This window comes from Pristis pectinata, chromosome 1 (genome assembly GCF_009764475.1).
Source record: "Pristis pectinata isolate sPriPec2 chromosome 1, sPriPec2.1.pri, whole genome shotgun sequence".
NCBI classification, from domain to species: Eukaryota; Metazoa; Chordata; class Chondrichthyes; order Rhinopristiformes; family Pristidae; genus Pristis; species Pristis pectinata.
This window is the reverse complement of record NC_067405.1, coordinates 138,432,182-138,720,539: the sequence shown is the minus strand read 5'-3', so window position 1 is coordinate 138,720,539 and position 288,358 is coordinate 138,432,182. Positions and strand designations below refer to the sequence as shown.

General features: G+C 42.6%; 5 protein-coding genes across 7 annotated transcripts; 1 reads left to right on the top strand and 4 right to left on the bottom strand.

Annotated features, from left to right (window-relative positions):
* Positions 1 to 14,361: 14,361 nt before the first annotated feature.
* LOC127582909 (poly(A) polymerase type 3) lies at positions 14,362 to 43,847 on the bottom strand. The gene is made up of 12 exons (XM_052038594.1): positions 43,692 to 43,847; positions 27,829 to 27,999; positions 24,666 to 24,732; positions 23,289 to 23,370; positions 21,595 to 21,704; positions 21,454 to 21,507; positions 20,964 to 21,075; positions 20,248 to 20,337; positions 18,403 to 18,541; positions 17,412 to 17,484; positions 16,688 to 16,808; positions 14,362 to 16,554 (listed from the first exon to the last, which is right to left on the bottom strand). The coding sequence occupies exons 1-12, from the start codon at positions 43,697 to 43,699 to the stop codon at positions 16,448 to 16,450; spliced, it is 1,134 nt and encodes a 377-aa protein (XP_051894554.1). The 5' UTR covers positions 43,700 to 43,847; the 3' UTR covers positions 14,362 to 16,447.
* An 11,011-nt stretch (positions 43,848 to 54,858) lies between these two features.
* Positions 54,859 to 98,301, bottom strand: ak7b (adenylate kinase 7b). Of its 2 annotated transcripts, none has more exons than XM_052019123.1 (18): positions 98,027 to 98,301; positions 96,317 to 96,496; positions 95,071 to 95,179; positions 93,668 to 93,762; positions 90,642 to 90,752; positions 89,030 to 89,113; positions 88,165 to 88,253; positions 85,397 to 85,487; positions 83,940 to 84,014; positions 79,384 to 79,533; positions 76,688 to 76,816; positions 72,909 to 73,038; positions 70,356 to 70,484; positions 69,040 to 69,108; positions 67,316 to 67,513; positions 60,106 to 60,326; positions 57,665 to 57,823; positions 54,859 to 55,643 (listed from the first exon to the last, which is right to left on the bottom strand). In XM_052019123.1, exons 1-18 carry the CDS (start codon positions 98,114 to 98,116, stop codon positions 55,605 to 55,607), a joined length of 2,148 nt encoding a protein of 715 aa, XP_051875083.1. In that variant the 5' UTR covers positions 98,117 to 98,301; the 3' UTR covers positions 54,859 to 55,604. The 2 variants fall into 2 exon arrangements, with proteins under 2 accessions (XP_051875083.1, XP_051875089.1); XM_052019129.1 differs by lacking the exon at positions 54,859 to 55,643 and adding an exon at positions 55,963 to 56,139 and having other exon boundaries at positions 98,027 to 98,143.
* Positions 98,302 to 102,592: 4,291 nt separating this feature from the next.
* Positions 102,593 to 147,395, bottom strand: vipas39 (VPS33B interacting protein, apical-basolateral polarity regulator, spe-39 homolog). The gene is made up of 20 exons (XM_052010509.1): positions 147,327 to 147,395; positions 145,853 to 145,942; positions 142,367 to 142,466; positions 141,246 to 141,392; positions 135,428 to 135,496; positions 132,445 to 132,512; positions 130,051 to 130,107; positions 129,108 to 129,200; positions 127,017 to 127,050; positions 120,666 to 120,768; positions 119,120 to 119,147; positions 116,810 to 116,883; positions 115,664 to 115,739; positions 114,106 to 114,240; positions 112,093 to 112,134; positions 109,124 to 109,213; positions 106,750 to 106,836; positions 104,684 to 104,773; positions 103,708 to 103,812; positions 102,593 to 103,203 (listed from the first exon to the last, which is right to left on the bottom strand). The coding sequence occupies exons 1-20, from the start codon at positions 147,336 to 147,338 to the stop codon at positions 103,183 to 103,185; spliced, it is 1,521 nt and encodes a 506-aa protein (XP_051866469.1). The 5' UTR covers positions 147,339 to 147,395; the 3' UTR covers positions 102,593 to 103,182.
* A 9,983-nt stretch (positions 147,396 to 157,378) lies between these two features.
* Positions 157,379 to 191,322, top strand: ahsa1b (AHA1, activator of heat shock protein ATPase homolog 1b). Its single transcript, XM_052010549.1, has 9 exons — positions 157,379 to 157,860; positions 164,149 to 164,339; positions 166,074 to 166,156; positions 169,226 to 169,343; positions 181,339 to 181,427; positions 183,405 to 183,533; positions 186,104 to 186,205; positions 187,290 to 187,341; positions 189,406 to 191,322. Exons 1-9 carry the CDS (start codon positions 157,781 to 157,783, stop codon positions 189,576 to 189,578), a joined length of 1,017 nt encoding a protein of 338 aa, XP_051866509.1. The 5' UTR covers positions 157,379 to 157,780; the 3' UTR covers positions 189,579 to 191,322.
* Positions 191,323 to 192,333: 1,011 nt separating this feature from the next.
* LOC127567479 (exportin-1-like) lies at positions 192,334 to 277,033 on the bottom strand. Of its 2 annotated transcripts, none has more exons than XM_052010443.1 (25): positions 276,519 to 277,033; positions 249,074 to 249,199; positions 247,795 to 247,896; positions 244,719 to 244,791; positions 244,579 to 244,634; positions 243,782 to 243,826; positions 238,426 to 238,607; positions 237,561 to 237,609; positions 237,224 to 237,343; positions 235,264 to 235,392; positions 233,865 to 234,023; positions 232,606 to 232,800; positions 229,756 to 229,894; positions 227,872 to 228,053; positions 226,437 to 226,593; positions 225,752 to 225,915; positions 222,880 to 223,014; positions 220,723 to 220,906; positions 217,545 to 217,651; positions 215,873 to 216,067; positions 211,973 to 212,141; positions 210,027 to 210,161; positions 206,617 to 206,779; positions 203,116 to 203,212; positions 192,334 to 200,288 (listed from the first exon to the last, which is right to left on the bottom strand). In XM_052010443.1, the coding sequence occupies exons 2-25, from the start codon at positions 249,191 to 249,193 to the stop codon at positions 200,142 to 200,144; spliced, it is 3,204 nt and encodes a 1,067-aa protein (XP_051866403.1). In that variant the 5' UTR covers positions 249,194 to 249,199; positions 276,519 to 277,033; the 3' UTR covers positions 192,334 to 200,141. The 2 variants fall into 2 exon arrangements, with proteins under 2 accessions (XP_051866403.1, XP_051866410.1); XM_052010450.1 differs by lacking the exon at positions 276,519 to 277,033 and adding an exon at positions 276,096 to 276,375.
* Between the last annotated feature and the right edge of the window lie 11,325 nt (positions 277,034 to 288,358).

Sequence of the window (288,358 nt, the reverse complement as noted above, 5' to 3'; positions counted from 1 at the left end):
TTGTAGAATTTCTAATGTCGGGAATTTTTGGAAGTATTTTTCCATCCAACTATTGCATAGTCAAGAAATTAAAATTCAACTACAGATATGTACTGGACATTGCATCTTACCTTCATGTTGTCATCATTTTTTTTCTCACCGATAGGACTTGTCAAACTGTCACCTTGCTCCTTCACCGAGACAGATCCCTAACAAAAATGAAACAGTCATACTGCAATGATAACCAATTCTTTTAAAATGTAATTTACATCTTAAATTAGACTAATTAAAAAAGTAACTGGAAGCTGAAAAATTTCCTGTCCTTCCCTTGACTAAAAAAGTTACATTTGAATAACCCTCTGCACAAAGAATTCTCATTGACAGGAGAGCAAATCAAATGCATGGTTGACAAAATAAATACTCATAATAAGGGACAAAGATAGCAAATTAGATTGTTTAGGAGGATAGCATAAATAAGTAAAAATTTGGTGACTGAAAAACCAGCAAAGATAATTCAGAGGAGTAAGGAGAAAGGATGAAGTTAAGAGAAAAGCTTCAATACAAATGTTTAATAACCCATACAGAAAACTACTTACATCCAACTTCTTTCTCTTTGGCGAACCTTCAGATATCTGTGTAGATGTCCTCTTCAAACTTTGTGATGGATTCTGATCCATTGGTACCCCATTTGTTGCAGGTTCCTAAAGAATAAACATGAGAGAGATTAGCTGGCTGATGGTTGTTTCTCCTTTTAGAGTCATCATTTGTACGACAGAATGAATAACCACCCTTTTAAAATAGGTAAAACACAAGTCTGTATCTGGTGTTAAGAAAACCATATATTCCTGGTCCATACATCTGCCTTGTGGCAACTATCCATACATTTATACAGTGACAAAGTAAAAGAAATTAGGAATATTAAAATCTGCTCAATCAAAGTAGTAGATGAAAGGATTCATAATGTTAAAATTGGAAGCTTCAACGTACAAAACTACTCCTCTCTTGGCCCTTGGACCACTCACTTGCCAGCTGTAGTTCCTAAATAACATTTATATAATCCTCAGTTAATTAACCTACAATTTATGTGAAACATCAATTTAGCAGATTAATATATTGAACAACTTTCACATCATGCAAAGTATTGCTTTTTTTAAGCTAGATGAAAATAACCTCCAAACCAGAACGTTATTACACTAAGGACGACAATGGGAGTGACAAATTGTCTCTGTAATTAGAGCTCAGTCACACCGTTGAGTTTTTATTCTGCTAACCTTGCATGCAATTGAAAATTTATGGTTAATCAGGCTAGTTGCGCCTCTTTAGAAGTCTTTGATTGAAAGCAATGGTTTCAAAGTCATGTATTTCCTTTAGTAAATCAAGTGGGTGTGCTTTTAAATGAGAACATTCATTTTCAGAAAATGTAATGCAGATTTTGGTCTGTGAAAGCTGAAGATAATAAGCTACATTATAGTTTGACGGTGAAAAATGATAACATTCTGTGAGGCATAAGGTCTTTATAATTAGCAAATAAAAACCTTCATCACCCACCCCCTCAAAAAATAATTCGCATATTCTCTTCCACCTTACCAACAAGATTTTAACTTAAACTGGCTTTGTGTTAACGAGCAAAAACACTAAGGAAATAATTGAAAAAGTACTTAAATTTGAGATTTTTCAACTGTGGTTGAAAATGAGCACAAATACAAATGCAGAAACCTCTGTCTTTGCAGATTCACTTGTAGCAGGTGAAGTCGGTCTCTTCCCCCCAGAGGGGACAGGATTGGATGCCTTTGTGGTTGAACTTGCAGGCTGACTGCTGATGCATGTGGACGAAACCTGGCTGATTGCTGATTTGGTAGCAGGTATGGGAGAGGCCTGAGGAATGTGTTCACTGGATGATGCACCTGAGCCTAGAAGCCAAAAAAAAAAGTTATTTACCCATCCCTTTAAAAATTGCATTGTTTACACGGAAGCCACATCCCAGAACTAGATTAAATTAGTTTGTCATATTCACCAGGGTGTAATGAAGTTCCTCACTTGCATGAAGCTCACACAGCAAATAGTATATATGATAATAATAAATGCAAGTACAAAACAGCAGAATATCTCTGACCAGGCAGAAGATACGGGAGCCTGGGGGCACATACCACCAGGCTCAAGGACAGCTTCTATCCCATGCTGTTAAGACTATTGAACAGTTCCCTTGTACGATGAGATGGACTCTTGACCTCACAATCTACCTTCTTTGACCTTTGCCCCTTATTCTCTACCTGCAATGCACTTCCCTGTAGCTGTGACACTACTCTGTATTCTGTTACTGTTTTTACCTTGTACTACCTCAATGCACTCTGTACTAACTCAATGTATCTGCACTGTAATGAATTGACCTGTACGAACGGTATGCAAGACAGTTTTCACTGTACCTTGGTACAAGTGACAATAATAAACCAATACCAATGTGTAAAGCTTGTAGTGCATTCTGAAGCAGTGCAAAAAAGAAATGCTAAAGTGACAATAATCGCGAGAGGTAGAAGAGTCTGTCATTGTGACAGCACCACCATGAAAGGGGTGTGAAAGAAGTCTGAAAGCAGTGGGGCAGAGCTCTTCTTATCCGGGTTTGAGTAGAGCAGAAACTGTCACAACACTATGATTACCATGCAAAACGAATAGCAACTTCAACCAACTGCAAAGATGCAGTTAAATAAGGAAACCTAGAAGTTGTTGAGAGTGATGCTTTTCTCCTATGCCTTATGAAACTCAATGCCTTTTGTGGCCTTCCAATAGGATGCTTCCTTTCTCCAAGATTGTTCATAAGCTAAAATGTTATTCCATACAAAATTCAAATTCTCCAGTGCAAGTGCAATTCCCCAATATGATCAATTTGTAGACTAGCTGAATAATGCTGTTCCCAGGCTGGGGATCAAGACTCATCATTTCACACTTTTGTTCAAGGGATGAAGTTATTCCAAATCCCCAAATTCATTCAAATTCTCTCCCACAAAGCAAATTGAAAGAGCTGCTACTTACCTTCTGAGCTGGAAGAGGAATTTCCTTTGAAAAGAATGGCCTCCAATTCCACCTGTGCTTCTGTATTCAGAACACTGACCGCATTCATTGCTGAAGCAGGACTACTTAAGGTGAGGAGGGAAAGAAATGAAGAACATTCTTAGTATGGCTAAGACAGGGAAAATTTCAGAAAGAAACTTTGCTCTTTTTCCCCACCGTCTGTCAGTTCTACTCTAAATTTTCAGTACAAGCCAACCCTGGGTAACAAATGGTTCTGTTTTCACAGATGTTCAAAGTCAATTTTATCCTTGTCAGAAAGCACACAAAAATCACTCGATATGGTAACCATAATGAATGGTATCAAAAGTACACAAAATTGATAAGAAAGGATAATTACTAAAAGTGGAGTGAGAGAGAGAAGGGGAAACTAGTTCTGCCGTTCATAGGAAAAAATGCATGTATGTACGACAGAGTTTTGAATTTAATATTATGGGTGCTCGCTTACATGTAGGGGTGTCCGCAAGTCGGGCATTCATAACACAGTGACAGTCTGTATGTCCAAGTCCAAGATACTATCATGCAACAGTTTAAGGAATAGAAATGGAAATTTGTAACCCTTACCTCGAGCTTAAAGTCACCCAGTATTTTTTGAACATTTCTATTATTATTATTAGTTAGGTCTATTCTTCTGCTAGTAGCAGGAATCCCTTCCTAACAGATCATGTCATTTCAGTCAACATTTGAACAACACTACTTGACTTTGTCCCGCCAATCCCAGTCAATAAGCATGATTTTTGTAAATGTAGTTTATATTAAATTTCCAAATGATATTCTGGATGTATTTGCAAGGAGAACATTACTGAATCTTTGTTTATTTTGGGGAAAAAAAAGAGTAACATCCATGTTACCTCTGGGGACTGTTGGCATTCTGTAACGGACTAGAAGGCACTAGCAGGCTATGATCACTGTCCAGAGAGGCTTCCATGCTATTTTCATCTTCACAGTTGGCTTTGTTTCCCTCCAATGAATGCTTAGGATGAGAAATATATTTAAAAATTAATTGCCAAATAGAGAATCCGAATTCTTTGATACATTCTATATATATCAGCTGTTTGTAAAACAGTAAATCAGAGTGGGAACCACTAAACAATTTGACAGGGACAGTCATGGTCATTTCTCTCTTGGGATATGGTTAAGAGCCTCCTAATTAGTGTTTCCTCTTAGGACAGTTACAAGTTTAGGCACAAACATGACTGAGTTATTCTGAAACACATTGTTTGACTTCAAAATAAAAATTGCTGCATTGCAAAAGTGTACATTTCTCAGTTTCTTCGGAAGTTTATTCAAATGGGTATGAAAACACTTGCTGTCATCAGGTAGTCCCTTTGGGGCAGAGACTCATGCCACAACCCCCCCACCTGCACCAAACCTCTTCAATGAGGATAATCAAGGCTCATGGAGCCTGATAACTCAGTAATAAAGCTAATAAACAATTATTCCAACATTAACGAATTAAAAGCCTGCATTCAGTAAGAGCCAGGATCACTAAAACAAAACAATGAGATTTTCATTGTTCTGCAAAATGACAAACTGGATGGAAACAAATATCAAGTCATTTAATGGGACAACCGCCTACAGAACATCAATTATAACAGAATAATATCCAAAGATAGCAACTGCCTTTGGATATTACTATTCCATAACTATAATTTATAGTACAAAATAAATTACAACTTTTTTTTGTAAAAACTGTCTTACAAAGCAAACACAAATTATGAGACAATAAAATAAATGAATAAAGATTTACATTGACCCAGATTATATATTGCAGGTACTTGTATAAGCTTCATGTAACATGCACAGCCAAAATAGTTTTCAATTTCATTTAGGAGAGGTGTTCACTTGAAAGCAAAAGATACCAGGGAGATATTATTCATGCTGCAGATCTAAATGTAATATTACCTTTTTCTTTTTTTGTTGAACATAACTGGGTAGGAGTAGATGGAGCTGTTTCCTTTTCACATGCATTGCTGCAATCCTCATATCTGTTTCAAACATTTTGCTGTTCATTGCTTGTCTATAAACTGTAAATGTAGAGAAAGTAACTACTACTAGTTCACTTTTCAATCAACACTCCTTTTCTTTCTTCAAAGGCTCACAATATTCCTTTATGAAAGTTTCCTGAACATGGAAGAAGCGCCAACCCTTCAAACAGCAACGGCAGAAGTGTGCAAGTACATTACCACAAAATGCTGTTTCGGGTTCAATTGAGAGTTGAGATTGAAACCACAGTTACAATGAAGGAAACATCCAAAATCAAAACGATCGGTATTGAAACCAGAAAGTGAAAAGGTTTGAAGTTTTAGGAAGGATAAGAACATCTGGTTCAGGTGAACAATGCATGCTACAAATCAACCATGGGCAAGCGTGACCATGAATATGACATTCAAAACCACCTCTGCAGCAAAGCTATAAACCTTGCTGTGAGACACATAACAAGAAACACAAAATCTTTTGGCAAGCAGGACAATAATCTTCTATTTTGACTGAAGCATAGCCAGATCAAAACATGGGCCAACAGAACAATGTTGAGGGGCCCCTATTAAAAATGGATATCCTCACCCCATAGGCAGTTTCATGTAAGTTTAACATATTCCAAAACAATTTGATCATAAATGCAGTGTGTGAATTTTCAAGGGGATCACTATTTCATGCATTTTAACTGCAGATAAACAAATAAAATTTTACTGAAACAACAATTAAGCTAATCTTGTACATTTTCTCCAAAGACATCTGCATGAAAACAGCATATTCTTTTATAAAATAAGATTAAAAATTCACTTTGTATCAAAAGTCAGAGTACTCTCCCAAGAAAGCAAATGTTCTTACCAGTATCTGTGAATGATTGAATGTCAAATGTCAGGTCAACACTCAGGTTCTCACTGTTTTCCACTTTCTTAAAGACTATCCCAATGACCCACATGGTACTGAATTCATCTCTGGAGGGGAAAAAAAGTACACTTATAATGGGATACATGAGCATTTGCAAAACTACAATAGGCACTGCAAAGAGAGCAAAGGTAGTGAATTTTCCCTCTCAAACCATCTTCAGCACTGCTTGAGGCTGATTTTGCCTTTTTCTCTAGTTTGGCAACCACTTGAAATAAACCAAATTACAATCCTGAAAACAAAATTACCAACAGATGAAATGACTTACTTCTCAGGATTGTCCTTTGGAGCTGGGAATGATTGTGGATTAACATGAGCCAGAGTAATAAACTCATTCTTTTCTAAGCTGCTAATTAGAATCCGGATTTTAGATTCCACCAATCCCACCCTAAAATCAAAAAAAAAGTCAATAAATGAAGATCTCCAGAAAACAACATAGGGTAGTGCATTTTAGCAAGGTTTGACAGAACTAAAACCAGGCTGCTTATAAAGAGGGAACATCCCAGACTGAGACCTAAAGAAGGAACTAAAATATAACAGTGATTGAATAACAAGCCTACTTTTATATTTCTCTATATCATGCCTGGAATAATTCAATGCTTCAAATACAATGAGTTACTTTGGAATGCAGCAACGTCTGCAGTCATATACGACCGTCATTACGTACAAAGCAAGATTCTAATATTAAGTGGGGGAAAAAATAATTTTCTACTGATGGTAGAGCTTGGTGGCGGCATGTTTGGCAGGACATCTGCAAATAATGGCAAGGATCTGCTGCCCATTTGAAAATATAGATGGAATGCTGTTTTATTGTTCAAACAATATACAACTTCCCTGGTACTACAATTCAGATTCTGCTCAAATCCTGGCTTGATGATGCATAACCATGACTAAGCTAAACCAGTACACATTGGAAAGCCATCACTCCTTTGCCTTGAATCAATAGAGGGGGCAGAAGGCTAACTCAGGAGATGGAAACCTTTTTTTGTGAAGATCTGTTATCCTTTTGACATTCAACGAAAATATCCAGCTCATTTTACTCTTCTGGGCAACACTCTCGTGTCTTCAGATTTTCTAAAATCATGCTCACCAAGGAACTCGTATGCCACAAGATAGTTAGTGTATTATCAAACTTTCCTTCTTTCCTGTTCTCCTAGCTTACACTGGTGTAAGGTCCAGTGGGTTCACTGGCTGTCTCGTGCCTCAAATGGCCACAATGTGAAAAGCTAAATGTGACTAGACACATGATATTGGCAATTTTAATACTACTGTTGTACCCAAACTCTGGAAAATATAATGGAAAAAATTGCCAATAGTTCTCCACTCCCATCATACCCAACAATCACTATATCAACAATCTCCATGACTTACCATTCTAAGTGCTGTTTTTCCGTTGGAGCGCTCGCCAGCAGTACAATATAATGCCTTTGAAATGGAGAGGACATAAAATTATTTTGTGCATTTAAATTTAAGAAATTATGTACTTCAGCCATGGTGTGAAATACTCACCAACCTTCAATTTATTTTATGCACTTTATAGTTTAATTCACCTCCAATTTTTATACCTTTGGTGGGTTTATAATAATGCACTGCTGAAACTTCTATTACTTTGATTCCTCAGGTAAACCCGTTGAATTCTGGGTTACACGTGAACTGCAGTTCCTTTGGGAACATTGTGATTTTATGATGTCTTGCAATGGATTTGAATTCCAACTACTATGGATAACTGTCAGGATTCTAACAAAATTTACTTTTGGTTAAAGGAACCTTGCAGAAGGGGGATACACAGCTCGGTGAAAACAGAGATGTCTCCATCAAGTACACCAAACAACCACAATGATGGTGCTTCATCCTGGTGCACGAGGGTGGGATATGAGCAGCACTTTTATCTCATGTCACAAGAGATCAAGGCAGTAGAAGAACTTTAAAATTTCATCAAAATTTCTCATCATCCCCTCAAGGCACTAGCTTGGTGTCCCTCTCGACAATTTTGTCTATTAGCATAATATCAAAATGAAAAGAAAATTAAAATAAGCTATGCCGATCCTCATTTAATGCAACTGGTTGCACATGGTCATGTATCTTTTCCCTTAACCCCATTAGTCAACAATTGCTTGTTTTTATAGAAATTGGTTCATCACCAGTAATATAAAATGATCTTTGTCATAAGTGAATATTACTTAAATGTAGCAATGACAAACTGAATGAGTCACATCCAATAGTTAAAGACCAGTCATTTATTTTAAAAAGGTAATCCACATACATTGCATTAATGCTAATCACCAAGCTAAGAAACTTAGGTAACATGATGAATCAAAATTAATGACCCATCCACCTGTGAGCTCTTATCCTTCCACCAATATGTACACTGTTTCGTCTGGCACTTATGGGTTTGGTAATTTTTAGCTCCTGCGAGCAGGAACAGCAGGGATGGAAAAAGTCTGAAGTTGACTCACCGAAAGTTGAAACCTTCGAGACACTGGACTAACACACCTTTGTCCAAAACAAAATCGCTAACTGGCCACAAGCATAACAACAGATACATCTCAGCAGCAAGCACCAATTCAGCAGAAAACTTAACACACAATGCTTTGTATATTTATCACCATCCAGTGCAAAATTGTGCAATCTTTTTCTTTCGGCAAAGTTCGGTTTTCTGCCAGGAATTTTTCTGACAGCATCAGGTTTTATGTCCAGTTACAAAAGGTACTTTGACTTCAGAGGAATCAGGGAGAATGTTTCCTTGTTTTCCATCCAGAGAACAGGCACCCAGCTGGAGCCACGTTAGAGATTGGGCTTTCGTTCTTTGTTTATTTTGATTGGTCAACCTCAACACGATGGCAGTTCCCCCTTTCATAAAATGTTGCTGCTGTTTTCGTGGTGCTGAAGTCTGTTATTTTCACCCCATGTAGCACACCATTATATTAGATAACCAAATTGAACAAAGCAATACAAAATAAACACCCGTGCCCACAGGTTTACACTGGACCATTTAACCAGCAAGTGAACAGAAAAATTCGACCACATATTCATAAGCTACTTTATTATAACTATTAAGATCACAAGTCCAATACTTGTTTGTGGTTTCTAAACCCAAGATGGCAATTAGCCACAGCAAGTTTCAAATTTGATACATGAGATATGGACAATATTTTGGACCTTACAAAGCAAATAGCATTGTGGAGGGCCCACTTAAGGAAAATGCCTACACTTGTTCCAACCTACATATTACCTTCTCTATCATGCTAACTGACAACAAAATAGGATTCATTTCAGCAATATCATTGTGTATTATGAATACTGTTACCAAAGTGAAAAATAAATCAGGACTACTAAATTAAAGTGGTTGAAATTAGTCCCAGCCTTCAACTTCAAAGTAGTAATAGAGGTAGGAAGGTTAAATCATTTTTGCCATTTTGCTGGCATATAATCAAAGCTAACATAATATCATTGGACGCAACTACCAAAAAACAAAGTATGAAATGAACAAAACGAGGATGAACATCCGTGCATAACTACTCTCACGTTATTGCTCCTGGCTTTCTTCACATTATTCCTAAAAAGAAAGTTATCTCCTTAAATCAATGGCATTAATTTTTAGTTTTCTACAAAAGGATGGAAAATAAACACAAGCCTTGGTCTTTAAATGGTTGGATGGAGATAAAGATTGAGCTGGATTTCATCACATTTCCAGTGGAACATAACATAAGGGGAAAATAAGTATATACATCAAGCCAGTAGCAAAATCCCAGTAATTTATGGAATTGTAGGATGTAGTATAAAGTAACCGAAATCCAAAACACATTTCATAAAGCACTCACTAATTGAGATACAAAACAGATAACCACAAAAAATTTATAACCACATTGTAACCACAAAGGCTGTCAAAAAAAAAACATCACAACTGTAACCTTCAGAAGAAGCACAACTAAAAATTGGGGGACAAATTAACAAGAAAGTGTGGGAGTGATTCAATTCTGTCCTGTTTTTCTTTTGCCATGGTAAGTTATTGTCTGCTCTAAGATACAAACGGGATGGACCCAAAGTCATTGTTCTTTAGAGAACTGATTTCATTGAAAAAAGATTCTGAGAGGGTAGATGCAGGTTCGTCCATCTGTAGAGCCATGAATAAAAAGAGTATAATCTCAGGATCTAAAGTGGACCATTTAGGCCTGAAATTTACCCCAAGTTGTGAATTGTCCTCAGAGTTGTAATCATCCTACACAAACAAGGCTGAGATCAATAGATTTGGGACACTGAAGGGATCAAAGTTGAGATGAAGATAAAGCCATGATCTTACCAAATATTGAAATAGGGCAAACAGGATCATGTGCCCTGGGCTCTTTCCAAAGTTTGAACTGAAATCTACAGCAATTGCAGAAAATGGTGGAAACTGATGGAAGATTGATGACATGATTAGCTAACTTAGTTTTACTCTCTTTACAGATGTTGCCTAGAGTGAATATACCCAGCATTTTCCATTGACATTTTCTTGCCCATAGTACAGGAAGAGAAACAAGGGTCATCATGCCCTCTTAAACATTCCACAAGAGTAACAATAGAAAGGAATCCAAGTCTGAAAAGAGGCCAGTGGTTACATAACTGTAGATTGTGACAACAGACAAAAATGTTAACATAGTGAACGTCAGAAACAGGCTTGATGGACTGCTTTCCGTGTGATCATGGCTGGTTTGTGACGATTCCATATTGCTTTATGCCTACTGATGTTGATATTGGATACATATGAATGCACTGTTGGGTTGTTCACTGAATCTAACACACAATTCACATCAAATCTAGTATCGTTAGTTCTAGAACTTTACAAAACTATACTCAACATATTCAAGGTCAACTTTAGTTTTTTAATACAACTTTGTCCACTTATTACAATCTCCATGCAGTCTCAGGTCAATCATTTGTCTTGTCACGTGCTTAAGTCTCTGGACTCGTACATTTTACTCCTGGGCAGATGATACTGGTGGCCATCATACAACTCGTGCTAATGTCTTAAGTACTTTTCTATTTCTTAACTCTGCCCATGATAGTTTTAACTGCTCACTTACCTCTCCTTGTAGGCTCTTCTTCACTGATGCAATTCCATTCCTAATCACCAAAACTTCCACATACCCATCCCCACCACCAGATTCCCTTATATAGAAAGAGGGGGATATAGCAACATAAAAGTGATCTTTAATCTCCATATATTTTGATCAAATCAAACTACTGAAGGCAGTTTTGAGGATGAGTTTGTGTAATTAATTTGTGACAGTCGAGTACTGCTTGTGTAACAAGACAGTTAATTAAGGAAAAATTTGCAGAGATTTAGAATTTGGTATAGGTAATCAGTGTTACAGCTGTTTGGGTTACAGACATTCACCCCTACAGAACTTACAAATCACAACCCAAAGTTTCATATATGGAATAAAGTTTGCTCTCAAGGAAATTGTGTGAAAAACAAAAATCACAACATTTTTTTTTCCAACTTGTGTTTCTTGACACGTGCAGATGACGTGGGTTCACTGTAAACAAAAATCATGACATGAACTGTTTTCTAGGAACCCCACCTCCCCCCCTCGCCCCACCCCATAATGTGGAGATGTCCTGTATGAGAGCAACAGCTGATGGATGCTACTTTTAAAATTAAATTACTTGAATATGAAGTTGGACTGCCAGTAGCTACACAAAGGAAGGCATTTAAAGTATTATTCCATAACTCTCAACCAATATCTATTCCATTGAGAAATAAAATCTCCATGGGAAAATTAATCCATCCAAGGCAAATTTGTGTGATTAAAGATAGCATTAGTTTAAAAAAAGACAATGTTGGCAAGATCAAACCTAAAGACAATGTTTCAGAAATCTATAAATGATAACCAAAAAAATTGAAAATCAGTAATGTGGCAAGAAAAGTAGATTGTAAGAGCTTCTAAAATTGGGTAAAAAGAGTTAATACACAAAGTCAGAAGAAATGTTAACAGGGAATATGGAAGCAGTTGAGGCAATAAACAATTTTTTAAGAACAGCCTTATTCACAATAAGCTTACCAGAAAAAGGAAGAGCATCTAATAAAAAGTGATTAATAATATTAAATAGAAAGTACTTGAGAAATTAATGGGACTTAAAGCTGACAAACCTCTGTGAACTACCGACATACAAACGCTTGCCCTGAAAGTACTCGCTGCAAAGTTTACGAATGCATTGGGGGTGATCTTGCAAAATTCCTTGTATTCTTGTATATTCTCAATGGATTGGAATGTGGCAAATGTCACACTTCTAGAGAAAAATATTTAACTATTTTGTTCGCCCAACAGTTGTCAGAAAAATTCCAAAATCTATTATTAACAGGTACGTCATGTGTCACATGCCTGCAATTCAGTCCACTTCTTGTACTTTGCTTTCATGCATTTACTTAGTTGGGCCACATAACAACCCATTCTTTAACCTGCTCACTAACTTCTCCATCCTGATTTAATTGAAGTAATTGAAGCAAATAGTCTGCCCTTTAGCCGTTCCAATACACAATTTCTCTTATTCTTCTCATTGTTATTTACTCAGGATTATTCATATTTACTCTTAGAAGCTTGCACCTAGTCCAATTCATATAGAACTTGCTCAAGTTTACTGGGATGGATCCTTTCTTTCAACTCCCTAATCTGTTCATCCCTATACCAATGTGGGCACTGCTCCAGAGTTTATAACCTTGATAGCATTTAAAAACAAACTCCTAGCATGCATTGCACAGGACCAACTGTCTAATTTTGTCAATTCTAAACCAAACACCGATTCTTCCCTCTTTCTTCAATATCACTTTCAATCTGTTTTGAGATCCTGTTCCTGGCACATCAGTAATGTTCCCATTGGGACTTCTGCCCATGATTAAAAGGTATCCCTCAATATGGAATCTCCTATAACTTGCATGCATGCTTCCTTCCCTCCTCTCCCCTTCAAACAGTCTATGCTCGGAGGATAGTATTTACCCATACCCTCACCTATAGCAAGTATATTTTACTGGGGGATAGGATCAGTTTCTGTGTATTCTCATTTCCTATTCTCACTTGGAATCCTTTGCCTCTCAACAAAACTAGTCACAATGCCACCTCTAGAAGTGATACTAAGGTCTGCAGCAAACGATCCAGAGCAACACTAACTTGCACTCCAGCATGGTGTGTTTGGGGCACTCTCACTGTGCACATACTGTACATACAACAGAGTAGGTTGAGGTTAGACTGCAGTATCTCAGAAAATGGTTTGAAACTCAGGATGATAAAGACAAACTCATTCGGAACTACAAATGCATGTGGAAAATTTAGAGTACCACTGACTACAGTTAAATCAATAAAACAAAGCCCACAACCACAGGTGTAAAATAGAAATTCATGGCAGAGGCATATACACTGTGTGAGAGATGAACAAAGCCAATAACAGATGACCCAATCAAACTTTTCTTGTATCTTATGTAGCAAGTAACTGGGAAGAACCTTCCTAGTTATATAAAATCTGTTCAATTTTTCCCCCCAGACTTACTCTAAAGGGGAGTTGAATAATTGAAAGGAAACTTAACATTTGGGAATTAAAGAAATTAACCAAATTACATTCAGTTTCATATCTGCTTTCAACACAGGCTGTGCTATGCATTGGAAAAAGAAACAAAAAGGTGACATGGCTCACAAACCAAATGTAGTGCAAGTGTTTTGACTTGAAGGAACATCTGGAAAGAACACATTTTAATATCTTATGGCTGTGACTGGTGCATTATAAGCCCTTGGTGGTTGGGCAGGGCAGAGGAAGAGGAAAAGGAAAAAGAGGTGTGGAAATCAATGTCCTAGCTCAATACCCTCGTCTTATAATAATGCTTAAGATTTGGTTTCAGATTTCCTGCATTTGTAGTATTTTGCTTTTAGGCAATACTAACTTATCAAGTTATGAACATCCAGGGATGATGAACATCCAGGGATGACAGCAAGTATTATTTTCTCAAGGTACAAAATGAAAGTTCCTTATTTTATGAGTAGCTTTAACTGCCCATTTTCGATCATCTTTAATCTTACACAACAAACTATAAATCTGAAACATAAACAAACACCAGATTGAATGACTGTTATATACTCTACTTACTGAAATTCAATAAAAGTGACCAAAGACGACAAATCCACCCAAACCACTTAATTATATAAGTAATTATTAAACAACCTTATGCAGAATTTACATTTACCTCTGCTCCAATTTTAACTGGAACCATCACAGTCCAAGTATAATATCCTCAAGTCTGAACATATTTCCACTAGGGGCCAAGGGACACAGCTATGCAAGTTAGGTTTATATCCTGAGAATGTAAAACTCATCTCTTATTTTATAAGTTGTTTAAAATTTCAAGCACTTTCTGCTAATGACATTCTGGATTTCTTGATGACAACTGTTAACAGACAGACATTCCACCATTTTGCTAGGAAAAGTGTTTTTATTAGGAAAATGGATACACTTATGACAATGTTAGCAATATTACAAATTAGCCCACAATTTATAGTTGGACTACATTTAGGATGTGCCAAATCATTTTGGAAAACATGTATTATTCAGATCCTAAACACCAAGTCTCACTTAGAATACAATATTCTGAAAGAAATCTATCTTAATATTGTATTTTTCAGTAAGCACATAGATAATCTTTCAAGTCAACATATTTATTATGGTACCAGTACCCTGCCAAATAACCTGCCCAAACAAGCACAGCACTGTACAAAACTAGGTCAGAAGTAAATTTATTATAATTGATTAAGTCACTGTTTTATCTGCTACATTTGCTGTAAAAGCCATTGCCCATACAAAAGGAAACAACAAAACTATTGGTTTTGACAATACTTTCTTCACTGGTTATGTCCCCAACCTACGTGAGGGGCAGAGACTACCAAAGCTCCAAAATCTCAAACTATAACTGGTTAAGCATCTTAGTTGAAAAGATGCCCAAGTTAACCAATAACTTTTTGTTTTAAGCACCAAGTAGACATCTGCTGTGTCACTTACATTGTTTAATACTAACTATTGACAAATTTTGAATGCAAAAGTGAATTCAAAGTCATCAAAAAAATAAACATTTTACATACATGTACATTTTCATCATTCCAGCCAGCCAAAAGCCAACTCAATTTAAGTAATAAATCATACATCTACCCTAGTGAAAAATGAAATCACAGGACATGCTGGATTTATAAAATTCTGATATCTTCCCTGTAATGCATCTATGCTTTTTAATTGAATGATAGAGTAGTTCAGATTCACAATTTTTCTATTACTGTCCAAAATGCCTTATTTCAGTCGGAAATACTACAATTTCACCACCTTGTCGGCATCTGGCCTGTTGCAAGATCCTATAATCTAAATATCAAAATCCCCAAACATGAAACAACTGCCTTAGCATGAGGAATTCATTAGGTGCAAAGCCCATGGTCTGCTTAAGGCACTGATTCCTTACTAATGAACAGGTTTTTTTTTTAAAAAAAGGGGGCTGCTGCCTAAATAATACTTTAATAAAGTGAAGCAACCTAAAGCCTTACACAAGTACATCCAGGCCACACTACTTCAGGTGACACAGTAAAGTGCAATTCAGGCCTCGTGCCCATCTACAGCATTCAATACACCTGCTCTTCCTAAATTCTGGCTAGGTTGCCCTTCCCTATTTGTGGGAAATGTAATACCTCTATGCACGTTAAGATTAGCTAAACTCCGAACAGAAATGAGATCAAATCAAAAGTAGCTCTTCATGGCCCCTATGCCACAGCTACTCAATGGGTGAAGATAGTCATCAGGGGAACAAAGTGTTGATTACAAAATTTATGACTTTTAGCTACTGGGTCTTTTACCTACTGTGTGCTGTATCTCATGATTTTCAAAAAAATTATGTGATTCCTAGAATGAACTGCAGTGTAGAAAAACTCAAAAGGACACAGTACATTAAAAATTAATATTTTTAATGCATTTGAAAATAGATAACAATCATGTGGAATATGTATTACAAGCAGTCTCAGTCTCGTGGTAGTTGGAAGGTGTAATGCGCCATCCAGTGGCAAATTCAGAAAAACATCTTGGTAAATAAATACTTTCTGAGCTACTGAATTTTGGCATTAGGTGTCAAAAAAAAGTATCTGGGGGAAGTGAAAAGGTATTCAAAATCTTAAATTAATTCACAAGTCAAGTGAACTTCCAGAGTTCACTACAGTAACATCACATTCAGTCACACTTCAAAATTAGCATTCTTGTTATGTGATCATAGTAAACACAGGTCACTAACAACCCGGTTTGAAAGGGAATATTTTTTGGCACAATCCTCATTAGTCATTAGACTAAGGTCACTACTTATTTGAAATATTACTACTTGGCTGCTCTCAGCTTTGGATTGGATCACAAATGCTTGGAGCGTTTACTTCTTTTTTTCCTCTTGAGGACAGGAAGAGAAGCTGCTTCAGGTTTCCTGAATTGCAAGCAAAATAGAAGCTAACTCTCACAACGTACATCCTACTCAAAGGTAATTGAATACATACTTGTACTTTTGAAAGAAGTTTGGAGCTTCAAAGAGTTTGGACCATTCCATTTTACCCATTAAAATTTCATCTGTAATCGAAAGACCTGTGGGAACAAAGAGATTGCTTAACTCTATTTATAATCAATATGTCAGAAGGATTGAAAATTCTGATCAAATCCTGAGGAAAATTTTAATATAATACAGGACAAAACCTTCCAAAAATTCAAAATTACTTGCCTTGCTTAAACTCCTCCATCATTACAGCCCGGGTAGATGCAGAGACATTGTATGTTGAGTTTTGTTGCGGGTAGGCTGGCGTAATAATTGGCATGAGGTGGTATCTGTCACTTGGGTTAACCTACACACAAGATAATAATCCAATGCTTATGAGTATGCAAGGACTAAAAAGGAATTCAAATATTATTTGTATCAAGAACTTAAATGATTGAAGTAATCTTTGGTGAATTTTTAAAATCTGTAGTGATGTCATTTGAGATTTCTGGAGGCATGTTACAGAATTTAAAAGCATAAAACAGGCATAACTCAAAATTCTCCATGAGGCTCTTCCCAACACCTCTCTCCTTCATACAGATCTAGACTCTTTAAGTGCAATTGGGCTATAGAATATTGCTTAAAGCATCTAAGAATGCTTTCAATGCATATTTAACTTTTATGATAATTGAAGGTATAAACCGAAGTGAAGACAGCACATGAAGCTGAACTATCTTCCACAAGTGTAACTCCAATCTGAAAAATGCATCTTTTTTTCACAAAATGTTATCCAATAATCAATACCCGTATTTTATATTTCCCATACCACGTTTCTGTCAGATTCACATATACCTTCAGAACAGATCTCATTAAGGCCAGTCATTAGCCATGTGTAACATGGTACTTTTTAATTGCAAGAATATGAACCAATGCTACCACACTCAAAGCTGTCAGCTCACTATAAACGTACCCGTGGATCCCACACTGGCAGATTCAGATTGCAGTCCTCAGGTTGTTTTAACAAGACAGGATTTGGCCATTCCCTGCCAAGAAAGAAACAGTTGTTGATTGTTCACAAATTCCATACCAAGTTTCTAACTGATAAAAGCACATTTTTGGTAGTTTTCTCTCTCAGTGATTGACATCATGTTTTATATCAGTGTTTGCAATTTACACATTTTTCAGGTGCAGGCAATTCAGAGTGTTAGCCCACCTGGTGGTAAATAAAAATCTTGTGCCTTGTATCAGACAGAAGCAATCTCAAAACCAAACTGTGAAGGAAACCTGTTTTTCTCTTCTCGGCAGTTTTTTTGTGTTCATCATCTCGCCCAAACAAGGATTCATTTTATATTATCGGCAAATGCAATTTTAAGACTGATTAAATTTAAGTACATTTAGATTAGTGCCCCATTTGCAATTAGATCTAGATAAACCCTAGGTCGTATACTAAAAGTAAGAAAAAGACGCACAAGGAAAAGTCATGCAGAATTTAAAATCTGCTCAAGCAAACTTATGTTGGTAAGACCTATTTCACTAAGAAAATTAAATAAACTTTGGACCCACAGCTTCTTGCAAATATCACGTGGTCATTTTCACATCTAAAAAAAAGTCAATAATTTAACAAGTTACATCTCTCCAAATGAACACATGGATTTCTTCAAACCCAACTGGCAAACATCAAATTGGTAAGTGGGTACATTTTTGAAGGAAGAATGAGGAGGCTAAATACTCTTGGAAATTAAGCTCTCAGATGAAGAAATCACACGACTTGGGAATACAGATATACAAATCACAAGTAGTGAGTCAGGTTAAAGCAAACAAAGCAAAAGGATGCATTTCTAGATGAATAAAATGCAGCTACTAAATTTGTACAGATGTTTAGTTGGACTGCATCTAAAGGGGTAACAAGCACATGTTGTGAAATCACTTTGCAAAGCAGATTCACAGAAATCAATACTCACCATTTTGAAAAAACCAAGAAGAACTTGTGTACTAGGGTTGATGCAACAGCATTGGGGTACAGTTGGCATGTCCTTGCCACCAACATGGCCCATGACACACCACCCAGAAAGCCTAGTATGTTAGAATAAATGTTGTGGCCTGTTTAAAAACATACAGATTTCCTTTTTAAACACAAGGTGATTAAAATATTTTATATTCATTACAACATTTAATTTGTCATTTAATTTTAAAAATTCTAGGCCACTACTCTAACTTCTTAAACCATGTCAATGGTTCCCTAGCTACAGGTTACACACCAAATGTGAGCATGTACCCTGTCCAGGTAGGGTTCAGGAGAGTCTGACGCTTGAATATAATCTTTCCACGTGACAATGAAAAACAAGGTGACCATGGCGGTGGGGGAGGGGAATGAAAAGAGATCGATTCAGGCAAACAAAAAAGGGAGGGGAGGCAGGTGAAAATGATTCAAGCTCTTCAGATATTTACAGTACATGGATCTCAAATTAACATGTACTGGGATCTCATTATTTGGTTGAAAAGGAGTCTGGCTATAGTCCTATGGGAGTCAAAGTTGAACTATACATGAAACAGGAACCACACTCCAGATTCCAAAAAATAATATTACTTTAAACCACCACCAGGTTAGTCCACACTGGAGAAGGAACAAATTGCAGGTCAGAAAACATTAAGTCATAATTGTTCTATTATTCCCCAGGAAAGGTTACACGAAAAAAATATGATGTGATCAATTATCTAGTACATGTTCATATTTCACAAATCTGAAAAGGTTTCATTTTGTATATTTTATTTACTGTAGAAAATGATGCCATTATTTCACAGGTGACAAATTTACGATAAACCTTCAGATAATCTACACTGACTAATCTTTATTTGCCCTGATTCTCGTTTCCTTGCCTTTTGCTCTATTAATTCAGTCATGGCCAGTCTCTCTGTTGGCTGCCTCCTCCAGTTGACTTATGAAGGCCAGTTTCCCCAGAAGCCTCCAGACGATTAAGTTGTCAGGTTACTCACTTTTGTGATGAGCCTTTAGAACAGTGCCAAAACCAGTGCTTAAAAATCATCCAAAGGGATTAGATATCATTGTCAGTTAGCCAGACTTCACAACCCAGAAGTAGAAATTTAGAAACAAGTTTGTAGTGTAAACACAAGGATCCAACATCCCATAAGTAAAATCCTACACAGAATACAACTCAATGTTCTTTGTTAAAATGTTGCAGACTTAAAATGATTTTATCTAACCAAGAATCTCACAATTTGTCCCCAGCTGCACGAGTGATTCAAATAGCACTGTTCTGTCCAAGCTGGTTTTCTCTTTAATGCCTAGTGTCGATGAAGCACTCAACTGCTTGCATCGCAGAAAAATACACTTCCGGTCTTCTGTCCAAGCTGGTTTTCTCTTTAATGCCTAGTGTCGATGAAGCACTCAACTGCTTGCATCGCAGAAAAATACACTTCTGGCCTTGCTGTCTTTCCACAAATACATTTTCCAACAAGAACTGAAGGACTATCTCCAGAGGTGAGATCTGCGATTGGCTTCTGTGACCTCAGGTGAACCTACTCCAATATTGACCATAGAATGAATCTAATCTTAGCTCAATTCCACATGGGACAGTGCATTTACAATGAGAAACTGGAGATTAATCCTAATCACTGGCATCCTTCTTAACAGACTGATCCAGAGGGGCTGGCAATAGTCCTATAAACAAACAGAATCTTAGGGAATAAGGCCATTTAGTCTTACATTAATATCAAGCTTTTCAGGGATTTATTCAAGCGGGACTCTAATCAAGAAAAATCTGAGAAGTAAAGAAAAATTTACTTACGCTTTGCCCATAATTTAATTGCCCTCAGTGTCAGCCTAAAATTTTCAATATTTGGTACTAAATGTAATATCTCATCAGTGACTCGGCAACCTGTTAATAGAAAAATAAAAAAAAGATTTGGCACAATTTACTTCGTTTTGATAGCAGAGAATTAAAAAAAAATAAAACCATAACTATCTCCCTCTGACTCAAAAAAAACAAGCTGGTGGAGGAACTTTTCCCGAGGAGGGAAATGGGCAGTCAATGCCTGGGTGTTGACTGCTCATTGCCTTCCAAAGATGCTGCCTGACCCGCTGAGTTCCTCCAGCCACTCATTTTTTTAAACTCCAGATTCCAGCATCTGCAGTCTCTTGCATCTCCCTCAGTGACTCAATCCACAAGTCACAAAAATACTTCATGCACTGTGAACTTTTGAAACCCAATTGCGTTTTACACCATTTTGCAAACTATGCCAAGAGACTGAAGAGTAATGAAAACAACCGCTTATTTAACATCCATCAAGAAAAAGGACACCTTTCTTCAAATTGGACATTCCCCATATTACCCAAAATGTGAAATATTTAAATGAAAAGTATAAGCAGATTACAATCACACCCTATTGATCAACTCATTATACACTATTTTCTGCTTCTCGTTAACCCACTTTCACTCTCCGAATGGCAAGGACACAGATTTTCCCAAGTTCTCCAATATGCATTCACACGATAGTCACTTACCATTAAGACTTCTAATGCACCTCAAGTCCAGGTTTTTAAGTAGCACATCATCTCTAAGATCCAAATCTTCAGGGATTGTCTGAAGAGCCAATCTTGCAAACAAGATATCAATCTAAAACAGAAGAATGATCATTGCCAACTGGTTGTATACCAAGATTAGAATATGATTTATTAAAAAGTTTGCCTCAAAATGCATTTAACTAAAACTCATGCATTCAATTAGATTTATATCACTCTCAATAATGTAGTAAAACTAAATTGTATAAGGACAGAACACTTATCAGGCTTTGAAGTATCTATTATATATGGAATTAACTTATACCAATGTTTCAGTAACAACGACAAGCATGTGAATAAAACATTAAGCAGCACTGCAGAATTGCATCAACTTCATTATTAGAAGAATACCTTTTCAACGTGAATTACCTGAAATAAAAATACCACAAATCTAACTGAAGCATGAAGTCACAGTTATTATTTAATAAAATACCTCTATACCATCAAAGGATAGTTTAATGACTGGTACAAATGCCTCTTCAACAGCCTGCAAGATAAATAGACAGTTGTTAATACAGTGACCAAATGCAACAAGCATCAGACATAGGCAGAGTAAGGTATTCACTGTACCCACCCGTAAATTTTTCACTTCATCTTGCTGCTTCAGCTTTTCACAGAAGGAGGTGAAGAAGTCAACTCTTTCAATATGACGAGGTGCAACGCATAATGCATCAATATCAGCACCTTAGAGAATAGAGACTTGTTTTACTGTGCACATTCAGTGTTAATTATTCAGCTTCTTTTAAGCCAAGAGTTTTCCAATTCATAGGTTTTGTTACTTAAGCAATCCTTGCCCTTTCTTTACCACTGCTCTAAAGTGTGAACTCTTGCTGATATATAGCTCCATGGGCATGTATAGCTTTCCAGTAATTGCACCAAGTTTGGACAATGAGACTCAAGTGGACTATTTAAGCACAGAGGTAACACACTGGAGCCCAACCTATTGATCTAGCAGGAAAATGGCAAAAGCAACTATAGGTTAGAGAGAAAGGATGGGGGAGGGGTGGGGGAGGTTAGGTTAGGAGATGGATGCAAGAATGCCATCATCTCAACAATATCTTTATCTCCTCACTAAATTTGTATAAAATATGAAGTTCATCTTACCCACAAGGAAAAACATACAAGTAAACAGATTAAGATAAAGCACATTTTATCAGGTCCCAAAGGGAATTAGGGTGTTTTGAGTGAAATGGAAGTAAGTGGATAGACTTCAGCAGACATATACCCACCAACTACATCCAACACATACAAGCCCTACTACCTCACAAAACTTTCAATTCTATCACTATCACTGAGTGTTCTGCCATCAAATATTATGTTGAAATTATTACTAATGAATGACCATAAGCTTAATTGAAGCAGGCCACACCATGGTTATTAGAGCAGGGTAGAGTGGGTACTCAGACACCTCAAAGTCCTTCCACTATCTAAAATGGCCTAGGGAGGAACAAGAGAATACATGCCACTCAATTGAATGAAACTGAAGAAAAACACAAAGGTTAACCCCACTCCCACTGTACTCACTGCCATCATTTGAATGTGGCTACATTTTTTTCTGCAATGAAGCAATTAACTTACTCTGCACCAGCTTTCCCACCAAAGAGATCAAGACCAGCAATATAGTCATGACCTCCAGGTTTTACCTCAAAAAGCACAATGTTATTATGGACATAGAACCATACAGCACAAAACAGGCCCTTCGGCTCACCATAAATACTCATTATTTAATTTCCAAAATTTCCCTTTTTAACAGACCATTAAGACCATGGAACCAAACCCCAAATAGCAAAAAGCTGGTCTTCCTTCTATTGCTCCTCCAATTCAAAATGAACCAAACTACAACTTCCACCTTTCATCCTGTCACAGACCTTCCCCATGTTATTCTCACCACCTCATTCCAGCTTCTATCAACAGGCAGTGATACCCACAAGCCAACTTCCCTTTCTCCACCACTTTTACTGCTTCATGAAACTTTCTATTTTAATCCTAAACTGGATTCTTGTTCTCTCGTCCACTCAAGATTAAAAATTACACCTAACTGCATACAGAGACTATAGAAGTAATGGGAAATTATCAACAGGTTGGATATTTACTCAATACTAATAGACCAATAGACTTTGCCTAGAGAGTCACAATGAAGCAGATTTCTCTCTGTGGATCAGCAATGCTACAGATATAAGTATATTAAGCATTCAGAACTTAAGAATTTCCATTTAGTCACAAAAAAATATATTTGATGTGAGACAGAATACATTTTGTACAACATACCTTTTGTATGTACTCCTAATCTGTACGAACCAAATGTAAAAATTTTTCCACCAACATTATCTATTACAGATGGAGGAAGGTTCTGTAAAAGAATTTAATTGATTCTGTAAAAGCTTTATCAATGATTTATATCTTCTTCCATAAAGGAAAAATCAGCATGTTAAAAGTACCTTAATTTTCTCATGACGTCTCAAATATTTTGTAGAGTTTCAAGCAAAATGACCACCACAGCAAACAACAGATAATCAATCAGCTTAAGAATATTGGTTAAGATGCCAAAACAAAATGTCAATGTTATTCATTCAGTGCAAAGGAAATTTTAAATCCCATCTTAACACGGAGACAGAGTCTGAAGTTAATGTCTCATCTAATGATGCAACACCTTCACAGAACTGAAATGTTGGTCTAGATTATGTGTTCAGGTCCTGGAGGTCTGTGTGAATCTGTACCAACAAGACAAGTTTGATTGTTCTAAAGTTGAGGCCACATATTGGTACAATCTCAGTACATCCTATAGATGTACATGAGCTGCTTCTTCTTTGTAACTTCATCATATGGAAAGTCTCCAAATCTATTCAGTTGAATTTATAATGGGCTTCAAATATTCTTGCAGCTATTAACACTAATTTTGCTCAAACTCTTGCATGATATTTAAGTTTTGAGAAGGATCATGCAACCTCTGCTTTCTGTTGAGAAAAAAAGCAGTTTCTTCTTGAAACATAGCAACAAGCCTACTTTCCGAAGTGCATGTCCTTAAATGCTACAGGGTGAGTCATTAAGTCGGTTATAAAAGCGTACAAATATGCATTCCTTTATTAGCCATGCACAAGGACCAGGGAGGTTATGCTATAACCAAGTGCAACACCAATTAGGCCAAAACTCGAGACCTAAATGTCATAGGAAAGATGTGACTGCACTGGAGAATTTTTACAAAGTCATAGCCAGGCCTGTAATATTTGTATGAGGAAAGATGGGATAAGCTAGTGTGGAAGAGATGTGACCAAGGGGAAGCTTAATCACAATACTAAAATTAAGAGGGGCCTAGACTAAGTGAATAGAGAAAACCTATTTCCCTCAGCAGTAGGGTCAATAGCCAGAGGCCAAAGATTTCAAGCAATGGAAAGATTAGATGATGACAAAAAAAAAAATACTTTCAGACAGTAGCTGATAGGGGTCTGGAACTTGCGGCCTGAAAGGCTGTTGGAGACAAAAACCCTCATCACATTTAAAAGGTACTTGGATGTATTGTTGAAGAGCTGTGACTAGCAGAACGTTAGAGCTGGAAGGTGGAATTAGACCAAGTGTCGCAGGTCATAAACTTTCAATGTTTCAAATGGTAACTTAAAACATGCATTCAAAATTTAAATTGGGTATTACCTTAATTTCACTGGTATCACGAATCCACTCTTTCACTAAACTATTCAGCTTTCCAAGAATTGCAATTCTGCAAGAGAAGGAGGCAATTTAAAATGACATCACAGCAGAAAATTTAAAATTAGTATTCCATTTCCTGTGTTAGTGATTTACTACATTTTTACAGCTGAACCTATAGTGCAGTCAAGGGAATTCCAGAGCTTAGAGCCTTAGCAGCTGAAGGTATTGCTGCCAATGATGGAGCAATTAAATTCAGAGATCCAGAAGAGATGATGTGAAAATATCTCGGAGAGTTATAGAACTGGAGAAAATGCCAGATCTAAGTGAGGGATATGAAAATTAAGATGAGAATTCTGACAGTTACTGCCAGGAAGTATCGAGTCTGTAGCTAGATATAGACTTTGCAAAAGGATGAAGACAATGGATTTGATCCTTCTAATATTTGCTTCAAGGGGATTTCTGCTCATCCCAGTACAGGATGCTGGACAGTTATTCTAAATTTAAAAATGGTGTGGCAGTCAAAAGTGGTATTGGAGAAATCGTGTTTTGTGCCATCAGAAGACGCATATCATACCGACTTGGAAAGTCAGTAGAGTATGACTTGTACTCCACAAGTGTCCTAATGGCACAAAGCTTCATTATCACGGAGTCAAAATAATGACTCCCCATCTAATGACAGTGAGAGTATCTTCAATGCATAGACTACAATAGTTCAAAAAGTTAGCTCATAACCATCTTAGGACAATCACAACAATTGTCTTGCTAACAATGTTCACTTCAAAATTAGAAAAAAAATACTGGCCTTGTCGTGAGGAATACTTAACCTCAGATAACGATGAACAAAAGAGGCAACCTGCAAAAGCATTACTTCAATGGAGGGGAATGGATGCAAGGGACTCGAGTATTAGCTCATTCAGATTTTTAATTGATTGGTTTTAAGCATCAAAGCTTTTATATTGATTTTTTTTGGAAAATCTGCAAAATTTAGAAATATTTAAATATTTCTGACTATGCAGTTGACATGACAAGACCACTTGATAAATTCTTTACATCTTTATCGCCGGAGCTTGATCTACGAACTAAGAGACATGGTCTCAAGATTCGGGGGAGTGGATTTAGGACGGAGATGAGGAGGAACTGCTTCTCCCCAGAGAGTAGGGAATCTGTGGAATTCTCTGCCCAGGGAAGCAGTAGAGGCTACCTCATTAAATATATTTAAGACACAGATAGATTTTTGCATGGTAAGGGAATTAAGGGGTATGCGGAAAAGGCAGGTAGGTGGAGCCGAGACCACGGCCAGATCAGCCATGATCTTACTGAATGGCGGAGCAGGCTCGACGGGCCAAATGGTCTACTTCTGCTCCTATTTATGTTCTTATATCCTATTACATACAAATTAGTAGAACTAGATGACTCAACCACTCCAGCCCGCTCTGCCATTTGTTAAGAACATGGCTGATCTGACAGTAACCTCAACTCCCCATTGTAAGCTTTCTTTATCAAGCTTATCAAGGTGAATCTATCTCTGCCTTAAAATGACTCAACCTTTGAGGAAACGAGTTCTAAAGACAGGTCTCATCTGGTCTTAAATGGATGGCCCCCTTACTCTTAAACAGTAATCCCTAGTTCAGAATTCTCCCAAACATCTTCTCCACCCCCACCCTATCAAGAGCCCTCAGGATCTTCCAGCCCAATCTTTTCTCTCAAGATAATTCACACATTCCAGTTATTAGTCTGGTAAATCTCTGAACTGCTTCAGTCACCACACCGAACAAATGCACCTCGACAGTCAAGTCAGTGAATGCGCAAGTTCCCCAGCTGGTTGTCATTGCAAATCATCTTTTGACATAAGCCATGGATTCTGTATATGAAGACAAGTAGATGCTTCGCAATAAAATGGCCATTTGAATGTGTATCATTCCACTTTGTACAAACCTAGTATAATTAGGTACCTTACACCAAGAAACAGTGTGTTTCAAATGATGAGGAATTAAAGGTTGAAGAAGTCAAACACCCTTTCTCTGGCAAAGTGTGTTTCAAATGATGAGGAATTAAAGGTTGAAGAAGTCAAACACCCTTTCTCTGGCAAAGCTATGTTATTAAGGCAATCCCAATGGAATTTCAAAAATCTGACAAATGATCCAAGCAACCAGTTGCCTTAGGCAAATATGGTTAACAACAGAAGTCAAAATAATTTAAATTTTTTAAAAAACTTTTCATTTTAAATTCATTAGCAAACCCAATGTTTATCATCGATCCATAGCTGCCTCACAAGTATTTTGATGAGCTGAACTCTTTACGGTGAAGATATCTACTTTGCAGTCCAGGTTCTTAACCCAAGGACAATGAAGGAACAGTGACAACGTCCAGGTCAGAACTGCGTGTGACTTGGCAGCAATACTGCCTTCAGCCAATAAAACTTTAAAAGTACTATTGTGGACTTGGCAAGTCGATGCAACTTATCCTATCCATTGTTAACCATCTAGCCGCACTGTGTCTGTATTGGATTAAGCGGTTAATTAATGAGCTTCAAGATTTAGATATCTTTTAGATATCTTTATTAATCACATGTACATCGAAACACACAGTCAAATGCATCTTTTTGCATTGTTTTAGTTCTGAAATAACAGGCAAAGCCACTGACATGGCAGTTTTGATGCACTAAAGAAAACTGGATCTGTTGCTCCAAGAAAGAATTGAGAATGTGGTAAAAAGGACACATTGAACCAAATGGTTCTTATGCATATACAGAAACTAATAATTATAATTTGATATCCAATGCTTGGGTAAATTAGTGCTAATGACAGAAAAGAATTGAGAAGACAAGCATGGCAATATCTTCCAAACAACCCACTTGGCACAAAGCAGGAAATCCTCAAAGCAATTACATGCTAAATGAGTGTCTCCTTTCCACATAATGCCCAAATCCCAAAATAGATGATGAATTATTATGTATGCGAGTGGACATTGATTATAACTCTGGGACATTTCTGGGGAGGAGGATTTGGATCCCTTATGTGGTCTGCAAAAAATATGTATCAGCAAAAACAACTTAATGATTAAATTAAATGAAAACATAATTGATAATCAAAGCATTTGGGAAAGTAAAGGCTCCATGAAAGACTAAAATGTGGCTGAGATTGCCTTAATAAGTAAAGATATATACCTGTGCTGCAACTCTTCCTCCTCTTCAAAAACTCCATAAGGTTTTAGTGCCTCAATAAGTTTCTGGGTAAGCACGTAATCATTTTCTTTTGGCAGAGCCAAGCTAATTGAGGATGTAATACCATAGTGCTTTTGGGTTTGGGGCTGAAGAGATCCTTGATTTGCAGAAGGGCTGTGGAACAAAACAATACAAGTGTCAACATACTGCAATTGATTACTTACTGTTCGCAATTTCAGGTGGAACAGCATGTTACAGTGGCATGCAAAAGTTTGGGCACCCCGGTCAAAATTTCTATTACTGTGAATAGTTAGGTGAGTAGAAGATGAACTGATCTTCAAAAGTCAAAGCTAAAGATGAAACATTCTTTTCAACATTTTAAGCAAGATTCGTATAATATTTTTGTTTTGTACAATTTTAGAGTGAAAAAAGGAAAGGAGCACCAGGCAAAAGTTTGGGCACCCCAAGAGATTTGAGCTCTCAGATAACTTTTACCAAGGTCTCAGACTTTCATTAGCTTGTTAGGGCTAAGGCTTGTTCACAGTCATCATTAGGAAAGGCCAGGTGATGCAAATTTCAAAGCTTTATAAATACCCTGACTCCTCAAACCTTGTCCCAACAATCAGCAGCCATGGGCACCTCTAAGCAGCTGCCTAGCACTCTGAAAATTAAAATAAATGATACTCACAAAGCAGGAGAAGGCTATAAGAAGATAAAGCATTTTCAGGTGTCCATTTCCTCAATTCATAATGTAATTAAGAAATGGCAGTTTAACAGGAACAGTGGAGGTCAAGTTGAGGTCCAGAAGACCAAGAAAACTTTCCAAGAGAACTGCTCGTAGGATTGCTAGAAAGGCAAATCAAAATCCCTGTTTGACGCAAAAGATCTTCAGGTAGATTTAGCAGACTCTGGAGTGGTGGTGCACTGTTCTACTGTGCAGCGACACCTGCACAAATATGACCTTCATGGAAGAGTAATCAAAAGAAAACCTTTCCTGCATCCTCACCACAAAATTCAGCATCAGAAGTTTGCAAAGGAACATCTAAGCAAGCCTGATGCATTTTGGAAACAAGTCCTGTGGACTGAAGTTAAAATAGAACCTTTTGGCCACAACGAGCAGAGGTATGTTTGGAGAAAAAAGGGTGCAGAATTTCATGAAAAGAACACCTCTCCAACTGTTAAGCATGGGGGTGGATCGATCATGCTTTGGGCTTGTGTTGCAGCCAGTGGCATGGGAAACATTTCACTGGTAGAGGGAAGAATGAATTCAATTAAACACCAGCAAATTCTGGAAGCAAACATCACACTGTCTGTAAAAAAAAAGCTGAAGATGAAAAGAGGATGGCTTCTACAACAGGACAACGATCCTAAACACACTTCAAAATCCACAATGGACTACCTCAAGAGGCACAAGCTGAAGGTTTTGCCACGGCCCTCACAGTCCCCCGACCTAAACGTCATCGAAAATCTGTGGATAGACCTCAAAAGAGCAGTGCATGCAAGACGGCCCAAGAATCTCACAGAACTAGAAGCCTTTTGCAAGGAAGAATGGGTGAAAATCCCCCAAACAAGAATTGGAAGACTCTTAGCTGGCTACAGAAAGCATTTACAAGCTTTGATACTTGCCAAAGGGGGTGTTACTAAGTACTGATCATGCAGGGTGCCCAAACTTTTGCTTCGGGCCCTTTTCCTTTTTTTGTTATTTTGAAACTGTAAAAGATGGAAATAAAAAAAAGTAATCTTACTTAAAATATTAAAGAAATGTGTCGTCTTTAACTTTATGTCTTTTGGAAATCAGGTCACCTTTTACTCACTTAGCTATTCACAGAAATTTTGACCAGGGGTGCCCAAACTTTTGCATGCCACTGTATACTTAATGCTCTCTTGGAACATCAACATTACTTAATTAGTTCAACAAATGAAAACTCTTATACAAGCATTTAATGAAATCACCTCACAATGAAATTGACCCAAGAGCAATGAAGACATCATATGTACTCCTCAACTGGTACCGGTACCATTACCATCATTCACGGAGAATAAAGCAAAATATCACTGCCTCCAGAGAGAAGCACCTTACAAGGCCACAGTTGGAGAATTGATGGATAAGGGAAGAGGATGCTGAAACAGCCTTGAAATTATTTGAAGAACAAGGATTTCTGAATTTATACCTCAGCCTTCTGTCTAACCCAACACCATATATCTGAATGCACGGAGTGTCAGGAATAAGGTAGGCGAGCTTGAAGCTCAGATACGAATGGGGAAGTATGATGTTGTTGGGATAACAGAGACATGGCTGCAGGGAGATCAGACCTGGGAAATGAATTTTCAAGGGTATACATGCTATTGTAAGGACAGGAAGGTGGGCAGAGGGGGTGGGGTGGCCCTGTTGGTGAGGAATGAGATTCAGTCCCTTGCAAGGGGGGACATTGAATCAGGAGAAGTAGAGTCAGAGTGGATAGAACTGAGGAACTGTAAGGGCAAAAAGACCCTAATGGGTGTTATCTACAGGCCTCCGAACGGTGGCATGGATATTGGGTGCAAGCTGAATAGTGAGTTAATGTTGGCATGTGGCAAGGGTAATGTCACAGTAGTTATGGGGGATTTCTACATGCAAGTGGACTGGGAAAATCAGGCTGGTACTGGACCCCAGGAAAGGGAGTTTATGGAGTGCCTCCGGGATGCATTCTTGGAGCAGCTGGTACGAGAGCCAACCAGGGAGAGGGCTATTCTGGATTTAGTGCTGTGTAATGAGCAGGATTTGATAAGAGAACTCGAAGTAAAGGAGCCATTGGGAGGTAGTGACCATAACATGATAAGTTTTTATCTGCAATTGGAGAGGGAAAAGGGCAAATCAGAAGGGTCAATTTTGCAGTTGAACAAAGGAGACTATGGAGCCATGAGGGAGGAGCTGGCTACAGTTGACTGGGTGGGCATCCTAGCAGAATTGTCAGTGGAACAGCAATGGCAGGTATTCTTGGGAATAATGCACAAGGTGCAGGATCAGTTTATTCCCCAGAGAAGGAAAGACTCAAAGAGGGGAAAGGGGCCACCGTGGCTGACAAAAGAAGTCAGAGATAGCATTGTGTTAAAAAGGAAGAAGTATGGCAGAGCCAAGCTGAGTGGGAAGATAGAAGATTGGGAAATTTTTAAGGTGCTGCAGAATTTAACTAAAAAGGTAATTCAGGAAGAAAAAATGAGGTTCGAAGGCAAGCTAGCCAGGAATATTAAGGAGGATAGCAAAAGCTTTTTTTTTAGGTATGTGAAGGGAAAGAAGTTAGTTAGGAACAATGTTGGGCCCTTGAAGACCGAATCGGGTGAAATTATTACGGGAAACAGGGAGATGGCAGTCGAATTTAATAAGTACTTTGGATCTGTCTTCACGGGGGAAGACGTAAGAAATCTTCCAGAGGTAAGGATGGACAAAAGGCAGAGGGTGACAGAGGAACTGAAGTGGATTGACATTAGGAAAGAAATGGTGATGGGTAGACTAATGGGGCTGAAGCCTGACAAATCCCCAGGTCCAGATGGTCTGCATCCCAGGGTACTAAAGGAGGTGGCTCTAGAAATTGTGGATGCATTGGTGATCATTTTCCGATGTTCCTTGGATTCGGGGTCAGTTCCTGAGGATTGGAGAATGGCTAATGTTATCCCACTTTTTAAGAAAGGAGGGAGGGAGAAAACGGGGAACTATCGTCCAGTTAGCCTAACATCTGTGGTGGGGAAGATGCTAGAGTCCATTATTAAGGATGAAATAGCAGCATATTTGGATAGCAATGACAGGATTGGGTCGAGTCAACATGGATTTACCAAGGGCAAATCATGCTTGACTAATCTACTGGAGTTTTTTGAGGATGTAACCAGGAAAATAGACGAGGGAGATTCAGTGGATGTTGTATACCTCGACTTTCAGAAGGCATTTGATAAAGTGCCGCACAGGAGATTGGTGGGTAAAATTAGGGCTCATGGAATTGGGGGGCGGGTATTAACATGGTTAGAAAACTGGTTGGCGGATAGGAAACAAAGGGTAGGGGTGAATGGATGTTTCTCAGAATGGCAGGCCGTGACTAGTGGGGTGCCACAGGGCTCGGTGCTGGGACCGCAGCTGTTTACGATCTATGTTGATGATTTAGATGAAGGCATTGTGAATAACATTAGCAAGTTTGCTGATGATACAAAGTTGGGTGGCAGTGCGACATGTGTAGAGGAAATTAGGAGAATTCAAGGTGATTTGGATAGGTTGGGTAAGTGGGCAGATACTTGGCAGATGAAGTTTAATGTGGATAAGTGTGAGGTTATCCACTTTGGGAGCAGGAACAGGAAGGCGGATTATTATCTGACTGGTGTGGAGTTAGGGAAGGGGGAAATACAAAGGGATCTAGGAGTCCTTGTTCATCAGTCACTGAAAGTGAATGAGCAAGTGCAGCAGGCAGTGATTAAGGCTAATGGAATGTTGGCCTGTATTACAAGGGGAATTGAGTACAAAAGCAAAGAGATTCTTTTGCATTTGTACAGGGTCCTGGTGAGACCACTCCTGGAGTATTGTGTACAGCTTTGGTCTCCAGGGTTAAGGAAGGATATCCTGGCTATAGAGGGCGTGCAGCGTAGGTTTACGAGGTTAATTCCGGGGATGTCGGGACTGTCTTATGCTGAGAGGTTGGAGAGACTGGGATTGTACACGCTGGAATTGAGAAGATTGAGAGGGGATCTGATTGAAACATACAGGATTATTAAGCGATTGGACAAGATAGAGACAGGAAATATGTTCCAGATGTTGGCGAAGTCCAGGACCAGGGGGCATGATTTAAGAATAAGGGCTAGGCCATTTAGGACAGAGGTGAGGAAAAACTTCTTCTCCCAGAGGGTTGTGAATTTGTGGAATGCACTGCCTCAGAGGGCAGTGGAGGCCAATTCTCTGGGCACTTTCAAGAAGGAGCTAGATAGGTTTCTCATAGATAGGGGAATCAAGGGATATGGGGACAAGGCAGGAACAGGATATTGATTGTTGAGGATCAGCCATGATCTCAAAATGGCGGTGCAGACTTGAAGGGCCGAATGGTCTACTTCTGCTCCTATTGTCTATTGTCATATCTGGCTCCATATCACCTTAGTAATATTGCCACTTCTGCACACTTTCACCAAAAACTTAATTCAGGCCTGAAATGATCTATCCATCATGAGAGTTAAAAAAAATACAGGTACTTTTATTGGAGTCTACTATAGTTGCTGTAGAATGATGTTAACAGGAAGCAACTTGCAAATTTGTAAATTAAAATGGTGTTTTGAGAAAAATACAGCTTGCCCTAAAAAAAATTCAGCTGAACTTAATGTTCTGCTAAGTACAATATGCACTGGAACAGTTTCATGTGTATGGCACAGTAAACAATGTCCAAAAACATTGGGATCATGGATGCAAGAGGACAGTCTACAACCTTCTATATTTGCATATTACAAAAAAAAGGAGTATATTATCTAATAATCACTTTTGGTCAAAACATAGTGAGCCAACAATAGGCGATCTTGAACAGAATAATGCAAATGCAGTGAATGAGGAGAGTACAATTAACAATGAGTTGGTGAATTATCACAAGCACAGGAATACCCACTTGGAACTTAAAATTAGTTATCCTTATTAAAGGTTCTTGACTACATTTTACACATTTTAGCTGCAGCTAAATGCACAGATATGTATACCTTTGTGGTGATTACATATCAACATTCGAAAAACATTGAATCGGATTCTATGCAACAGTCAAGAAACTCGGAATGAAATCAAAACCACACAATGGAAGAACTGCAGCACAACTATATGAAAAATAAACAAAGATGCTGAAAACACCTGCTTCTGACGAAAGAGTACAGATCTGAAATATTAACTGTTTCTCTTTCCAGAGATGCTGCCTGACCTGCTGAGCGTTTCTAGCACTTTGTTTGATTTCAGATTTCCAATACCTGCATTTAAAAAAAAAATCACAATACGATACTTCTAGGTTGTGTATTAGACAAAAACAGGTTCAATTCTTCCATGAACCACACACAATTTATCATGGATTCATCAATTATTCCCCTGTGGAAGCATTCAGCACAATCACTCTCTGATGACAAACAAAACTGAAGACTACTACATGAAAACAACTTGTTGCAGTCTATAGAAAATATAGCTTTAATTTGTGTCACAGGACAGGAGTGATTTATCATACCTCAGACTGTACCTAATCCTACAACCTCTAGTTCTGTTCTTGGTCAGATTTCTCTACTGCTTCAAATGTTTAATCAACATAGCATCAAAACCTATTTGGCAAAAACAGCTTTTAATATTCTATTTATTCCTCACAGAAATTTATTACCTACATCCTTTGAATTGTCATTGCTTGAATCCACAGAAAATCAAACTGACCCAAGTCTATCTTCGTAAACTTAAGCCACACATTAATCTTTCACGCTTTGGCTGCCTGGTTTCTTATTGGTTCAAAGTACATCAACTCAATTTTTTTGTGTGGACTGATCACAAAAATGGAAGAGACTCCTGCAAAAGTTAAATTATGTTAAGATTTTACTTTGCACTTGATTGATATTTTTGGCAATGGTTTCACAATGACTGGAAGCTCTAAGTAAACAATAAATAAATGGTATGCCAATCATTGCCAGATCACTATTAGAAACTAGTTTTTTTTAATTACTAGCTTTGAGATTCCTACATTCACTCCTGCAAGTTTCTATTTTATTAGCAATTATTTTATTAATAAAATTTGCTGTCACATTTCCATTCCTTCCACTTCACCAACTACTCTTCCCTCCCTCCCTCCCTCCAACCCTACTCCACTAAGCCGACATGAGGGATGAAAGGAGAAAAGTGCTAAAACAAAATCTGAAGAAACAAAGCTAGAAATATTGAGGGATCTATCAGTGTCTCACAACAATTTTAAAACAATTCTACTACTGATAGTTTTATACCACATGTTGCTTTCAATGAGATCTCCATTTGTCCATTTTTAATATACATGCTGTCCCCACATTACAAGTGCCCACCTTGTGGACACCCCTACATACAAACAAGCTCCCATAATATTAAGATAGAGGCATAAGAGACTGCGGATGCTGGAATCTGGAGCAGAGCACTGGAGGAACTCAGCAGGTCAGGCAGCGTCTATGCAGGGAAATGGACAGTCGATGTTTTGGGTCGAGACACTTCATCTGAACCCATAAATTTAACAGTCCAACACTCGTTCGTTTCTACAAATGGCAGAGCTACTTTCTCCTTTCTCTCCACTTTCAGTAATTGTTCTTTCTCATTGGTCTTGTGCTCTTGATATCATTCATTACAAAGCTGTAGAGCTGTGGTTATCATATTGAATGATTTGTATATTTTCTGACTTATGGACAAAATCGACTATTGGATGTCTGTAAAAACGGAACCCACTCATTACCCAGGTACAGCCTGTATCCCTTCTTCATCTGTTTCTTTCCTTGACTTTAAAGTAACAAGTTTTCCAACTTTAAAATTAAAAAATCCATAGTCCACTGGATTATATTCCTCCCCTCAGTGAACCAGTACAAAGACCCCAAGCTTACTGTTCAGATTTCTTCAGATGAGACAATCAAAGCAAGTGATTCAGGAGTCCATTTCCTCCACTTCCTTATTCCACTCTCAATAGGCATTAGGAACTCAAGTTTAAGAACCTCTCACTTTAATCATTACCTAATCTCACAAACTGTGCTGTAGTTTAAAATTCACAAAATGGGAGTCATTTCTCTGAACCGAACAGCACTCTGAGTTAATCTATACAACAGGACAACCTCATGTGACCTCTGGAGAAAAAACCCCACCTCAGCAAAGCTCAGTTAAATCAGCTAACCATGGCTGGCAACTCAGATCTGTATTTAAGCAAAATATTTTGCACTAACATGAGCACATTAACCCATAAATTTAATGAGAAAACTCCTCAAGATTACCATAATCCCCTCAATTAAAGAGTTTCAATAGAATAGAGAAAAAGCAGAAACTTGCTACTACACTTTGCAACTTTATCACATAAAGTAGTTACTAGCATGAAAAGCTGCAAGACAACATAACCTTAAAAGCACATTTCATGCTTACATGCTCACTGCACAAACCTACCATTATTCAAATGAATACAGCAAGGACTATTTATGAACAGCTACAGTCTACAGAGTTAAGGGTGCAACTTTGTTTATAAGTTTCATTCTAGATCCTTCAATGCAAAATTGTAAAGTAAAAGAATCAGACGAGCAAAAGTTATCTTCCAGATATTCCCTCAGCTAAAAATGTCAACCTCTTCCATGTCTGCAGGGATTCTGGTCATTGATCCATACTTAATGTGGCAAATGATAACCTTATTCTTAGCCTAATATATTCAGAAGTATAGACACAGATCTAGTTCAAAAGACCAGGGGAATTACATTTTCATTCCATCTTTCACATCCACCTTAGAATATCCAAAATGCTTTCTGAAGGATCACCATTATTTTAAAATGTAGGAAAAGCAAGAGCTAATTTGAGAAGAGCAAACTCCAACAAGCAGCAATAACAGCCCTGCTAATTTATTTATTGATTAGGGTTCAAACCTGAAGCTATTCTGGCACGGCTGAGCTAGAAACTTTCACCAGGATATAACAAGCAGTGTCACAGAGACTTTGACCTTTTACAATTTATATAAATGACTTGGATGAAGGAATTTCCAATTACCACAGGAATACCAAAAGTATGGTTACTAAATTTGTTGATAACAGAAAAACAGGTGGGAAAGTTGTGAAGACACAAGGAGGCCACAAAGGGATGTAGATCAGTTAAGTGAATGGGCAAGGATCTGAAAATTGGAGTATAATGGGGAAGCTTTCCATTTTGGTACAGAAATAATATATTATCTAAATGGTGAGAAATTGCAAAGCTATGATATGCAGCGGGATCTAGGCAGCCAAGTGAATGACTTGCAGAAGGCTAATGTGCAGGTACAGCACAATTATGTAAGTGAACAGAATATTATATTTTATTGCTAGTGGAACTAAACAAAAAAGGGAATTGATGCTTCAGTTATGTTGGGCAATGGTAAGATCACAGAAGTATTGGTCTCCATTTTTAAGGAAGGATGCAAATGCATTGGAAGCAGTTCAGAGAAGGCTTACTAGACTAATTATCAGTTACTGGACTGGTTTACAGCATCTGCTATTCTATTTACTTTTAATTCACTGGATTAATACTTGGAAACTGTAGGTTGTCTTATGAGGAAAGATTGGACAGGCTTGGCTAGAGTGGGCTTGATTGAAGCATTTTAGAATCTCTGAGGTCTTGACATTGTGGATGTGAGGATGTTTGCCTTTGTGGGAGAACCTAGAACTTGGGGTCACTGTTTAAAAAAGGTCATCCATTTCAGATACAAACTAGGTAAAATTTCTTCTCTGAGTTGCAAGTCCTTGGAACTCTCTTCCTCAAAGGACAGTGTAAAAAAAAGTCTTTGAATATTTCTAAGGCAGAGAAAGAAAAATATTTGATAAACAAGATGCTGAAATATTACTGAGGAATGCAAAGCTGAGGTTGCAATCATATCAGACATGAAAAATTATTAAACAGCAAAGCAAATTCAAGTGGCTGAGTGACCTACATCCAATTTGTAGGCTTGCATGTCATGGAGCTATAATTGGATGTTTATGAAAGGACACTTCCATTTCTTTCTCCTCTTCCTGCTAGCAACCCATTTCGTCACAAATGAAGTAGCTGATTTCCTGCTGGGTCCAAAATACTCCAGGGTCCTTGCTCACTTTTCATTGGTGAGCCTGGATAGTCTTGGCAGGTGATTACAGCAAGCTTCACAACCAAGCTTACTTTTGTCAATGGCCAACAGTAAGGTTGATAAATGGCCTTGATGTGCAGGAACCCATGCACATATTCCCTTCCCCAAACCAAGGTTACTTTTTCTTCCCTACAAAGGTGATTCAATCTAGATTAGAAATCAAATTTGGGCCCTTCTTATGGCTCAGTGACTTATTGAATGAACTACCCAGGACTTCAAAAGTGGCATTCATGTTTTCACCATCTTCAAGAATCATCTACCAGTTAAATTACTGATTACAAAGCCTTTCCACTGGAGTACTGAATTTTAGATTCACAGAATAGGCAAATCCTATTTTAAGAAGCAAATCAAAAAGCTTCTCCCTACTCTTTCGAAGGTTGCATACATCTTTTTCCAACCGCCACACATCCTTGCAAAGCTTCAGAATATTACAACTTGTCAAGCTATGAACAGATAAGAAAATAATATACTATATAATCTTCATTAATCCTACAGAATTCCTAACCGAAGCCTCAACACTTAGCTCACAAGGTAACTTCCAATAATGTTTTCCACCAAACATAACTTTCCTGCAAGAGACATGCAGAGCATAAATCAGTTATTTGGAATGAGTCTGATGTCCTGGTCTGTTAAACAACTGTCCTACAAATAGTAGCAGAATTAATGGAACATAAGAAATGTCTGCTGGAAAAGGTAATAGATTAAAATTATCTAGAAATTCTGCCATAATCAGGCTATGTTTTAGTTCCAAGAAGCATTTCAGTTCACCAAATGTCTCTAGCATGAATAGGTAAAAATTTCAGGTCCTTTGCTTGAACAAAAAAAATCCATTTTCCTCAAAGAGATGAATTATTGAATGTCTCATATGTTAAAGCTTTAAATTTAAATATCCTGAAATGAAGATGAGCTGACAGTGCAAGGATTGATAAAATAGTAAAAAGGCCCTACTCAACTAAAAGTGTGCCCTGATTAGACCACACCTGGTCCATTGTGCAAGTCTGATCTTTTTACCCACAGAAAGATAAACATTGATAGGGGAGTACAACAAAGATTCACCAGATTGATTCCTAGGATGGAGTGTTGCCCTTGAGATGGGATCAAGTACACTGGGCCAATATTCTTTAGAGTTTAGGAGAATTAGAGGCAGACTACTTGAAACAGAATTCTCATCAGCTTCAACAGGATGCGGGGATAATAGTTCCCATTACTGTGGTTTCTGGAAGGGGGATGGGGAGGGGTAGGGGAAAGGGAAAGGGAAAAGGGGTCACAATCTCAAAGTAACAGTCAGCCATTCAGGACTGAAAGCAAAAGCAATTTCTTCATGCAGAGGGTTCTGAATTTTTGGAATTCTCTTCCCAAAAGCGTGCTGAATGCTCAGACACAGCATCTTCAAATATGTGAATAATATAGGAATAAAGGGAAGTGTGTTTAGTGTAGCAAAGCGGTGCTAAGGTGAAAGATCAGCCATGATCTTTTACCAGGAAGAGCTAGTCAGGTGGATTCAAAATTGGCTTGGAGGTAGGAAGCAGAAGGTAGTGGTTGAGGGTTGTTTCTTGGAATGGAGGCCAGTGACTAGTGGTGTGCCACAGGGGTCGGTGTTGGGACTCTTATTATTCTTTATTTATATAAATGATTTGGATGCGAATGCACAAAGCTTTATCGGTAATTTGCAGATGACACAAAATTAGGTGTTGTTCATAGTGAAGGTTATCCTAGATTATCTTGACCAGTTATGGAAGTGGGCCGAGGAGTGGCAAATGGATTTCAATACAGTTAAGTGTGAGGTGATGCGTTTTGTAAAGTCACACCAGAATAGCACTTACACTATGAACGGTAGGGGACTAGGGAGTGTAATGGAACAGAGGGACCTAGGAGTACAAGTGCATAGTTCATTGAAAGTAGCTTCACAGGTAGACAGGGTGGTGAAAAAGGTGTTTAGCACGCTGGCCTTTATCAGCCAGGGCACAGAGTACAGGCGTTGGGACATTATGTTGCAATTGTATAAATCGGTGAGGTCGCACTTGGAGTACTGTGTACAGTTTTGGGTCACCCTGTTACAGGAAAGACTTGGTTAAACTGGAAAGAGTGCAGAAAAGATTTACGAGGATGTTGCCAGGACTAGAGGCCCGAGTTAAAGGGAGAGGTTGGCCAGGCTAGGTCTTTATTCCTTGGATCACAGGAGAATGAGGGGTGATCTTATAGAAGTGTTTAAAATTATGAGGCATAGATAAGGTGGATGGTAACAGTCTTTTCCCCAGGGTAGTGGAGTCCAAAACTAGGGGGCACAGGTTTAGGGTGAGAGGAGAAAGATTTAAAGAGGGGCAACTTTTTCACACAGAGGGTGGGAAGTGTATGGAATGAGCTGCCTGAGGAAGTGGTTGAGGCAGGTACAATAATATCATTTAAGAAGCACTTGGATAGGTATGTGGAGGGGCAGGGCTTGGAGGGATATGGGCCGAACGCAAGAAATTGGGATGAGTTGGGTGAGCACCATGGTTGGCATGGACTGGTTGGACCGAAGGGGCCCGTAATCATGCTCTATGACTCTATGATCAATTTGAATGGTGAAGCAAGCATGAAGAGCTGAATGGCCCACTCCTGCTTCTATTTCTCATGTTCTTCAGCAAACACCTGACAATGATGGAATGTCACAGATAAAAATCATTGGATCTGGTACATAGAAAGCCCTGAACTCCTATAATGATGCCCCGAGGAAGGAATGGCAATCTCCAACAAACAACCACCTTCCTTTGAACGAGGTGCCGGTGGAATGTTTTCCTACTCAATTTCCATATTCTGAGTCCATTTTCTCTCCATCACAAATCTGTGTTCATCAACTGCACCTTGTTCATCAAATACACGTGATCATAAGAAAATAGGAGCAGCAGTAGCAATTCAGCCTCTCCAGCCTGCTCCGCTATTCAAAGTTGTGCTGATCTTTGCTCAGACTCAACTCCTTTGTGCCAAATCCTCACAGCCCTCAATCCCCCTATCTTTCAAAAATTTATCTAGCTCCACTTGAAATATTTCTAATGACCTAGTTTCTATGTTTCTCTCAGGCAGAATTCCAGATTCAGAGCAAGAAGCAGCTTCTGTATAGCTTGGTTTCAACTGATTGGCCACATTGTGAAACTATGTCCCTTCATCTGAGATTCTCCCACACATCTACGCTGTCATGCCCCATTGGGTTCTTATAACTTCCAATAAGATCACCCCTCATTCTTCTAAACTCCAAAGAATATAAACCAAACCTTTCTAGCCTTGCTTGATAGGACAATCCTTTCATACCAGGATTTAGCCTAGTGAATCTCTTTTGGACTGCCTCCAATGTTGTTATTTATCTGCCCAGGTAAGCGTACCAAAATTGAGTGCAGTATTCACCAACACCAGGTACAACTGCAACAAAGCTTCCCTATTTCCAAATTCATCCCAAGTTCTGATCCTTTTTCTAAATCAATAATTAAGGCTCTCCCAAATTTAAAATAACTCCACCTCATGTCAAATGTCTTCATAGTCTTGTCCTCCACAAATTCTGTAATCTTCCAGACAGAGTGTTTTGGGTTTTTCAAAGTGTGATATCTGTGATTCACTATTTTTTTTCACCTCAACAATGCACATTGTTTACTCAGCTTACTGTGGTTTGGAATAGGCAGACACAGTAGGGAAGTTACTATCAGGACTGCACCAACAGTATCAGAGAATTATAGGACAGAGGGAGGCCTTTCTGCTCATCATGCCCGGATGAGGTTTCAATGGGACAATACTACAATGCTTCCTCCACAGGAATACAAATTACTTTTCCTACGAATGCCCTTCCAAATCATCTTTTCAAAATTTAGTACAGAACTTGCTTCCAGCAACCTTTAAAGCTGTGCATTTTAGAATATGACAATTTGCTCATAAAAGCGTTTCCTCACATCACCTCTAATTCTTCCAATTACCATTATCTGTATTGCCATTTACTCAACCTCTGCCACTAGTGATAGCTTCAAGTCATCCTTGATACTGTGCTAGTACCTCTGCACCTCTCATAGGCCTGACATCCTTCCTAGCATGTGGTACCTAGAACAATAATCAGTAATCCAGCAGAGGCTTAACCAATATCTTATACAGACTCACCACAAATCCACTCTATGGTTCAATTAATGAACACAAAGATCCCATATCAAAGGGAAAAAAATAATCTTGTACTTTCACCTCCAAAGATGTATGCATGTATTCCTCAGGTCTTTCTATCCCCATGTCCTTTTAAAACTATTTCCACTGCATTCCCCTTTTTCTGTCAAAGTGTATCACTTCACCCTACACTACATATATTGTCATTTGCCAAGTTTATACCCATTTCACCAGTTTCTCTCCATCTGAAGTCTGTTGCCATTCTCCTAATTATTTACTGTATTTCCAAGCTTCCTGTCAATTACAAATTCTAAAATTGAAAATCAACTGCAAATGCTGGAAATCTGAAATAAAAGCAGAAAATGCTGGAATTATTCAGCAGGTCAAATTATGAGCTGATGTCTAGCATACCAAAGTCGAGTTTAACCACATACATCAATAAAAAGAACAGTGATCTCACTAATAACCCAGGAGAGCATCACTCCAGTCCAAGAAGCAACAGGTCACAACTGCTCTTGGCCAATTTCTTATCCATGTTGCTACTGTTTTCTCAATCTCCTGCACCTTAGTTTAACTATAATTAGGGTTTTACATTCAAAGAATGTTAAACTAATTTTCCCCTTATTGATGCTGATTGATCTGCTGCAAATCCCCTACATTTTTTTATTTCCAGCATTTGCAGATGGATCCGCATGTCTTCGTAGTGTGTGATCATTCGAACAGCTTCACGTTGCTTCTCCTAGATCACATCACCCTACCTGAAAAGATGAATTGGTACTGGATGAAAAATTTCAGGTTTTAGAGTTACGGCGTAGTCCAGCACAGAAAGAGGCCCTCCAGCGCACCACATCACGTTGACCCTTTTGCTGTATCTACACTAATCCCATTTGCCTGCACTAGAACTGTATCCTTTCATGCCTTGCCTATTTAATTGTCTGCTTAAATGCCTCTTAAATGTAATAATTGTATCCGATTCCACCACCTTTCCTGGCAGCACATTCTAGGTATCAATCACTCATGTGTAAAAAGAACTTGCCCCTCAAATCCCTTTTAAAGCTCCCTCCTCTCACCTTACACCTATACCCTAGGTTTTGACTTTTATTTTTAATGGAATCAGGAAAGTTAGTGTTGCCTCCTACAGAAAGCCTCTCTTCAAACTACATTACGGTACATAGATGATTAAGAACACAAAACTACTACTTTTACTTACAGGATGGGAAGGAAGTAGTTCACCACCCAGAAGTTGGTCCCTCCACACAAAACAAGCTCACAACGGAACAGCTTCCACTACGACACCAAAAGGCGTGTTTTACAGTGGTTTCAAATAAAGTTGCTACCGACAGTACCAAAAAGTGCGCTTGACAATGGTTTCAAGTAAAGTTGCTTTAGCAAGGTCATCGTTGTTAATAGTCGAGAACTCGCAATAACATCAACATTTCTCACACTCCGTGAGGAAGGTATTTTATTTTTTTCCAAAAAAAAGTACCAAAAAGGAGCACATCTGCAGCGGTCTGGAAGGCAGATGACATTTCAACAGGTACAGTTTTGGACAGTGGAAGTTTTCAAGTGCCGATTCAAAAACACAACAAAAATTAATAATACTTAAAAAAGGCCTGTTAAGATTCCCTACAAGCCCAAGAGTCATTCAAAATAGCTTATATAACAGGCCACCGCCGCCAGGGGAAGGCCACAGAACACACTGGGAACAGGAGACTGCTCCCTCAGCCCGGAGAGGGAGATTAAAATAAACCTTCTCCGAAATATCATTCACTGTGAATAAAAGCAATAAATTAAAGCGCCGGCCGGCCGGCGGCAGCGGCGGGGGAGGGGGAGGCAGATGGAGACCGAGTGCGGCGGCAGCCGGCCGGCACGGTGCCGACCTTGCTCCGGCATCGGCCGCCAAGCCTGCGGCTGGAGTAGCACCCCCCTGCCCGTACTTACTATGGCATGGCTCGGCGCGGCTCCGGTCCACTCCCGGTCCCCTAACGGTCTCCCAGCTTCGCTCTCATCTTGTGCCCGCCACTTGTAGTAATCGCTTCCTTTACTGTTGCCCCCTCCCTCCCTCCCCTCAGTAAGCTGCTGCTACGGGTGTGTGTTGCTCCGGTTTCCCCCCCCCCCTCCCCGGCCCCGCTCCCTCTCCGGGATCCTCTCCCTCCCTCCCTCCACCTCCCTCCTACAACAAAGCGCCCCGTCCCAACATGGCGGAGGGCCGGACACAAACAACAACCCGCCGCAGCCAGCGCCAGCCGGCTCGACGCGCCCCGCGCAACGTCACCCCCCCCTACGTCACCACGGCACCACCAACCGCCCTCCCCTCCACCCGCGACACGCGCAAACGTGAGGCGGGAGCGGCCGCCCGGCGGGCTTTAGCGAGCGCCCATGTGCGCATGCGTACTCGTGCATTACCCCCCCTCCCTCACCCCGCCTCGCTTCCCTCACCGCCACCCCCGTCCCGCCTCCTTACCCCATCCCCTTCTTCCCCTCTCCTCCTCCCCCTTCCTCCCCTCCCCCTCATCCCGCCTCCTTACCCCATCCCCTTCTTCCCCTCTCCTCCTCCCCCTTCCTCCCCTCACCCTCATCCCGCTTCCTTACCCCATCCCCTTCTTCCCCTCTCCTCCTCCCCTTCCTCCCCTCACCCTCATCCCGCCTCCTTACCCCATCCCCTTCTTCCCCTCTCCTCCCCTCACCCCATCCCGCCTCCTTACCCCATCCCCTTCTTCCCCTCTCCTCCTCCCCCTTCCTCCCCTCACCCCAACCCGCGTCCTTACCCCATCCCCTTCTTCCCCTCTCCTCCTCCCCCTTCCTCCCCTCACCCTCATCCCGCCTCCTTACCCCATCCCCTTCTTCCCCCTCCTCCTCCCCCTTCCTCCCCTCACCCCATCCCGCCTCCTTACCCCATCCCCTTCTTCCCCTCTCCTCCTCCCCCTTCCTCCCCTCACCCTCATCCCGCCTCCTTACCCCATCCCCTTCTTCCCCCTCTCCTCCTCCTCCCCCTTCCTTCCCCCATCCCCCTCCTTCCTCATCCCCTCCCTCCCCTCCCCCTCCTCCCCCCCTCCCTTCCCCTCCTCCCCCCTCCCTTCCCCTCCCCCTCCCACCCTTTCCCTCCCCCCCACCCCCTCCCCTCCCCGCCTCCTCTTCCCCACTCCCCCTCCCATTCCCCTTCACCCTCCCCTCCTCCCCTTCACCCTCCCCCTCCCCTCCCCTCCTCCTCCCCCCCTCCCCAGGTGCCTTCCCACTACTGTTGGTGGAGGGAGATGACTTGACGTCAGTGTACAATTTGCCTTCAAACGCAGAAGGTTTCTTTGGTAAGTCATCCTAGGGGGTCACCATTGACCAGAAACTCAACTGGATAAACTACATAAATACCATGGAGATACAAGAGGTTCTGCAAATGCTTGAATCTGGAGCAACACACACACAATGCTGGAGGAGCTCAGCAGGTCAGGCAGCATTTGTGGAGGGAATAGGACAGTCAATGTTTTGGGTCGAGAACCCCCACCAGGAATGAAGCGGCTTGCTCCACCCCTTCCCTCCACCTTTTTTTACACTGGCTATCTCCCCTCTATCTTTCAGTCTATATGAAGGATCTGGACCCAAAACGTAGACTGTCCATTTCCCTCCATAGATGCTGCCTGACCTGCGGAGTTCCTCCAGTGCCTCTGTGTGTTGCTCTAAATACCATGGAGACTTTTTACTTTATTTTGGACTTTTTGTTTGTTCTAATTATGTTCTTTCTTGTAAAAAAAATTGTGTATAATTTTTGTTTAATTTATGTTTTCTTGTGAATGTTGTGTATCTGATGCTCTGTCTGTGATGCTGCTGTAAGCAAGTTTTTCATTGCACCTGTGCGTACATGTACTTGTGCTTTTTACAATAAACTCAACTTTGACTTTGACACAAGACACTGCAGATGCTGGAATCTGGAGCAACACACGAGATGCTCGAAGAACTTAGCGGGTCAGGCAGCATCTATGGAGGGAAATGGACAGTGGGTATTTTGGGTTGAAACCCTTCATCTGGACTGAAGGGGCTTGCTCCACCCCTTCCCTCCACCTCTTTATACTGGCTATGTCTCCTCTACCTTTCAATCCAGATGAAGGGTCTCGACCCAAAATGCCGATTGTCCATTTCCCTGCAGGGATGCTGCTTGATCCGCTGAGTTCCTCCAGCATGTGTGTTGCTACATAAATACCATGGCTACAAGAGCAGGTCAGAGGCTGGGTATCCTATGGTGATTCACCAACTGACATCCGAAGATCTTCCACTGCCTAAAAGGCATAAGCCAGGGCCATGAAGGAATACACAAGAGACTGCAGATGTTGGAATCTGGAGCAACAAACAAACGGCTGGAGGAACTCAGTGGAATGAGCAGTATCTGTGGGAGGAAAGGAATTGTTAATGTTTCAGTTTAAAACCCTGCATCAGGACTGCCTAAATACTTGCCTGGATGAGAGCATCTCTAACAGTGCTCTAGAAGCATGTACAAAGATGGCACAGTCATAGTGCTGCTGCCTTACAGCTCCAGCAACACGGATTTGCTCCTGACCTCAGGTGCTGTCTGTGTGGAGTTCACACTTTCTCCCTATGACTATAGGTTGTCTGGTTTCCACCCTTATGTCAGTGATATGTTGGTTGGTTGCTGAATGAGCCACAGTAAATTGCCTCCAGTGTGGCTGGAGAATTGGAGGGAGTTGATGAGGATTCAAGAGAAGAAAATGAAATTAGTGTGGTATTAGCATGAAGGTTCACACAGATGTGGTGGACGAAAGGGCCTGTTTCCATGCTATGGAATCCTAGAACTCTATTGCCATCCAGGAGAAAGTAGCTCAAAGTCAAAGCTGAGTTTACTGTCACATGCACAAGTACATGTACACACAGGTGCAATGAAAAGCTTACTTCCAGCAGCATCACAGACACATAGCATCAGATACACAACATTCACAAGAAAAAATAAATTAAATCTAATCATGCACAAATTTTACAAGAAAGAACACAATGAGAAAAAGAAACAAAAAAAAACACCCACTGCTTGCACACCATCCACTATCCAAAACATTCATTCCCTTCAATGGGGCTGCAATCCTCAAATGAATGAATAATACACAAAAATTTTTTTCCAGTACGTTTAAAACATAGAAAATAAGAAAAGGAATAGTGTAGCAGCCAGCTACACACTACAAAATGAAGACACAGAGTCGCTGGTTTGAAATCAGAAGTCGAATGAACGACAGGGGCGCGGTGCGCCTTTAATATCCCAAAACTTCCCGTGCTACAGTTCCTGCACTGACGTCACGCGCGGGTCACCTGACCTTCCCGCGCACAGGCTTTCCTAGCCTGACGATGGGGAAGAAGGAGGGCCCCGCGCCATCTTGGATCGGGGCCTCCGACGACACTCGCGATGTCGAGAGCCGGTTCGATGCCAGTGCGGTGAGTCGCTGCAATAGACCATTTGACCCATGGCGGATCCTTTACCTCAATACCATAGTCCATCTCCTCAAATCCCATTGATGCCTTTTGTATCTAGAAATCTATCTACCTCCTTATTAAATATATTCAGTAACTTGAACTTGCCTGTGGTTTGTGGAAGTAAATTTCCCTGATCAGCACCCTCTGAGCGAAGTAATTTCTCCATCTCGGTCCTAAACGTCTTACCCTGTATCCAGAGACTGTGATGTGTTATACGGCACTGAAAAAGACCCTTCAGCCCAACTCATCCATGCCAACCAAGATGCCTATCTATGCTAATCTCATTTCCCTGCATTTAGCCCATATCCTTCTAAACATTTCTTATTCATGTACCCATCCAAATGTTTTTTTTTAATGTTATAATTGAACCACCTCCTCTGGCAGCTTGTTCCATATACCCATCATTCTCTGTGTGAAACACCTGTCCCTCAGATCCCCCTTAAATCTTTTCCCTTTCACCTTAAACCTATGCTCTCTACCCTCAGAGACAGAATGTGACTGTCTACACTATCTATGCCCCTCATAATTTTATAAACCTCCATAAGGTCACCCCTCAGCCTCCTTCGCTCCAAGGAAAACAGTGCCAGCCTATCCAATCACTCCTTATAACTTAATCCTCCAGTTAAGGCAACATTCCTGTGAATCGTTTCTGCATTCTCTCTAGCTTGAATACATCTTTCCTATAGCGTGGTAACCAGGACTGCACACAATAGTCTAAGTGCCACCTAACCAACGATTTGTACATCTGTTAACTTGATGTCCCAACTCCTATACTCAGTGTTGTTCGAGGCCCCTCAGCCAGAGGAAACATCCAGCCTGTCTAGCCCTGTCAGAGTAACGAACATTTCAATAAGATGCCCACTCATTCTTCTAAACTCTGGTGAATACAGGCTAAGCAGGCCCAATCTTTCCTCATGCAACAATCCTGTCATCCAAGGAATTAGTCCATTGAACCTTCACTGCATTCCCTCTACTGCAAATATATCCATTCTTAGCTGTACAGAATAGACAATTCTGTACATAGCATAGCAACCAATGGGTGCACAGCAAGCTCCCATAGATTTGATAATAACTAGGTAGTCTGAATGAGTTCTGTTTTTTGAAGGATAAATGGTTGCTAGGACATGGGATAACTCTCCTGTTCTTCTAAATAATGTCATGAGATCTGTTACATCCACCAGACAGTACCCCAGTTTAATGGCCCACCTGAAAGAATCTACACCAATGCAGCACTCCCCTGTTCCTTTTAGTGCAGCTCTATGGTGCTTACATTAACCTATAAAGTAACTCCATGAAGTTCTAGATAACTGAGCACAAAAATCTTGGCTTACACTCCAGTGGTGGAGTGCTGCACAGTTGAAGGTGCCTTCTTTTGAATAAAACTGCAGACTTAATTCCCTTTGGCTCTCTTCATGAATACAAAAGGCCCCACAGCCCTTTTAGAAGAAGCAACACACAGCATCTACAGTCTCTTGTGTCTCCACTTTCCAGAAGAAGGTTGGGTCTGCTACTCTTGGAGCTGTGCCTGACATATCACACTTCAACCAACAATCAAACATACTACCTGTCATTATCACATTGCTGTTTGCAGGGGCTTGCTGTGCACAATTTGGCTGTTCCATTTCCTATTTTATAACAGTGACTGTTAGTTAAAAGTTCTCCAACTTCTCTGAAGATCTTTGAGGCACCCAGAGGTTGTGAAAGGTGCTATGGAAATGTAACTTCTTTACTTACACTACGGTGCAGGTTATCTACATAAGTATTTATCTCCACAGAAGACTACATTATGGGCCTGGTTGATTGCATGAATAGAAGAAAATACAGCTCTTATATCAATCCCATTAAGAACATAGAACATTACAGCACAGTACAGGCCCTTTGGCCCACGACGTTGTGCCGACATTTTTTCCCGCTCTAAGATCTACCTAACCATATAAGATCTATTCCCTCCCACATAGCCCTCCATTTTTCTATCATTCATGTGCCTATCTAAGAGTGTCTTCAATGTCCCTAATGTATCTGCCTCCATCACCTCTGCCAGCAGTGTGTTCCATGCACCCCCCACTCTCTGTGTAAAAAAAAACTTACCTCTGATGTACCCCTTATACCTTCCTTCAATCAGATTATAATTATGCCCCTGGGAAAAAGGTCTCTGACTGTCCAGTCGATCTATGTCTCTTTGTCTCTTATCATCTTGTACTCCTCTATCAAGTCACCCCTCATCCTCCTTCTCTCCAAAGAGAAAAGCCCTAGCTCGCTCAACCTATCCTCATAAGACATGCTCTCCAATCCAGGCAGAATCCCGGTAAATCTCCTCTGCATCCTCTCTAAAGCTTCCACATCCTTCCTATAATGAGGTGACCAGAACTGAACACAACACCCCAAGTGTGGTTTTACCAGAGTTTTATAGAGCTGCAACATTACCTCGCAGTTCTTGAACTCAATACCCCGATTAATTAAGGCCAACACACCATACGCCTTCTTAACAACCCTAACAACCTGCACAACCACCTCCACAGATCCCTCATCTGTGGACGTGGACCCCAAGATCCCACTGTTCCTCCACACTGCTAAGAGTCCTGCCATTAACCTCGTATTCTTTCAAATTCAAATTCGAACTTCCAAAGTGTATCACTTCACACTTTTCCGGGTTGAACTCCATCTGCCACTTCTCAGTCCAGCTCTGCATCCTATCAATGTCCTGTTGTAACCTACAGCAATCTTCTATACTATCCACAACACCACCAACCTTCATGTCATCTGCAAACTTACCAACCCACACTTCCACATCCTCATCCAAGTCATTTATAAAAATCACAGAGCAGGGGTTCTAGAACAGATCCCTGCAGAACACCACTGGTCACCGACCTCCAGGCAGAATACACTCCATCTACGACCACCCTCTGTCTTCTATGAGCGAGCCAATTCTGAATCCACACAGCCAAGTTTCCCTGAATTCCATACCTCCTGACTTTCTGAATGAGCCTTCCATGGGGAACCTTATCAAACGCCTTACTAAAATCCATGTACCACATCCACTGCTCTACCTTCATCAATGTGCTTTGTCACATCTTCAAAGAATTCAATCAGGCTCATGAGGCATGACCTGCCCTTCACAAAGCCATGCTGACTGTCCCTAATCAGTCTACGCTTCTCCAAATGACCATAAATCCTGTCTCTAAGAATCTTCTCCAGTAATTTGCCCACCACTGAAGAAAGACTCACTGGCCTGTAATTCCCAGGGTTATCTCTACTCCCTTTCTTGAACAAAGGGACAACATTTGCCACCCTCCAATCATCTGGCACTACTCCTACAGATCATTGCCAAAGGTGCAGCAATCTCTTCCCTCGCTTCCTGTAATAACCTTGGATATATCCCGACTGGCCCTGGTGACTTATCTATCCTAATGTTTTTCAAAAGTTCCAGCACATCGTCTTTCCTCACATCGACATGCCCTAGCATATCAGCCTGTCGTACGCCATCCTCACAAACATCAAGGTCTCTCTGGTGAATACTGAAGCAAAGTATTCATTAAGGACCTCCCCTACCTCATCCAACTCCAGGCAGATGCTTCCTCTTTTATCCCTGATCAGTCTTACCCTCACTCTAGTCATCCTCCTATTCCTCACATACAGGTAGGACGCCTTGGGGTTTTCCTTAATCCTACTCGCCAAGGCCTTCTCATACCCCCTTCTAGCTCTCCTAAGTCCATTCTTAAGCTCCCTCCTGGCTACCTTGTAACTCTCAAGAGCCCTGTCCGATCCTTGCTTTCTAAACTTTAAGTAAGCTTCTTTCTTCCTCTTGACAAGATATTCTATGTCTCTTGTCAATCACGGTTCCTTCACTCTCCAATCCTTACCCTGCCTCAATGGGACAAACCTATCCAGAACACCATGCAAGTACTCCCTAAACAACCTCCATTGTGCACTTCCCCAAGAACACCTGTTCCCAATTCACGCTCCCAAGTTCCTGCCTAATAGCATCATAATTCCCCCTCCCCCAATTAAATACTTCTTTAAAATGACGTACATATTTGAGTAAAAACGGCAAGAGGTAAAGCTGTTAGTGATAAGGAAGCTTCATTTAATGCCTGGCTTATTTTGACTTAATTTTCATTTGGAAGAATAGGCAATGTCCTCAAAAATATGTGCTCCATGGCAAGTTTGAAAAAATAATTGGCAGTGTTGATCTGACCCCTCTGCATCCCCCCAGATAAACTACATCCAGTTCTGTACATACGGCTGATTAAACATCACCAAGGACAAGGCCTTGGGAGCGGATCTGAATCCTGGCACTTTAGCAAGGGAAGATTCTGTACTGGCTGCAGCTTTCACTCTGTACTGAATGTGCTTGTTCATGGCACAATGAAGTTCAGCATGATGTGTTGGAGGCGGAAGTGATTTAAAAAACAACTGAGTGCATGAGTGTAGCAGAGTTTTTGATAAATAGATAAATTTGGCTGAACCACCTTCCTCATGTTGAAGTACCCAGTGAAATATGAGAATAGAACCTTTTGTCTACATGGGGAAGGCAGAGTGGCAGTTTAGTTTATGAACAATCATAATTTGTCCTGGAGTTTTTGTTGGCTTGGGAAACGTTTACAAAAGCAGAAGTTGTTTGCCAAAAATGATATCCAGTGACTTTCACTTGATCTTTAATGTTTAACCTCAGGTATTTCAGTGGATTGAGATTTTAAAAAGTCTCTGTTCAGCACGTCGCTAATATTATTTTGAAACAAAGAAGTTAAATGGTGGACTTTTTATATATTGTGTAAACAGTGTGTGCTCTCTTTGTTAACTTTATTTAAAAAAAAACATTTATTTGCACAGATATTTTAGGGCTGAAATTTAGCTAAACATGTCTGAAGCTGGTGCATGCATGCAAGGTTACTGTTGAATAAAATATTATCAGCAGTATGACTAAAATACGTAGAGGCAAACAGTTCACACACCAGCCAACCAGTGATCACTCCATTTATGTAATGCCTCCTCAAATCAAATTTCTACCTACTGTGGTGTTGCCTAAAATGCCACACTTATAATTCCTTTCTTAAATATAGGAATAGCTTGCATTTCTGTAGTTCCTTTTACAAACGTAAAACAATGCATGTACAATACAGAACCTGAAAGAAAGATGCTGAGTTTGGTGCTTTATTTCATTGGCTGAACATTAGCAAGGAGTCAAATGGGCAGAGGGTAAAGATTAACTGACTGATTGTTGTGAGTATTTCTTGGTAACCTTTTCAGCAAGTTGGATGGCAACATTTGCTATGTGCCTAAGAAGAAGAATATAATTTATATTTAAAAAATTACAAAGAAATTGAACAATGAAGAATAACTGCTTGGTTTAACACAGTGGAAAGTTCCTGGGCACTTCAGAAAAGACTAAATAGACATAAAATGAATAAAGAAATATTAGGATGAGCAACCACACAAATGCTTTTTAAGCAGGTAGCTTTTAAGCAGGTGAGATGGGAGGAGAGGTAGAGAAATTTAGGGAGGGAATTCCAAAGTTTAGATAGGTGAAGGTGTGACCTATAAAGCGGCCAAATTTGGAGGAATGCAGATACCGCAGAATTTAAAGACTAGAGATGGGCTTTATATACTGGGAGGGGTGAGATGTGAAGGACTTCACTGTCACTCACCAGCACAGTGAATATAAGAACATATACGAAGCACCTTCCTCATCTTGAAGTACCCGGAGAAATATGAGAACAGAACCTTTTGTCTACAAGGGAATGGTAGAGTTGCAGTTTAGTTTATGTACAATGATAATTTGTTCTGCTGGAGTTTCTGTTGGCTTGGGAAACATTTACAAAAGCAGAAGTTGTTTGTACAAAACATTCCTCCTTTGTATCTGCTCTGCCATTCCATAAAATCACGACTGATCTTTAACTTCAGTGCCACTTTCCTGCACCAACCACATTTTTGTAACATACAAAAATCTGTTGAACTCTATTTTAAATATACTCAGTGGCTGAGCCTCCATAGCCATCTCAGGTGGGTTAATTGGCCACTATCAATTTCCCCTGGTGTATTGGTCGGTGGTAAGTGGTAGAATCGGGGGGAGTTGGTGGAAATGTAGGGAGAACAGGTTGCAGGAAAAATTAGTGAACAAATGGGAATGCTCTGAGTGCCAGCATAGACTTGATAGACTGAATGGCCTCCAATGTTGTAAGGAAATACGGATTATTCCAGGCATGGTTTTGCCATGGCACTACATAATTGCAGTAAGACATCGTCACTGTTGTATTCAAATCCCCTTAGAATAAAGAGCAACATCTCATTAGCCTTCCCAATTCCTTGCCGAGCCTACATAGTAACTTTCAGTGATTCATGTGCATGGACGTACAGGTATCCCCGAATACCAACATGTTCTAAGTTGTAGAGAAGCGGGTGGGGTGGAGAGAGCAAAGCAAATGTCTGAAATGTTCTTCTGGGAGGAAGAACAAAAGAATGGGATATTATTTAAATGGATTTGGGGGTCCTTGTGCATGAAACACGGAGAAGCTGGTACTCGAGTGCAGGAGGTAATAGGGAATGCTATTAGAATGCTGGCCCTAACTTCAAGGGCATATAAAACTACCGAAGTCTTATTCCAATTGTGCAAGGCATTAGTGAGATGAAACCTAGTGCAGTGTGAACAATTTTGGTCCTCCTTTTTAAGAAAAGGAATTATATTATTGAAGATTTTTCAGAGAGGGATCATTAGGACAATCCTGAGTATGGAGGGATTGTCCTATGAGGAAAGGTTAAACAGGTTGGGACTCTACTTATTGTTTAGAAGAATAGGAGGCCATCCTATTAAAACATATAAGATTACTAGGAGGTTAGACAGGTTAAACGCTGAGGGAAAGCACAGAAAGTGGACTTTGGGAATGTCAGATCAACCACGATCCTACTGAATGGCAGAGCAAGTTCAAATGCTGAATGGCCTACTCCTGCTTGTACTTCTTATAGTCTTCTAGTCTTATGGACCCAAAAAGGTCAGTAATGGAACCATGCTGAAACTGCGGGATACATAACACAGCAGTCTGGAAATTTACAATAAATGTGAATCAGGCAACATGTGTGGAGAGAAAATCACTGAGTCAACACAACAGGTTGTTGACCTACTTTAGAATGGCCCAGTTCTTACACATACAAAAAAGGCTGGTTATCTGAGATTATTGAATTTAGTGAGTCCCGAGGGGTGTAACATGCCAAGACAGAAGATAATGTGCTGTTCCACAAGCTTACATCGGGCTTTAATTATTTTTTATATTACTTCTGTAATAAAATTAAAAGAAAATCATGTAGATAGTTATGCCACATAATGGACCATAAATGAGGCACACTCCTGTACTTGATTCCAGCTGTCTCATCATGGAGAGGTGCCATCAAAAGACAGGCACTTCCCTGTACAGAGATGTACAGGAGGGAAGAATTGCCCAAGCTACAATAATAAGCTGCCCAGTGACTGGACACTGAAAGAAAAGAGCTCGGTACCAGGTTGAATCAAGCTTGTCAGCTGAGGGTGGTTCCTACTATGCAAGGCCATCAAAGGGAATGTTAAGAAACTATAATATTGCGTGCAAAAGTAAAGTCAAGATATGACGATATATGAGATAAATGTATTTATTTCAAACTGGGAAAAAAGAAATTAAAGATTAGCTTCTTTAAAGTGCCCACATTAGTTACACAGCTATTATGTGTAAATCAATATGAAATTCATGTGTAACTCTTGTACTAGAATTGACAACTGTGTTCGGGTTAAACTCAATAATTACCTTCTAAAAAAACTAATCCCGAATTGAATATTACTCAGAATAAAATCCACCAACATGGTAGTTCTGATGTGACACAATTGTGTGGGGCAGGTAGTGGTCAACTGACAGTAGTGACACACAGTGGTCCTTCAGACCCCTTAATTGTGTACAGACAGCAAAATAAAATTCAATGTGAGAGAGATGCTGAAAAGATTTCTCAACAATGGCACACATGTACTTTTTGACATTGTATGCGATTATTTGAATATTTTGTTCTGAAATTGTTTTTGCTTATTAAGCCTGACATTTTCTTATTCTAGACATTCCATTTATTTTTTAACTTAAAAATACATCAATTGATTTCACATGACTTTTCTGTCCTAGGTCTCATATGAATCATAGTCTAATAGACAAATGGTACACTTTTTAATCGTGTTTTTAAGTAGCATAAGGACATTGCAATGTAAAAGCAATGGGTTCTCTTTATTTGAATATATTAGAAGGATTTAATACCACAAATAATATTTCCATTACAATTACTTTTACTAATACACAGCTTATAAAGAAACAGTTCTAATCAATTGTGTTCCATCAGAACTCATCTTCATGTTTATTTGATGTCAGGACTTCTCTTTCCTCTTCATTCAACTTGTGGATTGTTCTTGAACAAGTACTCAGCCTTAAAAAAATATCCAAGTATAGTGGATGTTACTCTGGTTTGTCAGTTCTGGATCTGTCCATTAGAAGTATTTCGAGGAGATGTAATTAAAGACGGCAAAGTTTTAAACTCATCCAATCATTGCTTTTGAGGGAACATCGATCTGAAAACTAAACTTAGAGTGAGCAGCTAGCTATGGTATGTCAGCAAACCATAATTTTACACTAGCAGGAAAAAAATAGAAGTGAACTTTAGAAACTGCAGATTTGTGAATTTGACGCACTGTCTGAACCCAGTGGAGGAGGGAAGGACAGCTAGGGAAGGAGAAGAGAAACTACACTCTGCTTCTGACATTGAACTGCAAACTTTACCAGCACTCCTCGCCGAAAGGTAGGAAATTTAATGGCTATCCAATGCCTCGGCTCTAGTTTCTAAAATGTAGATTCTGAAACATTTATTGTATATATACAAATTTTCCGCATTTTTCTTAGAAAAATCAGAAGAGTTCTGCTGGCATCTGTGAAGCAGATCAAAATGCTGTCATGTTACGAGTTACATTTATGAGGTATGGAGACATATTTGGTAATTAAGAGGTCATAATTGAAGATCCAGGGATATTGGTTCAACCCCCACCACAGCAGCAGTGGAATCTAAATGCAATTAATTAATTAAATCTCAATTAAGAGCGTAAGAAACAGGAGAAGAAGCAGACCCCTCAAGCCCGTCCCTGTAATCAATATTATGACTAATTTGGTCTTTGGCTTTGGTTCCATTTTCCAGCCTGCTTCCCATCATCCTTTGATTCCCCAGAAGTCTGTTTCAGCCTTGAACGTACTGAATGACTTAACATCCACAACTGGATTGATATCAAGGTCCATCACATAAGTCATGTCTTTAGGAAGTAAATTCCCCACCAGTTAGATCAGTTACTTCAGACTCACAGCAACATGGTTGACTCTGTTACGGACTCAGTGAAAGTCCCTTTAAGATAGAGAGTGTGTGTGTATGTGTGTGTGGGGCGTGCTTACGTCAATAGAAGATAAAGGACGTAATGACGTTGTTGAAGAAGTTAGAAGAAGGAGAGAGAGAGAGAAGGGAGAGAGACACCAGCCTGCTTGTTTTCTCTACCGATGGATGAGAAACAATAACTGTGTTTGCCACTGAAATCCATGTATGGAAGTTGGAAGTAATCCGGTGGAGTTCACTTTGTTGCTGACCTGTAGAAGGAACCAGGTATTTGTATGTGGACGACCACGGTTCGGATGCTTTTCGGGGTGAGGAAGTCACTACCGAGTAAACACTGAAGTGTCGTTTGGGTTCCATCGTGGAACATTTGGATTTCGTATGTACTCTCTCTATGTTTTTCTACATCTACATCTTATCTTCAGACAACGGTGGTTATTGAAGAAGCCCTTGCTCATGTTTCACCTTATGGCTTGCGGAACTGAACTTTAAGAACCATTCAGGAACTGGGAGTTTTGGACTTTGTCACACACACACACACACACACACACGAAGAGTTTAGTTTTGGGGTTAACGTTCGAGGTTTAACATTTTTGAATTCTAACATACTAACATTTTTACTTTTATTTTACGTATTATCATAAGTAGTGATTAATAAAATAGTTTTTAACACTAAATCATGCTCAGTGTGTTTCTTTTGTTGCTGGTTCGTGACGACTCTAAGATTCAACTTGAAGTTGTCTTGCAAGCCACCCAGTACAAGGGGAATTACAAATGGACAATATCTGGTGGCAATGCCCACATCTTACGAGTGAATAAAAAATTACCATGGCACGGGAATGAAGACGCTGGTAATAAATCAAGTTTTGGGTCATTTCACAGCATCTATTCCCTCTACAACAGGTGAGCCAATCATAGCTGTGCATGGCCTTCTGACAAGGATGTGAAATTGGCTTTATCATCCCCACACAGACTGATCTGGATCTGTACTGATTCACTGATTACATGGAATGTTCTCTTAAATAGAGAGAAGAACCTATAAGAATGATTCTTGGGCAAAGATGGAGGAAAATCCTTACCAGAAAGTCCACTGGGTCTTCAGGTCTGATTTTGCAGCACTCAATCAGTCCCTGGGTCAGGGTGGGCATAACGTTCTGCATTAAATAATTTCGCAGTGGGATCGAATGTGCTTCAAGGAATTCCTGTTCTTGTTTCTTTACCTCTTCCAGTCGCTTGTTCTGCATAAAAACAAACCGAGGGGTATTAACTTTTCAGCTTACACAAAAGGGTATGATTCCACATTGGATAACTTACCGGACTAATACATAGAAGTTTGGATCAAGAGTTCTGCTATGAGTGTGAATAGCAGATGGACAATTAACTATTTAAACACTAGAATGAGTAATGAAACCATGAAACTATTGGGATGCTGCAAAAATCTATCTGGTTCATGAAACCTCTTCTGGAAAAGTAATGTACTATCCTTATCTGGCCTGGTGTGTCACATCAGACCCAGCAATGCCATTGACTCTTAACTGCCCTCTAAAATGACCTAGCAAGCCACTTAATTCAAGTGCAAATAGGGAGGAATAAAGTTAGTTAAGTCCATATCCTGTTTGTGAATAGAACATTTCAAATACACATATTAATAAATTACATATATTCATGACTGTTACAAGCATGCCAAAAAGACATTTTCTTAGTAATTAATTGTCAATTGTGTCAATCAGAATTAATTAGAAATAATCAGACCACATCGTGTAATACAGGGGGATCTCAGTAAATACAAAAAAGCAAACAAGGTATACAAGGAAGACAAACAAATCTGGATTTACTATGGAGACACAAGAGACTGCAGATGCTGGAATCTGGAGCAACAAACACTGTGCTGGAGGAACTCAACGGGTCATGCAACATCTGTTGGGCAAAGAAATTGTCGACATTTCGGGTTGAAACCTGATGCAGGGTTTTGACCCGAAACGTTGACAATTTCTTTCCTCCCACAGATGCTGCTCAACCCACTGAATTCCTCCAGCACAGTGTTTGTTGCTCTAAATTTACTATATCCATTTTTCACTGAAGTGCAGTAGAGCAAAACACATGGAAAGATATTCATCTTTGGTCACGAGTGTCAAACAGGTATGAGAGTCAAAGGAATATCGTGGAGATAAATTCAACAACACCCAATAGTGGATTGTACACCAACAACCAAAGACAAATTTCTTCCTCTTCCAGTATGTGTTTCGTTATAGATTGAAGATGTACAAAATTTTAAAATTAAAAAAAAACTTAATTATGCACAAAAGGCAAACAAAATAAAAATTCACTGAAGAAAAGGGAAATTGCCAAATATTGGAAACCCAAAATTAAAAAAAATTGCTGGAAATATGCAGCCTCAGTAACTGTAATGAGTACAAACAGACTTAGACATTCTGCTCAGTACTTTTCTCCAGAACAAATTGTTAACAAATACAGAATCTATTTTAAATTAGGACCAACATCCCTGTTCTTATTAGTGAAATGCTGACATGGGAGATGCCCATATTGGCACCTGACCTCAGTTCTGACTGGATGAAGGTTCAGCACCCAGATGCCAAGTAATAGAGATATTGTATCTTGGGAAATTATAATGTGAAGATTATAGGAGAAATGAAATAATGTTTTCAAATAATGAAGGTTGAGCTGAGCTTTTCAAGATAAAATCTGCAGGAAAGGAATCAGTAAATTATGCAACAGGACCAGCTGAAGTAAGAGAGCTGGTAATTTGAAGGTTGCCGATTGTCCGTGTTATTAACCAACAAGATCCTGATGGTGAGGAGCAATGTGAAAAGGAGAATCTTTAAGACTTTCACCTGGGGAGTTGCTGGGAGCTCAATAAAGACTTAGCGGAAGCAGCACTTCAGTGTAATTAGGTCTGTCAAAAATATAGGGAGACACTGATGTGCTAAAATGTTCTGTTTCACATCAATCACTTTATATTTATGGAGCAAAGAACAAACTGCTGGACGACCTCAGCAGGTCAGGCAGCATCTGCGAAGGGAGATGGACAGTCGACAGTTCGAATTGAGACCTTGCATCTGGCATCTGAGACCCCTCCCAGATGAAGGGTTTCAACCCGAAACGTCAACTGTCCATTTCTCTCTACAGATGCTGCCTGACCCACTGAGTTCCTGCAGCAGTTTGTTTTTTGCTCCAGATTCCAGCATCTGCAGTCTCTTGTGTCTCCACTTTATATTTATGATCAGGCAAAAGCAAAACATTAAAAAAAAACTTCTGAAAATTAGGTGGTAAATAATCAACATATTGCCAGAGTCAGTAGAAAAAAGACATTAAATGTGGACTTGCTAGGTAACTCAATCATCTTCAACCATTTTAGTCACAGATACAATTATCATTCAACAGGACCAGCTGATGTAAAGCATCTGGTAATCTGAAGACTACCAAATATCCATGGAGACTGTGAGCCACATGGGTGTAATATCTTACCACAAGGCAGAAAATTCTACCTTCCCTCACTTACCCATTCCTCCCATCGTGCTAACTTTTCTGCAGCTTCTTCTGCCTCCCTGCGTTCCTGCTCAGCTCGTTCTGCAGCTTCTTTGGCTAGACGCTCATCTGCTTCCTTGCGCTGCAGTTCTTTCAGTTCTTCGAGTGTAGGTCCATAGTTTTTGGGCTTTCCCACAATTTGAATAATATCATGGACCACAGGGGTGTTTTCAGCATCATTGTCTTGTGAAACATCTGAAAGCAACAGGTGGAATTGTCAGATTTTCTTTCAAACCCACTTCAGTCTTAAAAACACAGTAGACAACTCAACCGTGGACCAACATTACAATGGTTTATGAACCTGTGATGTTACAGAGCTACAAATGGGTGGTCTTAGAAAAGGTTCCGATAATCAGCTCGGTAATTCTGATGCCAAGGTTGCCAGGTCTAGTTCAGCTTCAGACCACTGCTGGATGAAATTAGTGACAATGGAATGGAGTTGTGACAGGGACTGAAGATTATGGCTTCAGTCTGACCAAGTTTTAATTGGAGGAAGTTCCTGCTCTTTTAGAGTTGTATTTTGGGTAGATTATGGAGGAACCAAGAAAAAAAAGTGATGCAGTGAAGCATAATGTCATCCACATGTAGACTCTGACACTGTGTTTTCAGACCTGTTTCTAATGGGTATCGTACAAATGAAAAATAAAGGGGATCAAGTATATGTACTTGGGGAACACCAAAGGTGTTGGGAAGAGAAGCTATTCCTATGGATTCTTGAGCTATTACCAGATAGATGTAAATGGACAGTACTGGAGAGGTGTTGGAGTAAGAAAATGTGGTCAACTGCATCAGAGGATCCTGTTGCTTTGATCACTATGATGCAACATTGGCCCATGAGACATTTCTTTCTGGAATCTCCAATCAGCCAGAGCTTTGAGAAAATAACAGTTGCTGTTTGTAGTTCACCAGTGCACTTTTATCGGCACAAGCTAAAATTCACTGTTATAATGGAGACATATGATTCTTATTACCTCATTAACAGATCAGCAGGACATTTTGGAAAAATTCAAAGTATTCAGGCAATGTCCAGATGGTTTCGTTATAGGGCAATCCTGTTCGACTAATTTGTTGAAATTCTTTGTCAGAAGTAGCCTGGCGTGGATAGAGGGGAACCGAGGTGTACTACACTTAGATTTCCAGAAGGCATTTCATAAGGTATGACATTAAGGTATGACTGAATTTTTTGAGGATGTGATTAAGCACATCGATGAAGGGAGAGCAGTAGATGTAGTGTATATGGATTTCAGCAAGGCGTTTGATAAAGTACCCCATGCAAGGCTTATGGAGAAGGTGAGGAGACATGGGATCCAAGGGAACATTGCAGTGTGGATCCAGAACTGGCTGGCCCACAGAAGGCAAAGAGTGGTTGTTGAAGGGTTGTATTCTGAGTGGAGGTCAGTGACCAGTGGTGTACCTCAGGGGTCTGTACTGCGACCCTTGCTGTTTGTGATTTTTATAAACGACCTGGATGAGGGTGGGTTAGTAAGTTTGCGGATGACACGAAGGTTGGGGGTGTTGTGGATAGTTTGGAGGGCTGTCAGAGGTTACAGAGGGACTTTCTATATTTTATAGGATGCAGAGTTGGGCTGAGAAATGGCAGATGCAGTTCAACCCAGATAAGTGTGAAGTGGTTCATTTTGGTAGGTCAAATATGTTGGCGGAATATAGTATTAATGGTAGGACTCTGGGCAGTGTGGAGGATCAGAGGGATCTTGGGGTCCGAGTCCATAGGACACTCAAAGCGGCTGTGTAGGTTGACTCTGTGGTTAAGAAGGCATATGGTGTATTGTTCTTCATCAATCGGGGAATTGAATTTAGGAGCCGAGAGGCATAGTTGCAGCTATATAGGTCCCTGGTCAGACCCCACTTGGAGTGTTGTGCTCAGTTCTGGTCGCCTCACTACAGCAAAGATGTGGAAGCCATAGAGAGGGTACAGAGGAGATTTACAAGGATGCTGCCTGGAATGCAGAGCATGCCTTATGAAAGCAGGCTGAGGGAACTCAGCCTTTTCTCCTTGGAGCGACGGAGGATGAGGGGGGACCTGATAGAGGTGTATAAGGTGATGAGAGGCATCGATCGGGTGGATAGTCAGAGGCTTTTCCCCAGGGCTGAAATGGTGGCCACAAGAGGACATAGGTTTAAGGTGCTGGGGAGTAGGTATAGAGGAGATGTCAGGGGTAAGTTTTTTACTCAGAGAATGGTGAGTGTGTGGGATGGGCTGCTGGAAACGCTGGTGGAGGCGGGTATGATAGGTTCTTTCAAGAGACTGTTAGATAGGTACATGGAGCTGAATAACATGGAGGGTTATGGGTAAGTCTAGTAATTTCTAGGGTAGGGACATGCTCGGCACAGCTTTATGGGCTGAAGGGCCTGAATTGTGCTGTAGTTTTTCTATGTTTCTACATCAAATAGTCTTGTGGAAAATGAAAGTTTGCAGTGTAAAAAGTAGAACTGGTGTGGATGGAAGACTGGCTGGCCGGGGGAAATGGCGAGTAGGCATAAGCAAGATGGTTGGTAAAATGAAATGAATGGTGTGCCACGTGGATCGATGCTGGGACCTTGACAGTTTATACAAGTGACTTGGGTGTTGCACTCAAGGTGTGGTTGTTAAACTTGCTGATGATTCAAAGATGGGTAAGAAAGTAAGTTGTGAAGAGGTCATAAGGAGGCTACAAAGGGATGGAGATAGGTTAAGTGAGAAGCCAAAGATCTGGCTAATGTGATAAAAATGTGACATTGTCCATTTTGGCAGGAAAAATGAAAAAGCACGTTATCTAAGCTCTGAACTGCAGAGGGATCTGGATGTCCTCGTGCATGATTTGCAAGAGGCTACTATACAGGTACAGCAAGTCATTAAATAAGCTAACAATGTTATTGTTCATTGTTAGGAGAATCTAATACAAAAGTGGGAAGTGATGCTTGAGTTTAGTCATTGGTGAAACCACATCTGGAGTACTGTGTACATTATTACTTAAGGAAGAATGTTAGTGTCTTGGAAGCAATTCATGGAAGGTCTGATGGACTTGTACCTGGAATAGGCCGGTTGCCTTGTGTGTAAAGTTTGGACAAGCTCGGCCTGTATCTGTCGGAATTTTGAAAAATGAGAAGAGAGTTGATGATGGCGGTGGTGGAGGCAGGTACATTGGTCAAATTCAAGAGATTACTAGATAAGCATCTGGAGGAATTTAAAATAGAGGGATACGTGGGAGGAAGGGGTTAGATAGTCTTAGGCGAGGTTTAAAGGTTGGCACAACATTGTGGGCCGAAGGGCCTGTATTGTGCTGTACTGTGTTATCTATGATTGATTCATCCCAGAGCCACTGACACAGTGTTGAAGACTGGGTGTATAGGTGGTTCTACCAATTGGCTGGCTTCCCATCGTGATGGTGCAGGATTTTTGATCCTCCAAGCTAACTACCTAAAAGGTAATTGTGTTATTACAAAATTCGACAGCTCACTGCAACAGAGACACACAGAGATCTTGCAATCACTGCAATGCCATTTATCAGTGTTTAGCAAGGCAGTGACAGCAACATATGGGACAGCAAGGATTCAGCGAATCAGGCAAAGCAGAAATACGAAGGTTAATTGTCTTTTAATGACTTGATTTGGAAACTCTGCAAAATGATGATAGTCTTGAACTAGGCTTGGATGTGGTAGTGTTGGTTTTGGTGTTATCTTGGTCAGGGCCGGGGGAGGATGTGCCTGGAAGCTGTGGAAGGGGGTGAGGTTCTCAATGAATACTTCTCTTCAGTATTCACCAAGGGGAGGGGCCTTGATGACGCAGAGGATAGTGTTGGTAAGGTTAATGTTCTACAGCATGTAGGTATCAAGAGAGAGGAAGTGTTGGAGCTGTTAGAAAATATTAGGACAGATAAGTCCCCGGGGTCTGACGGGATATTCTCCAGACTGCTCCGTGAGGTGAGGGAGGAGATTGCTGAACCATTGGCTAGGATTTTTGAGTCCTTGTTGTCCACGGGAATGGTGCCAGAGGATTGGAGGGTGGCAAATGTTGTCCCCTTATTCAAAAAAGGTAGTAGGGATAGTCCATGGAATTACAGACCGGTGAGCCTTACACCTGTGGTGGGTAAGCTGTTGGAAAGGATTCTTAGAGATAGGATCTATGAGCATTTAGAGAATCATGGACTGATTAGGGACAGCCAGCATGAATTTGTGAAGGGAAGATCACGTCTCACAAGCCTGATAGGATCCTTTGAGGAGGTGACCAGGAAGATTGATGAGGGTAGTGCAGTAGATGTGGTCTACGTGGATTTTAATAAGGCATTTGACAAGGTTCCACATGGTAGGCTTCTTCAGAAGGTCAGAGGGCATGGGATCCAGGGAAGCTTGGCAGTGTGCATTCAGAATTGGCGTGCCTGTAGAAAGCAGAGGGTTGTGGTGGAGGGGGTACATTCAGATTGGAGGGCTGTGACTAGTGGTTTCCCACAAGGGTCAGTTCTGGGACCTCTACTTTTCGTGATATTTATTAGTGACTTGGAATGAGGGGGTAGAAGGGTGGGTTAGCAAGTTTGCAGACGACACAAAGGTTGGTGGTGTTGTGGATAGTGTGGAGGACTGTAGGAGATTGCAGAGGGATATTGATAGGATGCAGAGCTGGGCTGAGAAGTGGCAGATGGAGTTCAATACGGAGAATTGCGAGGTGGTACACTTTGGAAGGAGAAACTCCAAGGCAGAGTACAAGGTTAATGGCAGGATTCTGGGTAGAGTGAAGGAGCAGAAGGATCTAGGGGTTCATATCCACAGATCACTGAAAGTTGCCTTGCAGGTGGATAGGGTAGTTAAGAAAGCTTATGGGATGTTAGCTTTCATGAGTCGGCGGATCGAGTTTAAGAGCCGCGAGGTAATGATGCAGCTCTACAAAACTCTGGTTAGGCCACACTTACGAGTACTGTGTGCAGTTCTGGTCGCCTCATTATAGGAAGGATGTGAAGGTGTTGGAAAGGGTGCAGAGGAGATTTACCAGGATGCTGCCTGGATTGGAGAGTATGGATTATGAGGAGAGACTAAGGGAACTAGGGCTTTACTCTTTGGAGAGAAGGAGGATGAGAGGAGACATGATAGAGGTGTACAAAATACTAAGAGGAATAGATAGAGTAGACAGCCAGCGCCTCTTTCCCAGGGCACCAATGCTCAATACAAGAGGGCAAGGCTTTAAAGTAATGGGTGGGAGGTTCAAGGGAGATATCAGAGGGAGGTTTTTCACCCAGAGTGTGGTTGGTGCATGGAATGCGCTGCCTGGGGCGGTGGTGGAGGCAGGTACTCTGGTCAAGTTCAAGAGATTGTTAGGTAAACATATGGAGGAATTTAAAATAGGGGGATATGTGGGAGGAAGGTGTAAAGGTCAGCACAACATGGTGGGCCAAAGGGCCTGTATTGTGCTGTATTGTTCTATGGTGCTATGGAAGGAAGGGCATTGGTGGTGGGGAGAAGGGCCTGGGGGGAATTAAATCAGCCCACCAGAACTGTGCCTGGATCCCACAACTGGCACATAGTTCATTATATGCAATGGTTCCAATTACACTGAGTTGACAGCTATCAATTAATTTGATCTCTAGGCAGCTCTGGGAGAGAATGATACAATTTGAAATACTATTACAACTTATAAGGCAGTGACTATTTTAAATTCAATCATGATATACAGTTGGATGAAAAACTCATGGATATTACTGAGACTACAGAGTCTGAGGGTTTTAAAAATATTTCAAGTGAATTACGTTGTCAAGCACATAAAATATCAGGCATAATTCCCTGCATTTTAAGTAAGAGTCACAAGAGACAGCAGATGCTGAAATCTGGAGCAAAAAACAAACTGTTAGATGAACTCAGTGGATCAGGCAGCATTTTTAGAGGGAAATGGACAGCTGATGTTTTAGGTTGAGACCCTTCATCTGGACCTCAAATTCCTCCTTCAATATCACCACAAGCAGCAAACAAATGAAAGAAAGGAGGAAGAATGTTCAGGCACCACAACGCTATTGAGCCCTCAACACGCCTAAAATTGCTTAGAAAAACAAAAACAAAGTAGCATGTAGTTAATTTTGTGGGAACTCTTCTCTGACTCTACATAAAATGAACAAGAATGGTTATTCAAGATGCATCACGGGGTAAATAGCTACTTCTACCCTTCTCCCAATTTAAAATTGAAGAGGAACCTGGGAAAAGTAGACAGTCTGTTCAACTGTTCAACTAGATCACAGCTAATCTCCTATTCCTTGACTTCCCCGTATCCTTTAATTTCTTTGGTTAACAACAATCTATCAATCTCAGATTTAAAATTAATAACCAATTTAGCATCTAGTAGCTTTTGTGCAAGGTATCTCCAAATCTGAGTTTGCTACCTTCATGCTTGAAAGACGTGGCATTAATATTTAGCCTGCACCCCTAATAGTAGATCTCCTAACCAGCGGAACAAATAATCTGCTGGAGGAACATGTAGGGTTTTAACCCGAAACATCGGCAATTCCTTTCTTCCCAGAGATGCTGCTCAACCCACTGAGTTCCTCCCGCAGATTGTTTGTTGATCCAGATACCAGCATCTGCCGTCTCTTGTGTTTCGGAAATAGTTTCCCTATCTTCGCTATCGGTTCCCTTTAATATCTTGAAACATTTTATCAAGTAACCCAACCATCTAGATTCCAGTGAATACAACCCTAGTTTGTGTATCCTCTCTTCATAATATTAACCCATGGAATCCAGAATTCACTCTGGTAAACACACACTGCATGCCCTCCAAGGCCCAATATAAACTCTTAAATGTGGTGCTCAGAACCATTCACGACACTCCAAGTGGGTCTAATAATGACTGAGTATAACTGTAGCCTATCTTCTAGTGCTTGCATTCTAGAGATTAGGCCAACTTTCCATTAGCTTTTGCAGTTAGCTTCCATTCCTACACATAATACTGTAATGATCATAGACCCCTAAATCTTTTTGGACCTGCTATTTCTAGCTTTCCAGCATTTAGAAAGTACTGGGAAAGGGGAGTTTCTATTACAGCCCTATGGTATACAGTTCAAATATTCTCTCAAACCCAAAGTTGGACTGGCAAAAACTACAATGCAATATTGATTGATTGATTGTTGTTAGTTCAAGCGGACGTAATAGTAAACTTGTGCATGGCCATCTTTACATACGGCTATTTCATTCAAATCAACGAAGCTTACCAATATGAACTGGATGAATCTCAATCTCATCAAAGTAGTTCAGGAGGGTCTCATCTTCCGTGTTCTGTTCCCTATAATGGGCAAGATAACGCAAGAACCTTTCTTGTGTGTAATGAGTCCCAACGACAACACTCTCTGGCAGGTTCAAGATGCGTTGCTTCAGGAACTCATCAGAAGCTTCCAAAGCAAAAACGTATTCTACGGAGAAAAAGCATACAGGGTTTGAATTATGAGCAGTGGTTGTGACAGGTGAAGGCTCAACAGGGTTTTAGAAACAAATTAATGAGTTACTTTAAAGGTAAAACAGTAAAGGGTTAGATGATGTTGATGATAAGTGTTGCATGGTATTGTTTGGAGGTACCTTCACCATCAGCTGTAGCTCAGCAGAAAGCACCAAGTCAGAAGATCATGAACTTTAGTCCCACTTGAGACTGCTGACCACAAAAAATTAGGCTGACACTCTGGTGCAGTAGTAAGTTAGTGCTGAGATGCTATTTTTGAATAAACCAACATCCGCCCTTGCTAGTGGACATAAAATATCCAGTGGCACGATTTCAAAGAAGACAGTGAGTTATCCATGGAGTCATGAGTTTTATCCCTTAATTAACATGATAAAACAGATCACCCTAGCACTGGTCCAAATAAAGTTGGATTTGTCCAGCTGCCAAGGCAGACCGCCTGCTTCTAATTACCTGCGCTGGATGCGGAGGGCTGAACAAACTGACCGCTGCACTCGGGAGGCATCTACCAAGGTGCAGTGAGGCCTCATGGCAACTGGGCCACATGCATCTAACTGCTGAAGCCCTCCCCCAAAATGCCTTGAAACTCTTTGACAGGAAGCAAGGCTGGACATGGAACCTCACCTCTGTCAATGCTGCGAGGCATTTTGAACAGCTTGTAAACTTCCCTGATGCTCAGAGAAGTTTAAAAAATTAACAATCTCTGAAAATATAAGCACAAAGAAATAATTTAAAACATTAAATGAAACAAAATAAGTAAAAGTAAATAATGTAAAAGTTAGATTTTCCTCAATTTCAAGTTGGAAATCCCCATTCAATAGGAATTTTAATCCTACATTAGGTCTGTCTGGTGAAAGCAGATTCCTCAGTATAGTACTGGAAAATCCCATCACATCAGGACTCCATTGTTGGACTCCACATGGTGTTCAGCAGGAAAGCTGGTCGACAGATGCATCAGCACATCTTGGACTCTTGGGCAAATGGTGTAAATGTGACATTTACTATCCCGGGTGCAGCTGAATGCTGGAGGTTCCCTTTGGAGCTGTCTGTGACAGACAACATGACTCAGACCATTATTTCCAAAGCTGATTGCAGAAGCTAACTGTGTTCTGATTGGCTGTTGTGGTCCCTACATCACAATGGTGATCAGTCTTCAAAAGAACTTCATTGGCTTCAGAGGCACTTGGGATAATATGAAAGGAGATATATAAATGCAGGTCTTTTTCATTGAGAGGAGAAGATGATAACAGAGCGGTGATGTGTAGGGGTTTAAGAGCCTTGAACAGTGGATTAGATGAAGGTAGGTAGCTGGAGAAAAAGGTGAGGAAATAGGTGATAACAAAAGAAAATTGTGGAAGTACTCAGTAGGTGAGGCAGTATCTGCAGAGAGGGAAACAGAGATCACATTTCAGGTTGGTGACCTTTGGGTTTCTTACATTATTGAGATAGTTTTACAAATTATAAACACAATGAAACATTACCAACCAGGAGTGATAGCTTTGTCATACTGTGGTAGTTTGTTCATGCCACCTTCTTCTTCCTCCTCCTCCTCAGCTGTATTGTAAGACAAAGATAAAAATGAAGGTGAGTATAGACATGGATGAATACAGGTCTTCAAGAGCACTGCCATGTCTCTGCTGGGATGATATGTGGAAAGCAACTCTTTAGGATAAAACAGCTATATTAGACAAAAACAATGCATATTTACGTCAATAAAACAATTCGTGTTGTCTTATTCTGGATGTATAATTATTAAGCTGCATGAGGAAATTAAATAAGTAAAACTCTGATAATCTGGTCTGTGTGCATAAATCCTAGTGATCTGGCATCTAGCAAGTCCAGAGTGTGAGCAGGGTGTGTGGTGGTGCTGGGATCCGGACTACAGGTTGGGTGGGAGGCCAGGTTTGGACTGTGAGCCAATGTCCAGACTATGGGTCAGGAGTGTGACTGGGGCTGAGGTCTGGACTGTGGGTCAGGAGTGTGACCAGAGCCAGGGTCCAGATTGTGGGCCAAGTGTGCGGCTGGAGCAGGGGTCGCAGTTGGGAACACTGGAACATGGGCAGGTTTGTGGCTGGAGCCAGGGTACTTTGACAAGCTGAAACACAATTTTAAGCAAATAACAAGAAACATTTAAGGATAATTTTGTAGTTCTTGCAAGAACATATTATCAGGAAAGCTACCCTTCTGTATTCCGTATTTCCAAAACATGTATTTCAAAATAACATAAGCTGTAGCATCAGTCACAGTCTAAAATAAAAAGTTTGTATCTTCTTGTACTCAGTTTTCTCCAACTTTCTACATCTTTACATTTTTATTTTTGCAGTTTTTCCTCTACCTGGATGGCTCTGTCACCAGTTGTTGCTATCTCAATATTCCTGTTTATTCTTTACTACAAATTTTCTCTTTCTCCCATTCTTTGTTATGGTCCCTCTTGTTGGCTCCCAATTGTCTTTTGGTGCCTCACATGAATGAAAATCAGGGCGAGATGGTAAAACAGCAGTCGTTGCGGACAGGGCCAAGTTATCTTGAGGCTACTCTGGGAAAGGACAGGACCCTACTGTACATTAGTGAGACCTTGGCCATGGTCACCATTACTGATTTAACCCAAATTTATTTGATTAACAAAATTTAAATTTCCCTGCTGTCACATTGAGATATTCTGAATCACAAATAGGATAACGTAACCACTATAGTCATGTTTCTCCAACTATTGTGCAGTTACATATCTTTCCCCAAATCTAATCAGACCCAGTGTCTTTTGGACAGGACCATCAGGCTACATGGAGGCCAACATAACTTACCACCGAAGAGGTCCTTAGTTTGTAAAAAGGTCTTGGGAAATCCATCAAGAATAAAACCCTGGTTCTGGCAAGGCATAGATAACAGCTTCTTCTTCATAAACCTGATGATGTAGGTGTCATCCAAGCGACCTACAGAATCAATATCCATATTGTCCAACAGTTAGAATGCAGAAAGAAGCTTACTGATCTCTCAACAAACAAATGTTGAGAGATCCAGGTTTCTGCAAGGTGTGGGAAAGTAAATATAAAGAAAGCCATGAAGATTGACTGCAGGTAATTGGGTCAGAATTTACTCTAAAAATGGCAGTGGGGCTAATAGTGGCCATTGTTATTCAAGTACTTCATTAACTTCAGGAGAGGGATAAATGTATCGCCAAGCTCAAATATTCACTCCATCCCTAGTTTTGTGAAACCACCAACTCATTGTTTGTTTCACTACTGAAATTACATTGAATTCCGTGAACTTGCTGTATTTATGCAGCAATTCCAAATCAAATTCACCAGTGAAAATAAAGCCTTGCTCATTTTGACCAAAGTGCCATCAACAAAAAGGTGTTGGGAAAGCGGGAGGGAGGGAACAAGGTAAATTGGTAAATTAAAATTGGTAAATTGGTTTATTATTGTCACATGTACTGAGATACAGTGAAAAACTTTGTTTTGCATGCCATCCATACAGATCATTTCATTACATCAATACATTGAGGTAGTGCAAGGGAAAACAATAACAGAATGCAGAATAAAATGTTAGTTACGGAGAAAGTGCAGTGCAGGCAGACAATAAGGTGCAAGGTCATAATGAGGTAAACTGTAAGGTCAAGAGTCAATCTTATCATACTAGAGGACTATTCAATAGTCTTATAACAGCGGGATAGAAGCTGCCCTTGAGCCTGGTGGTACGTGCTTTCAGGCTTTTGTATTTTCTGCCTGATGGGAGGGCGGAGAAGAGAGAATGTCCGGGGTGGGTGGGGTCTTTGATTATGTTGGCTGCTTTACCGAGGCAGCAAGGAGTGTAGGCAGAGTCCATAGAGGGGAGGCTGGTTTCTGTGATGTGCTGAGCTGTGTCCACAACTCTCTGCAGTTTCTTGCAGTCCTGGGCAAAGGTACTGTGTCTTGGTGGGGGTGGGGGTGGGGGGGGGGGGCGCGGTGGGGAGGTTGGGTATTAAGAAAGCCAATTGGAAGGGAGGATGAGGTCAGGGATTAGTGAAAAGGAGAGGACATCAGTTATTGGCAGGAAATGAGAGACTGGAGATTGATAAGGGAAAGAGAACATTGATCGAGTGGGATGAAGTGAGAAATCAGTGGAAGGCACAGAGAACGGATATCAGAAAGTAGCAAGCGACTAAATCTTAGAGCACTAGAACATAAGAAATAGAAGCAGTTGGAAGATAATTTGACCTCCATGCCTGCTCTGCAATTCAATCACTTATCTTTTACTTTAGCATCACTTTCCTGCATTAACTCTGTATCACATGATTCTCCTATCTAAGAATTTATTGGCCTGTCTTGAGATTCTGAGGGGGCTTGAGTGGATAGATGCTGAGAGAATGTTTCCCCTCATGGGGAAATGTAGAACTAAGAAGCATATTTTCAGAATAAGGGGTCACCCACAAGACTGAGATAAGTAGGAATTCCTTCTACCCCTGCCAAACATCAGGCATCTTTCAAATCCACTACCCCAGAGCACAGTGGAGGCTGCATCATAGAAAGTAATCAATACTGAGCTCGACAGGCTTTTGGACAATGGCGGAATCAATACTATGGGAAACAGGCAAGAAAATGGAACTGAAGCCAAGATCAGATTAACCATGATCCTACTGAATGGCAGAGCAGTTACCCAGGGCGCTATGGCCTACTCCTGCTCTTGGTTCTGTTCTTATATTCTGGAAGGTTACTGTGTTTGGTCTAAGCACAGCTCCTTTATTGTGTCACTGCTCTACCATTGGCAATTTAACTACATTCTGCACAGAACTCAAGTGCTGCAGAATAGAAAAGGGATTAAAACAAGCACTGCAAATAAAGTAACTGAACTCAGGACTATTATGGATTTTGGGGGACCACTGGATTTTATATTTCCATACAACATAAAAAGAGGTCATTTGGTCTATGGAGTCTATGCTGGCTCTCCGAGCAATCCCACTTCCCCCATTTACTTCTATTCTCTCACACACGTCAATTATTATTCCCTTCTCCTCCCAATAGCCACCTACAATAAGTGTAATTTACAGTACCCAATTAACCTAACCAACCAGCACGTCTTTGGAATATGGGGGGAAACCAGAGCACTCAGGGGAAACCTTTATAGTCACAGGGAAAACGTGAAAACTCCACATACAATGTACCGGCGGTGAGAATCAAATGTGGGTCACTGGAACTGTGAGGCAGCTACATTGCCTGCAGATCCACTGCATCCCCACCCCATGTATTCCATGCATCTGGTCAACCTTTGGCCTTATAATTTGAAGCAGCATTTAAAAGGTTTTGAACTCTTACATTTACACTCTTGGTACATTTATTCATAAGTAAAAATAAATGCAGTTAAACTCTGTCAATTACCACCAGATTGGTCCATATTTTCTCTGACTTGGTCGAGGAGTTCCTGGGGATCTCCGTCTCCAGCCCCTTCATCATCTTCTTCCTCACCTTCTTCAGCTTCCTCAGCATCGGCCTGTGAGCTCCTTAATTCCTACGGTGACAAACATGCAGCGTGATATAAAGCTGTAAAAATGAAACTGTTCTAGTTTTGGAGAAAGGCTTCAAGTTGCTCGAGCTGCTGATGCTCTTTGCTGTTGGTACCAGGAAGATTCCCTTAGTACAGTTGGCATGATTAGAGACACAAGATTCTAGATTCTAGCACTTGTCGCCTTTGTATTCCCACTTATCACCCTCCAGCCTCCACCTTCACCTTCGTCCTCCCCTCCCTTTTTATTCCCCCTTGTCTGCTTCTATCACCCACCTGCCTTCCAACTCCAACCCTCCCCCTCCCATATGTCCATCATGCCTCACCAATCACCTCCTGGCCCCTGTCTCATCCCTCCTCCTTTCGTCTTTATTACTCCTCTCAGTTCTTAGGCACGATGCAGGGTCTCGACCCAAAATGTCAACAATTCCTTTCCCCTCCACAGATGCTGCTCGACCTGCTGAGTTCCTCCAGCAGATTTTTTTTACTGTTCTGTTATGATTGCCTGGCTGTGCTTTGCTGCAGGTTTCACAGTGGAGCAGGAACCTGTTTTGATTCTCCAGTATGTACGCCGGGGAAGCTACTCTTGGACTCTGCCCCGGGTTTGACCTGGTACAGGATTTGTGAGTCCATTCATTTACATTAAGATTGTAGGGTAGAAAGAATAACATAGGTTAATTATTATTTTGTTGTAACGATTGTAATTATTTAACATCCTGTGAAATGATTTTAATAATATTTTTATAACTTTTTTAAAACTTATTTTACAGAAATGCGGAAAACAGGATAAGTAGGAGAGAAAGCTAGCAAAGAGAAGTAATCTCATAAAGCAATACATCTGTCCATAATAATAAAAACACAGAAAATGCTGGACCCACTCAACAGATCAGGCAGCATCTGTGGAAAGGCAAACAGAGTAATCGTTTCAAGTTGAAGACCTTTGTTGACTTGGCCAACTAACTTAGGTTAGGTAAATGACCACACGAGTCTTAATTCCAAACTCGCACATTTTATGTATCAACGTAACTATCCACATAACCTTGTTATAATTGACCCCAGGTCAATGACTTAGGTTCCTGAATGCTATTGTTCCTCTTTGTACCAGTACTCAAATTATATTGACCCCTGGCCAAATAACTCATAACATCGAAATAGGGGATCTCCCGTTGGCCAAACTTTTGATCTTTCTTCTCCCTGCCCCAGGCACAAGGGAACTTCCTTGCAATAGATAGTCTCCGGAATTCTTGCTGCTCTACCTCTGAAATCCTTGATTTTTATTCCTTTTCATTATCAGTTCTGCACCGTTATGCTTCGATTCTGTTGGTTCTGACCTATTGGGCTAGTCTGTGTCGACCTTTCATTGGCTCTGGCCCAAGGCCACAGGTAGCATTGCCTCATTGCTCTTCTCCCAAATAAGGATATGCCTCTTGATGTCACTTATTTGCTTTTCTCTGAATCAGGCCATTTCAAACCAGTTACAGCCAGTTCACGTCAGACACTGAGCTCAGGTTATTTCAGTTTACGGACACAGACTATTCTTCTTATAAACCCGTGTTTATTCTTCTATTTTATCAAAGAACATCCCACAAATAACTTCTTATTTGGTATTGGTATTGGTTTATTATTGTCACGTACCGAGGTACAGTGAAAAACTTGTCTTGCATACCAATCATACAGGTCAATTCATCTCTGATTTAGCAGATTATCGGTAGGGCCTTACTTTAATCCAGCAAGGATTAGTTCAGAAAACCAGTTCACAAAACGGTGGTCACAAGAACAGTCTCACAGAACGACAGCCTCCACTTCGTCCACCATGTGGCGAGAACAAAGACATTTGTTTTGTCCACTGTCAACTTGTTCCAGCAAGCTGTTTTGAAGATTTTTAATTTTTTCAGGCCAACACCTTTCATTAGAACTCTTGCTCCTCCTTCTATAGATGCTGCCTGGCCGGCTGACTGTTTCCATCATTTCCTGTTTTTTTTTGGTTTTCGCATCTACTTATATATCTTCTTCTTGCTTGCTTTTATTTACAACTTTGACATCTTATTAGGCTACCCCAGAGCATTTTTTAACTAATGGAGGACTTTTGAAATATAGTTACTGTGGTAATGAATGAAATATGACAGCTAATGTATGCCCAGCAAGTCACCGTGAGCAGCAACGTAATAATGGCCAGATAATCTGTTTTACTAATGTTGATTAAGGGATAAATAGTAGACAGAACAATAGAGATAACTCCCTTGCTGTTCTTTAAAGAAGTGCTGTGGGGTCATTTGCATCCACCTAAGAGACGGAAATGTGGCATCTTGTCTGAAAGCCAACACTTCTGACACTACAGCACCTCACAAGATCACAAGACAAAGCAGCAGAAGTAGGCCATTCGGCCCATCGAGTCTGCTCCATGAGCTAAACTAAAACTATTCCTATCTAGCCCCAATTTCCAGCCTTATCCCCGTATCCCTTGATACCTTGACTAATTAGATACCTATCAATCTCCTCCTTAAACACCCCCAATGATTGGGCCTCCACAGCTGTACGTGGCAAAGAATTCCATAATTTCACTACCCTCTGGCTAAAGAAATTTCTCCTCATTTCTGTTTTAAACCGGTACCCTCTAATTCTAAGATTGTGCCCTCTGGTCCTGGACTCACCCACCAGGGGAAACAGCTTAACCACATCTACTCTGTCCAGTCCTTTCAACATTCCAAATGTTTCTATGAGGTCCCCTCTCATTCTTCTGTACTCCAATGAATACAAGCTAAGAGCCGACAAACGCTCATTATAAGTAAGCCCTTTCATTCTGGGAACCATCCTCAGAACTGTCAGCTGAGGTTTCATGCTCAAAACTCTGGAATGGGATTTGAACCCAGAATCTTCTGATTCAAGAGGCATGAGTGCTACGAACTGAGCCACAGGAAATAAATGCAAATCAATAAAGGCTTCATAAAGGTACATGACTGAAGTACCGTAACAATGATCCCACAGAGGAAGAGAACACACTGCTGGGAAATATTAGAAAAACTCAATCTTTATAAACCTAGCCAATTATTAAATTGGATCACACAGCAGCACATAAAATATTAAATAGCATTTAAAATGTTTTAAAGCAAGAGTAAATGAGAGCAGGCTCTTTCCACCTAGATTAGGAGAGATGTACGAGAGGACATGGCTTTAGGGTGAAAGGGGAAAGACTTAGGGGGAACTTTTTCACTCAGAGAGTGGTGGGAATGTGGAACAGGCTGCCATCTGACATGGTAAATGTGGGCTCACTCTTAAGTTTTATGAATAAATTGGATAGATACATGGATGGGAGAGGTCTGGACCGTTATGGACTGGGTGCAGGTCAATGGGACTAGCGGAATAAAGTTCCGGCACAGACTAGAGGGCCGAATGGCCTGTTTTCTCTGTTGTAGTGTTCTATGGTTCTAAAATAGCCAGGAAAACTGCAGCAGAGATAAGCAGAAACCAGCGAATTTAAACTCTAGTCCAAGAATAAAATTTTCCCTTGGCTCTGGAACAACCTGCCAGGCAGGATGGAAGAGGTAGGATTACTGGGGCTGGATGATCAGAAGAGGACTGGAGGAGAGGGCTAGGACAGTTCAAGTGGTCTCTCCTTATCCCAGACTTCATTCGTGCCCAGTTAGTGTACACATACCAGGTCTGCTATAGTCTCTGTGATGACATCTTTAATTTTGATGTGGTGCAGCTTGTAATGCTTGGCCAGCTTCTCCGCCACTGAGGTTTTCCCCACTGCTGGTGGTCCAAAAATGGCAATCTTTAATGGCTGTGGAAAATAAAAAGCAATTTATTTGTCAGAATAGTGAAAGATTCTACACGGTTTTCAGCAAAATATCCTAACTCCTTTGGCTGTAAACCAAAAACAAACATAACTGCAGCTGGAAACAGGAGGGGGGCAGCTACTAGCATGGGAAATGTGACAGCCGGGGGGAGGGCCATTTCAGGTGGGTCTAATGGGAAGGGAAGGCGGGAGAGTGCCAGGAGGAGCATGGAGGGTTGTTGTTTCCTTGCAGGGCTAGTGCACCCTTCTGGGATTTTGTTTTATTTATTCATTTTTTTAGGGTTTGGGTATCCCCAGGAAGGCCAATGTTTATCATCCATCCCTATTTGTGTGAATATGAGAATGCGGTGGTGAGCCATCTTCTTGTCATCCTTTTGGTAATCCCACTGTGTTGTTGGGTAGAAAGTTCTAGGTTTTAGACCCTTTGAGTATGAAGGAATGGCAAGAAATTTCCAAGTCAGGATGGTGTGTGACTTGGAGTTGGTGTTCAGATTTGAGATTTATCCAACAATGGGACAAGCAATGCTAAACTTAACCTTTTCAAACCTTCAGTTGTGCAATATTCAAGCAGAAATATAAAGTTAAATATTGGATTGAGTCACTTTGAGGATCAAGCTGGCAACATTTGGGATCTGTACGGAGCTCCGAATGTCCCTAGCCTAGGCTCACCCCACGAATAAAGGTCTTTGGGCAAGTTAACAAAGGCAAGTCCACTGTAGCCCAGTCTGAATCAGGGCCTTCAAAACATGGCAGGGGAAGATGGGAGGGAAATGTGCAAATAAGCACACTTCCAATGTCCAATATGTAAAGATAAACTCCAGTAATCCGCAATCTCATTGTTTAGAAATCCTGATGGTTCAGCACCTGGCTCACCAGATACTGACTCTTGCAGTCCTTTTGACACACCAGGGCCCTTGTTGCCACACTCTCTCTAATGCACTGAGGCTCTGGTTCCCATGCTCCCTCTGACTCACCGGGGCCCCAGTTCTCACACTCCCTGTAACTCACTGGAGCCAAAGTTCCCAGGCTCCATCTAACTCACCAGGACCCTTGAAACTCACCTGGTTCTGTTTCTCATGCTCCCTTGAAACTTATTGGGGCATTGTTTCCCTGCACTCCTTTTAAACTTACTGCATTCACTGGAATATTTATTATTCCACTGTGTAATATCTAAAAAGAAGTGAATTAAAAGCATGTTCAGGTATTGCATGGTATAAGTAGCTTAGCAGGAGAAGCCAGAGAGTGGTAGTAGACGGTTGTCTCTCTGATTGGAGGCCTGTGACTAGTGGTGTTACGCAGGCATCGGTGCTGGGCCCGTTGTTGTTTATCATCTATATTAATGATTTGGATGATAGTGTGATAAACTGGATCAGCAAATTTGCAGATGACATGAAGATTGGGGGGCGTAGTGGGCAGCAAGGAAGGCTATCAAAGCTTGCAAAGTGATCTGGACCAGCTGAGAAAATGGGCTGAAAAATGGCAGATGGAATTTAATGCAGACAAGTGTGAGGGGATGCACTTTGGGAGGACAAACTAGGGCAAGACTTACACAGTGAATGGTAGGGCACCGAGGTGTGCGGTAGAACAAAGGAACCTGAGAATACAGATCCTTAATTCCTTGAAAGTGGCATCAAAGGGTTGTAAAGAGAGCTTTAGCACATTGGCCTTCATAAGTCAGCACATTGAGTACAGGAGTTGGGATGTTATGTTGAAGTTACATAAGATGTTGCTGAGGCCAAACTTGAGTATTGTGTGCAGTTCTGGTCACCTACCTACAGGAAAGATATCAATAAGCTTGAAAGAGTGCAGAGAAAATTTACACGGATGTTGCCAGGACTTGAGTCATAGGGAAAGGTTGAATAGGTTAGGACTTTATTCCCTGGAGCACAGGAGGATGAGGGGAGATCTTATAGAGGTATACAAAATTATGAGGGGTATAGATAGGGTGAATGCATGCAGGCTTTTCCCCCCTCAGTTTGGGTGAGACTAGAATGAGAGCTCATAGGTTTAGGGTGAAAGGTGAAATATTTAAGGGGAATCTGAGAGGGAACCACTTCACTCAGAGGGTGGTGTGAGTGTGGAATGAGCTGCCAGCGGAAGTGGTGGATGTGGATTCAATTGTAACATTTAAGAGAAGTTTGGATAGGTGCATGGATGAGAGAGGTATGGAGGGCCATGGTCTGGGCACAGGCAGATGGGACTAGGCAGAAAACCAGGCCGGCATGGACTAGATGGGCTGAAGAGCCTGTTTCTGTGCTGTAGTACTCTATGACTCTACAATATCTAATAATTCGCAAATTCTGCTAGTCCAGCACCATTGAAGTCCTAAGCACGTCAGACTAACGGAGCTTTACTGTATCCAGTGCAAAGGTAACATTGATATTTTGCACTAAGGGCGGGGCAGGCGGGGCAGGGAATGAACAGCCCAAAGGTCCACTATTCCATGCAGCTGCTTCTGCTTTCCTCTTGGTCCATTCCTTCTGTATGTGAAGGAATGTAAAATGATATTTCAAGAAGAAATGATCAATCATTGAGATAATGAACAGATTTACCATAAGTCCGCGAGATTGCTTGAATTCTTTGAAAAGGCTCTGGATGTTTTCTACGATACCAGATTCAGCCACCCAGCGGATATTGAAGTTTTCCTTAATGAAAAAAGCCTCCATTGTCAGGTTCACCAGCAGGTGATCAAAGTCTGATTGCTGTTAAAACAGAAAGCAAGTTCAAATATTGAAACTTCATATTTTGAAAGGCAAGATTTAGTCAATAGTTCATGGTTTGCCTTGAACCGGAAGCATCCTTCACAGTGTGTTGCTTCAGGATGGCTAACAGTATCGTCAAGGATGCCAGCACCCTGGCTATTCCCTTCTCTCTCTTCTACCTTCTGGGAGAAGATACAGGAGCTTGAAAGCAGGCGACCACAAGAACAGTTCCTTCCCCACTGCTCTCAGACTTTTGAACCAATCACCTCTCTCACGTCCCCATTCCCAGTGATGCTTGCTCTCTTAATTCTACCTCTCTTGGTTATTCCATTACTGTCACTTCAGCATTTTTTACACTACTTCAAATTGCACTGCAACCTTTACACCATCCTGTTATTTTGTGCTCATCACTGTGTTTATTGTTGTATTTATTATTGCCAAGTCCACTGTTTCCTCTGTGAGCTTCACGTGAGCAAGGAATTTCATTGCACCCTGGTGTATATGACAATAAACTGATCTGATTTGATTTGTGGAGTCTCAGCACACGCTGAAAAATTCCAATGAAACGTCCACTCGACATGTTAACTGCCTTTTTCTTTCACATGCTAAAGGGATTCCTGTATTTGAGAGTTACCTGAAATAACTGTAGAAAATATGATGCTCCCTCCTCCTCATTCCCTCCTCCCTCAGCACACACTGTCTGTTTGGCAGCAGTCCCTGTTCCAAGGCTTCCCCTCCAATAGTCTCACACTGGTCACACTTGTGCATGACACTAATTTTTATGTGATTCTTCCGAAACATTTCCTCCAGCTTCATTTCCTTATTTCAGCTGACTTAACCAGCCTCTCTCCCTTCTCATTCTCACACTGCTCCAGCCCCGTCCTTTCCCACCAGTGGTTTCTAACGGACCAGGTGCGGCATGTCGAGAGTCTAAAGTTCAATGGAACAATCCTATCTTTTGGAATGAAAAAAAACCAATCAAATAAAATCTGCCAATTTGGAAATTATAGAAGCAGGTAATTTCAGGAGCAACACTGTTTGAGAATAAACAAGTTACTTTTATTTTGGTTATCAGGGTATAAACAACATTGGTATTGCTGGGAGCTGGGAGCATGGCCTTGGTATGCATTGGCCACATAAAACCATTTATTTTTAGCGTGACTATACATCTATTTAATGGAATGAAACCTTATTAAAACCATAATGTGGGAGTCACAACTTTGTTTAAGAAGTGGAAAATTATCCCTAGTGTCTGCTACGTTTCACAGTAAAGCATAAGTCGATTTTGCCAAATGACTACTTCCCGAAACAAAAGTTACTGTATACGTGGCTAAGTAGCAGTTCCACATTGGCACAAAACGATAAAATCTTGCACCCAGCAACAGCAGTTAATTTTAGAATGTGCACCAATGATGGTCATTTTTACCCTGTACTACCTCAATGCACTGTGTAATGAATTGATCTGTACGATCGGTATGCAAGACAAGTTTTTCACTGTACCTCGGTACAAGTGACAATAATATACCAATACCAATACCATTACACAGAGCAAGTTCAAGTTCAAGTTACTTTATTGTCATTCACCCATATTGCTATAAAAACACATGGAGGAATGTAATGTCATTTTCCCCAGACTCACACAACAGAGGACATACATAGAACAGGGGACATATAATAAACGCAGACAGAAAAATTGTGCAAGTACAAACAGTGCAAAAAAATGGTATATACAGAATACAAAATTAGTGCAGGGTTAGTGCAAAACTGAGTTAGACAAAGAAAATACAGAACTCAGTGTGTTGCACTAAATGTATAAACACGTTCAACAGCAGCCAAAGTTCTTGTATGCCATTGAGCAAACCAGGGCTTTTGACGCAGCATTTGTCTGAAACTCCCTCCAGGGTATTCAGGAGCCTGACAACCTGGGGGAAAAACTGTTGTACAGTCTAGTAGTCCTGGCCCGGATGCTCCAGTACCGCTTGCCAGATGGCAGTGGGACAAATAGGTCGTGGGAGGGATGAGAAGGGTCAGCTATGATTCTGCAGACCTTGCACATGTATTGTGCTTAAACCCAGTTCAAGGTGGCTGTTGCTAGATGGCCTTCTCCATCCTCAGCCATTCATCCAGCTGGGCATATCCCTATGCCTCCAACGGCAGGAACATAGTCGGGAGCTGGGAGCGTGGCTGGGAGCTGGGGCAGAGCCAGATGTGCAAGGGAAGTGTGGCAGTAGCATCTGGAGCTGTCTACAAACAGCAGCTGACTGTCTTCCAGTTGACTTGGAGTGCTTTTCTGGGCAGGTTACTTCCACATTTACACTATTCATGTACAAGAACTGAAAGTTCTCTGCTGACTCACGAGCAATGAGTATGCTAAATTGTATGAAAAGGTTTTGTATGTTTTTATGGGACTGGAAGAAAACTGTGCAACACTGTAGAAGATCCTCTTTAAAGACCAGTGCACCAAACAGTGGCTGGCTTTTGCTATTAAGCAAGTAGCTATCTTTCAAAAGACAGTAGAGTTTGTTGAAAAAAAATGAATCATTGATGATTGAGATTGTACTGCAAATCTGCTTCCTTCAAGAAAACTTAGAAAAGCTCAGAGAAAGTTATGTCACATCAGATACGAAGATATTCTTCAAGAGTTTGGTTGAGGATGGGGAAATTAGTGAAGGGGAATTATATAATGCAGTAGTGAATATTTTTCTCAACAACAGAGTTACCAATATGTATGCACATACACTGTGTAATGGTCGTTACTGCTGTATGTTGTAAAGTTAACCACGATTGCTGGGTATAAGATTATTGCTGTGTCAATGCAGAACTGCTGCTTACCCGTTACCAGCTTTAGGGTGCTCAGAATAGCTTAATGGAGCCTTGTTGAGGAACATAGTGACATAATCTGCATTAGACAGATGACGCACAGACCAGGTGACCGTTTTGCGGAGCACCTACGCACTGTCTGCAACAGCCATCCTGAGCTTCCAGCTGCATGTCATTTCCACTCCCCTTCCCATTCCCACACCTCCTTGGCCTTCTCTACTGCCATTCACAAACTAGAAGAGCAACACATCACATTCTGCTTGGGTAGCCCACAGCCCAAGCTGAACTTTCCAGTTTCAGGTAACCCACTCCCCATGTTCCTTTCCCACTCTCACCAGTCCACCCAGGGTCTCTCTCCCCTGTTCCCCTTTTCTGTCCCTTCCACACTAGCTAGACATCACCCTCCCACACCTGGTTCCATCTGCGCATAACCCACATACCTACCTACCTGGGTTTCTTCTCCCTTGGTTCACTTTTCCCATCACCACCACCCCCCCCCCCCACCCCCACCCATCTGGTACGTCTGCCCATCCGTTATCTGGTTCTACCTGTCTCTACCCTTTCCCCTACCCCTCTCCATCTACCTGTTATCTTTCACTTCTCTTATGTTTCCACCTTTCACCTACCAGCTTCTGTCTCAGCCCTCCCTCTCAATTTTCTCTATACCCTTAGGGTTTCAATCCAAAACATCGACTATCCCTTTAGATCCACGGATGCTGCCGGTTCTTGACCAACTGAGTTCTTCCCGCAGCTTGTTTTATGGCTCCAGATTCCAGCACCTGCAGTCTCTTATGTCTCCATAATGACCTGAATTATGTACAAAGCATTCTTGCCATTGTCAGACAAAAATTGCTGCCTAACATTTAAGAAACAAGAATTGACCTTTTGGTGAATGGGCAAATGCAAAAGGGATAATCTCCTGACTGGAAACCATTGAAAGTACCAGTTTCTAAAAGGTAGCCAAAGTTTTCATTACACAAGAGACAGAAATGCAGTGGAATATCCAAATCTGGCAAAGGCATTGAATTCATATTCTGTCTACCTGGCAGCACATTCCCTCCTCAGTAAGTCTTTCCAATAATGAACATGGTCTGGTCATCTCTCAGTGCTTCAACAATGAAAGCTACTTCATTTGTGCGGGGAGGTTTTGAAATTGACTGCACACCTTTCTCATGATAAACTGTTGAAAGACAAATGAACCTTACAAAAGTTGGCTTTGAAAGAAAACTACAATTCACAGAAGGCATTGCACTACAGACAGCACAATGAGGAGAGAGTGGATGCTTCTCAAGAACATGAATATATTTACCACCATCTTTTACTTTACATATTATTAATGTTGTAATGTGTTGTAATAATTAGCAGAGTCTTTTTTAGTCTTTTGATCTGGGATAAAAGGTTTGCGTTTCACTTAATACAGGTAGGGAAGGGGATAGTGGGAGTTGAGTTTTCAGACAGGGAACTCCTTCCCGTTTAAACGTTGGTGTCCCTTTTTAAGACTGTGGGAAAATGTCACCCTTCTTGTTTGTTACCTTGCTGAATAAAATAGAAACACAAACTGTTAAAATCAGAGAAGAAGAGCTTACTGTCAACTCATTATTCAGCAGGGCATCTTCTTGTGGAATGTGCTGGATCTTGCCTGGTCCAAGCTTACTGATCGCCTGTAAGGATAATCACAAAATTAACTATGCCTCTTGTAACAATAACCTTGTGATTGAAGGCACTGTCTAAGATACAACTATGCACTGTGGAGATTAGTTGAGTTTCCTACACTGATATGGTAATCCAAAATAAGAGGGAATATCTGTACAGCAAGACGAGTTTAAATGTCTCAAAGCCCTTCACTAAATGAATCAGAACAGGAATATATACTACATCAATAACACTGCACAAACAGAAATTAAGTAAGTGAGCAGGTAATCTGGAATGTTGGTTGAGGGAATAATGCAGACCAGGATTTTTTTCATTCTTTGAAAATTACTGTAAGATCCAAATAACTACCAGAACATGATGGTGCCAGGGCTGTTCATCATAGGATGAAATATCCAACAGTGCTCTACTCCTCATTTTGTCAATAGGCAGCATTCTGAGTTCAAACCTGCTACCCCTCACCTGGTGTTGACTGTATTAATTAAAACAAGCCATGAAATAAGTTGGAATCATCTATTCAGTCTGTGCAACTGTTTCAGCATCCTGACATAACAAATTTTACTCTGCACTAGAATTTCTCCCATAAATTTTAAGAACGAACTTCAAAAAACAGGCACCAGCTAGCTGGCAGTGTGAAATTGATTATATAGCTGGGACTAGAAGCAGCAGCAAAACCTGCCAGGCTGGCATTTATAGCCCATACCTAGTTACCTTGAGAAGGCAGTGGTAGGCTGTCACCTTCTTGTTCTGCTTTCTTGAGAGTAGTTTGATAGTGATGTATCAAACTGGAGCAGGTGAAAACATCGGGAGTCAGGTATGAGTCAGATCAGGTAATGTCACGAGGTTTTCACTCCTAAACCACTTCAATAATCCTGTTGACTTTCAATAAGAATCCAACGGCTTCATGATCACTTTTACTAATGTCAATTTCCTTTCTTTTAATCTCAAGGCCTTCGGAATTAACCCTTTAAGTGCAATGCTTAGGTTGATAGCAATACATTAAATATAAAATAACCCAAATCCCTCATAAGGAAAAGGACTTGGGTGGAGAAATAAATTAGCCAAATATCCCTGCCATACCCTAACAAACACCAGAGAAAATGCTTGGTGCAGGAAGGTGAAGCTGACATAGAAATGAAATCTTAGAATTCCTTTGAAGAAAAAAGTGAATGAGTTTAAGGCTGTCCTATTGCAATTTTATCCTAAGTTTCTGCTGGTGCAACTGGATGGAGATGTTGTTTAAACACTTCCTATGCAGCAAAATTAAGTTAAACGATCTTTCTTTGGAACAATTTATATTTTGTATTTTGACTTTGTATTATTTCATAAGATCACCGTACTATCAAAAAAAGTTGGACTGAAACATTTTCAGCAAGGATCTCTAAGCATTTACCTTCACCAACTCTTTCAATGTGTGCTTTGACTCATCCAACGCAAGTATGTAGTACGTTTTTGGTTTATGTTCCGCTATATTTTGTAACACTCTGCAAGAGAGGGCCAAAAATATGTCACGACTTTTAAATATTGCAGATTCCCTAAACGGACTGATCCACACTTATGCTGTCACTGGAACAAGTCCCAGGCTGTTGTAGAATCATAGAGAGTCATGGAATCACACAGCACAGAAACAGGCCCTTTTGCCCATCTGCTGGCAATGAGGGCCGTATCCTTCCATGCCTTGCCTATCTAAGCGTCTGCTCTCCACCTCCAACTTGTCTAGAAATTTGAGATAACAAGAAATAAAAATAGTTCAAGAGAACGTAACTTTTCAGCAAGTCTAATACATGGACTGATTCCTCTGACTCCAGCAGCAAGCGCCACACTTGAAAAATTATGTGGAAGACATTGTACAGCCACAGCACTGTGCTGGTATTCTCTGACCAGCATTTCCATCGAATACAGTTTCCTACTGGGAAGGGGGTATCATCCCAACAATACTTAGACTACTTCAAAACCTCTTATTTCCTACCTCACATGTTATTAAAACCAACAGGACCCCATTTCAAACTGACAAGTAAATATCAGATTGTGGTTCTTTTTCCATGACTCTGGTTTTTGGACCTGTACCATACTTTAAAGGATTATGCATTATAACAGGTAAAAGACATGAAAGGAAAGAAGTACTATCTTATTTTAATTGTCAGCGTTATATTTTGCAACCACAACTGAATGCCAAGACAAGAATTTTTCAGTAAATACAATGATCTAATACATTGCTTAACTCATATTGTAAAAAAAAGTTACCTATTTTGTTTTGCTAAAACTGTGTAATGGTATCCCAAAATGTTTTAACCCAGTGTAATCTTGGACCATTTGGGGATTTGGTTTGGCAAAAACAAATTGCTTTTACTCTTCTGAATGCTCTTGTGAATGACAAAGCAAATTCTCTTTGTTAATGGCACCACTTTGGTATTGAGTTGTGCTAAAGTTATGTTAAAGGTTAATGATTTTTTGAAGTAGTTTTCTTTGTAAGTTCATGCACACATTGTTCTTTGGTTTGGACACTTGTTCACCCCTCACTGAAATTCTGGTGTCACTGAAACGATAGAACACAAGGAAGTTGAAGGACACATACTTAAATAGGCAAGATGGAAGTTTGCTTAGGGAAGATCATTAATGTTCTTTAAAAAACAACAATGGATATTTTAACAATTGTATTTTTGCTTTATCAATGAAAGAAGTATTCTCACAGGCTCTTTGAATGACTGAGCAATTTTCTGAGAAAGAAACAAAATGATTGACAATTTTCTGAGTCAACTAAACCAGTAAGAACCAAATTCATTCCTTTCTGTATAAGCAATGAAAGGGTTTATCATTAGCAACTAAGTTGGCAAGGGCAAAATTGTCCAGAACCCCCTTCCTGACCATTGTCCAGTGAGTGCTGGATCAATGGGGAACTCCAACTTAGATGACTGCTAGAAGTTCAGTGCCATTTCCATTTAAGTATATGGAATTGAACTGCAGTAAATACATTGATGCCTGAAATGATACGTCTTATTTTGTAATACTGTTTTAGACATCATCTCCATTATGTTTGGACATTGGTAAGGACAAAACAACCATGACTGTGATGTTAATGTGACCAAAATTCATTCTCATGGTTCATAATGAGCAACAGCCCATGGACAAAACCCAGGAAGCTAACCATGGCTTAGTAAGGAGTCACTATGTTCCATGGAGAGAACACTGTATAGTAAAGAAAGGTACTTCTTATATTATTCTGAGTCCATTTTCACAAGATCACAAGACAAAGAAGCAGAAGTAGGCCATTCGGCCCATCAAGTCTGCTCCATGAGCTAAACTAAAACAATTCCTATCCAGCCCAAATTTCCAGCCTTATCCCCATATCCCTTGATACCTTGACTAATTAGATACCTATCAATCTCCTCCTTAAACACCCCCAATGATTGGGCCTCCACAGCTGAACATGGCAAAGAATTCCATAATTTCACTACCCTCTGGCTAAAGAAATATCTCCTCATTTCTGTTTTAAACCGGTACCCTCTAATTCTAAGACCGTGCCCTCTAGTTCTGGACTCACCCACCAAGGGAAACAGCTTAACCACATCTACTCTGTCCAGTCCTTTCAACATTCTAAATCTTTCTATGAGGTCCCCTCTCATTCTTCTGTACTCTAGTGAGTACAGTCCAAGAGCCGACAAACACTCATCATAAGTAAGTCCTTTCATTCCGGTAATCATCCTCATAAATCTTTTCTGAACCCTAATCTTTTCTGAACCCTAATGTTTTTTGAACAAACCTAATGTGTACATGATGGAGTTAAACTGAAAGGAAAACAAAAATATGTTACAAAATAAGCCAGCCTAACCTCAACTATTGTCACAAGGAATGTATTCAAATTGTTTACCAAGATTTTTAAAATGTTAAAGAAAATTGTCCAAATAAAGAATGTCCTCAGGGTGAGGACATCTTAGAACAAATCATAGCCAGTCCTAAATAGAATCTGAAAGACTGCTCATAGCCAATAGTGATACAAGATTGTACATAACTATGATGTAAGCTAAATTAATGCAGAATTTTATTAATTTAACTTCTGTACTTGTAATAATTAACTAAATTGTCCTTCTTTAAAAGCTAAGTATAGATTACAACTGCTGATATCCTTTATTTGATTGTTAGTTCCTTTTATTCTTCACTCACCCAGCTAAGTCATTCACGTGAATGGTTGGAACAATATTTTTTCCATCTCCAAAGCATGGTATTGTTGGATTCAGCCCAAGCCAGGCTTCCTGACCACAGAAAGAAAGTCACATGAGGCTAGTTTTGCATATCCTGGTATACTATATAACGTAATAAACAATGTGAGAACCATTAGCATTGCATTAAGCACAAAGACATAAGTCATCATTTCTAGCAAACCAAGGCAACAGCCATTTGTACAACAAACCACATAACCAAGGGTATGGAACTTCATCATAGTTTTTACCAAACATCAGATTCTGCAGTCCTTATCTCAGTAATACAAGTTGAGTCTCCATATGGTTGGTAAGCAGGAATGATCTAATTAAAGCAACAACTAAGGGAAGCCGGAATGAATGAGGCAGATCTTGATAATGACACTGAAAAGGGAATGTGGTGAAAAGAATGAAATTAAAATCTCTGGTGGCATATCTGCCTATCTTCAAACTGCATTTATGGTAATTCTATGCTTCTGTCCTAAGACTGAGTGGCACCAGTGAAGGGTTTAGGTCCACGATTTGATTCAACATCAACACTTGATCCCCTGTGAGTAATTTCCCTGTGGTGTAAGATCACTCAGTTGTAGCTGCACTATCAGAAAGAAACAGTGGTGGAAAAGACGATTCCCTGAACGTTTCTGACGAGTCATTAGAATGAATGACTAATGAACAGAGCAGAAGGAATCACAACACAGAAGATCATTCAACCCTTGCTTAAGTAGACAACAAGTTCTTGGTGATAGCATTCAGTAAAAAGAACTGCTACTGTGGATTGGGTTTACTCAAGATTGTCAGAAGGAAAAGGATAAACATTCTACATTCTTTACCTTGAAGAAGAGATGAAACACACTTTCATCCATTCCATAAATGACTCCAGAAGCAATAACGTAGGTAGAAAACTTCCGCTTTTTCTAAAGAGGAGATGCAAAATATTTTCTTAACAAGTAAAAAGCTTTACCTATACAGTATTAATAGAACTAAATTCTAAATAGGATTGATAGCCTAATCAATGGACCAGGAACCAGAGTTCAGGACCATTGATCCAAAAGCATGAAATCCACCATAGCAACTAGGGGATTTAAATTATATTAAAACATCTGGAATTTGAATAAAGCTTGTCTCATTAACAGAAACCATTAAAATACTGTCATAAAAACATGCCAGGTTCACAAATTTCCTTCAGAGAAGGAAATCCACCCAGCCTGGCCTATACTTATCTCCAGTCCAACAATGCAGTTGTAGATTGAAATCTCCTCAGTTCAGTAAATACTGGCAATGACAGCAGCTGCCACATCACATGAATTCATAAATTAAAAAAAAAGTGACTCAGCAAGTTACCTTTTTTAAAAAAATATAGAGCTAATCTTTCCAATCACAATCACTTAATCTGACTATCCTCTTGGAAAAAGCAAAGTAGCAATGAATAGTAAACAGACTTTAAAACTATTCCAGCCTGCATCGAGCTCTGCTTAAAAATGCAGAATAAGCAGTGAGATCCACAAAGATTATTTGATTATCTTCATGCAGCTGCTGACACTAACTTGACTCTCCCAACCTGGGCTAGAGCCTCCACAACACACCCTTCCCAAAGAAAGGTGTATTGTTTTGTCAATGTTCTATTCACTAAATTACATGCATGTAAACTATGAATTAGGAGCAAGAGTAGGCTATTCAGCCCTTCAAGCCTGCTCTGCCATTTGTGACCGATCTAATTGCAACCTCAGCTCCCACTCCCGCCTGCTGATCCACAACACTAGCTACTGTATGACCAGAGAGCAAGTTCACATTTATCCTGTAAAAAATATTACATAGCAGCCATATAATCTTATCATTCATTGTATATTTCACTTTTTTGATAATCAATAAATGTTGTTCAGATGTGAATCTATACATTAAATGCAATACAATGCTTCCTTAAACTTGAATTATTATGATTTTCCTACCGTGCTTCTCCCTGACCCCCTGTCGCTACTAAATCCCCTGAAAATAAAAATTCTCAAAACATATTAAAAACTGAAGGATTGTGGAATGGAGCTTGCTTTTGATCTTTAATAGATTGACATTTATATTCTGGCGATTCATTCCAAACTTATGAAGTGAAACACTCAAATAGACTTTCATATACAGCAAAGGAATAGGCATCTTAAACCTAAATCTATGATCTAGAAAGACAAGGAAGAGATGCATTATCACCTGAAAATTCTCTCATCTCAGGCAGCCTTCCATTCATGCTCAATAGCTTCCTGTTAGATGCATATATACTATCTGCTCCAACCATCCTTCTGACAGCACACTCCACATTCCTGCTATTCTGTGAGTGGAGATTTCTATAGAATACTCTATTGGATTTAATCTGCACTGATGGTATGTTGAGCCTTCACAGCTGTAAACAGCAAAATTACTTTTCCAAAATTTTAATTATTTTCTGTAGTTACATACAGTTTTTCCAAGTTTGATGACTAGCTTCTCAAGGCTGAGGTGATCCTTAAAGTTTGGATGAGACTTCCTTCTGCGATAATCGTCCTCCGTGAATGCAACCTCTGGATCCTCCTGATAAACATAACTGCTGTTTACTTTTTCTTCATTAACAGGATTAAATTATACAAAATTATTTAATGTGACTTTTACATAAGATGTATGTAGTAATGAATACCTAGAGAGATTTCATAACAGCAACTGTGTAAAGATTAAATTTTTCCTCCTAATTTCAGTTCTTAAAGATGCTAGCCTGTGATACACTTGGCTCCAGAGGCAGCTTTTCATTGCCCTGCTCAAGGGCCTAATGCTCCTTTACTTCTGCACAGCCCAAAGACTGGTCAAAAATGCGATAACAAATGGATTCACCGCTAAACCCAATCCTGCCTTCACCACAGTTTCTGCTTCCACTCACTTCTGACACGTTAATGGACATAAATCCAAACAAAACTTGATGCATTTCCAGTGTGAGACAAGGAGATCAGATCCAAAGGCATCCTTAAGATCCAGGAATACCTGCCTAATTACAATGTTAGGTGCTTCCTCAGTAGGACCTGAATTATAGTATACTCTCAGTGATAATGACCCTAATGCATGAAAAAAGCCAAATTACTGGATTAAACACTTCCTAATTGATAAACAGCTACCAGGATGTTAGTAACCATACCTGCAGCTCATTTGCATCGGCACAAAATTCACATTGACAAGAAAAGCAGCAACATAGTGCTTGCCAGCTGAGGTTTCAAATCTGTCTTCACCTCCTTACATGTTGAAGCACTGGAGTGACAAATGGGGCGACTTTCCACACAGCCACCTCACACAGCACTGCCTCGACTTTGGCAGTCACCAAACAGGAGACAGTGGCTGGGTTGCACCAGAGAGTGATGCCATGACCTTGGACTTCCTTTCCCCTTTACGTTTGCTCCTGAATTTTGTCCATGTGTTACTCTGAATACTCAGTCTACTCCTGAGTATCGTCCATGTGTTGCTGTACGTGAGCATGAACTGCTTCTTCTTCTGATATGCAGCATTTGTGAGGATCACTCTGCTTGATGTGGTGAGGTGCTTCCAGCGATGTCCAGACAGTGGGCTCCCAGGTTGTGTCCTTCCATTAACATTTCATGTGGATCTCATTGCATGGATGTTCTCTTTTGAGTGGGTTCTGCATGTGTAAGACAAGCCAGGTATTCAAGGGATATCCCTCATTCCTAAGGAGCCTCCTGGAGTGACTTAATCAAAGATGACACAAGATAAAACAAATCATGCTTAGGAATTGTTGTTGAATATTCACTATAATCATTTTCTGGGTATCCAGGAAGTGAAATGCCTTCTGTATCTCATCATTTTGTTATTTCCTCCCCAAGTCAATGTGGATGCAGCTGATGGCTTCTTCAAAAATATCCAAACTCTTGCTGCTTTCTCTTCTCTACTGAAGAGGATGAGGGCAAATTTTGCTTTGCTTGGCTACAGAACCTTCTTAAAAATCATTGCTACAGTGGAATACTACATATTACATAATCTCTCCGATGTTCAGGCAAACGAGAAAGTCCAGAGGCATGGAGCATCAGTGCAGCAGTAACTTTCACTGCCTCTGTTAAACTGGTTCTGGCTTGGCTGAGCATCTGCAGAGATGGCTGGAGCACGTGGCACATCCCTGACAGCACCTCGTTAGAGAAGCAGAGTCTTCTCAAGCATTGCTCCTTGATGTGGGAAAGGTGGTCCCATTGATGGAGCCTCCTGCTGAGAACTCTACTCTACTTCTCCTTCTTTTGGCAAGTAGCCTGGCTTCATGGGCCTGTTCCTCTCTCCCCCTCCCATGCTGAGGTACAACAACCAAAGATTCCATGTCAGACTGCAATAGCTCTCAGCTTAAGTACTCTCACAAGACCTCTTGAACTTCAACAATATTCAACAATGCAATTCCAGCAAATCTGCCCAACCAACCTGCTTCTCCTCAATGATCAACATACAGATCCCTTTAAAAACCATAAGTAGGATACAGTGGGTGGTGGCGATGGAGTTCTGCCAACTGTAAAGTGTCAGGTTCCCTGTGTGTGTGTAATATATGGCATCTACTGGATTGTGATGGCTGAATTTGGTGGGATAGGGGTCAAGTCAGCAGTGCACAAGAACCAATGTCACAAAATACCTATTCTGTGGCTCCATGTACGTCCAGTGCATACACAAATTATAACAGGATGAATCATTGTGATGGTCTGCACTTGTGATTTTGCACTCTAGTGCATCAACCTGTAAGGAGGTGAAGGCAGATTTGAAGCCTCAGATGACAGGTACTATACTGTGGCTTTTCTTGTCAATGTAAATTTGTGTGAAGATTCAACTGTACTACAGATATGATTGTTAACGTCTTGGCAGCTGCCATCAATTAGGAAGTGCATAATGCAGTAATTTGGCATTTTTTTCATGCATTATCACTGAGAGTATACCATAATTCATATTTGGGAGTCAAAGTGTTGAGACAAAACTATTTTGCTGCCCTTGTCTCCAATTGTCCTTATTTCTTTACTGAGTCATGCAGAAATCTTATCAAGAACTTCATGTCAGCACTAAAATCCAAGCATGAATGCTTTAAAACCATCATCTGAACCAAAATGTAAATTGCATCTATTATTTAACAATTGGCATGTTTTTAAAAATTGTCTGGGAAATTTACTCAGCTTTGGATCCAGGTCTGAGTCTGTAGCATTTGTCAGCGTACTCTATAATGAGGTTCAAATGTACTGATTTATCAAGAAATAATTTGCACTTTAAACTCTCGATCCTGCAATCGTTCAGTCAATCTCCACATCTGCAAAATGTTTATCAGGCACAAGACACAAACTATCCACTGGGTTTAAGCTCTGAATGTCAGCTCAATCTAAAGGGTTGCATAAGCTCTACTGCAATAAACACTTAACTTTGTAACGTGTCTAAAGCCATCTAAAATTCAATTAAACAGCAACGAGCAAAACACATTGAATATTCCTTACGGGATCGACAGGTTTAGTTTGAGCCCATGTCATTATTGTCGACAACAGAATAAATATTTTTGGACTCTCGAAATTTTCTAAATCGGAATGTAGTGCTGCAGATAGAAAAAGAAAGAACATTATCTTTTAGCATTCTTTCATTATTTATTTCTCCAGTCTAGAATAAGCCAAGGAAACATACATTTATACAGAATGTTTTTTTTCAGTACTCTTGCATTCCCCTGAGTTTAGGAAGTGATTCATAACATGGTCGGTTACTTTCTTTGCTATAATTCCAAGTTAGTTTAAATGATAGGTACACCTACAGCTTCATCGTCGTTGTCCTGCTTGGGAAGTAGGCCAAGCTGCAGGTAAAGGGCAATATTTCACCTTACTTCAGAAGCAAATTATCTGCCATTTTATAATTGGCTTTACAAAACTGGACAGCACAGATTCAGCCACTTGGCTGAAATGACCTGCACCTGTGGTTCCACTCCCTCCCCTCCCCCCGCTCAACTTTATCCAACCCTGTCAGCATATCCTTCCTGTTGAGGTATTTATCAAGCTTCATTTTACAAGTGTCTAGGTCATGTGACCTACATAACCCTTGTGACTGCAAGTTTCACGTTCCAAGCACTATCTTGGTAAAGAAGTTTCTCCTGGGTTCCTTGGTGGATCTATCAGTAACCATATCCACGGCCGCCAGAACAAACAAGGACAGTAGAGGTTACAAGACCTTGGGTGAGTGGGAAAGAGAGAAAAGGATAGGATGGGGGAATATTGATGAGGAGAACACAAGGAAGGAGAGTAGGAGGAGATGTGAGCTGAAAGAGTGGGAAGATCAGCAAGCAGAGGGTTGGACAAAAAAGGTAAAGAGGTGAAAGAAAGATAGAGTATGAGGGATTTGAAAGATCGGATGAGAAAATAGAGAGGCAGGCGCTTATAGAGCATAAAAAGGGGAACAGGAAATAAAAATATCCTTTGAAACAGTGTGAACACATAGGTAATGAGGTAATACCGCAATGTTACCAAATAAAAATATATGTTGCAATGATATCTAATGCAAGGACCACCTGACTTTGGCAGAATATTTAATGGTCCAGAATGAACCACACCTGGTATCTGAAAGACTATCCTAGTATCACTAAGGCCACACTTTTAGCTTCCTGAGAGCCATAAATAACAGGCAATAAAGATAATTATTTCTGGCTATCTTTTATCTACAGTAGGATGACTGCTCCAGCTATTTTAACAAAGCAGACCTGTACAACTTCCCTGCATAAAAGTAAAGCAAGGTTTTATTTTCCCCATGATGAAAATGTTCATCAATTTATGGAATAGGGTTAAAAACATAAGCAAGTGACATCTAATTACTGTGGAAGAAGCACACGGAAAAGCAGGTAAATGAAGTGAAAAATCAGAACCTGAAACAGCCCACGAGGCTTCATCAATTTGTTCAGGTACTTCTGTGATATTATAGATGATGATGTCACACTCCCGGAGATATTCGAACAGTTGGTCATGTGTTTCGAACTGAAGATATATATATAAAAAAATTATACCTATATTAATGGATTAAATCCAGTGAAACGATTCCTAGTTTCGAGCATAATTTTACATTTCAAATTAGATTAATCTCAAAGCATGTAAGATGGCAATTTTCAAATCCAATTTATAATTTTGGTCTGAACAAAAAGCCATCTTCTAGGGTACAGGTACTTTGTAGTATAGTTCTGCCTTACTTCAAACTCAAGAAAGGCAAACAATTTGGAAATGACGTTCCTGTTTTCTGTTCAGATCCCCAGAGAGCAGTTCCCAAACTCATCACCTCTACCATAAAAAGCATCCTATCCGGAAAATGGGGCCCTCGGGCCAACGAGACTATACTGAGAATCAAGCACCCATTTACAACTAAGCCCATGTTATTCTCCCCACATTCTCCTCAACCACCCCCAGATTCTATCACTCACCTATGTACTGGGGATGGGGAGGGAGGGGGGAGGGAGTGGGGGATGGGGAGGGGCAGGGGAGGGAGGGGGGTGGGTGGGATGGTGGAGAGGGGGCAGGGGGGATGGTGGAGAGGGGGGAAGGGGAGGAAGGGGGAGGAAGGGGGAGGGAGGGGGGAGGGTGGGGGGAGGGAGAGGGAGGGGGGAAGGAAGGGGGAGGGAGGGGGTGAGGGAGGGGGAAGGGAGCGAGTGGGGAGGGAGTGAGTGGGGGGGGGTGAGGGAGTGGGGACGGAGGAGGGGGGGAGGGAGGGAGGGGTGGAACAAACTTCTGCACTACGAAGGTGATGAAATTTTGGTATTTTCTACCCAGGAGGGTTGTGGTGGTAAATACATTGATTTAATTCAAAGCTGAGATTGATGGATTTTTGAATATTAGAGGAATCAACTGATGTGCGCAAAGGTCAGGAAAATGGTGATAAGGTAGAAGATCAGCCATAATCTTGCTGAATGGTAGCTAAGCTCAATGGTCTACTGCTGCTCATATTGCCATATTCTTATGTGCCAGGCAATTAGTGTCAGGGAAACAGTGAACATACATATTTCTTCATGTTAAACTGAAAAATTATAAAAGGACAAAGATGTTGTGAGAATTGGTCTTAGCAATAAATTACACATTATAACCTCAGAAATACTTAATGTTCAAAAAGTAAGTCAAGTGACTTACAGAGAAGATTTCAAAAGCAAAATCAGGCTTCTTGTCTTCAGGATTGCTCAATGTTCCCACCACTTGATACGTCCCTTTGGCCAGTGGAACACTTTTGGCAGACTCTGTCTCTTCCTCATTTTGTTCTTCATCATCGTTCTGTTCCTCCAGAGATGATCCAACCACAGAGTTCGATAAGTACTGGGAAAGAACCAGGAATCAGAATTTAGCCCTTGGGGTTACAAATCTAAATCTCCTCGACAGAGCCTTCACATTACAAAGAGATTGAAGGTTTTGCAACAGATCTCCAATGACATCAATAAAACAAGTGCTGGGAATTTTCGAAGAGTTCAGCTGGAGAGATACTTCATGATAGAAATGCAGAAGTAGGAAAATGGAATTTCTGTATTCTGAACAATAGTGGCAGTGTGACACTTTAGTCAAAACTTTCAACTTCGGAGAAAGATAAAAACTAGATTATCTAGCTACTAGTTACCCTTACTTATGTTTAGTCAATCTTGAACATATGAAAAACTGAAATGTATTGCTCAGTGCCTTGAATTATATTATACTCCAGGCTATGTTGCTTCTACTCAGATACCTTAAAGCGGGTGTTCAGAATCTGAAGCAACACACAAAGGCACTGGGGGAACTCAGCGGGTCAGGCAGCATCTATGGAGGGATATCTTTGGGGGCCAGTGGGACAAGGTGAAAATAAGGGAAGGCACAGAAGGAAGTGGTTATCAGATGTTAAAAATTTGATCTGTTTCTTTCATGAACGGGCAGGTCAAGGTGAAAACTACCCCTATTATCTGAGTATTAATTTGGACACACTTTATCTTACAGATTTTTTAGAAGTATTTCTGCAGTGCCCATTCATAGAACTGTAATATTGGATAAAACTTGTGAAGTGGTGGAATGGTTACTCCATCGTAAATGTGGACGAAGTCACAAGATGGTTATGGAGAAGGAAACCCATTCCCACCATCTTAGAAAGACATCACAGACACTCCAACATAACATCCATGACCTTCTCAAAATGATTCCAGCAGAGATGGCGTCAATCAGAACAGAAATTCATAATACCTAACAGTTATCAATAAACTTCGTGACGAGGTTAGTAAGTTTGACTTTGAACCCATGTTATTCTTCCAAGTTCAGCGTAAATTCTTGCTCTAGATCCACTTTCCCCACACTTTATCCTTCACCTCTCTGTCGTGTTTTATGCATTGTAAAATATTTTCATTTTCGCCAGTCTATCCTCCCAACGCAGTTTTCTGACACAAGAAGTTACTTTTTTTAAAATCCTGAATGTTATTTTAATACAACTTGGTGAGTCAGCCACAACACAGAGGCGCACAATTGCACCTTACACGCCGACACGTGCAAGCGCAAAGGTTTGCATTTACACGGAAATATCACATGCATGCACTCTTGCAAACACAAACTGCACACATCACTCAGGTAGTCTTGCACAAATGCATGTGCATTCACACATACACACCTGCACACTTATACACCGGCACACTTTCATACTTACACACCTGCACACTTACACACCTGCACATTTACACACCTGCACACACACACCTGCACGCTTGCACACCTGCATTCAGCCTGCACATCTGCACATGCACCCTGCAGATGTGCAGGCTGAATGCAAGTGCACTTACACTTTTGCACACACACACCTCCCACACTCAGGCACCCTCGGCGGCACATCTCACTGACTTTCCCCACGTAGCGGCCCACGAACGAGTCCAGGTGGTTGAGGAAGATCCGCTTGCTCCGGATTTTCTCCGCACTCTCCTCGCCCGCCATCACCACGCCGGCCGGCCGGCCCTTGGATACGCGGCGCCAGGACGCGTTGCTAAGGGCGGGTCCTTCGGCGCCCCGGACCAGTCCGGAAACAAGCCGCACCCGTCAAAGACTGGGCCGTGCTACAGCGCCGTGCAAAATGTAAGATGAGGTAATTCGTAGTGAGTCTGCCTTCTCCTAACGGAGATAACGATCCTTCTACCGAAGGGAAACTAGGGCATTTGGTTAGCCAGCCTTTGGCGCAGGGTGTTGTGGGAATTGTAGTCAGTGCGCCGCAGACAGGGACATGGACTACACGGTGCAGTGTGTTGGCCTGAACCAGAGAACAGTACAGCACAATACAGGCCCTTCGGCCCACCATGTTGTGCCGACCTTTACACCCCCCTTAAGATTGATTAACCCCTTCCTCCCACATATCCCCCTATTTTAAATTCCTCCATATGTTTATCTAACAATCTCTCGAATTTGACCAGAGTACCTGCCTCCACCACCACCCCCGGCAGCGCATTCCATGCCCCAACCACCCTCTGGGTGAAAAACCTCCCTCTGACGTCTCCCTTGAACCTCCCACCCATTACTTTGAAGCCATGCCCTCTTGCATTGAGCATTGGTGCCCTGGGAAAGAGGCGCTGGCTGTCCACTCTATTCCTCTTAATATTTTGTACACCTCTATCATGTCTCCTCTCATCCTCCTTCTCTCCAAAGAGTAAAGCCCTATATACCTTTTTACAGCACCTATTACTACCTCAAGTTATTTTTCAAGCAGCAATGTGCAGTCACTGCTATTTTGAGGGAATCAACTTCAAATGTGTGATTAATGTGATGATCAAACTGGTGCTCACCCCCAACAACTTCTCTTTCGGCTCCTCCCACTTTCTCCAAACCAGAGGTGTAGCCATGGGCAATCGCATGGGCCCCAGCTATGCCTGCCTTTTCGTCGGCTACGGGGAACAGTCCACGTTCCAAACCCACGGCGGTAATTCTCCCCAATTCTTTCTCTGTCACATTGACAACTGCATTGGGGCTGCTTCCTGCACCCGTGCTGAGCATGTCAATTCCATCATCTTTGCCTCCAGCTTCCACCTGCCCTAACTTGGTCCATCTCTGACATCTCTCTCCCCTTTCTGGATCTCTCTGTCTCCGTGTCCGGACACAGATTAATCACCGTCATCTTTTACAAATGCCCTGACTCCCACAGTTACCTTGTCTACACTTCTTCCCAACCCGTCACATGCAAGGACGCCATCCCCTTCTCAGCTCCTCCACCTCTGCCGTATCTGTTCCTATGATGAGGCTTTCCACTCCTGGACATCTGAGATGTCCTCCTTTTTCAGTAAACGGGGTTTCCCTTCCACCACCATCAATGCTGCCCTCACCCGCACCTCCTCCATTTCCCGCATGTCTGCCCTCACCCCATCCGCCCCCCAACGTAACAGGGACAGGGTTCCCCTTGTCCTCACCTACCACCCCATGAGCCTCCACATAAAACACATCATTCTCCGCAACTTCCGCCACCTCCAATGGGATCCCACCACCAGGCACATCTTCCCCTCCCACCCCCCCTCCCCCCTGCTTTCCACAGGGATCGCTCTCTCCGTGACTCCCTCATCCACTCGTCCCTCTCCACAGATGACCCTCCCGGCACTTATCCCTGTAACCACACTAAGTGTTACACCTGCCCCTACACCTCCTCCCTCAGCACTATTCAGGGTCCCAGACAATCCTCCAGGTGAGGCTGAATGTAAGTGTGCAGGTACGTAAGTGTGCACGTGTGTATGCGTGAATGCACATGCATTTGTGCAAGACCACCTAAGTGTCATTTATTGCATCTGGTGCTCCCGGTGCAGCCTCCCGCACATCAGTGAGACCCGACACAGATTGGGTGACTGCTTCGTTGATCACCTTCGCTTCATCTGCCGCAAAAGCAAGGACCTCCTGGTGGCCAGCCGCTTCAATTCCACATCCCACTCCCATACTGACATGTCTATCCATGGCCTCCTCTACTGCCAGGTTGGTGGTGTTGTGAATAGTGTAGAAGGTTGCTGTAGGTTACAACAGGACAATGATAGGATGCAGAGCTGGGCTGAGAAGTGGCAGATGGAGTTCAACCCAAAAAGTGTGAAGTGATTCACTTCGGAAGATCGAATTTGAAGGCAGAATACAAGGTTAATGGCAGGATTTAGCAGTGTGGAGGAACAGAGGGATCTTGGGGTCCATGTAAGGTTGCCGCGCAGGTTGATAGGGTTGTTAAGAAGGCATATAGTGTGTTGGCCTTCATTAGACGGGGTATTGAGTTCAAGAGCCATGAGGTGACGTTGCAGTTCGATAGAACTCTGGTTAGACCACACTTAGAGTATCGTGTTCTGTTCTGGTCACCTCATTATAGGGAGGATGTGGAAGCTTTAGAGAGAGTGCAGATTTACCTTCCTGGGAGATTAATCCCCGTTGCTGCTGCTGGAAAACTATGGGATATGAGGAATGTGGTCTGCACTGGTGCAGATAGGACCACCACTGTGTGCACAACGTCAGCAAAACTAAAGAGCTGATTGTTGGCTTCGGGAAGGGGAAGGAGGGCGAACATGCGCCAGTCTACATTGGGTGTTCGGTGGTGGAGAGAGTCAGCAGCTTTAAATTCCTGGGCGATAACATATCGGATGACCTGGCCTGGGCCCTGCACGTAGACGCAATCATAAGGAAAGCGCACCAGCATCTTTACTTTCTTAGGAGGTTCAGCTTGTCACCGAACACTCTAACAAACTTCTACATATGTACTGTGGAAGGTATCCTGACTGGTTGCATCGTGGTTTGGTACGGCAATTCAAATGCACAGGAACATAAAAAGCTGCAGAGTAATGAACTCTGCCCAATATACCACAGGCACCTCCCTCCACACCATCGGTAGTATCTACAGGAGGTGCTGCCTCAAGAACGCAACATCCATCATCATGGATCCCCACCATCCGGGCCATGTCATCTTCTCGCAGCTACCATCGGGCAGGAGGTACAGAAGCCTGAAGTCCCACCCCACCAGGTTCAAGGACAGCTACTTCCCTTCAACCATTCGGTCTTTGAACCCCCAGCACAATCCCAATCACTGGAGTTTAGCAACACTATGACCACTTTGATCACTTTGCACTAAAATGGACTTTGTTCTTTTTGTCCTAATTGTGTTCTTTCTTGTAAAAATTGTGTGTATAAATATTTAATTTATATTTTTCTTGTGAATGCTGTTTCTTTGATGCTACGTGCCTGTGATTCTGCCACAAGTAAGTTTTTCCTTGCACCTGTGCACACATGTACTGTGCATATGACAATAAACTTGACTTTGGAGCAGGTAAGACGATTACTGTGAGGTCTGCACTGATGCAGGTCGGACCATCACTGTGAGGTCTGCACTGGTGCAGGTAGGACCACAGTTGTGGTCTGCACATGCAGGTAGGACCATCACAGTGAGGTCTGCACTGATGCAGGTCGGACCATCACTGTGAGGTCTGCACTGGTGCAGGTCGGACCATCACAGTGACGTCTGCACTGGTGCAGGTAGGACCATCACTGTGAGGTCTGCACTGGTGCAGGTAGGACCATCACAGTGTGGTCTGCACTGGTGCAGGTCGGACCATCACTGTGAGGTCTGCACTGGTGCAGGTAGGACCATCACTGTGAGGTCTGCACTGGTGCAGGTCGGACCATCACTGTGAGGTCTGCACTGGTGCAGGTCGGACCATCACTGTGAGGTCTGCACTGGTGCAGGTCGGACCATCACAGTGACGTCTGCACTGGTGCAGGTAGGACCATCATAGTGACGTCTGCACTGGTGCAGGTAGGACCACAGTTGTGGTCTGCACGTGCAGGTAGGACCGTCACAGTGAGGTCTGCACTGATGCAGGTCGGACCGTCACTGTGAGGTCTGCACGTGCAGGTAGGACAGTCACAGTGTGGTCTGCACTGGTGCAGGTAGGACCGTCACAGTGAGGTCTGCACTGGTGCAGGTCGGACCGTCACAGTGAGGTCTGCACTGGTGCAGGTCGGACCATCACAGTGAGGTCTGCACTGGTGCAGGTAGGACCATCACTGTGTGGTCTGCACTGGTGCAGGTAGGACCATCACTGTGTGGTTTGCACTGGTGCAGGTAGGACCATCACTGTGAGGTCTGCACTGGTGCAGGTAGGACCATCACAGTGTGGTCTGCACTGGTGCAGGTAGGACCATCACAGTGAGGTCTGCACTGGTGCAGGTGGGACCACCAGTATTTACATATTGAATGGCCGACCTGTTTAGGAGAGCTGTGGGACAGTTTCAGGCTCCAAGTTACTGATCCAAACCCTTCTTCCACTTGAAAGCCCCACAACAGTTAGAGAATCACTCCATGGAAAAAGGTGAAGAAAGAGAAAGAATTGGTCAGCAGTTATGCCTGGTACAGGTAGAAACTAATAAACCATCATGTGATTAAATATATAAATGGCAAACATAGAAAGGTACCAGAGTTTGGCAATTTATTAAAAATGTATTCTAAATGAATGACTTTTTACTGGTTTCTGTACAAGCATCTTACCTCTCGTTAATGCTGGAATAATGGTAAGGAATTAGACTTTCACCTTTTGTGGGTTACTCGGAGGAGCCGGGGTCCACACACGCAGGCAATAAATAAGCTATTCTCCAACAGTATGTTCATCTTTCAAAGTCAAATTGGTGAGGCCAGCCAGCAACACGTACCGGCTAAAACCAAAAGAGCTGAATTTCCAAATAACACGATCATGTGCTCGATATTTTTGGCCAGGTGACCTACGCCTCCACCTTGAGTCTCACTGTGCTTCAGCATCTCCCACGTCCCTCCCCCCACTGTTAAAAGTCATTACCCTTGCAACTGAACCAATTGATACACATGAAGTATACATGGATAAGACACTTAACTTCTAAGCTCCCATAATTATCAATTTTAAACAAGGGAGAAGAGGTCCAGTGGTTCTCAGAAGGTGGATGAAGATGATGCCTTCTCATCCTCACTGCCAGGTTCTCCAGCCCTCTCCTTCCTTAGCACTGGAGACGTTCCTGCATGGAATCTTCAGCCATCAATTTTTCCATCGGATTTGCTGTAAAATACAATATTCAAATCTATCATCAGCGTTCACTTTCCAGTTTATTTGTTTTTCCATTAGGTGGCCCTCGCTCCCGACCATTAAAGAGTAACAGGTAGCCTCTAATTCTCTAATGCACTGTTGGTATCAGTTGGCTGTCATGGTAGTGCAGCGGTTAGCATAATGCTATTACAGTGCCAGCGATCCGGGTTCAATTCCAGCCGCTGTAAGGAATTTGTACGTTCTCCCCGTGTCTGCGTGGGTTTCCTCCGGGTGCTCCAGTTTCCTCCCACATTCCAAAGATGTACGGGTTAGGAAGTTGTGGGCATGCTATGTTGGCGCCGGAAGTGTGGCGGCACTTGCGGGCTGTCCCCAGAACACTCTACGCAAAAGATGCATTTCACTGTGTGTTTCGATGTACATGTGACTAATAAAGATATCTTATCAGATGGCTGTTTCATCAGCTCCAAACATTTCAGCCCTGTACCATGTAAGATTTAACATCAGTGTTTCACTCACAGAATTGCTCAAGATGTAGTCTATCTTCCTCTGTTCCTGTGAGCTTTTGTCCACTTTGTTTCTGTACTGAATCAGCTGCTGGCGATCTTTAAGATCCCTGTAGGTCTGAATAAAGAAAAGGAAAATTAAGACAACCTCTGTAAACCAGTGAATCATTTATGTTTTTAATTTAAACATCTTAAATGGTTGAGCTAAATTGATACCGTTTTGTTTTATTTTTCTTCTGTGTTTCTATGGCATTTCCCACAACACCAACCATCATCTCCCAGCTAAACCATTCACAGGTCTCCTTCAATGAAGGTGGCTCAGAGCAGCTTTGCAGTCTCAAGTGGCCAACTTATTTTGATGGATACTTGGACCTCAGTCCCTCAAACTGTCGTCTTGAAAAGTTGTGCAGAGCAAAAAAGAATGAAGAGAAATCATCTCGTTGTAGTGTTGAGTTATACTTTTCGAGCTGTGTGTGGCTATTATAAAAAGCTCTATACACTTGGTGGTTTTCAAATTGCATTCCAATTTTAAAAGAATGTCAACTATGCAAACTCATGTCTACACTGTCTATACTTCTCTCAGACCCCACCCACCCCGGACATTCTCTCTTCTCCCCCCCTCCCATCAGGCAGAAGATACAAAGCCTGAAAGCACGTACCACCAGGCTCAAGGAACTTTTCCCTAGCACGATAAGATGGACTCTTGACCTCACAATCCACCTCGTTATGACCTTGCACCTTATTGTCTGCCTGCACTGCACCTTCTCTGTAGCTGTCACACTGTATTCTGCATTCTGTTTATCGTTTTCCCTTGTACTACCTCAATGCACTGTTGTAATGAAATGATCCGTATGGATGGCATGCAAAACAAAGTTTTTCACCGTACCTCGGCACATGTGAATAATAAACCGATTTTATAAATTGATTTTAATTTTTTGTTACTCATCTCCTCCGTAACACAGCGTCAATAAATCCAGTAGTATACTTACATCAATCACAATGTTATGGCACTTATACTTTGTTCCAAGGTTTAACTTCAGTTCTGTGTTATCCACTAAAGCTATGTATTCCTGAATAACCTGAAGCAGAATGTTACAAAATAATGTTAATAAAAATTATTGCAATTTGAAATACTACAGAAGAGATAGAGTTGACATGATAAGTAATAGTTTTTAACAGAGCTAGTTGTGATCTGGAATGCCTGCAAGATTAGTCAAAGCAGATTAAATAATAACATGCTCAAAAGAACTGAATAAATTTTGGGAAAATTTTACAGATCCATGAGGAAAGAGATAGTTTTATAAAAGAGCAGGTGGGCTAACTGGCCTCCTTCTGTGTTGAACCATTCTATGAAGCATCCTTTCTATTAAGGATCCCATGTGCTACAGGAACCCCCACCATCACACTTATCAGGCTAACTCTCAGTCATCATCAGGGTCACAGAAGGTGTCATCAACAGTCCTGTTAAGCACCAATTACTGACCACATTGCTAGGACCAGCTCTCGATCACATCATAACCTTCGCCCTAACATGCACCCCCGAGGTGAGAGTGACTGCCCTTGAATTCAAGGCAGCATTTGATCAATGTGTGGCACCAAAGTGTCCTGGTAAAACTGAACTCAAGGGGAAAATGATCCAGCAATTGGTGTCATATCTCGCACAGATTTGAGGGTTGTGGCATTGCAGATCAACCATCTCAGCCCCAGGACATCACTGCAGGAGTTCCTCACTGCGCAATGTCTCAGAGACAACCATTTTCAGCCGCTTCATCAATGATCTTCCTTCCATCACAAGGTCTGCAGTGGGAACATTTGCTGGTGACTGCACAAGTGATAAGTTTCCTTCATAATCCTCAGCAAAAGCAACAGTCCACGCCTTCACGCAGCAAGACCTGGGGCGATAGACAGCAGGTAACACTCACGCCACAGAAGTGCCGAGCAGTGAATATCCCCGACGAGAGAGAATCTAACCACTTACCCTTGACAATCAATGGCATTGCCGTCACCAAGTCCTACATTGTCTGTGTCCTGGTGTCATCATTGACCAGAATCTCAACTGGGCCAGCCACATAGAAACCATGACGACAAGAACAGGTCATGGGCTTGGCATTCACTTGACTCTTGACCTCACCATCTACCTTGTGTGACCTTGCACCTATTGTCTACCTGTACTGCACTTCCCTGTAGCTGTGACACTTTACTCTGTATTCTGTTATTGTTTTTACCCTGTACTGCCTCAGTGCACTGTGTAATGAATTGACCTGTACGAACGGTATGCAAGACAAGTTTTTCACTGTACCTCGGTACAAGTGACGATCATAAACTGAAACCAATACCAATACCAATTCTGCGGCAAGTGACTCACCTCGTGACATCCGAAAGCCTTTCCATTACTTACAAGGCACAGTTCTGCACTGACGGAATACTCTCCGCTTTTCACAATGAGTGCAGCTACCATCCAGCACAAAGCCCCCTTCAGTGGCAAGCAGCTGCAGTGTGCACCATCCACCCAATTCACCCCAGTTACTCACCTAGATTACTCCAACGGCACCTTCCAAATGCCTAACCTCTACCACCAAGGAGGACAAGGTCAGCATGCCCATGAGAACACCACCACCTGCAGGTTCCCCTCCAAGCCACACAGCGACCTTACTTGGAAATATATCGCCGGTCCCTCATCTTCACTGGATCTAAATCCCGGAACTCCCTACCCAACAGTACTGTGTGAATACCTTCACTGTAAGGAATGCAGGAGTTCGAGGTGGCGACTCACCACCTTCTCAAGGGCACTTAGGGATGGACGATAAATGCTGGCCTTCTGCACCATTGCAGGGGAGCCTGTTTGAAGTTGGTACCAAAGGAATTGTAAAATGAGGCACCACTTGGTCATTGTAAAACAGTGAGTGTTGGCACCCACTTATACTTGGTGCTGGGGTTGTCATGTGGGCACCAAGAGGGAAGAATCACCGCTGCCTCTCAGAGATCATGAGCTATTTTGTTTTCAGTGCAGAGTAAGGTGAATCTCTCTTTGTAGTTTTGTTAGCCGGGCCCTTACCTCAACCGGAGCATTGTTCTTGTGCAAGATGTCGACAACTCGATGAAATCCAATTGGCGCTTTCTTCTTGGTATATCCTAGCCAATTCTAAAACAAAATAGAGCACACTTGAACACTGCTGTTGTATAGGGAGAAAGGTGGTTCCAATGGAATTGTGATGCTTAGTAGCTAAACTAAGCCTTAAAGCAAACAAAAAAATGTAGGAAATGCTCAGAAGATTAGCCGGCATCTGTGGAGAGAAAAAGTTAACGTTTTGGGTCATTGACCTTTCTCTTTACAATATTTTTATTGAATCCATGAAAAAAGTACATGCATCAAGAAAGAGAGTAAAAATACTACTGAATACCTTGTGTCAAATCATACTTAAGATTTAGAGTATTGTAATCAATAATCACATATAGTAGTTAGTTAATAAAGGAAGAAAAAATTGAAATATTTTATTGTAAAAAGAAATCTACGCCCACTACCAAAACCTGAAGCTGTTAGATGGAAGAAACAGCAAGGAAAAACCTTTAAAAGCGTAACAGTGTCAGCCAATATCTGCATTTTAGTCCCCAAATCAGAGATTTTGAAAATAATTCAAAAAGGGTCCCCACAGGGTTTGAAAGTCTAGATTAGATTCAAAAACTGAACAGCGAATCTTCTCTAGGTTCAAGTATGACATAACATCCCATAACCATTGAACATGCGTAGGCAGACCTTTTATCAGAATTGGAAATAGTTAGTGCAAACTGTTTTAAAATGTACGGAAAGGGGGAATGCAAGGAGAGAACAAAAAGGAAGGTCAGTATTAGGATGGGGTAAAATTAAATGTGATAATAATGCGAAGCAAAACAGACTTAAAAATATTAAATTCCTGTTGTGTTATGCAATCACCAGTTCTTTCTAAGATGTAGTCCCTCCCTGTCACATTCTGTAGATAATTGATCAGTCACATAAAATAGTACTTTGATCTACCTACGTGCCTGAAATGTGATGGCTCTCCATAATCATAACACAAAATGGCCTCAATGTTTAATTCATGTAGCTGTTGTATTAACATGAGTTAGTGCTACATCTTGTACACTTCCTAATTCTTGGCAAAAATCCCCAGATGGAATGAGCCAAGAAAGATGTACTCAACTGAAAATCACCTCACCGAGTTAGCAATTTAGTTTAATTGAAATGTTATCTATTTTTCTAATTGTAATTCTGCATAATTAGTATATCAGCAGTAAATATTGGCTCCAAATCCTTATTTTCTTTTACTTAGCAAAGATTATGGAGGTGATTATGATGTAATAATTCAGCTTGTATAATGTAAGACAGCCATAAACATGAGCTTGCAATCATAAAGAAGCTGATATGTCTGGGTTAGATAGAATATATATAGTAAAGAAAAATCACAGAAAATTTAACACATAGAATGATTCAACCCATCATTTAAGGGGGTGGGCAAGAAGTACATGAAGAAAATTTTATATACTGTATATACTTAGTACATGATTATGAGCTAGCAGTTACTGACTCTTGGATATTGAACACAGAATCAATTGGGGCTTTCAAAAAGGAAACTGCATAGGCACTGTAAAAAGTAACTGGTCACCGTCCGAGCAAGCGAACCGGCTCGGCGGTCGGTTCGCGCGTCGTTGGAGCGGCGAGGCCCAAGATGGCACTGGGCCTTCGTCTTCCCCGAGCGATGGGGAGAACCCGCGCGCGGGAAAAGTTTGATGACGTAGCGCATACGTCATTTCCGTTTTCGGTGGGCGGGAACCGTTCCTCTTAAAAGGCCCGCACAAGGCAGGAAAATAAATCAGTTTTTGTTCTGCAGCTCATTGACTAGTGTCTTACTTTCGCATCGCGGTAGCAGCCGCTACAATGTAAGGGTTAACGGCATGCAGCTATCATTGCTTCAACCATGGCGTGACTATAGTTATGACTGCAAGATGTGCAGGTGCTTGTGTGAAACAAAGAAGAGCATGAGGCATATCTTGTTTTGCTAAAGTTTGCTGTAAGCAACTGCCCAAGTACGTGCAACTCCACATGTAGGCATCTTTAAATTTAGTATAAAAGGAGGGACACTTAACATGTGAATCTTTGAGTGGGGATCAGTATGGAGCTTGGGTTACACTGTTTACTCTTTCTCTGTATCCCTCACTCCCGCTAGCATTAAATAATAAAGCATTAGTTGTACGTTCCTTGATTCTGCTGTTGTCTGCTTTATTACAGCGCGGGTTGACTTTCACAGCACAAGGGGAAATAATTTGCAGAGCCACATGGAAAGAGCAGGGAATTGAGATACAAAGAGCTAACATGGACATGGTGGACCAAATGGCTTCCTTCTGTGCTGTAACGATTCTGATTCTACACATCATGATCAATTTAAATAAATTACCTTTGTGGTAAATAAACTGTCAACGTCTCTCCAAGCCTTCAGTTTGGCACGAGCTGCCAGTGTAGTGAGTAAGTACTGTTTGTCTGAAATCTAGAATAAAAGCAGAAATAATATTTTCTATTATCACATAAAAATTAGAAATTAAAACATGCAACAGAAGTGTATAAACCTACATTGAACAGGACTGCCTCTTGTGAGACACCACGGACACTTTTCTACTTTAATGGTGCTCAAAGAAATGCAAGTTGTCATTCTTATTAGCCCTTTCTGATTCCCTGATCTCATCTGTGATTCCACCAGCAACCTGTCATTCTTAGATGCTGATGTATGGCTTCTTCCCAGCTTCCTTATGCAGCTGCTGAAAATCTGAAATAGAAACAAAACCTGCTGGAAATACTCAGGTAGCATCTGTAGAGAGAGAGAAACATAGCTCAGTATTTTAGGTCGATGGTCTTCCATCATTTGTCTTCTCACTTTTCCATTTCTGAGGAAAGGACAATGACTGGAAGTGTCAGCTCTGTCTCTCTCTCCAGCTGCTGCCTGACCTGCTGAGTATTTACTATATTTATTTCAGATTTCCAGCATCTGCAGTTTTTCTGAGATTTTCTTTTCTTTGTATACTAGAGATGTTCTCCTGTATATAAGTTGAAATAAAGTAGCCTGTGGAAACCTAACTTGGTCTTGAGGAGGGATTTTGGTTTCTGCACAGGTTGTCCTTTTGTTAGATGGCCATGTTTTAACCACTGCATGCTGATTCTTGCTGGGGACGACAGTAGGAATACTGCATCTGGCTTAGTATTGCTGGTATTAAAAGACGCAGGCAAGGTCACCACGACTGACTGCTAATAGTATCCCCTTCGAGGAATGCGCTTGAAACGTGCACACGGCACAGCTAATAGACCTGCTGCTTCACGGCTCCAGCAACCCAGGGTCAATCCTGGCCTCCAGCACTGACTATGTGGAGTTTGCATGTACCCCGTGACTGAGTGGGTTTCCTCCAGCTGCTGTGGTTTAGATTATAAGACAAAGGAGCAGAAGTTGGCCATTCGGCCCATCGAGTTTGCTCCGCCATTCTATCATGAGCTGATCCATTCTCCCATTTAGCCCCACTCCCCCACCTTCTCACCATAACCTTTGATGCTCTGGATACTCAGATACCTATCAATCTCTGACTTAAATACACCCAATGACTTTGCCTCCACAGCCGCCCATGGCAACAAGTTCCACAGATTCACCACTCTCTGGCTAAAGAAATTTCTCTGCATCTCTGTTCTGAATGGGCGCCCTTCAATCCTGAAGTCGTGCCCTCTTGTCCTAGACCCCCCTACCATGGGAAACAACTTTGCCACATCTACTCTGTCCAGGCCTTTTAACATTCAAAATGTTTCTATGAGGTCCCCCCCTCATTCATCTGAACTCCAAGGAGTACAGCCCAAGAGCCATCAAACATTCCTCATATGTTAACCCTCTCATTCCTGGAATCATTCTAGTGAATCTTCTCTGAACCCTCTCCAATGTCAGCACATCTTTTCTTAAATAAGGAGCCCAAAACTGCACACAGTTTCCTCCCACATTCCAAAAACGTGTGGGTCAGTAGGTTAATCGGTGACTGTAAGTTGCTCCGGGTATGGAGGTGAGTTGGAGAAACTGGGGGTGCAGGGATGGGGGTGTTGATGGGAATGTGGGAAGAAAAAAATGGGTTAGTGTAGGATGAGTGTTTGATGGTCAGAACTGACTTGCTGGGCCAAATGGCCTGTTCCTGTGCTGTAATTCTTTATCCTAATGGACAGGGTGGATATATGGACAGATGAGGGGGGAGATGGGAGGGGAGGGGGTTGTGGCTCTCTGCACACCCAAGAACTGATACAGATAAAAGGACAGTAACACTGTTGGTTGGAAAGTGAGGAGCTAAGCCTTCGGGAGTGAAGTTAGAAATGCAAAGGGTGGTAGAAGACCGGAACTCTCTCTGGAAGTGGCAAATGATACTGGATCAATGGTTAATGTTAAATCTGAGGCTTACAGACTTCTGTTTAACCAAACCTATTAAGAGACTTGAGAAAAACACAAGTCTTAGGTCATTGATCAGGGCAATCTAACTGAATGACAGAATGGCTTGAGGCTTCGATTGGTCTATTCCTGTACCTACATATGCAGTGATTTCAAAGATGTTTATTGGCAGTTAACAACTCTCTCCATTTGTACGCAAAAATTTACAGGCTGTCCCTGGGTTATGAATGCCCAACTTAAGGACACCTCTACATAGGAATAAGTTCCTATGATATTATTAAATTCAAAAGTCCGACGTACGTACAAACTTTCTTTCCTACAAACAGCATAACTAATTTCTCCTCTCTCTCCACTTTTAGTAATTGTTCTTTCTTATCAGTCTGATGTACTTTTGATGCCATTCATTGCAACAGGTATGGTTACCATATGGAGGGAGTTTTGTGTATTTTCCGACTTACAGACATAATCGACATGGACATCTGTAACGACGCAACCTGTTCATGAGCTGGGACGGCCTGCGTAGCCGGCCAAAGTCACCCTCTCCTTCTATCAGTGATGGAATGAAGAAAGATGTTCCATTTATTTAGCACCTTACACAACCTATAAATATCACCAGAGCATTGGCCTGGATTGCATACTCGTCTTTCTGGATTGAGACTTGAAACTACAAGCTTCATGGTACCACACAGCCATTCCAATACCACGTGGAAGTTGATTAATTCATGGCGTACAGCTAAAGTGTGGTAAAAATACAGCCTTGTACCATTGAGACAGCACTGCAATACGGCTCCAATTGGGGAGCAGGGGAAAGTCTGAGCATTCTCCCTCTGCTAATTAACTGGGGAGGATGGAGCAACAGGTGACCTACAATGTCTGTGGTCAGAGCACCAGGGCTTATTGGGGCCAATCCTTTTCTCTCAGTGATTATCCCTTATGCACCAACCTCAAGACGCAGAACTTACCTTGAAAGTTTTTTTCAAATTTGCTGGGCTACTGAATGTTCCCTATAAAGAAACAAAAAGGGAACACTGTTAGGACCTTGAAGCATTTAATTTGTCAGTGAGGTTACACAATGATCCACATTCCCCACTTCAGCCACCCGATGACAGTACAAGTCTCGGTCCCCTTCCTTTCATCATCTGAACCATACCAATTAATATAATCTGAATTGTGACCTTATTCACGGTTAGTGTAACATTTATTTAATATGCCACACAGCAAAATTATATCTGACTGAAGTCAGCAGACAGATCTGCCCCTCAGTAACCTTCAAGCTTGCTGATGAGGCAGCTTCTTTCATCTTACAAGGGATTGCCAGGAAAATCATTGGCAACTGCTACTGGCTCTGTTGTGTTTTGGAATTGGCGGGGGGGGGGGGGGGGGGGGGGGGGTGGTGGGTGAGGCTCATACCCTCCCTCCACCCCCAATAACAGGACATGGCTGAGAAACGTCACTGGGAATTCCATGTCAATCATCTGGAGTGAGAAACAGCTGCTGTTTTTAAATATTAGGACCAGCTCCTGCCATGATTTATTCTTTAATCCAAAATACTTAGATCTTATTGGCTGGTAGCTTGAGCCTGCCTCTCTGTGATGGCAGCATTCCTACAATGGTGTTTAGGAGGGCGTGGGAGGATTTGGGAGATGAGGGAGATGGGAAAGGAGGAGGTGATGATGAAGGAGTGGTGGTGTATGACTGTATGTCCATGTGGGAAACTGCAGGGTGAAATGGTGTACACACGATGGTGTTGCTCTTTGTCCCCAGTGGTAGGAGGGTCACTGGAAGGATTGGTAACATCCTTCAATCCGGGTACAGCGAAGCAGTTCAAGCAAAGTGAGTCTTAGATACCTGAGTACAGAAAAGTTATTAACGACAGTTAGTGGTTTCCAATCAGTTAGTGGTGGGCAGGGGATTCACAGCAGTCTGTTATAACACAATGTCAGTTTATTTAGCAAACTGAGTCCATCTAAAAAAACACTACAGGAACTAATAAAAGTAGGGCAACTTCTCCAGAAACCTGCAGTGCATGGAGGATAGTTACATATGAATTTGAATTAATCTCAGTGCAACTGTACAGGTCATTGGTGAGACCACATTTAGAGCGTTGTGCACAGTTCTGGTCACCTGGCTATAGAAGGAATGATATTAAGCTGGAAAGGGTGCGGGAAAACATCACGAGGATGTTACAGGGAAAGGAGGGCTTGAGTTATATAAGGAGAGACTGGATAGGCTGGGATTTGTTTTTCCCTGGAGTGTAGGAGGCTGAGGGGCGACCTGATAGAGGTTTATAAAATCATGAGGGGCACAGATAAGGTGAATGGTCACAGTCTTTTTCCCAGGGTAGGGGAGTCTAAAACTAGAGGACAATAGGTGTAAGAAGGGGGGGGGGGGGCGGGGGGGAGATTTAAAAGGGACCTGAGGGGCAACTTTTTCTACAGACGGTGGTGGGTATATGGAACGAGCTGCCGGGGAAGTGGTAGAGGTGGGTACCATTACAATGCTTAAAAAACATTCGGACAGGTACATGGATGGGAAAGGTTGAGAGGAATATGGGCCAAACACAGGCAGATGGGGCTAGCTCAGATAGTCCCCTTGGTTGGCATGGACAAGTTGGGCTGAAGGGCCTGTTTCTGTGCTGTATGACTCTTACGGTTTCGAGCAGTGTAGTTACTAAGCATAATTGATGTGGTAATTACCCAATAATTTCCACTCTAGCTGTGTACTAGGGGGTGGATATTGTTGGGTATGTTAAGCTATTCTCCCAGCCAGAAAGAATGTCCAATCATATATTAACAGTGGAGGGGGAAATGTACTGTAATCCCCAATGCACACCTGATAGGTTGAAAATAATAGCTCTTCCTCAAGGCAATTGGGCATCTTGTTAAAAACCCCTCAAAGCAGTTCTGCTCCCCTTTCATCCATGTTGCAGCTAATGTATGTGCAGACCTCTTCTGTCATCAGAAACAATGACTCACCTCCGATTCTCCGTAATGGTAAAAGCAGGAGTAGTAAAGTGTTGTCACGAGTGGCATGTGCAGGATGGAAGCCTTCCTGGGGTGTTTCTTGAACACTTCCATCTGTCCAGATGCCTCAACCCGCTTATCGTTCTCCTGTAAACCCGGAAACAACAATGGTCACCTCTGATCCCAAAACCAGTTACCGTCTTTTCACTATACTGCTCTGGGTTAGTTACCAGTAAAACCTTACCCATATTTGCTCTCTTTTTAGTTTCTTGCTCACCACATTATTGCACTGGGATGTTTATTTGAAGGGTATGAAAGCAAGACCCATACAACAGAGGCTGGAACTTACAGACTGTGAAAGTGTTGGTAATTGGTAAATCGGTTTATTATTGTCACATGTATGAAGATACAGTGAAAAGCTTTGTTTTGCCTGCCTTCTGGACAGATCATTCTATACACAAGTACATCAAAGTAGTACAGAAGGGAAAAAACAAAGAATGCAGAATATAGTGTTACAGTTACAGGGAAAGTGCAGTGCAGTAGACAAATAAAGTGCAAGGGCCATGACGAGGTAGATAGACTGAGAGATCAAGAGTTCATCTCTATTGTATAAGAGGTCCGTTCAACAGTCTTACAACAGTGGGACAGAAGCTATCCTTGAGTCTGCTGGTACATGTTCTCAAGCTTTGGTATCTTCTGCCCAAAGAAAGAGGGGAGAAGAGAAAATGACCAGAATGGAGGGGTCTTTGATTTTGTTGGCTGCTTTCCTGAGGCAGCGGGAAGCGTAGACAGAGTCCATGGAGGGAATTAGAATTGGTTTGTTATTGTCACTTGTACCGAGGTACAGTGAAAAACTTGTCTTGCATACTGTTCATACAGATCAATTCACTACACAGTGCACTGAGGTAATACAAGATAAAACAATAACAGGATGCAGAGTAAAGTGTCACAGCTACAGAAAAGGTGCAGTTCTGGTAGACAATAAGGTGCAAGGTCAAACAAGGTAGATTGTGAGGTCAAGAGTCCATCTTATCGTACTAGGGAACCATTCAATAGTCATATAACAGCGGGAAAGAAGCTGTCAATGAGCCTGGTGGTACGTGCTTTCAGGCTTTTGTATCTTCTCCCCGATGGGAGGGGGCAGGAGAGAGAATGTCCGGGGTGGGTGGGGTCTTTGATTATGTTGGCTGCTTTACCGAGGCAGCGAGAAGTGTAGACAGAGTCCATGGAGGGGAGGCTGGTTTCCATTATGTGCTGAGCTGTGTCCACAACTCTCTGCAGTTTCTTGCGGTCATGGGCAGAGCAGTTGCCGTACCAAGCTGTGGTACATCCAGATAGGATGCTTTCTATGGTGCACCTGTAAAAAAAAGTGCTGTGTTCTTTTGAATTTGAGCAAAAACAAAGCAGCTCTTTCTTAAGTGGAAGTCTGGCTGGAAATTAAAGTGGACATGGGAGAAACCTGTGGTAGGGAAGAGGAGAGGGCCATTGGAGGGTGTAGGGAGAAAGTAGCTAATGGTGCTGCCGAGGTGGACCAATGATAAAGTAAATTGAAGAACAGGTTGTTCCTTACTTCAATAATAATCTGTCTGTCCAGCAGGGAATAGTGTTCTTCGACAAAGGTGGCATCATCACCAGCAAATGGGAGCCTAAAGACAAAAACACAGAGATATCATGAACCTGGGCTGCCCTCTTCAATGATTCTACAATCATCATCTCTCACAGGTTTAAAGCAAAGCAGCTCCACTGCAAGAGAAGCACGACTGGTTGCTGCTGAGAGAACACTTCCACCAAAGGGCTTTTTATACGTGCACGGGACGTGGACAACGCTGACTCGGCTGATGCCTGTCGCTCATCCCTGACTGGCCATTTCAGAGAGTAGTTAAGAATCCAGCATCTAGACCAGAATAGGCAAGGACAGCAGATTTCCTTTCACAATGGACATCAGTGAACCAAACAAATTTTAGCAGCAATCAGTAGTTTCACAGTTACTGATACCAGCTTTTTAATTCCCTGGAATCTGCTGTGGTGGATTTGATCCCATGTCTCTGGATATTAATCCACTTAACACTAGGCTACCATCACCCTTTTGCACATTATGTACTGAGGTCCACAGAGAAGAATCTGTATCACAATATTCAGCAAGGCTTACCTCCTGCTATCCTTGGCACTGTGTACTAGTGTGTCGATATTCACGGAGCAACTGCTTGCAGGATCTCTTGTATTGTACACCAATGAATTTCAAGGACTCACTACTTCAGCCCCAAGCCAAAACTGCTGGCTGCCCGTGTAATGCAAGAAATGAGTTAAACTGCTGACTGCCCATGTAATGCAAGAAAATTCAGTCAAACTGATTGGTCTGATGGTGCATTCAGAATTGACAGCAATCTATGTGCTGCGAGTCCAATATAAAACAACAGCAAACAGACTCTATGTCTCTAATACCAAGCGAGGGATGACAGGATTGTGTTTGGACATGATCGCAGTGTGCAGGAACTTTGTCATTCACTACCTCAACTAACAAAGGCAACAGGAACCTGGGTGAGCGATTGGATGCCGCGTACCCACAGCACCATGGCCCAATGAGGGGACGACATCAGTGCAGAAAGAGGAGAGAAAATAGAAACTCAGAGTCCTTGGTTGGAAGTGTTTGAAATTATCAACCCAGTTAGCTTGCCCCCCACTCAGATGCTTGCTTATATCTCTATGGAATACTTACCCAAGACAGTTTTTTAAATATTCTGCTTTCTTAATGTGGTTTTCAATATTCAAATGTTCCTTGTATTGCAAGAGCTGCAATAAGAAATTAAAACATTAAAACAAACTACCCTGTGGAATGGAATTTATTGAATTTTGTATTATTTAATGCCTCCTGCAAATTTGCTTTAGGCGTCACAAGAAAATCCTTAACAGTAATTTAGTAACTGGAAGCTCTTGAACCAAACCACAGTGCAGCAAAGAGGCAATTACAAGTGGTGGAAGTCAGGAATAAAATCAGAAAATTCCATAAAACTTGATATGCAGGGAAGAGAGATAATGTAAGGTCTTTTCATAGATACAAACTGACTTATTAACCCAGATTTTCCCTCTTTTGCAATGATGGATCTATTGCGTCTCAAAGGAGTCACTCTTTATCTCATGGCTTCTCAGATGCCCAGTACACTCCACTACTTTGTGGTGTCCAGGGCTAAATGTACCAGGACCTTTATGAATGGTGCCCAGGTAACTACTGTAGGGGTGGGATTCAGAATGGGATGAAGGTGTTGAGCAGGTTGGGCCTGTACACACTGTAGTATAGGAAAATGAGAAAAGGTCTTATTGAAATACTTTAAGATTCTAAGGGGGATTGAAGGATACCGTGAGGATGTTTCCCTTAATGGGGTTACCTAGAACTAGAGGGCATAGTTTCAGAATGAGGGGTTGGCCACTTAAGACAAATGAGGAGGAGCAGCATTGCAAACAGATAGTGCTGTTGCTTCACAGCTCCAGGGACCCAGGTTCAATTCTCATCTCAGTTGCTGTCCATGTGGAGTTTGCATGTTCTCCCTGACCACCAGGTAACCTGATTTCCTCCCATATCCCAGCGCTGTGCTGGCAGGTTAATCAGGCACTGTAATTTTAGAATGTTATATCAATGTTACTTCTCCAACAAAGAAGAACTGGAGTGAGCCTTACACCACCTCAAGCCTGCTCTATCATTCAATAGGACCCTAGCCTCAGCTCCACTTCCTAGCCCATTTCCCATAACTGATGACTCCTCCTGTAACCCATAACCTATCTAGTCAGCTTCTAATGTATTCAATGATTCCGCCTTCACAGTTTTCTGAGTTACAGGATTCATAACTCTCAGAGAAGAAATTCTTCCTCATCTGCTTTTAATATGTGGCCCCTTATTCTGAAACTATGCCCCTCAATCTTAAGTTCCTCCACTAGGGGAAACATCCTCTCAGCACCTGCCCTGCCAAGCTCCCTTTCAATCGTATGATTAAATAAGATCACTTATTAACTGCCCTCAGTCTGAGCAGATCACTGTGACGGTTCAGAGGATGTTAAGATCAACTGGTAGTTCAGGACTCATGTAGAAGACAGACAAGGAAAGTCAGTGGATTTCCTCCCTTGAAGGACACCAGAGAAACAAATGGGTGTTCAGGAAAATCCGGTAGCTTCATTCTTACCAATCACAAAGAAGGTATGCCAGCGCCTCTACTTTCTCAGAAGCTTAAGGAGATTTGGCATGTCACTAAATACTCCAACAAACTTCCATAGATGCACTTTTGAGAGTATCATAACTGGTTGTGTCATGGCCTGGTATGGCAATTCCAATACACAGGGACACAAGAGGCTGCAGAGAGTAGTGAACACAGCCGGTCCGTCACAGGCACAACACTCCCCACCATTAACAGTATCTACATGAGGCACTGCCTGAAGAAGGGCGCATCTATCACCAAGAATCCCTACCATCTGGGTCATGCCCTCTTCTCCCTGCTACCGTTAGACAGGAGGTACAGAAGCCTGAAGTCCCACACCACCAGGTTCAGGAACAGCTACTTTCCTGCAACCATCAGGTTCTTGAACCGACCTGCACAACACTGACCCTACCTCAGCAACGGAACACTACGGACCACCTCTTGCACTACTATGGATGTCTCTTTTTTTGCTCTAATGCCTTGTCTTGCACAGTCTTTTTTTCTCTTCACTGTCTTGTATAATTTATATTGTGTGTGTTGTCTGAACCAACGTGTCCGTGACGCTGCTGCAAGCAAGTTTTTCATTGTACCTGTACCTCACCGTACCTGTGCACGTGACAATGAACTTGACTAGTGGTTTGAGCTTTTTAAATTCCTGTGTTAATTAACCATTAATTAACTGTGCAGTGGCACAGGCTTCTGTCTCCAAACCATAAATCCAAGCATCTGGATCACTAGCCCAGTAATATAATCACTATGCTAATGGGTACTGAACTCAGCCTGGGAGTGAATGATTGGATCGGATTTAGCTCTGTTCTGCACCCAGCCAGTGGAATACTTACTGCAGCCTCTTCTGTCCTCCCCAGGGCTCTGCATTGAAAGAAACAAAGGATAATGTCACTATGCATGTTAAATTCATAGGATACAGACAGTTATGGAATCATACAGCACAGAAATGCTGAATGACTAATACAGCCCTTCAGCCCAACTCATCCATATCCTGTACTAAGTTTATTTCTTTGCCTGCTTTGAAGCTGCCTTCTGCTGGATTTGACACCACATATGCCTTCTGCTAAAACCTCATTCCATACTCCTCCTACAATGGTAGTCAGTCACCATGAGTGGGATTCCTGGCTATCTCCATGCTCCTTTTCCCACCATTCAGGTTCACTCAAGAACCCAGCTGCTTCAGGTCAGTTAACTCAGCAGACCCTGGAACTTAAGTGGTTCTTATTTTCATCAGCAGCTCTTTTCCCTTCTTTTCCTCGTCTCGGCCCCTGTACAATCTCCTTTCCCTTCAACTAAAGGCCTCAGAGTCTGTGGTCAATGGTGGTTCGAACACCTCTCGCAGTCTCCCACAGCGGGATGTTGTCCGGAGAAGTCAGTCCTATCCATCACAGTGATGTCCTGTGTGGCTGCAGGGCCTTCTACAATGTAATGGGGTCACATTGGGGGTGGGATGGTGCTCGATGGGGAGAGCAGGATAAGCCCTGCTCAGAAATTCGCAAAAACTGACAGCCAGTTAAGGCTTAGTCACCTGTTAAATTTATTAAAAACATTTTAAAGGTTAAAACTTAAAAACAAAATAACACAAAAATACTTAAAATATCTAAGTAAGAGAAACAATTGAAATAATTTGAAATATCCAATACTTACCTGGTCCCTCACGAACATTCCTCTCCATTAACATGAAGGAGGAACAATCCCCGCACTAGATGGAAATGGTTTAGTCATGAAGTAATTGACTGCAGTTTTGGCACCTCCAAGTTCACTTGGAGGCCGACAATTACGGAGATGGGGGGCGGGGGAGGATAGGAAACTTCAGCAGATTTTAAGGACACACCAACATTTGCTGGCCATTAAGTTGCTGTTCTCTCTTTTTCTGTGAGTTTCATTACTGGGACTCCCTGGGTTACGAATGACTTGACTTACGGAAATCCAACTTCATGCAAATTCTCCCATACACTTTTAAAGCATTTTTCAAGCTAGCAACAATACTACTACTAATAATAATAATAAAATGTTTCATGATATTCATGAATAACTGTATATGATATATATTCCATTAAAACAACAAATTTCATGACATATGTCAGTGTTAATAAACCTGATTCCGATTATTCAGTGAAATGAAAGAATTATAGCAAGTGCGTGTACAGCTATATGATATAGATTACTATAGAAAACAGACATTTCTGACAGACAGAGAAATCAGCTTACGCACAATTCTCAGGAACGGAACCCTTCGTAACCCAGGGACTGCCTGTGTTGTTAAGCTCAACTATTCCCTTGTCCTGTGGGTTTACATTCTATCCTCATGTTGGTGGTATTCCAAAATCCAACATAAACGCCAACAAAAAGTACAGAATACAAGATCAGCCGTCTTACTTGAGCATCTCCAGCAGCAGTTTCTGCTCTCCCTTCTCCTTCAGATAGTGGACAAACTGCTGTAGGGCAACCTCCCTGTACTCCAGCTCTCGAAACAGAACCTCTATAAAACACAGGCATGCATTTGCAATCATCAGAACAGAATCAAAATGACATTTTCAAAAGCATATCAAGTCAAGATGCTATGTGGACATCAAGGACTTTAACAAACAAGAGACTTTTTAAAAAGCAGCATATCATTCTCTATTGCATTAAACAGAACCATGAAATATTACAGAAGGTGGCTACTTTGCCTGGTTGTTGAAAGTGGTATCCACTCAGTCCCATTTGTCTTTCCAAACTCTTTAGATATTTATTGAGTTTCCTCCTAACGATTATCCACTCTGCTTTATTTATTGGAAGTAGATGACACTGGCAAACACTTGTAGCCAGTTCCCTGCTGCATAAAGTGAGTGGCTTGCTGGGCCATTTCAGAAGGGAGCTAGGAGTCAACCGCACTATGGGTCTGGAGTCACAGGTGTGCCAGCAAGGTCAGCAGAATTCCTTCTCTAAAGGACATCAGAGAACCGTGGCTTTTTCATAATGAAATGATGAGTTCATGATTGTTATTACTGATATTAGTTCACATTTACTTACTCATATATTCCAACATAGGAGAAGGACATTTCATCCCATTGGATCCCAGCACATCAATCTCATCAGTACCATCCCCCCCTCCTTATTTCCCAACTTATTCCCTCTCATACACCGCCCTTCAACCCTGCTTTAATTCTATTGCCCCTTAATCGCACTAAGGGGTCATTTACAGAGGATAAGTAACCTACCAGCATACCTTTGGGGTGTGGGAGAACCCTGGGGAAACCCGCATGGTCGCAGGGAGAACGTGCAAACTTCACACAGACAGCACCCGTGGTTAGGATCGAACCCAGGTCCCTGGCTATGATGCACTGGCAGTAACTGCAGTGCCACCACGCCACCCTACTTGAATTCAAACTACCTCAGCTGCTGTGGTGGGATTTGAATTCATGTCTCCATTCAACTCCAGTAAATTAAGTCATTCTACTCATTCCTGGTCCTACACACCATGTCAGAGAGAATAGCAAGCTATTTAACTGTGTGTTTTGGCACAGGCTGAGAAAAGCCACATAGTGTTTACAGCAAAGGAAGAAGACAGTCCCTGGGCAATACTAAAGCTGACGCCCAAGGTTTCTTTCTCACCTCAATGTATTTATCCGATATGTTCTTGGAAGATGCAAGGACAGCTGATTCAATCAACTAACGCATCAAAGCATTTCATGCTCCAATAAAGAAACACCTCCTCTCCTCAGTCACACTATCACTTATAACTAAATGAACCTTTAATACTCAGCCAAGGGGAACGATCTTGCCTGATTTTACTCCCCAGAAAATCATTCATAATTTTAACTTAGCCTTCTCTGGACCAATGCAAATTGCTCTGAGTGTCTTGTTTCTCATCAGCACTCTGGTGGATGCTATTTGGTCCATTATGTCTGTGCTGTGCTGTATTGTTTCCTTGTTGTTAACTACATTTATTCTTGTACATGGGATTCAGTTCCTGCCATCAGAATCCTGGTGCAAATTGCACTGGTTTTCTGAAATATATCACACTGTTAATTTTTTGCTCACACTTGTTGGCATAAACACAATCTCTTCCACAAGCCATTGCTTTAGAAATTAGTGCCCTTCCCCACGCATCAAAGAATATTCCTCATGATACTCAAGGGCGGTTTTCTTATCCTTGCTTTCAAAGTTTCAATGTCTCACCGACTGCTCGTCCACAACTACAACCCCCACCCACCCGGCTATCCTGATAAACCCCTGCAACCCTGAGGGTTGGGTCTGTCACTGAATAACACTGGGTGTAGTATTGGTGGGCATAAGTCACTAAAGCACAGTACACTGCTGCTGGGGATAGGTCTATCACTGAATAACACAATGCAGTATTGGTGGGCACAAGTCACTATAACACTGTACAGTACCGCTGGGGATAGGTCCATCAGTGAATAACACTGAGTGTGGTATTGGTGGACACAATTCACTACAACACTGTACAATACTGCCGGGGATAGGTCTATCACTGAATAACACTGGGTGCAGTATTGGTGGACACAAGTCACTATAACACAATTCAGTACTGCCGGGGATAGGTCTATCACTGAATAACACTGGGTGAAGTGTTGGTGGGCAAACATTTGGCAAGATAGTAGGGAGTGACGAAGGTGTGCGGAGAGGCAAGGTAGGCAGCCAAGGGGCTTGACATGCAATGACATTTGCCCGGCTTGGGAAACAGGGATCGCAATCTCAAAATAAGAAATCAGGCTTTTCAGGACAGACAAGAAGAAATTTCTTCACCCAGACGATGACTGTCCATGACTAATAAATGGAATTCTCTACACAAGAGGGTTGTGCAAGCTCAGTCACCGAAGACTGTGGTCAGTAGATTTTTAGTTAAGGAATATGTGGTTAGTGCAGAAAAGTGTCCTTGCGGTAAGGGAATAGTCATGGTGGAGCAAGTCTGAGCATTTGAATGGTCCCACCTTTGCTTCTATTTCTTATATCCTTATTTTTATCTGCTGAGAGAGAAACAGAGGTAACATTTCAGGTTTGTGACCTTACATCAGTATTTGGTGACATGCGGTTGAAGGGAAACATATTTCTCCTGAGTGACTCACCCCTCCCCTGTACAAAATATTATTTTCCACTGGTCTATTTACATTTGGAGAGATCCTAGACTTCATTGCCTCTCCTGCATGCAAAAGTGCCATCATGTGGCCAAAACAGGAAATATCAATTTTTACCATGACTGTCCGACCTATTGACTTCAATATCAGGACAAGGGTGCTGCCCTCAAAAGGTGATTAAGGGTCAGAGGCAAGAAAAGGCTGGTGAGAATATTATCTGCACGAAGTAAGCCCATTAATCCTTTACATCAGGTGTAAATACAGCCCAGTTAGTACTTCAAATCACTTGGCAGGTATCTTCATTGAGCAAAACTGAGGGTCTAAGGGTTATACTAAGTACTAAAGTCTGAACTGACCATAGCAGCAAGATGAGATACATTTGCAAACAAAGAAATGGAAATCCACTTCTTCCTGGAGCAGAGCCCCAACCAGCTCCCCTCCACCAACACACTCTTTCACCTGGCTGAACCGGTTCTCACATTGAACAACTTGTCCTTCGACTCCACTCACTTTCTCCAGATCAAGGGTGCAGCTGTGGGCACCCGCATGGCCCCAAGTTATGCCTCTTTTTATGGGATATGTGGGACAGTCTTTGTTTCAGTCCTACCCGGGCCCACTCCCTCAACTCTTTTTCCGGTACCTCAATGACTGCACTGGTGCAGCCTCATGTCGAACTCAACGATTTCATTACGTTTGCTGCTAATTTCCACCCTGCCCTCACCTTCACCCGGTCAATCTCTGACACTTCCCTTCCCTTTTCTGGATCTGTCTCTTGTCACAAGGATGGGCTACCTGCTAACATCCATTGCCGGCCTACTGATTCCCACATCTATGTTGTTTACTTTTCGTTCCACCCTGCCTCCTGCGAGGACTCTCTACTCCACTCTCCCATTTCCTCCATCTTCATTGTATTTGCTCCATACAGGTGCCTCTAAAATGTCTTCTTTCTTCCTGAACTGTGGCTTGCCCTCCACTGTCGCTAGTAAAGTCCATGACCATATCTCATCCATATTCCGCACCTCTGCTCTCACCACCCTCTCATCCGGGACAGAACAAGGATCGAGTTCCCTAGTCTTCACCTTCCACCCCACCTGCATTCTTTTGTCTATGGTCTCACCCTCTAACTGCTCCCATTTACTCATTGACCAGATGACCTTGTTTATAGCTTTATCCCCATGGTCACCTGGATTTTCCCAATCAGAGACATTCCTCCTCCCCCACCCTCCCTGCAGCTGAACAAGCATCTTTTATCCCCTTTTCGATTCTGACAAATGGTCTCTGACCTCAAACATTGACTGTTTCTCTTCCCACATATGCTGCCTGACCTGCTGAGTATTTCCAGCGTTTTCTGTTTCTGTTTTATATTTTGCAAAAAAAAACTCCTTCAACCCTAAGTCCTGGGGTAAGATCCTACAGGACAATGGATTCATGTCTTTCGGTGTGGCTCAGTCAGCAGAACGTTTTCTTCCACTTGAAAAGTTCCAGGCTTGGAGGCTTGACCACAAAAATCTGCGCTGACACTCCAGTGCAGTACTGAGGAACTGCTGAACCCTGCATCTTTCAGCTAAGACATGAAAATGAGTCCCAGTGTGCTCTCTCAAATAGACTGCTGCCTCACAGCTCCTGGGATCTGGGACCAATCTGACCTCTGCTGCTGTCTTTGTGGAGTGTGACAGCATGGGTTCCCACTGGATGCCCTGGTTTCCTCCCACATCCTAAAGATGAGCCAGGAGGTTAAGTGGCCTCTGTAAATAACCCTTTAGTTAAGTGCTAATGATTCAAAGGGGAGTTGGCGGGCATGTAAGAGGGAATAAGTTCCAAGTCTACAGGGGAAGGAAAAGGGCAATTAGACTGATGAAATCGCTCTGCTGAGGGCCAGTGTGGACCTAAAGAAGTGAATGGCCTGCGGTGTGTCATAATTAGTCAGCAAGAGAAGACCCCACGGCCATATTTTGAAGAAGAGCTAATACTTAAACCCTCAATCAACATCTCTGAAACAGATTAATAAGCAGTAACATTGCTGCTTGTGGGATCTTGTTGTGCATGGATGAGATGATGCTTTTTTTTCCATTACAGAGGTTCATTGGTTGAGAATACTTTGGGTTTTCCGAAAGGAATGAAAAAGGTGCTATATAAATACAAGTCATTTTTCTTCCATCCCTCTCCCTGTTCAGGGTGGTTAAAAATATATTAGCTTAGGTAATTGAACCCATCTGTCTGTGAGAAGGGGTTAAGAGGACAAACAGCCCCTAATTCAGTACATAGAACACTACAGCACAGTACAGGCCCTTCGGCACACAATGTTGTGCCGACATTTTATCCTGCTCTAAGATCTATCTAACCCTTCCCTCCCACATAGCCCTCCATTTCTCTATCATTCATGTGTCTATCTAAGAGTCTCTTAAATGTCCCTGATGTATCTGCCCTCACAACCTCTGCAGGCAGTGCGTTCCACGCACCCACCTCTCTCCATGTAAAAAACTTACCCCTGACATCCCCCTTATACCTTCCTCCAATCACCTTAAAAATATGCCCTCTTGTGTAAGCCATTGTTGCCCTGGGAAAAAGTCTCTGACTGTCCACTCGATCTATGCCTCTTATCGTCTTGTACACCTCCATCAAGTCAATGGCAACTGCTCTCCCAGGCCTCATACACGCCTGGTGTGACAATCCTCTGACCGTAACGGAAATAGGATGCTTTTTTTTAACCCCTTTCTCTTTTTCCAAGGCGATTTACGAGGATGTTGCCGGGACTCGAGGGACTGAATTATGAAGAGAGGTTGAGCAGGTTGGGACTGTTTTCATTGGAGTGTAGGAGAGTGAGGGGTGATGTTAGAGTATTATGAAATCATGAGGGGCATCGATAAGATGACTGCGCACAGTCTTTTTCCAAGGGTTAGGGAACCAAGAACTAGGTTTAGGATGAGAATGGAGAGATTTAACAGGAACCTGAGGGACAACTTTTTCACCCAGAGGGTGATCAGTATATGGAATGAGCTGCCAGAGGAAATGGTCAAGGCAGGTACATTAACAATATTTAAAAGGTACTTGGACAGGTACATGGATAGGGAAGGTTTAGAGGGATACGGGCCAAACACGGGCAAATTGGACTAGCTTAGATGAGAATCTTGGTTGGTGCGGACCAGTTGGGCTGAATGGCCTGTTTCTGTGCTGTGTTACTCTTAAGAGTCTATTTTTTCCATTTAATTTATCCCCTCTCCTCATGGCCTGCTTCTTTAACATAGATCAGTACAGCACAGGAACAAACTCTTCAGTCTGTGGCAATCATGATGCCAATCTAAACTACTCCCATCTGCCTGCACATGGTCTATATCCCGCCACTCCCTGCCTGTTCATGTGCCTGTCAACATGCCTCTTAAACGTTGCTCATCATGTCTGCTTCCACCGCCTCCCCCGGCAGTGTGTTCCAGGCATGACCTACCCACCTCCTTTGGCATCACACAAAAACCTGAAGCCAACAGTGTCACTCCAACAACCCTCGGGCTGAGGCTGAATCATTCAGCAAAACAACCTGGTGCAAATAAGCGCAGCTTAGCCATCGGGAGAACAAGCTAACTCAGACAAGCCTTCCTACTCATCTCAATGCTGATGTCTAGACATCACAAACACAAACGGTACAAGAAATTACCTTTGCTTAATGTTTTTTTCAGGAATATCAAAACCTGCAAGGAACAAAACAAAAGCTTTTGCAAACATAGGTTAAGCATTAAACAGATAATTTGCCCTTCTTAATGAAGGTATTTAGTTCAAACATACTTATAATCCAAGTCATTGGGAGAACCATGTCAAGTCAGAATAAGACTACTCCTTCAACATGCAATTTATTACACTGGAAGGATCAAGTATGTTGCAAGTTATAAAATATTTTAAACCCGAACCAATGGAAAAATCATCCCCACATCTACACAGCAGAGCCCGTAAGAGTTTTGGTATTGGAATTGGTTTATTATTGTCACTTGTGAAAAACTTGTCTTGCATACCGTCCATACAGATCAATTCATTGCACAGTGCATTGAGATAGTTCAGGGTAAAAACAATAACAGAATACAGAGTGAAGTGTCACAGCTACAGGGAAGTGCACTTCAGGTAGTCAATAAGGTGCAAGGTCAAACAAAGTACATTTTGTACATTTTAATGAAATAGTCTCCAAATCTAAGCTCAAGGGGACGCAGGTCGCAATGCATTATCCTTCCTCAGACATGGGTAGCCAATGTTTGAATTGTGGAGAAGTGAGGCATTGTGAATGAAACTTCCTAGCGCATAGTGTTGCAGAGTGTTCACACCACCTCCGCTTATCCCCAGCGATGACCCTTTCTCCCCATTTCCAACACTCCTCTTCCTCTCAGACATCCCCTTCTGGTCTTCTGCCCGCTCTTGATCTTTTAATTTCCAGCTGATGACACAACATCAACCGTCCTGACTTCTCCACTCCCCTTACCCACTCCAAATGAGTTTCTCCAGCAGCTCATTTTTTTTGTTCTGCTTTTCTCAGTCCCGGCCAGTAGACGACCCTCTCCACTGCACTTTCACTAGGCTAGCTATACGAGTGTTTTTTAACAGCACAGAAACCAGCAACTCAGCACAATACTTCTATCCTCAAGTCCAGTCTCCTCTCACCCTGCTTGCTTTCAGAGTATCAACATATTCTTCCACATTGGATGCCAAGCAGACCATGGACAGAAACACAAGCTCTGGGGAAAGGTGGTCAACCTAACAATCACAAGCAAAGATTTTTCCTCAGTTGGTTGCGCTAAATACATAAAATAACTGCAGTACTTTGCTCCTAGCCTGAAGGACACTCCATGGCTGAGCACCCACATCTCCTTGGAGAGAGAATTCCAAAGGTTCAACAAAATTTCTCTTCTTAGTTTAATGGCCAACCACTCATAAGAACATAAGAAATAGGAGCAGGACTAGGCCATCTGGCCCGTCAAGCCTGCTCCGCCATTCAATAAGATCATGGTTGATCTGGTGTGGGCTCAGATCCACCTACCTGCCTTTTCCCCATAACCCTTAATTCCCCGACTATGCAAAAATCTATCTAACTGTGTCTTAAATATATTTAATGAGGTAGCCTCTACTGCTTCCCTGAGCAGAGAATTCCACAGATTCCCTACTCTCTAGGAAAAGCAGTTTCTCCTCATCTCTGTCCTAAATCTATTTCCCTGAATCTTGAGGCAATGTCCCCTGGTTCTACTCTCACCTACCAGTGGAAACAACTTTCCTGCCTCTACCTTATCTATCCCTTTCATAATTTTATACGTTTCTATAAGATCCCCTCTCATTCTTCTGAATTCCAGCGAGTACAGTACCAGGCGACTCAATCTCTCCTCATGGGTTAACCCCCTCATCTCCGGAATCAACCTGGTGAACCTCCTCTGCACCACCTCCAAAGCCAGTATATCAAGTAAGGAGACCAGGTAGTACTCCAGGTGCAGCCTCATCAGTACACTGTACAGTTGCATGGTAACCTCCCTGCTCTTAAACAGATGAAACACTCTTAGCCCCTGACCTAAGAATCCCACTCAGAATCATGTTTCGGTAACATTATATCCAGTATCTGTAGGGCAATCCTGTTCAATTTCTCCAAAAGAATAACTTCCTTGGCCCAGAAAAGTGTCCAATGAATCTATGATGCACCACACCTGGACATCAAGATTCATCTCACACGTTGACAAAGAGCGATAAACTTCAAAGGAAGTTCCCGGTGAACACTTACGGCAGTGATGACATTTCCATCATGCGTTCGCACGGCTTCATCTACAAGGTGCAGTTTTTCCTTCAAAGAGCGAAACCTCTCCAAGGAATACATCTGAAAACAGAACCGATACAGGAATTAGGCAGAATAAGGTGCAGTGGTTAAATGACGGGTGTGCGTGTCTGCCCTGAAAACTACTTTTAGTTTAAAGTTGTCTTTCCACTTCCAATCCAGAAACACCCTAAAACAAGAGCTTATATGAACATGGCCACTGGCTCACTGCCACTGGATCTTGGCCACAGGCTCACTGCAACTGGCCAGGGCCACTGGATCTCAGCCACTGGCTCACTGCAACTGGCCAGGGCCACTGGATCTCGACCAATGGCTCACTGCAAGTGGCCACAGCCACTGGATCTCGGCCAATGGCTCACTGCAACTGGATCTCGGCCACTGGTTCACTGCAAATGGCCACAGCCACTAGTTTATCACCTCTGGATCTCGGCCACTGGCTCCCTGCAAATGGCCACAGCCACTGGCTCTCAGCAAAGGGTTCGTTCCAAATGACGATGATGGCTTGCTGCAGCTGGGCATAGATATTGGTTCATTGAGATCTTCATGGATCTCACCTCACTACACAGACATTGCAGCACTATCATTGGCTTTTGCCCACTCCAAGTGGTCACAGCCTTTGGAACTGGAGAGAATACAATCTCAGGAATGCAATCATAGGAGAATAACAGGCTCAGATTTGATGACCCCCCCCCGCCCCCAAACTATCCCCAAGGTTTAAAATCCAAGAGACCCTCTGAGCCAAGCTGCTTACAAAAATAATGGTCACTGGACCAAGGAGATGGCAAATGCCCGGTGCCATTGGAAAGGAGGCAAGGCCTTCAGGAAAGGAGGGGAGAAAAAAAAAAACATTTGGTGGGGAAAAAGAGGAATATCTGCAATAATTTCACCATACTCGGCCTTTCTGCATCTGTTTAACTGTCTGCTGTGGGCTCCAGTCCATCAAAAAGTCCTGTGGAAAGGCGACAGGAAACACACCGTGAACCTCTACAACCAGAATCATAACAAGCTTCACAATAATTTTTTCACAGCCAGCCCCATTAACATTAAATGGCAGCATAATGTTTGATTAAGTTATCAGGATCTTAAAGGGGAAGGAATGTGACATATGGAACCAATTATCTAATATTATTAGACAGTGTCTTCAATGATAAAAAAACAATAAGCACACATCCAAAAGTTATAATTTTTATCATGTCTGAAACTGTTTTCTAATTATGTAGCATTTCTTGTTACAAGGAAATTAATAGGTAAATGCCCTGCCCTAGACAGATCTAGGGGTGCAGGTACATAGTTGCTTGGAAGTGGCAACACAGATAGACAGGGTGGCACGCTGGCCTTCATCAGTCAGGAAATGGAGCACAGGAGTCGGGCTGTCATGATGCAGCTGTACAAGACGTTGGGAAGGCCACATTTGGAGTACTGTGTGCAGTTCTGCTCGCTCTGCTACAGGAATGATGTCATTAAACTGGAAACGGTACATAAAAGATTCACAAGGAGGGCTGGAGGGCTCAAGTTATAAGAAGAGGCTAGATAAGCTCAGGATTTTTTTTCCCCTGGAGCATAGGAGGGACCTCACAGAGGCTTATAAAATTATGAGGGGCATAGATATGATGAGTAGCCACAGACTTTTCCCCAGGGTAGGGGAATCCAAAACTACAAGGCATAGGTTGAAAGTCAGAGGGGAAATATTCAAAAAGGGCCTGAGGGGCAAATTTTACACACAGAGGGTGGTGAGTATATGGAACGAGATGCCAAAGAAAGTGGTTTATATTATAATATTTAAAAGACATTGGGACAGGTACATGGATAGGAAAGGTTTAGAGGGATTGGGCCAAAGACAGGCAAATGGGACTAGCTCAGTTAAGCATGGCATGGACATTGGGCCAAGGGCCTGTTTTCCACGTTGCATAGCTCTTTGACTCTATAAGCTAAGCTTGCATTTATAAAGTAAGATATCTTTATTAGTCACATGTACATCGAAACTCACAGTGAAATGCATCTTTTGCGTAGAGTGTTCTGCGGGCAGCCTGCAAGTGTCGCCACGCTTACAGGCAGCAACATAACGTGCCCACAACTTCCTAACCCGCACGTCTTTGGAATGTGGGAGGAAACCAGAGCACCCGGAGGGAACCCACACAGACACGGGGAGAACGTACAAACTCCTTACAGACAGCGGCGGGAATTGAACCCGGGTCGCTGGCGCTGTAATAGAATTATGCTAACCGCTACGCTATCGTGCCTGCCACTATTAACTTTAAAAAAAAGTCCCAAGGTGCTTCAGCTACCAGACTGGTACAAGGAAGGAGTATGCCCTGACCACCAGGGCTTCTGATATCCCTGTTTCCTGCAGCTTATTAGTGAGAGGGACTGGGGAAGTGGTGGTGGTGAGTTAGCACAATGCCCTTCCACTTCTAAGATGTGCTCTTTGAATTGAACACAAGCTGATGAAATTAGAAAGCCTATTCCCCGGTGTGGAGCAGCTCAACAGCGCTGGGGGACTGAACATACACTGCCTGTGTCTCAGCAATGCTCAGGTTCACACCTTACACGGGGAAGTCCAGTGGAGGAGCTGGGAATTGGAAATGGGACAAGTGTGTTGTTCTGAAGATTGGTCAACTGGGGAGATCATGGTTGAATCTGCTACCACTGAAAGGCTGCCCATCAAAGATCTGCAACTAAAAATTAATTTTAAACATTTCTGTTCTTCAATCTCCCCCTTTTCTTTCTCTCCCTACCCCTTACTCTCCCCCTCCCTTCCTTCCCTCTACCCCGTCCCTTCCCTCCCACTTCCTCTACCCCCTCCCTTCCCTCCCCCTTCCTCTACCCCCTTCCCTCCCCCCTTCCTCTACCACCTCCCTTCCCTCCCCCTTCCTCTCCCCCTCCCTTCCCTCCCCCTTGATCTACCCCCCTTCCCACCCCCTTGCTTTACCCCCTCCCTGTTGCCTGACTGAAGAGTAGAACTGAGTCAAACATAAAGGGTTGAATATCTGGGATTGAGATAAGGAAAAGCATCTTCACTGAACCTTCAAAATTCTCCAAACTGCACAGCCAAATTGTTAAGAATATGTGAGACTGAGGTGGATAGATTATTGGACAGCAAGGAAATTGTGGGACAGAGCGATTGGGCAGGAAAATCATGATCTCGTTGAATGGTGAAACAAGGTCGAACGACCAGATACACTACTCCTGTTTCCACTTCTTGAGTTTACAGGTACTGAGACCATACAGACAGAACTAGTTTGTAACTTGAGTAGTGACTTATACCGGACAAATTAAATAAACCCACCTTGTAATCTGTCTTTGATTTACGTAGATCAGGTGCATATCCTGTCACAGTAGATATGCCTGCAGCAGCTGGGCAGAGAAGTATTGAAGAGTGATCAGAACTTCAGATACAGTGAAGCACAATTCTTTTTTTAAATCCATTTTCCTCTGTTGATCATTAAAGTGATCAGCTCCAATCCTCCACTAGACAAGAGTATCTAACTTCTTACAGCTTGAGAGCTCCTCACGCAGGACCCAAGAGAGGGCCTCCTCCAGTCACTCACAGCTGCGTGGAGCTGCAGACTGCAAAGGTGCTGCTAACATTGCAATTCTCCCTATATCTCCTCCTCACTGTTTGAAGGGGAGGTGTGGAGGGCAAAATGGGGTGATCACCCCACAGAATTATTACTAAGATTCTGAAGTCTGTATATAGTATGTGATGATAATAGACCTTCCCACTGAAGAAGAGGATTGAACAAGACCTACCCTTTCTCCCACCAGCAGTTCTTTTTATTCTGATACTTCTGCAAGTGGAGGGAGATGTGATTTCCCCCACTCAAGAGTTGTTGAGATCTGGTTTGCTTCCATTCAAAGGGTGGTGGAGAAGGCTGTTTGTATTAACGAGAAAGTTGGGCAATATTTGAGAATGAGAACAAAGAGGCAAAATGAGGCATGTAGGATGAAACATCAATGGTCTTTCAAAGAGTCATTACATCATTAATAGCCTCCTTTTGTATTGTACGTTGTACAATTCTGGAACCGACTCAAAACTCAGATGCTAAAATTCAATTGTGCAACCGGGCTACAAGGAAAATGGGAGAGGGTCAGCTTGGGCTTGATTTTAATCACTCGGACCTCATGAGGATAGGGCTCAAGGTCCCTCTCCAAGACTCGCACACGTAACCCCATGGAAAAGGCTTTAGACCTGCGCTTGTGCTTTGAGTTAGAAGCACAATATCGAAAAAAGACAAAATCAGGTTCGCTGATCGTTACTGTTCATTAGAGATGACCATATCAAAAAGGCTGGATCATTTGCCCAGAGAGTCTGCTGCAGCTCAGTGGGTAGATCTCTCCCGTCTGTATCAGAGATTGCCGGTTCAACCCCTACCCCAGATCCCTGAGCACAGGAACTAAGACAGACAGGCCAATGCTGCCCTAAGGAAGTGCTGCCTTGTTGGAGGTGCTGCCTTTCAGACAGATGTTAAACTGGATTCATGTCAATATAATTTATGTTAATTTAAGTTTATATTAACATGTTTGGCCTCGTCTTGTAATGTACTGTTCTGCTGATGCAAAAAGCTAATTTTCATTGCAGTTATACTCTGTGTATGGATGTCTATGACAACAATAAACTTGAATTTGAACTAAAAGTTCCTATCGCAGTACTTTGAAAAGCAGGGAAATTCTTCCTGGTGTGCTGTTCAATGTTTATCCCTCAACCAATGTCATCAGATGAACTGGTCACCTTTACGTCACTTTTTATGAGAGATTACTGCGTGCAAACTGTTAGTTCACAGGTCCATCATTGGCCGTGAGCTGTTCTGGGATGTCCAGAAGTCCTGACGGAAAAGTTGTTCTTTCTTTCAGATGACAACAAAAACTTCAAGTCAAAGTAAATAATTGATTCTGAGAGCAGGTCTGAGCTGCATGGCACTGATTTGTAACTCTCCTGTGACTGGCCTTATGTAAAGACTAGTTATTCTTTTCAAAGCAACACACACAAAACGCTGGAGGAACTCAGCAGGTCAGGCAGTATATATGGAGGGAAATGAACAGTTGACGTTTTGGGCTGAGACCCTTCATCAGGACCGGAAAGGAAGAGGACAGAAGCCGGAATAAGAAGGTGGGGGAGGGGGAGGAGCACGAGCTGGTGGGTGATAGGTGAATCCAGGTGAGAGGGGGAAGGTGGGTGGGTGGGGGAATGAGAGGGGGAAGTGGGGATGATGTATAAAGCTGGGAGGTGATAGGTGAAAGAGGCAAAGGGCTGAAGAAGGTGGACTCTGATAGGAGAGGACAGCAGACCATGGAATAAAGGGAAGGAGGTGGGGAACCAGAGGGAGGAAGATGTGGGTGAGGGGCAGGTCGTGAGGGCAGGGGAGGGGAAAGAGAAGGGGTAAAGGAGCCAGAGGGATAAGGGAAAACAAAGGGTGGGGGGGAAGAGGGGAGTGGTTACCGGAAGTATTCTTTCCAAAGACGGACATTGACTATCCTCGTACTTTAAAAAACGCAAACTTTTGTCTTCCTTACAGACTTCCAGTTCCAAGGAAGGACAGATCCACTATCCTGCCACAGGAATCATAGACATTTATGATGCAGGAGGAGGCCATTTGGGCCCATCACCTCCACGTGACCCAAAAATATGTTACGACCTTGCACCTTATTGTCTACCTGCACTGCACTTCCTCTGTAGCTGTGACACTTTACTCTGCACTCTATTATTGTTTTTACCTGTACTACATCAATGCACTCTGTACTAACTCAATGTATCTCACTGTGTAATGAATTGATCTGTATGAACTGTATGCAAGACAAGTTTTTCACTGTACCTCGGTACAACTGACAATAATAAACCAATACCGAAATAGCTAGTAGACTACTCGCACTTCTCAGCTCTCTTGGTCTGCAGCTCTGTAAACTATGGCAATTTGGATGCTTCTTAAATGTGATGAGGATTTCTATTTCATCCATCCTTTCAGGTTATGAATTCCAGACACCCACCACTCTTTGAGTCTTGTGAACAGAATCCTCTCTAATAATTAAATCTAGCCCCCACCCCCCCAAAGTTCTGCCAAGGGAAATTCCCAAGACTAATTCCATAGTTCTGTGAATGGACAACTCATCAATGATGACAATTACAATGACATAACAGTGCATCATGACAAAGTGTCCTGAGGCTCTTCATGGACAGATGTGTTGAAAAAAGCTAAACGAAGTGGGTGTGGTGGAAGGTGATGTAGAGCTTGGACCAAGTGCTCATTGTAAGTAATGCCAAAAAAAATACTTACGATCAGAAAGCGACTGGAAACTCCCAGGTCGAGTGATCCCAAATAAAGCACCTGAAGAATCCCTTTTACCTGCAGAATAAGACAGGCCAAAAGGTTAGGCAAGTGCAGAACAGAGACTGTCTGAACGCTGGTGATCTCCCTTTATGTATACGCTGACTTCACCACAGTATTAACACCATGGTATCTTTCCTATCTCATAGTTAACTGGACGCACAGGTACAGTTATGAACAGGAGTCCCACCACTTCACGGAGACTCTTGCCTTTAAATGTTCAGCTGGGGAAACTATTAATGACAGCTCTTTGGAGTACTCTTTGGAGAGGAGGAGGATGAGAGGTGACTTGATAGGGGTGTACAAGATGATAAGAGGCATAGATCGAGTGGACAGTCAGAGACTTTTTCCCAGGGTGACAATGGCTAACACAAGGGGGCATAATTTTAAGGTGATTGGAGGAAGGTATAAGGGGGATGTTAGGCGTAAGTTTTTTACACAGAGAGTGGTGGGTGCGTGGAACGCACTGCTTGCAAAGGTTGTGGGGGCAGATACATTAGGGACATTTAAGAGACTCTTAGATAGACACATGAATGATAGAGAAATGGAGGGCTATATGGGAGGGAAGGGTTAGATAGATCTTAGAGCAGGATAAAATGTCGGCACAACATTGTGTGCCGAAGGGCCTGTACTGTGCTGTAGTGTTCTATGTTCTAACAGATCTGGTGAGTGTACAGCCGGGAGTTTAATCCAGAGTCACAGAGCTATGCAGCACTGAAACAGGCCCTTTGGCCCAACTCATCTGTGCTGACCAAGTTGCCTAACTGAGCTAGTCCCATTTGCCTGTGTTTGGTCCAAACCCCTTTAAATCTTTCGTCTCCATCTAACTGTCCAAATACCTCTTAAATATAGTGATTGTACCCGCCTCTACCACTTCCTCTGGCAACTCGTGCCCTATACGCACCACTCTGTGTGAAAAAGTTGCCCCCCCCCCAGGTCCCTTCTAAATCTTTCCCCTTTCAGTTTAAACCTATGCTCTCTAGTTTTGGACTCCCCTACCCGGTGAAAAGGCTGTGGCTATTCACCTTATCCGTGCCCCTCCTGATTTTATAAACCTCTGTAAGGTCAGCTCTCAGCCTTCTACACTCCAGTGAAATAAGTCCCAGCATATCCAGCCTCTCCTTATAACCCAAGCCCTCCGGTCCTGGTAACATCCTCATCAATCTTTTTTTGCACCCTCTCCTGCTTAATGACATCCTTCCCATAGCAGGGTGACTAGAAGTGTACCCCAAATGTGCCTGACTAACGTCTTGTAGCAGCAAAACTACAGCACAATATGGAGTAGGCTTCGGGCTGGAAACAAGAGCATCTGCTGCAAGCAACCCATCTAACTCCATGGGCCACGCCACCTCCCAAACTGCTGACCAACAAACAGGGGAGGACAGCGCCTATGTACTTGGACTTCAAGGCTCAGCTCTAATAACTTACAGTGATGTAGCGCCATCGACTCAGTAAAAATTCCAAAGTCCTTTTGCAGAAATAATCAGATGAAATTTCATACTGTGCTACACAAGATTATTCAGGAAAGTGGGGTCAAAGCTAGATGGAGTGGACAGCGAGCACCCTTTCCCCAGGGCGGCAAGGGCCAATACCAGAGGACATCCGTTTAAGGTCAGAGGAGGAATGTTTAGGGGAGATGTCAGAGGTAATTTCTTTACACAGAGAGTGGTGGGTGCCTGGAACGCACTGCCGGGGGTGGTGGTAGAAGCTGATACAATAAAATAAGGATGTTTAAAGGACTCTTAGATAGGCACATGGAAGTAAGGGAAATAGAGGGCTATGGGCTGTGCAGGAGGGAGGGGTTAGATTGATTGTGGAGGAGATGTTCATATAGTTCGGCACAACATCGTGGGCCGAAGGGCCTGTACTATGCTGTACTGTTCTATGTCCTATGTATGTTCTAAAGAGCAAGGTTTTTAAAGAATGAGCTAAAAAGGACGGAAGGTAAGAGAGAGAGAGATAGGAAGAGAAGCATACTGTTTCAGCGTAGGTCAGAACTGGAGGAGCATGGGCTATAGAAATCACAGCATGGTTACGGCACAGAAAGAGGCCACGGGCCATGGAGTCAATATAGCTCCATGTGAGAGGAAATGAAAATCAAAAATAACTGCGGGTGTTGGAAATCCAAAATATAAACCGTAAATGTTGGAAACACTCAGCAGATCAGGCAACATCTGTGGAGAGAGAACTCTTAAAGAAGAACTCTTGATCTCACAGTCTACCTCGTCATGGCCCTTGCACCTTATTGTCTGCCTGCACGGCACTTTCAGAATCAGAATTAGTTTCACTGGCATATGTCGTGAAATTTGTTGTTTTGTGGCAGCAGTACAGTGCAAGACATAAAGATTACTTTAAGTTACAAAAATAAATAAATAGTGCAAAAGAGGAATAACGAGGTAGTGTTCATGGACCGTTCAGAAATCTGATCGCAGAGATCTCTGTGACTGTAACACGATATTCTGCATTCTGTTATTGCTTTTCCCTTGTACTACCTCAAAGTACTTCTGTATTGAAATGATCTGTATGGATGGCTTGCAAAACAAAGTTTTTCTTTGTATCTCGGTACATGTGATAACAATAAATCAGGTTAATGTTTCAGGTTGGAGACCCTTCATCAGAACCCTTATCCCTGGAGGCAATAAACACCATCATTCTTTACTGGTTTCTAGCACTCCAGCTCAACTACAACCTGAAACATTAACTGTTTCTTTCCCCACAGATGTTGACTGACCTTCTGCAAGTTTCCAGCAATTTTGTCCTTGTTATTATCTACATAAGAGCAATCCACTTAGCACCACTTCCCTCTCATCTTCCCATAGTCGTACAAAACCTTTCCTTTCAGACACTTATCCAACTCTCTTCTTGAATAATAATTCAATCAGTCTCCACTGCTGCCCCAGGCGGTGAAGAAATGGGGCAGGTTAAAGCCATGGAGGATGTTTTAAACAAGAAAAAGAATTTTAAAATCGAGGTGGTGTTGGATCAGTTCATTGAGCGTAAGTGGAATGGTGAATGGGAGCCACACAGAGTTAGGAGCAGCAGAATTCTGGATTAGTTTTACAGGTGCACGTGACAGACCATCTCTTAGGTGAGGAGCAAGAAATTCCCAAAAACATGGAATTATAAGGGACTCGGTAAAGTTGAGCTTGAAGGGGCAGAAACTAACAGGGATTGAGAATGTGCGCCTTGCCTACATCTGATGGGGAAATTCAAAGGTCTGTGGTGGCAGCGGATGTGATAGCATGCAGGATGTAGCCAGTAAAGCCGCTGCCTCACAGCACTGGAGACTCAGGTTCAATCCTGACCTTGGGTGCTGTGTGCGTGGAGATTTGCACGTTCTCCCTGCGACCGTGTGGGTTTCCTCCAGGTGCTTCCGTTTCCTCCCATCTCCTAAAGACATACGGGTTTGTAGTTACTTGGTCACTGTAAATTGCCCCTAGTTTGTAGATGAGCGGTAGAATCTGAAGGAAGGTGATGGGAATGTGGGGAGGATTAACGAAGGTAATAACATAGGATCAATGTAAATGGTAAGTTGACGGTCAGCGCGGGCTGGATGCACCTGTTCCCATGCTGTATCTCTCCATGGCTCTATGATGAATTGATTCACAGTGTCTAAAACCAAACAATAGGATAGGAAGTCTACAAGAGTCTGAAAGGGAAAGGGAGAGATTTTCCGGAGTCTTTGCATTCCCTTATTGACCCCAGCATTTCACCTCTGGCCAGATCACTATATATATTTAAGGTGGAGATAGATAAATATTTGAAAGATCGAGGAATTAAGAGTTGTGGGAACTGGCACCGAAGAGGATTTGAGGCCAGCACTGATCAGCCATGATCGTATTGAATGGTGGGGCAGGTTTAACATAGAACACTACAGCACAGTACAGGCCCTTCGGCCCACAATGTTGTGCCGACATTTTATCCTGCTCTAAGATCCATCTAACCCTTCCCTCCCACATAGCCCACTACTTCTCTATCATTCATGTGTCTATCTAAGAATCTCTTAAATGTCCCTAATGTATCTTTGAGGGTTTGCGCGTCCTCCTCCTGCTCCTACTTTCTTCTGTTCTTGAAATCTGTGTTGGAGAGGTGTACAGCACAGAAACGGGCTCTTCGGCCCAAACCGTCCATGCTGACCACGATGCCTATCTACGCCAATCTCATCTGCCTGCATGAGGCCTGAATCCTTCTACTCCTTTCCTACCCAAGTACCTGACCAGATGCCCTTTATACGTTGTAATGGTGTCTGCTTCGACCACTTCCTCTGGCAGCTCGTCCAATGTAACCACCACCCTGTGTGTGAAAAACATACCCTACAGATCTTCAATTTTCTCCCCTCTCACATTAAACCTGTGTCCTCTAGATTTAGGCTCTGCCACACTAGGAAAAAGACTCTATCTAACCTATCTATGCCCTCATAATCTTATAAACCTTTATAAGGTCACCTTTCAACCTTTTACATTCCAGTAAGAACAAACCCAGCCTATCCAATCTCTCTTTTTAACTAAAGCCCTCCATTCCATACAACATCTTGGTGAATCACTGCTCAACCCACTCAGTTCCTCCAGCAGATTGTTTGTTGCTCCAAATTCCAGCATCTGTAATCTCTTGTGTATCCTGGTGAACCTCTTTAGTATTTTTTCTCATGCTACCACATTCTTCCTCTCGTATGGCAACCAGAACTGTACACAATACTCCAACTGTGGCCTAACCAGTGTTTCATAGAGTTGCAACAAAATATCCCAACTTTTGTGCTCAATACAGCAGCCTATTAAGGCAAGTATGCCGAATGCCTTCACTTATACAATGAGATGGACTCTGACCTCACGAACTACCTTGTTGTGACCTTGCACCTTATTGCACTGCACTTTCTCTGTAGCTGTGATACTTTACTCTGTACTGTTATTGTTTTTACCTGTACTACATCAATGCACTCTGTACTAACTCAATGTAACGGCACTGTGTAATGAATTGACCTGTACGATCGGTATGCAAGACAAGTTTTTCACTGTACCTCGGTACAAGTGACAATAATAAACCAATACCAATACCCTATCCACCTGTATCGTCATTTTCAGGGAGCTATGAACTTGAACCCAAAGTCCCTCTGTATATCAACATTCCAGAAGTCCCTGCCATGTGCTGTAGTATTTATCATCCCAAAGTGCATTACCTCACAGCTGTCTGGATTAAACTTCATCTGCCACCGCTCCTCCCAACTTTCTAAATGTTCTATGTCCCTCCATATCCTTTCACAACCCTCCTCACTATTGACTGCTCTGCCAGTTTTTGCGTTGCTGTGTTCTCCTCCAGAAGGTAACTTGAGAGTGGAATAAGAGGGCAGGCACAGTAGTGTGAAGGCAGGCACGGTAGTGTAGCGGTTAGCATAACTCTATTACAGTGCCAGCAACCCAGGTTCAATTCCGGCCGCTGTCTGTAAGGAGTTTGTACGTTCTCCCCGTGTCTGCGTGGGTTTCCTCCGGGTGCTCCGGTTTCCTCCCACATTCCAAAGACATACAGGTTAGGAAGTTGTGGGCATGTTGTGTTGGTGGAGGAAGTGTGGAGACACTTGCGGGCTGCCCCCAGAACACTCTACGCAAAAGGATGCATTTCACTGTGTGTTTTGATGTACATGTGACTAATAAAGAAATCTTAGAAATTCCCAGTCACGATGCTCTGGCCACCACAGATAAGGGAAAACCTGGCGGGTCAGCTGATCTTTTCCTGCTAGCATTCACACAAGAGCTCAAACCAAAGTGGCCTTTACCTTTGAAAAAGCTGCTCAGAGAATAAGTGGAGGCAGGCTTGGAAACAGTCTGCTGCGTTGTGTCAGAGCTAGACCGTGAGGCCGCCAGGTCTCGGAGATCTCCTGATCGGCCCCCTGTTGCATTTTCTTTGATTGACCAGGAAATACCTGATGAAAGAAAGAAATAATCCAGAAGCACATTAGAGACAAGTAGAGCATTCCATGGAATGAAAACCCTTCCTTGGATTTACAAATGCAAACACTTTCAATGCCTTTGCTGCCAAGTCTGCTCAGATGTTACTTTCTGAACACTTCCCAGTGGGAAGGGGAGTGAAGACCTTCTTACATTTGTGCTTTTATTCTCTGCTTCTAGGTTACAAGAACAGCCACAATTCTGTAAGTCCTGACCTGGATGTGAGGTGCTTTGGCACAGACCAAGGCTGCAGAGGTTGGTTCTCTCTTAAATTTCCTTTTAAGAGACTCAAAACCTTGCAACGAAGTAGATACTGCAGAAAAATATCTCATCTGCAGAGTGGTGGGAGGACAGAGTGCAGAGGGCCAAGGAGAGAGAATTGGGAGTGTGGGGTATGAACAAAAAGAAGCAAGGGGGTAAATAGTGAAGTACGATGTGGGAGAGGGGAGAGCTGGGGGTGGAGGGAGTGTCCGTGGGGGTGAGCAGGGAAGGGGAGGGTGAGTGGGCTCGGGGAAGGGGGGGGGGGGGGGATTGTGGGGGCTGTGGACGAGGGGCTGGGCAAGTGTGGGTGAGGGGGAGGTTGGTGAGGGGGTGGGTGAGCGAGCGGAAGTTTGAGCGAGGGGGAGCTGCTAGTGAAGAGGGGTGAGCGAGGGGGGTTGTAACCGAAGGGGGGGGGGGTTTGCGAATGAGTGGGGTTTGAGCGAGGGGGGTGGTGAGACGGAGCGAGACAGAGTTGGATGTGGTGTAGAGATTCTGGGGAGAATGTGGCCAAGCATGGGTGGTGGGGGGGGGGGTGGGGGGGGGGAGGAAGGGAGTGCAGAGGAATGAGAAGGGCAGGGATGCGGAAAGCAAGGTGGAGGAGACTGTTGTGGACCTCAATTTATGGAGTGAGAGGGTGGGGTCAGGTGAGAGGGGAGAGGCAGCAGTGACTGATAGCCACGGTCCTTACTTCCAACAGGCTCTCCGCTCCAGCTGACCTTCTCCACATCATCATCATCGTCGTCCACGATGCCATGGAGGCTGTTCACTGCTCGCTTGGACTCTTTCAGCTGAAGTGACAACACAGTAAGACTTCATTACACGTTACACGCGAGAGAGCAAAGGCAGTCACACAAAGGCATGCAATCACCCTGCAGCTACATGCACATGCTCATCAGCAGGGGTTGCTGGTCTGCACTGAAGGGGATGAACTCTGGGTTGTCTTGTCAGCAAAACTCAGGTTGGGCTGATGGCACTGAGGCCAATTCTGTTCATAACAGAGCACAGCAATACAACTGATCTCACATCAGGAACAGCTTCTTCCCCTCCGCCATCAGATTTCTGAACGGTCTATGAACCCACGAACACTACCTCGTTATGCCTCTCTTGAACTATTTATTTAGTTTTGTAACTTATAGTAATTTTTTATGTTCTTTATGTCTTGCACTGTGTACTGCTGCCACAAAACGACAAATTTCATGACATATGTCAGTGATAATAAACCTGATTCTGAAACAGGCTTTTTAATTGAAACATTTTTAAATACAGGCATTCTACAACCTTTTCTTAAAATAACTTCATGTAGAAAATGGATGGATGGATGGATGGATGGATAGAAAATGGAGGACATGTTCAAGAGGCGGTGCGTCAAGAAGGCGGCATCCATCATTAAGGACCCTCACCACCCGGGACATGCCCTCTTCTCATTACTACCATCAAGGAGGAGGTACAGGAGCCTGATGACCAACACTCAACGTTTTAGGAACAGCTTCTTCCCCTCCGCCATCAAATTTCTGAACGGTCCATGAACCCATGAACACTACCTCGTTATTCCTCTTTTGCACTATTTATTTATTTTGTAACTTATAGTAATTTTTAACGCTTTTGCGCTGTACTGCTGCTGCAAAACAACAAACTTCACAACACATGTCCATGATAATAAACCTGATTCTGAATCCCTACTCCATCGGATTACTAGCTGTATTTTATTTTACTACCTTTGTATGAGTGGGTTCTATTTATATCAGGAGCTACTCATTTACAATAATATCTCAATGTGTCTTACCACTAACATACACTCGACGAGGCAGTAGACAGAACCATTTATGTATCATTTAACAGAACAATTCATATATTATTTCATGGCCAAAAAGGCAGTGGTGGGATAATTTCTATCACACACCACTGCAAGCGGCTGAGGTTGATTTTATGCACAGAATTTGTAATATGTAATTATCCTCAAACCACTGCATTTTAATGGAAGAATAATTTTGCTTTTGTCAGAAATCACTGCTGCAGCCTCAGTTCTGAGATCTGTAGACTACGTGACATTTTGAAGTAGACTCCGCAGGCTTGGATGTAAAATACTTATTTTTCCCCTCCATGTCTAAAACTCATTGGCCAAATAGGATAGTGGCAACAGACACTCTAAACTACTCAGGATTGGGCATTCTTTATTCAAAGGGTAGTTTTATTAACTGATGCAGCAGAATCAATTGACTGAGTTGCCTGCTCCTGTTTCTATGCCAGACCCAAGGAAAAGTAAGTGACCAATGATCTCAATCTGCTCATTGTGAAAAAGGTGGGCTTCACACAGCAGGCACCTTGGCAAAAGGGGCAAGGCAAAAAAAATGAGGGGGGGTCATTGAGTGTCATTCATAGAACATAGAACAGGTCAGCACAATACAGGCCCTTCGGCACACAATGTTGTGCCGACCTTTAAACCTCGCCTAAAACTATCTAACCCCTTCCTCCCACATATCCCTCTATTTTAAATTCCTCCATATGCTTATCTAGTAATCTCTTGAATTTGACCAATGTACCTGCCTCCACCACCACCCCAGGCAGCACATTCCATGCCCCAGGCAGCACATTCCATGCCCCAACCACTCTCTGGGTAAAAAACCTTCCTCTGATATCCGCCATGAACTTCCCACCCATTACTTTAAAGCCATGCCCTCTTGTATTGAGCATTGGTGCCCTGGGAAAGAGGCGCTGGCTGTCCACTCTATCTATTCCTCTTAATATTTTGTACACCTCTATCATGTCTCCTCTCATCCTCCTTCTCTCCAAAGAGTAAAGCCCTAACTCCCTTAGTCTCTCCTCATAATGCATACTCTTCAAACCAGGCAGCATCCTGGTAAATCTCCTCTGTACCCTTTTCAATACTTCCACATCCTTCCTATAATGAGGTGACCAGAACTAGACACAGTACACTAAGTGTGATCTAACCAGAGTTTTACAGAGCTGCATCATTACCTTGCAGCTCTTAAACTCGATCTCTCGACTTATGAAAGCTAACACCCCATAAGCTTTCTTAACTACCCTATCCACCTGTGAGGCAACTTTCAGGGATCTGTGGATATGGACCCCCAGATCCCTCTGCTCCTCCACACTACTAAGAATCCTGCCATTAACCTTGTACTCCGCCTTGGAGTTTGTCCTTCCAAAGTGTACCACCTCACACTTCTCCGGATTGAACTCCATCTGCCACTTCTCAGCCCAACTCTGCATCCTATCAATGTCACTCTGCAATCTTCGACAATCCTCCACACTATCCAAAACACCACCGATCTTTCTGTCATCTGCGAACTTGCCAACCCACCCTTCTACCCCCTCATCCAAGTCATTAATAAATATCACGAAATCTGTAATTCCAAGCAGACAATTGTTGTGGTCAGAGGCTTTGTAGATGGATTACCAGCAATCGAGGTGTGGAAAAGGGAGATGTCAGGTGGAAATAAAAAAGAACATTCAAACTTTAAGCATCCCCTTCGTCAAATACCTGCCTTTCTCAAAAGCCTTTTCACTCAGATCACCTCTGCCTCTGCAGGTGGACATTGAAAGTTCCTTTGAGGAGGTCAGGGAATTCTCTGGTGGTCAACATTCTTCTCTAAACAAATTCTAAAGTAACAAGATTAATTGGTTAAACCTCGAGTTCCTGATGGTGAGACCTTGCTGTGCATTTCTTTAAAGTAATGGGTGGGAAGTTCAAGGGAGATATCAGAGGAAGGTTTTTTACCCAGAGAGTGGTTGGGGCATGGAATGCGCTGCCTGGAGTGGTGGTGGAGGCAGGTACATTGGTCAAATTCAAGATATTACTAGATAGCATATGGAGGAATTTAAAATAGAGGGATATGTGGGAGGAAGGGGTTAGGTCGTCTTAGGCGAGGTGTAAAGGTCGGCACAACATTGTGAGCCGAAGGGCCTGTATTGGGCTGTATTGTTCTATGTTCATAAGTTCATGGTGAAAGTGTCTAAACAAATTCCAATGGCTGCCAGCAGTTTGTCATGCCTCAGATAAGATGCCACATAAAGGCACTCCTTTCTTCTTCACCCTCCCGCTCCCACCAAAAAGGATTATTATGCAGGATTGACAACCTCAAAATCAAACCTAAAGAAAAAAACAAAGGGAAAAAATATCAATAGGAAACTTAAATAGAGGCAATTTACTTGCCTCTGCATATTCGTCGTCGTCATCAAACATGAAAGCTTTGCATTTTGTGCTGTTCCAGTAGTCATCTTCATCATTTTTATTTCTGCTCATCTGCAAACATAATACAAATACTGAACAAAATTTTAATCACAACTTTTATAAGTTACAGGTCCCGTCCTTAAACATTAACCAATGTTGAGTTTCCTATCACTCTTTGCGACTATTTCCGCAGCCAGCAAACCAAAATTCTTGCATTGTTTTTTCTAATTCAATGATGGTTCAGAGGGTTAATGCCTGAGTTGGTGCAGTGCTGATCCAAGAAATCAGAGAGGATGTAGTTCAATCCCTGATGTGTGACAAGTTAGCTAACAAGCCAGCAGTGGAGGCACCAGAATTACCCTCAGTATCTTTCATAAAAGACTGAAACAAAACAAGACCACAGTAAATTACTGGTCTTGTTACAATGGTTATGGAATTTATATTTACCCATGGAATAGTGGGGATTAGAACTCACTGCATAAAAGGCAGAAACCCTCATGACATTTAAAAAAGCTAAAGACTACACACTGAGACTTGAGGACTGAGATAAGCCTTTTGTTTGGCATGGGCACGATGGGCTGAAGATCTTCTCCTGTGCCATAAATTTATACGACTCTAATTTATTGTATGCCAATATAAATCTGCAGCTGGAAAGGGTGCACATTTGCTACCCTCCACAAGTAAGTAACCTGATGACACTGGCTGCTTGGGTTAACACCGCTGTCACTGTACAGCATACTACTTATGCTCTCAGGATATTTGGTCCACTTCTGAGGGAAACTGTAAGTGCCTAGTGGGGGGAGAGGCTATGAATATTCATCAAATTATTAAAGATAGCAACTTGTCGACGTGGATGTTGTGACTTTAACATCAGAAGGTTTAGCTGATTGATGGCAAAAAGACAACCTCAAAGGAAGAGACTTTCAAGTCATCCCAAAGTATTTCACAGTCAATCAACTTTTTGAAGTGGTGATGTAGGAAAAGTGACAGGCAATTTGTGCACAGCAAGCTCCCACAAAGGCAAAGTGATAACATCCAAATAATTTGCTTTGGAGATTCGAGGAATAAACACCAGCCAGGACAGCCCCCCTACTAGTATACTGGGATCTTACACGTCCACTGAAGCTCGGTTTAACGTCTCATCTGACAGATGACGCCTTTAGCAATGCAGCACTCACTCTGTGTTGAGTTATCTTAGATTTCTGTGCTCTGGAGTTAGCCTTGAGCCCACAACCCCCACACTGAGAGAGGTTGCACCCCTCTGAACCACAGCTGAGAGCCAACAAGAAGTCACACACCCACAATCACCTAAACATGGTGAAAAGCAAAAAAAAATCTCCAACACAACTGAGTGTTTGCTTCTCTGATGCTGTGTTTATATAAAGTTAATTACTGACGCCGGCTCCCCCCCCCCCCCAACCCAACCCCAACCCCAACCCCAACCCCAACCACTCACCCCTGAACTCATTCACTTCCCTGCATCAGCCTCTCAGGATCAGGTCACAGACCGGGAAGGGGGGGTCTGCGCATGCGCGGAGCGCAAGGCCGGCCGGGATTGTAGTTACGACTGGCGGGTCGGGACTACAAATCCCAGCAGCGCTTTCGGCCGCCGCCTGGTGGACGGATCGGCCGCTGTGAGCTGACAGGAGCACAAGGTAACGCCGTCGTTCGGCGGCGACCAAAACATTTTAAATGATCTCTTTACCTCTAGTTGTAGAGTCGTTGTAACCTCGTATTTAGGGACGCATATTGTAGCCGCGCACTGCGTGTACCCATTAAATAGTGTCGTGGGGCATCCAGTGACTTGTCGGTACGGACCGTGTCGTCAGCAGCTGCTCACTTGGAACCTCTCACTCAATGCAGAAGGTGCACGGATTCTGCAGGACTCTTCTTAATAGCTCAGCTTTTCCAGCATCAGCCCTGCATTACTTTTGTTGTACTAAAGATGCATACTCTATACATTTTTCGTGGTTTAGGAACTACTCAAAAGTCAGATTGCTATTGGTTTATTATTGTCACTTGTACCGAGGTACAGTGAATAGATTGTCCTGCATACCCATCGTACAGGTCAATTCATTACACAGTGCACTTACATTGAGTTAGTACACAGTGCATTGATGTAGTACAGGGTAAAAACAATAACAGCACAGAGTAAAGTGTCACAGCTACAGAGAAAGTGCAGTGCAATAAGGTGCAAGGACACAACAAGGTAGATTGTGAGGTCAGAGCCCATCTCATCATATAAGGGAACCGTTCAATAGTCTTATCACAGTGGGGTAGAAGCTGTCCTTAAGTCTGGTGGTACGTGCCCTCAGGCTCCTATATCTTCTACCCGATGGAAGAGGAGAGAAGAGAGAATGACCTGGGTGTGTGGGGTCTTTGATTATGCTGGCTGCTTCACCAAGACCAAGATGGAGCAAGGAAACTGCAGAATGGTGTAAACAGATTTAGGGTAAGGGATTTATAAGCCTACTAAATGCTGCAGTTATCTCACTGCATCTCTTACAACCTTCTACCTCATAGGACTCTACTTTCTCCCTGTCATATCTGCTCTGATGATGAGAATTTCCATTACCAGTGTCTTTAAAATGTCTAGCTTTTTTCTCTAACCTGGCTTTGACGGCTGACGGGGCTCTCAACAGTGACTCTTCTATTTCCTGCACCTCTGCTTCCCAATCAAAACAAGTATAGGATTCTACCCCACTAGCCACTTCAAGATAATTTAAGCCACTTGCAACAGAATTCTAGCACTGGACACATCTTCCCCTCCCAACTCCTTTCACCATTCCAAAGGGATTCTTTCTTGTGCAACTCCCTGGTCCACTCGACCACCTCCACCAACCATTTTCCTTCTTGGGGCATTTTCTATGCAGCTATGGGAAATGCAATACTCCAAAAAGTCAAACACTTCTTCCAAGTAAAGCAGCAATTCATTTACACTTCTTCCAATTTAGTGAGTTCTATTTGGTGCTCACAATGTGCTCTCAACATTGGAGAAGCCAAATTCAGTTTGGGTGACGTTTTGCTGAATACCTCTGTTCAGTCCACAAGGTCAGGCCTGAACTTCAGTCACCTGACATTTATTTCTCTGTCCCTCACCCACTTGTCTATCTTTGGCTGCCTGTATTGCTCCAACAATGTCAAACATATAATCAGGGAGAGCACCTCATATTCTGCAGCCCTTTGGACTTAATATTGAATTTAACTATTTTGGGTAGCCACACTTTTTGTTTCTTTTCTGCAGATGCAGTCTCCAACTGCTGGTTATTAAAATAATTGTTTCTTTGACAACTTTGGTCTGCACCTTATCATTGTCATTCCCTCTGCATCCTTCACCCTCTCCAGCTCTGTGACTTCAAACGTGTTTGGTTTCTCACTTTTCCAGTTCTGATGAAGGGATCTTGACCTGAAATGTTCACTCTGTTTCTCTCCCCATTAAATACTGTCTGACCTGATGAGTGCTTCGTGCATTCTCTGTTTCTGAGAAAGATTGACAGAATGGAATTTAAAATTGTTGCATTACACACCTCATTGAGCCTCTGCCAGCTTTTTATAAGAACCAGTTAGTTCCATTATCCAGCTCTTTCAGAACTGATGTTAGTTCTTTTTCTTCCTCCCAAATTATCGCTTTGGACTTGTTGGTTTTAAATTTCATCAGCCATTCCACCAGCTTTCTTTTGCCACTGAGAGGGGTCTATCCTCCCAACTGTTGTGAGATTTCTGCTTACATCAGAAGTGCAGAGTCAGTGATTCAACCTAACACTAATAGGGATTGAGTGCAATTTATTGTACACAAAATTAATGCAAAACATTGATGGTTTATAATCCTAAGGCAATTCAGTTAGATTACTGTTCCAAGTGTTGGGTAGAAAGTACATACAATGGCAGTGTTTCTCAAGATTGACTCCTGCTCATGTATCCTGGTTGACCCTGGTCAGCATTTGCTTCCATCTGGTGAGGCTGATTCAAGAATGTTGGTTCTGGCTAGCACTGATCCCCTGAAGTTGTAACCTTATCCTCTGTCACCACCCACTTGTGTCTATATGGTGCTGAGGTCGAGAGGGTTGAGAGCTTCAAGTTCCTGGGAGTGAACATCACCAACAGCCTGTCCTGGTCAAATCACGTAGATGCCACAGCCAAGAAAGCTCACCAGCGCCTCTACTTCCTCAGGAGGCTAAAGAAATTTGATTTGTCCCCTTTGACTCTCACCAACTTTTACCAATGCACCATAGAAAGCATCCTATCCGGAAGTATCACGGCTTGGTACGACAACTGCTCTGCCCAGGATCGCAAGAAGCTGCAGAGAGTTGTGGACACAGCCCAGTGCATCATGGACACCAGCCTCCCCTCCTTGTCTTTACCTCTCGTTGTCTTGGTGTAGCAGCCAGCATAATCAAAGACCCCACCCACCCGGGACATTCTCTCTTCTCTCCTCTTCCATCAGGTAGAAGATACAGGTGCCTGAGGGCACGTACCACCAGACTTAAGGACAGCTTCTACCCCACTGTGATAAACTATTGAACGGCTCCCTTATACAATGAGATGGACTATGACCTCACGGCACTTGTTGTGACCTTGCACCTTATTGCACTGCACTTTCTCTGTAGCTGTGACACTTTACTCTGTACTGTTATTGTTTTTACCTGTACTACATCAACGCACTTTGTACTAACTCAACGTAACTGCACCGTGTAATGAATTGACCTGTATGATCGGTTTGTAAGACAAGCTTTTCACAGTACCTCGGTACAAGTGACAATAATAAACCAATACCAATACAAAAATTGAGGGTTAGACATGTCCACACATCTTTCAAAAAGCTTCAAACATCTTTTGTGTCTCAACAGCAAAAATAGCTGCATTTCTACTGCTAATTTAGACTAACATTTGTTTAAAATGCTGAAAAGCTTTTTCCTTGATTGATCAAACTAATCAGATTAGTGTTCATGTCTTTTGTCGTTAACTACATTCTCACTTACTCTGTTTTCAATTGCTACCTCCTATCTATGAAAACCTCTTATCTGTTGATAGACACAACCGTGTTCTCAGGCTATAACAGAATTCTCAGCATTTTAACATCTAGCCTTGTTTTCTATTATTTATTGTAGTCACCTCTTTCATACCTCCTTCCTGATGCTGTTGCAATGTTCTTGTACACTTAATTCTACCTTCCGTTATTGTCACTTCAGCATTTCTTTTTGCACTACCTCAGGTTGCACTGCAACCTTTGCACCATTCTGTTGTTTTGCACTTGTTGCTGTATTTATTATTAGCATTTATTCTGTGAACTTCTTGTGAACAAGGAAATTTTATGTACCCTGGTGCATATGACAATAAACTAACCTGAAACTAATTGGAGCTATTTTCCATTCTTTGGCTAAAATTTACTTTACATGCATATCCTTATGATATTTACCACCCAAGCAATTTTGTCTTCCGCAAACCCTGACATTGTGCATTTTACATTCAAGTCCACACGTATCAAAGAAAGCAGTGATCCAAATACCAACCATTGGGGAATACCACTGCAATAACTTCCTCCAGCACTAGAGACCACTCTCTCCTTTCGCCCTGAACCTGGTTCCTAATCATTGCCATTTATGACTTGTTTATTCAATTACTTTCAGTTTTGTTGACAAGTCTGTTAAGTAGCACTTCATCAAATGAAATGTACATTAACAGTTGAGATTTTGATGTGAGCAATGTGGTTAAACGCAATTGTCTTTTAAAAATCTGTTCTGGTTTTCCTTCATTAATGGAGAATACATTTGTCCAAATGTTCCATATTATTATTTAAAGCAGTTTCTCCACCACTAACATTGAATTGACTGGCCTGTGGTTTCTGGCTTTATCATTGAGCTGTTTTTTCAACAAAGTTGTAACCTTATTCTCTGTCACCACCCACTTGTGTCTAAGAATGATTTGTAGATAGTCTTCTTTTCCCAGGGTGGAAATGGGCATAACTTTAAGGCGAGCTGGGAGAATATTTAAAGGAAATTCACAGGGCAAGTTTTTTTTTACACAGGTACCTGGAACATGCTGTCAGGGGAGGTGGTGGATGCAGATATGACAGTAATGTTTACAATGCATTTAGACCGGCATGTGAACGGGCATGGAATGGAGAGATATATACGACGTGCAGGCAGATGTGAATAGACTGGAATCATGTTCGGCACGGACATCATTGGCCGAAGACCCTGCTCCTGTGCTGGTCTGTTCTATGTTCTACATCCAATTTCCTCTACAAACAAAAACAGAAAATTCTGGAAGCAACGGTGAAAGAGTAGAAACTAGTTAACTGAGGAAGGTTACCAGAAAGGTTAACTGGTTTCTCTCTCCACAGATGCTGCTTGACTGGCTGAGTTTCTTTTTCCAGCATCTTCTGTTAATGTTTCAAATTCCAGCATCTGCAGTTTTATCTTCTCTCCATCCGATTTTCACTCTTAGCTTGTCCAGTAGAATTGGATGCATCCGATCTGAACTTGGTGGCTTATCTACTTCAAGTACAATCAATGTTTGTATTAACCAAGACTGAGTGAGTGATGCTTTGTCACCTGTCCTGTCCTCATGAATACCAGGTGAATATAAAGATCTAACGGATGGAAAGGAAATCCTTCCTCTATCTTGTACTTGTACTACAACTTATTATCTGGTTATTTATCACATGTACTGTTTCTGGAACCTTGCTGCGTAGAAATTAGCTGACTGCACTACGAAGAGATAAAAGTATTTTGGTGTTTCCTGAGAATGCAAAAGATAGGAAATGAAATATTTTCTTTTCTCTTCGATATAATCAATTGGCTATGAAGCTGAACTGAGAATGGGATTAACATGAATTCTTTGATCTTATTACATTTGTGGGAATTGTCCACTTCTTGGCTGCCACAAGTTCCAACATTACAACTGTGACTACACATCAGAAGTTCTTCATTGTCTGTAAAGTGCTTTGGAATGTCCTGAGGTCAGAGAAAGTGTTTTTATATATAGCTTGATATTCCTTCTCCGTAGATTTTTATATATAGCTTGGTATTCTTTCTCCGTGGATTGTCACCCTGTCCTGGTGGAGAAGCTTGTGTGGTCCTGAGATACCGAGAGTGATACCGTCTGGAGCTATGCTCCTGGTAGGGTCACCCATGGCGGTAAGGTCAATGGTGAGGTCCCTGATAAAGAACAATCCAACCAAGACCTCAGCAGTGGAACAGGCAGATGAAGTTACTTCGAACTCAACGGCTGTGAAGGCGGATAAAAGCTGCAACAAATCCATCAGCTCCAATCGTCGTGGTTTCCATGCCATTGGAACCAGTTGGTTGATTTGTGAAGTATCATGTGCTTTTTGTAGTGCGACATCAAGTACACATTAAACAAATACACGTATAGGCGTCTTTGCTCTGTGGGCTACTTCTAAATTGATCAACGGAACGAAGACCATCATCCTCGACCTCGAGGGATAGCCACGACAACGATGATGGTATTCCTTTATCAGATTATCACAGATGGAACCTTTTGGCAAAAAATTAGGAATCATTTGTCAGTTTGGGTGGATGTTAAAGACCCAGGGTACCATTTGAAGATCGGGAATCTCTTCTGGTGTCCTGACCAACATGCCTCCAACAATCACATTACACCCAAGTAGTTATTACTTTCATTGCAAAGATGTTGTGAGTTCAAATCTTAATATAGCATATTAGAAAATGGAATTCACTGTGATAAGTAGTAGGTTCCACCAGAAAATGGTGATAAAAGCTGCTTTGTAGTGAAAACACAACAGGTTCACAAACACTGTTTAGGGAAGGGAACGTACCAATCAAAATACTACAAACGCTGGAAGTCTGAAATAGAAGAGAAAACACTGGAAATGCTCAGCAGGTCATCAGAGTTCTGACAAAAGAGTCTTTGACCTGAAACCTTAACTGTTTCGCCTTCTGATGCTGACTGACCTGCCGGGTGTTTTCAGCGTAACATTCTGACTTGCATGTGACTTTAGAACCAAGCTATATGGTTGATTCTCAATGTCCTAAGGGCAATAACAACACCACCAACAATTTGCTTTTCTACATCATCTTGTGCAGCAAAACATTCCAAGATGCTTAGCAGGAGCTTTAAGCAAAACAATCATCAAGCAGAGGAAACGTCCTTCGATAGACAGCCAGAAGCACGGTCAAACTGTAGGTAGAAGTTCCTTAAAACGAGGAGGAATGAGAGGTTGAGGGAGGGAATTCCAGGGCTTTGGCCTCGGCAGCTGAAGGCAAGGCAACAAGTAGTGAAGTGATTAAAAGTTCGGATGATCAAGTGGCCAGAACAGAGAGTGAAGACAATCTGGGGATGTTTTCAAAGAGATTACAGGGTCAGAGATTATAGCGATGCAAAAAAGATTTGTAAACAAGGATGAGAATTCTAAAATCGAGATACTGCTTAACTGGGAGCCAATGTGGATTAGTGATCTCGGGAATGAAAGATGGTTGGGACCTAACATAACAAGAGCACCCTGGAAAAATATTGGCTTGTTCAGTGTGGCCCATGTCTGACCCACAAAAAAAACTCAACATTGCCCCACAAAAAGGAACAGCTAGTAATTTCTTCTTGTAGGAATACACAATTAGCAAATAGGATCTTTAAAATTCAAATGACAGGGTGTGCTGCTTGAGATTAACTTCCCAACCTGCACAAGGGTCGGTCTAGAATTTGTGTCTGAATATAAAGGGTGGCTTTTAACCCACAATTTTCAGATTCTGAGGTCTGACTGCTGCCATGGCAAAATATAAATGTTAAGAGATTTAGGAACACCACAAGAAACATTTTTAATGGCATGTGTGATGTAGCAGGGAACCTGCAAGTGCTGATCTTACCAGTAAAAGGTCTTGATCTCCAAGACTCCTGTCCCTTAGACTGCTAAATCATCAATTACTGCCTTTGCTGAGAGCTTGTTTCTGAGATATGGCAATTGGACCGTGTTTTCCAGGGCTGTGTCACGGCCCTGTATTGTCAAAGGGGCCACGTTAAAGAGTGGGGTCAGGTATAAGGAGAAAATGGAGAGGCTGGGACTGTTTTCCCTGGCGTGAAGGAGGCTGAGGGGTGACCTGATAGAATCAGAACCAGGTTTATTATCACTGACGAATATGATGTGAAATTTGTTGTCTTGTGGCAGCAGTACGGTGCAAGACATAAAGACATAAAAATTACTATAAGTTACAAAAATAAATAAATAGTGCAAAAGAGGAAATAACGAAGTAGTGTTCATGGACCGTTCAAAAATCTGATGGCGGAGGGGTAAAAGCTGTTCCTGAAACGTTGAGTGTGGGTCTTCAGGCTCCTGTACCTCCTCCCCGTAGTAACGTGAAGAGGGCATGTCCCAGGTGGTGAGGGTCCTTAATGATGGATGCTGCCTTCTTGAGGCACCGCCTCTTGAAGATGTCCTCAATGGTGGGGAGGGTTGTGCCTGTGATGGAGCTGGCTGAGTCTACAACCCTCTGCATCCCCTTGCGATCCTGCGCATTGGAGCCTCCATACCAGGCGGTGATGTAACCGGTCAGAAATTTGCAAGAGTGTTTGGGGATATACCAAATCTCCTCAAACTCCTAATGATGTAGTGCCACCGGTGTACCTTCTTTGTGATTACATCTATGTGCTGGGCCCAAGATAGATCCTCTGAGATGTTGACGCCCAGGAACATGAAGCTGCTCACCCTTTCCACCGCTGACCCCTCAATGAAGACTGGTGTGTGACCTCCTGACTGCCCCTTCCTGAAGTCCACAATCAATTCCTTGGTCTTGCTGATGTTGAGTGTGAGGTTTTTGGACACCCATTCAACCAATCTATCTCACTCCTGTACGCCTCCGCATCGCCATCTGAGATTCTGCCAACAACAGTGGTGTCATCAGTGAATTTATCGATGATGTTTGAGCTGTGCTTAGCCACACAGTCATGAGTGTAGAGAAAGTAGCAGTGGACTAAGCACATATCTTTGGTACTCCTGTGTTGACTATCAGCGAGGAGGAGATGTTACTATTGATCCACACTGACTGTGGTCTCCTGATAAGGAAGTCAGTTGCAGAGGGAGGTACAGAGGCCCAGGTTTTGAAGTATAGAGGTATATAAAATTACGAGAGGCATAGATTGTGCAGCTAGCCAGAGTCTATTTCACATGGTGGGGCTGCCAAGAACGGGGCAATAGGTTTATGTGAGAGATTGGAGATTTAAAGGGGTTCTGGGGGTAAATTTTTTACACAAGAGGGTAGTGGGTAAATAGAATCAGCAGAAGTGGTAGAGGCAGGTACAATTACAAAGTTGAAAAAAACATTTGGACAGGTACATGGATAGGAACAGTTTAGAGCAATAACGGCCAAATGCAGGCAAATCGGATTAACCTAGATAGGCATGGACGAATTGGGCTTGAAGGGCCTGTTTCCATGCTGTATAATTCTATGAATCTGTGACTGAACGACAGCAAGGGTGTACTGGATTGTTTGTTATGGGATGGAGTAAAAGACACTCGTATCAAGGATAGTCAAGGTTGATGGAGTTTTGCCGAAAACCTCCTTCCTACAGGCACTGTCTGCCTCTGCTTGCCCCTAGTTCTCAGCCTTATGTGGGGTGAGCCATTGGATGTTTGGACCAGCGGTGTTGACCAGACTTGTCATCGTTATCATGTGCTGCTGGTTCACTTATTTTCTTTTGTGCCTTCACCTCCAGCTGCCTGAAGAGTCTTTTCGCCTTGAAGGGTGAGGTGTGGACAGGTGACAGGCACCCACTGGCCAGTCCAGTTGTATCTTGGCCTCCACCTGACCCTCAGTTTTCTCCAAGTTAGATGTTTGGTTCCAAACTTTTTTTTTTCGGGCTGTTCTGTTGAAAGGTCGTTCTCTCTCCACAGAGGCTGCCCGACTTTTTGCACATAGTTTCTGATTTCATTCCATTTGCAGAGGCAGTTCCCCGATATGAAGCGGAACCCCAGTGACAGCTCGGTGTTGCCGGGGGAACTCTCCCGGAGTTACCCCCCCCCCCCCCCCCGGACATGTGGCGTTCAGAAAGTTCTAGACAGCCGGCTCCGCGTTTCTAGCATTTTCTAAGGGGGCGGAGACCCCAGGGACGGCCGCCAGCGCCGCCGCTCACACATCGGACGATGCCAACTGAGCACAAACAAAGAATTAAATCCACGAATAACCCAACTAAAGAACAAGAGGCAATAAAACTTATTGGCGGGCATGGTTTATGGCCCTCACTCCCACACCGGAAGGTCGGTGGAGGAAGGGGCGGGACGGGGATTTTCCGTCCAATCAGTGAATTCGAGGGGCGGGAGTTCCATTACGTCATAGGTACCGGCTGTTGGGGTGGGGGACGAGAGCGGGGCGGAAGTTCCCTTACATCACAAGCACAGGCGGTTGCGATGGGGTGAGGGGCGGAAGTGATGCTACGTCAGCATTCCCGGCGGTTGTGGTGGGGAGGGGGTGAGAGCGGGCGCGCCCCTTACGTCAGCAGTCCCTGGGGCTGAGAGCGGGGCGGAAGTGATCCTACGTCAGCAGTCCGGGCGGTTGCGCTGGGAATGAGAGCGGGGCGGAAGCGCCCCTCACGTCAGCAGCCCCGGCGGGCGGGGCCGTCTCTGCAGCGTCACCGGCACTCGGCCTGTGTGTGTGTGTGTGTGTGTGTGCGCGCTGCGGAGAGAGGATCGGGACAGGCTGCCGCGGCGCTGACGTCACGGGTTTCTAGCATGTTCTGACGGCGACCGGATAAAGGGTCGAGGAGAGCGGCTGCGGGCCGTCGTGTGGTGGGGAGAGTCGCCGGCCCGGGCGGTGTTCACCTGGGTGTTCCCTCGGCCAGCCGGGCGCAGGCCCAGCGGGTTATCACACACATCATTTTCGTTTAAAATACCCTATTTGTCCGGGTTGCACCGTCGCCGGCCCCTCGCCTGCTGTCGCGATGGCCAAGTGGGGACAGGGCGACCCGCGCTGGATCGTGGAGGAGCGGGCCGACGCCACCAACGTCAATAACTGGCACTGGTGAGGCTTCCAGAGCTGTGGGTCCAGCTCTCCCCAACTTCATCTGCTGTTCCCCCCACCCCCACCCCGCCTTCATCTATTGTCTCTCTATCTGCCTATGTGGAGGTAAAGGGTGGGTGGTGGTGCTTCCACCCTCCGGCGTTGCTGCTGGCACCTTGCATTGATGTACACGATTCCCAAACGGGGAGCGGGGCGTGAGGGTGGGGAAGAGAGGGCACTGTAATGGATTTCAGCACTTAATAAATGTGCAGAATGGGCAGGTAATTGCTAAATGAGGTTTCGCCTTGGAGGAGGTGGGGAAGAGAGGGTGCTGTAATGGATTTAATAAACGTGCAGAATGGGCAGGTAATTGCTAAATGAAGTTTGGCATTGGGGTGAGGTGGGGAAGAGAGGCTGCTGTAATGGATTTAATAAACGTGCAGAATGGGCAGGTAATTGCTAAATGAAGTTTGGCATTGGGGTGAGGTGGGGAAGAGAGGCTGCTGTAATGGATTTAATAAACGTGCAGAATGGGCAGGTAATTGCTAAATGAAGTTTGGCATTGGGGTGAGGTGGGGAAGAGAGGCTGCTGTAATGGATTTAATAAACGTGCAGAATGGGCAGGTAATTGCTAAATGAAGTTTGGCATTGGGGTGAGGTGGGGAAGAGAGGGTGCTGTAATGGATTTAATAAACGTGCAGAATGGGCAGGTAATTGCTAAATGAAGTTTGGCATTGGGGTGAGGTGGGGAAGAGGGTGCTGTAATGGATTTAATAAACGTGCAGAATGGGCAGGTAATTGCTAAATGAAGTTTGGCATTGGGGTGAGGTGGGGAAGAGAGGCTGCTGTAATGGATTTAATAAACGTGCAGAATGGGCAGGTAATTGCTAAATGAAGTTTGGCATTGGGGTGAGGTGGGGAAGAGAGGGTGCTGTAATGGATTTAATAAACGTGCAGAATGGGCAGGTAATTGCTAAATGAAGTTTGGCATTGGGGTGAGGTGGGGAAGAGGGTGCTGTAATGGATTTAATAAACGTGCAGAATGGGCAGGTAATTGCTAAATGAAGTTTGGCATTGGGGTGAGGTGGGGAAGAGAGGGTGCTGTAATGGATTTAATAAACGTGCAGAATGGGCAGGTAATTGCTAAATGAAGTTTGGCATTGGTAGATGTGAGGTTGTAAGTTTTAGGAGGAATCTTATTTTATGAAAGGTTATTTTACTTGGGAGGGTGTGCATCTTAGGGGAACAAAGGGACCCTGGAGTGCAAAAGTTGTGCCACAATTTAGCAATGACATACAGAGAACCAGTATTAGGGTTTATTTCTGGTGTTGAGAAGTTGGGATTGAGCTGTGTTGAACTCTGGTTACATCACAATTAAAAATGAAAATGCTGGAAATGCTCAGGAAGTCAGACAGCATCTGTAGGCGGAGAAAACAGTTGACATTTCAGGTTGAAGCATATTTCCAGCATTTTCTCTCTCTATTTTAGATTTGCAATATATGTGGTTCTTTTGCTTTCTATTGTTCTCTAGGTCATATTTTAAGTAAAATATGGAAGGAAAAATTGCAGTGATACCAGAGGTATGAGGGTGTACATTATCAAGAAAGGATAAACAGAATGTTTCATTTCTCCCCCCTGATGAAAAGATGGATGGCTGAGCTAATTGAGGTGTTTAAAGTTATGAAAGGTTTTGGTGGTGTCAGTAAAGAGGAATTTGTGGGGGAAGCGCATGATTAAAGGTCATGTAGAATTTTTAAAAAGTGACAAGAAATCCATGAGGGAATTTGGAATAAACTTTAACTAAAGAGGGGTGAACATGTGGAACAAGTTACCACAGGCACTATTTGAGATGAACAATATAAATGCATTTGAGGGGGAAGGCAATGGAGGTTCATTTTGATGGACGGGTGAGGAAAGATGGGAAGAAACTAGCATGGAGCATGATCACAGGTATGTATTAGCTGAAGTGAATAACTTTGAGCTGTGTATCCTTTGCAGCTCTATCAAACTCTATTTTTATTTTTCCCCTTTTTCATTTTGTTTTTCCTCTTTATATTTCCCTCTTCTGTTTTCCATCTCCATTTATATCCCTTTCACGGTGTTTGTATTTGTCTTTTGCACTCCCCTCATTTCTTTCTCTTGTTCTAGCTCTAATTTGGAGAGTCAAGAGATTTTGCAAATGCTGGAATCTCCAGCAACACACACAAAATGCTGGAGGCACTTTGCCTGACCTGTTGAGTTCCTCCAGCATTTTGTGTGTTGCCTGTTTTTAATGGTCCTGTTAAAGTCAATAAGAACCTTTTTGGGAGCAGGGGTGGGAATGCTGGACTGAAAAGATTGCTATTTAACAATTGTCATTTTCTATATATAAAGCTTCTGGGCTCCCTGCCACCACATTGTAAAAATAAAACACAAAGACTGCTGCAGTTAGGAGGCAAGTTTGTATCCTTCCCCATGCCTCCCATTTTCTTATCCTTTCCTCCCTCCACTCCCCAGTGGTTTGTTTTTGTTGCATGATTGGGAACTCTGTTACCACGTCTCCCCATTCCTTGCGATTATATGGTTTCTGGAAGTATTAAAGGTCATTTGCTTTAAATTAGACATGAGTACAAGGGATGGAGGTTGAACTTAAGAGACTGAATTTCTTCAGTAGTTGAAATTCTCTCCCAGGTGGACTGCAGAAGGTGGAAATATATTATTGGAAGGCATTATAAGTTTCCTTATGGAAGAAAATGTGGAATAGTCTTCATAAACTTCACTTAATTTTACTTGGACCCTATTAGCCTTTGAATATTCAAGAATTTGTAAAAGAGTTGAAAATGCATTTTTCTGGGTATTCTTGTGAAAATTACTGTTGCTTTTTTGGTAACATTTTGGAATATGATTATCTGTTTGACATATATCAGCAGTACATGGTTCTAAGGGGACTGGAAGTGCTACCTGCTTATTCCGTCAAAAAATCCGTATCAGCTGGCAAGAATGTAACAGAATTGTGTAGCATTCTGCTGTGCCTGGGTTATGTTTATGGGTCTTGATTTGTTATCAAACAATATTTGCAGAAACTTGGAGAATTGAACATTGCTGCCTTGGCATTGATCCTGTTCATTGTCAATAGCATAGCTTTAAGTTGTGTGATGAATGGCTACTGTGATACCTTGTGAAGAATTGGACATCAAGTCATGAGTCATTTAGAGGCAAGGAAACTTTGAAGTTGGAAAGTTTGGCGGGGTGGAAAATGAAGGGATTGGAAAATATTTAGTCTGCATGTATTAAGGGTGCCTCATGTTTAAGGATGTCTGTTTTGATATTTGGTGGCAAATGCCATTGTTTAGCTCCAAGAGCTCAAGCGATAGTTTTTGTCTCAAGAACAAAAGATTTTGGTTTGCATTTTCTGTGGTGGTTTTTCTGCTCAGCAATATAAAATTAATCTGACTGATGTATGTTTTAACTTTTTTGTAAATGCTTATCCACTTTTCACTAAAAAGGGACTGCCTCAACTGTGACTTGCAACCCTAATCATACCTATCTATACATTGACACAGCATTGGATTTGGCTTTGATATCTTGTGAAGAGAAACTGGGCAGGCTCCTGAAGGTGTCTCTTAGTCGAGAGAAAGGCTGGTAATTGCTTTTGACACGGTTCTTGTTGTGTGCTTTTGGTTTTAAGTCTAGATCTTGGCTAGTTCAGAGATCTATAGTCATAGTTGTACAGCACAGAAATGGGCTCTTTGGCGCACCATGTCCCTGCTGATCTTTTTGCCCATCTACACTAATCCCATTTGACTTATTAGGAGTATTCTTCTATGCCTTGCCTAGTTAAGTGCCTGTCTAAATTTTCCTTTAATGTATCTATTCCATATGATTCCACCACCACCTCTGGCTATGTGTTCCACATATCAACCTATATAAGTTATACAGTACATTTGGCAACTCATTCATGCCAACCATGTTACCTTCCTGAGCTGGTCCCATTTGTCTACGCTTGGTCCATATTCCTTTAAATGATTCCTATCCATTGCCCCTCAGGGGTCTTAAAACTATGCCCTTTGACCTTGATACCCCTAAACATAGAACATTACAGCACAGTACAGGCCCTTTGGCCCACAATGTTGTGCCAACATTTTATCCTGCTCTATCTAACCTCTCCCTCTCACATAGGCCTCACTTCTCTATCTTTCACGTGTCTAAGAGTCTCTTAAATGTCCCTAATGTATCTGCCCCCACAACCTCTGTCAGCTGTGTTCCACACACCCACCACTCTGTGTATATTTAAAAAAAACTTACCCCTGACATCCCCCTTGTATCTTCCTCCAATCATCTTAAAGTTATGCCCCCTCGTGTTAGCCACTGGGGAAAAAGTCTCTGTCAACTTGATCTATGCCTCTTATTATCTTGTACACCTCTATCAAGTCACCTCTCATCCTCCTCTCCAAAAAGAAAATCCTTAGCTCATTCAGCCTATCCTCATGACATGCTCTCCAATCCAGGCAGCTTCCTGGTAAATCTCCTTTGCACCCTCTCTAAAGCTTCCACATCCTTCCTCTAATGAGGTGACCAGAACTGAACCCAATACTCCAAGTGTGGTCTGACCAGAGTTCTATAGAGCTGTAACATCACCTTGTGGCTCTTGAACTCAATACCCCAACTAATGAAGGCCAACACACCATACACCACCTTAACCCTATCAATCTGAGCGGCAACCTTGAGGGATCTGTGGACATGGACGCCAAGATCCCTCTGTTCCTCCACACTGCTAAGAGTCTTGCCATTAACCTTGTACTCTGCCTTCAAATTGGATCTTCCAAAGTGAATCACTTCACACTTTTCTGGGTTGAACTCCATCTGCCACTTTTCAGACCAGATCTGCATTCTATCAATGTCCCGTTGTAATCTACAACAACCTTCTACACTATCCACAACACCAGCAACCTTTGTATTATCAGCAAACTTACCAACCCACCCTTCTACACCCTCATCCAAGTCATTTATAAAAGTCGCAAAGAGCGGGGGTCCCAGAACGGATCCCTGCGGAACACCACTGGTCACCGACCTCTAGGCAGAATATGCTCCATCTACCACCACTGTCTTTTATGAGCGAGCCAATTCTGAATCCACATATCCAAGTTTCCCTGGATCCTATGCCTCCTGACTTTCTGAATGAGCCTTCCATGAGGAACCTTGTCAAACACCTTACTAAAATCCATGTATACCACATCCACTGTTCTACCCTACTACGAGAATGTTTTCGACTATCTAATTTATCTTTTCCTCTCATAATCTTACAAACTTTTATCACGGGTCACCCCTCTGCCTCCTTCACTCCAAGGAAAACAAGCCCAGCTTATTCATTCCCCATAACTAAAGTCCTCCAATCCCTAGGTCTCTGTTCATCAATGTTCCTTAGTGCAGTGGGATCTTGATTGGCTAGGTAGGTGGGCTGAGGAATGGCAAATGGAATTTAATTCAGATAAGTGCAAAGTGTTATATTTTGGAAGGACATATTGAGGTAGGACTTTTGCCTTGAACAAAAGGGCCCTGGTTACTGTTGTAGAACAGAAGGACCTTGGAGTACAGGTGCATAGTTCCCTTAAAGTGAAGTCACAGGCTGGGAAGAAGGCTTTTGGCATGCTGGCCTTCATCAGTAAGGGCATTGAGTATAGAAGCTGAGAAGTTATGTTATGATTGTACAAGATGTTGGTGAGGCCACACTTGGAGTATTGTTTAGTTTTGATCACCATATTATAGGAAGGATTTGATTAAACTGGAAAGAGTGCAAAAAAGACTTACAAGGACTTGAGGGACTGATTTATATGGAGAGGTTAAACAGGCTGGGCTTTACTACTTGGCGTGTAGGGGACTGAGGGGTAATCTCATGGAGGTAACAAAATCCTGAGGCGCATGGATAGGGTATGTGGTCTTTTTTCCAGGGTTGGGGAATCAAACTAGAGGACACAGTTCTAAGGTTAGAGGTGAAAGGCTTAATAAAAACCTGAGGGGTAACCTTTTTTTTAAACACAGCAGGTGGTAGATACATGGAACCAGCTGCTAGAGAAGTGGTTGAGGCAGGTGCAAGAGATACATTTAAGAAGTATGTGGACAAGTATATTGATGACAAGGGTTTAGAGGGATATGGGCCAGGAAATGGGATTAGCTTGAATGTACATCTGGGTTGGTATGGACAAGTATGGGCCAAAGGGCTTCTTTCTGTGCTGTACATCTCTGACTCTGATTCTCATCGATCAAAGCTTCAGACTTGAGTCAGTAAGTATGAATTTTACTTGTTTATAGTAAACTGATCTTCTTCTGCAGGACAGAAAGAGATGCCTCAAATTGGTCAGTAGATAAACTTAAGTCACTGTTGCTGGCAGTCAGTGTAGAAAACGAAGAGGGAGTGTGCAAAGTCACGGAGGTGACCAAGACTGATGGAGAAGCTTCAATCAACAACAGAAAAGGAAAATTGATTTTCTTCTTTGAGTGGAACATCCACTTATCATGGAAAGGTGAGTATGCAAAGCTGAAATTTGAAACATTTCACCAAAGATCCTTGAGTTTTTGAGTAACAGGTTTATTGCAGCATAGAAAAATTTAGTCAGTATCTTTAAATGACCTCTGTCAGTTGATGCAAGTCCACCTGTGAGGATAAAAATGTCTTGCATTCCTATTCTCTTAGATGTGCATGTTTGTGGCATTTAAAGTTGAATAACATAACTGATGTGGCATGCCTTATGGCTTTGATTCTGTCTGATAACCTAAATCTAAGGTGTAATATCCAAGATAGCAAGGATGGGGTGAGTAATTTGCATTTCAGCCCAGATTGGTTCGTTTATTTTAGAAGCATGTGTAACTGGAACTGATTTAACGTGCCTCTTGTCGCTGGGAGTACTCTGCTCTCCCACTCCATAGTAGAAGTGTTTCTCTTCAGAATCAGATTTCATGTCACTGACATGACATGAAACTTGTTGTTTTGCAGCAGCAGTACAATGCAAGGACACAAATCTATACAAAATAAATAGTGTGGAAAGAAAGGAATAATGAAGTAGTATTCATGAATTGTTCAGAAATCTGATGGCAGAGGGGAAGAAGCTGTTCCTGAAATGTTGAGTGTGGGTCTTCAGGCTCCTGTACCTCCTCCCTGATAATAGTAATGAGAAGAGGGCATGTCCTGGATGGTGAAGGCCCTTAATGATGTATGCTGTTTTCTTGAGGCACTGCCTCTTTAAGGTGTCTTTGATGGTGGGGAAGGTTGTGCCTGTGATGGAGCTGGTTAAGTCTACAACCCTCTGAAGCCTCTTGCGATCCAGAGGCTCCATACCAGGCTGTGATGCAACCAGTCAGAATGCTCTCCACTGTACATCTGAAGAAACTTTGTCTTTGGTGACATACCAAATCTCCTCAAACTCCTAACAAAGTAGAGCTGCTGGCATGCCTTCTTCGTGATTACAGCAATGTGTTGGGCCCAGGATAGATCATCTGAGATGTTGACACCTAGGAACTTGAAGCTGCTCACCCTTTCCACTGCTGACCCCTTCCTTAATGAGGACTGATGTGTAATCTCCTGACTTCCCCTTCCTGAAGTCCACAATTAGTTCCTTGGTCTTGCTGATGTTGAGTGCGAGGTTGTTGTGACACCAACTGATTTATTTCATTCCTGTAAGCCTCCTCATCACCATCTGAGATTCTACCAACAAAAGTATCATCCAAGGCATGCATGTTAAACTTTGCTTTTGCTTAATTCGTCTTCTGAAAGACTGAAATCTTATGCTTTGAAATAGAAAATATCATTAAATTCAAAGTGGGGTATGAAAAGGGAACTGGTCAGATTGTTCACATATTAAAAGGAAAATCAGTAAATCTAAAAGAAAATTTAGCTCACTCGCTTTTCTTTGTCTTTGTACTTGAAATTGATACTAATTGATAACATGTACAGTTAATGTCTGATAATCTGGCATGCTCCAGGGCTTTGGTGCCTGACTGGAGATATTCCTGACTATTGCATGCTATTCCTATTATTCCCCAATACACTTTTAATTCACCTTTTTGGATGTTGCATAGTAAATATAACTTTACAGCAAACTCAGTGAGATGAAAGGGAGTGTGGGAACAGGGGCCCTGGTGAGTTGAAGGGGATTGTGGTCACCGTCACCTAGTAAGCCTCCTGAGCCATTGGGGTTTTTGAATAATCAGATTATCAAGTTTTACTGTATAACTTTCTATCCTGTATTCTTCTATTGTAGGAACTTCAAAAACTGGAATTAAGTATAAAGGAACTGTAGAGATACCGAATCTCTCGGATGAAAATGACATTGATGAAGTGGATGTAAGTTCCCTATTCTTGGACTAAAGTGGGTAATGTGGGGGTGGGGGGGGGGGGCAAAAAAAAACTAGCATAGATACAGCAAGCCAAATGGTCATCTACCTAGCAAATTTCCATATTTTGATTTTTGCTTTAAGATCATTGATTTTCAAAGTCGGGGTTACTACCCATGGGTGGTCGCAGAATGTTAAAACAATGGGTTGCAATCTCTGCTTCTAAACTAGTCCACAGACTGGGTAGGTTACTTAGTCATGTGGATGAACCATTTGTTCAGCCAAAAAGGAAGTTTGAAAACCACTGCTTTTGACCATAAGAAACAGGAACAGTAATAGGCCATTCAGACCCTCAAGTCTGTTCTGCCATTCAGTAAGATCATAGCTGTTCCAACTTTATCCTTGTCCAATTTCCTGTCCCTACAACTCTCTACCCTCGTTGACTGATTTTTCAATCTCATCTTTGAATATATTCAAGGATTTAGCCTCCACAGCTTTCTGGGGAAGGAATTCTAGATTCACAATCCTTAAAGAAGTTCTTGCTCATATCGGTCTTAAGTAGGTGCCACTTGATTGTGATACTGACTGCTGATCCTGGACTCTTCCATGAATCAGGAATCCCACCCCCCATCCCCACCAACCGAATCATGTACTTCAGTAAGATTGCTGCCATTCATTTGAACAATGAATGCAGATTGATCCTATTTGGCTTTTGCTCATGAGGCAATCCCTCCATACCTGTGAACATCCCAGTGAATAATCACTGAACTACCTCCAATTGTAATATTTTTCTGAAATAAGTGACTAAAACTATGTTATTCTAAATATGGTCGACAGGCCTGTTTCTGTGCTGTGCTGTTTTGTATGCTATGAAATAAAAACCAGCATTCCTAAAACTTTCCAATTACCTGCCACACCTGTATGCTAGTTTGTGTACAAAATCCCTTTGACCTGCAAAATCTTAACTGTTTAAACAAATGTTTTTTTATCATTCTTAATTCCATTGTGAACAACTTTGCATCTCTTGCATAATGCTCCCTTTATTGATTATCTGTATAATCACTCCACTCAGCTTACCTGTTCCCACCTCTTCTTTCCTGCCCACACACCCCCACCACCTCACTTCAATTTTATTTCATCTGAAAATTTGGCTAGTGCTTTTGCTTTCCTTTAACTCAATGTATATTGAAAGCAACTATTGTCCTAGCACTGATTCCTGGAGCACTGGGTTAGTTATTAACCTGAAAATGATCCCCTTTCCCCTACATGCTGCTTCCAGCTGGTTAACCAATCCTCTTAATACCAGTCTATTACTCTCAACATATTGCAAAGTAACCTTTTGTGTGGTCCTTTGAATGCCTTTTGGAAAATCCAAACATGTATCTATGGTTTTTCCCTTATCCACTCTGGCTGATACTTCAAAGAACTCTAATAAATTTGTTAGACGTAGTTTTCCCCTTCAGGGAGCATGCTGACTCTGCTTGATCAGATAACTTTCCAAATGTTCTGCTATTACCTTTATTCTTGAATGCAAGTTAGAATCAATTATTAGAGATTAGGCTAACTGGCTTCAAGTTACTTGCTTTTGGCCTCCCATCCTTGTGAAAGTGCTTTTCCATTGACAATTTTCCACCACTCCTTCAGCATCTCTCCAGAAACAAGAATTTTTGGAAGATTACAACTAATACATCCATTTTCACTGAATCAAGTACTTTTGGGATACTAGGATGTAAACCATAAAAGTATTAGCCTTTGGCACCATTAGTTTGTCTTCGACTAAGTATCTTGTGATCTATTTAATTCCTCCCCTGTATTTTTAACATTCATTGCATGTTTCTTGTATATTCAACAATAAATCTTGCTGCAAAGTATTTAACCCCCTTGCAGTTCTTTGTTCCTCATGACTGTTTACCCAATTTCCTTCTCTATAGGGCTTCTGTTCAGTTTGACCCCTCTTCCCTCTTGTGTATTTGACTTTGTGTCAGTTTTTCTTGTAAGTTCGTTCGCCCCCCCGGTCCTCTTCTGGATTTTGAGTTTATACCAATCTTTGGGTCCATTACTAACTGTCTTTTGTTTTCTCCTTCGATTTATTATCCTTGTAAATGTTCCTGGTTAGCTTAGTTAATTCATTTCCTTCCCCTGGAATCTTTTATCCTCATTGGGATATATTTTTGCTGTATTCTGGGACCCTTTGTCCTAAACTCTTCTAGTCTGTTTAGTTGACGAACCAGTGTCAGAGCCTGCTTTCAGATTTATGGTGCCAGGTGGGTTTCTTCATCTGTTAAGCTGTTCTGGATCCCAAATGGAATTTTTAGGATTATAGTCTGCAAGTATAGGGAATTGAACATGTCTGTCCATCCATGCACTTGAAACTTGCATTGTTGTCTAATGTACAGCTGCAAGTTCAATACATCATTACATTGGTATCTTCTAACTGCAGTTAACTTTGATTTTGAAAACTATATTACATTAACTCTTATAAAATTGCTTGCCATTTAAAAATAGTTTGAGTTTCCAATAGAAAAACTAAATGATACAACTTTCAGCTTTGCAGTTATTATGGTCTGAATGCTAAATGTAGTGTTGCACTTCAATAACAGTTTTTGTAAAGTAAGTCTTACCTACTTTTAAACTTGCATTTTAAAATTGCTCTTTTGATAATATAAGCATAAGATTGGTACTTAAAGTAATTCATTTTGAAGTCTGCAGTTGCCAATTACCCCAGTTGCCTGGTAGAATCCTGCACTCCACACTTCTGTACTTTTCATGGCATTTATACCCTGGGTATGTATGCCCATGACAATAAACTTCCTTCTTCTGTCCTACTAATCCTCAATCATTGCCGTAGTTCTATCCTAGCCTTCTAATTGTACCGTTAATTGTTTCATTACTAGGAGGTTAATACTGCACAACTCCAAAGCAATATGTTGAGTTTATTACAGTTGCAGAAAAAGTATTTGCAAAGTGATAGCAATAAGTAAGGTAAAGTGTGCTTAAAATATTGGAAGATTTTGGTCTGTCTTACATTTGTAACTTGCACAGTATATGGAGTCTAACCAAAAGGCATTTTGTCTTCCAGATTATTGTTGGCCTGGCAAAAGATGAACCTGAGACAAAGCTATTGAATCTAATGAAAACTGCTGGTGCAGATAAGATCAGGAAGGCACTTCTCAACTATGTTGACACACTGAAATTAGGTGAGTATGGAGTTAAGTATTTGAGATAGTAAATCTGTTCAAGTGAAAGGATAATCAGTAATTTGAATGCTGCAAATTAAAAACGGCTATACTGACAGAACTAAACATCCTGCCTTAAATTGCATTATTTGACAATCTCAATATTCTGGGTATTTTATCAAGAATTTTTAAATATTTGAATTTAGAACTTGACCAATTCCAGCTCTGGGGTGACTCTTTACTTGAAACTGCTAATGTATGTCATTTACTGTACACTTGTGTGAAATAATTCATCTTTAAGATGAGAGATCACAATTGGTGCAACAACTGAATCTCAGGTTTAACAAAAGATTACACATCACACAATCTTTAACACTTTCAACGCAGGGTTCAAAGGTGGGTCTTTGATGCAATTGTGGAATAATGGTCAGTGAGGATAGATTGCCCTTGATAATTCACTACGTTTGTTTTTGGCACTTAAAGTTGGTACTTGTTGGTTTGGTTTCTATAAGCGGAAATTCTCCCAAGTTCATCTGAAATTTCAACACTCACATTAGATTGGTTTAGTATAGTAACGTGTACTGAGATAGTGAAAAGCTTTTGTTTTGTGTGCCATCCAGACAGATCATGCCATACATAATTAAGGTAGTTAAAAGAAAACAATGTAGTGTTGCACTTACAGAGAAAGTGTAGGTGGACATGAGGTAGATTGGGAGATCATCTCTTAGCATACAAGAGTTCTGTTCATCTAAGATACAAGCTATTGTATCTTCTGCCTGACAGGAGAGGGGAGAAGAAAGAATGACTGGGGTGGGAGGGGTCCTTGATTATGTTAGCTGCTTTTGCAAGGCACTGGGAAGTGTAGACAGTCAGTGGAGGGGAGGCTGGTTTGTGTGATGGACTGGGCTGTGTTCACAACTCATCAAGCAAATTGGTTACCAGGTACAATTTCCAATCACTGGATAACTAGTTTCCTCTTGAACAACCACTCATAGACACCCCAACAGAAAAATAGAACCAATTTGAAAGATGTGATCATTGGAAGTGGTATAAATCAGTGCTGAAGGTTGTACTTCAATTGGTTTAAAAGATTGAGGTCGTATGTATACAATATATATGAAAATGATTTTGTTTCCTATTTGGAGGTTCGAACTCCTGTTTACAAGGTCCAATCTGACTTGTAAGAATACACTGAGTGGTGAGAGAACTGAGGAGATCATTGGGGCAGTATAAGTAACAACTGTTCTTTGATTTTCTGTGGACCATCCAAATTCATCACAGCTCTTATGAATTTGTCAGTACATGGTGATGAGGTGTTTCTGTGGCCTGTGATGTTCTGCAAGGATCGGTGCTTGGGCCTCTGTTATAGATAAATGATTTGGACTAAAATGTAGGTGGCTGATTAGTAACTTTGCAGACACCATAAAAATTGGCAGTTGTGGATAGAGAGGAAGGTTGTCAAAGGATACAGCAGGATGTAGATCAGTGGGAAATATGGGCTGAGAAATGACAGATGGAGTTTAATCTGGACAACTGAGGTGCTGCACTTTGGGAGGCCAAATGTATGAAGAAAGTATACAGTAAATGGCAGGACCTGTAAGGGCATTGATGTACTGAGTGACCTTGGAGTGCCAGACCATAGCTCCCTGAAAGTGGCAACACAAGTAGATAGAAGGTGCAGGGGCATTAAGTATAAAAAGTCAGGAAGTCAGTTGCAGCTGTATGAAACTTCGATTAGTGCACATTAGGAGCATTGTGTGTAGTTCTGGTTGTTGCAGTCAGGATGTGGAGGCTTTGGAGGGGGTGTAGAAGAGGTTTACCAGGATGTTGCCTGGGTTAGGAAGTATTAGCTATAAGAAGGGGTTGGGCAAACTTGGATTGTTTTCTCTAGAACATTGGAGGCTGCAGGGTGACCTGATGGATCTACTTAAAATTAGGGTAGATAGTCAGTGTCATTTTTCCCAGGGTGGAAATGTCAAATACTAGAGGGCATAGGTTTAAGGTGGGAAATTTAAAGATTTGAGGCAAGTTTTTTTTAAACTGTTAAGTGCCTGGAACATGCTGCCAGGGAAGATGGTGGAAAAGCAGATATGATAACAAGGTTTAAGAGGCATTTATGCAGACATGTGAACAAGCAGGGAATGGAAGGATATAGATTATGTGTGGGTAAACGGGATTAGTTTAATTTGGCATCATGGTTGGCACAGACATTGTGGGGTAAAGGGCCTCTTCCTGTGCTATACTGTTCTGTGGTCTACAAGATAGTTCCCAAAATGAAGAAATTGTTTTGATGGGTTGAACATGCAACAGCTAACCATTCCCCCACCATTAAAACAAATGGGATCTTTGTTACCCATCTATTGGGGTTAAAAGCAGTCAAACAACTAAACCCTGACAAGATAGGGATGAAACGTCAGTAAATGTAAAGCAGAAGGCCCAAAATGTGTTTATTGGCAACCTGAACAGTTTCTGAACAGAAGAATAAATGATGCACAACTTCAAGGATACCACTGTTAATGTTTAAAATACAGCAAAGCTGATTTAAAATCAGATATCCAAATGGTATCTTGCATTCTGCCAATCACTCGTTGCCCTTCTGGCAGAGTTACCTCAAATATTTGCAACATGGTTTTAAACTGCAGATGATTTTAGTTGTGATCCAGGAGAACAGAACATGGACCTGCACGTTCTTTTCATTGTTTTCACCAAAGCCTTTGGCAGAGGTTACACCTTCAATACAGTCACAGATAGTTAATGTCCATAAACTGAGCTGCTCAGAAATGCTTTTACAAATTAGCTGCCTATTCTGTGACCATGTGACAAGGCAAGTGCTTGTCAGTAATGACTTCTGTACATTCAAGGCTTTGAAAACAATGTTGCAAGGCTCCATATTTGCCTCAGTACTACTGCTTTTCTTTGTGTTCTTAGTTTTGCCATGAGGGACTTCGTCAGAGGATATTGGTTTATTATTGTCACTTGTACTAAGGTACAGTGGAAAAACTTGTATACTGTTCGTACAGATCAATTCATTACACAGTGCATTGAGGTAGTACAGCGTAAAAACAATAACAGTATGCAGAGTAAAGAGTCACCCCAGTGCAGGTCGACAATAAGGTGCAAGGTCAAACAAGGTAGATTGAGGTCAAGAGTCCATCTCATCATACAAGGGAACCATTCAATAGTCTTATCACAGCAGGATAGAGCTGTCCTTGAGCCTGGTGGTATGTGCCCTCAGGCTCCTATATCTTCTGCCTGATGGGAGAGGGGAGGAGAGAGATTGACCCAGGTGGGTGGGGTCTTTGATTGTGCTGGCTGCTTCGCCTAGACGCGAGAAGTATAGACAGTCCAAGGAGGGGAGGCTGGTTTCTGTGATGTGCTGTGTCCAGAACTTTCTGCAGTTTCTTGCGGTCTTGGGCAGAGCAGTTGCCATATTAAGCTGTGATGCATCCAGATAGGATGCTTTCTATGATGCATAGATAAAAGTTAGTGAGTGTCAAAGGGGACTTGCCAAATTTCTTTAGTCTCCTGAGGAAGTAGAGGTGCTGGTGAGCTTTCTTGGCTGTAGTGTCTACATGGTTGGACCAGAACAGGCTATTGGTGATCATTCCAAGGAACTTGAACCTCTCAACCTTCTCAACTTCAGCACTATTGATGTAGACAGGTGCATGGACACTGCCCCCTTTCCTGAAGTCAATGACCAGCTCTCATTTACTGACTTCACTGTAATCTTAAGACCTGGACACTGGAAAGACTTCTTATTGAAGCAGTCTTTACAGACAATTTGTACCAATAGTGCACAAACATCACTCCAGGCCATTGACCATTTTCTGCAGCATCCCAGTTCTGATCTCCAATCATGTTAAGATTTGTCTAGCTCCAACCTGCATCTTATTCTTGTGCTCCTGTACTGATACCATCATTAACGATTCATTGTTGAGAAATATAAGCCAGTTTAAGTATTTAACAGCAACATCTCCAAAATGCCTCTAGAATTTGCAAAGCCAGCCAAGTCTAAAAAAAATTTTTGACCAACTAGTGATAGATCTCTCCATCAAATTGCTCACTTAGTATGCAATTGTCCAGATGTCTTTGTGTTGAGAGATGTCAAACTTCTACACTGCATTCTCAATAGCCAGCAGTTTCACAAACTCCTGCTGGTTCATCATTTGCTGGCAGATCCTTGTTCAAACACATTCAGCATCAAGCAAAAGAAAATGGTGCTGAAAATACTCAGCAAGTTGAGCAGGTGTAGGAAGAGAAACTGACTTAATATTTTGGGTTGGCCTTTCATCAGAACTGAAAATTTAAAGTTCTCTTTTTTAAGTAAGTGACAGGTAGGGATGGCAAAAACTAAAAGGAAGGCCTATGATAGGATGGAGACTGTAATAAATGCACATCTGGTAGAGGTGTAAATCTGAAATGCTGAGAGGAAAATTGCAGAAATAAGTTGAGGAGGATTGCCTGAAATTGTTGATTTTTGAGCACCAAAGGCTTTGAACCAGATTGGAAGATTGAGCATAGGAGACAAAATACAGGTCAGAGTGGGATAGAGATTTGGAGGCAGGCAACTGGATAGCAGAGTGGAGCAGCATATACTGGAGCTGTGTCGCAGCGGCATTGACCTGGTTTGAACCTGATCTTGGGTGCTACCTGTGTGAAGTTTGCACATTCACCCTGTGAGCACATGGGTGTCTCCCCAGGTGCTCTGCTTTCCTCTTGCATTCTAAAGATGTGCCTGTTGGTAGGCCATCTAACCTGCATCTAGTGTAGAGGGATGGCAGGAGAATTTGAGTGGAGGGTTAGCTGATGGGTATGTGAGAGTAGTTGCAGATAAATAATTGGGGAGGGGAGGAAGGGGGCTGATGAGAATCTCAAGTCTGGCCTAGACACAATAGGTTGAGTGGCTTCATGACAGGAAAATTTAAGAAGCTAATTCACCCTAATAGATTAAATAGGAGTGTCCTACAAAGCTGTTGCCCAACCTGATTTGGTTTCCCCAGTGCAGATGTTATACCCTGAATGCCAGATGCATTTCACTAAATTGGAATTGCAAGTGAATCACTGCTTCACCTGGAAGGAACATTTGGATCCTTGGACAAGAAGAAGGGAGGAGACAGAAGGGCAGCTGTTGCATCTCTAAATTTGCTTGAGGCCTGCAAAGCATTTCTAGCAATTCATTATTTGAAATTTATAGTAGTTGGATGTGACCAGATCTTAATCCTATGCAGATGGGTCAGAATAGGATTCAGTTGATCTCTCCAGGCTCTTTGAAAGGCACCAATGGATTTTTCATGCACACAGTACAGCCTACTGCATCAGCTTTGTGCATGGGCACATATAGGGTGCATCAACATGTCAGTATTGGACTGCCAAGTCTATTGTAATATAGGAAGTGTAGTAACTAATTTGTGCACTGGTCTCTCAAAAGCAGGGTGTGAAATTACAAGAGAATCTTGGTTGAGGGGTACAAATAACTTGAAGACTAGGTGGAATTCAGTTTCTCAAACATAAGTAAGAGGAAAGAAAAGCTGTTTCTTATGGTATTTCTTGCCGGAGTTTCAACCTGGACTTTGTACTCAACTCTAAAGTAGGACTTGACTTGAGTCAGAAGACTCTGGTTAGAGATGCCATTGCTGAGCGACAACTGATATAGGAAATACTTGGAACAAGAGGACTTGAGATGAAGGTTGAAAATGAGGATTGGTCGTTTATGAAAGATATTTGGGAAAAAATGTCTTTGGCAGCAGATGGGGACTTTGAAGGAAAATTAAGTGCAAGATTTGAATGTACTGCCATGAAATGATCATTGAAGTATTATTTGTGGAGATGGATTAGTAATCAACATCAGTATAGTTAATGCTTGTCAATTTGAAAATTGGGAAGCTCAATTTATAACTTGAACCAGGCATATACCAAGACACCAGATTCCAATACCACAAACACATTCTGTCCAGTTAGCCGTGCAAAGCCTAAACATCTGGGTAAACCCCAGGTGTTTATTACAAATGAATTGAAGATGGAGAACAGGAGTAAAGTCTTTTGCTGCTTTGAGACCGCACCTGCAACATTGAACTGTTTTGGTTTCATATGACTTGAGTATCATATTTGGATGTGCAGATTAATTTCTGTGTGAGCACAATAGAGCAATAATTTAAAACAAATGCCACTCACTGAGGAGGAATTGTGCTTGTATCAAAGCAGGGGGAGACCATTTGGCTCCATCAGATCCATGCCAACTCCAAGACATCCCATTAATTCAATTCCTTGTATCCGTGCAACTTGTTCTCTCTTGTGCATGACCATTAATTCCCTTTTTGTTTATTCAATTAACATACTAAGGGACAAGTTTGTCTACCAGTACATCTCTGTGCCTCCTGCATTCCAAAAGAAAGCCCATGTTGATGTGGAGGGAACATGCACACTTCACACAGACAGCAGCTGGGATCAAGATCGAATCTGGGTCACTGGAGCTGTGCAGCAAATGTTGTGCTACTGTAGCACCCTCCCAAATCTCCACAGCTCTTGATTAAAGAAATTGCTCCAGCTTACTCCCAAATGACTGATGTTCAGTCCTGAAATTGTGCCTTGTGACTTTAAACTCCCAAGCCAGAGTGAACATGCTCAACATTTACCCTGTAAATCTCTAATTGATTAGATTGCCTTTCATTAGTTCCAGCATGGCAACTCTATCAGTAATCCTCTCCATGGGCAGAGAAACGTTCAGGTCGATGGGTCATTAATAACAATTGCATCAATGTGAATGGTTGGCAATTTCTGTGGCATTATGATCAAATCCACCAGCAACATTGATCAGTTGAAGGTAATCTGGATTTTTTTTGTTTTGGATGGTGTTGGTCTTGGATCATGTGAAGCTTTCATCCAGACCTTTGGATAAGTCCTCCTATCAGAATCGGATTTATTATCACCGACATATGATGTGAAATTTGTTTTGTGGCAGCAGTACAGTGCAAAGACGACAATCAATAAATTACGAAATGACTAAGGTCGTGTTCATGGACCATTCAGAAATCTGATGGCGGAGGGGGAAGAAGCTGTTCCAGAAACATTGTGTGGGTCTTCAGGCTCCTGTACCACCTCCCTGATGGTAGTAATATGAAGAGAGTATGTTCTGGATGGTGAGGGTCCTTAATGATAGATGCTTCTGCCTTGAGGCAATCCCTCTTGAAGATAACTTCAATGGTGGGGAGGGTTGTGCCTGTGAAGCTGGCTGAGTCTACAACCCTCTGAAGCCTCTTGTGATTGTGTAGGTACCAATGACATGGGTAGAAAAAGAGAAGAGGTCCTGAAGGAGGAATACAAGGAGTTAGGAAGAAAATTGAGAAGTAGGACCTCTAAGGTGGTAATTTCAGGATTTCTACCTGTGCCATGTGCTAATGGAAGTAAAAATAGAAAGATCTTGCAGATGAATGCATGGCTGAGTGACGGGGGCAGGGCTTCAAATTTCTGCATCATTGGGACCTTTTTTTGGGGAGGCATGACCTGTTCACTAAGGATGGGTTACAATAGAGAGCTTAGTGAAATGGTATCATGACAACCACCTTTCCCTCAATGTCAACAAAACTAAAGAGCTGGTCATTGACTTCAGGAAAAGGGGTGGTGTACATGCACCTGTCTACATCAATCGTGCTGAGGTTGAGAGCTTCAAGTTCCTGGGAGTGAACATCACCAACAACCTGTCCTGGACAAACCATGTGGATGCCATGGCCAAGAAAGCTCACCAGCGCCTCTACTTCCTCAGGAGGCTAAAGAAATTTGGTTTGTCGCCTTTGACTCTCACCAACTTTTACTGATGCACCATAGAAAGCATCCTATCAGGATGTATCACAGCTTGGTATGGCAACTGCTCTGCCCAAGACTGCAAGAAGCTGCAGAGATTTGTGGACACAGCCCAGCGCATTACAGACACCAGTCTCCCCTCCTTGGATTCTGTCTTTACCTCTCGTTGTCTTGGTGTAGCAGCCAGCATAATCAAAGACCCCACCCACCCAGGACATTCTCTCTTCTCTCCTCTTCCATCGGGTAGAAGATACAGGAGCCTGAGGGCACGTACCACCAGACTTAAGGACAGCTTCTACCCTACAGTGATAAGACTATTGAACAGTTCCCTTATACAATGAGATGGACTCTGACCTCACAATCTACCTTTGTTGTAACCTTTCACTTTCTCTGTAGCTGTGAGACTTTACTCTGTACTGTTGTTGTGTTTTTACCTGTACTAAATCAATGCACTATACTAACTTAATGTAACTGCACTGTGTAATGAATTGACCTGTAAGATCAGTTTGTAAGAAGTTTTCCACCGTACCTCAGTACAAGTGACAATAATATACCAATACCTAAACTCCAAGGGGTCCAATATCCTGGCAGGAATATTTAATTTAGCTGTTGGGGAGGGTTTAAACTAATCTGGCAGAGGGATGGAAACCAAGATGTTAGGGTAGAGGAGGTTTATAGAAACAAGTCCAAGATAATGTGCAGTGAGGATGGTAAGAAGGATAGGCAGGTGAAAAGTCAGGATAATTTGCTGAACAATAGAAGTACATCAAAATCAGTAGCAGAAACTGGACTAAATGTACCATATTTAAATACACGTAGCATTAGGAATAAAGTGGATGACCTAGTGGCACAACTACAGATTAATAAATATGACATTGTGGCAATCACTGAGTCATGGCTTTATGACGGATGTGATTAGGAACCAAATGTCCAGGGGTACCCAGTGTATAGAAAGGATAGGTGGGTAGGCAGAGAGGGTGGTGTGGCCCTGATTGTTAGTAATGATATAAAATCAATAGGAAGGATGGACATTGGGTCAGAAGAAATGGAATCCTTATGGGTGGAGCTAAGAAATAGCAAGGGTAAAAGGACAATAATAGCAGTTATATATAGGCCCCCTAATAGCAGTCAGGATGTGGACTATAAGTTGCAGTTAGAAATAGAAAAAGCATGTCAGAGTGACAATGTTAAGATAATTATGGGGGATTTTAACATGAAGGTGGATTGGGAAACCCAGCAAGGCAGTGGATCTCAGGAGAGTGAGTTTGTAGAAGGTCTACGGGACAGCTTTTTGGAGCAACTTGATGAGCCCACCAGGGGGTCAGCTGTTTTGGATTGGGTGCTGTGTAACGATCTGGAGGTGATTAGGGAACTAAAGGTAAAGGAACCATTAGGAACTAGTGATCACAATATGATTGAGTTCAGTTTCAAATTTGAGAAGGAGAAGCTGATAACTGGTGTATCAATATTTCAGTGGAACAAAGGAAATTACAGTGGCATGAGAGAGGAGCTGGCCCAAATTGATTGGAAGAGTAAGCTAGATGGAGGGATGGCAGAGCAGAAATGGATAGAATTTCTACAAGTAATAAGGAAAATGCAGGATAGATACATTCCAAGAAAAAAGCCTTTGAATGGGAAAGAAAGGCACAAATGTGGATAATGAGAGAGTTGAAGGCCAAAATAAAAGCAAAAGGAAGCAAGAATTAGTGGGAAAACAGAAAACTGGGAAACTTTTAAAAACCTGCAAAAAGAAACTAAATGTCATTAGGAAAGAAAAAATGAATTGTGAAAGGAAGTTGGCAGATAACATTTGAAAGGATACTAAGTTTTTTTTCAAATATATGAAGAGTAAAAGAGATACGGGTTGATATAGGACCAATCGATAATGGTGCAGGAGAGATTATAATGGATGATAAAGAGATGGCAAAGGAACTAAATGAGTATTTTGCATCGGTCTTCACTGTGGAGGACAACAGCAATATAGTGGATAGTCAGGGGTCTTAAGAAATGGAACTAAGTTCAGTTAAGATTACTAGAGAGAAGGTGCTAGGAAAACTAAATGGACTAAAGGCAAGTCTCCAGGAGGTGCTTCCTTGGGTTCCGAAGGTGGTGGCTTTAGAGATAGCGGAAGCACTGGTGATAATTTTCCAGGACTATAGACTCCGGCATGGTTCCGGATGACTGGAGGCTCGCAAATGTAGTTCCGCTGTATAAGAAAGGTGGGAGGCAGCATAAAGGAAATTACAGACCTATTAGTTTGACGTCAGTGATGGGAAAGTTATTAGAATCGATCCTCAAGGATGAGGTTATGGAATACCTAGAGGTGCAAGGCAAGATAGGTCCAAGCCAGCATGATTTTGTGAAGGGAAGATCCTGCCTGACCAACCTATTGGAGTTTTTTTGAGGAAATCTCAGGTAGGGTGGATAAGGGAGAGGCAGTAGATGTTGTGTATTTAGACTTTCAAAAGGCCTTCGACAAGGTGCTGCACAAGAGGCTGATTAAGAAGATGAGAGGTCATGGAATTACAGGTAGGATAACAGAATGGGTGGAGCATTGGCTGATTGACAGAAAGCAAAGGGTGGGAATAAAAGGATTCTGTTGTGGTTGGCTACCGGTTACTAGTGGTGTTCCGCAGGGGTCGGTGTTGGGGCCGCTTCTTTTTACTTTGTACGTTAACGATTTGGATGATGGAGTAAATAGTTTTGTGGCTAAGTTTGCAGATGACACCAAGATAGGTGGAGGAGTAGGGAGCATTGTGGAGACAAGGTTGCAGAGAGACCTAGATAGTTTAGGAGAATGGGCAAGGAAATGGCAGATGAGATTCAATGTTGAGAAATGTGCCATTGTACACTTTGAATTTTCTCCCCTTCTAGATAATTGCCCGTTTATTTCACCCGAAGTACAAAGGGACTTGGGGGTACTCATGCATTATACCCTAAAGGTTAACCACCAGATCGGATCAGCGGTAAGGAAAGCGAATGCTATGTTGGCATTCATTTCAAGAGGTATAGTGTATAAAAGTAGGGAGGTGTTGATGAGGCTCTACGGGGCACTAGTGAGGCCGCATTTGGAATACTGTGTGCAGTTTTGGGCCCCATATCTTAGGAAGGATGTGCTGATGTTGAAGAGGGTTCAGAGGAGATTTATGAGGATGATTCCCAGAACGAAAGGGCTTGCATATGATGAACGTTTGTCAGCTCTTGGACTGTACTCACTGGAGTACAGAAGAATGAGAGGGGACCTCATAGAAACATTTAGAATGTTGAAAGGACTGGACAGAGTAGATGTGGTCAAGCTGTTTCCCTTGGTGGATGAGTCCAGGACCAGAGGGCACAATCTTAGAATTAGAGGGTACAGGTTTAAAACAGAGTTGAGGAGAAATTTCTTTAGCCACATGGTGGTGAATTCATAAATTCTTTGCCATGTACAGCAGTGGAGGCCCGATCATTGGAGGTGTTTAAGGGGGAGATAGATAGTTATCTAATTAGTGAAGGTATCAAGGGATATGAGGATAAGGCTGGAAATTGGGGCTAGAAAGGATTAGTTTTTTTCTCTCTCATGGACATTCCCCCATTTCTCATTTCTTTTTCCCTTTCTTTGGAGCAGACTCGATGGGCCGAATGGCCTGCTCCCTTGTCTTGTGATCCTGTGCATTGGAGGGTCCATTCAACCTGTTATTCAACCTGTCAGAATGCTCTCCACCATACATCTGTAGAAATTTGCAAGTCTTTGGTGACATACCAAGTCTCCTCAAACTCCTAACCAAGTAGAGCTGCTGGCTTGAGGCCTTCATGATTGCATCAATGTGTTGGGCCCAGGATAGATCCTCTGAGATGTTGATACCCAGGAACTTGAAGCTGCTCACTTTCAACCACTGACCCATCAATGAGGACTGGTTTGTGTTCTGACTTGAGTCCAGAGTGTGAGGTTGTTGTGACACCATTCAACCAGCTGATCTATCTGACTCCTGTTAGCTTCATTGCCATCTGAGATTCTACCAACAACCTTGATGTCGTCATCAAATTATAAATGGTGTTTGAGCTGTGCTTAGTCACACAGTTGTAGGTGTAGAAAGAGTAAAGATGAGCATATTTGGCTTGTCCATATGAGAGTTTGGAGTTGAAGTGATTGCTGTAGAATACTCTGCTTCTGTGCTCTTATAACCACAGTAGTTAACTGGCCCTGTACACAAATTTGATAAGTTATCTTGTATTTCAGAATTTACTCAAGGAATGATATTGCCAACAGTTAATGGAGTTCAGAAGGAACAGTCGCAGTCCAAGCCCAAGATTGATCTACAGGCCAAGGTAAAGAAACATTAACTGTCAGTTATTAGCTCCAATTTCAAATTAAGATGTATACCGATACTTGCTGTGCCACCTCCAAGAAGCATAGGAGTGAAGCTTGCTTGAACAGATGGTTAGAGTTTAAAGTTTTTTTTAAAAAATGCATTGAAATTGAATGGTATTCTGTATAGTACAAAAACTGATCTGGTTCATGATAAATTTCCCAGCTCTAGAGCTCCCACTTGGTGATATTATTGAAACTTAAGAGCTGAATACCTTGTGGTTGGTTTTAATAGCTAGTCAGAGCAATGTTTAATTTCTGATGCACTGTAATACTTTCTGCCAGATACGTCTGTGGTGTCAAGATTCTTCACTGAGGGTGAAGTTCTTTATTGAATCAATTCTGATGGCAGGATCAATCTTGGATGCCTTTTGAGCTATAAGGTATTTCGGCCCAAGTTGATTAGAGATTGAAGGACTCCATCAAGCCTATCCATAAGCTATACTCAAATCTTCATTTATTCAAAGATTAGCATTCTCAATCTGCCATGGGGCCCCTGGAGTAGCTTCCTCTTCCTGCCCTATTATTTAACTACTTTGATTTCATTTTAAATCGGTGGTATCTTTCTCTCTAGCCCATAACTTGTAGCAATCAGACGATGTTTTGTATATGCAATGAGCTCCCCACACTTAATCATTACATGCCTGAATTTGTCAGTCCTGGCCAGGTGGGCAGGAATTGGACACTTGAGGCCTTGGAGCAGCAGAGCTTTAATCAATGATATTGATTAAACAAAATCCTCCCCACAAGGCCTCTGGGAGGCTTTGGTTGCTTCTCAGAAATGATGTTTTCCTTTCTAAATTGTAAGGCTGATTTGGGGGGTGGGGGGAACTACTAAACAACTTTCTGGTTTGGTAAGGTGTATACCTTTTTTTTGTTCTCCATGCCATTGAAGTTAATGACTTGTCGATCATGTGCCAGGTCTGACCACCTGTAGGATCACAGGATGTTCCCCAGCCCACAAGTCTGGGAATCTCAGCAAGCTATTGAATAGAATCTAGCTTGGAAATAGAGAAAGGAACTTGGGACTCTCTTTTTGGGAGTTGTGCACAGGACAAATACCAACTATTTACGTTGAACAAAGCTGCTGTCATAAATTGATTTGGATGTGTTTTAGCATCTTGGCTTTTTAATGTGAACTTGCAGTCTTAAGAATTATCTGAGTTCATTAAATTTCCCACTTTGATCTGCCTATGCTGCTGCTTACCAACTCTAACCCCAACTAACAAAAGCTGTAAAATTTGCACTGTTCTGAACAATGTGGGGGAGCTGGCTTTTTTTTTAACCAAAACTGGTTAAAATTCTTCACTCTAGTGTCAGGGCTGGCATAACTGAGTGATCAGTCCCAAGTGAGTGAGTTAATAACCATGTCAGTTTGCACCAACCTTGTTCAGATCTTGAGCAGTTGATGTGGGGGTGCACTAAATGGTTTCATGCTCTGCTACTGATTTCATTTGCACCATGGTAGGTGCGTTTAACTAGAAAATGACATGTTTTACAAATAGTTGAGTGATTTGGTGGAGAGGGAACTGGAAGCAGGGCTGTCATTTAAATATGCATTGTCATTTATACAAGGCTTTTGTATATTTTGCTTTCTCTAGTGAAAGTCTTGATGCTAGGTGGTCCCAGAATCTAGTGAGTAATTACAGCATAGTGTTTGGGGAGAAAGTTAGTTGTAAAATGGTACTAATTGGCCAGTGTCACCAAACCTAAGAATTTAAACAGGATGTGCTGCCCTCAACTTGGGTGTTAAGTCACAGGCTTTGGCAATTGTTCAGCAGCTAAAACTAAAAGCTGACTTTGTTTATGCATTTGTTTATTACTTTCATTGTATTAACTACTAATCAGGGTACATGGCTGCTTAGTCTGCTGATTTGTGTAGTTCTTTGAAACATGGAGAATCTTCCCCCCCCCACACCACTGTTTTAATTTTTCAGATTGCTACATCACAGTTACCTGTCCAGCCTAAATCAGTTGGGGTGAAGATTCCGACCTGCAAAATTAACTTAAAAGATGAGTTCATGACATCACCAGAAGAGCTTTACAAGATCTTTATTACAGAAGAGGTAAGTGTCAGCTAGCAATCTAACTGGATGGAAATGAATGAAATTGTTTGCTCTTGTGCACCACCATGTGGTTTGAAATGGAATATTTAAAATTTTAGGGGTGGCAGTCAGGTCTGTGCTTGGTTGTTTTTTTTCTCCCCCCCAAGGAGTTTTGAGCACATTCTTGAATCTTTTTCCCCTGTTCTGCCATTCTCTTCCTGTGGCAGAACTCAAATAGTGTTTGTATGTGCAATGGAGGTGGAGTGTAATTAAAGCCTCAATGCTGGGGATGTTGGCCTGGAGGAAGCTGAAGTTTGTTCGCCTATCCTTCCACTGAATTTACAGGATTTTGCAGAGCATGCATGGTGGGATCTATTCAGTGCCTTCAGGTGCTGACTGTAGGTCATCAGAAGCGGGGGGGTGGAGGGGGGTGTGGAATCATTGCTCTGTGGTAGTTTTGTGTCAGATTTGAGGCCCTGATCGTCAAACAGTATTTTTTTCCTGAGTCAACCAAAGGCTCTGTTGGCACATTGAAGGCAGGGGTGAATTTCTTCATTGACTGGTCTCTTGGAATCTTCATTTTCCATGGTCTTGCCATGAACCTTTTATTATCGGAGGACAGTGTTGTGCTGTGATAGGTTGGTAGATCCTTTTGTCTTGCTGATGTTGAGTTTAAACCCAATCCTCTTGTCCTTCATTAAATGAGTCAATGATGGCTTGGAGTTCTGCTTCAAAGTGCAGAGGTGAGCATTGTCAACATACTACAGCTGGGTTATTGGGGCTGGGATGATCCAACTGTAAGTTGGATAGTTTTCCATTAATAGTGAAAGTTGGTTCCATTCCTGTGGAATTCAGGGCCAGTGCCCAGGTTTCCAGGTGTTCAGCATCATGGGTCAGTTTGTTATATGCTCAGCATTGGTGAGGCCACATTGTGACTACTGTGTACAGTACTGATCTCCTTAAGGATATAAATGCATTGGAAGCTGATCTGATTAGGTTTTCTAGCCTGCTATCTGGAATAGGTGGTGAGGCCTTGAGGAAAGATTGGACAAGCTACACTTGTGTCTGCTGGAGTTTAGAAGTAAGGCATTTAAAACAAGATCCTGCAAGGTCTTTACAGGGTGGATGTGAAGAATATGGTTCCTCTTGAACTAGGGGTCATTCTTTTAAGAATAAAGGATTGTTTAAGAATAAAGCATTGTCCATTTAAGACAGTTGAGTTGGCCTTTTTTGAGTTAAGAGTCTTTGGAATTCCCTTCAAATTCTGTTAGTAGTAGAACTGGAGGTAGATGGTGAGTTGAAAAATTGATAGGAGTAGATTGGGATATAGAATTGAGTTTGCCATCAGATTGGCTGTGATCTTATTAAATGGTGGATTAGGTTCAAGGGGCTGAATTGCATATCACTCCTAATTCAGATGCATGTAACACTGTGTCCTTGTGTCCCACACTGACACCCAGCTTTGTATCATCAAACTTGAATAAGTTGTACTGGATCCCTCTTTGTACAAATTGGAGATATAGGTTGTGAATAGCTAGGGCCCCAGCAACCCATTGATCACAGCCTACTAATCTAGAAATGGCCTGTTTATTCCAACTATCCTTGCAGTATTAAACCCACTAATATGTGCCCTGACTTCTTGTATGGCACCTTATCTGAAAATCCAAGTTACACCACTGACGGGTTTACCCATCTATCTGCTTCTTACAACCTCAACTTTCCAACAGATTTGTCAAACAAGATTTCCCTTTCATAAATTAACTGCCCAATTTTGCATGTGTCCTGCTGCCTCTTAATAGATCCCAGCACTTTTCCTACTATTGATGGTTCTACTGCTGACTGGTCTATAGTTTCCAGTTTTCTCTCCTTGTTAAGTAGTGGTGTTAAATTTGCTACTTTCCTATCTGTAGGAACCATTGTAGAATCTGTAGAGCAATCTTGGAAGTGTGAAAGCCAGCCTTGGGCATTTTCCTTTGGGCTTCCATTAACTTCATCTCATACAAGACTTCTTGATGCCACATTTGGGCATATGCTGCCTTGATATTGGGTGGATCTGACAATTGATTTGAATGAAGGTGATGAAGAATTCTGCTGGATTAATTTGAGAATAGATTAATTTGGGGGATTTTCTTTATGAAAATTTTTCTCCCTCTGGCATGTCTTAGGTATTGTCTGCTTGATGATTTGGAGCATCTGAATAATTTGTAATCTGAATCACAATCTGCAGATGAATAGTAATTCAACTTTCTATAGTAGATACCAATAGAAATATCAAAGGATATTATTGTATTGATACATTATATGTTAATTTGTTTGGTCTTGATTACAATCCAAGTTGCAGGATGTTAAGGTTAATTTATGTTCAAGATTTAAGCATTGTAAACAATTGACATTAAGATCCTGTGCATTAGAACATTAAGGTGAGTTGTTAATTTCTCTTGAATATGCTAAAGGCTAACTTCGTTATTCGTGTGAAGTGATATTGTTCCTAAGTGTAATTATTCAGTAATTTGAGAAAGGAGATATTTGCTCAAATTAAAGAATTGGTTGATTCTAGAATCTTAACCATATTGACTGTCTTCTAATTTCAGCTTGTCCAGGCTTTCACACATGCACCAGCTGTTGTAGAGGCTGCCAAGGGAGGAAAATTTCGATTGCTTGATGGGAGTGTCAGTGGAGAATTCTTGGAACTGGTGAATATCTGCATTTTGTATTCTTGTTACAAGTTGAGATTTTCCAAAAATAATTTAACTTAGAAACTGAGCTTTTCATGCACCTTCATTCCTGCCCAAACCAGATGTGTGGGCCAGGCAGTTTGCTCAAACTACTTGGTAAAGGTAGTGCTGGGTATTTTGTATGATAGCAACTATGATGAAAGCACAATGGACTGAATATTTTCCAGGGTTGTATAATAAACTTAAGATCATACATCAAGTAATATTTGAAATGTTTGTTTTTCATTTTGCTTAATTTACCAGCCAGGTTTCAAAGATGAATTAGTCATCAAAAACTTGAAGGCCATTTGGCCCATGTCCTTGCCAGTAGCTTCCACCAAATCCCACTTTCCAGCACTTTGTTCATAGCCCTCCAGTTTGCTGCTCTTCAGATACATATACAAGTGCTGTGTAAATGTGGTGAGAGTTTCTGCATCCACCACCTTCTGCAGTCAGTGAATTCCAAACTGCTGCCCGTGGGGGGGGTTGTTATTCCATATCCCCTCTAATGCTTCAAATAGTTACTTTAAATCTGTGGGGAGAAAATGGATAGGCTGGGTTTGTCTTTCCTAAAGTGAAGGAGACTGAGGGGTGACCTAACGGGTGGGTGTGTGTATGTGTGTGTGTATATATATATATATATATATATATATATATATATAATATAAAAAAAAAAGAGTATGAATAGAATAGATGGTCAATCTTTTTTCCCCATGGTAGGATTACTAAAAACAAGGGATAGGTGTAAGATGGCTTTAAAGGGAATTTGAGAAAGTTATCTTTAGTGGTTGATATCTGGACCTTGCTGCCAGAGGAGGTGGTGTAAGAGGCACTTAGACACTTAAATAGGTAAGGTGTAGAAGAATAGTCCTAATGCAGGCATATTGGATTTGCGTAGATGGGCAAGAAGGTTGGCAAGGATATGATGGGCTGAAGGGCCTATTTCAGCACTATATAACTCTGTACTAATAGTAAACACATTTTGAACTGTGGTGGTGGGGAAGGAAGAGGGGCTAGTGGTTTGTAAATGTTTTAACTATATTGGTTTAATTTTGCTTACTAGGTTTCTGAGCAACGGATTGTTATGAAATGGAGGTACAAGTCATGGCCAACTGGTAAGTTTATCTCTGCAGTATTTAATTGTTGAATGTAAACTCAAGTGTGTGAGTGTAAGTTTTAAAGTTTTCAAACCTAATTGCATCTTAACTGCTCAAGCTTCATTTGCTGAATTTTCTTTTTGTTACACTACCCACAGCAGTATAAAGTTGTCACTGTGCATTCAATATTGAAAGGAAAAATTCACACCTGTAAAATTGCCTTTTTAACTTTTCCACCAATGTCAAAGGTGTTTAATGTGTTGGGGTGGGGGTTGTTGTGTACTCGAATACTTGTGCTCTGGATTGTCATGTAATTGAGTGGCACCAACTTCACCTTAAGTGAAGAAACCAAACCTGATGCAGCATTAAAATCTGGGTGTGGAGTGATTTTAGGTGACAATGAGTAGGAGAGCTAATGTTGTTCCTTGCCTAAAGAAGGGCAATAGGGACAATCCAGGTAAGTGAGCTTTGCATCAGTGGTGGGAAATCAAGATTAAGAATTGCTCATGTTTGGAAAAGCATAGACTTATTGGGGATAATTAGCATAGCTTTATGTGGGGGAGGTCATGTGAACCTGTGAGTTTTTTGAGGAGGTGACAAAGATGATTGAGGGTAGGGCAGTGGATGTTGTCTTCATGGACTTCACTAAAGCATTTGACAAGGTCCTTTTCAAGTAGGCTCATCCAGAAGACGCATGCGATCCACAGTGACTTCAAAGATTGAATTCAAAATTTGGCTTGGCCATAAAGAGGGTAGTGGTGGAGGGATATTATTCTGACTGGAGGTATGTGACCAGTGGTTTTCTGCAAGGATCAGTGTTGGGATGTCTATGATTGTATATATTAGTGCAGTTGTGGATAGTGAGGAAGGTTGTCAAAGGATGTAGATCAGTTGGAAATGGGTAGAGAAATGACAGGTGAAATTTGATCCAGGCAAGTGAGGTGTTGCCCTTTGGGAGGTCAAATGCAAGTAATTAATGAACAGCAGGACCTTTTGAGAGCATCTATGTACAGATGGGGCTTGGTGCAAGTCCATAGCTCCCTGAAAAGGCAACGAGGAGATAGTGTTAAACAAGTTGTATAGCATACTTCATCAGTCAGGGAACTGAGTATAAAAGTCAGGAAGTCGTTGCAACTGGTTAAGCCACATGGAGTATTGTGCGCAGTTCTGGTTTCTGCATTACAGGAAAGATGTGGAGGCTTTGGAGAGGGTGCGGAAGACGACCAGGCTGCTGTCTGGATTAGGGAGGGAGACGTTGGACAAACTTGAATTGTTTTCTCTGGAGTGTGAGGCTGAGGAGTGACCTGATATAAAATTGAGATAGATAGACAGGATGGATGATCTCTTTTCCCCCTGGGTGCAAATGTCAAATACTGGAGGGCATAACTTCAAGGTGAGAGGGGGGAAATTTAAAGGTGATTTGAGGTGACTTTTTAAAGTGGACCATGCTGCCAGGGGAGGTGGTGGGAGCAGATATGATAGCAATGTTTGAGGCATTTAGTGAACCATGTGAACAGGCAAGGAATGGAGGGATATAGATCATGTGGAGGTAGATGGGATTAATTTAGCATCCTAATTGGCACAAATGTCAGCTGAAAGGGCCTGTTCCTGTGCTGCACTGTTCTGGTTGATGGAATTATCTGCTTGTATAAGTGCAGTCCCCTTGCCTCTATTTTAACTTTCCTTTTTTAAACTGACAAATTTAGGCCATTTTGTCTTGCAGCACATTGAGCTATGTTGTCTGACTTTACTACTCGGGAAGATTTGAGATTGCCTTGCTAATATACTTGGTTCTGGATTACTGACATACCTAACCATGATTTGATGCTGGGGAAAAATCAGGTGCATTAAACCAGCTTTGTGTGCAATACATGTTTAGTTTTGGTACAACTTTACATTTTTAGTGGGGTTTAATATTTGACACAAAACAGTTGACCACTACTTTGCTTCAGTGTTATTGATTTGTTTTATTTGTGCAGCAACTTGCAGTAATGTGCATGAGTTTCATGGACTATTTGACTAAAGAAATGCAGCTATCAGTTATGTTGTTGAATAATTTGGTTGTTATTGGCTTGCTTTCAGAACATTATGCGACCATTAAGTTAACGTTTTCGGGCAAGAATGATGGAACAGAACTTGAAGTGGAGTGCAGAGGCGTTCCATTAGGCGAGGAAGATCAGACAAAAGCAGGCTGGCAGCGTTATTACTTTGACGGCATTAAGCAGACTTTTGGATACAATGTACGACTGGTCTAATGGGATAGTTTCTCAAACCCCTAGCTAACTTATGACTACAGAAAAGCTTTAGACCTTTTTTTTGTTCATTTCACTGTTCTGTTCATCCTTTTGTTTACAGTCCAGCCAACCTGCAACTATGATTAGCTTTTAAGCATCCATCTCCAGCAGAAAGTTTTCCAGCTGCTGAATTCTCATTCAGCAAAAGTCTTGAAATTGGAAATTTGGCCTGGACTGTGGAAATTTTAAATTGTACTAAACTCCCCTTTTGTACATTGTACTAGTGTGAAATGCCAGTTCTGAGTCTTGAATGGTAAATGCACTGTGCTTTAAAGTGTTAGACCTATAATGAATTGACCAGAGTTGTGAACTAAAGATTAACTTTAGGACAAGAAATTTCTCCAATTACTGTTCCATCCCCAACAAACCCAATCCAATTACTACAGGATCTGAAATGTTTGTTTTGATGGCTTTTCAGAAGAGGGAAAAAAAACCCAGACAGCTTTGCATCTTCAGTTATAAATCAATAACAACATTAAATACAATGTGCAGTGCATGGATCAAACAAAAAGCTAGGAGTAGTAGTGCTCTTGTATGAGTAGCACCATTGTCAGCTGTGTTGAGGTCCTAGCATTTTGAACAGACCACTGCCAAGAAGTTGAGAGAAAGCTACTGTGTGCAAAATGGGTTGCTGCCTTCACCTAAAAATGATCCAATAAACTATTATCCTAAAGGACTACAAGCAAAACTTCTGCTGCAAGAGTGGAATAGATTTTCCTTAATAAATTCAGGATTGCTTGATACTGACATTGGAAATGCTCTAGAACTGGATGCTTATCATTTCCTTTAATCTTATTTTGCACAGAATAGCTGGAATCTGGCCCTGTAACAATTATGCCCCTTGGTCTTTGGCAAGGCCAGGTTTCTCCTAAACAGAGCATTAGAGGAGAAATAAGGTGGATTTACAATTTTATCTGGTAGGAACAGATGCACTGAAGGACAAGTAGGATGTGTGTTTTTTAGAAAATCAAACCCTATGCGATTGAGATTTCACTGTTCAAATTGGTCCCCTGCCAGTTAGTTTTCCCAGCATGATACAATCTCAGCTTGTAATCATGCTATCCCCTAAAGCCTTGATGCCATAAGGTTTGACCAAGTTCAAGTGGAAATCTAGTTTGAACAAAATGAGCAGCTATTTAAAGCAGTCCTAAAACTCACATTCAAGACCAACCCAAAGTAGTTTGGATTTGGAATTTTCTAGCACAGTGAAGCTATAGCATTTAAAGTCAGTTAAATTGGGGGAAATAAAGAACAAGGCTTATGCAAGGAGCAAATGTTGGTAATAGACCACTTGAGCCAAATAAACAGCCCTATTTCAAGGATGAGCTATGAGCCACTACAAGAGGCTGACACTTTTTTTGTCCAGCAACTTGGGACAATTTGCAGCTTGTGGGATTTTTCTCATTTACTCTCACTTGGGTCAAGTTATCAGTATCGAACATTGCTTTGTCAGAAAATTTCACTTAGTACCATTGCAAATAAACAGCTGAGCTGATTAAATTGCATGTTAGGCATATTGTGTCTTTATGGAACTAAATTTTAAGCTTGATCTGTTTTGCAGTTTGGGACACTGGACTGGCATATAATGGGTTAAACATTTAGACAGTGACTGTATTTGTATCAGAACAATTGGTGCAGGCTGGTTGTCTATCCCCATGTACATTACACTGTCAAGTTGCTTTATTAAATACAATTTCTACTTAAAGCTTGTGCCTTATTTTGATGCATGTCTCACTGTTTAATGAAATTTAGGCAACTGGCAGAGAATGCAACATCCCTACTGACTCTTGGAAGTTTAACCCATGACCACTTAGCAGAGCAGCAGCAGTCAGGAATATTGAAAACTACCTCACCCAATATAGTTCTCACTTTAGCCACAGCTGGGACCTCCAAAACCAGAATACAAACAAGTGATCTTCAGTGCTGAGGGATTGCCTGTGGTAGTAGAATGAAGGGTGATTTTTCACATGCAAGCATGTGTATGATTCTATTGCAATAGAAACTTTCTGCTGGCACAAGCTAAGTCCTCAACAAGGTGACTAGAATGTCTCAATCTAGTTAATTCTTCATAGTTTAGAATCAATTCAAGTCAGTGAATAAGCAGGATTCACTTCTCCACTTCACTTACAGACTGATGTAAAGGCACAGCTTACAGCCCATCCCAGCAATCAATATTATGCAAAGAACTTAACATAAATGGCATGTTGAAATTAATGCAACCAATCTGACCATCAAATCACTAAACTTGCAAATTAGACAATTTCTCAGTTCCTTCAATTTGATGTTTGTGCTCCTTAAAGGCAAAGCTTTTTTAAAAAAAAATAGTAACTAAGATAATGGTCCCTGACATTTGTACTCTTCCTGAACAGTAGTTGAACTAGTTACTCATTCAAATAGAGCACTAGAACAAAAGGGGCAAGTTTGCTGGATTATAGAAGCTTTGTACAACCTCGAAACATGTTCTTATATTAGGATTGAGTGGTTTAGGTTTTTGGAAACTAAAGACTTGCCTTATAACTTGTGGGTGCAGTTTACAACAGCTGTCTCTCAGGGCAGCACTTCCTAAAATATTTGCATTCAGGCCCTTTTTCAACTACAATCCAGTTTACAGCTGATGGAATACTTGGTCAGAGGTGCCATTAAATAGCCTTCCTTATTGATTGGATGCAAAAGATCAATGCTCCAAGGTCCTACTCCCTCACCCAATATCAAATGAATTAATGAGATGGCCATACATGCACAAAATAAGCAGCTCCTCCTAGACTTCAGATACTAGATTGACTTTGGCATATTGAGTTACAAAAGGTGCTACATGTATACCTGTTTTCTTTACTATGGGACTGCCTCAACCCATTGCTTTGAAGGCATTGCTAGTGGTTGCAGTCTTTAGTCAAGCAAACAATTCAACTTCAAGCATAAATATGCAACATAAAGACAAATGGAGCAGTCAATTTAAGGCAGTTTTTTTTCTTTACATTTTAGTCCCAGATATGGGACATATGAAAAGGTACAATCAAGCACTCCAATTAAAGAATGCCAGTCAATACTTCATTAGAATTTAGATAAGTTTTCACATATCAGCATTAAGATCTTAGTTACAGTTATCCAAGGTCAATTAGGTGTTTACACTGGAAATAACAGTAAATCTTGCAAACACCAGCAATTGAAGAATTTAACACACACACAATCTCTGAACCTTAAAACAGTTTTTAAATTTTGCATTTCCACATTTGCCAGATACTTATCCAGCTGTTTTTAAGAAAACATTTTCATGAAACCCAATGAAAATCTTTCTAATGCACATTGGAGTATGGGAGATGGACAAAGAGGGGGTCAGTTTTTATATTATATATATATATATATTAAAAAAAACTTGTGAATGCAGTTTACCACAGTTGCTGTTAGTACCTGGAGACACAAGAGAGACTGCAGATGCTAGAAATCTGGAGTAACACAATGCTGGAGGAATTCAACAGGTCAGGCAGCATCTATGGAGGGAGATGGGCAGTCAATGTTTCAAGGGGCTTCTCCCCTCTTTCCAGTCCTGATGAAGGGTCTTGACCAAAACCATCGACTGCCCATGTCCTTCCATAGACACTGCTTGGCCTGCCGCGTTCCTCCAGCATTGTGTTTGTGTTGCTGTTAGTACCTCTCCACCTCCTTTTAAAAATCAATAAACCTGCTGAGCATTTGGCTTTTTTTGAGCTCTAATGCTGCCTGTTAAATTCAAAGTCATTTATCACTCAGATGTCATCCAATCTTTCAGCAAGTATTTTGATATTAACTTGCCCCAAAGTATAAACTGAATTAATGAGTAAAAATATAAATAAAACTCAATCCGTGTAAGCATAAGTGGTATAAAGTTAACTTCTTTGAAAATGTTCTCAATATTAAATCAGTAATACCACAGAGTTTGTTACCTCATTTACCTACCCAGAATGGTGAAGAGGAAAAAGCACATAGCTACTATTAACAAAGGGGTTTCTCAACCACCCATGAGATAGGGAACAATACTGTCATCGTCTCTATATTTTAATGATATAGGCAGATGTACAAGTGAAATTAATAAAACAATGGAGTCTTACTTGTCTATATCACACACTTAAAACCAGTAAAAAATAAATTCACTCTTAGAAATAAAACCTTGCTTGATGTACTTTCTCAGCTAGTAAATATTCACTATATAGAACAAAATTAAAACAATGCAATTTTGTACAATGTTTTTCCTTGTAGTTTTGGAGACGACAGCAGAGAAATAATTGGATTTATTGCAGATTTCACACCTTTTCATCAAAAACCACATTTGTAATATTAAAGCCATAAATGTGCTGTAAACTTGTGAAATTTACCCACCTTAACACACATACTGGTGCAGAAGCAGAACCTCATGTACAATTTTGCCAACTTCAAATAAGGATACAGAAGCAGGGAAGGGTCATCACAACTCATACTAACAAACATCAGAAGGACAAGTTGGCAAAGGCTCAGCTGTTCATACAGATGCTGTGCATAGGGACATTTAATGAAAAGATCGCAACGACAACGGAATGTCTTACAAAAACTACCCAAAACGTTACTGGATGACAAGGTAACCCTGTTCACCACCACACTGCTCACCAACTTAGAGGGTGAAAAGCAGGGACACAGAGCCAGTGTTGGAATCAAATACTTAAATTGAGCAAGATTTACCACTTGTCATTGACTGACTAACTTCACAAACAGGTTACCCCACAACTGGAAGAAAATAAAACTGGTTGCAGTTCCTTCAGAATAAGAGAGCATACTTTGGGTATTACAACACACTAAGATGAAGATTACAACTTGGAATATGTTAAAAGTCAAGATTATTGTATCGCAGAAAAATAAAATATTCTAGTCAATAGAAACTGAAATTGAACAATCAAGACCAAGTCAAAAAACAAATTACTGGAGGAACTCAGTGGGTTAAGCTGTATCGGAGAGGGGAGAGGAGTTGTCGATGTTTGGGCTGGAGAGCCTACGTCAGAATTGTGTGTGGTGAGGGAAGTTAGCCAGTGTAAAGAGGAATGATACAGCGACCATGGGGTGGAAGGATGGCAGGAAGAAGGAGCCAAGTGGGGGAGGGAAGGGATGGAGTTGGGAGAGAGAGGCAGGTGGGTAATAGGTTGAAGCAGACAATTAAAAAGGGAAAGGGAGAGATGTAGGTTGGGGGGGAGGAAGAGAAGAGAGGGGAGGGTGAAAAGCAGGGACACAGAGTTAGTGCTGGAATCTAAGGAAGGAAAGTGATACTGGGAGCCAATCAAGACCATCTTCTCACTTAAAAGCAATGCTGTCCATGTATTTTTGTGCAGACTATAGGCTAGAGTGTGTTGCAAGCTATTGTACAACTCTGAGATGTTAAATTATTTGTATTACGACATGCTGCAGAATGCTATTGGGTTGTTCACAAAAAGAATTAATCAAATGGCGAGAGAGCTGGTATAGAAAACACACAATCAATACATAGGCTTCCAGTTGGAAACCACAGGAGGGAGCGAAAACAAAAATCAGGAAACATTTAAGAATCAATGGATTGCGGCAATGGGTATGGGGAATAAGGAGGAGAAATTAGGTTCTTGAATGGTTGTCTTTTCAATTATTAGATCAATGGCTACACCCTCTTATAATGGCCTAATATACACAGTGGAAATCCCAACTATGTCCCTCTACACTCTGTGTCCCTGGCAATGTAACAATCACCAAAACTCTCAGCAGCAAGTAGGTTCACGATTCTGGCTACTGTAATGCAATATTGATAATGATTATAGTTAGTGTGTATGTAATCTTCATTGACCATTGTATTTTAAAGTTTATTTTTGTAATAGTTATACTTAACTAATCAAAAACTGTGTTCAGTGCAGTGTATTATTTTTGGATTCCTCCTCTAGACTCTTAAATATTAAATAGCAGTTCACGGAAAATCAGAGCTTACACACTGAATCGTCCCAAATTAAAAACACAAAAGTGCTGGAAACACTCTACAAGTCAGGCAGCATCTGTGGAAAGAGAAACAGCTAAAAGTTCTGTATCTGAAACCTTTGTCAGAACCGGGAAAGAAAGAAAACACGTTGGTTTCCAGTAGCAGATGTGGAGGAGGCATTGTTAGAACAAAGGGAATATCTCCGATAAGGCAGAAATGAATGAGTTAATGCAGCAGTTAGAAACACATTAATGTTTCTTTGACTGTGCAGTGCATCATTTTAATAGGAAGGCTAATGGGCACGTCAAACTATACCAGTAAAAAATGAAAATTTGAGCCATAATGACAAATTTTAAAATCTTTTCCCCCATTTCTGACAAAGTATCTTGAACCATTAGCTGTTCTCTTTCCATGGATGCTTTGGACTTGCTGAGTGTTTCATGTTTTTTTATTTCAGTTTTTCATCATCTGAATTTTTGTTCTTGTTTCTAAATTAAATCTAATCACAATTTTTTAAAATATATATTACTTATTATCTCTGTTTGTATGGGACTCTAGAATTTATTGATATTATTCTGAAGGATGCTTCAGTTGCCAAGTTTGCACAGGAAGAGTTCCAGAAAGATGTTCATTTCACTGTATAAAATTCAACTGGTAATCTCTCGCACCACGTGTCTGCAATGTTCCTGTGAAAAGTCATTGAAAAGACATATTTGGAATAACACTGGAATTCAACAGCATGTCTCTAACTTTCATGGTTCATCCCTGCTTCCAATAGAAGTGGACAGTTTGGTTTAGAATCACCACTTGGTGGCTGTAATTTCCACTATTAAACTAGAACAAAAAGAGGGGGCAAAACCATTTCTGTTCACTGGCCCACCACACACCTTTGTCCTTCAACTAAAACATCAGAAAAGAGTAAGCACAGAGAAAGGCTCTCAGTGACTCGACATCAACTGGTCCAGTGTGGGGGAGGAAGAAATGGGTCAAAGCGAGCTTGTGCAAGGTGAGTGCTCAACCACACATGACTGTAACTAGCAACGAAAGCCAGCCACCTTATTGTTAGTGACGTGCTTTGGTGTTTTTCTTTCAAAACAAGACGTAGTGCACATTATTTAGTACACACACACACACTTCTCAAAGTGAACCAGAGTGACACTCTTAAAATCATTTGAAGTCCTGCTGCATTTAGATCACTCTTCACAGAGGAAAAATGAATTGTTTAAAATTAATAAAAAATAGCAGAATGGAAGCAAGTATTTTATGGGTTAGCACACAAGCCAGTTTAAACACAAAGTACAAAACATGTGATACACGTCACAACAAACTCACCAGTAAAATGCAACTGCCGACTAATTTATCGAATCGTATTTATTAAAAAAATGTCAACATTTCTATTCTAATCATCTTAATTACAACCTGTACAAGTTTGTTTTAAAAAAGGAGGGAGGTACTCTGATTAGCAGGAGGTTGCAGGCTCCTAGGTTCACTTGCAATATCCTGCTACAAATTCTGCCAACAAAAAAGCGTTTTCTAATACAGTGTAACACAGTTAAATTACACAGATTTTAAACAAGACTTTCTGTACAAGTATTGAAAGACAAAGACAGTCCATAGTCAATTCCTCAAAGCATTAAACAGAATCAGATGATGCACATAAGAGAACCCCATTTGCACAGGCGCACACACTGTGGGTAGAACACTATTACTGTATATGCGTGTATAACACAATGTTAGTGAGACCCAGGCAGATTATTTCTGGTGTCTGCCACGAATACAGAATTAACCCCAGCTTTCTCCCCCACCCCTACCTTCCCAACGGCACAACTTGACCCAGACAAGGTGCAGAGAATAAGGCAGAGGTAAGGAAAGAGATGCAATATTTTAATACAGTAATCTACCAACTTTGCTTTTCTTGGACAGGACTGTGTGAGATGAAGAGGCTTAACTGATTGTCCAATTAATGACTCAAAAGGTTTTTATTTTACATGAAAAATAAAAGAGGCACTAAGGAACAAAAATCTGTCATGTCAGACAAATTCACCTCTAGAAATATCAGAGCTAATTTAAAAAGACATTGAGGTGTTGAAATGAAAATATCTGCATGAAAGTGGGTACAATGTCAATCTGCCTTGTTTGCAATGAGATTTAGAGTGTCTAAATAAAAGATACTCTTGGACCAAACACTAGCAAGCTGTTTGAAATGTTTTTGTTGAACAGGATATATCAGTTTTACAAAAATACCTACCACCCACAGCACATGTTGCTACACATGCAGCAGTGCCACAGGATATTGTGCGATGGTACACTTTATGGATTAACTCAGCACATAAACTAAGTGTTTGAAAACCGAGACTTGTTCACATATTAAGGGAGAAATAGCAGGCCACGAGTTTATCTTATCCTCCCTTTTTGATCATTTTAAGTAGGAATGACAGAGCAGAACTCTAAATCAGTCCTGTGGCACTTCTCAATGAGTTCACTGTTAACTATCTCTCCCCGTTTTGAAAGATTATGCCATCCCTTTCAAGGTCCTGTTCCCCACAGCCATAGGAAGAGGAGCTGGAATTACTGCAAGGACAAAAGGATTGTTTAAAATGAAAGAACACAAGACATGCTCCAATAATTCATAAACTAACATCACAGATGTACCACAGAGGGCCCCCTCATTTATTAGGGATACAGGGAAACAGGCCACCAATAATGAATGGAAAGATGCATGTGGAACAGAGTGAAACAGGGGTTTATTCTGGTTTGGTTCTTAAAGCAAATGCTCTCAATCTCTCTTCCTTAATCAAAATTACCCTCTACTCATTAGGCATTTCCTTCTGCTGCTCAATTAACCCATTCATCGGGTGATTTAACATTTGTGTTCAGTAGAGGAGTGAACTGGTGAGCCAGTTGAATATTCCAGTCAATCAAACCCAGGCAAACTTTCTCCCCAAGCCCCTCTTTCCTGGCTCCAAACAGGATGGTTTCCGTTAGGATTATTCCCGTTCCTGTCACCACCACCACCAACAGAAACAACAAGTTTGAATTGGAACTTTAAGCTATTTTAAACTCAGTGCCCGTCTAATCAGATATCTTCCTTTTCCAAAGCGAAGTCCTAGTGGTGTCGGCAGAATAGGACACACGCAAATTGAGACAGAGAGAAAACAGGAAAACCAAGGACAGCAAAAATACAGACCGCAGAATATTTATGATCCATTGATTCCTTACATTTCAATGTCTGCAGAAGTTTAAACTCCACAAGATAGTGATCTGGAGTTAGCCGACAAAAGGTAGGGGAGCAGAATGGAGAGGAGACCACGCAGGACAATTGGGGGAAAAGGCCTTTGAGAGCGCAAGTTCTGGGAAGAACAGAGGAGAGACAGATGGGAACGAGTGCACAGACAGACAGACCAAGGGCAGGGCACAGAGAGACAGACAGGGCGAGGACACAAGGAGAGACAGGCGGCAGCAGCAGCAGGACAGCCAGGAACTAAAATGGTGAGGTGTAATGGAATGAATGAAATATCACACCTCTCGTGAGACAGAAACCAGCTGCACCCGCACAGCCCAGCTGTGGTACCTTCTTCTCAGCGGAGCGAATGTGCCCCAACACTGTTTACACACGCACACACAGAACAAAAGTGTTGCACAAAAACCGGCACGTTTGGCATCAAAAGGAGAGAACGGTTCCTTTAAAAACTGAAGTGCTGATATGTCTTAAAATATTTCGAAATCCTTACCCCAACCCTCCCTCCTCACTGAGCAGAATCCTTTCAAACCCACGAGGAGACCCACTCCTTCCTCCCCACTGAACCTACCTTGTTTCATAGTTTGCAGACAACAAACAGTTGCCACAACACCCTGCTAACTAGGAGGCACAGCCTGGCATTTTCTCTCGATGAAGAGGGTGGGACGGGGAGGCTGGGGTTGAAGAAGGGGTTTGTGGCTAGGCACATGTTGAAAAATTCACAGCATGTATACATGTTAGCACGAGCAGGTTATAAGCTACACCGGGTGGATCCGTCACCCTATCCCCAACTCAAACCCTCCTGGACATCAACGAACAACTCAACTAACCAAGTCTCTTTTTTAAACCTCCCCCAAACCATTCTCAGTACTTGTGCAAAATGAATAACTTCCCCTCCAGGGCTTTTATTCACCGCCACCCTGCCCTTTTTCAAACACTTGGATCAATTCAGTCAAATCATCTAGCCCTATACAACTTGATGCCGTTCTTGCTAAGCCAACCAACCGGTCTTACCTCAACAAGAGATTCAGCATGTTTAAGATGAACTCTGCTTGCCCAGCTGAGGATGAGCAGCTGCAGATTTAGACATTTGGGTTGACAATTTGCAAACATGGGTCTTACCCAGAAAGGGAAAAAAAAGTGAACTGTTAAGTGATAACATCCCCTGCTCCTCTGACCAACCGCTGCCGAGCTATATGGAAACAAAACTGGAATCTTAAAACATCCCTCCATACATGATGGATAGAGGATCTGTTCCACTGTCCTTTTCACTAATTCTCTTCTTCACTGCCCCTTTGTCATTCATTCCCCACCCACCCCTGCTACCCTCTCAACACTTTGGGTTCATTCAGTCACACATCTCCTCTGCGATTTCGTGTGGGTTTAATATTCCAGGCACCGTCATCTGAAGCTTTCTCTTCTCCTCCTGAGCCTGGCGCAAGGCTGATTCTCTCTCTTCCAGGAACAAGTCCGAAGTGTCCTCTCCACCAAATTCCTAATAAACGATAGAAAACAGAAGATCAGCCCAGCTGCTTTCCACCGAGACAACAACAACAAAAAAACAGAACATGTTGAAAATACTCAACGGGCCACACGAGCCACGTCTGTGGGAAGAGAAACAGAGGCAGCATTTCAGTTCAGAATGAAGGGTCTGCCACCCGACACATTTTCCGTTTTGTTTCAGATTACCAGCATCTGCAGGCACTGTAGTGTAGCGGTTAGCATAACGCTATTACAGCACCAGAGACCCAGGTTCAACTCCAGCTGCTGTCTGTAAGGAGTTTGTACGTTCTCCCCACGTCTGCATGGGTTTCCTCCGGGTGCTCCGGTTTCCTCCCACATTCCAAAGATGTACAGGTTAGGAAGTTGTGGGCATGCTACGTTGGCACCGGAAGCGTGGTGACACTTGTGGGCTGTTCCCAGAACACTACGCAAAAGATGCATTTCACTGTGTGTTTTGTACATGTGACTAATAAAGATATCTTATCTGCAGTTTTTGTTCTGATTTTTGATTTCCACTGAGAATTGTAGAACAACACATCAGCTCTCTCTATGCAGTCTCTTTCTTCAAATATTTCTGGATGCACATTTCACATTAACCAAAGGCGCGGGATAATGATGCACCTTTTGAACCCGATTTTGACAGCTATTCAGGCCTTTGAAATGTTGAAACTTACTTATTTTTGTAACTTACAGTAATTTTTATGCCTTTACGTCTTGCACTGTTCTGCTGCCACAAATTTCATGACATATGCCAGTGATAATAAACCTGATTCAGAGCCTGTTGAGTCATTGAGCCAAAACCACCTCCTAATACAGCAATCATGTCCACCCCACCCACCCGGGACATTCTCTCTTCTCTCCTCTTCCATCAGGTAGAAGATACAGGAGCCTGAGGGCACGTACCACCAGACTTAAGGACAGCTTCTACCCCACTGTGATAAGACTATTGAATGGTTCCCTTATACGATGAGATGGACTATGACCTCACGATCTACCTTGTGACCTTGCACCTTTTTGCACTGCACTTTCTCTGTAGCTGTGACACTTTACTCTGTACTGTTATTGTACTGTTATTGTTTTTACCTGTACTACCTCAATGCACCGTGTAAGGAATTGACCTGTACGATCAGTTATGAACAAGACAAGCTTTTCACTGTAGCTCGGTACAAGTGACAATAATAAACCAATGCCCACACCTGCTAATTATTTCCCTCAAGTTCCTGTCCAAGTCCCTGGGTTGATGGTGCTTCCACCATTCCCAATGCAGTGAATTCCAGATCATTAACCACAGGGGTTTAACCACCTAAAAAAACCTTTTCCTCACAACCGCACCTAGGTTGTTCAAGCCTGTTTTGCCATTAAATGCGATCATGACTGATTATCCAAATTCAGTAGCCTGTTTCTGCTCTCTCCTCACATCGCTTTAAGTCCTCCTGAATATATTTAACGATTTGGCCTCAACTGCCCCTCTGTGGTATCCCTCAGCTTCACGATTCCCCAATGAGGAAATCTCTCCTCATTTAAGTCTTAAATGGTCTACCCTGTGTCCTGAACTGGAGGCCCCTGGTTCTGGACTTCTCCACCATCAGGAGCACCTGGTCTGTCCAATTCTGTCGGGGTTTCACAAGTTTCAACGAGGTCTCCTCTCATTATTTTAAACTCCAGCCAATCATCCTAATCTCTCCTCATCAGTCCTGCCACTTCAGGAATCAGTCTGGTGAAATGTCACTTCCCTCCCTCCTTCCTCAGAGAAGGAAACTGCCTACAGCACTCAAGGTGTGGTCTCACCAAGGCCAATTGTACAATTGCCAAAAAGACCAAGTACAACTGCAGCATAACATTACTGCTCCCACACCTAAATCTTGAAAGCCGACATACCATTTGCCTTCCTGTTACAATCGCATGCTTACTTTCATCGACCGGTGCACAAGGACACCCAGGTCTCGCTGCACCTCCCCCCTTTTCTAATCGCGCGCTATTCAGATAATAATCTGCCGTCCTGCTTTTGCCACCAAAGTGATGACCTTACATTTTTTTTTCTGGGTCAGGACCCTTCTTCAGGACTGAAGATAGGAAAAGGGGAAGCCCAATATACTGGAGCGACCTTACCATTTATCCACATTATACTGTGTCTGCTGAGCATTTGCACGGTCACTCAGTTTGTCCAAGTCACATTGGAGCCTCTCTGCATGGTGCATCTACTCTTGCTGGGCTCCTGGCTCACTAGTGCTGGGCACCCACCAGCATCTTACCAAGCCAGCTTTGGCAAGCTCTCCTAATCAAGGGAAAGACCTGGGAAGGATCAACAGTCAAGTACAGGTGGACCTACTAACCTGCAGGTCATGACTCTGGCTTACGAGGTTACACTTTCCCCAAACAGATGAATGAAATATACATATACTGTTCTAATTATTCTACATTTGCATAAGGCATCATCATACAGAGACCAACAAAAAACAAACTGCTGGAAACATCCAGCACGTCAGGTTGTATCTGCAGGAAGAGAAATGCCTCAGGTCTCAGACTCTCCGTCAGAAGTGTTTCTTGCATTTTCATTTCATATTTCCAACATCTGCAGTTTTTTTAAACCACCTTCAAGGGGAATGAGGGACAAGCAATAAATGCAACCATGCCAGAGATGCCCACGTCCCAGAGAATGAAGAAAAACAGCTAGTACTGCATCTCATGGTGTCAGGAACAGCAGTGGAACAAACATTCTCATTTACAAATTCATGTTGCTTAGCTACAGGACTCAAGTGTTCAGAGAGATGAGTAATAATATTTCTGTAACACTAAGATTTGCAGCTTTGAACTCATACCTTTATCTGTACAAGGAAATCTCTCAAATGTTCTTTGAAAGATGGAATGTCTTGGTTTAAGCTGAACAAGCCAGTCACAAAAATTTTGATCTGTGCACTGAAAGGGAAAAGTAAAAACACACAATTAATAATGATTAAAAATCACCATTCTGGATGCAATTGTAAGTAGCAAAGATCCTAAACTCAAAGCGCGATTAACATTTCTGACCAAACTGACAACAGGAACCAGAGGAGAAACTCAGGTATGCTGTAGGGGACCAAAGTGAAGGGCACACCATGGGTGGTGTAAACACCCATATTACACTCTCAACACAAGAGGGTGAAAGTCAGCAAGTCAAATGGTTTCCAACAACATTGGGAACAAAAAAGGGTCCAGAACTCCATGTGAAGAGGCAGAAGCCCTCATTACATTTAAAAAGCACTTAGTGTCCTTGTCGAGTTGTGACCTGCAGGGTTTATAGACCTAGTGTTGGAGGATGGGATTAGGTTCAGCAGACACAATGGGCCAAATGGCCTCCTGAAGAGTCAGCCATACAGCATGGAGACGGGCTGCTCAGCCCACTACATCCATGCCAACCAGTGGGCACCCATCCATATTAATTCCATATTCCAGCATTTGGCCTGTAGCCTTCAATGCCTAGATGGTCTCGATACTCATTAAATGCTGTCAGCGACTCCACTTCACCACTCTCTCTGGCAATGCATTCCAGATACTCACTGCTCTCTGCGTGAAAAAGATCCTCCTCAGATCCCCTCTAAATCTCTTCCCTTTTATCCTAAATGTATGCCCAATAGTTTTATTCACCTCCAATAAGAGGAAACGTTTCCTGTGGTTTGGAAAGCAGACCCATCCTCTCCACATAAACTGCAACACTTCATCTCAGGTAACATCCTGGTGAATCTCCTCTGCACTCGCTCCAGAGCATCTCACCTATAGCGTGGAGTGTGGTGACCAGAACTGCATGCTGTACTCCAGTTGAGGTCTGACCAATGTTTTATGAAGTTGGGAGCACAACCTCCCTGCTCTAGTATTCATTGCCCCGACTAATGAAGGAACATCCCATATGCCTTCTTAACCATGTTATCTACCCGCTCTGCCACCTTCAGAAGTCTTTGGACTTGCACACCAACGTCACTCCGTTCCTCAATAGTCCCCAAGACCCTACCATTCGTGGTGTTATGTCCTAGCTTCATTAGTGCTCCCAAAGTGCATCAACTCACATTTATCAGGATTAAACTCCAGTTGCCATTTCACCAACAGAATGACATCACCTTGTAGCCTACAATTACCCTCCAACTCCTCCACTGATAGAACAATCTTTGTATCATCTGCAAACTTACTGATCACGCCTCCTGCATCCCCCGCCTTCACGTGTGTCAAAAAACAGGAAGGATCCCAGCACCAATCCCTGTGGAACACCACGAGTCACAGGCATCCAATCACAAAAACAACCCTCTACCATCAGCCTCTATCTCCTATGACCAGGCCAATTTTGGATCCAATTTGCTAACTTGCCCTGGATCCCATGGTCCCCAACCTTTTGGGCCAGTCTCCCACGTGGAACCTAGTCAAAGGCTTCAAAGTCCACGTAAACCACATCTACTGCCCTGCCCTTGTCAATACATTGTGTTACCTCCTCAAAAAATTCAATCAGATTGATCAGATAAGGCTCGCCCTTGACAATGTCATGCTATCACTGACCAATCCCTGCCTTTCCAAGTGATCATTAATCCTGTCCCTCAGAATTTTTCCCAATAACTTCCCTTCAATGAGTTCCAAGAACCCTCGTACTCTACCATCAACAGACTGCTTCACATTACTCTACATTCTGAAGCAATCTCCATGCTAATGAACTAAAAAGGGAGAACTAAATGCAACTTGATTGTGAAGTTGGGATGGATGGCAGTGCCTCGCAGTTCCAGAGACCGGGGTTCAATCCTGACCTCGGCTGCAGTCTGTGTGGGATTTGCGTGTTCTCCCTGTGGGTTTCCTCCAGGTGCTCCTGTTTCCTCCCAGGTCCCAAAGACATGCATGTTGGTAGCAACTGGCCACTGTAAACTTCCCCTAGTGTGTAGGTGAGTGGCAGAATCTTGGACGAGTTGATGGAAATGTGATGGGAACTAAATAAAGAAGATGGGTTTAGTGTTGGATTAGCATGGATGTGTGCAGGATGGCTATCGTACACTCAGTGGGCCAAAGGGCTCATTTCCATGCTGTATGACTCAATGACTAAGCACAGACTCCAAACGAACAGACAGAACATACAGGAAATAATTATAACCTGAGACAGGGATGGGTGATTTACACCCTAACTAACATGGTCATAAAAGAGGGTCAAAGCACAGACAGGGCGCAAAACCGGTGCTATCGCTGATGCAAGCAGATTCCCAGTGGATCGGTTGGATGAAAATTACTCCATAAATTCACTGAGGGGATGAAAATTGAGACTTGCAATCAAACTCTTCACAGCGAGGTGATAAGCACACAAAAGCAACAGAAGAATAGTGAGTGATAGGCCCTTCCTGCCTCTCCACTGTTAAGTATCAGAACTGATCCTCCATCTCTACTCCAGTCTCCTGCCTTCTGGCCAGCGACCTGGGTTCAATTTCGGCCACTGCCTGTAAGGAGTTTAAACGTTCTCCCTGTGTCTGCGTGGGTTTCCTCCCACATTCCAAGACGTACGGGTTAGGAAGTTGTGGGCATGCTATGTTGGCGCCGGAAGCGTGGCGACACTTGCAGGCTGCCCCCAGAACACTCTACGCAAAAAGATGCATTTCACTGTGTTTCAATGTATACGTGACCAATAAAGAAATCTTATCTTATTCTGTTGCTTTGGGGAAGATAACACAACACCAGGATACTTAAACTGCAGGGAACCAACCTAGCAATAGAAACTGGTTTCCAAGTCACCCAAGTACAACAGGATGGGGAAACAAAATGAAAGAGACGACATAAGAAGGAAAGGAGCAATGCAGTGGCGTAACCAGCAGAGCTGCTGCCTCGTAGCTCCAGAGACCCAGGTTCAATCCCGACTTTGGGCACTGTCCATGTGGCGTTGGCACACCCTCACTATCACCATGTAGGTTTCCTCTCGGTGCTCCAGTTTCCTCCCACATCCCAAAACTGTGCGGGTTGGTAGGTCAATTGGCCTCTGCAAATTGCCCTCTGGTGTGTAGGTGAGCAGTAGAATCCGGAAGGAGTTGAAGAGAATGTGGGCAGAATAAAAAATGGGATTAATGCAGTGTTGGCATAGTGTAGACTCTATGGGCTGAAGGGCCTGTTTCTGTGCTGTATCTATGGCTCTCGGAGACACAAAACCAAAAAAACGAGCATATCATGGGAAACAAGAACAAGCCTAGTCTTCCCCTCCTTCATGTCCCCTCCCGAAGAGGGACCGACAGAGGAACCCCATTAACCGAAAGACACGCCTTCCAGCACTTTGCCACCCCACCCACTAACTTGGCTCGGGGATCAGTCTGTCAATTTCAATCAGCACTTACTCCTGGAGGTGAGGGAAGGCAGTTTTCAGCAAATTGGCCACAAACTCCTGCACGAAGATCTGATTGTTAACGTTGGGAGTCGCTGGGCTCAAAGACAAAGTGATTCGGCCATCTTCCACCAAGCTGAACATGTATGCCAAGATGGTAGCGTGCATCGTCAACCCTGGCAGAGAGAAGTCATTGAAACAAAGAGGTTAGAATGAGAGTGATGAAGTCAGATTCATACAGAACAGAAACAGGCCCTTTGGCCCAACTTCGTGCCGACCACAATGTCCACCTGAGCTGGTTCCATTTGCCTGCAGTTGACCCATATCCCTCGAAACCTTTCCAATCCGTATACCTGACCAAATGTCTTTTAAACATTGTAACTGCACCCACCCCTACCACTTCCTCAGGCAGCTCCTTCCATATACCCACCACCCTCTGTGGAAAAAGTTGCCCCGCAGGTCCCCTTTAAATCTTTCCCCTCTCACGTTAAACCTATGGCTTCTAGTTTTAGACTCCCCTACCCTGGGAAAAAGACTAACCATTCACCATATCTATGCCCCTTATAATTTTATACATCTCTAATAAAGTTGATCCTTGTGATTTTATATACCTCCAAGGTCACCCCTCAGCCTCCTACACTCTAGGGAAAATAGTCCCAGCCTACCCAACCTCTCCTCACAACTCAAACCCTCCAGTCCCGGTAACACCCTCGTGAATCTTCTCTGTACCCTTTCCAGTTGGAGGGCATCCTTGCTATAGCTGGGTGATCAGAACTGTGCACAATATGTGGTCTCACCAACAACTTGTACAGTTGCAACATGACATCCCAACTCCTGTACTCAATCCCCTGACCAATGAAGGCCAGCGTGCCAAACACCTTCTTCACCACCCCATCTACCTGTGTCGCCACTTTCAGGGAACAATGTAGCTGCAGCCCTCGGTCTCTCTGATGGAATCAGATCCAAACTCAACATGCATATTTGAGTATTGGACCCCCCTCGCTCCTCCTGAGACAGTGTTCTAAAGTCAAACCAACACCTTGAACATAGAACACTACAGCACAGTACAGGCCCTTCGGCCCACAATGTTGTGCTGACATTTTATCCTTCTCTAATATCTAACCCTTCCCTCCCATTTCTCTATCATTCATGTGTCTATCCAAGCATCTCTTAAATGTCCCTAATGTATCTGCTCCCACGACCTCTGCTGGCAGTGCATTCCATGCACCCACCACTCACTGTGTGAAAAACTTACCTCTGACGTCCCCCTTATACCTTCCTCCAATCACAAAATTATACCCCCTCATGTTAGCCATTTTCACCCTGGGAAAAAGTCTCTGACTGTCCACTCATTCTATGCCTTATCATCTTGTACACTTCTATCAAGTCACCTCTCATCCTCCTCTCCAAAGAGAGGAGCCCTAGCTCACTCAGCCTATCCTCATAAGACATGCTCTCCAATCCAGGCAGCATCCTGGTAAATCTCCTCTGCACCCTCTCTAAAGCTTCCACATCCTTCCTAAAATGAGGCGACCAGAACTGCTTGCTTGCTTGCTCAAGGAATTCCCCAATATCAGTCCCAGGTGGAATTTAGCCAGGAGTAGAGAGAGAAAACCCCTCTCTGGTGCGTTGGGCAGAAGATCTGAGTTGACAGTCCAGCAAGAGAGTACTGCTGTGGCCCCGTGCCTGGAAGTACAGGCGACCCCCATGTTACGGCCATTTGGGCTACGGAAAGTTGCCCTCACAGAATTCACAAATCACTACTCAAAAATTTGAGATACAGAATAAAATTCACTCTTACAGAATTTGTGTGAAAAAATGTAGATAAGTAGACAAAGTTTTTTTTTCCCAACTTGCATTTCTTGATGCATGCACAGATGACGTAGCTTTGCATTCTGGAAAATTGCGATATGCACCATTTAAGGAATGCAACCTCCCTGTGACGTGGGGTACGTTTGTAAAAAGCACTATATAAATACAACTTCTCCTTTCAATTGGACTTCAGTCATGGATGGGCTATAGATAGGTCTATTCTCACACCAGCCTCCCAAAGCTAACCACCTGATGGGAACGCAGTTCCCCCAACAACTGACCCCATCCCTTCCTAAACACCAGCTCAACGGCACACTCATTGCTTTTGGCCCTACCCCAGCCAAGGTGGTGGAAGTGAGAAGCAACGGGAAGGGGGGAGGAAGGGAAGGTGGGAAAAGAGATGCCGAGGTCTGGTGGTAAAATTCTGCAAGTTTCCTGCCAGTACAGAACTTAGTCAAAGAGCAAATTAGATGGTCCCAATGTGGATTAGTAGCATGAAGACACAAGAGACTGCAGATGCTGGAACCTGGAGCAACAAAGCATCTACTGGAAGAACTGTGGGTTGAGCAGCATCTGTGGGGGCAGTCCTAATGCAGGGATAGTGGGGGATTTTTATAGAGGTGCATAAATAGGGTCGATGCACACAGTATTTTTCCCCCAGGGTTGGGGAATCAAGAACCAGAGGACATAGGTTTAAGGTGAGAGGGAAGAGATTTAATAGGACCCTAAGGGGCAACTTTTTCACCCAGAGGATGGTCAGTATATGGAACGAGCTGCCAGAGGAAATGGTTGAGGCAGGTACATTAACAATGTTTAAAAGGTACTTAGACAGGTACATGGATAATAATGCTAGAAATACCTCAGGTCAGGCAGCACCAGTGGAGACAGAAACTGTGTTAATGTTTCAGGACGGTGACCATTCATTTAAACTGTTGACAGGTCTTCAACACGAAACTTTAAACTGTTTCTCCCTCCCACTAGCATTTCCCCATTTTGTTTCAGATTTCCATCAGCTGCTGTGTTTTGCTCTATAACACTTGAGCTGGAAAAAGTGCAGAGGAGATTTACAAAGACATTGCCAGGACTCGAGGGACTGAGTTACGGAGAGAGGTTGAGCAGGTTGGCACTGTTTTCATTGGAGCGTAGGAGAATAGGGGGGGGGGGGGGGCTGTGTGGAGGAGGATCTTATAGAGGTGAATAAAATCATGAGAGGTATAGATTGGATCAATGCGCACAGGATTGGGGAATCAAGAACTACAGGACATAAATTTAAGATGAGAGGGGAGAGATTTAATAAGACCCTGAGGGGTAACTTTTTCACCCAGAGGGTGGTCAGTATATGGAATGAGCTGCCAGAGGATGAGGCAGGTACATTAACAACATTTAAAAGGTACTTGGACAGGTACGTGGATAGGAAAGGTTTAGAGAGATACGGGCCAAATGCACGCAAATGGGACTGTCTTAGATAGGCATCTTGGTTGGCACGGACCAGTTGGGCTGAAGGGCCTGTTTCCATGCGGTACGAGTCTATGACTCCGTAGCACTCGTTGGGAATGGCAGGGGAAAGAGGAGAAACAAAAAGGACCAGATTGAAAGAAAAGTCCAACTTACCAGCAGTGTGCGACGTATCCGTCACTACGGAGAATATATGTTGGAGAACGTCACAGAAATAGGTTTGGTAAAAGCTCTGAGCAGCTGCTTCTTCCTGTGCTACGTTCTGCAGCAAGGTATAAAGTATAGACAAACCTGTAAATAAAAACACATGGAGAATGGAGTTAAAATACTGATGCCGTCCAGAATAAAGGCCAGAGACCAAAACTAAGAGCCATCCGTGAAAGGCAGTGACTAATCGATCCAATTGAAAATCCAGGGGAATCCTTCACCATCTTCACCTTCTTTCAGCAGGGATCACTATCAGGTCACTCAAACTCTGTCCTGCCATGGATATTCCTTTTAGTTCACTGTACCCCTCACCCTCTCCCCGCAACTTAAAAGGCATTTCTTTTCCAACTTTTCTCTGTTAAACTTCATTGGTCTGAAACACCACAGGTGCTGCCCCACCTGCTGAGTAATTCCAGCATTCTGTGTTATTTAAATGGCTCAAGAGAAACTCGTTGACTCAAGAGTGGAGAACATGTAGACTTGTTATCACAAAGCAGCAGTCAATGTGAAAAACAGAGTTATTACTCGAAGAGAGAAGAAAGCATCTGAACAGGGGGACAAAGGAACATTCCAGGGATGGGGCTGAGGTGTAGGAAAGGAACTGGCAATTAGTTAGTTCCTTTCATGGCCTGTTTACTGCAGAGTCCTGAAAGTCAATGAAGCACTTTTTCTGAAATGCACTTAAATGTTTTAACACTAAGCACCATAAACAGCATTAACAACCAGATTGCCAGCTTTATAATGGTGACTGAGGGACAAACGTTGGTCAGGGCACCACTTCTGCTCAGCATTGTGGGATCTTTTACATCCACTTCAGAGTTCTCATCTGAGAGGCTACATCTCCAACTGCACAGCACTCCTGGGCACAACAGATTTCATGGAACAGTACAGCATTGGAAGTGTGCTGTAATTTTGGCCCACGATGTCTGTACTGAACACAACGCCAAATTAAACTAAATCTCCTCTGCCTGTACATTTCTATGTCCCTCCATTCCCTGCATATTCACATGCTTATCTAAAAGCCTCTTAAATGCCACTATTGTATCTGCTTCCACCACCACCCCTGGCAGCCCGTTCCAGGCACGCACCACCCTCTGTAAGTAAAAAAAACGTGCCCCGCACATCCCCTTTAAACTTTCCCCCTTGCACATGAAATGCACGCCCACTAGTATTTGACATTTTTACCCTTGGAAAAAGATTCTGTTTACCCTATCTGTGCCTCTCAATTATAAACCCCTATCAGGTCTCCCCTCAGCCTCTAATGCTCCACAACCCAAGTTTATCCAACCTCTTCTAATCCTGGTGAAGTGGCTGACATTTGTGTTCAGCCTCTGGAGTGAGACCTGAGCTCTCAACCTTCCGAGTTGGAGGTACAAGACTGTAGGCATCGAGCACAGATGAGAAGCAGGATGAAGTGAATAGGGTGCTAGAGTTGTCCAAGTAGCACAACTACCGTTACACTAGGGCCTTTCAAGCAGGAGGTACAGAAGCCTGAAGTCCCACACCACCAGGTTCAGGAACAGTTACTTTCCTACAACCATCAGGTTCTTGAACCTAATGCACAACCCTAACCCTACTTTAGCAATGGAACACTACAGGCCGCCTCTTGATCTACCAGGGACTTGCCTTTGATTTTGTCTTTGTTTTATTTTGCACTGTCTTTCCCCCCCCCCCCCACTATATAATTTTATGCATAACTTGTGTTCTATGTGTTGTGTGTACCTGTATGTCTGTGATGCTGCAAGCAGGTTTTTCATTGTACCTGTACCTCACCGTACTTGTGCACATGACAATAACCTCCACTTGACTGAATTCCCACACTAACCCTCCTGTTGGGCACAAGTGACAAGCAAAGGGGGCAGGGCTGAGAATACAAAGCCTGCGGCACATCATACCTGTGTCAGCCACGTTCCTCATGGTGTGTTTGAAAGCCCAGATAATGGAGTCAAGAACCAATTTGAACTGGGCTGGAGGTATGTTCAGGAAGGCAGGGAAACAGTGACTATTGACTGCTTGAAGAAGCAGAAAGAAGTTAGTCCTGTGCTCGGGATACTCCTCAAAATCCTAGAGGGGAGGAAAGAAAAATTAAATACTTGAAAATATAACATTTTGAATCTTTGTGTTGTCTGCTTTAGTGTTTTTCTCATACGTCCACAGTTTTAAGAGCTACAACGATAGTCTATTCCCATTAATTCTAATCAGAGCTCATTTGAAGAACAATAATAACTTGCAAATTTTAAAACGCCAGATTAATTTACACTCTGCCAATCACTCTTGCAATACTTGTTTCTGGTCTTGAAACAAACATTTGAGATTTGATGATCAACTGATGTGTTTGGTAGAATCAGAAGTTCACCAACAATGAAGCAATGGTGAAAGGTCCTTAACACGAGTTGGGGAACATGTGGCTTTACACGGACTCTGCAAATCCAAGAGGAAATTGGATAAATATTTCACACAGATCAATGGAGGGGAGTGTGGAGTATTACATTTCTCTAGCCTTGGGATCGGACCACGCCTTCTTCCACATCCTACACTCAATACTAGATATCTTTAGGAGGGCCAGCGACAGCAATCAAAATAGAGGAGACCCAAGGAGGGCAAAACAGTCTTCTGCTCGACTCCCAAATGGTATAGGAATTGGGAAGGGGAAGCAATCCAAATTAGAGTTACTCCACAGATATTTTGATGCTGTGTTATTCACAAGGCAACATCATCACTTCTTATATTTTCTCCTTCTCTTACTACACCCAATAGCCTATCAGAACTACAGTACCAGTGCACATGTTAAGAACAGTTTGATGCTGTGATTCCACAGCTACCAGAAGCAGGAACAGAAATTATCCAAACTTGTTTCCCATGGAAAAAATGTAGACATGGAACTTAACTCAGACTACTGCAAAGTGATGCACTTTGGGGAGTTAAACCAGGGCAGGACATGCAGTGAATGGCAGGGCGCTGGGGAGTGTTGCAGAACAGAGACACCTTGGGGTACAAGTACATAGCTCCCTGAAAGTGGCGACACAGGTGGACAGAACAGTGAAAGCGGATGGAATGCTTGCCTTCATCAGCCGAGACATTGAGCATGAGAATGAGATGTCATGTTATAGCTGTGTAAGATGTTGGTGAGACCACACCTGGAGTACTGTGTGCAGTTCTGATCACTATACTGTAGGAAGGATATGATTAAGTTAGAAAGGGTGCAGAAAATGATTCACAAGGATGTTGCTGGGACTAGAGGGCTTGAGCTACAAGGAGAGACTGGATTGGTTGGGACTGTTTTCCATGGAGTGAAGGAGTGACCTTAGAGGTTTATAAAACCATGAGGGGCATAAGTAAGGCAGATGGTCACAGTCATTTTCCCAGGGTAGTGGAGCCTAAAACTAGAGGGCGTAGGTATAAAGTGAGAGGGGAAAAGGTTTAAAGGGGACCTGAGGGGCAACTTTTTCCATACAGAAGGCTGTGGGTATATGGAACGAGCTGTCAGAGGAAGCTGTAGTGGCGCGTTCAACTGTGACATTTAAAAGGCATTTATACAAATGCAAGGACAGGAAAGGTTTAGAGGGATGTGGACCAAACACAGGCAATAATACATATTACACCACCCATTTAGAAGAGAGAGATTTAAGAAGAGTCAGTTTTAGTGGATGGAAGGAATTTAGAGTTTGGTTGGTAACCTGACATGACAGGAAGGAGAACATCATCATGAGATGTAACAAAAATGCAAGTTTGCAAATTGAAGACAATTTACCCAGGGTACAGGAAATAATAATCAATCACTGGATCTGACAATACTCAAAGTTCAGAGAATAACCAAACAAAAAGGTATGGCAGCAGAATTTAAATGTCTAGACTAGTCAGTAGGAAATAGAGACTAATGATCTGCAGGCTCAAGTTCAAACTTCACACAAAGCTAAGGAATGCAAATTCAGCGTTAGATCTGGAACGAAAAATTAGTATCAGCAGTGGTGACCATAGAATGGCCTAATGTCCACCGAGTCCCATCAGGGAAGAACACCTGCCGTCCCTACCTGATCTGTCCTACATGGGACTCCAGATGGAGGTCAATTCTTACCTGCACTGTTAAAAAGTTCATGGGTAAACAGGGATGGGAAATTAAGGCTGGCAATGTCTGAACTTGTGAATATGGAATATATCCAATAAATTTACATTTCACTGGGGCCAATTCACTATTTCATTGTTTCTTTTACTGTGTCATTTTTCAATGACATTTTAAACAAATAATCTCGAAGGCAGTAAGCAGGATAGAGTCAATGTTACTGTATCAGGAAACATTCCATACAGCACCCACGGCCACTCTGCACCCACCAGCCCAGATATCAAACTGGTAAGCTCAGGATCAGCGGAGGTTAAGAACACATATAATCCTGCACATACCCAATATCCAAAAAACATACACATTCCATCAGGGGGTGACTGGATCAGAAACCAGATATACAACTGTGACCAGCACACTGAGATCAAACTAGTTTTCAGCTGTGGTTGAGTTGGTGACACACACCATAGAGTCAGAATGCCAGAGGTTTGAGTCCTCTTCTAGGAAGCTGAGCAAAAGGGATGAGATGGACTCTGACCTCACGATCTACCTTGTTGTGACGTTGCACCTTACTGCACTGCACTTTCTCTGTAGCTGTGACACTTTACTCTGTACTGTTATTGTTTTTACCTGTACTACCTCAATGCATTCTGTACTCACCCAATGTAATTGCACTGTGTAATGAATTGACCTGTACGATCGGTATGCAAGACAAGTTTTTCCACTGTACCTCGGTACAAGTGACAATAATAAACCAATACCAATAGGCTAACATCTCAGTTAGATGGGATGAGAAACCAGGGCCCCTTCTGCTCTTACAAGAGGACAATATAAAAAAAAGCTCCATGGCATTGTTTGGAAGGTGCTTGGGACTCCTGGCCAATATTTATTCCCCAATTAACAGCACAGAAGGTCGGTAGGCTAATTGACCACTGTTAATTGTCCCTTGTGTGGCAGAACCTGGGGGCATGAGTGATAGAATATGGGAGCGAAGGACTAAAACAATAGGGATTAATGCAGCATTAATGTAAATGGGTGAAGACAGGTTGGATTCGATGAGCCGATGTACCCGTTTCCACACCGATTATCCCTGTGACTCCATGAGAAACAGGTGGACAGGATCGGGTCATTGTCACATCGTTTGTGGGAGCTTGCTGCCATGCATCCTTCATTATAAACGTGAATACACTTGAAAGACACCATTGGCTGCAAAGCACTGGGTTAACATGAAAAGGTTTCATACCAGAAGTTTCTTTTGGCACAGAAGATATTTCAGTACTTCTTGTGAATTAGATTTCAATATACCCCAGAGGATTGTCAATCATCTTGAAAACTGCACCTCTCAGGGTAAACACAAATTTAGCGAACATTACATTTTAGTACCTGATGAAGCAAAATTTACTACTCTACCAAACGTGTCAGTCCAAGTGAATTTTACTTGTAAATTGGTCTCTTCACTAGAACAACTAATTTAGTATATTCATATAAACAATGAGCTATAAACTGACTTTGAGCAGCATTACAGATTATTAAAATCTACTGTCTAAAGGATTACCAGGGATGGTGTTGAGAGCCGTGTTGGGAAGGAAACAAGCCCCAGCACTGAAAATAACCACAACCCAAGTTCATTGAGGCCACACTTTTCCTTCAAGTCTCTTTGGCTTTGCAAAGGAAACGGATCATAGTGATCAGATCAAACAAGCCTTATTACATTTCCTCTGACCAGACTAACAATTACCTTGTTGATCATTTCCAGAGTGCACTCAAACAAGGCGTCAAAGATCTGCGGGACCTCCGCAGTGATGTGGTTCTCCAGTTTGTTCACTATCGTGGCCATGGTACTCAACACTTCAGGCTCTCGGGCTGCAGGGACATTCCTCTGGTAGTCGATCAGCACCGCATCAAGCAGCGGGGGCACGAAGTTTTCCGCAACCTGAGGAAAAGGGAGAGAGAGAGTAGCCCGTAAAGGGTCTATGAAGAAAGACAGGGCAAGAACAGCCAATTTTCACAGGAGTCTAGAAGAGCCATGCAAGATGCCAAAATGGATTGATGCTGACAAGCCATTTTCTCAGCTGGGAGAATTTAGAATCGGGGACATGGTTTCAAGATAAGGAGTCATCAATTTAGGACTAAGGCAAGGAGAAAGGGTTGTAAATCTTGGGCATAATGTATCCCAGGTAACAGAGCGCACTCTGGTCTTGTGAACATTCAAGGCCATGACCAATGGTTCTCCAGACTCCAAGGAAATTGACCAAAATGAAAAGAGAAGGACCACTTGGTCTCTAAATCTATTCCTCAAGTGTGGTGGCTCTTCACACCTTCTGGTGACCAAGTTGACCATGCAGTCATCTGTGGAACATCGGTCTCGAGTCACACAAAAATTTGCAACTTAATCCAAAGCTGACAGCTTGTCTTCAACACCCACCCAAAAATGCCTCTGGGTTGTGGGAAAGAAACAGTGCACACGAGGTGTGCTGGGAGGGAGTGGAGAGATTTTGGAGCTTGGGTTGGGGAGAGCAGGGGGTATCATTCTGTTAAGTCAATTTACTACAAGTGCTTGACGGAGAAGTTATAAATAATCAGCAAAGACACGATAGCATCAGCAGGCATGGTAGTGTAGCGGTTAGCATAACGCTATTACAGCGCCAGCGACCCGGGTTCGATTCTGGCTGCTGTCTGTAAGGAGCTTGTATGTTCTCCCCGTGTCTGCATGGGTTTCCTCCGGGTGTTCCGGTTTCCTCCCACATTCCAAAGACGTACGGGTTAGGAAGCTGTGGGCATGCTATGTTGGCACCAGAACTGTGGCAACACTTGCAGGCTACCCCAGAACACTTTATGCAAAAAGATATATTTCACTGTATGTTTCGATGTACATATGACTAATAAAGATATCCTATAAGGCTAAACAAGTGGGCTCTTTCTTCCTGAAAACACTGATCCTTCAAAACTATGAAAAGGTTTGATAGAGTAGACAGAAGATGCATTTTCACCTGTGAGGGAGGCCAGAATGAAGAGGCAATACAAGATATACCAGGAGAGACTCCTGCCCCAGAGGACTGTGTCTGTTCACATTCACGACTGGGGCAATGAGGCAGGAAGGCAGTAATGTGCAACATATAACCCATGGCCCACATCTCACCCACAGGATAGTCTGGTCCAGTCTCCCTCAGTGTGTACAATCACCCCAAAAGATTATGGATTGTTCCTCCCCACCGCTTGCCCAGAAGCTGCAGGAGGTCAGTTCACCTAGGAAAAGAGTGCCCACACTGGAGGACTGAACAAACAAAAGCCATTGGTGCACTTAATGGACCACGTAGAGCAGTGGAAGAGAACCTTTTTGAGAAGCATTGCAATTAGAGCCAGTGATAGGGATCAATCCAGGTCAGTTAAGATGGGACAAGTGTACTTACCAGCTGCGGGTCCGATGACCGGCTCACCCACCCAGATATCAGTTTCAGTGTCTCCCTCTTCACTGTCCTCATGCTTTTGATTAACGGCTGCTTGGTAACAACTTCACCTGATTCAGGGAGAAACAAAAGGAAAGACTTAAAAGATTTTTAAAGCAAGCTCCCACGATCTCTGGACATCCAGAGCACACTGCGGCAAATATTTAAGATATTTCTTTATTATTCACGAGTACATCGAAACGCATAGTGAAATGCATCTTTTTCCGTTACTGAGAAAGTGTTCGGGGCAGCCAAGTGTCGCCACTCTTCCAGCACCAACATAGCATGCCCACAGCTCCTAACCCGTACGTCTTTGGAATGTGGGAGGAAACCCACGCAGACACGGGGAGAACATACAAACTCCTTACAGACAGACAGCGGCTGGAATTGAACCCGGGTCACTGGCGCTGTAATAGCGTTATGCTAACCGCTACACTATCGTGCCGCCCTGAGTCTCGTTGGCATTCTTCCAGCTGAGGGAGATGTTGAATATTGCATTACAAGATGTAGATGGAATGCAATTCTCAAATAATGTATTGTGAGACTTGCATGATCTATACCAGTGCAATTTGAGGAAAGTTCAGAAGCTACATGGTCTGAGCTGTTGGAGCCAGTTCCTGTAGCGTTCCTTGGGCCCCTGCTAGAAATAGCAATGCCACTTATTCCAATCATATCTCACTATCATGCATCTTTACATTCTGTGCTCCTTGCTCCCTCCAATAGGGCCTTGTACAGGATGGCATCAGGTACACAACCACCTGCCATCTGCTCAGATGACCAAACCAGTGCAATCATTGCTGGGTCGGGTTCTTGTGCTTGGTAAATTTGCCCTACTTGCCATGCTAACTTCTCACAGCTACCATCAGGCAGAAGGTACACCACCAGGTTCCAGAACAGCTACTTCACTTCAACCATTTGGCTCTTGAACCAACCTGCACAACCCTAATCACTACCTCAGTGCAGCAACACTATGACCACTTTGCACTACAATGGACTTAGAACAAAAAAAATTGTTTCTTATATAATTTTGTATAATTTATATTTAGGTTTTTCTTGTTAATGTTATGTCTTTAATGCAACATGCCCGTAATGCTGCAAGTAAGTTTTTCATTGCATTTGTGCATACATGTGTTTGTACGTATGACAATAAACTCAACTTAACTTGGAAGAACCCCTAATGGTGACACTCTCCCTTGCCACTCGATACTGAGTAAACAGTGTTCACAGCACAAATGACAGTCAGCTAACTAAAAGAGCATGGGTAACTCCAAGCTCACCAAGACCTGAATGCCAGTGTACAAAGTTTACATACTTCGCACTCAAGAACATCAGTGGGGGGGGCGGTGGCAGAACATAGATCAAGAGGCAAGGTTAATCAGCTTCCATCTGCACTGTGCATTCAACATCAAATGGCCAATTAAGTACTTTGGAGATGCAGTGACTGTTGAATCTTTGGAGATGCAGTGACTGTTGTAATGTCGGAAACAGTAGGCAGCCAACTCTGCACACAGTAGCATCAACATGATAATTCCCAGATAACCTTTTTGGCTGATATCCATGATGGACAGGACACTGAAGCCCCCCGTTGCTCTCTGTAATAGCGTCAAGGGATTGCTTACTGAGAGAACATTTAGGGCTTTGGTTTAACATCAGAAAGATGGATGTTCCAAAATCCAGTACTCCTGCAGTACTGTACCAAACTATAAGGCCTTTACATGGTATGAATTCAGAACCTGGTACCTCCTAGAATCAACTTAACCATCCCTTGTACAATCCAGTCAGTGACAAAGTCAGTTTGATTTGTTCGAATGGGTCTTCACTCTGCTGTTTTCCAACAAGGAGAAGGCGAGATGGAAAACAGAAAGAGAGGGGCCATTTTAATTTCATCCTCTTGGGCTCCAGGAGTTTCTCAAACCAGTCCACCTGTAACCATATTCTCACTGTATACCGAAGGAGGTTATTTTTAGGGATTACTGGAAGCAGCACAGATATTAGAGGAGCTGATTCTGTCTCTTGAACCTGCACTACCAATCAATCTCAGATCATGGCTGATCCAAAATCAAATCCACTTGAACCTAAAAACAAACAAAATACTTTCAGACCTAAAATAACAAGGTATAGCAGCATCATGGGCTGAAATGATTGAAGTCCAATATATTAATGAAATTAAAAATGCCGACTTTTCCCAGCTGATTGGCAAGTCTGGCACCAAGAGACACTAACATTAATACCAAGCATTTCTGAGCTGAAATAAAGAAAAACATTTATGCACAAAGTGTGGCAGAACTCTTCAGCAAAGAACAATTTCTAGGTCAACAGTTAACATTACATCTGTGGTCGCAGAATTTTCATTAACTAAAAAGGTGTTCAGGGATATGGAGCAAAGTGAGATAAGTCACTGACAGTAGAACATGCTCCAGAAGGTGAACAGCCCCTTTCTATCCTCATCTTGCCATGTTCTTATCTACTTGTCTTGGTTCCCTAATCTTTAAATGCCCTTGCCTAACAAAAATCCAATGACAGTTCTGCCCAGGACTGCAAGAAACTTCAGAGTTGTGGACACAAACCAGCACGTCACGGAAACCAGCCTCTCCTCCTTGGACTCTGTCTTTACCTCTCGCTGCCTTGGTGAAGCAGCCAGCATAATCAAAGACCCCACCCACCCGGGTCATTCTCTCTTCTCTCCTCTTCCATCAGGTAGAAGATATAGGAGCCCGAGGGCACGTATCACCAGGCTCAAGGACAGCTTCTATCCCACTGTGATAAGACTATTGAATGGTTCCCTGACTTCATGATCTACCTTGTGACCTTGCACCTTATTGTCTACCTGAACTGCACTCTCTCTGTAGCTGTGGCACTTTGCACTGTTATTGTTTTTACCTGTACTACATCAATGCACTCTGTACTAACTCAATGTAACCGCACTGTGTAATGAATTGACCTGTACGATTGGTATGCAAGACAAGTTTTTCACTGTACCTCGGTACAAGTGACAATAATAAACCAATTCCAGTATTCAATTGATCCCCATCCTCATCTTTATGGAGGGAGAGAGTTTTAGATTTACAGTTCCTTGGAAAGAATTATTTTTTAAAACAACACAAATAGGCAGACCAGCCCCCACAAGAAAGGGACTATTTACCATTTGCCTGGATAGCAGCTGAGATATTCTCACTCAAGCACTTGTACACGTTGAGCATGTCCAGATATATCCGTCCCAGCTGGATTACAAATGGGTGTCCAACAGCCTTGCAGGCTCTCACGTTGGTCTTCAGAATGCTCCCAAGCTGCTTCACAGTCTCTGCGTCCTTCAGAATATCCACGTTCTTTAAGAAAGAAGTGCATCAGTGAACCATGAATCTATGGAAGGAAAATACTATCCACCGCACTAACTTGCTGCATTTCCCTCTGCGACCCAATGAGTGGGTGGCTAGGGCACCTAGATCACTCATCATAACAACTAGAGCTGCAGACAGTGTTACCCCTCACCCCTTTTCCACATGGGGTGCACTCACAACATCCAAGATCAAAGAACTTGGATCAAGAGCAAAACAACAGGGGATCTGGAGGAAGGGAGGGGCAGAAAATTGTCTCGGGAGAGTTCACAACTGTTAAATTCAATGTTTTCAATGGCTTGCTTCTCTCTCAACCATCCAGTAGCTGAGCTAGGAGAATTGATATATGACCTGCTCTGCACCCAGGAACTCAGTTCCACCAGTTAAGAGCTGCTGGGAGTGGTTAAACAGGACAGTTGTTTCTCCTTTATTCTAACCCAACATAGCAATACCTGTTTCCGGTAATGTTTTTTGTGTTAAATTGATAAAATGGAATTGTAAATAAGCATAAAATCAATACAAATACAGGCTACTGGAGGGCAAAACTGTCCTGCAGTGATTGGAAATAAAATTAGTCAAACATCAGAAATTTATTACAAAGACATTTGCACTTCTTCCAATCTAGTCCACGGCATTCGGTGATCACAATGTGGACTCCTCTACCAACGCTGACCAGATGATCACTCGGCTGAGCACCTGTATTCAGTCCACGGGGGTGATCCCGAGCTTCCTGTTGCTTCCTACTATGACCTACTGGCCTGTATCCTCCGGCAACGTTACAACAAGGACCAATGCAAGCTTGAGGAACACCTCATCTCCCATGTGGACACATGGCAGCTTTCTGGACTCAATATTGAATTCTATAACGTCAGGTAACTTGATTTCTCTGCATCAGTCATCCATCTGTGATGTTGGCTTAGCTTGTTTGAGTTTTCTCCCCATCCTCTTTTTCTTATATTTTTCTTCTTCGAGTCATACTGCATGGAAATGGGCTCTTTGGCCAATCTGGTCTGTCCTGACCAAGATATCCTGACCAGGCATCCTTTCCTCGAGTGGAGGACATGCCCAGCCCGACAAGAAAGACAGTACGTTCCACCAAGGCCAAAGCTATCACACCTGACAGTCAGAGTGGATGTCATCTGATTGGAGACTCTGGAGTCTTTTCAGTGTTAGAACAGGACACAGGAGGACTGGAAACAGTTGCGGACGTAGGAGGCAATTTGTTCAAAAAGGAACTTGGAAGTGGGGCTGCAGACTAAGGAACGGGGGGGGGGGGGGGGGGGGGGGGGGGGTGGAAATCAAGGGATTTTTTTTTTAAATTGGGATAGAGGAGAAAAAAAATCCAACCAGCTTGGGGAGTGAGGTGAGGGAAGGTGAATGGTCAACGGAGACACAAGAGATTCTGCAGGTGCTGGAATCTGGAGCAACACACACAAAAGAGTGCTGGAGGAACTCATAGATGCTGCCCATGTGAATGGTCAGCAACTTATGGTGGGAACTGTCAAGGAGCCAAGCTCAGTGAAAGTGCATAAACTAGATGATTTGGGGCTTGGGCCCTGGAAGGCAAGAGGAACTGGGAGGGAAAACAGAAATGCTCTCAGTCTTGAAGATAAAAATAAATGAGTTACTGGCACCTGCTGAGACGAGTCAGAATAAAAGGATTCAAGGATATTCCAGGGACTGGAGAAAGCAGTGACAATTATGTCTACTTCAGTTCATAACTGTGGAGATAACGGAAAATAATGAGGACATTTATAAGATTAAAAGGTCAGATTATTGTTTCTACTTACTGCATGAATGTCTTGTTCTCCTGTATTCCATGTTTACCTATTTACAATTCCATTCTTTCAATTTATATAACAACATTACAGACTGCATTAGCTTCGAACTATTTAATAGACTCAATGGCCCAGCGTACCAGAAGTACGCACTGAATTGGCCCATCCACTCAATGTCCATCCTACCTTGGTTGCTTGCTGAATGATGCTGTCCCAGACCTGGTTAGGCAGAAGCATGTACTTTTCAATCAGATGTTCCTGGACGGTCTGGTCAGTTTGAGCTCCAATCATGTAACCAACAGCTTCATAGAATGTGTGAACCTGAAATTAGGGGGGGAAAATATTTACCTTAAATTTTCCCACGATAGAATGTCTAGAGTTAGATGTCGAATCAAGCTCCATATTACAGGCTATCAATAAATTGTGCAACTATTAGCTTTCAGGAGCCTTTCTCAGATGTAACAGACAATTTCTTCATCCAAGGACATGAAACCATGTTCAAAGGCAGCTCCAAATATCTCTTTGAGAAGTAATCCTGGGGCTCTCGAGACCACAACCCTTGCAAGAACTGGGCACTGTGACTGGAAGCATCACAGATGTGCTATTATATACTTTATGCAAGACAAGATCCCGTCAAATTAGTTCGCAAAATTTACCATAGAAGCATAGAACAATACAGCACAATACAGGCCCTTCAGCCCACCATGTTGTGCCGACCTTCAAACCACGCCTAAGACTATCTAACCCCTTCCTCCACATATCCCTCTATTTTACGTTCCTCCATATGCTTATCTAACAATCTCTTGAACTGACCAACGTATCAGCCTCCACCACCACCCCAGGCACCACCCAATGCCCCAACCACTCTCTGGGTGAAAAACCTCCCTCTGACATCTCCCTTGAACCTCCTTAAAGCCATGCCCTATTGTATTGAGCATTGGTGCCCTGGGACAGAGGCGCTGGCTGTCCACTCTACCTATTCCTCTTAATATTTTGTATACCTCTAGGTTGGGATAGGCTGGGACTTTTTTAAGACTATATTACACTTAGTGAATCACTATGCTGCTGCAAAATTCACTTACTTGTTTTGATTTTATTAAGTACATTGTTGTTCAATTTCAAACCGACCACCATTTGAGAAACTACTCCATCAAACATTTTTCGCCTTGTTCAACCTAGTCTAGTTTGTGGGTGTTTTACCAGATACCAGACAGAGCATCCCAAACTTCAATTTTGGGGGTGGGGAGTCATTAACACCCAACATGAAGTTAACAAAAATCACCAATCAGCCATGAAAAGTGCTTATCCAACAGCAATTGCGAGTGGTGCACTGCTAGATGAGCAGAACAAAGCTCTATTTATAGCATAATGTTCTGGTCATCTTATAATAGTATCAGCAAGGTCATGGGAGATGCCTGCAGCTCTGAACCACTGGCCTAAGTTCCCTCTCACCACCTTCCGCCAATACAATGTCCAGTTAATGCTGACACAAGAGACTGCAGATGCTGGAATCCCGAGTTAAAAGGAACTCAGTGGGTCAGGCAGCATCTGTGCAGGGAGATGGATAGTCCACCATTCATCTGGACTGAAAGAGTAGAGAGGAGATAGCCAGTATAAAGAGGTGAGGAGAAGGGGTGGGGCAAGATGAAGGGTCTCAATCCGCAACATCCACTGTCCATTTCCCTTCCGATGGGGTCTGACCTGCTGAGTTCCTCCAGCAGTTGTTTTTTGATCCTGTCAATACTGCCCTGTTCCTTCCCTTTTGTCTATACACAGTAACCCATGTTCTTGTGCCAGTTAAACCAAGTGAAACCTTCTAACTAGCTACATTACAGTCCAATGGATTTAACAATGAGCTCAACAATTTCAGGTGATTGGTAACTCCAGCCCGTCTCTCACATTTCCAGTTTTCAGATCTTCTGAATTTCAGTAATTTGGTAATTTCAGATAGTCTACTTAAAGCTCTTCCTAGCCACCTTTTCTTATTCATTAGCCTTCACTACTTTCTCTCTCCTTATCTCTCCTGCCTCTCACCCCTCACAGATCTTCCCTTTTGTTCTCTCTGCCTCATACAACAGCTTTTAATTTCCCATCTTTTCCAGCCTCCTGAAAGTTCATCAACCTGACACATTCCTCACCACACATGCTGCCCAACCTGCTGAATAACTCCAGTGGTTAATTTCATCTGGAAATGTGGTAGCCCATCTTCCTACATCCACTGCCCTGGGACTGGCTCCCATAATCTAACCACATTCATGTTGTGGCTACAATGGCTAATGGCTTTTCAAAGTGGTCCAATTCCATACCAGGGGAGAGTAGGTCAGTTCTGGTCACCCAGCTACAGGAAGGATGTCACTAAGCTGGAAAGGGTGCTGAAAAGATTCACAAGGATCACACTGGGACTGAACGGCTTGAGACTGGATAGGCTGGGACTTTTGCCCTGGAGCCTAGGACCTTAGAGGTTTATAAAATCATAAGGGACATAGATCAGGTGGATGGTCAGTCTTTTTCCCCCCAGGGGAGGGAAGACTTGAACTACAGAGCATAGATTGGAGGTGAGAGGGAGAAGATTTAAAGGGAACCTAAGGGGCAAGTTTTTCATATGGAGGATGGTGGATATGCAAGACAAGTTGCCAGAGGAAGTGGTAGAGGCAGGTACAATTGCAAAGTTTAAAAGACATTTACATGGGTAGGAAAAGTTTAGAGGGATATGGGCCAAACACAGACACATGGGACTAGCTCAGGTAGGCACCTCGGTCAGCATGAATGAGTTGGGCCAAAGGACCTTTTTCTGTGCTGTATAAACTCTGACTCTATGTCACGTAAAGACACGCTGCTCAAGTTGGAAGTGTTTCTAAAACATAAACACCTCAATTTATGCATGAAAGTATAAGAAACAACAGAAATAGACCATCTTCCCCTCATATCTGCTGCATCATACAGTTAGGTAATGGTTGAACATTCACCATAGAGCCACTTTCCTGCATTAAACCCATATCCCTTCATTTCCGCAACATCTAAAAATGACCTGGATCACATTATCTCCTAAAGAGCTTACTTGATGAGGCTGTAGATCACATATGATGGTGTTGATGTTGGTCAAGATCTCGTCGATGAAAGGCATCACCTCTCCCACCTGCACTTGTACAAAATGACGTCGACATTTCTGTGCAATCTTGATAAATGTGTCACAAGCCATATCCTGCACTCCATCGTGTGTCTCTGTGCATCAACAACAGAGGGTTAAAAAAAAGCTTCTACAAAAACCTGGCTTCAAATTAAATCAATCAAAAACTTAATCTATTTATGAATGCATTTTTTTTTAAAAATGACGATTGTTGCCTTTGAAATTTGATCAAAGTCAAGTACAGCCTAGTTGATCCTATTTCCGCTGTGCAGATAGGGTCAGTTTCACCCTTTTAACGGCTTGTTAAATCTATTCTATAATTTAACAACCGAAAAATATCCATTCCAACTGTTAGAAAAAAGGGTGTAAATTTAGGATCAAGTCCTCTACAAAAATGATATATATATAGTAATTTTGCCAAAACCACTTTTGCTTCGATACATCTGTGAAAAAATAACCCAATTTTATAATGCAAAATTAAAGTGCACTAGTAGAGTAAATCTCTGCAAAATTTATCATTTTTCTGTAACACAAAGTTCTAACACACTAGCAAATAACAAATGAAGAACAAGCAAACCACTCCACACAGAGTACAAGCCAGTAAGCCGCACTTCACCGTGCATAAACTCGAAGAGCTTGTTCACCACAGTCTTCAGGAACTTCCAATGGGCTCGCAGGAACCTGGGATACTGCCCCACCACGTACATTATATTGGAGGCAATAATGGCCTTGTTATCTTTCCCACGTTTTTGTTCACAGAGACCTAACAAATCCTTCAAAGTGAAGAGATATACTGTTAAGTATTTTATTCATTTGTTTACTTGCAGGGCACATGGCTAACTGCCACCGAACCGATTGGGCCATTTTGGAGGCAGGTAAAAGACAGATTTGCTGTGGATGTGAAGTCACATTTTGGAAACACTGCACAAGGATGTCAGATTTCCTTTCCCCAAGGATGCCAGTGAGCCAGATGGGTTTTTATGATAATCTAGTAGTTTCATTAAATCTAATATCAACCGTGACGATAATGAAATAATTATTTAATTAATTAATGTGTTCCCCTTCAATTCCCCTTCCCCTCAACAAGCTTGTATTTCTGCATTACTGGCCTCTATTTTTTTTTTACCTGTACTACCTCAATGCACTCTGTACTAACTCAATGCATCTGCACTGTGTGATGAATTGATCTGTACGAACAGTATGCAAGACAAGTTTATCACTGTACCTCGGTACAAGTGACAATAATAAACCAATACCAATATCCCTTGAAAAATGCAAAGTGTAAGTAACCTTTTTTAATTCATTGCTGGGATGTGAACATTAGAGACAAAGCTAGCACTAAATGCCCATCCCTAACTGCCCATAAGAGGGCAGTAGTGAGTCACCTGATGCAGTCCTTATGAACATGGCTCTGCTTGTCAGGTAGGGACTGCTAGGAATTTGGTCCAGTGACAATGAAGGATCACCAGTGTGCTTCACGTCGGGATGGCTTCCACATAGACTTGCTACCCCTATTATTCTACATGGCAGAAGTCATGGATTTGGGAGATGTTGAGGCAGCCTTAGGAAGTTGCTGGCGTATCAGTATACTATTGTCACTTGTACTGAGGTAGAGTTAAAAACTTGTCTTGCATACCAATCGTACAGGTCAATTCATTACACAGTACAGTTACATTGAGTTAGCACAGAGTGCATTGATGTAGCACAGGTAAAAACAATAACAGTACAGAGGAAGTGCAGTGCAATAAGGTGCAAGGTCACAACAAGGTAGATCGTGAGGTCAGAGTCCATCTCATTGTATAAGGGAACTGTTCAATAGTCATCAGTGGGATAGAAGCTGTCCTTGAGCCTGGTGGTTCGTGCCCTCAGGCTCCTGTATCTTCATTTGGGAGACAGCATACTTTGAACCCTCAACCCTCTTTCTTTGAAGTACGACCAATTCCCAAATCCCAAAGAGAACAACCATTCTGAAGCCAGAATTGGGATTGAAACCATCACGCAAGAGAAAAAGATTCGAAGCAGCATCGCTCAGTTCACCAGCGTTGACTGACCTTGATGACTGTGACGAGGAAACGTTTCTCATCCTCTTCATGCATTGCGCCACTGATGGAGCCAATGGCCCAGCAAAGTGTGTTGAGATTCTTCCATGACCATTCTGTACCGTTCACTTGGTTGTGCAACTTTTCAGTCATAATGCATTCAGTGTCAGCGTAGTCTAAATGTGTGAGGTACACTGAAACAGAAACATGCAACACTTTGTAAACTTTAGCTTCAGTCCCTTTCTATTCCATGTATGTGATCCACAACTAAATAACATCAGCAGACCACATCTTCCCTCCTGTTAACTTGCATCGAAACATACATTACTTCTTGCCAATGCTCCAATCACTGATGACTATCCACTGTCATTTACTATAAACCCACTAATTACCACAGATGGTGCAAAAAAAAACGAACTGCTGGAGGAACTCGGGAGGTCAGGCAGCATCTGTGGAGGGAAACGGGCGAACCAATGTTTCGTGCAACCACAACGTGACATCCCAACTCTTGTACTCAATGCCTTAGCCTATGAAGGCAAGCATGCCAAATACCTTCTTCACTACCCTATCTACCTGTGTCGCCATTTTCAGGGAGCTATGGACTTGCACTCCGACACCTCGCTGTACATCAATGCTCCCTGGCCATTCATTCTACATGTCCTACCAAGAATTTACCTCCTAAAGTGCATTACCTTATACTAGTCCGAGGTAATTCAGAGTGGGAGGCATGAAGTCAGAAGGAGGGGCTGCCCATTTAAGATGAGGATGAGGAGGAATTTTCTTTCTTAGAGGGTTATTAAATTTATGCACGGCCAAGATACAGATGTTTTGTCGACAAGGCGTCATAAGTTATGGGTCAGTAAAGTGAACCTGGAGCCAAGAATGTTTTGAATGGCAGAAACTTACTCGATGGCCAACTCCTGCTCCTACTTGTTACGTTCAGAAGCTACCTTGTCAGCAAGATGCCCAGCTGACTTTAGTATGCTCAGACTCTCCGACATCAGCAAGTGACAATAGCCCAAGGCTGGCAACACCAAAGACAGCCAGAGTCGAAACGACTGGATAATTTCCTTGCAAACAAAGCTCAGTGGCTACACTGGTGCAGGTAACAGACTAGTTTCTTGTAACTATGCTGCACATGTAAACACATTTCCTGTAAAGGTTAACCTGCATTGACTGGCAAAAGTTGCAGCAGTTTGTTCCTACTACTCTCGAACAAACTCCACAAAGAGAACCCATTTTGTTTGGGTGTACAAGAGACCATCCCAACCAATACACGCCATTGCATATCCAAGTCCTTGGCTGATGGTACTGCGAAGAAATACTGTTTCAGGATGAGAAAAGGACAAAATTTTCTCCCTTCAAATAGCAAGCTCAATGGCTTGTTCAGAAATATTGGAGTGGGACATCACAACCTCTTACCCAGAGACTGAGAGGACATAGAACAACCCTTACACTCAACACAGATTTTGCTTCAAGCAGCTATGGGGTGGCCAAATACCTGCACAGTGACAGAAGAAAAATACTTAGGAACCAGCCAGAGATGAAGTCCCTTCATCAATCCTCTTCTAAAGTGGTTCCTTCACCTGGTAATATCTGCACTGCCCTCCAATACCTTACCAACTTTCACAAGCAGCCTCAAGAGCAGCAAGTGCAAAGCAGGTGAACCAAATGAGCCTGAACCTTCCTTGCTAGATGTACTCACTGGCAGTGATCAACTGTAGAAACACTTTCTAAAAAAAAATGCACCATCTCCCCAACTTTGCAAAAGATATCAAAGTCAACAATTCCCCACAACCGAGTTCAGCTAATTCAACAACACTACACAAAAAGAGAGAGAACCAAATCATAAAACTTGCATACAACCTGTTAAACAGGAGGAAGCCTCAAACTTACCAAGCGTCTCCCTCATAGTCTTGTACAAATTGATGGAGTCTGTGTCTTTCATGAATTCCCGAACTACTTCTCCCTGTTCATTCTCTACCACAAGCACCTCTTCTGGTTTTGCCATTCGGCTGATCATTATAAGCCTCACCTGAAACAAAAAAAAAAGCCATGAAGGCTACCAGATTTAAACTTGCTATTAAAAGTGGAGTCAAAGAAGTAAAATAAAACAACTACTGGAAGAACTCAGCAGGTCAGGCAGCATCTATGGAGGCAGTGGGACGGTCAATGTTTCAGGTCGGGCCCCTGCATCAGGATCCTGCAGCGTCTGCAGTCCCTTGCGTCTCCTCTTGAGTCAAAGGGTGACTCAGCTACCCTTCTGCCTGTAGATGGTAACTGTAATAAGAGTCCTCAGATAGAATGGGAATACAAACAGCTACTGCCCAAGTAGGTGCAAATGGGCTGAAGCTTCCAACTCCTACAGAGTCTGTGAACTTCGCTTTACTCTGTATTCTGTTATTGCTTTTAGCCTGTACTAACTCAATGCTACTGTGTAATGAATTGATCTGTACGAGCAGTATGCAAGACAAGTTTTTCACTGCACCTCAGTACACATGGCAATAATAAACCAAATACATTGAGACCATAGAGTTGCTGGCAGTGTGGGACTGTTAGCTTTGAACAACATCAGAAACTATCCCTATGTACCAGGTCAACTAACCACCCTTCTGTAAACTTGTGGATCAAACAGGTCAGTATAATTTACTAGTATACTTTGGAAAGATATAGGTAGGTAGGTGGAAACACAAGAGGTTCTACAAATGCTGGAATCTGGAACAACACGCACAAAAAACACTGGAGGAACACAGCAGGTCAGGCAGCATCCATGGAGGGAAATAAACAGTTGACGTTTCACATCAAGACTGTTTACTTCCCTCCATAGATGCTGCCTGACCTCCTGAGTTCCTCCAGCATTGTGTCCATGTTGGGTAGGTAGGTAGGTTATATTTTCTTAATAAAAGACTATTAACATTCTGACTTTAGTTTTATACTAAAGGCAACAGAAACATCCACTTAGGAATCTGGAGCAATTTCATTTCAATTGGGTCCTTAAGTATTGTAACACACATGTAGATTATTTAGTCAATAATACTAAATGGCACCTACATTTCAAACACAGCTGTGCCAGACATCGTGTAGCCCAGCCAAGGGAGAATCATCCCAACAAATAAAATTAGATGATTCAACACTGCTGCTGGAATAGGTCACCTGGGTGCAGCTGCTGGTCTGAGACCAAAAGGAGATGTAACAAATTCAGCTTGTAACAGCGAAGGGCACTTCACCACAACCACCCCCAACCAGAAAAGCTTTCATTCTAACCAAAGTAATGTTGGATGACAATGTTAGGGTCAGAACAGCTGTGGGATATTATTAAATGCTATCTATGCTTTTATGAGCGGAGATTCACTTAAAAGTGTGTAACGCCTTTCTCAAGATATCTTTATTAGTCACAAGTACATCGAAACACACAGTGAAATGCATCTTTTTGTGTAGAGTGTCCTGGGGGCAGCCCGCAAGTGTCGTCACGCTTCTGGCACCAACATAGCATGCCCACAACTTCCTAACCCGTACGTCTTTGGAATGTGGGAGGAAACCCATGCAGGCACAGGGAGAATGTACAAACCCCTTATAGACAGCAGCGGGAATTGAACCCGGGGCACTGGCACTGTAATAGCGTTATGCTAACAGCTACACTACCGTACCGCGCAAGACAATCAAGAGAAATTATACACCAGCTCATTCTAACCATTAGGGATTCAGGAGTTATGGAATTGTGTGAATATAGCAGATTATTCATTTAAACTAGAACCAGTCTTCAGTTCTTAAATGTAAATTGCAAGCAGGTTGAAGTTAAAAGGACAGCTTTGCAAACATACAGCACTGTCCACAGAACACAGGCCGGTGGCCCAGAGTAGGGGGCTGGTTACTCAAGATATGGTTTGCAAAGTGAAGTGACCATGGGACGTTCTCGTCTGCATCAGCCAAACGCAAGACCATGGGGTGATGTTAATTGGCCTACATCAAACCAGGCAACACTGATTTTGTCACCTAGCACATCAAACGTGGTCACAGATATATTCACTCTATTAATACCTAGGATATTTGTGTAAGCAGAAAGTCAGCCCTTCACAACACTAATTTTGGGTGTCTGGGTTCTCAGAAGCTTTTAGACCATCCATGTGAATTACTTTGTCCCAGCAAAGGTGTTTGAACATTCAGAGGTGTCTCCCATTGTAGATGTACAACTCAATGGAAACATTGTTTACTTCAATATTTTGAGTCTGACAACGTCACTGTAGCTATTAAAGTTGTATTGAATCACCTGCCGTTACCTTTGATCTTAAGAGTATAAAAATGTGATGCACTTTGGATTCAGGGAGACTCTACCAGAGGGTCTCCAAGAGAATGGCTGCCTGCCATGATGAATGAAGACTTTTATAATCACCAGCCTCAGGTGTCTCACCGGTGACTCAGATCACAGTCACAACACTGTTTAATATTTAGGGAATGCATTAGGAAATGGTCAAGAAATGTATCAAGAATACACAAATAATATTTTTCGTTCATCAAGACAGGGGTGTTGCTGGGAAAGCCAGCATTACCCATCATGAACTGCCCGAGGAGATTTTGAGTCACCACCTTGAGCCATCAGCAGTGAAGGTGCATGCACAGGGCAGTTAGATAGAGAATTCCAAGAATGCTAAATGTGGAGGATCCAGGTTGGAGCAGATTTCTCCTGACCAGTGAACTCCAACTGACCTTATGAGCACATTCTTTATTGGCAGTTAAAACCAAGCTCACCTTCGATAGCACTGGGAGGTAGATCTGTCTCCGAGGAGGCACATCACTGTGAGGATTCCCCAGAGCAGGAGAGGCACTGATGGAAAAGGGATTCTCGCGATAAAGCTCTCCTGCTAGGTGATTCCAGTACTCCAAACAAATTTTAAAAATCTCAATCTCCTCCACTTCTGATATCAGGATCATGTAGTGTAGACCCTACCACAACAGACAAAATTGAAAAAAATGTTACTATTCAATTCCTTACAATAAATATATCTTTATTATTAGTCACATGTACATCGAAACACACAGTGAAATGCATCTTTTGCATAGTGTTCTGGGGGCAGCCTGCAAGTGTCACCACCTTTCCAGCACCAACGTAGCATGCCCACAACTTCCTAACCTGTACGTCTTTGGAATATGGGAGGAAACCAGAGCACCCGGAGGAAACCCACACAGACAAGGGGAGAATGTACAAACTCCTTACGGACAGTGGCCGGCATTGAACCCGGGTCCCTGGTGCTGTAATAGCGTTACGCTAACTGCTACACTACCGTGCCTGCCCTATGATATTGCTTTTCATAACTGGAGAAATGTATTTATTTGCTCACATTCCCTACACACATCCTCCTTTCCCACTAGTGCACTGACACACTATTTTAACTTGCTGCATGGACGGACAGTAGTTATACCACGGTGAATTTTAATCACCAAGGGAATTGACCAGTGCTGCTGACAAAAGGCTTGATCATTATTTGTGTTTTTCTTATAAGTTCATTGTCAGCAGTGATTTTAAATGTCCCTCACCTCTCTGCACTATTCATTATCTACAGACCAGTCTCCTCTTAATTTGCTGTTCTGCTGTATGCAACTGTTAGCCACATTTTTTTAAAAAAAGGTTTCATACACAGAATACTGTTGTAATGCAACAGGTCCCATTAAAATTACACGTGCAGAATCTCAGACTGCTGCACCTTACCCAAGCAACTCATCCCACTAATGACCCTGTGCTGGAAAAGTGAAATTCTCTGCCTGATTAAATGCCTGTTCATCCACCACTCTATGGGGAGACATGCACACTATGTGTAGTCACTTGGCTAATGTCTCAGGGCTAACAGCACATGTAAGACCATAACGCTGGCATTAGGTACCAGAACGAGAGGAGGGGGGAGTGGAACAGCTGTAGTCCCAGAGAAATCTCCGAGAGAGCCACAAAGCAGGTGCAAGGAGAATGAAGGGAAGCAAGTTACCACATGAACGATCTTCCAAGGCTAACTTACGTCCAAGAGTGCCTCTCTGAGCTCCAGTGTTCTTTCTACCAAGGTGCCATGCTCCTTCAAGAAAGTGCACAAGAAGAGACTCAGGTTCTGGATGAAATTCTGCTCATCGTCCTTTCCATTTGCATATGCCAGCCGTATGTTTGTATTGGCAGGTAACATCTGAAATGAAACAGGGCTCGAAATTAAGATATCTTTATTAGTCACATGTACATCGAAACACACAGTGAAATGCCCCTAGAGTTTTCTAGGGGCAGCCTGCAAGTGTCACCACGCTTCCGACGCCAACATAGCGTGCCCGCAACTTCCTAACCCGTACGTCTTTTGGAATGTGGGAGGAAACCAGAGCACCCGGAGGAAACCCACGCAGTCACACAGGGAGAACGTACAAACTCCTTACAGACAGTGGCTGGAATTGAACCCGGGTCGCTGGCACTGTAATAGCGTTACGCTAACCACTATAACCCTGTACTACCTCAATGCACTGTGTAATGAATTGATCTGTACAAATGGTATGCAAGACAAGTTTTTCACTGTACCTCAGTATATGTGACAATAATAAACCAATACTGGGTAACAGATTAGATAAAAGCCTAGTTGCTATCCACATCTCAAATCTGAGTCTTGTATGAAACGGGTAAAACCAGAGGCCAAATAAAGATCAATAAAAATTTAAAAATGAGCACACTGGAAATCGAAACTGAAAGAGTGCTGAAAGCACTCAGTAGGTCAGGCAACATTCAGCGGAGAGAGAAACAGAATGCTGCCTGACCTGCTGAGTGTTCCCAGCACTTTCTAACTTATTAAAGATCAATGAAAATCTTTGCTGACAATATCCCAAGGGAGAGGCACCATCAATTGATTAGTAGTAATTAGAGGCAAGATCTATGCAAACAAGTTAAAGCAGTGCCACCAAGAGCTGCCTTGGGTCTTAACAGCACACCAAGCAAAATTTGTTTTGAATGGGTCGTAGATGGACTTTTTTTTTAAACTTAATGTTCAAGCAAAAATATCTAACTAAACCTATCCAAATTAAGGCACTGAAGCTAGTCTAAAGCAGAGGCAAAGACTGGCAAGCACAATTTCATCAGCAAAAATATACTCCTCCCACCCTTCTGGAGAATATTCTTGCTTTGTATCATCCAATGTCAGAACGTGCGCTGCAATACAAAGCTACTGATTTGGACAGGTGCTGTAATGGGGAAGGAGTCAGGTGGACAGTTGCAGACAGGTCAGGATGGGGTTCAAATTAAATGCTGGAACTACCAGATTTGCCAAGAGGTAAATCCCAACATGAGCATTGTTATATCAAAGCATCCGTTCATGGTCTTTTCTTACGGGATATTGCCTGGGGGGGGGGGTCCTATTCATAATTTGCACGAGGTCCCAAGTTCCAATGTACCTGTTTGAGCTGAATGAGTGTTAATGTAAACAAGGAGACGAACTGTTCATCATACTGACTGACATTGACGCCAGCAATCTCAGTCAAACACTTCAACGTCACGTTCCGAAACATGGGCACATTCAGAAACTAGGCAGAAAGGGAAACAAAAATAAGGTTAAAATACAAAAATCAACTTTTAAAATATTAAGATGATATCTTTATTAGTCACATGTACATCGAAACACACAGTGAAATACATCTTTTGTGTAGTGTTCTGGGGGCAGCCCGCAACTGTCACCACGCTTCTGGCGCCAACATAGCATGCCCACAACTTCCTAACCCGTACGTCTTTGGAATGTGGGAGGAAACCGGAGTACCCGGAGGAAACCCACGCAGACATGGGGAGAATGTCCAAACTCCTTACAGACAGTGGCTGGAATTGAACCCGGGTCGCTGGCGCTGTGAAGCGTTACACTAACCGCTACACTACCGTGCCTGCCATCTTTGCCAACCTTTCAATATGCAATTTGCAGTCTTGTTTTCCCACTTCCTACCAGTGGAAGTACTGCAGCAACAACAGGAGGACATAACTAAAGTATGATGAATTTAAACAAGCTGTTGTCAACATTGATGTGAATATGGAAGTTAGTGTTGGAAACATAAATATGTAAAGGTCAGAATGCATGCAACTTTAAGGTGTCTGAACTACATGTGTGTCCATCTCCAATTATCTCCAACCTCCCACTCCACAGAAAAGAGCACTTTAATCCTAACCTGCCATCAGCTGAAGCTAAACAAATCTCAATATCCTAAATATTGAAGGTGCATATAACAAAAACTATTAACCATACTTCTCAATAGATTAAGCAGATTTCACGGAGAGAAGATTGGGAAGAACCCTGGGACCGTGGGGACAATTCCGCACATCCAGCTCTACTTCTACACTCTGCACATCTTTCAGTCACAATGTTAGCAGATTCCTCGCCCAACATCTGCTAAGTCACAAGTCACAGTTTAAGTCCTGAAAGACTCCACACCTTGGGACACTTTTTTTTTAAAAAGTTACATCAACTCACAATGTTGGTGATGCTAAGCACATAATCTAGGCTGACGCACCAGTACAAAACAAAAAAGCAGTGTTGACAAAAATATCAGTGTACTATTTAGAATAATACAAATGGACCATTCATCCCCTCTGCAACTCCATTCTGTCTAATCCACATCCCATGACACCTCCCCCAACAAAAGAAAAATGCAGCAAAATATTTACCTACATAACACTCACTCTTAGTCATGCCAAATGGAATGAAGTGCAATTGTCACGAGAATTAAAAGTAGACTATATGGACCATTAAACCTGCCCTGCCATTCAAGAGCATTTTGGCTGAAGGTCTAACATTAACTGCTTGCATGCAAAGTACAGGCTCAGATTGGCTGTGGTTTTAATCTTTGTACTTGAATGCGTCACTACCTCGGAGACAGGGCTCCCAGTATTTTCTCCCTGCAGTTAAAAGGTGAATTCAATGGGAGTCCCAGCAGTGGGATGGGGCCACAAACAAGGTCTAAACCAACTTGCATTAACCTCCATCTATCTCTGATTATTGGTACCGAAACACCAAGTGTGTGCAGATTTAGGATATATAATCAAAAATCAGGCAAGAGCAAAATCTCTTTCAAAACTTCCAGGACAATTAAGTACAAAGTGTTTCAGCAGGTGAGAAGCACAAACAATCCGAATTGCCTGGGCTTCCAGGCACAGAGGCCAGCTGTTGTTATCAATCTGCAGGCCAAAATAATTCACTGCAAAGTTCTCTAAAGAAGGTATAGCCAGGACTATTCAAACTGCACTGAAACCACAAGTTAAACACTTTTAACTGGAAACAGAAGAACAAAACAGAATAACTGGAAAATGACAACGACTTAAAGAAGTTTAATCATGAACATTTGTGCCCTGTGACAAATGACCAAGGAAGCTCACCTTGTACACCAAGCTAGTGATGAGCTTGGTTTCAAAGATGTAACCTAAAGGGATCCAGTTCAGAAATCGCAGCAAAGTCTCCAGTGTTGCGTGGACTAAAGGGGCATTCTGAGAGTTCTCCTGCACACGGACATAAAATAATATCACTTGACCCAACACCAGGTATTACAAAAAGCAAAGCAATTAAATACAAGGCAATAGAACTCCCAACTTAAGACAGACAGAAGATGCACAGCTTGCCCAGTATTGACAGTGAAGGCCGATTTTAATTTTTTTTAAAAAAGGTGGTCTCATTCAGATGAAAGGCTCCTTTCCACTTTGGGAATTATTTACTTACCATCACAAACTGACAGAGCTGAAATATCTGAGAGAATTCATTGCACATACTGTGGGGAGAAAACGGAAAAATAATCAAATACAATTTCATTTGAGTAAGTTATCAGGATTAATAGAACAGTGGAGCTTTGCCTAACAACCGAGATGCTGATTTTCATCAACTAATTCCTGCTGCTACACTAACGGTACAAGAAGGCATTCTTTGCTCCATTAGCAGTTAATACACAGCCACAGGTACACCCATAATCAGGCTGAGGCTTGGGTTGAAGGGAAGGTGAGGGGTGAAAGAGCAGAAAGCCCAGAATTCCCACTGCTAGTCAAAGGGGCCAGGGATGTCTGATGATGGCCCCATACACACGACGGATTCAGGCCAGTCCCTGGTTCGGCAGTGGGCACCTTCACAAACCAAACTACCTCACTCACTCCTCCATTTCTCATTAAATCAAGAAACACAACATTGGCAGACACTTGGGTCCTTCGCTTTGAAGGCACTTTCCAATTAGACCTGCTCCCCATGTTCTTTTCTCATAACCTAAACTTTTCATTTTCAAGTGCAAGTTCAATTCCCTCATTAAAAAAAAGCTACTTCTGAACATGCTTTCTTTCAGGCAAATGACTCCAGACATCAGAACAAGTCCTGCTACAGAGTTAACAACACCAGAGGGGCTGCACGTCCTACCCCCCCCCCACCCCACCGAACATAACACACTTCCAATATTCACCACACAAGGTTGTGCAAGGTGAACAACCAACTGCTTGAGCTGAGAACCACAACACTCAACCCTACAAACCTCCTACCACTAGTGTCTCAAGCCATCTCTCATACCAGTGGAGGACACATTCCAGGAAACGTCAAGTGCACCCACCTGTCTTTTAAATGCTTGGCTTTCACCTGCGTCATCTGCCCACTGGAGAAGTCGAACACCTCTTCACTGAGCAGCTTTAAAATGACCATGTTATTCTGACACAAAGACTCACTGGTCCTGCTGGCTCCTACTATATCGCTGATGAACGTAGGCCAATTTTTGGGCCACTCGTGTTTGAGGATCTGTGATTTCAAAGAGGAATGAGGTTAAAATACAAAGAAAATTCCTGATTCCTTATCTGATAGGATGTTTCTAGTATATACAACTCCCATTTGGTCCCTGGGATAATCAAATTCCATGCTGTCATATCACTTCCACCAACTGTCATCAACTACCTAATAAAGACATGTTTGGAAATCCAGTGGTTAAAATGGAGCCAATAAATTTCTGCTTCCACTTCAGATGAGCCACACCCAGGGTGTAATACACAGCAGTCCAGCTGGTAGAACCGCTGCCTCGCAGTGCCAGCGACCCGGGTTCAATCCCGACTTCTGGTGCCATCCGCGTGGATTTTACATGCTCTTCCTGTGACTGCACAAGTTTCCTCCCACATCCCTAAAAACGTGCGAGTTTGTACGTCAATTGCCCGCTGTAAATTGCCCCTCCTGTGACGGTGAGTGGCAGCATTGGAGGGGGTGTTCATGAGAAAGTGGGGAGAATAAAATGGGCTGGGGTAGAACTAAAGTGAGGTTGGGTGGTTGATGGTTGGGGAACAGACTCGGAGGGCCGAAGGGTCCGTTTCCATGCTGTATCTCTGTGACAAGGTTTGGAGGGATAGGAGAAAACAGGAAATTCAGAGTGCCGACTGCTTCAAGCAATTTTAGCAGGCTTGTCTGTAACCACCACTGCTGCTACCAGGAGTTGCAACATTCCTTGATGGAGCTCGGTGAAGCCACAAATGCCCATTAACCTTCCTTCGCCAGTCTCACAGTACAATACAACCAGTAGTGGTTATATTATACAGAACTAACAGTCTTGAGACCACTGTTCAAACCCCCACCACTACAGCTGGGGTCTTTAGTTTATTAAATTCTGGATTTAAATTAAAGAAAAGCAACCACAAAACTGCAGGACTGTCATAAAATCTGCTGTCCATATCCACTCTGACCTATGCGACTACACAACCATAGTAATGTGGTAGGTTCTTGTCTGCGATAGCCTGCTAAGCCACTCAGTGCAAGAGCAAATGATTAAGCAACAAATGTTGGCCTTGCTGGTGATACCCTCAGCTTGTTAGTGAATAAACAGGAAAGGTTATAATAACCCTTCATTTGGGGCATTGAATATCAAACTTCCACCAAAACCCAGTGTTCAACAGAAAGATGGGGGCTTGTTCGATACAGACCAGTAGAAGTGCTTCTGCTGGAGGTGGATCCTGGTGGGACTCAGGTGAGAAATGCCCAAGCTGACAATCAGCTTTGATATAGGCTTGGACAGCATTAGAAGAAACAGCTCAACGTGGTTTTCCATTGTAAGAACTGGTATCAATTGAATGCCGATAACAAATCAGCAGAGTTTTTGGATACTTCAGCAATTATGGCACTCCGCTCTTTTGTGCCAGTCTTGAGCTTATGGGTTCAAGTCACTTCAAGGACTGGACTGACAGGTCAGTACTGAAGGTGTGCCGCACACTCGGTAGAGCCTCCCTGATTGGATGCAGGCTTTTTCAGGAGGATGTAAAATCACCCTGACACAATTCCAGAGTAATGGAGTGTGTTCCAATTACCTCACCAATATTCCTTCCCAAATAAAATCACATTAGTGGTCAATAATTCATCTCTTAATAGTGAGATGTGAAAAATGGCCACTGCCTTTGCGATCGTTCCCCCAAAGGTAATTTACTGGGGTGCAAAGCTACACAATCACAGGGTCATCCTTTGTGATCAGGCAGACACAGTAGTGTAGCGATTAGCATAACGCTATTACAGCGCCAGCAACCCCAGTTCAATTCCGGCCGCTGTCTGTAAGGAGTTTGTATGTTCTCCCCTTGCCTGCGTGGGTTTCCTCCGGGTGCTCCAGTTTCCTCCCACATTCCAAAGATGTACGGGTTAGGAAGTTGTGGGCATGCTGTGTTGGCACCGGAAGCATTGCAACACTTGTGGGCTGACCCCAGAACACTCTACGCAAAAAAAAGATGCATTTCACTGTGTGTTTTGATGTACATGTGACATTAGTAGGTTGTGATAACTTATTAATCTTATCACAACCTACACAAAACCTGATGCATCAATACACACTCAAGATATTCTTGGTAACTTTAATAGGTGGATGGCAAATTATCACAAGCCAAGGGCAGAAATCACAAAATGTCCAGAAAAAGTTGGCGATCTTGTAAAAAGATGAATAGAAGTTTAAGTGCACAAAAATCCAAGGAGATCACCAGAGTGTGGTCAGGAAAGCCAGCAATTCCTGATTGGCAGGCCAAAATCAGAGGCATTGACAATTGGGAAAGGCAGGGATGAGTGTGGATAAGCTGGTCAGGCAACTAATTAACAAGGCAGCATAGTGGAGCAGCAGCTAGTGCTGTTGCCTCATAGCTCCGGTGATCAGGTTTGATCCTGACCTCCAGTGATGTTAACATGGAGCAAAAAACTAAACTGCTGGAGGAACTCAGCAGGTCACGCAGCACCTGTGGGATGCTCAATGTTTCGGGTTAAGACCGTGCATCAGGACTGAGAGTGTAGAGGGGTGGAGAACAAAGGAGATTTGAAAAGGTACAGATTGTCTACTCAGAAGTATTTTTTCTAGGGGAACAAATGCTTCAAATTCAGTGCCTCAGTGATAGGATGAGATGCTCCACGTGTGCAGAAGAATGATTAGAATGTGTGCCTGGACTTGGGGAAACTCCCAAGAAAGCCTGAAGACACATCAGGTGCCATTCTGCAGAGGCAGAGACAAAAAAAAACAGGCATAACAGATGTTGCAAGGAGGAAAAAGATCACCCCGTAACTTCTCAGCTGGAAACACCAAAATCTAAACAAATGAAATCAGTTCGTTGGTCAGCTTGTTCACACAAAACAACTGGACGGTCATAAAAAGCGTCTGGTTCACAAATGCCCTTTGGAGAAGATGGCCTGTCTCCTTACATGCAATTCCAAGGATCCTAAACTACCTTGAGTGGTGGCCCAACAACCATCTCAGTTGGGAGACAGCTAGGAACAGACAATAAATGCTGGCCGGATCAGTGAATGATTAAATGAAATCTTCCAGTGCAATTCAACTCTTGGTCCTTATACGTCCAGATAAAAAAAAATGGCAGATCAATGACAGTTCCCACATTACCACCCATCTCTTCCAAGCTATTCCACAAGAAGTGATTGTGCAAAACACACATCCAAGTAATAAAAAACATTGCCCATGAAGCAATTACTTGGAAAGAAAGCATCAGCTTCAGAAGAACCCATTGACCACAAATGGCTTCTACGCCGCAGGGCATCCAAAGATTGGAGATAAACCTACAGATAAGGTTGCAGCGTGGAGGCTGATCATAGACTGATATTCCAGTTACCTTCAGGGAAGGGAAAGCAAAAACCTTTGAAGAACTTAACTTTGGGACAAGAAACAGCACATTGGGCAAGGTCTACAGTAAGGGAAAGCTGGAAACAAGCCTGTGGAAAGAATTTGTTCTCTCTTTTTCTCTATTAATAGACTTAACCTCAAACACTGTTGCCAGCCAACAATCGCTTGGCTTTCAACAGCTACAGTTTCTGAAATTATAAAAAAAATGCAGAAAATTTTGTACTGTCAAGTAGAATTCCTTATAATAGTTATATATCAAAGAAAATAAGCAACATCAGTTTCCATTGCCAGAAAGGTCATGCATCACATTGTTCAAATTTGAAGGGATAATACCAATATATCCTCACTTCTCTTACACCATCCCCGAGACTCATTCCCCTGTCCATCTCCACCAACATTTTTGGTCAAATAAGGTTTGAGTCCATAATGGGACCTCATATCAGGGAGCAGACAAATGCTTCTTCACTGAGTGTGAACAAACTGACAGGACATTTGACCGCACATGATAGCACAACCCAGAATGAACCTCAGGTCTCAAACGTGCAATAACATAGCAGCAGATAGCAATCAAAGCCATGCCCCCGAACGAGAGTCTTCCTATAAAATTCTCAACTCATTTACCATTGGGTATGCACGGGGTCAGACCCAATCTTACCGAATTACGTTCGGTTTGAGTGCTCTATGGCTCTTCTCACAGGCAAAGACCATTAGCATTTCTAATTCCTCGCTAGCTTTCCCTCCCCACCCGACCTCCTGACATTAGCCAATCACATTGGGTTTCGATCCTCAGCACAACCAGCTCCCCAGCATACATCACCCAAGCACCCACATATTTTCAACCATTTATTTCACCCCAAAGAGCAACATAACCAAAGCAAGAACAAATCCCCAGCTGCAAGAATGAAGAATGGGGTCCTGGCTATTCAACCCTGATAAACTCAAGTACAAGGAAATATCTCTATCCCCGCTGTTAGCTGATACAAGAACAGAAAGTGTCTGAAATACAACTAAGACTGAACTTGCTCTGTCCAGGTCTTCATTTGCAAACACGTAGCACTGGGTGACAATCAAAGCTATTCACACAAACAAGAGACTACTGATAAAACTCAAACTCAATTAACCAACAGAGAAGTGCAGGGTCAGCCATGGTCTTATAGAATGGCAGAGCAGGATTGAGGGGTGCATCAGTTTATTGATCTGAAACATTCAAGCTGTTCCTCACCCAGCAGGTCAGGCAACATCGGTGGAGAATTGCCATCACTTTGTTTTAATTACCCATCTGCAGCATTGTTGACTTCCCCACTGTAGGCTGAAGAAGCAAATTTACACAGAGACCAGGCACAACAGCTGAGATTTCCTGCCCATTGCCACGTTTCCATCCAGGACAATGCCATGATAAACAGTGTGAGCAGTATACTCATGTCACGTTATTTTTAATGTTAAAAGCAAACTAGCAGTTTCAGTGATACTCTGAATGCAAGGGCGAGAGGGATCAATTGCCTTAACACAGCAAGAACAATAACCAAAAAAGAGAGGAAACCAGGCTTCCACTCAGGGTGGAAACAAAGCAAAAAGGTGGGCCAAGGAACAATCTACAGTGTTGTGCCTGCCCATCCAGATAACTAGTCAAGGAGAAACCTCGTTCCCCTCCCCTGTACTCAAACCCAGATACATCACTCAGGTGGATTAAGTGGGAACAGTCAGTCCTGGTCAGTGGGTAATGCACACTTACAGCAACCACTCAAACCATTCCCTAACCTAAGGATCAATTCAATTTCCATTGCAGAATGCCTGTCAAACATGCGCACCATTCAGTTCACACCAAACTTTTACCAACCTGTACAAGAATCATATTCAGTTTTCCCAGATAAACTTTATCTTTCTGGAAGGGAATGATAAAAACACGGTTGTTAGAAAATGCAGCTACTTGGTTTCGAGGCTCATTTCCACATTAAAGGGCAACCCAGAAGAAGAAAAAAGTAAATGGTGACATTGTCTCCATGGGTCATAGAAGCAGCAAGCAACCTTGCCCTGAACTGCCTTCCGTGAACGAGAACGATAGACACAGATGGGATCAAGAACGGTGATGCTCCCTCACCCAATGTTTATCGGTCTGCTGCAAAGATCAATCTTTCTTATTGGATCACCTTCCATTGACAGTACCTGACCCTCAACCAGTAGGAAAGTTAAGTTACTCAACTAGCACCCAGATGCATGGGATCAAGTTCCATTCTCACCATGGCAATTAAATCAACTAGCATCAGTAAAAGTGACTATGAAACTACCAGACTTATGAAAAATTATATGGTTCACTAAAATCCTTCAGAGAAGGAAATCCAGTAACCTCAACTAAATTGGCCTCGTTTAACTCCAGACATACAGCAACGTGGTCGATTCTTAACCACTCTCTGAAATGGCACTGGGAACCTGGAAGGGGGTTTAGAGATGGGAAACGTGTCAATCAACACTCTGCGAATTAATAAAACTAAAGGATCCATAGGGCTAAATCTGAACAGGGGGAGCAGAGGCTGGAGGGAAAGAGACAGACTTAAAAAAGAAAGGCCAGGAGCTAAAATATCCAGGAAAGCAAAAACATACAACTGAAATATTTGAAGTGCACAACTTTCAATTTACCTCCAAGGTCTCAGACGATGTTTTAATAATTAAACCCACAACATATTTTTTTATTCCTGCAAGAAAGAAAAATGGGAAATATTAATAAAGATTCTTATTTTCCCCCAAATACAGGAGAGGAAGAGAATGACATGACTCACCTTCACATTGATTTCTGGGAAGTATTTTCCAACGTGTTTTAATCACATTTTCCAGTATTTGCAAGGCATAGTACTGAGAAACAAACATTAAAAATCATCAATACTCTTTTAGTAATAGAGGCTGGTAAACACTAACTCTATATCCACTCCTCAAAACCCAACAGTATTTTCTCTGATTATCCAAAATTGCCTTCTAAAGGAATACATCAGAAGTTAACACTGCTCAGAAGCCACCATCGGAGCCTCCTCGCCTGCCCTGCAGTACTTTAGGAGTCTTCCCCATGCAAAACAACTTGACCTGGTGCTCAGTGGCAGCTGTGAATGGTCACTGGCCGCCTTAATCCAAAGAGCATCCAGAGCTTGCGCAGCCTCACTGACATCTGGAGAGCTGTGGACAGCCAAGAATTTTGCAAATGACCAAAGCAGGATGCCACAACCCTCCTCACAGTCACACAGATTCATCAAGACCATACAAAAGTGGCCTAACCTGGAGTTGCAGCAGGCATAACTCAAAGATCTTACCAGCAGGGTAATGTGGATGTTTGGATGAATGAGCAACGTTCCGTGGTGGGAGTGGAAGGGAGAAAATAAGAGAGAATGGGCAAAGGAATGGTCTTCCTGTAAGTCCCTAAACCACCTCCATACTCTAGTTGTGTAGTCAAGAGGGACACAGTTAAACAGGGCTGTGCTACAACACCCAAGAGGGCAACAGCGCTGAGGGGCAGACCACTTAACACCTAGCGGACTGCCAGTTGGATGGGAAGAATGTTTACTTCAGTTTGGTGCAATGGGTACCCCAGGCATTCCAGACAAACAATTGTGGTTCATCATCAAAATGCAAGTAAAACCACATTTGTTCTCTACATCGAGACACCACTTAAGAAAAAGCGTTGGGCAAAGTCATCCCACCAGTAGTTGTCCACACAGAGCCTTTTCAAACTGTTAACAGAATTCCGTGTTACAAAGTAAAAACTCCAGTCACTTTTAAAATTGTGGTTCCAAAAGGACACCTTGTAAATATGCTTGTATTCTCAAAGATGTAAAGGTGACATAAATGCCCTTTAGACGCAGTGAGATCCAAGCCCCAATCACTTTCCTCAATCCTCCATTCAACCTTTTATTAATAAATCCACATCATTGTTCCCCATGTACAGAAGCTGTAAAGGACTTCAGGTCCTCTGAGTCCATGAAGGATACTGCACAAATGCAAGATTTCTTTCAGATACAGTATAGCAAAAAGCCAGCACTCTCCTTTTCCAAAGGCTGTGTGGGAGTGCCATCTGAAAACTTCAAAACTGAGCCTGTTAAGCATGGGTGTTAAAGGTTACGGAACCAAGGGTAGAGGAAGATCCATCTCATCTTCTATCTAGGCACACTGCAACCTTCTGGAATGAACACCGAATTCTCCGACTTCAGGTGAACTGCACTCTCATTTCCCATTATCACACTTGCGTCCCTCTCTCACCCCATTTACTGCTAATGATCGGTACTCCCGCTCTTTATCGCCCAGTCTTACACCTCACTCCTCACCCCCAGCTGTGCTTTGAAAACTGTAAACACTCCACTGTTCACCCCTCCCCCCCCCCACCCCCCACCCCAGTTCTGAGAAAGGGTCACTGACTGGTTTCTCTTTCCCCAGATGCTGCTTGGCTGGCTGAGGTCTTCCAACATTTCTGTTTTTGCATTAGAGGAAGATACAGATCAGCGGCAATATCATTTAACGGCAAATCAGGCTCGAGGTGTTGACAGCCTACCTCTGGGTTCCTAGAAGGGAACCTGTTTCTCTTTTCAAGCATGTTTCTGAAAGAAAAACTAAAGCCAAGAACTGCAATGGGACTTTTAATAATAGCTACTAAATTGAGTTAATTGGCAACAGTGCAAGGGTTTAATCACCAAGAACTTGCTGTATCAGTTGGTTGCATCCAAGGATAGCAGTAGATCCAAGGAAATGGAGAATGGGCAGATGGGTGAATAAATTTAGTGCTGAGAATAGTAAAGTGTTACAATTAGGGTAGGAAGAATAAGAGGCAATGTAACCTAGAAAGCTGTTATAAAAAGGGGTAGGAAAACAGAGAGATCAGGAGTATTTGTGCACTGTTGGTTGAACAGTGGCAGGGCAGATTGAGAGAGTGATTAAGACATAGGGTCTTTTAGTTGTGGTTTTTTTTACCACAGCCCTATTTAACTGTGTTGGCTCTTGATTACACAACTAGAGTATGGAGGTGGTTTAGGAAGTAGAGGAATAGAGTTCAGGAGGAAGGAAACCACGTGAATCTTCACAAAGACCTTGATCAGGCACAACTGGAGTTGTGTGTCCAATTCTGGACACCACATTTTAGGGCACGTGAAGACTTCCACAAGGATTCAGAAGAAATTTAGTGAAATAGAGTAAGAGAGAATGATTCCAGGGATGTTAGTCATGTGGATAGACTGAAGAGGCTGAGACTGCTCCTAGAACAGAGAAGGTTGTGGAGACATCTGGCAGAGTATTTAAAATCACGAGGGGTACAGACAGCAGATTCACAGAAGGTGGTGCTATTGGCAGAAGGGTCAAGGAGCAGGAGACAAAGAATGAACAATCGACAAGAGAACCAAAAGTGACACGGGGAAAACCTGATTTTACAGAGGGAGTGGGCAAAGTCTGGAATGCATTGTTAAGGGTAGCTGTGGAGGCAGATCCAATTGTCGTGTCCAGCAGGGAGCTGACTTAGTATCTCACTGCAGGATTCTGGGGAAGAGAGCAGGAGTGGAGGTTGCTAGATTGCTCTTACATACAGCCAGCACAGATTTGACAGGCTGAATGGCCTCCTTCCATGCTGTAACAATTCTTTGATTCTGCTTCAGTGGCCTCATCTTTAGCTGCGGGTTAGCAGTTCCCCTTCATATTCCCTTGGAGTTCTTCTGCTAAGTAAAATAGGTCCTCCCCATTTATTCTCTGCAGGCCACACAATTTTACAAGCAATGAGGAATGAATTACAATTTTTTTTAAAAATAAAGATAACTAAAATAATTTTCTTTTATTTCTCTTTTGGGTTGTTTCATAACTTTTAGCTTTCATTTTTGACATCTTACTTACCTTTGTGTTCATATTCTGGGAAAACTCTAAAATGGTGTCTACCCTGGTCCACGCATCTGGATGTTCCTTCAAATGAGTTAATATTTCTTGTGCCATTCGTTGCTGGGGAAAGAATCACAAGCACTGGACTTTAGTTCCTTGTTTATTCACCAACCATCATTTATCCCTTCCAGTGACTCAAGTTGACCATTCAGCCTAATGTTTCCACGTGGGCCTAATCCCAACTTCCAGAGAAGATCACAGCTCTTCAAGTATACATTCAACTAATTGCTAAATGAAATGAGGGTTTCTGCCTCTGCCTCCCTTTTGGACAGTGGAGTTCCAGACCCCCACCATCCTCTGGATGAAAATATTTTACCCCATGCCTCCTCCTCCTTCCACCAATTACTGCAATTCTGTTCCTGCTTTTTTTTTTGCTTCTGCTAAACAAAATAGGTCCTCCCCATTTATTCTCCGTAGTCCACACAATTTGACACAACTGAATTGAGTCTTCCCTCCCCACCTTCCCCAAAGTCTTCTCTGCTCCAAAAATCACATCAGCCTTTCCAGTATTTCCTCAGAACCACAATTTCCCAGTCCCTGCAAATCAGACTTCTGAACCAATCACCTCTTTCACATCCCCTTCCCAGTGGTACTGCCACGTTCTCAGACTCTTAACTCTGCCCCTCTCGGTTATTCTGTTATTGTCACTTTAGTATTTCTTTCTGCACTACTTCAGATTGCACTACAGTCTTTGGACCTTTCTGTTGCTTTGCACTCTATTTGCTAACATAGAACAGTACAGCACAGAACAGGCCCTTCGGCCCACAATGTTGTGCTGACATAGTTAATCTCTTCTACCTACAGAATGCCCATATGCCTCCATGTTCCTCTCATTCATGTGCCCATCCAAGCCCCTCTTAAAAGCCCCCAATGAATTTGCCTCCACCACCTTATCAGGCAACGTATTCCAGGCATCCACCACTCTGAGTGAAAAACATACCCTCACGTCTGTTCCGATCCTACCCCCTCTCACCTTAAATGCAAGCCCTCTGGTATTGGATCGCTTGTTGTTGTATTTATTATCACCATGTATACCGTTTACTCTGTGAGCTTCATGCAAGCAAAGAATTTCATTGCACTCTGGTGTATACAAGCTAATCCGAATATCCTCTTCACCCTTACCATTGCAATCACATCTTTCACTGCAACATGTTAATGAATGCAAACACATGCACGTTCCTTTAAAGAAAAACCCCACTATTAAGAGGAAGAGAGGTCGCCCAATAGTTAACTTTACCTGAGGGCCTTCCCCATGATACAAACAATTTACCACGTTATCCAACAGGTTGATGTCTAGCTTCTGGTTAAAGTCCAGAAGCTGACGTGCAGGGTGGTCGGTAGTCATAATTGTTGGCATGGGGTCCTGCAAAAGGAGGAGGAGGAGACAGATTAGATAGTGAGTGTGATTTCCTGGTTCTCCCTACCTCTCCCAAAAGTAGCAATTAATGATCATGTTCTGGACCATATGTGACTCCAATTCAAAAGTAATTCACAGGCTATAAAGTAACACACAAAAAGCTGGAGGAAAGCGGGTCAGGCAGCATCTAGGCAGGGAAAGGGACAGTTGATGTTTCGGGCTGGGACCCTTCAGCGGGACAGATCGTGAAGGGTGCTTTTATAACTGCAACTCTTTCAGAATTTTTCCGTGTATGGTTCCAGGCAGTGGGAGCAAGCAGCCTCCTTGAAACCTGGGGATGGGTGGAAAACATGGCTGTAAGCACCCTGGACGGCATGGCAGTGTAGCGGTTAGCGTAACGCTATTACAGCACCAGCGACCCAGGTTCAATTCCTGCTGCTGTCTGTAAGGAGTTTGTACATTCTCCCCGTGTGTCTGCTTGGGTTTCCTCCGGGTGCTCCGGTTTCCTCCCACATTCCAAAAGACGTACAGGTTAGGAGCCGTGGGCATGCTATGTTGGCGCCAACAGTTGCGGGCTGCCCCCAGCACATTCTCAGTAAAGCAAAAAGATGCATTTCACTGTGTGTTTCGATGTACATGTGACTAAAATCTAGACATTAAATGAGCGTGGGGTAGAAGGACTGCCACTTTGCATTTAGTTGTGCTATATTTATAAACACCTACTATGTTGGCTCCTCAGAGATTTCCTTATGACCTGGAAGAATGACATTTAGCCATTGAGTAAATGCAGGTTCTCACAGCAAATCCATCAGTTTCACCCCCAATTACATTTTCTGTATTCTTATCTCAAACACATGCCAATCCAATCAACTCTCCACCAACCTACAGTAGAGGTAATTAGCACTAGCTAATTAACCTAACCAATTAGCACATCTTTGGATTGTGGGAGGAAACTGGAGCACCCAGGGGAAAACGCACGTGAGTCACAGAGAGAACTTGCAAACCCCCAAACAGGTAGCACCAGAGGCCAGGATTGAACCTGAGTCAGTGGAGCTGTGAGACAGCAGCATGCCACTATGTCATCCATAGCTCCAAATCAACTAAACACACCAGGTTTCCACCTGGGAGAGCGGGGCTCATGGGGAGCCAGGCTAACAACCTCACTGTCCAGTGACTTCTGTTAGGAAGCTCACAACTGTGCTCATCTGATGAGACCAGGGGTAGATGGAAATATCCTGCCTTCCGTCACCATGCTGGATAACACTGACACACAGCAAGATCCCACAAGCGGCAACACTATAACGACCACAACGCTTGCATTAAATACTTAGAGCACTGAGGAAATCTTCCCTGCTCAAATTATAGCATTCACCTGACAGACAGAGCAGAATCTGTTCTGACACCACACACCAGTACACACTGCTGTACCATCCAGTGTTGTGTGTTTATGTATCTGGAGTGGGACTCAAACACATGACCTTCTGACTCAGAGGAAGCACTGATAGCACACAATGCCACATAATTGACGGCTAACATGTGATGCTGCCAAGAAAAACTTTGGAGCACGGAGAAAACGAAACAAAATCTGGGCCAACAGAAAGCAAGAACCACTGACTCAATCCCCCATACACCACTAATTCCAACTGGATCTGAAAAAGAGAGGCTGAGATCCTCTGGTTAACGTGAAAAAAAATGCTGCTTTCTTTTTTGAGAGAGAGAGAGAGAGAGAGAGAGAGAGAGAGAGAGAGAGAGAGAGAGGGAGAGAGAGAGAGAGATACACACACATATACACACACACACACACAAATCCAATATTAACCATTACAAGATCTAAAGGTATAATTCACAAAAGGCATCTAAAATTCATTGAAATGCCAAGATTAAATGGTTCCCAGGCTCTGGACTTGTTGATTCCATTCCCTCCAAATTATATTTCCACTTCATAAGCATTCTGTTTTCTTGGTTCTATTAAAAAAAAAGCCAGCCACACATGTTACAAGCTGGTACAGGGTTACAAGGTAATCAGTGCCCAACAACTGAGAAATAAGAACAAAAAACACCGTAAAGACTCAGCAGGTCAGTCAGCAGCCGTACAAGGGTCAGAGTCATACAGCATGGAGACAGGCTCTTTGGCCCGAGTCCGCACTAACCTCCCATTTACACTAATCCTAGGTTAGTCTTTTTTTTAAAAAAGCTCTCCCTATATTCCCATCAACTCCCTCCACAGTCTACCACTACCTACGAACTAGGGGACAATTTACAGCGGCCAATTAACCTACCAACCCGTACACGTTTGGGATTTCGGAAGCCAGAGCAACCAGAGGAAACCTACGTGGTCACAGGGAGAACGTGCAAACTCCACACAGACAGTACCCCGAGGTCAGGATTGAACCCAGATCGCTGGACCTGTGAGGCAGTGGCTCCAACAGCTGCACCTGACCTGACGTTTTGTGGATTTGACCTGAAATGTTCAACTGTTTCTTATCCCACTGACGGTGCCTGACCTGACCTGCCGAGTATTTCCATGATCTGCAGTTATTTTTCCAATCCTCGGAGAAAGTCCGGACAACAGGATTGGGGAAATCAAGAACTGGAGGACAAAGGTTTAGGGTGAGAGGGGAGAGATTTAGTAAGAACCCAAGGGGCAACATCCCCCCCACACAGAAGGTGGTTGATACGTGGAACAAGCTACCAGAGGAAGTAGTTGAAGCAGGTACATCAACAACATTTAAAAAGGCACTTGGACAGGCACATGGATAGGAAAAGTTAAGCGATATGGGCCAAATGCAGGCAAATAGGACTAGCTTAGATGGGAATCTTGGTTGGCATGGACCAGCTGGGCCAAAGGGCCTGTTTGGTATTGGTTTATTATTGTCACATGTACCGAGGTACAGTGAAAAACTTGTCTTGCATACCGTTTGTACAGATCAATTCATTACACAGTGCATTGAGGTAGTACAGGGTAAAACAATAACAGAATACAATATAAAGTTCATGCTGTATAACTATGCCTCTATAACAGTTGGACTGACACTGGGGGAGGGAATAGAATCACCCTCAATGCCAGCCAATATACTCCTGCCCACTACTGAACAAGCCGGTTACCATCGGTGACCCCTAGGGCAAACTTAATTATAAAGGGGCATGACTGCCATCTTCTTTCCAGAGTGGTCAATCCAATCCTGTTTCTAACCCTCCTATGTGACAGAGAAAATGGGAACGTACGATAAAGGTGTTACTGAAATCTCCCTATTTTGTGTTGACGTGCTTGATATTCAGGTATTTCCAAATGCAAAGAGGAGAATTTCACCGGACTTTCCTCACGCAGTGTGGGGTTTCCACGTCCGCAATGGATACTGTTTTCCGACAGCCGACACTCACACAACACAAAAACAGCCCCTCTGCCCATAAAATTCCCAGTGACCACTGAGCACCCATTTAGAGTTGTACAGCATGGAAACAGGCCCTTCCACCTGACTCCTCCACATCCATCTAAGCAGGTCCACATCCCTCGAAACCTTTCCCAATCTTTACACCAAAATCATTGAACTGCAAACATTAAATGATTCCCAGACACCAGACTTGTTTATTCTAGCGTAACACTTATTACACCACCAGAGACCCGGGTTCAATTCTGACCACTGTCTGTAAGGAGTTTGTACATTCTCCCCGCGTCTGCATCGGTTTCCTCCCACATTCCAAAAGATGCACAGGTTAGGAAGTTGTGGGCACGCTATGTTGGTGCCGGAAGCGGGGCGACACTCGCGGGCTGCCCCAAGAACACCCTACGCAAAAGATGCATTTCACTGCGTTTCGATGTACATTTGACTAGTAAAGAAATCTTATCCAAATTACATTTCCACTTTACAAGAGGCATCATGTTTTGTTGGTTCTGCTTAAAAGAAAAGGCAACACCATTTACACCAATCCTACACAAATCCCATTTTGTTCTCCCTACATTCCCAGCAACTCCCCCTAAATTCTGCCACTCGCCAACACAGTGGGGGCAATTTAGTGGCCCACTAACTTATCAACCCACTTGTCTTTGGGATGTGGGAGGAAACCCACAGGGTGACAGGGAGAATGTGCAAATACCACTTGGACAGCACTGGGGGTGAGGAATGAACTCAGATCGCTGCATGCGTGGGGGCAGATTTACCAGCGGCACCATTGTGCCTCCTGGAAATACTTCTGGATAAATTAGGTAATGGAAATTGTACAAAAATCTTACAGCTCTTGAGGTCATTTAACCTCGAGCTCACCAAGCCACCCACTTTATCCCACCCTCCTTCCCGCAATATCCATGCATTTTGTTTTTTTAAAATATGCATCCATCCCCCTTTCATAAGCTAAAATGGATTTTGCATCCGTCCCATTTCTGGCAGGAGCTTGATTCCATGTTTCAACAACCCACTGCAGAAGAGTTTCCCCACTAGCCCCACCACTCTATTCATTCCATGATCTAAATGTGCACTAAATTACCAGCAAGTGCACCACCCCACTATCATCCCAACCAACGCAAATTAACAAACCTCCAAGCCTCATCATCACTTATATTAAGATGTCTATTTTTAAAATCTCTGTTCTAAAGGAGTAAAACATTGCTTTAATTTCTTGTTACTTAAGGGTCATATTATGAAAGCCTTCCACACCCTCATCTTAGTCTTGAAATTCAAAATATTAAGAGGAATAGATAGACAGCCAGCACCTCTTTCCCAGGGCACCAATGCTCAATAAGAGGGCATGGCTTTAAAGTAATGGATGGGAAGTTCAAGGGAGATATCAGAGGAAGGTTTTTTACCCAGAGAGTGGTTGGGGCATGGAATGCGCTGCCTGGGGTGGTGGTGGAGGCAGGTACATTGGTCAAATTCAAGAGATTACTAGATAAGCATATGGAGGAATGCAAAATAGAGGGATATGTGGGAGGAAGGGGTTAGATAGTCTTAGGTGAGGTTTAAAAGTTGGCACAACATTGTGGGCTGAAGGGCCTGTATTGTGCTGTACTGTTCTATGATTCACCCTCCAAGTTTTAAGTGCAATTTTCTTAATGTAACCCATCAAATGATCTTGACAAAGTTTAGCGGTGCTGTTCCTCTGCTGCCCATACCCTTACTCACCCCATCACCCAACTTTGGAAACTCATCTTTGTTTTCAAGTCCCAGGCTCCAGCACCCTTCTGCCCTGTACAAGTCTCTCTGTACTTCCAGTCTAAGTCTCTTGCCTATCCCTAATTTTAATCTAAAACAGAAATAAAACACAGGCAGCACTCAGTGGGTCAGGTAGCATCCATGGGGAGATAAACACATTCATTGTTTCAGGTCAAGGATCCTTCATCAGAGCTGGGAATGGTGCGAAAGGTGCAGCGAGCACTTCATTATTGCTGGCCATTCCAAGGCACTAAGATCTTCTGCTTCATTTAAGACTTTGCTGAAAGTCTACAGCTTTGACCAACCTTGAAGCCTCTTGCTTTCATTTCATGTGGTTTCCTTACAAAGTTCTCTCCCCTGTGATCTTTGATACATCTTACTATGACAAATGCAAGCCACTGCATTCTATGCACTGGAGAGAGTGCAGAGGAGATTCACCAGAATGTTACCTGGGATGGATTGTCTCAGTTAAGAGGAAGGACTGGATAGCCTGGGTTTGTTTCCCTTGGGGCGGAGAAGGCTGAGAGGAGGTTCTGATAAGTAGAGTATAAAATTATGAGGAAGAATTTTTCACCCAGAGGGTGTTTGCAAAGCACAGCTCAAGAAGGCAATGAAGATAGAGGATCTCAAAACACTTAAATATCTAGACTAACACTTGAATCACCAAGAAATAAAGGCTACAGATCAAATACTAGTAAATGAGATTAGTATAGATTGGTACTTGATGGTTGGCAATGGACAGGGTGGGACAAAGGGCATGTTTCTGTGCTGTATGACTAGGACCTTACTTGACCTTGGCTACTCAACATAAGCCTGATAGGACCCAAATGTGTGCACGTTTGGGGATGAAAAGGTCCTCGGTCTGAGATCTGATTAGACAAAGCCAGGCCAGGATGGCTACTAAAAAAAATGTACTGAAGCTCCAATGAGATTTCAGGGTGAGTACCTGTAAATATTTGCAGGGAGGACACAGGGGCTCAGCATTGGTGCTGCTCCTACACAGCTCCGGTTACCCGGGTTCAATCCCGACCTTGGGTGCCATTTGCATGAAGTACTCATTCTCCCTGCGACTGAGCATTTTCTCCAGATACTCCTGTTTTCCCCTCCCACCACCCCTCCCCTCCTCCCACATCCCAAAAGATGTGTTGACACAAGAGGTTCTGCAGATGTTGGAATCTGGAGCAACACACACAAAATGCCGGAGGAACTCAGCAGGTCAGGCAGCATCTGTGGAGGGAAATAAACAGTCGACGTTTTGGGTCGAGACCCTTCATCAGGACTAGAAAGGAAGAGGACAGAAGCTGGAATAAGGAGGTTGGGTGAGGGGGAGGAGCACAGGGTGGCACGTGATAGGCGAGTCCAGGTGAGACGGGGAAGGTAGGTGGGTGGGTGGTGAGGGCGGAATGAAAGGAAGTGATGAGGTGAGGGGTGACAGGTGGACGAGGCAAAGAGCTGGAGGAAGAAGGAATCTGGTAGGAGAGAACAGTAGACCAGGGAATAAAGGGAAGGAGGTGGGGAATAGATGGGCAGGTCATGGGGGTTGGGGGGGGGGGGGGGGGGGGGGGGGGGAGAGAAGAGGTGAGGAGGCCACAGGCCAAAAGATGTGTTGATAGGTTAATTGGCTACGATAGATTAGCCCTAGAATAGGTGGGTGGCAGGAGAAATGGGGATGGATGGGCACAAAGAGAAACCGTGATTTATGGGAATGCCCCCAGAGCTGGCATAGTCACGATGGGCCAAACGGCCACCACGTCTGTCAGATGAAAATACGAGATAAAAGAAGCTGCTCAACTGGAGCAGAGTAAATAGAAGGATGTGAATGAGAACATAGGGAGGAAAACAAAACCAACACTGGAACTGTGACTCACAAAGCACCGCATTTAGTGAAAATAAAAGAAAATGCTGGAAATATTTCAGCAGATCAGGCAGAATCCGTCGGGAGAAAAATGCTTAAAAATCCTGATCAAATGACCTTTCAGAGTTGGTTGGCTCTGATAAAAATGGAATTCCACCATTTCATATGCCCAGTTTGTCTCTGGTGAAAGATCATCAACCGGTGTCATAAATCCAACTGCTTCCCTCCACAGATGCTGCCTGACCCACTGGGGTATTTCCAGCACCCTTTTATCCCAGTAACGACAGTGTTTCATGCCTCCCAGTTCCAGCACTCCCCACCGTCTTGCATCCACATCTATTTACATCTCCTCCATACAGATCAGCTGTGATTAGCAAGCCCATAACCACCCTCTCTCAACCGGCACTGCTACCACTTGCCCTGCAGTCCCTCGGTCTCCACCTTGGTACAAAGATTCTGTTATTTCCATTCCTCTTCCTTCTTTGCAACCTCAAACATACAAAGCACTCAGCCAGCTCCATCATGGGCACAACCCTCCCCTCCATCGAGGACATCTTCAAGAGGTGGCACCTCATGAAGGTGGCATCCATCACAATGGACCTTCACCATCCGGGACATGCCCTCTCCTCGTTTCTACAGGAGCCTGAAGACCCAAACTCAACAATTTAGGAACAGCTTTTCCCCTCCGCCATCAGATTCCTGAATGGTCCATGAACATCACCTCATTATTCCTTTTCTTTTATTGCATTATTTTTGTAATTTTATGTCTTTGCGCAGGACTACTGCCACAAAACAACAAATTTCACATCATACGAGTCAGTGATAATAAGTCTGATAAGTTGATTGTACTTCAAGCTAAAAGAACAAGGAACCAAGTTAGCTACCATCCTATGAAACCCTTTCAAATCTATCAGAACAAGGGTTAGGTTCAACTGTGGCACATTCCACAGACTGCCAACACTCAGTTTGTATTCACAGGAAAGGAGGGATGAAGCTGCTGGAGGAAAAAAGGAGAGGGAGTGGGGAGACTGCAAGATCAATGGGGGAGGATCCCTGGAGGATTACAGTGACCTGGGGAACATTACCTTGGGCATAGAGGGAAAGTAGCATTAAGTGGGACCTGGTGCAGGTGGGCATGTGCGCTCAGTACAATAGGTCAAGAAGCCTGGCTCAACGACACTGTGGAGTAATTACAACCAAGAGATGACCATGCAGGCCAAAAGTGCCATGAAAGCATTTACAACCCACACAATTGCCCTTGTACCCTACTTCATCTAACCCCAGCTTCAGGTCCTCCTGCTCCTTCCTACCATGGGCCTGAAACAAGAACTCTCTAGAAATGCATCACCATTCTTGCTGGCTCAGGATTACCCACCGTTTCCGGGAACAACTGCAATTCCAAACTGGTGTAGAATAGCCAGCAGCAATACACAGCGCAGCTGGAGAGAGACAGCCATTTCATAAGCATGCCTGCAAATAAGTTATTCTCCAGCTATTCACTTCCTCAGACTTCTGAAAATAAAGGATCTAATTGGTCAAAAAAAAAATGCTTAGATGCACTTCAGATCAATCAAGAGTAGTTTCAAATCAAACCTTTTGCAACTATTAAATTTCTTCCAGGTCATTATCTAATCCAGCTACATACAACTACCCCAGGCACAGGGATAGGAACAGAACATGCTGGAAACACTCAGCAAGTCGAGCTGTTACTGTGGAAAGTCAGCAATTTAGGTCAAAGACTTTTCATCAGAACATTTCAGATTTTCAGCACCTGCAGTTTTTTTAATTTTCATTTATTTCAGACACTGGCAGCCCAACAAGCCTACAAATTAAAATATCTTTATTAGTCGCGTACATCGAAACACACAGTGAAATGCAATTTTTTTTCTGCATAGTATGTTCAGGGGCAGACCGCATGTGTCGCCACGCTTCTGGCGCCAACATAGCATGCCCACAACTTCCTAACCCGTACGCCTTTGGAAAGTGGGAGGAAACCGGAGCACCCGGAGGAAACCCACGCAGACACAGGGAGAACGTACAAACTCCTTACAGACAGCAGCTGGAATTGAACCCGGGTCGCTGGCGCTGTAATAGCATTACGCTAACCACTACACTACCGTGCCTGCTATTTGAAAAAGATGGGCATCACAACAGAATCTTGAACACAAGGCAAAACGCTGTGAATGCTGAGAATCTAATTAAAAATTAAGGGGAAAAGAGCAGGAAATTCTCAGCGGTCACCTCTGTGGGGAAGGAAACAATATTTCAGGATAATGATTAATCATCCTCCAGAAACATATGCATATCGCTTCACAAATGTGTGTGAAACAGCCAGTCAGACAACATTTTCTCTATCATTAATTCTTTACTCCACCTATATAAACAAACATACAAAGCAATCTGATCTGCTCAATTGTGGACGATCTCACCCAGAGGCTGATACAGCAATACTTGGCTAGTCAAATGCAACATTGAATAAAACCAAACAGGTTTCATAAAAGTTGTTTCTCATTGACTCTTTCTTTTGGAAAATAGAAGTTGTCAACATGGAACCAAACCAATCCTTAAAAATAATGGAAAGTTGGCAAGGTCACAAACCCACTAGTCCGATACAGAAAACAAAAGCTCAGAGCATTTTAACACTGCTAGTTCCAAAGTAGGATTTGATTTTGAAATGATCAAACATAGAAGGTTTTTTTGGCCTAAGGTGCAAAGACAGCTTTTTAAAACTATTATCTAACTAGTACCACTCCTCTGCCCTCTGAAATTTTCAGAGTTACTACTGAAACCATATTTAACATATTCCAGATCAACAACTCACCTAAAGATGGATCCAAATTTTCCCTTTAAAGACAACACCCTACAAAAATTGCCAAGGACAATTTTGCTAATCAAAATTCCCTTTAAGGGCTTTTTAAAAATAATTTAACAATTACATTCAATTCTTTTTGTAATTTCCCTCCCCAACTCCAAGGAAATTTACTTGATTGTAACCTTCATTATTCCAATCATGAACCCAAAATAGCATAGTTAATTAAACGTTATTCATGTAGTAAAGGAAGGAAACACAGCAGCCACTTTTCACACAACCGGCAATGAGGTGATGTGTTCAAATATAGTGCTTAAGAAATAAATATTGACCCCAGGGCACTTGCCCACACTTTTTCCCAAAGCAGTGTCAAGGGAATTTTTTTTAAATAATAGCCACTCCAAAAACAGCAGGTGGGGCCTCTTGTTTTATAGAGCCCAAACCCAAGACCTTCTGACTTGAAGACAAGAGTGCTACTCATTAAACCACAGCCAACAGCTTTATATATGCAATAACTTAGTGCACAATTATTGGGATTTACATGTAAAGACCTGTGTTCCATCACTCCCCATAGAACTTGTATAAACACAGATAAAGATCCAAGGCATAGATAATGCAATAAGGTTAGTCAGTGGCACTGATATACATGTGCTCAGAATGCTCCATACAAGACAGCTGCAAGGTGAATATCCTCCCCTTATCTAAAGCAGCAAGGTAGGGAATAGAGCGAGTTGCACGTAATGCTCTGGTTGTATAATGTATGACCAGTTGTACCAAATCACTTAAGAGAAACAACAAGCCTTGGTCTGTACCAAGTTCACCCACCTGTGGCTCTGCAAAGAATAAATGGTGGGATTTCAGGGACCTACATAAACCTTTGGAGGTGGCAGAACAAGTTGATAAAGCCCTTGTTTAAAAAAAATATACAGTACAATTGGCACAGTAAATAAAGGCTTTGAGCAGGAAAGAAATGAGGTTTATCCTGAACTTTTATGCATAAAGGGAAGAGTTAGACCTCGGCTGAATTTGTTTCCCCAGCTTTGGGGATCCTAACTTAAAGTGGCCATGGAGAGGATGCGGAAGGAATCTACCAGAATGGTACTGGGGGCAATGGACTAAAGTTACATAGAGAGATTGGATAACATGGGACTATCCTACAATAAGGTGAGCTTTAATAGAAGGATTCAAAATTACAGTAGTAGGGAGGTTTATGGAGGTCTCTGTTAGAAGGAGTATTGATAACCAGAAGGTACACTTTTATAATAATTGACCTAAGAACCAAATGGGAGAAACAAAGTTTGATTTTTTGTTTAATTTGAAGAATTGATGAAAATGGCAACAGTAACTGGAAATGGGGATGAACAGAGGTGTACAACTCACTGGGAGCTGCTGCAGAAACAGATTGTTTATCTTTTTAAATAAGTCAATGGAAAGTGGATGCCACTGGCAAGGTCAGTAACTACTGCCCCTCCCCAAATTGTCCTTGAACTGAAATGGCTTGCTAAACCACTTGTTTGACCCCTAACTGCATTCTGAAATGACATCACATCTGGACGAGTCTGAGCAAGCTCAGCAGATTTTGTTCCCAGCAGAGGTTCTTGCATCTGCCCCTATCTAAACAAGAATCTACTTTATTTAATTAACTGAATTTGGATTCCCTACATGCCATGATGGGATTTGGATTTGTATCCAGGTGATCACTGTAAAAAACTGAGTCCAGACCCAATTTGTTAACAAGGTGCTGGATTTGGAATCCTCAAATCACTTGTGGGTTCAGTGGAGGTTATACAGGATACAATTTCATTCGGCATCTACATATCCTCCTTTGAGGATCCCAAGTGAATCTGTACTGACCTTATTACAAAAACATTGTACGGAGAGCTCTGTACCAACAAACACATACAAATTTCCTTCAACAGCAGGAGAATCCAATCAGTGCTTGGCACGAAACTGCTTTCTGAAAGCAAAGAACTGTACATCTTGCTTTGGTGAAAAAGACCCATATAAAAAAGGTACTGAGAGCATAGAATTACTATATAAAAAAAAGACATTCTTTACAATACACGACCCAAAGCCAAGCTATTTAAATAATGCAAAAGCATAATGTAGAGTTGAAATAGCCCTATTTAAGTGCTAGGCTCAGCTCAGTTAGAAGCACGATCTTTCTGAACTTAGAAAGCAATGGTTCATATCCACAAAATCTGGACTGACACTCCAGACTACCAAACACACAAGTTTGGGCAGATGCTAAAAATCTCATGGTATTATTTAGAAGAACAGCAGAGAAGCCTTGTTTGAGAGACCTGCTCTCTGCAAATTTGGTGACTTGTGTCCTACATCACAGGAAGTTATAACAGAAAAGCACCTGTAAAACACTTTGAGGTCCTAAAGTTGTGAAAGGCATTGTATAATTTCAAGTTCTTTCTTTAATTTTCTTGTGTAGTGTTTGTGATAAATATTCATTCGAAATGATACAGGAAAGATTCTCAGTTCATTTCAACTGATGCATTATATGAAAGGTGGTACACGTCAAGCTTGCTCCTTAGTTGAATGGGGGTAAATTTCAAAAAAATTACGTACTGCTTGACACAATGTCGAAATTACAATATTCTGCATGGGTACCATGCATCAACAAGCACCTGCAACCAATGCAATAGATGCCCAATTGCAGTCATGCATTTATTCCAAGGATGGTGGTCAAGGAAATGAAACCAGGTTTCTAGTGGCAAAAATTGTGCAAACTACTCTCTTCCCAAGAAACACAATAACTGTAATCAGTGCAACAAACACACACAAAATGCTGGAGGAACTCAGCAGGTCAGGCAGCATCCGTGGAGGGAAATGGACTGTCGACGTTTCGGGTCGAGACCCTTCATCAGGACTGGAAAGGAAGAGGGCAGAAGCCAGAATAAAAGGGTGGGGGAGGGGAAGGGGGAGGATTACATGTAGGCAGGTGATAGGTAAATTCAGAAGATAAGTGAAACCTGGACTCACCTATCCCTTGCCTGCACGTACCCCTCCCCCCACCTTCTTATTCCAGCTTCTGCCCTCTTCCTTTCCAGTCCTGATGAAGGGTCTCGACCCAAAACATCGACTGTTTACTTCCCTCCATAGATGCTGCCTGACCTGCTGAGTTCCTCCAGCATTTTGTGTGTGTTACTCCAGATTTCCAGCATCTGCAGAATCTCTTGCCTCAACTTTAATCAGTGAATTTCTCTTAAACTAGCATTTAAGAGGACCTTAGGCACATGAATGTGCAGAGACTGGAGGGATATGAACATCGTGTAGGCAGAAGGGATTAGTTTAGTCAGGGATTTAGTCACTAGTTTAATTAGTTCGGCGCAACATCATGCACCGAAGGGCCTGCTCCTGTGTGGTACTGTTCTCCGAGCAAAACGCTGCAAATACAACTTCAACATAGGAAGCTGGGGGATGACTTGCTTCACTGCAATTCTGTGCGTTCTGAGAGGACTGAAGAGCCCAAGGTGGGACAGACTCTGTCAGAGGTGGGGCTTGATGAGGCGAGCGAGTGGGGTGCTGCTTCCTCTGTCTACACTGGTCTACCATGTGCTCCCAGCGCATGGACTCAGGGTTCTCAATGCCATCTGGAATGGTCCTCCTCCATTCTGAGCAGTCAAAGTTGAGGGACTCACAAGTTGGCGGAGATTTTCCAAGGAAGCTTTGAGAACATCCTTGAATCATTTCATCCATCCTCAATCTCTTGCCATGAGAAAACTAGGAGTTTTGGGAAAATGGTGTCAGGCATGCAAACAACGCACCTCAAATTCAGTTCAGAAATACCTCCCTATCATACACCCACTGCACAGCAGCATGCAATCTATGATGTTAACCAACAGGACCACAATCAATGCAGATTGATGTGAAACAAAGCTGCACTGTCACGTCAACACTTTTCTCAATCCTTCTCACTGCAATATTGCAACTCATCTCCAAATAAGCTTCCTGCTGGAGCAGATCTAATATACAGGACAAACAGGCAACAGTTCAACCTACATTGTCTCCACTTACGAACCAAGGTCACCCCAATTTCAGCCATAGTTTCAAAACCTAGATTACACTTGCATATGCACACATTCAGTGGCCGATCTCCAAGATATCGTCCCAGCAACAAATCAGGACGGTGCAAGACTTTGAGAGGGAGCATGAAGGGGTGGCGTTTCCATTACACCTGCTGGCTGAAGCTTCTTGGTGATGGCAGTTGGGGTTTTGGAGCAGTCTGCAGTACATTTGCAGATGACACACTGCAACAACGTGCAGGTACGATAGTGTAGCGGTTAGCATAACGCTATTAGAGTACCAGCGACTCGGGTTCAATTCCGGCCACTGTCTGTAAGGAGTTTCTATGTTCTCCCCAGGACTGTGTGAGTTTCCTCCAGGAGCTTCAGTTTCCTCCCACGTTCCAAAGACATACAGGTTAGGAAGTTGCAGGCATGCTGTGTTGGCGCCGGAAGCGTGGCGACACTTGCAGGCTGCCCTCAGAACACTCTATGCAAAGATGCATTTCACTGTGTGTTTCGATGTACTGGTGACCAATAAAGATATCTCATCAGTGGTTAAAAGATGAAATACATGGTAGACGGCATCCTGATCACAGGAGTTCCTTTGTCCTGGGTGGTGCTGAGTTTCTTGAGCATTACTGGAGTTGTCTTGTAGATGATGGAAAGGCTTCATGGATAAGACGGAGTGAAATACACCTTTTTTCGCAGTGTTCTGGGGGCAGCCCGCAAGTGTCGCCGCGCTTCCGGTGCCAACATAGCACGCCCACAACTTCCTAACCCGTATGTCTTTGGAATGTGGGAGGAGAATGGAGCACCTGGAGGAAACCCACAGACACGGGGAGAACATACAAACTCCTTACAGACAGCGGCCAAAATTGAACCCGGGTCGCTGGCGCTGTAATAGCGTTACGCTAAACACTACATAGTATTAGGAGGTCGCTACCTGCAGAATACTCAGCCAATTATGTGCCTGGCCCAGTGAGTTTCCGGTAAAAAGTGATCACCAGGATGTTGATGGTAATACCACTGAATAGTATAATTGTTGATACATTTAACTTAATGTGTTTATAATGATTTAGCCTCTTAACAGTACACAACTGAATGATAAATAGTTGGATAACTTTTGATTTAATCACAGCTGTTCTTTCATAAATACTCATAAACCCCCTTCATCTTTGATAACTGTGTTGTTTGCCATTTCCAATGAATCATTCATATTGGTTAATTATTAATTCAGAGTAGGAAATCTAGTTAAGCTCAATTAAGAACCCTGTTTGCCTAGGCTGCTGATTGAATTCAATTCCTTATTCCAACACCAATTTTTTGGATAACAGAGGAAAAGAATCCAGCCTGTTACTTTACACAGACAAGAGTCTATATTGGAATACAGGGCATACTTCATCCACAGTATTCAGTAATACACATGGTACACATGTAAGAGGGTCATAAAGCCTCTCTCGATATTTGTTAGCACAGCCAAGCAACCAGCAGTCTCATTACTCTCACCACCCAGTGTTCTCTCCCATATTAGTCAACCCCACCAATTCAACACTGACACAAATTTAAAAATCCAATTGCAGTTTCAGAATCCCATACGTCATTTGCATCATGTTAAACTTACAGCGATGGTCAAGTCCTTCCATTACAGCAAAATCTCTTAAATCCATATATTACTACTGCTTTTGATCCATTACAATGGTTTTCTGTTCCAGACTATCTGGTGGTTGTAGTTTTAATTTCAGCTCTTTGGTTTATAAACTGATGCATAAACCAAATTACAATCATGCTGCTTAGCTGCAGTTTGTTGGTATCAAGTGAAAAATGGCTAAACATTAGATTCATGATCTCATCATCTGAATTTCATGATCTCTCGGTAATTCTTCATAAATAACAGATCACAAAACCATTTACTTGCATTTATATTGCACATTTACAGAGCTAAACATCGCGCGTTATCAAATAATATTTGGCTTGGTCTACCACTGAAAGTGCTACCAAGGTTACCATCTCTGCTTCCATGTAAGGTGGTCAGAAAGCCTCTCTAGATGTGTCACAGACAGCCAATCAGCAGTCTCACTGCTCTCACCTCTCATGTTCTCTCCCAACTCTTTCAAAACCCATCCCCTCTTTCTTCTGGAGCCTGCCCTCAATGATCAATTCTACAAATCGCTCTCCAAGATCCCAATCCCTACCAAAAATGTAGATCTGGACACCTTGCCAAACAGAAATTGTTGGGTTTGATTTATTATTGTCACATGTACAATAATAAATACAGTGAAAAGCTTTTGTCTGCGTGCCATCCAGACAGATCATTCCATAGTAGCTGACTCACCCGAATAGATTGCTTTCCCTCCACAAACACTGAAGTCCCAGCTTAGACACCTCATCTATATTCCACCCCAACTTCACTTGCAAGAAACCCCTCTCACTTCTCAACTAAAAATAGGAAGCATCTACATCAACTCTCAAATATTTCTCCCTGGTAACGTCACATACTCCGTGATTCAACATACACCTCAAACGGTCACCTACCTAGCTATAGCTCCGCTATTTTCAATGAAATTCACTCCACAAATATTCTTAACACCTCTCACTCCACCATCTGCTCCAAGCAACTTCATGAGCTATCATGGCATTCATGCTCTAAACCTTTCAATGTCTCCAGTGCTCCCTCACCTTCATCAGTAACAAATGACAGGGTGGGGAGGGGGGCAGGAAGGACCATTCTTTAAGAGATAAGATTTCTTTATTAGTCACATGTACATCAAAACACACAGTGAAATGCATCTTTTGCGTCGAGTGTTCTGGGGGCAGCCCACAAGTGTCGACACGCTTCCAGTGCCGACATAGCATGCCCACAACTTCCTAACCTGTACGTCTTTGGAAAGTGGGAGGAAACCGGAGCACCCGGAGGAGACCCACACAGACACTGGGAGAACATACGAACTCCTTACAGCAAGCAGCCAGAATTGAACCCGGGTCGCTGGCGCTGTAATAGCATTACGCTAACCACCACACTATATGCTAACCGCCACACTACTGTAACCTGACTAGACATTTCCCTGGGTTTCCTCCCTGTCACAGACATCGCCTTTATTCTCTCCATGTCTCCTTCCCCTCCACAAAACATATTTCTAGCTCGAGTCTTGAAGAGTCTTGACCCGAAACGTTGACTGTTTATTTCCCTCCATAGATGCTGCCTGACCTGCTGAGTTCCTCCAGCATTTTGTGTGTCACATTTCTAGCTTTTCCTTGTTCCGATAAAAGATCAGCAACGTTTTAATTCCATTCCTCTCTCCACAGATGCTCCCCGACCTGCTGAGTATTTCGAGCATTTGTCCATTGTTTTTAAATCTCAGATTCCCAGCATCCACAGTTTTTGCTTGAACATAGAACAGTACAGCACAATACAGGCCCTTCGGCCCACTATGTTGTGCCAACCTTTAAACCTCGCCTAAGACTATCTAACCCCTTCCTCCCACATATCCCTCTACTAGATAAGCATATGGAGGAATTTAAAATAATCTCGTGAATTTGACCAATGTACCTGCCTCCACCACCACCCGAGGCAGCGCATTCCATGCCCCAACCACACTCTGGTTGAAAAACCTTCCTCTGATATCTCCCTTGAACTTCCCACCCATTACTTTAAAGCCATGCCCTCTTATATTGAGCATTAGTGCCCTGGGAAAGAGGCGCTGGCTGTCCACTCTATCTATTCCTCTTAATATTTTGTACACCTCTATCATGTCTCCCCTCATCCTCCTCTCCAAAGAGTAAAGCCCTAGCTCCCTCCCTTGGAGGAATTGAAAGATTTAGAAGGGATCTGGGTGTCCTTACACACTAATAACTGAAAATTAACTCGCAGGTACAGGCAGTCCAACAGAAAAGCAAATAGTACATTATTCCAAGAAGATTTAAGAATAGAAAGTATCTACTGAAATTATACAAGACCCTAGTGAGACTGTACCTGGAATATTGTCAGAGTCATAGAGTACAGTAACAGTCCCTTCAGCCCACTATGTCCATGCCAACCATCTAGTACCTACCTATAGTAATCTAATTTATCAAACTTGGCCTTTAGCCTTCTCTGCCTTGGTGATTCAAGTGCTCATCTAGATGCTACTTAAATGTTGCAAGAGCCTCTGTCTCCAGAATCAACTTCAACAGTGTTCCAGATTCCAGATTCCAACTACCTGCTAGGAGAGAGGAATTCTCCTAAACTGCCCGTTACCCTAAACCTATGCCCCCTAGTTTTACATACTTCTGTTAAGGGGAAAGGTTTTCTATCTACATCCCTCGTAATTTCTACACCTCTATCAAGTGTTTCCCCCACTTGCACCCCACCAGCCACCTCCTCTCCAAGGAAAATAAGCTCAGCCTATTTCCCCCACCACCCACCACCCCCCACCACCCCAATAACTGAAAGCAGGTCTGTTCTTCCTACCAACATGTGATGGAAGGGATTGCAACAGTTCACCAGAATGATTTCTGTGATGGAGCGTTTGCCTAAAGTGGGCCTATGCTCACTAGTGTTGAGAAGAGTGAGAGGTGATCTCATTGAAACGTACAGAATTCTTATGGGGGTTGACAGAGTAGATGCAGGGATGGTGTTACTCCATCTGGGGTTTCTAAGAGGGGTCTGGCTCTCAGTACTTGGGGTGGTCGTTCAGGATCGATAACAAAAAAAAAATTTCTTCACCCAGAGGGTAGTAAATCCTTGGAATTCTCTACTCAGGAGGGCTATGGAGGTTCAGTTGATGAATATATTGAATAGAAATTAATAGGTTTTTAAGGAAATCCTGAGATACAGGGTTGGTGCAGGAAAGTGACACCAAGGTAAAAGACCATGACACTGAATTATGGAGCAGGTACAAGGAGCCGAGTGTCCTACTCCTGCTTCTTTTCCCCATGTTCACAGGTACCTTCTATCCCCTTAACTTCTTCATTTCACTAGCCTTTTCTGGACCACAAAATGATCATTTCTCCCTCAATAATTCACTGTCAAGACTTCCAGTTCCTCCTACTCTGCTCTTGACACAAACCATGACACCTCTATCACTGTCAATGTTCCTACTGCCTCACATTTACCTTTTGATGCCCCTCTCTCTGCCCAAAGTCAACCTTAATCTTAATTGACACTGAATCAGAATTGACAAGCATTCGCTTGGTTATTTTCATGTACTTGGGACACACCACTTTTTCAAGTTGTTGAATGTTTTATTGTTTGAAATGGAGCAGCAAGATGGCACAAAGTCCCACAAACAAGAACATGACCCTCACTACAATCAAGTTTCAGCTATGCTGATGGAGAGAAACATTGACAGGTGACTGGGGAGGACTCCCTCACTCTGCAAGTTAAGTGGATCTCACATCTCTCCTAAGAAAGCAGACAGAGCCTTGGTTCAATGTCCTACTTGAAAAGTATCTAATACTATTGCACTTGCTAATTTTACAACATAATAAAATTTAAAGAGATTAAAATGGTTTTTGACTGCAGAATTGTGACAAAAGTTGAATTTGCACCGAGGGATTCAAAATGCAACGTACAATTTTGAAAGCTGCCTTGATTATTCATCATACCCAGTTTCCAGGTTTCATTGCTACAGGGTCCCTGTGACTGTCCGTCTTTGCAACAGTAATTCTACACAAATCGATAATCTTTCCAAAGCACAATGCAACAGTTTTCCCCCCAAACAGAATTGCAGCAAAAACCCAACGATAAGTATCAGAAACCAGCTGAACTACAGAAAACATTGACCATTAGAATTATAGACTCTGACCTTTGAAATTTGACAGGAAACAACTTGAGCTGTAGAAGAGTCAATGTAAGAGTACAAGCAGGTCAATTACTGGAGCAAGTAATTCTGGAAGGAACTTAAAGAATTAAATCAGAAAATTGAAACACGATTCACCCTTAAGTATATCTCACCCTCCTTCACTCACTGGCATTCATCTTTAGAGAAGTAATACGAAAAGGTGGCCACAGAACATTGATCTGCAAGATGAAAAACACGATGATGCTGAAGGAACTCAGCAGGCCAGGCAGCATCCGTGGAGAAAAGCAGGCGGTCAACGTTTCAGGTCGGGACCATTCTTCAGGACTGAAGATAGGAAAAGGGGAAGCCCAACATATAGGAGGGAAAAGCAGAGCAGTGATAGGTGGACAAAAGAGGGGAGGCGGGGTGGGCACAGGGTGGTGATAGGTAGATGCAGGTAAGAGATCGTGATAGGCAGGTGTGGGGGAGGAGGGGAGAGCAGATCCACCAGGGGATGGGTCAAAGGTAAGGAGAGAAAGGGAAAAAAAAAGTAGAAAGAGAGATAGGCTAGGAAAGGGAAGAAGAGAAGCATGGTAGGGGGTGGGGGTGGGGGCGGGGGCAGTGAGCAGTGAGAATTAAAGTGGGAGAATTCAATGTTCATGCCGTTAGGCTTCAAGGTTCCCAGACGTAAAGTGAGGTGCTGTTCCTCCAGTTTGCGCCTGGAATTCTCCTGGCAGTGGAGGAGGCCGAGGACTGACATATCACACTCAGACTCATTGATGCGCAAGAAGTCTTCAAATGGCTCACAATGAAAGTAGAATCCAAATGTCATGGGGTCCAGCCCCACAATCATACAACAGTACTGAGACATTACCACATTGTTGGAAATCCCATCATTTGGAACAGGTGCTAAAGTGACAAAGCATTGTGTGCCTACTATAATGGATGTTAAAAGGTCCTATCTATTAAAAAAGATAGTCTGCATCTGCAGCTCTCCTAGCTAACACCAAAAGGCACATCTTCCCTTTAATCCCACTCTGTTACCTAGCAATGCAGTAAGCATAATAGCTACTTGACTCAAGTGACTGAGTTATTTGAGTTGAATGGACTTGGGAGTATGTTGGAGATGGAAGACAAAGAAGCCAATAACTATGATGAGATGATTTGCAAATGCAATCTCATCTTAAGCAACTGATGTAACATCCAGTGATCTCTGTGCTGTAATAGACGAGGATGCTCAAGTCCTCCTTGTTGCCCACCCAACTATACAATCTATTAAATGGCACAATACTACCATTGCTTCCATCTTGCACCAGCCCCAAACCAACGTCCTCTTCAGCAACAGTCATAAAACAACATAAAGCAATCCACCATCTTCAAGAGTATGGGGGGGGGGGGGGGGGGGGCGGGCACAGAGATAAGGATGGAGAAAGAAATAGATCTAATTGACCATCAATTTACTTGTCCAGTGAAGTTGTGTGGCAAAGCATTTAAATTAACATATCAATTCAAAGACCAGAATTTAAATGCCACCAAGGCAGTGTGGAATTTAAATGCAGTTAACAATCTGAAATTTGGAAAAATGACCAGTATAAATAATGCTGACCAGATAGTGGTGAAATTGACTTTTTTGTCCTAATAGTGTTCGTTTTTGCATAATTTATGTTTTTCTTGTGAATGTTGTGTCTCTAATCTATGTGCCTGTGATGCTGCTACTGCAAATAAGTTTTTCATTGAACCCATGCATGTGTGTACTTGGCACATGACAATAAACTCAACTTTGAAAACTCATTTGGTTTACTAATATCCTTCACAGGAAAAAAAATCTCCCATGCTTTCCTGATCAGGCCCATACATGACTGAAGACCCACAACACATGGTTGGCACTTAAGTTCCCTCTGAAGTGTTCCAGTAGGCCACTCGATGTTATCAGCATGGCAAGCAGAAAAAGAATAAGACCAGATGACCACCTGGGATTCACCTAGGCACCAAGCAGGTCCCTCCCAGCCCTGATGACCTTGCAAAATCCTCACCACCAACATCTGGGGAACGGTGTCTCAATTGGAAGAACTGTCCCTCAGACTAGTCAAGCACAGGTTCACATAAAATGCTGGAAACACTCAGCAGGTCAGGCAGCAACCGTGGAAAGAGAAACAGAGTTCACATTGCAGGTCCATGATTCTTCATCAGAACTGGAGAGAAAACAAGTCTTAAGTTGCAGAGAAGGTGGGGGAAGAGATGGATGGGATGAAGGAAATAGTCGGAAAGGAGGAGACCAAATGGGTTAATATGGCAGCAAGAGGCAGATTATTTTTCTTTGTGTTGTGTGTTATTTACAGCAGGGCCGTGGGATATGCCCAGTAAGTCGGACTGCACAGATCGAGAGAGTGAGAGAAGCAGAGCTAAATTCACAGATAGACAACCGGCAGAAATAACCACCTCTGATACAGTCAGACCAAAACAGCAAGTTACCCAAGGGTGGAGAATTCAAATTCAAGTCCAGAAATAGTCGTACTCACAAATCAGATCTTACAGTCATACTTTTCCATCACAATCACTCGGTATGCCCCATGTCACAGGCAAGACAGACCACAAAAGGTGGCAGCACGGTGGTAGATATGCAGGAAGGAGTAGTCCTTGCAGCTCTCCACCTTCACTCCAGACCTATGACTCCATCTCATGCCATCGGGTCAAATACCCATCATCTAATATCTCAATTATCAGCTACCATCCACCCTCAGCTGAAGAGTCAGTGCTCCTCCACGTAAAACAAATGCACTGAAAGCAGCAAGGGCAGAGAACACACTATAGTACAAAATGTATTATATCAACGTACTATGCACAATGGGACTTCAATGTCTTTGGTTTGGTAACACCAACACTGACTGAGCTGGCCAAGTCTTGTTGGATGTCACTGTCAGATTAGGTCTGCAGCAGATAATGAGTGAACCAACATTAGGGGTGAACCTACTTGACCTCGTTCTCACCAATCTACCTCAGGCAGGTGTACCTGTCCACAACAGCATTGCTGGATAGTGCAGTGGTCACTTCTCCGTGCAGAAGTCCCGCCTTCACAGCAAGAACACTCTCCATCGTGTTGTGAGGCATGGCACTACAATCATGCAAAATGAGATAGATTCAGACAGGTCTGGGAGTCAAAACTGAGTTTCCATGAGGTGCTGTGGACCATCAGAAGTATCCACACACCACCCTCACAGCCCCGCGTATTACTTACTCTGCCACAATCATCAACACTGGTACACAGGAGTGCAAAAGGAAGGAACGCCATTAGGTGTTGCCAACTTGAAACACCAGGAATAGTCAGAGCTAAGCATCTCGAACCAACAGATCAGATCAAAGCTGAGGTCACGACAGGTGGACAGGTGGAGAAGACGGCTCCAAGAACTTCCTCACCCTCAACGATGGCAGGGCCCCACATGTGAATGCTGGAGGCAAGGCTGAAGCATTACCACCCATGTCCAGCCAGAAATGCTAAATAAATGATCCATCTCAGCTTCCTCCTGAGATCCTCACCATCACTGGAAGCCAGCCTTCAGCCAATTTGATTCACTCCACATAATACCAAGAAATAGTTGAGAGCTGTGAATACAGCCAAGACTCTGAAGTCCACCTGGAGTGTCTCTCCCTTATAACTGAAACACATCTGGTCTTCCTACCTATTCATCATTGAGAGAATGCAGCAAAGGTTCACTAGATCGACCCGTGATGGTGCGTTTGCCCAATATGGTGTGTTTAAGCAGACTGGGCCTATGCCCACTGTACTCTTTAAGATCCACATTGCAGAACCATCCGCACCACTAGCCATGCTGTTCCAGTACAGTTACAACACAGGCATTCTGTTTGGTGGTGTAGCGGTTAGCATAACGCTATTACAGCACCAGTAACCCAGGTTCAATTCCGGCCAACGTCTGTAAGGAGTTTGTACGTTCTCCCAGTAACTGCGTGGGTTCCCTCCGGGTGCTCTGGTTTCCTCCCACATTCCAAAGACGTACGGGTTAGGAAGTTGTGGGCATGCTGTGTTGGCGCTGGAAGCATGGGACAATTGTGGGCTGCTCCCAGAACATTCTACACAAAAGATGCATTTCACTGTGTGTTTCAATGTACATGTGACTAATAAAGAAATCCCAATGTGAAAAATAGCCCAGGTATGGCCAAATCCTACCTTGCTAATCAATGAGTCTACTCAATAACCAACAAGATGATGGAGGCTGTCAACAATGCTTCAGGCAACATCTACTCACCAATAATCTGCTCACCAAAGCCCATTTTGGATTTCATCAGGACCACTCCGCTCCAGACTTCATTGCAGCCTTGGTCCCAACTTGGACCACAGAGCTGAGGGGCGAGGTGAGAGCGACTACCCTTGACGCCAAGTCAGCATTTGATCAAGCATGGCAGCTAGGAGGCTGGTAAAACTGAAGTCAATGGATCTCAAGGGGAAAACACTCCAATGACTGGAGTCATACCTCACACAAAGAAAGATGGTTGTGGGTGAAGGCGAATCATCCCAGCACCAGGACGTGCGGACCAAAGCAGATGTTCTTCAGTGCAGCATCCTACAATCAATCATCCTCAGCTGCAAAGACTTTCCTTCCATCACAAGGTCAGGAGTCAGGATGAGTGCACAATGTCCAATTCCATTCATAACTCCTCAACAAATAATATTGTCCATGCTAGCATGCAGCAAGACCTAGACATTCATGCATGGGCTGATAAATGGGCCGTAAGAGTGCCAGGTAATGATCAAAGAATAAAGTCACTTACCCTTAACACTTAATGACATAACCATCACCAAGTTCACGATAGTGTAGCGTTTAACATAACACTATTACTGCGCCAGCGACCCAGGTTCAATTCCTGCCGCTGTCTGTAAGGAGTTTGTATGTTCTCCCCATGTCTGCATGGGTTTCCTCCGGTTTCCTCCCACGTTCCAAAGACATACAGGTTAGGAGCTGTAGGCCAGAAGTTGGTGCCAGAGGAGTGACAATACTTGTAGGCTGCCCCCAGCACATTCTCAGTAACGCAAAAAGACGCATTTCACTGTGTGTTTCGATGTACGTGTGACTAATAAATAAATATCTTATATATCCAACACCATGACCCTGGGGATCACAATTGACCAGATACTCAACTAGACCAGCCACATAAATATGTGACTGTAGGAGCAAGTCAAGCACCCCAAGATCTCTCTACCATCTGCAAGTCACAAGTCAGGAGAATGATGGAATACTCTCCATTTGCCTGGATGAGTGTAGCTCCAGCAACTTCCAAGTTCATCACCACCCAAGACACAGCAGCCTAGTTGATTGTCACCATCCTAAACACTCTACCTACGGCACAAAGTGGCAGCTAAAGAAAAAAAATGAACAGCAGTTACTCACCTATGATATGTGGGAGGGAAGGGTTAGATAGATCTTAGAGCAGGATAAAATGTCAGCACAACATTGTGGGCCGAAGGGCCTGTACTGTGCTGTAGTGTTCTATATTCCAATAGCATCTCCCAAAGCCATGGTTATAAAGCCATCAAAGAGGACAAGGGTGGCAGGTCGTGGGAACATCATCACTTGTACACCATACTTATTTGGAAATATAAATCACCAGTCCTTCTGTGGGTCTAAATCCTGTGGGAATACTTTCACCAGAAGGACTTCAGCAGTCCAAGAGGATGGGCATCTTGGTGAGCATGGACCAACTGGGCTGAAGGGCCTGTTTCCATGCTGTACCACACTAAGTCTGTAGTCAGTAATCACCTCTTCATTGAAAAAAGGCCTTCTTTCATATATCAAGTATATTCTGGGGTAAAAAGGAAAATGTTTGATACAACACAGCCTGACCAGCTAAGGCAACAGAAACAATTAATGTTTCAGGTTGACAACTGTCTGACAGCATTTTGTTTTTATTTCAACTTTGCCGTTTTGCACTACAAGTATTTTCTGGATTATGTAGTTATAAGATTTCTTTATTAGTCACATGTACATCGAAACACATTCACGTGAAATGCATCTTTTGCGTAGAGTGTTCTGGGGGCAGCCTGCAAGTGTCACCTCGCTTCCGGCGCCAACATAGCATGCCCACAACTTCCTAACCCGTACGTCTTTGGAACGTGGGAGGAAACTGGAGCTCCCGGAGGAAACCCACACAGACACAGGGAGAACGTACAAACTCCTTACAGACTGCGGCCGGAATTGAACACAGGTCGCTGGCGCTGTAATAGCGTTACGCTAACCGCTGAGAGGTGTCCATTGATTATACACAAGCTCCCACAAACATCAATCCAAAAGTGAGGAAATCCCTTTTAGTTTCCTCCGCCAAGGGTGGAGTAAATACCCACCAGTGCTTAATTTCTCATCCAAGAGGGCAGTTCCAAAGGTGTAACACCACTCAGTTCTACACTTGAACGTCAGCCTAGTCTCTGGAGGCTCTGAGTCAAGTTAGAAAACTGCTTATTCACAGATGCTGCCCGACCTGCTGAGTGTTTCCAGCGTTTTACTTGGGACAATTACTCAGAGGGCCAAATGCAAAAACTAATCACGCAAATGTAAATAGAACCGGTTGATCTGCAGCAAGATCCAGCTCCAAAGGAAGCATGGTGAGAAAGGATACTTTTTAAAATTGTCACATCCCCGCGGTGAATCCGCAGCAACCCAATGTGCTGTCGGGAGTGACAAACCGAGTAGCCAACCAGAAACGCAGCATGGCCGATTGCTGTCAGAAGACCCAATAGGCAAGGGGCCCCTCAACCCCCTTCCTCCTCCTAAGATTTGGTTGTCTTGCCTACAACGTTCAAAACGTGGTTTAAATAATTGCACAAGACCTCCAGGGAGCGTCACCAAACCGCGCAATCCAAGTCGCACCCGATAGGAAAAGTTGCCATTCTCGGAACACTGAACAAAAATACAAAATAGCTGAATAAAATTTAGATCCCGCCAGCAGCACCGTGAATAATCTCCATACACGTTTAATTTAAGACACCATCTCTGACCGGATGGAGGGTGCAATGTATCCCTTTTTCTTTAAAAAAAACGTGAGGAAAACAGCGTGGTTGCCAAGAAAGAGCTACTTACTACTGTGCAAATATACAAAGCAAAAATGCTTTTGGAACTGTATTGCGCCGAACAAACTGCGCCACGTCGAAAACACAAAAAAAAATGCATGAAGTTTAAGCAAATTTGAGGCGGCAAAGTTGCATTAACCATAAAATATGTTTAAAATTACCGGATAAATAAATGGCTCGACAAAATAACAGATGCAACTCTTCCCCAAAAAATATGGCAAAGCTTCACAGTACTTACAAGATTTTCAAAAGCGCGTCCAAATATAAATTATGCACTTAAAGCTCTATTACTGGTTCTGAGACTGAGCTTCTAAGTCCTTATTTTTTTTTGATAACCACTCAGCCTTTTTTCTAAGCGGCTACTTGCACATGCACAAGCATTTCAAACAAGGCTCCGTCTTTGGAGGGTAGCAGCAGCGATGAGATTAAATTACTAAAAATAAAAAAAAGTCAAAATGACTTGGCAGTGAATGATTAAAAACAGGCTATGTGGATACACAAGACCCGTGTTTCCAACTGAATTCTTCCCACCCTCCCTCTACTAAAAACTATAGTGAAAACGAAAGACACTCCCCTAAGCGTGTCGAACACCAAAATACAGGCCCCATCCCCCTTTCGAAACCCATGCCTGTTGTAAAGCAAAGAGAACTAGACAACTTACCAAATGGTTTGCAAATCCCTTCTCGAGATTCTCCTTAATTTTAGTTGTGATTTATTTCAGATGAAAAAAATAAAAAAATATTTCCTCCGCTCCTGGAGCGAAATAGAAAGTCTCTTTGGTCTTTAGCGAAAACAGTTGGCAACAGTTGTTCCAATAATGATGAGATATTTTGCTTTCTTGTGCGCTTTTTCGTCCCCTCCTTTCTTACAGAATTGCAGTTGAAAATAAATTAGCGTCTTGATGTGCAATACTGTGCAAACTTAAAGATGATGCGCCTTTTTCTCTCTTTGTTTCTTTAATCTCTCTGCAAATCTTAAAGCTTTGAAAATGCAATTGAATATGCTAAAATATATATTATATGTGTTATCGCGGAGTGAATGTGGGGAGCTTTTTCACTACTGCTCGTCTTTTCCCTCACAAAAAAAATCCAACAACCGGTTGCAACCAGTTCTTACTGGGAGATTCCATCTTCATGTAACCAGCCGAAAAAAGACGGAAATACACGAAGCGTCGCCGAAGCCTTCGTCCCGTAAATCCTTTTATAAAAATCAAATATTGTCTAGTTAATACATTTTAACATTTAAATGATCTCATTTGTTTATTTTTGGGGGGAAAATAATACGGATCTCAGTTACAGTTTGCTCGATCTTGTGAGTTATTTCTGATCATTTAACAGAGAAAAATCCACACACACACCCCTCCCCTTTCACAACCAACGCCTGTTCAAGATTGATGGTTGGCTTTTTTCTACCTATTGTATGATATGTTTTGGAAGGGCGTGGGGACAAATCATTTCATATATTTCCACATCATGTAGCTGGATACAAATGAATGTTGTGGGATGGGAGTTAATTTGTTATTTTTTCAGTCACAGATTTTGTTACATTTTTACCGCGCACACAATGTAGCAACCGCCACAGGATGACACATGCTGTTGCAGCTCATGTTTTTGAGTAATCATCATTAGGCAGAGTTTTGGTCTTTTTTTAAATATATTTATATGAGTATATTCAGGGCAGGTGATCTAGTTTATGCTAGTTGCTTCCAAGCTTGTCTAATTACTGCCTCACCCCGCGTGCTTATTTGTTTTTTTTGTTTTAAAAACTGGTTAACGTGACCATCACCCGGGATGAACAGGATTCACGTCAAGAATAATGTGTGAAATATGATCATGTAACCTGTTGCAAAGACGTGTGCGGCGGGGCAATGCCCGTTCCTTGCGTTCGTTTTCTGCTGGTAGCGATGAATCAAATAAGTTCGCGCAGTGTAACCTCCCCAATCTCCCGCCCGCTGCGATGCTAAAGGGGCATGTTCCACTTAATTATTTTCAGTGGAAGCTACTAAACGTTGCCCCAGCACATGCCAAGCACGCCCCAACTTGGGCAGTTGGCTTCAATTAGGAGGCTAGCCGCCCAGAATCGTCCTGCAGGCTTTAGGAATTGAAGATTAACCGGCTGAGTACCGTTGCAAGACTGCATGCAAGCATTGCTTTTGAAAAAATCAACACTGCTATTTTTTTTTCTCTTTGAACTCTGCTGTTTATGACATAAAAAAAAGCATTGGCATGACCGACGGGGGGTAGAGTGGTTGGTGGCAGGAGGTCATTTGAAAGACGCACATCTTATCACATGATGGTTGGGAACCACGGCTACTTGGAACATGACGAAGTGTGATGCTCTATTCCTTTTTTGTGCATGTTTAATTCTGTTCAGACATGTTTTGAAATGTTAATGCACCACTTTCTTCTCAAGCAACACATTTTGTGTTCTTTGTATATTCGTCACCCCACACCATCCATCTGGTGCGCACCAAATGGGTGATCCAAGAGCAAACATACTGATGAATATTAGGAATGTTTATGGGGAAATTACATGCGACTGTGTCCTACGCTGAATTGAAGTTACCCAGAGGCAAAAGAGACCACAGATGCCGGAATCTAGAGCAAAAAAATCAAACTGCTGGAGGGACTCAAAAAAAACAAAACATTGTGGAAGCTTTAGAGAGGGTGCAGAGGAGATTTACCAGGATGTTGCTTGGATTGGAGAGTATGTCTTATGAGGATAGGTTGAGTGAGCTAGGGCTTTTCTCTTTGGAGAGAAGGAGGATGAGAGGTGACTCGATAGAGGTGTACAAGATGATTAGAGGTATAGATCGAGTGGACAGTCAGAGACTTTTTCACAGGGTGAAAATGGCTAACACGAGGGGGCATAATTTTAAGGTGGTTGGAGGAAGGTATAAGGGGGATGTCAGGGGTAAGTTTTTTTTACACAGAGTGGTGGGTGCATGGAATGCACTGCCTGAAGAGGTTGTGGGGGGAGATACATTAGGGACATTTAAGAGACTCTTAGACACATGAATGATAGAAAAATGGAGGGCTATGTAGGAGGGAAGGGTTAGATAGATCTACGAGCAGGATAAAATGTCGGCACAACATCGTGGGCTGAAGGGCCTGTACTGTGCTGTAGTGTTCTATGTTGGAGGAATTCAGCAGGTCAGGCAGCATCTGTGGAAGGAAATGGACAGTCGACATTTTCGGGTCAAGACCCTTCATCTGGAACTCAGTGGGTTGATCAGCATCTGTGGCAGGGAGGGGGGAGGAATTTGACCCAAAACGTCGACTGTCGATTTCCCCCACAGATGCTGCCTGACCTGCTGGGTTCCTCCAGCAGTTTGGGTTTTGTTTTGGTGAAATTGCACAATTATGGCAGAATTCTGCTAATATCAAGCCTCAAGCACAAAGAGCCAAGTCATCCAAACATTCCAGTTCCTGTGGTCTCTGGCCTCCATCTTGCCCACTCAGGCCTCCATTTTGTCTGCTCCTGTGGTCTCTGGTTTCCATCCCACCCCCTTCCTGGGTTTGTGACCTCCTCAGTCATTCCTGGGCCTTATCGAAGACTCACCTGTTTCTCCAGCAGTCCCTGCAGACCAAACAATCCAGTCACATTCCTGGGACTCCAGTGTAGCAAAGGATGTACATAGAACAGTACAGCACAATACAAGCCAAATGGGTGATCCAAGAGCAAATATACTAATGAATATTAGGAATGTTTATAGGGAAATTACATGTGACTATGTCCTATGCTGAATTGAAGTTACCCAGAGGCACAAGAGACCACAGATGCTGGAATCTGGAGCAAAAAAAATCAAACTGCTGGAGGGACTCAAAAAAAACATTGTGGGAGCTTCAGAGAGGGTGCAGAGGAGATTTACACACACAGACACACAAGATAAAGGAGCAGAAGTAGGCCATTCAGCCCATCGAGTCTGCTCCGCCACCTCACCATGAGCTCAACTATTCCTATCTAGCCCCAATATATGGCCTTTTCCCCATATCCCTTGATACCTTGACTAATTAGATACCTATAATTCCTATCTTCCTTTGATATCTCCCTTGAACTTCCCACCCATTACTTTAAAGCCATGCCCTCTTGTATTGAGCCATGCCCTCTTGTATTGATGTATGTAGGTCAAAAATACAATAGGTATTAGAATCAGAATCAAGCTTATTATCACTGAATTATATGTTGTGAAATTTGTTGTTTTGCAGCAGCAAAGACATAAAAATTACTATAAATTACAGATTAAATAAATAGTGCAAAAAAAAACGATTAATGAAGTAGTGTTCATGGATCCATGAATCATTCAGAAATCTGATGGCAGAGGGGAAGAAGCTGTTCCTGAATTGTTGAGTGTGGGTCTTCAGGCACAAGGGGCAGGTTACGATGGGCAAGCAAGCTGCACATCTTTGGGATGTGGAGGGGAACCAGAGGTACCCTGCATGATCACAGGGAGAACATGCAAACTCCTCACAAGCAGTAGCAGAGGTGAGGGTTGTACCTGGGCTGCTGGAGCTGTGAGGTAGCAGCTCTACCAAACGGTATGACTTACACGTATTGGTTTGGTTTATTATTGTCACTTGTACCAAGGTACAGTGAAAAACTCGTCTTGCATACCAATCGTACAGGTCAATTCATTACACAGTGCAGTTACATTGAGTTAGTACAGAGTGCATTGAGGTAGTACAGGTTGACATAGAATTTAAATTTAAATGTGTAGAACGATTATAGTAAAGATAATGAGTAGATCTGTAGAGAGCAGCTTGCAACGAGTCACCACGGTCCAGAAGAATTTTTAGTTTCAGCTGCTCCTCTTGCCACAACACGCAGAAATGAATATGGCTACTGATCTTTGCAAATTACCACAATAGATAGAAGTAAAATAAATGCTACTCTTCCACAGTTTTGTCTGCCTTATCTGGAACTGAGCCACAATTTTTTGGAGTTCCTTCTTCAGTTTAGATGCCCATGTTGGTATATGCACGTTTATAGGGGATTGGGGGGTAAAAACAGCCAAGTCTTGCTGAGATTATACAGGGCTTGAGACATCATTCTGGAGCACTCTGTACAGTTTTTGTCTTTATCTTGTCTGTGAGGAAGTATGTACTGGCCTTGGATTTAGAGCAGTGCAGATTTGCAAAATTGATTCCTGAGATAAGGGGGTTATCCTAGGAAGAGTGAGACTCACTGGGAAATTTAAAAGGAGTGATCTCTAAGTTTCTGGGAGGATTGACAGGGTGGGTGCTGAGGAGCTGTTTCCTTTGGCTGGGAAAGTTGACAACTGGAGGCATAATCTTGGGGTAATTCATTGGCAGTTAGAACCCAGATGGGAATAGTGGGTACAGTGGTGGCGCAATGGTTAAATTACCAGACTCACGATCCAGAGAGACACAAGAGACTGCAGATGCTGGAATCAGGAGGAGAAGACAAACTGCTGGGGGAACTCAGCAGGTCAGGCAGCATCTGTGGAGGGGAATGAACGGTCGACGTTTCAGATGGAGACCCCTCATTTGGACTGAAAGAGCAGAGGGAAGATGACGAGTGCAAAGGGGTGAGGGGGAGGTGTGGGGAAAGAACTGGCAAGAGATGGGTAGATCCAGATGAGGAGGGGAGTGGAGATAGCAACAGAGGTTGGGAGGTGATAAATGGAGTCAAGGAAGGGCTACAGATGATGGAACCTGCTGGGAAAGGAGGGTGGGTCATGGAGCCAAATAAGGGAGTTATTATGGTGGGCGTTTAGGAACTATGGAAGGGGGAGAGGAGAGGAGAGGAGAGGAGAAAGAAACTGCGTGATAAGATAAGATTTCTTTATTAGTCACATGTACATCAAAACACGCAGTGAAATGCATTTTTTTTGCGTAGAGTGTTCTGGGGCAGCCCGCAAGTGTCGCCACGCTTCCGGCGCCAACACAGCATGCCCACAACTTCCTAACCCGTACGTCTTTGGAAGGCGGGAGGAAACCGGAGCACCCGGAGGGAAACCCACGCAGACACGGGGAGAACGTACAAACTCCTTACGGACAGCAGCCGGAATTGAACCCGGGTCTCTGGCGCTGTAATAGCGTTACGCTAACCACTACGTAGAGGGCTGGGGGTGTGTAGGAGCAACTGGGTAGATCAGGAGAAGGGACAGAGGGGGACCAGGTTATCTGAAATTGGAGAATTCAATGTTCATGCCATTGGGTTGCAGACTACCCATGCGGGATATGAGGTGCTGTTCCCGTTGTATGCGTTTGGTCTCACCCTAGCAGTGGAGCAGGCCGAGGACAGTCAGGTCGGTGTGGGAACGGAGAGGACAATTGAAATGGCTTGCATCTGAGAGCGTCGGGTAATCCAGAGACCTGAGTTTGACTCCCATCACAGCAGGTGTGGAATTTAAATTCTGCCACTGAGGAACTTAGAGGGAAATAAAAACAAGTCTTAGGTAGCCATGTAGAACTACCAGACTGCTGTAAATAAAAACAACCTGGTTCACCAATGTCCTGCAGGGGAGGAGATTTGCTGTCTTTACCCAGTCTAGCCTTCATGTGACTCCAGACCCATCCCATCTGGGTGACACTTAAATGTTCTCCGAGCAAGCCACTCCCTCGGTTGTTGTTGTGATACTGCTCAAAATTGTTTTATTTTATTTTCCAGAGATTCCAGAGAAAATGCATGTTGTGGCAGGGGGAAGGGAGGAGAAGAGCAGCTGAAACTAAAAATTCTTATTCTTGTTTAAAATGTGCAAGTCATACCGTTTGGTAAACTTACCAGTACCGGAACACTTAAACAGAGGAATAAAACTGGACTAAAAACTTGGCATTGATCTTGGCAGTGAATTTGGACCCAGCAAAGCCTCTCCCAGCCCAGTTGACCTTGCAAAGTCCTCGTCACAAACATATGGGGAATGGTGTCTTAATTGGAAGAGCTGGACAAGCGACAGGCTGACCCAGTCGTACCCACACAATCGTACCTTACAGGCAATACGCCGGACTCCACCATCACAATCAGAATCTCTGCAAAATAAAATAAAACTGCAGACGCTGGAAATCTGAAGTAAAAACAGGAAATGCTGGAAACACTAGGGGGTGAGAGGTTAGGTAGCATCTGTGGAAGAAGAAACAGAGGTAACAAGTCAAAGACTTTTCATCAGAACTGGGGGAAAAGACCCCATTGAGAGTGCCCTGAGCAGCTGCATCTTTGCCCAGGACAGTAACTGTAACATCTCTGACTGAAAGTCTTTGCAGAGAATTGCGAGTACAGCTGGAAAGATCATTGGAATACCTCTTCCTTCCATCCTGGATATCTACAACACACGATGCACACGCAAGGTCTGCAGAATCATAGATGACTCTTCTCATCCCTCCCCACGACCTATTCGTCCCACTACTGTCTGGCAGGTGGTAATGGAGCATCCAGGCCAGAACTACTAGACTGTACAACAGATTTTTTTCCCCCAGGCCGTCAGGCTCCTGAATACCCTGGAGGCAGTTTCAGACAAATGCCGCATCAAAAGCCCTGGTTTGCACAACGTTGTATAAGAACTTTGGCTGCTGCTGAACCTGTTTGTACATTTAGTGCAACACACTGAGTTCTGTATTTTCCTCGTCTAACTCAGTTTTGCACTAACCCTGCACTAATTTTGTATTCTGTATATACCAGTTTTTTGCACTATTTGTACTTGCACAATTTTTCTGTCTGCCTTTATTGTATGTCCTCTGTTCTATGTATGTCCTCTGTTGTGAGAGTCTGGGGGAAACGACATTTCATTCCTCTGTGTGTTTTTATAGAACATGGGTGAATGACAATAAAGTAACTTGAACTTGAACTTGAATCGAGTTCGTATAAGACCAGAATGGGTGTGGTAGGAATGGATAGGACAAAGGGAATATCTCCGACGGTGAATCTAGGTTGCTATTGGGATAAGTCATAGGGGTCAATAGGTTACAGGGGGGAAATTAAGAGAAAATTAACAAAAGCTGTGAAATGAGGGCAGTTGGAGAGTGAGGAAACAAAGGAACGTGGAAGTTGTGAAATGCAGGCTGTAGGACATGCCTGACACACCAGGCAGTGCTCATGGAGAGAGAAAAATTAAGACGATATTGCAGATGGATGACTTACATTGCAAATGGCCATTTCTGATGCAGACAGAGAAAGTAAGTTACATGAAACTGCAGAACTCGATATTGAGTCTGGAAGGCTGCAAAAACAGCTCAGACAGAAGATGAGGTGCAGTTCCTCGACTCACATTAGCCTGATCATAACAGTGCAGGCAGAGTGGTAGTAGGATGGAGACTTAAAGTGGTGGCAACAGGAAACTCAGAGTCACCCCTACAGACCAAACACACGTGCTCCAAAGTGACCACCCAATCTGCCTTTGGTTTCTCCTATACACAGAACCAAATGCAATACAGTAGATTGGGAGAAGGGCAAGTGAATTATTGCTTCGCTTTTTCTTAGAGAAGCAGTGAAGTTGTGCCATAAGCAGGGAGACACAAGAGATTGCAGATGCTGGAGCATTGCACAAAAACACTGGGGGAACTCAGCAGGTCAGGTAGCTGAAGGGTCTCAACCCAAACCATAGAACCATAGAACCATACAGCACAAAACAGGCCCTTCGGCCCACCGTGTCGTGCCGTCCGTCAAACCACCCTCACACTACCTAACCCCTTCCTCCCGCATATCCCCCCATCCCACACTCCTCCATATGCCTATCCAACAAGCTCTTGAACCTGTCCAATGTATCTGCCTCCACCACCACCCCAGGCAGTGCACTCCATGCACCAACCACTCTCTGGGTGAAAAACCTCCTTCTGACATCTCCCCTGAACCTCCCACCCATAACCTTAAAGCCATGCCCTCTCGTCTTGAACATTGGTGCCCTGGGAAGGAGGCGCTGACTGTCTACTCTATCTATTCCTCTCAGTATTTTATATACCTCTATCATGCCTCCTCTCATCCTCCTCCTTTCCAGTGAATAAAGCCCTAGCACCTTAAGCCTCTCCTCATATTCCATACTCTCTAATCCAGCAGCATCCTGGTAAATCTCCTCTGCCACCCTCTCCAACGCCTCCACATCCTTCCTATAATGAGGCGACCAGAACTGAACACAGTACTCTAAGTGTGGCCTAACTAGAGTTTTGTAAAGCTGCATCATCACCTCGCGGCTCTTAAACTCAATCCCGCGATTTATGAAAGCCAACATCCCATTGGCCTTCTTACCTGCTCTTTCCACCTGTGAGGCAACTTTCACTGAACTGTGAATATGAACCCCCAGATCCCTCTGCTCCTCCACACTGCCAAGTACCTTTGCCATTTACCAGTACTCTGCCCTGGAGCTTGTCCTTCCAAAGTGTACCACCTCACACTTCTCCGGATTGAACTCCATCTGCCACTTGTCAGCCCAGCTCTGCATCCTATCAATATCCCTCTGTAAGCTCCGACAGCCCTCCACACTATCCACAACACCGCCGATCTTAGTGTCGTCCGCAAACTTACTAACCCAGCCCTCCACCCTCTCATCTAAGTCATCTATAAATATCACAAAAAGTAGAGGTCCCAGAACCGATCCCTGCGGGACACCACTAGTCACTGCCTTCCAATCGAGGGCACTCCATCCACCACAACCCTCTGCTTTCTACATGCAAGCCAATTCCTAATCCACACAGCCAAGCTTCCTTGGATCCCTTGGCCTCTGACCTTCTGAAGAAGCCCACCATGAGGAACCTTATCAGACGCCTTACTAAAATCCATGTAAACTACATCCACCGCACTGCCCTCAGCAAACTTCCTGGTCACCTCCTCAAAGAACTCTATCAGGCTTGTGAGGCAAGATCTTCCTTCACAAAGCCATGCTGGCTGTCCCTAATCAGTCCATGATTCTCTAGGTGTTCATAATCCGTATCCCTTAGAATCCTTTCTAACAGCTTACCCACCACAGACGTGAGACTCACTGGTCTATAATTCCCTGGCCTATCCCTATTACTTTTTTTGAACAAGGGGACAACATTCGCAACCCTCCAATCCTCTGGCACCATCCCATGGACAACGAGGACTCAAAGATCCTTACCAGCGGTTCAACAATCTCCTCCCTAGCCTCTCGAAGCAGCCTGGGGAAAATCCCATCAGGCCCCGGAGATTATCTGTCTTAATATTATTTAACAACTTCAACACATCCTCTCTCTTGATATCTACAACCTCGAGAACATTACCCCTACCAGCACTCCCTTCCACGCATCATCAAGACCCCTCTCCCTGGTGAATACCGAAGAGAAGTACTCATTGAGAACTTCTCCCACTTCCGCCGCCTCCAGGCAAATTCTCCCACCTTTGTCCTTAATCGGACCTACCTTTACCCTAGCCATCCTCCTACCCTTCACAGTACTTGAAAAAGGCCTTGGGATTTTCCTTAACCCTACTAGCCAACGCCTTTTCATGTCCCCTTCTAGCTCTCCTCAGCCCTTTCTTAAGTTCCTTCCTCACTACCCTATATTCCTCACGGGCCCTGTCTGAACCTTGCTGCTTATACCTCACGTATGCTACCTTCTTCTCCCTAACAAGTCGTTCCACCTCTCTCGTCACCCACGGTTCCTTCACCCTGCCATTCCTTCTCTGCCTCACCGGGGACATATTTATCCCTAACATCCTGCATAAGATCCCTGAACATCGACCACATCTCCATGGTACATTTTCCTTAAAAAGGACATCCCAATTTACACTCCCAAGTTCTCTCCTTATAGCCTCATAGTTCGCCCTTCCCAATAAATATCTTCTTGTCCTCTCTGCACCTGTCCCTGTCCATAACAATTTTAGAGGTTAGGAGCAATGGTCACTGTCCCCCCAAATGCTCTCCCACCAATAAGATCCTTCACCTGTCCCGGTTCATTTCCTAAAACTAGATCTAACAATGGCATTCCCTCTAGTCAGCCTGTCACATACTGCGTCCAGGAATCACTCCTGGACATATTTAACAAATTCCGTCCCATCTAAACCTTTGCACTAAGCAGGTTCCAATCTATATTTGGGAAGTTGAAGTCTCCCATTATAACAACCCTGTTATTTCTGCTTCTCTCCAAACACTGCCTGCCAATCTGCTCCTCTATATCTCTACTGCTACTGGGGGGCCTATAGAATACTCCTAGTAGAGTAACTGCTCCTTTCTTGTTCCTTAATTCCACCCATATGGACTCTAGAGATGATCCTTCTACAACATCCATCTTTTCCGCAGCCGTAACAGTGTCCCTGACCAGTATCGCCACCCCTCCATTGTCCAGTGGATGTCCAAACATCCACTGTCCATTTCCCACCACAGATGTTGCCTGACTCCTGAGTTCATTTTGTGTGTTGCCATAAGAAGGCGATTGGTTAGTGGGGAACAGAGGAATAAACCAGGGATGATTCCCTCAAAAGGCTACAATAGAAGAGAAGGGGAATATATTTCCGGTGGTGGAGTCTTACTGGAGTTGGTGGAAATTGCAAAGGATGACCTGCTGAATGCAGAGCCTGGTGGGGTGGAAGGTAGGGACTATGGAAACTCTATTCTTTCTCTATTCAGGAGGAGAGGGGGGTGAGTGAAGAGGAGGGAAACAGATGAGTTGTCAACTATGTAGAGGGGAGGCCACAGTTCAGGAAGAAGGAAGACACCTCCAAGGCACCCATTTGGAAAGTCTTATCAGAGATGGAGACAAGAGGAACCTGGAGAATGGAGGAAACATGGTGAGAGGAAGTATGGTCCAGATAGCTGTGGGAGTCTGTAGGCTTGCAATGAATGTTTCTCACTAGCCTATCCCCTGAGATGAAGACAGAGGGATCTAGTAAAGGAAGGGAAGGGTCAGAGAAGGGCTACGTCAGAGTGAGCACAGAGTAGAAATAGATAAGATATCTTTATTAGTCACATGTAAATTGAAACACATAGTGAAATGCATCTTTTGCGTGGAGTGTTCTGGGGGCAGCCCGCAAGTGTCGCCACGCTTCCGGCGCCAACATAGCATGCCCACAACTTCCTAACCCATACGTCTTTGGAATGTGGGACGAAACCAGAGCATCTGGAGGAAACCCACGCAAACACGGGGAGAACGTACAAACTCCTTACAGACAGTGGCCAGAATTGAACCCGGGTCGCTGGCGCTGTAAAGCGTTACGCTAACCGCTACACTACCGTGCCTGCCCATCTACACTGATGAAATGTTTGAGTTCTGTATGAGTGCAGGAAGCAGCACCAATGCAGTGGTTGATGTGCCAGAAAAAGGAGTGGGTCCAAGTAGGAATGAAATAAAGACTGTTCCATGTGTTCCACAGGAAACAGGCGTAACTTGGGCCTATTCAAAGTTCCCGTAGCTACACCTTTGAACTTGAGAAGTTGTTCAGTGTGAGAACAGGTTCAGCCAGATGAATGAGTGTGTTGGTGGAGGGGGAATTAGTGCTCCTCTATGTTGAAAAACACTTGAAACAAGCATGGAAAGTAGTAAGAAGTGCATTCTGTGTCCCAGCAAAAGCAGAAATTGTTGGAAACACTCGGCAGGTCAG

What these genes read in the sequence shown, in the direction of transcription:
- ak7b (XM_052019123.1), bottom strand. Translation starts at nt 98,116, where the DNA reads ATGGCGGGCGAGGAGAGTGCGGAGAAAATCCGGAGCAAGCGGATCTTC. An exon ending in AAATATGGACCAATCTGGTG is followed by an intron (nt 70,485 to 72,908) that starts GTAATTGACAGA and finishes TTGATTCTGTAG; the next exon opens with GTCGCTTGGATGACACCTAC. An exon ending in TGACAAAGCTATCACTCCTG is followed by an intron (nt 67,514 to 69,039) that starts GTTGGTAATGTT and finishes TTTTCTCCGTAG; the next exon opens with AATACGTTTTTGCTTTGGAA.
- vipas39 (XM_052010509.1), bottom strand. An exon ending in GGAGGACAGAAGAGGCTGCA is followed by an intron (nt 116,884 to 119,119) that starts GTAAGTATTCCA and finishes TTCTTATTGCAG; the next exon opens with CTCTTGCAATACAAGGAACA. An exon ending in ACAGACAGATTATTATTGAA is followed by an intron (nt 114,241 to 115,663) that starts GTAAGGAACAAC and finishes CCGGGTTTACAG; the next exon opens with GAGAACGATAAGCGGGTTGA.
- LOC127567479 (XM_052010443.1), bottom strand. Translation starts at nt 249,193, where the DNA reads ATGCCAACAATTATGACTACCGACCACCCTGCACGTCAGCTTCTGGAC. An exon ending in CCCAGAATATGAACACAAAG is followed by an intron (nt 244,792 to 247,794) that starts GTAAGTAAGATG and finishes TTTGTTTCTCAG; the next exon opens with TACTATGCCTTGCAAATACT. An exon ending in GGTCATCGGACCCGCAGCTG is followed by an intron (nt 216,068 to 217,544) that starts GTAAGTACACTT and finishes CCTTTTCCTCAG; the next exon opens with GTTGCGGAAAACTTCGTGCC.
- ahsa1b (XM_052010549.1), top strand. Translation starts at nt 157,781, where the DNA reads ATGGCCAAGTGGGGACAGGGCGACCCGCGCTGGATCGTGGAGGAGCGG. An exon ending in CATCCACTTATCATGGAAAG is followed by an intron (nt 164,340 to 166,073) that starts GTGAGTATGCAA and finishes CTTCTATTGTAG; the next exon opens with GAACTTCAAAAACTGGAATT. An exon ending in GTGGAGAATTCTTGGAACTG is followed by an intron (nt 186,206 to 187,289) that starts GTGAATATCTGC and finishes TTTGCTTACTAG; the next exon opens with GTTTCTGAGCAACGGATTGT.
- LOC127582909 (XM_052038594.1), bottom strand. An exon ending in TATCCTTTGATGGTATAGAG is followed by an intron (nt 21,076 to 21,453) that starts GTATTTTATTAA and finishes CTTCTGTTTTAG; the next exon opens with ATTGATATCTTGTTTGCAAG. An exon ending in GTGCATTAGAAGTCTTAATG is followed by an intron (nt 20,338 to 20,963) that starts GTAAGTGACTAT and finishes TTCTATTAACAG; the next exon opens with GTTGCCGAGTCACTGATGAG.